Here is a 265,581-nt window from a genome sequence, read left to right as displayed (position 1 = left end):
GTACTTCACACTTGATTGGGCCTTCAGATAGTGGAACTCAATATCCCGGCAGGAAATGAGTCTGTCTCTCTGAACAGCAGTGTTGAACGTGGAAAGACCTTGTTACTCTTCTTCAACATAATTACTGCCTCTTAAGAAACCAGCCTCAAGTTTATGGGAGATTCTCTTTTTTTAAACAACAACAACAACACCCCACCTTTTTTAAGGGCTTTGTTTTGTTTTTGCTTAACTCTCTAAACTTGACTTTTTAATATTTATTTATTTTTTTAAAAAAGGAATAGTTCTTTTAAGGCTCACTTGGCAAATATGTCAGAGTTCATGGGAAGCTCCGGATCTAACCACTAGGAATTTCTTACACCTTTTCAAAAGTCTTTTTTTCCTCCTCCCGCTTTGTATATGTAGAACCCAAACACCTGGCAACAAGGAATCAGTTTATCTTCCTGAATGCACTGTAGCCAAGGTAAAGACTGGCAATTTTGTGTCCTTTATGTGGTTTGCTGTAAACTTTATCAAGGAAAAAAGGAATGTTGCTCTTAAAGCTATATTGAGGCTTTCTCCTCCTCCTCCTCCCCCTAATCAGAGAAGGCAGAATTGCCTTTGAACTTCAAATGGAGAATTTTGTTTTAATGTATGGTCGATAAGTCGCTTCTAATAGGACTGGAGAACAATGGACGGATGAGTCAATAATAGTCTAAATTAAGACTTCACAAGTTAAACACTACTGTATATTATTAATTTTTTAAATAGAAAATGTCTTGAACAGTTTAGGCCAAAAGGGGGCACCAGAATATTGAAGGAAAAAAAGAGCAAAAGTTGTGTTGCTTTGAGCCATTAAATTAAAGTTTAATATTTGACTTGACTTCTCATTTTCTCTAGCTATTGTTTGGGTGTGTGGGTGTGTGAAATCACAGTAAAAGTTGAGACAAGTCTCTAAAGGTTTGTTGTTTTTTATATGGGGAACAACTCTTTTATTCAAAGCAGCTGTATGCTTAAGTAAGTGTTTTATTAAGTTATCTTATTAAGTTGTTACAAGTTTATAAACAGCAAAGTCTGAGTGTGTTTTGCTTCAGAGGGGGAAATGAACATGAGAATGGGCTGTTGTTTTAAAGGCACTTTAAAATAAAGTTTCATTAGCTTGCAATTAATTGCTTAGAGTTGGGACCCATTTTCTCTCTGTCTTAATATGTTCTTGTTCTTTCTGTTTCAAATATGTGTTAACTGCTTCTTCAGTGTAGTGGCAGATGTCATTATCAATGTGATGATGTCTCAAACGGGAATGATTTACTGTGGAACATTCGAAAGGAAATCACACTGACTATGAGGGAAATCTCTTTCTTTCTCTTTTTTACTTTTTAAATTGTGCTAATTAGAACTGAACAGTTGTGACAATCCAAAGTTGAAAGTGTGTTATTCCTAGTTAACATTCGAAGACAGCAACCATTTTGTACCCTGCCTCCATTCTGAGTAGCTACACTTTTAAGGTTTTTTGTTATAACATTGTCTTTGTGTGAATTAATAGGAGATCTCAAAGGTTTGGTACTGGGATCTGTCTTCCTTCATGGAGGCAATACTTTGTTCTTGCTTGTTCTACTTAGTCGAAATAGGAATCTTTTAAAATGTGCCCCTGTATTTTCACTTTTCATTATGCCAGATGAAGCTAAAATGATAACAATTTCATTACTCTCAGTATCTTTTACATAGGTATGCATATGTGGTTGTATGTTGGGGGGGGGAGAACAAGAACCCTGCATTTTAAGTTCTGAAATGTGTTTGATGACCTGAGATACATAAAGCGGTTCTCATTTAAATGTTACCATTTAATATTGCATCCTAAGCCAATGCTTATTTCTTGTATTTCCTGCCCCCCCCCCCACATTACATCCTTATCTATTTCAATATATGAAGAAAGGCTAAACAGCTTTACATTAACAATTGAAATTAATATAGCTAATTTCTTTGTTTAAATTGGAGAAACTGGTTTCTGAAACCTAAAATTCTGATTATTCCAAATGCATATAATTCATCAGCAATGTAGTGTTTAAGATGTGGTTATTATTGGTGAGGGATGATTACATAGAATGCATTTTGATTTGTTATCAAAATATAAAGCCAATAAATAAGTTTTATTTAGGTGTTTTTTAAAAAATGAACATGCTGCTACATTTGTAAAATGATTAGCTTTGTTCTTTCGCTGAGTCAACTATATCAAGTTTATGAAATGGATATAGTACACTTATAATGAGCACAGGGATATTTCCTGATTTCAGACCACAGTGCAGCTAGTAAAAAGACAGATTATTCTGTGTTTTCTTTCATAAGCAGATTGCCTCTTAGGTCCTAAATTGTCAATTTGAGGTTTATTCAAATTACTTTTAGGTTTGTAATCGTATTGACTGTTGATCAGCTGAACCAACATGAATTTCCTCTGTAGTAACAATTATAAATTGTTGCTCTAAATATTAGCTAAAATATCTGCCAGTCCCTGGAAAACACGACTTATACTTTCATGTTAAGTACTTCCGGGTCCTTTTGATACAAAAGGATTGACAACAAAGGCCATAGAAATCAATTGCATGAAAATTCAGATTAAATAACGTGCTGGAAAGGCCATCAAACATTTGCTGCCCAAATGCAAAACTCCCCAGTCATAGAATATACAAAGGCATTTCATATCAGAAACATTTGGGGTGAAATTTGGCCTAGCTTCCCTAAAAAAGGTGAAAAAAGGAAATACTTTTCTGTGAACATTTCTTCCCCTCAGTGTGTGTGTGTGTGCGGGGTTTGGGAGTCAGGTGGGAATATATTGAATTGTCTTTATTTCATAAGAGAAAGGCCAAGGATATTTTTTTTTTAATTCTTTTCTTTTTGGGATAGTCTATAGGTTTGTGCTGATTCTGCTTCCTACATTTTGCATCCTGAACTGTATCCCTCTTGAAAAACTGCTTGAAATTAATGAATGTTGTGTTGGGTGCAACCTGCAATTTAAATCCAACCCAATTTGTCTAAATCATGAAAGCTCCCTTTTCCTCTATCAGTTACATATACTGCTGGTTAATAAAAATCAGAACCTACTGTATATTCTCGATGCATTTTAAGGATGAGTTTCCACCTTCCTGCCTCTGTGTTACATATTTATTTATTCATTTTGGGCAGTATTTACTGCTCAGTACAAACGCCTCTGAAATTTGTAGCAGCTAGATCACAACAGTTATTGGGCAAAATTCCACACTCTGACCCATGCCATTATCATATAGGATAGAAATTCTGCTTTGGGGCATGATATGCCAGTAGTTCCTCTTCTCACGAGCCACAATAAAATATACAAAAAGTGTTCTTGCACAGCTCTTATGGGGCTTGCATTGACTGGTTAACCTTTCTGGGCTAGTTCCTTGAATAAGAACTGGTATACTGTCCAGGTTTGAGAGTTCGGGACAGATACATGGAGCCAGCTTGATTTTGCTTAGCCCCAAAGGATAGCAAAGTAATAGAAACAAAAGAAGAACTCTAAATAAGATTTTAATTTCAAGTCAAGATCCTTTTGCACTTGGGCTTAACAAGAGACTATAAAACCTCTGCATTGTGTAAGGCTGCTTGATCATTTTTCGTGCTGGTTGTGACACCTGATGTTGCTGCTTGGCTGCTATGTTCAGCCACAGTGAGAAGAGACCCCTTATGAGGCTTAGCCTCAGGTGTAGCAAAGCAAGGATTCACATTTCCCAGCTTCTCTGTGGTGGGGAAAAACAGAGGCATGTTTTGCTTTCCTGAGACTATTTTAAAAATATTATGTACAGCTGGTGCATTTTCTTTCTTTTTCCCTCTCTTTCTAAACATCCTTCACAAATGGATTTTGAGACTATCCAGGGGGAAGTTCTCCTTCTGCAGCCCCACTGATAGGGAAAGATGCAAGAAGACTGCCCCCATTTGCTTCGCTTGGGGGAGAACTTCCTACAGGATTGACCTCTGTGGGAAGCACGACGCTGAGTGAAATGGACCTTTCGTGGTGAGATCCAGCAGTGCTCTTTTCTCATCCACACCACTTTTGCACTTTTACGTTTTCCGTAATTTAGGGCAAAGTCCCCACTTGCTGGCACCTTACCCTTAAACATTCTGCTTCAAAGTCGGACTCCCTCAGTGGTTGAGATCACAAAACACTGGGAAATCCTGCTCTGACCAATGTGTTTATGATCAGGGTTTAAAGAATTCTCTCACTCTCTTTATATAAAAAACCCCCACAATTCTGGCTGTAAATATATCTGGTTACACATTGTGTCCTTCTCAAATGCGAGTGCAGGCAGCAGAGGAGAAACCTGGAAGTGATCCCGCTGCTGTTTCTGAAATGCAATATGGCTCTGAGTTAAAGGCCAGAAATTTGGAACGGGCTGCTATGCTTGCAGTTGATGCCTTGCCCAGCTAAAAAGCACCACATTGGTCTCCGCCGTGAGCGCCTTGCTGTTAAAAAGTCTGATTAGATGCATGATCACTTAACTAAATCTCTCTTTTTCTTTTTCTAAAGCTTATGTGCATATATTGTTTGAGGAGACTTAAAATTGGGGGCTAAGATGTACAGAAACGCAGATATGTGTAACAGTAAATCATACTCAGAGCACCCTTGATTCTTCTAGCAGGGGTAAGCCTTTTTTTAAAAAAATTATTTCTCTTTGTTTGGGGTTCTGTCCCCTACATTTGTGGGGGGGGGGTAGTAGGGCAGGTGAGAGCATGCTTTAAGCCACTTGTTTGGAAAGGCTTTCTCCTTCTGTGTTGTGATTTTTATGTCCTGTGGTGTTTTCTTTTTTTAATGATTGATTCATGGCATTTTATTGTACCTTAATGTATATTTTGTTTTAATATGCAAATCAGCACTTTGGCAGGCCTTGGGTTTGTAAATAAACTGTAGCAATAAAATGCAGATATTCCATCATCTACCGGCAATGCTGCTAGAAGTGAAAGTCTTCATTTTAAAAGAGAAAAACCTAAACAGCTATTGTGGGGGAATATGTATAAACTATTTTAGGGGGAGAGGTTTAATGCAGTTTGACATAAATGGAGGATCAAATGCTTCCTGTATCTTCAGGATGCTGAACACTTCCTAATTTAATATGGATATTAGTGCTCCCAGGGAGTTGCTAAAAATGATTATGGCCTCTAATGAATAACCATTGGGGGCCTCTGCAGAGATGTTTAAAAATATTTGCACAATGATAATAGTAAATAAATAATGTCATTTTATTCTCCCTTAAAGGGGATAACAATCTGCGGAAACACTGTTAACTTTGCATGTCGTTTTCATTTGTTTGGTGTTTAATGTGCATATATGGCAGGGCGTGAGCGGGTCGGTGAGGAAAAGGAAAGAAAACTCATCCATCCATCATGTGCAATTTGAAATAATGCACAGAATGTTTTGGCCCCACATTAATGAAGTTAGAAGTTAGCTTCAACACATCCGTCATCTAGGGCAGGATTGGACCTGTGATATCTTTGCATCGATACTGTGAAATACATTATATAGATCCTGACACAAATTGCTGGGGGGAAAGATAAAAATGAACCAATGCATTTGTTTTTTAACACCCCAAAAATGACAGAACATGGAATTTGCAGTTTTGAATCAGAACAGAAGCTTTTTTTGTTTTTGTTTTTAAGGGTTTTCAGTTGCAGCCTCTAATTAAGTCCAGCGAGTCGCATTTCCTGATCCTTCTTGTGACCTAATTCTTTACAGGTGATTCTGTGACCCTGCTAGCCATAGCAAAAGATGTTTACCTTACCCTATGAATTTTTATCAAGCCGCAAACAGCAGAGGGAAATTGCAGCGGAGTTAGGGTGGGAAAAATACACCACCTAGTCATACAGGAGAGAGAATATTTTCTGGTTTCTCAGATAGCCAAAACAGATCTTTATATTTACGTTCCACAAAGGTTATTATTTTCTTTAATGAACATTCTGGAGGCTGCTTAGAAACCACTTTCAGTTGTCTTTTACACTAGTTGTCACTTTATGGTCTTGATTTAGCTATCAAACTGCAGAGTGATTCCTTTTCCCTACTCTAAAAAGAACAACGAAAGGAGATAATTTACAATGGAGACAAATGGGAATCCTTCCCCCACCCAAAAAAAGGACAGGAAATGGGTTGCTCTAGGCTTGCATTCACTTGCATTAAAATAAGACAGGTGATATGGAGTTTCCTGCAACTTTTTCCTTTATAGCATTAAAATTTGTCTATTTATTTTGTAAAATTTATATACTGCTTGATTGCAACCTCAGAGTGATTCACAAAATCTAGACGAAAGGTCAGCATGTAAACTAGACCTAATTCGCAATATCCTCATATTCTGGTTTGTCTTCAGATCGTACAAATCTCTCACCTTTTACTGACTCACAGCACCCATCAGTCAAATCATAAGAGTTCCTTTACTTTGCAGAAGAAGAAGCAACTCTCCAACATCCCCAAATATTGTTGCACTCGCCACATTTTGACACAAAAATTGCCCTTCTTTTTCAACTTGAAGAATTGATTTGATACATGAGCTTGATGTATCTTCATGCCAGGATCTACAGCTTAAATCAGATTTCTCCTTCTTTCTTTCTTTCTTTCTTTCTTTCTTTCTTTCTTTCTTTCTTTCTTTCTTTCTTGCCTTCAAAGCTCAGTATGACGAAACACTCACCTTTCATTTAAAAACACCCTTCTTAAAAGGTGGCACCTCTGCCAATAAATTAAAACCACATTTCCACACACCCTTCCCCTGCCAGCTTTTTTTTTTCAAGAATCAAAACCTATACATCACCAGAGAGCAACCTCACACAAAAGTGTCAAAAATAAGATTTAGAACTATTTTATGGTGTGCAAACTCAGTTCATTCATTGACAAATGCAGAACCACCAACATTTTGCAGATAAAACACTCAGACAACCTTCTGGCCCCTCCATCCTTATCCCCAAGGAGCAGTGTCCAAGCCTCTCTGATTGTTACAACACGGCCACACCCTGCAACACACCATAGCTGAAAATAGAGGCACTGTAGTATGGTTGTGTGTGTGTGTGGGGGGGATACCTCTGTAGCCCCACCAAGGATAATTGACTGGGCCGCTCCTTGCCTTAGGGATGCAGGAAGCTGACTTATACTAAGCAAGACCATTGTTCCATCTAGCTCAGTCATGTCTACACTGACTGGCAGTGGCCTTCTAGGGTTTCAGGCAGGCAGCCATATTTGGAGATACCAGGGATTGGACTGGAGACATTCTGCATGCAAAACAGATGCTCTGCCACTGAGCTACAGCCCGTCTCCTTCTTTCTGTTTTATACTGCACTGATTTCCCCCTCCAACAACCTGCCCTGCCCTGGTTTCTGAGGCAACGGCTTGTTCATGAATGGACGGTAGCACAGCTGTTTCTTTTTTAAATGCAATTTTTGAAATGCAACGGGGCATATTGTGCTTATTATGTGCCTTTATTTCTTTTTTTACATGCACATCCTATCTTACTTCCCTAATGGGCACTAAGGGAGTGTACATGCAGGTCCTGAGATGGTCTGCAATCCAGGGATGGAACAGAAGCACACCTGCTTAGCTTCCATAATCATGGAATCTGAGCACACTCTGGGCACTTTACAGAGAAATGACTGCAGTTCTTACACATTCAGCACCTTACCGTATTTTTTGCTCTATAAGACTCACTTTTTCCCTCCTAAAAAGTAAGGGGAAATGTGTGTGCGTATTATGGAGTGAATGCAGGCTGCACAGCTATCCCAGAAGCCAGAACAGCGAGAGGGATTGCTGCTTTCACCGCGCAGCAATCCCTCTTGCTGTTCTGGCTTCTGAGATTCAGAATATTTTTTTTCTTGTTTTCCTGCTCCAAAAACTAGGTGCGTCTTGTGGTCTGGTGCGTCTTATAGAACAAAAAATACGGTAAACTGTACTTCTTTATCAGAGACAATTCCTATTTTCTGGGATCCATCCCTTGCTCTAAATCCCTCTTTCTTGTTTGTTTCTTGGAAAGAAATTGGAGTGTACATTTTGGAACATTTTCATGGTTTGTATGCACTTAAGAATGTAAGAATAGCACTGCAGGATCAGGCCAATGACCCCTCTGGTTCAGCATCCTGTTCTCACAGTGGCCAACTGGATGCTTCTGAGAAACCCTGAGCACAAGATCACTCCTGAAGTTTCCTGCAACTGGTATTTAGAACACATACGTGTGTTTGAATGTACAGTGTTTCCCAAGCTGTAGTGTGATGGGAAGGCACATGCTGTGCAGTGCAGAAGGCTGGACCTTCAGTCCCCAATATCTCCAGACAAAACTGGGAGATACTCCTGTCTGAAATCTTGGAGTGTGCCAATGGTTGGACTTGGTGTAAGGCAGGAATGCTCATACTTTCCTTTCACCATCATCCTGTAACTGTCTTACTTAGGAAGGGCTTACAAAAACCATTTGGTGTGCACCCTCCTTAAAAAGTGTCCCATGTGGCAGTTTCAGCTACAGTGAGGGACTGCCCTCCCATGGTGAGGCAGTGGCCTCAGGGTGGCAGCCTCCTGACAGCTAGAAGGAAGGGTACTGTGGAGGAGGAGGTACTGGCATGTGTGAGGAGGCTCGGTGCATTGTGCCTGGCAGTGAGCAGCGGGCAGGCAGTGGCACCACCCCTCCTGGCTGTTGGAGGGACTGCAGAGGAGGCAGGTGGCAAGGGGGTGGCACTTCCAGTTTTGCTTGGAGTTGCAATTTATCTTGGGTTGGTCCTGGCTAGAGAGGAGAGCAAATCACATCTCTGGATATTGGCGAGGAGAGTATCACGACTCCCCTGTCCCCATTTCCTAAGATGTCTGAGTTGTGGTGAGAATGTGGTAATACCCTGTCAACAAACAGGACCTGAGCCCAACTGCAATGTTCTCCCAATCTGTGTTCCCCCGGGCTGGTATTCATAGCATCCAACGGTGGAGGTAGAATGCAGTCATCGTGACTAGTAGCTACTGGTAGCCTTATCTTCCTCCATGAATTTGTTTAGTCCTCTTTTAAAGCCATCACAAAGTCTTGTGAGAGTTAATTTTATAGTTTAAGATTTGAAACAGCCCTCAGAGTAGCTGAATCAGCCCTATCCTAAAGATACATGTAGTTTTCTTCATGAGTGAGCTGCTAACTGCCTGCTTTCAACAAAAGGAAGTGAGTTGATTTACAGTTTCAGCCAGTCACTCTTTAAATTTGATGTTTCGAGTCTTAACCAGCCAAGATCAAAACTGATCTAAATAAGAACCATGAGTGTTTAAAGTGGTATGATATGGCTTTAAATGAATAGTGCAGGTTGGGGCCCCTGGTGCAAACAATTCAAGATGAATGTGCAATAAGCAAGTTTTTTCAGAAGTGACCATAGGCTGGATTTAGCTGTGAGGGTCTACCAGGACCCCACATGGTACTCCTGTCCAAGACTTCAAAAACTCTGTTGAATGTGCAGAACTAATCACACGGTTCTTTGGATGCTGGCTTTGGAAAGGTAACATTCTGGGAGTCTTGAAATGTTTACTGTTTGGTGATATCAAGAGACTTGTGAAATGTCTGGCAATGTTTTTTAATCCTGCTTTTATGATCTAATAAATGCCCTCCCCCAAGCCCCCGCCAAACTCCACCTTGATGTAATATTCTTTTCTACAAAACCAGATCAATATGGGGGCTTCAAATAGCAAGCACAAAATTGTTTACAAAATATAGGATCTCCTGTTGTTGTTGTTTTCATTACTCAGTAGGAGAGAATGACAGACTTTCCGCTTTGGAGCGGCCATTTTGTGTTACCGTGGCAACCCATATTTCCTGCGGGGTTGCGACCTCTAATGGATTGCATTGCTATGCTAGGTAAAATAAAGGTCCTTTGAAGATTAGTAAATAAGCTTGGACCATTAAAAATAAAAAGGCGGACTTTAGAGATTACGGCAATAATATTCTGAAAAGTGACAAGAGGGCGATTATTCAATGCTTGCCTTACCAGTAAAGAAAAAGTTTGCACTTCTGTTTAATAGTGATATTTGCATTCTTGTTTTTCTCTCTTTGGTAAATCTATGCACTTGAAATGAAGTATAGATAAAGCAACATTATATTAAAAATAGTAATGGGTTAAGGCAACTAAGATTGCTGGGGTAGTTGCTATGCTTGAATTCAAATATCCTGCCAAGCTTTCCAATCAGTAACTCTGCACAATTTTTTGAAGCTTGCAATTGATTCTGCCTAAATTTTGCTTCTAGCATTGCTTGTATGAAGGCAACAGTTTTGCCCTCCCTATATTTTTGTTCACCCCTTACAGGGGACCTCTGAGGAGGAACGAGTGAATATGTCCATTTCAGTTTCTCTCTGTTTCTCACTTTTCCATTTTTAAGTTCAGTTCTCCAAGTTTCCAGATCACTTTGCAAATTTTAAGCACTTATGAAAATTAACCAGCAGCTTACTGCACAGTTCTCCCAATGTAGACATTACTGCATAGAGCTTTGCCTGCTATAATGCATTTTTATATGTTATTTTCACTAACATATGTATTCTTATGCACGTTTCCCCCTAGTGTATGCATGGGTTTTTTTTGCACATGTCACTTGGTTGGAGAACTGCACTGCAAAATTCAAAGAAGCGAAAACTTCAAAGGGTAGCTGTGTTTGGGTTTGTGTGCTGCTTTGGAACGTGTGAATTGGGTAGGTTTGCCAATAAATGCAAACTGGATCGAATTTCTCCCTCACTCCTACTTCTGAGCACCAAAGAAACTGTGTGATAACTGTTGGCTATTTTATTTTCTGTAAAGGGGAGCAGCCATTAAAGGAATATAAGAGACTACCTTTATAGGAAGTGCTTGTTCTGTCTGGCTGAGTATTGTCCTCATTGCCTGGCCGTATCTCTCCAGGAACCTCTTCTGGAAGGGTTCTCTCCCAGCTCTACCCAGAAATGCCTTTGGTGTTTGAACCTGAAACCTTCTGCATGCAAACCAGGTGCTCTACAGCTGGGCAATGGTCCATTCTCCAAGGCAAGGAACAGCAAGTCAAATCAATAAGTCCCCCCACCCCCTCCTGCTATTTCCTGATCCCCAGCTTTCATTCACAGTATATTAAGGTCTTCCACAGCATGGGTTCCATCCTTGCTCTCTTATTAAGGGACACCGTCTCTGTGGGGCTGTGGGGGACAAGCCCCACCAATTTTCTATAAGGGGGTCAGGCCCCCTCAATATTCTGCAGCCCACATGGTGGGAGCAGGGCCAAAGGGACCCTTTGTGTCCCCTGAAAGCCCCTATGGAGCCTGTTGCTGCTGCAGGATGACCTGACAGAGCCCTTCACAGCTGCGGCAGGCCCCTTTGGAGGGTGCAGTGGGCCCTGTCAGGCCTCCTCTTGCTGTGTGATATCATGCACGTGTGCCAGGCACCCACAAGATTGGGAGGAACCCTGTGTGCCTGGATCTTTGATACCCTTTTGCTCAGTAGCAGCACCTGTGTTTGTGTGTGTGTGGGGGGGTAGTGCCCTCTTGTTGTAGGCCGTGTTGAGCTAGATAGACCAGAGGTCTGATTTCAGTTTAAGGCAGCTGCTATAGCCCTTCCTATGGTTGTATAGGAGAGATTTCGGGAGGTGTAGCTTGCCATAAGGAAAGGGCAAAAAAGTCAGTTTCAGTTTCTCTCAGATCTCCACATTTCTGAAGCAATTTGCAAATGTTTTCGAAATAAAATCTTCATTAAATGTTTTAGTACAAATTTATTCTAATAAACACATTCAGGTGCTGTTTTGAGTAACATGCACATCTGTGCAAGCAATTTTCTCTATTATACTGCTCTTAATACCATTAAACTCACCAACATAGGCATTCTAATCCACATTTTCCTGTAGCAAATTCGTTTCTGTACCTTTTGTTTGGTTGGAAAACAGCACTGCAAAATTCAGAGAAGTGCAACTCTTGATAGATAGCTGTGTTTTGGTTTGCATTTTGATTTGGAGAGCTAGTTTCTATTTTTTTTTTTTTAATGCATACCAATTTGAATTCCTCCACTGTCCTAAAACACCCCCAGCACGAAAGGCCTGGCAACTTTGCACCCTTCATTATTTATTTATGACATAAATATATTTCCTACCTTTCCTCCACGGAGTGCAAGGCGGCACAAATACTTCTCCTGATTTTACCCTCACAACAACCCTGTGAGGTAGGCTGTTGGGCTGAGAGTGAGTGATTTGCCTGAGGGCCCCCAGTGAGCTTTATGGCCAAATGGAGATTTTAAACCAGGCCTCCCAGTTCCAGCCCTAGCACTCTAACCACTACATCATACTACCTTTCCTGGAAGCATCCGATTGGCCAGTGTGGGAAACAGGGTGTGGCTTAGACAGACCATCAACTTATTCCAGCAAGGAGTTTCTTATGTTTCTAATCCTGTTATCCCTTCTCCCCTTTCAAATTTTACTGATTTGTATTTTTCCAACACCAAATTGTATTGCGAAAGTAATATTGATTAAAATATAAATACAAATTAACCTCCTCCCTGATGAACAGTATTTCAGGATTCAGATTACATTCCTACAAACAGGATTACAAATAATCTATTTAACGTAATATTAGGAGATTAGGAGACTTCTGTTCCCTCTGCAGAGCTACAATTTCCAGATTATGTTAACAATCAATCCTTCTTTCTAGGGGATTCTGGGAACTGTAGCTCTGTGAGGGGAATAGGAGGTCTCCTAAGAATGTTCAGCACCTTAAATATACTACAGTTCCCAGGATTATCTGTGGGGAGCAATGGGTTTTGTTTTTTTAAAAGAGGAATGGCACTGCTGTAAATGTACAGTGCAGACCCTACTCAGTGCAGATCAGGGGTAGCAAACCTCCCGCCACCCTCACTGCCAGTGGGCTAGATCTGTGTCAGCCCCACCCCTCATGGGTCAACTTCGGCAGGTGGGTGGATGTCAATCACCTGACATCACAATGACACTAGTGCCGACCCAAGAGGCTTCCTCCAAGATAGCAAAGGCATTGCATTGAAACCTCTACTAAAATGAATGCCCCAGTGAAATGAATATTGGGTCGCTCCTGTTTATTTCAACGAGTCTTGGCAGGATAACACACATGGGATCATGCTCCACGTTGATCTTTAGTGTTACCATTACTTCAGGCTTGTGGGATTGACTTTGTTTTCAGTAGAAACTCTGAGAGCCACCAACAGGAGCCAAGGGCAACATAGTGGCTCCAGGCAACGGGGGACAGACATACTTAGCACTCAGCATGTTTTTGGACGCATGCTCAGCCCAAGAATTTGTTTTCAGTGTAAGAACTAAGCACAGAGACCTTTCAACAGATGATTCCATTCTTTTAGTTCTCCACAAGCTTTTGCCTGTGGTTTCCTCCAGCTGGTATTCAGAAGTATTATTGCCTCTGACCACGGAAGCAGAACATAGTCATTGTGGCTAGTTGCCCTCAATAGCCTGCTCCTCCACCGTGGATTTCTCTAATCCTATTTTAAAGCCGTCCAAGTTGGTGGCCATCGCTGCCTCCTTTGGGAGGAAGGTCCACTGTTAATCTATGCAGGGCTTTGTTTTATCCTGACTCTCCCAACATTCACCTTCAAAAACTCCTCTGGATCTGTCGCCAATCACCAAGAATCTACCAGCAGGTCGAGATTTACCTTCTGTTAGTGGAGATTCAGCTTCCACTGCATTCAGCTTCACGGGGTGGTTCTCAGAGTTGCCTTTTAGTTCTAAGAGGATGGCAACAAATACAGATGTATCTGCCTATCATTGGCTTCGGTGCCACCTATTGTTGGTGTCCCTGCCTTTCCAAGAGGCACCAGCTGCCTCTGCATTTTTCAAACCCCTGGATAGAGCATGCTTCTGAAAACCAGTCTCTGAGGAAGAACAGCAAGAGGAGGCTACTGCATTCATGGCTTGTTTGTGGGCTTCCTGAAGACATTAGGCTGGCCAGTGTGGATGCTAGACCAGTGTAAGATGCTAGACTAGATAGCCTTTGGCCTGGTTCAGCTGGGATATACTTATGTCCATCTTAGTTGCAGGAGAATGGTGCCATTTGGTTTTTCTGCCTTGAGCACCAGAATCTCTTAGATCAGCCTAGCTTGAATGCCTGTTTTTTGACCGGTTTGCCAAGTGACATGCTTGATAAATTGACCAATTATTTGTGTGATGTTGGCATCAATGGGAGTTTCTATTCCAACACAAATTTCAGCTTTTTTGGGGAGGGGTGTTGCCAGGATTTCATCACAGAGGTGAAATTACTCCTCCTTTCTGTGGACTTGATCCTGGTCACCCTTCTCCCCTTCCCCTGCCTTTCCCTCAGATGCTGTTTCCAAATAAAAAATAAATAAAGCATGCAGGGCCAGATGAGATACACTGACTGTCATGTGAACCGCAAGCATGCAAATTGGAGTCTTTCCCTCTGAGCCCATAAGATAGCTTGGCTGTGGGCTTCCAAATTAAACACTCAGATTGGACAGTCTGTCTTTGTGAGCCAGCCTTCCTGTGGAGAGAGTCCTATGGTTCTAGATGTCAAAGCACATTTCTCGTCATTGGAGTTCATACAAACTTTGTTGTTGTTGTTTAAAAAAGAAATAGTCAAAGATGGGCTGCAAATATTCTAACAGAATGCTTTTTCTCTCCTCACTCCCCCCATTTTTTTCTGATCTAAATGGTTGCCATCATATGCAGTTAAACTGCCTTTTTCTTCGCTAGTGTGCTTTGCAAATCCACCTCATCACAAGCTGCTTACACACCAGACATTTAAAGCATCTTATTCCCCCCCTCCAAGAACCACGAGAAGCACATGATTTCCGCCAAAGAATCTCGGGAACTGTAGTTTGTTAAGGATGCTGGGAATTGTATCTCTGTGATGGGTAAACGACAGTCTGTGTGTGCATGTGCGTACTTAACATGTGCTCTAAGAGTATGGTGTGTATACAGCCACTTCCTTTTCCTAGACAATGCAGCTTGTGATTTTGACTGATTGGATGGGTGGTGCTCTTCACTGATGCTTTCTTATTGTACACTCAGGTGATGTTTTCTAAACTTTTGATTCCTGGGGTACAGGCTCCCCACCCCTAGTTCAAAATGGGAGCCACACAGTGTGGCTCCCATTTCACACTGGTGAAATGGAGGAAAGGTGGGCAGGGATCAAACTCTGCTGCTTGTTCCACAGGAGGGATGAGGATGTTGTGCATCTTCATGTGCTATTCATCAAACTTCTGTATGTCAAATGAATAAGCTTTGATAGAAACTCATTAAAAATAAGCTGAGCAGAGGAAGAGTGGGATACATCAGCCTGCATGGCTAAGGGTTAAACTGACACTTTTATATTCCTTTACTATGATCAACCAAAATATCACAAAATCGTTAGCAAGATTTTGAGTCCACTAGAACTGCTTCGTCAAGCTGGGTGTTAAGCAAAGTGATTTGGGAGGGATAGGGAAATAAAGAAATAAAGCTGACTGGGCACTGAAGCAATGATATCTGTGTAAGCAAAGGAACAAAAATGAAAACATTTTAAATTTGTAAAATTTGAAAGAAACCAATATTTTAGTGGGACAGCACCTAGTGGTGGAGCTTCATGCACCGTGTGTGTGTGTGTGGAGAGCAGGCAGGGGCGGGACTGGTGTGCATCCCAGGGGTGTGGTGCCCTGCCTGCAGGTCGTGGTGCGCATCCTGGGGGCAGGTCACGCTGCCTGCAGGGGCACGGTGCCCAGTGCGGGTGGGGGGGCAGCCACGATGGCACCCCACTGGGATCGTGCTGCCAGGGGTAGTGCACTCCCCCCGCACTCCTCTTCCTCTGCCAGTGACAGCACCCACACTTTGGAACTCCCTGTTGATTGACATTAGGTGAGTGCCTTCACTGTACTCTTTTCAGTGCCTTCTAAAAATATTTTTTTCTGGCAAGCCTATCCAACCATGTAGAATGTTGCATTTGTTTTAATCTGTGGTTGTTGTTGTTTTTAGCTTATTGTTGATTTTAATTATATTTGAATGTGTGTTTTTTTCAGATGTCATTGTGTTATTCTTTTTGCAAATCACTATGAGGGGTTTTATTTACACAACCAAATCGCTTAAAAAATTATGCAATAAAAGAACAACAACAACTTCAATTTATTATTAGCCCTTCTCCATAAGGTAACCAGGGTAGGTTGCACCCATCTAAAATACTGTGTTAAAACCAGTTTAAAACAAGCTGCAGTCACAAGAAGAGGGTGGGTCCTCCTGTATACCTGTCTCAGGTGTCAAAGACCAGATGTGTCTTTGGCATATGATATAACCTGCATAGGGATGGTGCCAGGCACACCTCTGTGAGAAAGAAATTCCACAACTTCGTGACTACCAGAAGAGACTCCTCTCTACTGGGATGTCGCCCTCTAGTCTCAAAAGGGGTTTGTGTCTAAGGGGTTGTAAAGATGAGCTCCTGCACTGCAGAACTCAGCACTACACCACTGAATAGCTCCCAGAACAACGTGTAGGCATCCTCCTATAGCAACTTTGGGGTCACCCAATTAATGCTGCCCCCCTGCCCTCTGCTTAATTTGGGACGGTGGACTTCATCCAGCTAGCAGGCCAGACCCTGGACTCCTCTATTCTGGGGGCCACTTTGACAGATGTGTGGGTCTGCATATCTGTCAGTTACCTGATGTTATCATGGCACCAGGCACCACAGCCTTCAAGTAAATGATCAGAAGCACACTCTGAATGTCCTCCCCATCCTTCCTTTGCAGGCACTGCTGTTCTTAAGTGGAGCCTGCTGGATCAGGCCAATGGCCCATCTAGTCCAGCAACCTGCTCTCACAGTGGCCAACCAGCAGCTGTGGGGAAATCTGCAAACAGGATCTGAGCACAAGAGCACTCTCCTTTCCTGTAGTTTCCAGCAAATGGCGTTCAGAAGCATTACTGCCTCCATCCATGGTTGCACTAGCCATTGCTACTGGTAGCCATTGATAGAAGATTTGTCTAGTCCTCTTTTAAAGCCACCCAAGTTTGTGGCCATCCCTGCCTCCTGTGGGAGTGAGTTCCATAGTTTAACTATGCTCTGTGCAAAAGGCTTTCTTTTGTCTCTGCTGAATCTCCCAACATATTCAGCTCTGCTGGATGTCCTTGAGTTCTGATGTTATGAGAGAGGGAGCAAAACCTTTGTCTCCACTTTCTCTATGCCGTGCAAAATTCTATAATGTTACGCATGATTCATCCACATGCCAATCAATGTACACTGTGTAATCAAAGTGGACTTGGAGCTCTTCCAAAAAGAAAGAAAGAAAAGAAACATATTTATTTTGTGGCAATGAAAGTGACAAGAATATACACTGGAATGTGCAGATAGCAGTCACTTGATGAGATGCATAATCACCACAGGAATCATCTGGTGTTGGTTTTCCAGCAGTTGTATTCTGCAACATGTCTTTGACTGCAATAATAGCACATTAGTGGTGGATTTAATACTGGACCATCCACACATAATTCTGCTTTATTAGCTGTTCTGTGATGCTTCCCCAACGTTACCACATGATTGCTGCCCGGAGAGACACACTTGTGCTGTGGTGCAGAAAGAGTGGGAGAAAAAACAAACCCCTGGAACATTTGTGGTATACAAATTTGCAGGATTTCAGCAGGAAGCTACAGGACCTGCACCGATTGGAAACAAAGCAGTATGTTTGCCCTGTAACCTTTACAGGAACAAACAGTATAGAAAATGAGACTGCATAAACACCCTGATTTCATTATGAGCACAAATAGTCATGAATGCACAGTGAAGATGAAATCTGGAGGGGCCCTGAGTCTCACAAGTGAGATTTGCCATGAAATGCTGCTGAAAGTTGTTCAGCTATTCCATTTCATTCCTCCTCACCTGGGGAAGGGTGTGCATGCATCCCACTTCACCACCTAAGGCAAAACAGGAACATGCATTTGTGCCACTATGCTGCCACCAAAGCCTGCCTTACCTGCGTTGTGCGGTGGCACCCACAAAGCAGCGACAGCTATGGCCGTTTCCAGTGAGATCTCACCAAAATCTCATGAGATCTTGTGTGCTCCATGAAATCTTATGAAATCTTGCAAGGAGGTCTTACTGGAAACTGGTGCCCTGCAGGTACCACCTCTTCAGCTTCTGCCACCCAAGGCATCCCGCCTCATGGGTGGGCTGGCACTGTCCTCTCCCTGGTGTTCCTATTCTACCCTTCTATTGCATGATCATACTCAGTCCTCAATGAACTGTTCCCATCTCCCAATCCCCGTCAAGTGCTTCCTAAAAAATTTGGTATTTCTGAAATCTTCAGGGTTTCCCCAATGCTTGTAGGTGGATGATGCCATTTTGGCTACCTAAGGACAGTGGCGTAGCGTGGGGGGTGCAGAGGGGGCCAGCCGCACCGGGCGCAACATCTGGGGTTAGGGCAAATCCACAGGTTAGGGGGCGCAAATCCACGGGTTAGGGGGTGCAAATCCACGGGTTAGGGGGCACAAATTACTTGCCTTGCCCCGGGTGCTGACAACCCATGCTACGCCACTGCCTAAGGAACAGCACACAGAGCCCAGCCATTGGAAGTAGGAGGATTGCTGTGATGAGTGAGTGAGTGTGTGAGCGAGTGAATGAATGAATGAAAAAATCTAATGTGAGGTGCCACAGAGATTATGGATATTTTTTCAGCTGCCTGAGACTTCCTCCTTTTTCTCTTATGTTACTCCTGAAAAGGTTTCTTGACCTAGCACAGGGAACTTCATTTCCACCTCTGATCCACTCCCTTGTTGCAAAAGACCCTTGAAACCACGTTCAAAGTTCTCCCGACTCCATCAGCTTCTTTTTCTTGCTGAATCAAAAGAACTTACGGAGCAAGGAAAGCAAGCAGAAATGTGTGCTAAAAGAGATAGTGAGTCTCTCTCTTTCTCTGTCTCTCTCTGGAATGTGGGTAACACCTCATTGCTATAGTCCTTTTCTTACTACAGAAATAAAAATGGTGCAGAGTCACTTTTTTGCACAGGAAGGATTATGAGGACACTCCAGTCCTGAGGTGGTTGGAAGCACCCAGATGAGGCTGATAACCAGTGGAAGCTGGTCTGTTGAGGGTAAGGTCAATGGGGCACAGTCCCACTAACCTCCGTATGTCCTCAGCCAGTCCTCACTTGTCTGCCTTATTGCTTACACCCAGTCCACTGCCTGTCCGCTTCCTCCTGCTGATTCTCGGTGTAGCCCTTGTAGAATTCTGCAGGTAGGAGGGTGGGGATGAAACTAAAGGGGGCATGGCAGAGGGGTACAGGATTATGCATGTTGTGGAGATAGTAGATAGTAGAGGAAATAACCCTCTCCCTCTTCCATAGTACTAGAAGCCATGACTTACCAGTGTTGGAAGATCAGCATAGATGTAGAGCTTGGTTAAACTATGGAACTCATTTCCACTAGATGTTCTGAAGACCATTAACTTAGATGTCTTTAAAACAGGTTTGCAGAAATTCATTGCTACTAATCACAACAGCTGTGTTCTGCCTCCAATTCTGGTTACCACTTGTGTCCTGCTTGTGAATGTAATCTTTTGGGGGGAGAGGGTTTGTGGCATGAGACCTCCCAATCAGCTGTAATTGTCCAAGTGTGATCTTGCAAATGTGTGGCTGAATCTCATATTAATTATAATAATAGACTGGAAGTGACCTGAATAAGCTCAGTGGAGGAAAAGGTGGGTTACACCAGCATTAGCATGGCTCGAGGTTAAATTCCCAGTTTTTTAAAAAAACCAAACACAAATAACCAAAAATCTCTTTATTATGGTCACACACAATGTCACAACATTGTGAGCAAGCTTTTGAGTCCACCAGAACTCTTTATCAGGCTGGATGTTAAGCAAAGTGGGGGATGGAAGTAAGAAAAAAAGCTTGCTTGGTGTTGAAACCATAATGAAACCAGTGGTCAAAAGTTCATCACTGTTCAATATGTTCAAGTTCATAATTTTATTGTTCTAGCCCAAGGCCACAATAATCTTGCACTGAGGTAAAGGTAAAGGCACCCCTAACCATTAGGTCCAGTCACGGATGACTCTGGGGTTGTGCGCTCATCTCACTCTATAGGCTGAGGGAGCCGGTGTTTGTCTGCAGACAGCTTCCGGGTCATGTGGCCAGCATGACTAAGCCACTTCTGGTGAACCAGAGCAGCACACGGAAATGCCGTTTACCTTCCTGCCAGAGTGGTACCTATTTATCTACTTGCACTTGACGTGCTTTTGAACTGCTAGGTGGGGAAGAGCTGGGACTGAGCAACGGGAGCTCACCCCGTCGTGGGGATTCGAACCGCCGACCTTCTGATCAGCAAGCCCAAGGCTCTGTGGTTTAGACCACAGCGCCACCTGCATCCCCAATCTTGCATTAAAGGTAAAGGTAAAGGTACCCCTGCCCGTACGGGCCAGTCTTGCCAGACTCTAGGGTTGTGTGCCCATCTCACTCAAGAGGCCGGGGGCCAGCGCTGTCCGAAGACACTTCCGGGTCACGTGGCCAGCGTGACAAAGCTGCATCTGGCGAGCCAGAGCCGCACACGGAAACGCCGTTTACCTTCCTGCTAGTAAGCATCCATAATTATATATATATATATATATATATATATATATATATATAGAGAGAGAGAGAGAGAGAGAGAGAGAGAGAGAGAGAGAGAGAGAGAGACTTTCTGCCAGGGTGTGCCTTGCTTGCTTGTGTGAGCAACGGTTTCAGAAAATGATCTCTTGGATTATTGTATAAGGGGCAGGCTAATAGATAATGAGTGATGTCTTCAACCTGATGCTGACCACAAATAAAAAGCCTTTCTGTGTGTTGGACCTTGTTGTTGAGGCCATCCAAGACTGCAGTGGGCGTCACTTGGAAACACAGCTCCAAAAGGGCATTTATTAAGGAAGCTGGTGAGAGTTTGGCTGGATAACTATTTCTAAATTGCTCTTTTCTCAACAATGCATACCAAGGGGGGGGGGGGAATCTTTCTGTTCCTAATTACTGGAGAGGAGTTTGCATTGGCTAAATATGGTACCAAATCATTGATGTAAAAGTTAAAAGAGTGGGAGCCAGAGTGCAACCTTGCTTCACTCCTTGTGAAATTTTAAAAGCATCACTCATACCGCCATATAAACCTATTTCTGTATTGTTATATAGTTCTTGGATCAACAGCAGAAGTCTGCAGTTGATGTTAGCAATTTGAAACTCTCCCACAGTCTTTTTTGATTAATAGAGTCAAATGCAGCAGAAAGATCAATAAAAGCTACAAAAGATTATTCTTACTGTTTTTGGTGTATTTCCTTATATACGGTACTAAAGAACATTGATATTGTGTTCTCCCCTGAATGCTGCTTGCTGTTGACGAATAAGATTAGTATTTTGCAACCAGCCTGATAATTTTTGATACCATATGTATAGCTATGAAATGCCTAACAAGTTGATTGACAGGTGGTTTTGTGGATCCTTCCTCCCCCACTTCTTATACACCAGGAAAATGATGCTCATTTCCCATCCAGAGGGCATTTGACTCATGTTGTTTATGGCAGTAAATAAGCCAGGATAGGTACCCAGCTTTCTAAGCATACCTTATAGAGCTCAGGTAGAAGCATGTATTTTGATATCCATTTGATTTCATAAATGTCTTAGAAGGAGTGTGAATTTGGGAGGTGAGAGTCTGGGGGTTTCCATAGTTCATAATTCACAACTATACCACTAATGGGCACTGCAGAAAATGTGTGTGTTCAAGGAGTACCCATGTGAGTTCACTAGTGAAACTCAGCTTGAGAAGGTCACTACTTTTTAACTCCCCCCCCCCCTCCAGTGCTGTTGAGAGGATACAGTGCATTGGAGAGAACAAATGTATATGCTTTGCCCTGGTAGAATGTAACGATTGAAATAATTTTTCCATTCTCATCAGCTGGAACAGCCTCCACTAACTTGTAGCCTTCCAGATGTTTTGGACTACACTGCAAAACATCTGGAGGGCACCAGGCTGGCAAAAGCTGATCTGAGATACTGAGCGGGGTGCGGTGCGGTGATGCTCGATCTGTTACAGGTTTTAAAGGCAGAGTTAAAACCGAGGATCCGAAATACACTTTGCTTAGTTCCCCGCCCCCCCAACTTTGGTTAACTTTTCCATCCACGGTTTGACCCGAGAGTGACTTAATTCGGAGTTTCCTCCCTCGTTCCTTTGTGGGTCTTCTTGTTGCTGGAGCTCAGAATCTCCTGTCTCTCTTTCGCAGTGGAAAGGAACAGACTTCGCTTGCATGCAAGCAAGATGGTTGCTCCGGGTCTGCATGACTCACCTGACACTAAGCAACAGAAATCTCCGGGAAGCACGCGAGGGACTGGGCGGCCGCGGTTAGCAAAACAAAAGAGCTTTTTGTTCCTTTGCAGAACAAGGGGAAGAGTCGCGGCAGAGCAATTGTTTGGCACGCAGAAGGTACCGGGGTTCGATCCTTTGCATCTCCAGGTAGAAGCTGGGAGTCTCATAGCAAGCTGCCTTGTACCATTGGTCCATTTAGCATAGTCCTGTCTACAAACGGATGACTGGCAGCAGCTCTCCATGGGGTTCTCTAGCTCAGTGACAGAGCATCTACTTTGCACGCAGAAGGTTCCTGGTTCAATTCCCGCATATCCTGGTAGGAGAGCAGCCGCTGCTGCCAGTTAGTGTCGACAATTCTGATCCAAATGAGCCAATAGTCTGACTCGGCATAAGGAGGCGTCCTGTGTTCCAAAGTTGCAAGCATGTTTATAGGATTGCAGCCCCCCAGTCAGATTAGTCTGCCTAAATGGCCACTGTCCTCCCATTGAAGTGCCATTGAAATCAGTAGGGCTTGGGATGCCGGCGTAAGTAAGGGAAGCGGCTGTTGTTTCCTGCAACACACCCCTAGCTGTCCTATGTCACTGTGAACACACACACACACACACACACACACACACACACACACAATCTATCTATCTATGAATGAATTTAGATATATTTTCCCCATCTTTCACACCAACGCAGGGCTTGAAAGGGTAAAAGTCCTCTGCGTTCTCTGCTCCGATAGCATCTGAGATGCGGGTGTAGACTGCTGCTGAATGTGGAGGGTCCATTGATAGCCATCATAGCTAGGAAGGAGCATAAGAGGAGTCCCTGCTGGCTCCAAGTTCCATCCAGTTTCCTAGCCGGATAGATGACTAGCACCGGGAGGTAGACTTCTACTGAAGTTGGAAGTTCTATTAAGCGAACACCTTTCCCCGGCGTGGAGGGGTCATGATGTTCTTTGCGGAGCATTGCCTTCTGAATTTCTGTCTGTAAAGAAAATGTTAGATGGCGCAGCAGCCCTGCCAGATGTGGATGTGGATGGGGGAGGGGCTAAACCCGACGCTTATTTATAAACACCCCCCCCCCCCAGTTTAGAAGTACATTGGTGGTATGGGAGTTTTTCTTTAGCCTGCTGCCTGTGTGTCTGTCGAACCACGTCATACTCCGAGTAGACCCACTGAAAGCCATGTACTTTTAAAATGTTTTTGAAAACTCTACGGGGCATGGGCGTAACCGGGAGGGGGGACGTAGGGGAGTAGTTACCCTCCCCCACAAGATCCACAAATATTATTGAAAAGCATTGAAAGTACTCAATTATCTCAGGTTCTGGCCCCCCCCAGCAGAAACCTCCCTCCTCAATGTCCTATTTACGGGGTGATTTCCTAAGAAAAGCTCAACAACTTTGGCTGCCCCCCCCCCCTCAACAGAGATCCTGGCTACGCCCATGCTACTGGGGCTGTAATATATATCCCGAGTGACTTTTAAAGTCCCCATTTAATTCGACGGGGCTTCTTTCCACCCCACCCAACTGAGTTCATAGACACTAGGGCCCCAATCCTAGGTTTAAGCAGAACCTCACGTGCTCACGGAAGCCAGCTACAAAACCGCAGCCTAGCTTCAAGAGAATAATTCGGAGGGCAAAATGAGGACAGGGTTTTTTTTTGTGGGGGGGCGCGGCGGCAGGTGTCATTGAAATGGCTGAACAAAGAAGTTTTGAATAAGCCTCGGTTAAGTGGGAAAGACTGGTGCAAGCGGTGCTTTTTTCTGATCCGGCAGCTCCAAGCGCTTCACCTTTGCTATAAATCAACGAAGGCTGCCGATCGAAATCCCGAATTTCTCTAAATACATGTCCGTAAATCTAGTTTAAAGAAAGAAAGAGAGAAAAGTCTCGCTTGTTCAGCCAGGTTCTGTTTCACTTTCTCAAAAGCGCAGAGCGCAGTCCGCATTGCTAAGGACGTTTCTTGGGGAAGAAGTTCCATGAAGTTCACAAGGACTCATCATGTGAGTGGACCTAGCCAATATTAATGAGCCAATCAATAAAAAACAAAAGCAACCGTCTCTCAAAAAAACTTATTTGCCCGGTCATCGTCTGCAATATCCCAACCCTGGGGGGTTTACCTGCTTCCGATTATACAAATGTATCACATCCCACAAAAGAAAAGTTAGCATTTTCTTCCGGGTGCTTTGCATACAGAAACATGTTTAAAACGACACACAGCAAAATGCTTATTATGGCAAGGAAGAAACCAGCTTGGCCCGCTTCACGATCCAGCCAAGGAACAGATGCGCCAAGCCTTGATTTCGTCTTCCCTCCGCGTCACTTTTTCCTTTTATGTCGTGCCTACTGGATTGTGAGCCTACAGGCAGGGACTACTTAGAGTAAACTGATTGCTGAACACTAAGGAAAAATGGGGCGCTTTGTACGTAATTAATAACAGTAATAATAGTGGTAGTGGTTGTTTATACAATGATGGCCAAGTTTAAAGTTTCGTCACTGTCTTAACATGCCGAGTCAGTGATTCTTCTTCTTCGGCTATTTCCAGTGAACCTCAGGACGCAAAGTACAGATTGTGGGTTGGTGAAATTATTCTATTTCAAGGCACATTCTATCTTTTTTAATCAACGCAATTTCCCTTTGGAGGAACTTGAACGGGGAATAATGAAATATTATCCTAAATTAACATTCCTACTGGCAGCTGAGGAGGCAGCCCTGAGCATGGCTTGTTACTTTGGGTAAAGTTCCTTGTGGCTGAATGCTCTACTCTAGGTCCGCCATTCAGTGAGATCCCTTTTGGATTTTGCAAATCTCTCTCTCCAGGTCCTGCTTCTGATCGATGGGGGCAGATCACGAAAGCGTCTAAGCAAGATTCATTAAGTGAGAAAGTCTCGATATTTTTTTAAAGTGTTTGTTTCTTAGAAAAAATAATCTCAGTTCCCTCTGCACAGAGAATAGCCGTCTTCACACATCCCAAGTTAAGAAAGGGGTTAAAATAAATTCGCCCCCCCCCCCCACGTTGAGGCATACCGATGCTGCTTTGCGGTGCAATCTTCTGCACTTCCCAGAGGGGTATGCACGTCTATGCAGAAGTAAGTAGCCTTGAATTAAATGAGTCCAATCCCAGGTAAGTGTGTGCGTAGCGTCGCACTATTACCTTAACCACCAGTTATAGCAACTAGATTAGGTAGCATCGTACACATGCCTAAACACAGCACATGCCATAAATAATAATATTAATAATAAAAAAATTGTCATGACTCAATAGGCTGCACTCCTTTGTACGTTTACCTGTGAGTAAGACCCACGGAACACGGTATAATATTGGGAGGAGAGGGGAGGGATCGATTTTGGGAATGTTAAAAAAAACCCACAAAAAAACTTTGCTCGGCCTCTGTCCACACCGAGCGCCCTTGATGGATTTTAATCCATTGTCCATACTCAACCCTCAAAACATTTTCGTTGGAGGACCCTCCCACACCAACCGATTTCCACGGGAGTTGGTTTCCATCTTGTCCTAAATACGATGACCCCAAGCACACTTGACCGAGGAAGTAAGCCTCAGTTGGCTTCCTTCTGAGCAAACAAACAAGGCAGTGTTTTAAGGCTGCGAACCTTATGGAAGCGGTTACTCCAATTCTATATTTTGGGACAGAGATTGGCGCCTCCTGCCAACCAGGCTTACTCGGGAGTAAAGGCGGTTGTTAACCCAGGTTATTATTAAATAGCAGTCACGACTAATTCTAATACTAATAGCATCAACAAGATGGGAGATTATTTTGGACTAATTAATAATTTTAGAAGAATCTAAAGAAAGCTACCGTAAATCTTCATTTATTACCGGAATTCAAGTCAGGAAACCGGCAATTGCAAATTTCTGATTTTTCTCTATCTCTTCCATATCTGGAGGGTGCAATATCTCCAGCAAGCCGTTTTAAAAATGCATTTGGATCTGGCATTTATCCCGTGTGGAAACTCCAGTTTGAGCGCGCAAGAGATCTTTTGGTTCCCAGCTCCCAAGATCAGGGCAATGGTTCAAAGCGAGCGCATCTCACAGAGGTTTGATCGCAACTCTTCAGGCTAAACACTTTTACACGGGATATTCTACTTCCTACAAAACCACTCAAAAGACCAGCCGGTCTTTCCACCCAGTTCCGCGCGTGTTGGGATAGGGCTGTAAAAACAACACAGTTAAAATATACCCGGTTCGGCGAATACAGTTGGGCCGTGGGCGAGCGGGTGTTAATTTTAAGGGGAGAGTTCGTTTTATTTTTACTATCCAAGGCACAATTTGATTACATATGAAAAGAGGTTCCGCAGAGTACGCACTATATATTCAAAGCACGTAGCTTCTCCAAAGGATCTTGGGAACTGTAGTTTACCCCTCACGGAGCTACATTTCCCAGCACCCTTAGCAAACTACAGTTCCCGTGATTCTTCAGGAAAAGTTATGTCTTCAAATGCATGAAGACGAAGGAGAAGCAACCTTTCAACTCTTCTGGTCGTTTGGATGGCGAGGAAAGAATATGTACTTACGCAATTACGGGTCTTGGCAAATCTGGAAAGAGACCTGCAGGTGTCGATGGGATGCAACTGCGGGTGTGGACGTGCGAAATATGCTTTTGTACAATTATCCTATCCCGCTCCTTCCTTTATGGCCCCTAAAATCCTCACCCACTGCAACGAGTCAAAATTGCGGAGAGCTGAACCGCACATCCGTGTCCCTCGCTCCTGCAGCCTCTAGCTGCACGTGTGAACAAATCAGAGGACCTTACCATCGCAGTTACTGTACAACTCTAGCACAGTGGAGAGGGCCCATACATTTAGCTGGGAGTCAACAAATGTGAGAAACTCACGGGACGCGTGGGTAAGGAATCCCTGGAAGTCTTTAGTCTCCAGCCCTATGATCGGATCATGACGCTGCAACTTTCCACGGGGTCTAAGGGTAAGCCCGGCATCCGTGCACTAACGCGGGGCTTACAGCTGAATAAGAATGTATAAGGACTGCAGTGTAACGCTCTTAAAAGAGCTTGCTGGTGAACTAAATGGTTTTAGGATTTGGTAGCTAATGTCATTAACGTTTCTATTCTGGACCGTCCATTAAAAAAAAAAAAGATATTGTAGAACTGGTACTGTAGATGGGTGGGTTGAGATTCATCAAACAGGACATAAAAAGGATCAGGGGGTTAGACCATCAGCCAAGAAAGGCTGTAATTTTAGCTGTAGACGTTCAATAAAATGTAGACGTACATTTTAAATGCATACATAAATAGTTTAAGTCATAGTTCAGGGTTAGAGCATCTGCTTTGCATGCAGAAGGTCTTAGGGCCGATCTCTGCCATCTCCAGGTAAGACCTCGGGTGACTCTCTCTCTGAAACCACAAAGAGCTACTGCCAGTTAGAGCTGGCAGTACTGAGCTAGATGGACCAAAATGCTCTGATTCAGTCTAAGGCAGATTCCTATGTTCCAGTCAGGTGTGGAACACCTGAAGCTCAGTAAGAGAGCATCTGCTTTGCATGCAGAAGGTTCTGGTTCAACCCACAGCTTCTCTGGCAGCACTGGGAACCCCCTTGTCTAAAACTCTGAGAATGACTGCTGGTCAGTGAGGAACAGAGGCAGGTAGAAAACAGGTTAGGATCTGGCAGATCTTTGGGTGATTAGCAGTAGGTTGGACAGGATGCCCAATTCCCTTAATGCAGGGGTGGGGAACCTGTGGCCCTCTAGACCTTGTAGAATTTAGTTGAGATTACTACATTGCAGGGGGTTGGACTAGATGACCCTCAACGTCCCTTGCAACTCTCCAAACCTATGAGGATGCAGCCATCCTAGCTAGTAGCCACTGATTACCCTTCATGAGTTTATCTAATCTTCTTATAAAGTTATGCAAGCTGGTGGCCATCCCTGCATTTGTAGCTTAATAAATAGCTTTTATCCTACTGCAGAATGCTGCAGTTACTCTTGGAAGATTTAAAAAAAAAACCACAAGAGTGTAGCTTACCGTATTTTTTGCACCATAACACTCACTTTTTTCCTCCTAGAAAGTAAGGGGAAATGTCTGTGCGTGTTATGGAGGGAATGCCTACGCGTGGCATGCCTACGGATTTTCCTCCTCTAAAAACTACGTGCGTGTTATGGTCGGGTGCGTGTTATAGAGCGAAAAATACGGTATTTTGAATGGCAGAGTGGGGTGTGTGTGAGTGTGTGTAGAAACCAGTGACATACAAAAGTGAAATTTGTTGCTCCTCCTACTTTTGCCTTTGGCCCCACTCACCAACGCCATGTGGCCCAGGGTAGGTGGTCCAGAAGGGAATGTGGCCCTCAGTATTAACATTTCCACCTCTCTCTTTAACTAAGTGGACCTTCAGTGTTCATATGCAAGTAAAGAAAGCACAGGTAGGAGGTGACAGAAGTTTACAAAATGATAAAAGGTGTGGAGAGATCGAAGCTTTCCTCCCTCCCTTATAAAACGTGGACATCTAATGAAGCTGAACATCGGAAGATTCCAGACTAATAAAATGAAGTCCTTCTTCACGCAGCGCATAGTTAAACTATGGAACTCACTCCTGCAGGAAGCAGTGGTGGCCACCAGCCTGGACGGCTCCAATGGAGAGGAGAGGACTCTTGTGCTCTGATTCTGCTTGCAGACAGAGGCATACCTAGCAGAGGCAGTTTTAGGGCAGCACAACCAGTTCCTCTGCACTAGGCAATGTGTAGAGGGGCACCTAGTAAGCACTTGGTGAGCTTACTATGAGAAGGAGGCAAGAGGCCTCAGAGTCCTCCTTCCTCCTTGCCAAAACCTGGTTAGCACTTTCCCCGCTTTGGGAAGGAAGTGGGAGAACTCTAGGAACCCTCACAGCTCCTTTCCCAAAGCCTAGCATGGCGTGAGGGCAAGGCTTGGTGGTGGGAAATGACCAAATTTTCAACCAGCTCAGGACACCATGCTATCAAAGTCCACCCTTCACCTAGGCTCCTTTGTGCACTTGGCTGCATCGGTGCCCTGTACCCAGTGAAGAGATTTGTCTGCTGAGGTGCCTGGCCTGATGCACCAGGATCTTCTTATATCACCATCCCTCTCCCCAACACTCCTCTCCTTTCTCTCCATCCCTCGCCTCCCCTCAGATCCACCCACCCACCCATCCTCTCTAGTTCAGCAGACTGGAAACAAAGGGGAAAAGACAAGCAACCTGAGCTTTTAAAGGAAAGCGCAGCGCCAGCACAGGCAGGCCTCTGACGAATGGAAACTGACAAAACTTTCTGGAGGACATTTCTGAAATTGATGAGCGGTGGTAGTTATAGGAGGAGAGCTAGATTCTCTCAGCGCCTTCTCACAAATCTGCCAGGAGAGGCAGAAATTGCATACAAGGGGAAAACAAATCAGCCCCCACCGGTCACGCCACCCCATTCCTGGTCCAAGGAGTGGGAAAGAAGTGGTTACATGGAACACATTTATCATTCCTTCTCCCGCCTCAATTGTCCCTTTCCCACTTTTGCCCTTGGAGGGCAATTAAGGAAACAAATGATTTGTCCGGAATTGGCTGGCGCTCTACTTTGCATATTAATGCCAAGCTGTGATCAGCTGCTACAACGAGTCTCATTAATAGAACCCAATGCTGCCAATCTGAAGTGGCTGTGCTGCGTTTGGAGGATTAGCCCCCCTGCAGATTTGGGCTGCGAGGAGTAGGGAAACTCTGGCATGAGGCGGAAGAAAGGGGAGGGGGAGATTTCACATGATCGGGTGGAGCATTTCCTCTTACAATGTCTTCACTTTCCACACTTCCAGTTGGACTGATCTCTCATTGATTTGAACAGATTAACAAAAAGCAGAATTTATCTGCCCTTGTGGGTCTGATCTGGATGCTTAAGAAATAGAAGGATGTGTCTTTGAGGCCAAAGCTATTCTCATTTTCTTCCCGTTTCTTGGTCTGCAAACTACAGGTGCTTATAGAACAAGGCTTTTTCTTTTGTTCCCTCTTTTTCTCCCTCTGCCGCCACCCCTCTCTGGCACTAACGGGGTCAGTTCAGGCATGCAGCTATGTTGTATAAGTCTATACTAGGGGGACTCCCTGGTCCTGAATGGGGTAACGGTGCCCTGAAGGACCAGGTGCACAGCCTGGGAGTCATTCTGGACTCACAGCTGTCCATGGAGGCACAGGTCAGTTTTGTGTCCAGGACAGCTTTCTACCAGCTCCTTCTGGTACGCAGGCTGAGACCCTAGCTGCCCACAGACTGTTTCGCCAGAGTGGTGCATGCTCTAGTTATCTCCCGCTTGGACTACTGCAATGCACTCTACATGGGGCTACCTTTGAAGGTGACTTGGAAACTGCAATTAATCCAGAATGTGGCCGCTAGACTGGTGACTGGGAGCGGTTGCCGAGACCACATAATACCGGTCCTGAAAAACCTACATTGGCTCCCAGTACGTTTCTGAGCACAATTCAAATTGTTGGTGCTGACCTTTAAAGCCCTAAACGGCCTCGATCCTGTATAGCTGAATGAGCGTCTCCACCCCTATCGTTCTGCCCAGACACTGAGGTCCACCTCCGAGGGCCTTCTGGTGGTTCCCTCACTGTAAGAAGTGAGGTTACATAGAATCAGGCAGTGGGCATTCTCAGTAGTGGCACCTGCCCCATGGAACACCCTCCCATCAGATGTCAAGGAGATAAATAACTACCTGACTTTTAGAAAACATCTGAAGGCAGCCCTGTTTAGGGAAGTTTTTAATGTTTGATGTTTTATTGTGTTTTTAATACCCAGAGTGGCTGGGGAGGCTCAGCGAGATGAGCGGGGTATAAGTAATAAATTATTATAATATTATTATTATTATACCATGATTCATTTGGACTATTAGGTAATGCTTGGCACTACATTTCCAAGCAAAGGCGAAGCCCTAGCCCCAAGCAACTAACAGTATTGTGAATTTACAAATTGCTACTGATGACAATAGCAGACACAGACCCAACACCAGTCTTCCCAGGGACACTTTGGAGCACAACTCTCACCAGCCCCACTGCTAGCACGGCATTGTGCTCCAAAACATCTGGAGGGAACCAGGTTGAGGAAGGCTGCCTTAAGATGCCAAGCAACATGGAGTTTAAAAAACGAGCACTTCTTTGGTGATCACTCATAGCTGAGTAAGATTGTCTTCCATGAATATGGTCTTAACGGTGTTTCTGTAAGTGACTGTGGAGGCCAATTCTGGATCTACACGTTCTTCCGCAATGGGGACATAGGTTTCTGGGCAGGAGTGGATCATGGTGAGGATTTGCCAAGCTCTTAGATCATTTCTCCCTTTTGTTCTCAGTTTGTGCTTCTTCTTGTGCTTTTGGTAAAGGCTGTTCAATTGGAGCACTTGCAGGCCAGTGTTTCCCAGTTGTTGGTGTTTATACTACTTTTTTAAAAGATTTGCCTTGAGAGAGTCTTTAAACCTCCTTTGTTGACCACCAGCATTGCACTTTCCATTTTTAAGTTCAAAATTGAGTAGTTGCTTTGGGAGACGACATTTAGGCATCTGCACAACATGACCAGTCCAACAAAGCTGATGTTGAAGAATCATTGCTTCCACACTGGTGATCTTTGCTTCTTCCTGTACACTGATATTGGTTCACCTGTCTCCCCAAGTGATATGTAAATTTTTTCAGAGACACCATTGATGGAATCTTTCAAGAAGTTGGAGATGGCATTGATAAGTTTAAGAAATGAGGACATTCAGGCCTTAGAAGACAGGATGGGAGAGAGCAAGAAATATCTGACAGTGAGTTTCATCAAGCTGCAGAATTATTTCCTTGGGGAAAGAAGATCGGAGTTCTCATCCTGCAGGGAACTGGTGCAGCGACACTTTAGGGAACAGCCCAGATGATCAACATGAATTAATTTAGTAGGATTCTCTCCATCTTTTTCTTCAGATTTTAGTCTCATTGATCTCTCTCCCAGAGGTTAGATGTCCACCTGCCAGGGGTTCACTAGCTGTGATTCCTACATTGGAGTGGGTTGGACAAGTCCCTTCCAACTCTACAAGTCTATGATTTTATGAGTCATACTCTTCATCCGCCTAGCTCAGTATGGTCTACACTAACTGGCAGCATCTCTCCTGAGCTTCAGACAGGAGACATTCCCAGCCCTACCTGGAGATGCCACTGAGCTATTTTCTTTCCCAGTAAAAATAATGTATGATTCCAGTCCTTATGGTTCTGGGGGGGAAAGTAGTAGTTTAAATAGGAAGCTACCTTATACCACTGGCCTATCTAGCTCAGTACTGCATACACTGACTGGCAGTGGTTCTCTAGGACCAGGGGTCTCTCACAACCCTACCTAGAGATTCCAGAGATTGAACCAGGGACCTTCTGAATGCATAGCAGATGTTCCACCATGGAGCTAAGAGCCCTTCACTCTTCCTGAAATGCATATATTATGTGAATGTGTGCATGTCAATATCTATATTAGTAAAAAAACAAACAAGCATACAAACATTTCTTATATCCAGGACAGGAAGATTGCTTGCAAAAATGTGTGTACCAGTCAACTAGATTGCATACAAAAATGTGTTTTATTAAGGGAAACTCACAAAAAAAATCTGAAGAACATTCAAAAGGATTTTTTTAAAATCACAATTTGTTGCGGAAAGGTAGAGAACTGAATCTAAGGTTGGAAAAATGAGTAACCGAGGGAACAAAAATTGACAGATTTGCCCGTTTCTACCAAGAAGAAGAGCTATTTAGTTGTGTGAATGCTCCTATACTCATTTCCTTCTTGCTGCTCTATAGTATTTACAAACATCCCTGTATTTTAAAGTAATCCTTAAATTCTTTCAGATATGGAAGCGGAGAACCTCAGAAGCACTAAAGCAACATGGACATTGGAGCTTCTAATTGTATTAGGGATTTATGCACTGAGTTAGTGAGATACCATATGGCATCCTGGAATACAATATGCTGTTTTGCTAATAGACTGTGTAAGCTTCTAACAGAGCACAAGCTCAAAATGCGTCTTTTATTAATGCTTTTCATTGTAGATTCTGCTCCGGCTTCCACCTCATATTCTCTTCATTGCTCTGCCTGCCTCTGCAGCTTATGAGCTAAATTGCAGCCTTTTATGGGTATGTGCACACCAGCTTCCCCCTAGCTCCCTTCCCCTCCAAAGATATGAGAAAAGTGAGTGTTTGCAGTGAATCCTTGCTGGACTTAGTGGGTGCTGCCACACTGTCAAGTTTGATCAGGGAACTGAGTTTCTTCCTAGGAATGGTTTTGCATGCTTGGTTGTTCCACACCAGGCATGGAAAACCTGTGGCCCTCCCGTTGTCCCTGACAATTGGTGATGCTGGCTGTCCATAGAACCATAGAACTGTAGAGTTGGTAGGTACCCAATGATCATCTAGTTCAACCCCCTGCAATGCAGGAATCTCAATGAAAACATCCCTGGCAGATGGCCATCCAGCCTTTGCTTAAAAACCTCCCATGAAAGAGAACCCACCACCTTCCAAGAGGTGTTCAGCATCTGGAGAGCAACAGGTTCCCCAAATCTGCTGAAGGACCTGGACAGAAAGAAGGATGGAAGGACTATTGTTTGGTTGCATAGAACATGGGAGGCTTTTTCAAACAGAGGTCCGCATTTCAGACAGAGCGCGAACTTTTGGGTGACAGATGCCAAGGGTAAGAGGGGCCAGAGGCAAAAGTGGACAGTGCACCAAATGTGACTATTACCATTGTACGGTTGGTTAGTATCTATCCTTCAGCCAGGTAAGCAAGAGGCATCATAAGAATTCAAGGATGCATTTCTGCCAGGCAAAAACACTCAAGGAGGCTGCAAGCAGGGCTGGCTAAAGACATTTTGGCACCTGAGGCAAATCGCAAAATGGTGCTTCCCACCCCACCCGTGAAGAAGGTTGCAGGGAGTGAAAATCTACACCAGGAACAAGAGGGAAGGTCCAGTTGGTAAGCCATGAGATTCTTAATCTCAGGAGCATGGGTTTGAGCCCCACCTTGGTCAAAAGATTCCTGCATTGCAGGGTTTTGACTGCATGACCCTCGTGGTCTCTTCCAGTCCTACAATTCTATGAAATCAACCTCATCCAACAGCTGAACTGGGAACCAAGGCTGTTGCAGGGGGGAAGGGGCTCTCTCTGAATCATGCCAGTGTGAGAATGTTCAGGGACGCAGGAGAGGATATATTGTTTAATAATATCCTTCCCAACTTGTGTTAGCAAGTTCTATAATTTAGCAGAGTAACATTCCCTTTTAAACTTACACAGTGGATAAGTTGTTGCCAGGCTTGCTTAAGCCTCTAAAATAAGTTTCCTGGTAATTTCCCTTTATTCCCTCCTAAAAAGAATAGACATGCCACAGTCTTGTATAAAATAGTTTACTCACACATTCTGTTCACAGATGGACCCCAGAAGGCAGACTTAAGTTACAAAACATACACACATGGAATCTATCCCATAAGGAGATAGTTCCTTTGTCCTATCTTGGCTGGAAGCCAAGAGAGCATCTCAGGCTAAGGAGATGTTGCTTCTTTGAGGAATGGAGTCAGAGAGAGAGATGGCTGCCTGTCCTGTGCTATTGTGTTACCTGCACAGGTAAGGTCATGCCCACCTCTGGTCACATGTAGAGGAAGTTTGTCCCAGCCCAGGAGGAAAGAGGAAGATTATCTACTGACTGGACAAGCATCCCTCTCTAGGAACGTTGTACTTGTCTGCTCTGTGTTTCACATCCCAAAGCCAGATGGGTGCAGACCCCAGAAGGCAGTCCCCACCATTTCCCTAGGGGTGGGAGGATAGTAGCAGTGCCTTCTATTCGGTGAGAAGCCACTGCAGAGGTGGCATTGGGGAGGGGGCAAGTAGGCAGGAGATCCCACCTGCAAGGAGTGTGCAGCTGCTACCATGGCGGCAGCAGCAGGTGATGCTTTCCTTGGAGGTCAAACCTGCTGCCCCTATGGATCCTGCTGCCAGAGGCAGTCACTTGGCCTTGCTTCATGGGTGGGCCAGTCCTGGGTGCAAAGCAGGGTTGGGGAAGGTGTGTGGCTCATGAGGGGGTGTATGATGATCTGTAGAGGGTGATGTTGGTAGAACCATATTAGTCTTGTGTTTAGTGGTGTACTCCACATTCCTTGTTCCCCTCCTGCCTTGTCCTGGTCTGCTTGAGAAGGAGAGACTTTTCTTCCTGTGGGATGCAGCTGGGATGAAATCGGAAGCAATGGAGGTGGAGCAGACAGGGACAGGTAGGTCTGTGCAGTTCTGGCTAATTACCGAAGTTGTTGGGATGACTTATTCGATTAGCGTGAGACCCTTTTAGGACTGCCATCTTGAATTATGCAAATCAGCCATCACCCTGAGGCAGAGAAGATGGAGGAGTGGAGGGGATCTTCATTGGAGACTGGTGAACAAGCAAGTTCTTGATTACTTCTCTGAAAGATGGTTGATGGATGGGTGGGGAGAAGGCATCAGGATGTGAATTAGGTGCAGGCAGTGGGCTTGTGTTGCCTTCCGGCTTTGCCTTTCAAAAGTTGTTTTATGAGCCCCATTTCGGCTTCAGGAGGTAGCCATGGGTGGTCCATACAAAAAGATCCAAAGTTCACGGTTGAGCCATGCTTTTTATTAGGACCAAACTGAATGTCACAAAATAATGATGTGGTTTTTGAGTTCTCCAGGACTCTTCCTTGGGCAAAGTGTTACACATCATCATAATCAAATGCAAAAATTAGGCAGGATGCTGTAGCCACATTCAGTTTAGAGCAAGGTTGGGGAAAACTTTTCAGTCCTGGGCAAACTTCTGGGGACTATATGCTAGCGCTGGGTATGCAAAAGTGGATGGAGCATCAAATGTATGTTTTACTTCTGTGCAGTAGATTAGTACATCTTCTTTGGGGATATAAATTCCTACCATCAATCAGTCCCTCTATATCCAGTTATCAGGTGTGCAGGTGCAACAACTCAGGAAGCCAAAATGACACCACTCACGCAGGAGGAGGAGGTACTATAAGCACTGACCCACCATACAAGCAATGGACATTAACTGCTGGTTGACTTTCTGAGGATGCTAAACTTGCATTTTTCTTTGCTGTCGAGGCACCTGGCTTCCTGACACTGCCAATTATCCCATGATAACTTCAACTTCACCAGGCCTTGTGGCTCCTGCTTTCCGCAACTTTTGGGTTGATAAAACCTCCTCGTTAGCTTGAGTGGGGGGTGGTTTTGCTGGTGCTTGTGTGTGTGTGTGGATAGATAACTGTACATGAGCTGATTTGAAGATTTGTCCCATCTTCCCAAACTGAACACCTCATATGTCACCTCCAACATATGCACACACAGAAATGGTTTTCCAGGACAGATTGGATGAGTTTGTTTCACCATGGCTGGAGCTCTTTAAGACTAATGAAGGCCATCATCTCCCATAGCTGTGTGTCATGTACATACTTCTGCAGCCCTGCCTGGACTCGTATGGCAGCCTCCTTGGGGGCTCCTCCAGAGAACCTGTTTTTTGAGCATGGATTCTGATTTGCTGGCAAGAAGCTTATGGGGCGGTTAGACTATGGTCACCTTTCTCCCCAGGCCACACCCCTCTTCCAGGGCCACACCCCTTTCTCAGCTGCACCCCTCTCCCCAGTCTATACCCCCTTCTCAGCCACTCCCATCCCCAGGCCATGCCCTTTCTCAGTTACATCCCTCGGGCCACATCCCTTTCTCAGCCACACCCTTCTCCCCAGGCCACACCCCTATCTTGGCCCCACCTTCACCCCCTAGTAACTTCCTGAATCTTCCTTCTCCCACACATAGCACCCTTCTCACTTTCTTACCAGTTACCAGGGCAGTATCCTCTTACCTCCTGCTCCATCCTTTTTCACAAGCCCCTTTGCACTCCCATTTCCCCCTCGCCTCCCCTTTCCCCTCCACCTTTGTTCTTACTGTTCCCGACTCTCCCTTGCACACAGATTACCCTGTTTCCATGCCTTATCCCCACTCCTATTGTGCAGCCTGCTTACACCCCATGCTGATATGCATTACTGTATTTTTAAAGGTGAATAGGAGAGCAAGCCTGTCAGTTAGCTTGTTCAGTTAGGGAGGGTGGAGTTCAGTGGATGGGTGTTTGCTTGTTAATAAAATATCTCTTCTAAACTACTACATTGAATCTGGGACCTCAGGAGTGAAATACATGATTGTGGGAAAGTGCTGTGGAATAGTTGAAGCTACCACAACAGAGCCTTTCCCAGCTCCCTTCTCGCTCTACTCAAACTTTTTTTTTTTTGGCAAATTGCCACTTCCCCCACTCAGTGTCACTCTATTCACACCTCTGCCATTGTTTAAAACAATCACTTCCTCTCTCTCAATTACCCTTATCCAAACTAGTTTCAAATTGGCATTATAAAACCTGTTTTCTCTTTTGAAAACCTGTTTTCCCCTTCCCCCAGTTTAACTTCATGCAAATCCAGGGTTGTGATGTGGCCCTACAAATCCTCCAGTGGAGGCTGTGTGATGACAGCCTTACAGTTTTATGTATATAGGGAGATATTGTGCTGTCATTGTGTTATTCCACCCCATTCATTTCAGTGCAAAGGAAACACAATGCAACTGTCAGCAACTGCATATCATTTGTGGACTGAAAGCTACAATGGCAACAAATGCCAATCATATAGTCTGGATTGATTTCTGTTCTGAAGATGGGACGAATAAGCAAATGATGGCAATTTGGCTCTCGCTTTTGTTTTCATCGGAATTCTCTGACACCCCTCATTCTGAGTAAACAGAGGATGGCAAGTCCAGATAAAAAAGTCAAGCATGGAAGCAAGCACAGTTGAAGTGCAGATGATAAATTCCTTGCAACTGGGAACTTATTTCTCTTGAGTCAGAATAGTACAGTGGTACCTTGGTTCTCGAACTTAATCCATTCCAGGAGTCAGTTTGACTCCTGAAACCATTTGAAAACCAAGGCACTGCTTCCGATTGGCTGCAGGAGCTGCAGAAGCTTCCTGCACTCAATCGGAAGCTGCACCGGAAGTTTGGCTTCTGAAAAATGATCGCAAACTGGAACACTTACTTCTGGGTTTGCGGCGTTCGGGAGCCAAGGCGTTCGAGTACCAAGGTACGACTGTACTATGGTGCTAAATGAATTGAGAGGCTATACACTGTGCCAATCCGATAGGGAACAAAGGCACACCAGCCTACCTCCTGCCAGTATGATTGCCTGTGCCAAACACCATCTTGCATGTACTTCACTCGCTCCAACGCACTTCAGCTCACTGACACCTTCCTCTAAAGAAACACTGTAAGGATTCCCACCTAATCAGAGGTATGGCATTGTTTATGAGAAAGCTAGCTGTTAGAACAAGGTGAATTCTACAGACTTACATTTCCATAGGCAGCTGTGCAAAATAAAGCCTTGCTATGTACCTGTCATGGCACAGCAAATGCTATTTCTGTTTACTCTCAGATTAACGCCGGGTGCAGGGTGTGTGTGTGTGTGTGTGTGTGCACGCGCACGCATAGAAGGAAGAAAAGACAAATGCAATGGGATGTCAGCACAGATACCAAAACAAATCGCAAGGTGTGGGAGTTACTGCAGGGTAGCGGCCAGAGCTTGTGGCTCTCCAGATGCACTTCAATTCCTAACTCCCATCAACTAGTATGGTCAAAAGGCAGGGATGATGGGAATTGTGGTCCAGCAATGTCTTGATGGTCACAGGTGATTCACCTTGGATTAAAGCAAGAGTGGGGAAATCCTTTTCAGGCCACGAGCAACATTTCTTTCTAGGTCACCTTCCAGGAGTGGTGGGTGGAGCCAAAAGCAAAAGTAGGTGGAGCAACAAATGATTTTTTTTAAAAAAAACTTTGTTGCTGTTGGCATCCATCTGAAGTCAAACTGCTGTATTAGCAGCGCTGAAGTGACCTCCCTGGTGCGCAAGCCTGAGCAGTGTGCATGGAGGTCGCGGGCTGCCTAGACAACAAGATCCCCCTCTCTTGGTCTTTCTGATATGGTCCAAAGGAAAGCAGAGAAATACGTTTGGCACCAGCTTGGCACCAGAAGTTGCCAGAAGAAGGCATATAAGGCACAATCCAACCATCTTAGGGACTCCACACTGGATTTGTGTAGGGTTTACTCCTTGGCCTTTTCTTCTCCTGAATATATCCCACAAGGCAGTGGAGGTTTATGATCAGAGTTTTCCTTCTCCTAGATGGGCTCCCTTTCCAGGTGGATGAGCCCCATCTGCCCCTTTAGACTTATTTCTTCACACACATCTCTCTCTGCCATCCATCTAGGCAACAAGACATACGATCAGAGCCTAAATACCCATTCTAGCCCAAAGCAGGACTGGTGAGAAGGAGTGTTTGCTCTTGAGGGGATGTGCTCTGGTCTGGATAAAGAGGCCTGGCGGAACACATTCAGCCCTTGGACTGGATGCTCCCTAACCATGGTTAGAAAACCTGTGCATTAGTGGGCAATGCTTTGCCAAGATCTTCCAGGATGCGCATCTTATGATGCAGTGGATCTCTGTCTCAGCGGGCTGATTCCTGACTCGGCTGGGGTTAAGTCCCCAACAACAGCTCAGCTGGAGGCACGCCTGTGTTCAGTGGCTTCATTTGCTCATCCCAGCTCAGCCAGGGCTCAGCCTTCTGAGCCGAAGCTGACTGAGCCAAGGGTGGTTTTAATCCCCAAAAAGAGATGTGGGGTGGGGCCAGAGAAGGGAGACGTAGGCTGGATCTCAAGCCAGTTTCAGCTCAGTCACATGACCTGGATGTAAACACACTTTTTTAAAGGCTTGTTTTTCCTCTGCCAGGCTTGGGCGTAGCAGCAGCAGCAGCAGCCCCACTCTTGAATCAGGATTGGACCTGGTGCAACTTTATGCTGGCTTTACTTGCACTGGGCTTTCTTTATGCTGGCTTCTTGCACATAGGATTGCTCCCTTATTTTCAAATCTCCACTCAGCCATGAAGCTTGCTTGGTGATCTTGAACTAGTGTGTGAGGCAGGGGGTGTAGCTTAATAGTGGAGCACCTGCTTGGCATGCAGAAGGCCCCAGGTTCCATCCTTGGCATCTCCTGGCAGGGCTGGGACAATCTGCTGCCTGAAACTCTGGGCAGTTGCTGCCCATCAGTGTAGCTCAGTGGTTCCCAAACTCTCCTCAGCATAGACCACTTGAAACTTGCTGAGGGTCTTTGCAGATTCTGTTGCATGTTGCAATAAGCTGTGCTAGATGCTGTGTGATTTTTAATGCTAACACTTCTTTTATTATATATTGTATTACAATTTGTATTCCATAAAATTGTAGTACAATAAAACACAGGGTTAAAAATGTAAGAAAACAGTATGCAAAATGTATAGAAATCTATCAGGAGAAATGCGCACTAAAACCCTGAGAGGCCTTTTTACAAAAAGGTTTGCAAACTGGCTTGGAAATATATTAATAAAGATTGTTAAGAACGGAGAGAAACCGAATTGTTAGATTCATCCATCTAAAATACAGGATTTACTTTTGAGTAAAAATGCCTAGGATCGTGATGTATATCTTCTCAACATCTCCTTTTAAAGACTATTACTCTAAAGGTGACAGAGAATTCTTACACAAATGAGAGCATTCGTGCCATGTCTGGACTGGAAGTCAATATGACCAGTATTCACTGTGGTTTAAAGTCTGCAAACAAAGCGTAATTGATGGTTCCTCCACCTACTGCAGTTGCATTGAGTTTCCTTTGCACTGAAATGAATACCCTTCGCATTATAATGAATGGTATGGAATAAGGGGATTGCATCCATATTAAGTGACATTGCATATATTTGAAACACCATTGAAAAAGCCTGCAAACACCCTGTTCCACCCTCACCCTGTGACATTTTTGAGTTACTTCCAGATTCAGCATGATGCACGGATGCACAGTCACACACCTATTGAATGCATATAAATAGGGGGCTGCTGGTAATGATAATGTAATTAATTGCACAAAATTCTGCTACAGTAGACAGCATAGTTTTTGTTGGAAGCCAAACTGCAGAAGAATTGAAACAGCTCTGCAATGAACCTGAGTTGTAAAGGAAATTGGTGTCTTCACACAGCCATACTGCTACAAACTTCAGATGTCTGGGCTTCCGTTTCAAATTTGTCTCTACACCTTGTTGTTTTGCAGAACATCCATCTTAAATAAGAGTCCTGGAAAACTCAAATGCAGTCATTCCATACTCAGTGACATTTCATTTGGTCCTAATGAAATTATTATCCTACTGTGGCTTTTTTTTTTTTTTTTTTTGCATAAGGAGTAATAATAATTCCTGCAGCAATTCAAATAACTTTGAGACATCCGGTTACTTCATCACATTTTGCTTCATTAATTCAGTAATAAGATTACCACCCAATGTCAGAACAGAATAGTAACTTTATCTCTCCATTGAGCATTATACTCCTCTCTCTCTCTCTCCTTGTATTTTGTGCCGGGTGCCATATTGATATTGAAATGCAAAATTTGCAAAGCATTTTTTTTTTTTTTTTTTGTAATCTTCAATGAAGACTCTCCTGTTAAATCCTGAGCCTCATTCTTTTTCTACAATCATCCTTCAAAGATTCTTCTGTTTACTTAATGGTCTCAAATCAAAGTACACAAAGCGCATGTTAATAAAATGCTAAGGATTTTGTCTGTTCAGAAACTTAGCAAGCTACTCTCCCCCCGTTTTAGCTGCTTAGCAAATAAAAAATATATAAAAAGTTTGTGTGCTGTCAGGTTTTAGCAGCTAATGCTTTTATTTTGCATTACATGCAACTTTTTTGTACTTAAACTGAGCTTACGGGCCAATTCAAAATGATTGTGATCTTGGTGTGCTACTCTTTAGATGGATGGCTAAATACAACCAAAAAAAGTATTATCAAACCCAAACCCACTTAATGTTCAGAACAAAATTCTCTATGCCAGTAAATGCGAGAGTTGAACAAGTTTGCTATGCCCACACACAGAAAATAGATATTTGCAGTCAGACTGGGTCTACTTCCTTCACAAAAAAGTTTGTTTTTTATCCTCTTGGGTCTGACCCCTCCCCTTTTTAAGGATTTGGCATCAAACTATCTGGCCATGGGTCAAATGATTGCTTTCTCTCAGACTTTCATGTGCCTTGAAAATGAGCTGCACAACAAAGAGATGGGGTTCCCTGCTTGCTTGCTGATTCTGGCTTTACATCAAAACTGTCATCAAAAAGTTCTGGTTTCTACCATCCAAGCTTTTTAACCCATAGTAGCATGTTCATGTTTTTCATCTTTTGCACAATAATCAGGTGTCACTGTGCATTTAATGTTTTGATGTGTCCCTGCAAGTCCTAATGCTTCTCCACCCTTCCTTCTTTGCTTCAGCCCCCCCCCCCTTTGCATAAAGCTGAATGAGTGTATACCATAATTTAACTATGCACAGCCAATACTACAATTCCCGTGTATGGGGGTGAGCCACCATGATATCCATTCTCAAATATGCACCCCACAAAATGGGAAACCGTGTCCTTTGCAAAAGTCATTATAAAGAGCAGCACAGGTTTCATAACAATGAAACAAAGGTGGGCTCTCTGTCATCCTGAGGAAGCATTAAGATGGATGTTGGGGAATATGGCCTTTGCTCTTTCATAACACAATTAATTGGCTCAGGAAGCAGGTGACACCCCATCCCTGCAAACTGATTTTAGAATACATCTTAACAGGGGCTCCAGTTTTGAAAGGCAATATCCATCATAAAAAGGTTACGTCCACCAGCCACCTTTTCTCTTTTCTCTCTTTTATTAAAAAATTATTATTAATTAACATCCAAGGATATCATTAATAATAATAATAATAATAATAATAATAATAATAATAATTTTTATTTATACCCCGCCCTCCCTGGCCAGAACCAGGCTCAGGGTGGCTAACACCAATAAAATTTCGGTAAAAACATAATAAGAAAAAACAAACAAAACAACAATTTAAAATACAGGTTAAAATGCAATTTAAAATGCAGCCTCATTTTAAAAGTAGCCCATAGATCAAAACCATAAAGGGAGGGAGACATAAGGGTCAGACTGAGTCCAGACCAAAGGCCAGGTGGAACAGCTCTGTCTTGCAGGCCCTGTGGGAAGATGTCAAGTCCCGTAGGGCCCTAGTCTCTTGTGACAGAGCGTTCCACCAAGTTGGGGCCAGTACTGAAAAGGCCCTGGCCCTACTTGAGACCAATCTAACCACCTTGCGGCTCGGGACCTCCAAAATATTGTCATTTGTGGATCTTAAGGTCAATCTTAAATACACGTACAAAGAAAAGGTAAAACTAATAATAATAATAATAATAATAATAACAACAACAACCTTAAATAATTGTACCGTTAAATATTGATTTAAGCTTGTAATTATACATGCTCTTTTCTTATACTTTCTAACTAAGTAAAAATATAATAAATTATGTAAAAACAGATTTCCCATCATTTCCCGATGTAAGTTACATTTACAACATAGAATGTACTTATACTTCTTACCTTACTCTTACTATATTTTCTAATACTTTTATAACATAACGTACTATTTTTCCTTATTTAATATTTAATTTACACAAGGGTCATTCAAACGCTGCCATAGATGTTATGTCATTATATTTTTGTAGGTATTTCTTAAACATATCCCATTTTTGCGTGAATGATTGTTTTGTATTTCCCCTTAATCTATTTGTCAATTGAGCCATTTCTGCATAGTCTAAGAACTTATTCTGCCATTCCCTTACTGTTGGTACTTTCCCCCCTTTCCAGTTCAATGCAATTAATAACCGGGCAGCAGTTGTCACATATAAAAAGATTTCTCTTATGTTTTTCGGGATATCACTGCCTAGAATTCCAAGTAGAAATGCTTCTGGCTTCTTTGAGAATGTTAATTTAAATATCTATTTCATCTCATCATAAATGAGGTTCCAGAACTCTTAAATTTTTCAGCATGTCCACCACATATGGTACATATCTCCTTTTGTTTCTCCACACCACCGTTTGTCTGAAATATTTTTATATATCTTGGAGAGTTTTGATGGGGTAAGGTACCATCTGAACTGCATTTTCATAATATTTTCTTTAATTGTATAACATGCCATAAAGTTCATGTCAGTTTTCCAGAGTTTCCCAATCACTCATCATGATGGTGCGTTCAGTGTCTTGCGCCCATTTAATCATTACCGCCTTCACCTCCTCGTCCTTGACTTCCCAGTCAAGGAGGAGTCTGTACATTCTGAAAATAATCTTGGTATTGTTATTTAACAATTCTTTTTCTAATTTTGAGGGCTCGTTGAATCCAATTTTTTTTGTCTTGTTTGAATGTCTCAAAGAGTTGGTGATATTTTAGCCATCCTGATAATTCATCTCTCTTTAATTTTATTTGGTTACCATCTTGAATTAATAACAAATTATAAGTGAGCCAATTTCCTTTCATATTTTTCTTTTTAAGCACCATGGCCTCTAAAGGAGAAATCCAACGTGGAGTTTTTGGTTCCAACAGGGCTTTATATTTTGCCCATACTTTAAACAACAAATTTCTTATGTGGTTGGTAAAGCTCTTATGTACTTTTGACTTGTCGTAATTTAAGGAGGCATGCCAACCGAAGCGAAGATCATGCCCCTCAAGATCCAGTACATCTGTATTCTTACGTTGACACCAATCTTTTATCCAAGAGAGGCATGCTGCTTCATAATAGAGTTTTAAATCAGGTAGGCCGAATCCCCCTCTCTCCTTGATATCAATAAGTAAAGTGTGTCTTATCCTCGGTCTGCACCCCTGCCAAATAAACTTAGAAATAAACTTAGAAACTTAGAAATTTCCTTCTGCCATTTTATTATACAGCCTGTGCCCCCGATAATTGGAATGGTTTGAAACAGAAATAGTAGCTTTGGTAAGATATTCATTTTTATAGCTGATACATGTCCCCAAAAAGACAAATTTAGTCTACTCCAAATCTCCATATTCCTTTTAACTTTGGACCATGTGTTAATATAGTTGTCTTGATAAAGATTAATGTTTTTCGATGTTAGCCATATTCCAAGATATTTTATTTTTTGACAGAACCTCAACTGTGTTGTCCTCTCAATTTCTTCTTTCTCTTGAGCCATGAAGTTTTTAGCCATAAGTTTAGTCTTTTTACTATTTAGTTTAAACCCCACCACTTACCAGCTGTCACAGTCCGGTTCATGGGAGATCAAAGTCCCAGCTGGGGACGTCAGGACCGGGGGCAAGATGGTGAGATGGGAGCAGGAACGGGAGTCCAGAAGCCAGGAGTCAGGAAGCCAAGGGTCTGAGGGTCAGGACACAAGGAGTCACGAAGTCAGGGTTCCGCGGATCAAGAAGCAAGGAGTTACGAAGTCAGGGGTCCGAGGATCAAGAAGCAAAGAGTCAAGAAGCCAAACGCAGCAAGGCAGGGAACGCGTTGCTGTGGCAAAAAGTTGAAGGGAAATGCTGACCTTATATACCTTCCTGGCTCTTGCCACCAGGTGCTGTGAGTTACCAATCGACCTCACCTGTGCGGCCGCGCCTTGCCTCTTCAGAACAAACTTAGGAAGGCCCCAGTCCTGTAAAGTCCTGCTGGTCACAAGGCCTGGCTCCTGCACACACTCCTGACACCAGCCATCTTTTCTCATCCTTGTCATCTGCTATAATCTACTACAGCTTGACATACAAGTGCACCCTCTTACAGCTGAGTCCTAGGCTTGGATGTAAGTTAAATGAAAAGTTAATCAGCCCAGCTTGTGAGACCATTGCAGCTTGTTTCCAGGCAGGACTGGGCAAATCTGTCAGTTTTGGTTTCTCTTATTTTCTCGTCTTCTCCTCCAATCTTTGGTTCAGTTCTCCACACTGACACCCCAGTTTGGGAATTCTTTTAGTTAGAAATCCTTCTGAAAATTTATCAGGGTTTGAGTCTGAATCTCTCCTAACAGACACATTTTTGTATGCAATTTTGCCAAATAGACACAATTCTGCAAGCAATGCTCCCTAACATAATACAATTGTGCATGCTGTTTTCACTGATATATGGATTTGTTTTACCTACTGTATGCAGTTTTTGCTTGGCTGAAGAACAAGACTGCAAAATTCAGAGAAGTGTGACCCCCCCCCCCCAAGGCTGTGTTTCAGCTTGCATATTGTTTTGGGATCTTCAAACTAGATAGACATGCCTTTAAGTGTGAGTTTAATTGAATGGTGAATTTTCCTGAGGATTTCCCCCCTTAAAAAACAACAACTGCAAACGGATGTGGAAATATGGAAAAGTGAATTTAAGACCGGGAAAATGAGAGACTGCAATTGACAGATCCGTCTTCCCCTAATTCACGACTTGGAGGTGTCAGCCTTTGTGGGCATCATGACTGAGTGCTCTATTCGCACTGCTGATTACACACTCCACCCAAAGTTCAAGTGCACAGGAATCCATTGGTCACAAGCAGTTATCCAAAAGGAAGGAAAACACCCTATCAATCTATCTGCAAAGCAGCAGTGACCCCAATGTGCACCCAGGATCTCTCTCTCTCCTCTCCCCACCCCCAAGTTTCTGTATAACTTTCTATTTCAAAGACAAAGTCTGGAAGCAGTCAGCTCGAAGGCACTCTCCAAGCCAGTAGCATCCATCAACTGCAAACAGTAACACTTTGTTGCAGGCCATGACAACAGTGCCCCTGTCTCCAATAGAAAGATGTATTTTTTTACCACCAATGGAATTTGCTACGGTCGGTCTTTTGCAGCGAGTGCTGAGTAAATGAAGAACCAGGGCAGGACAACAGTCCTTTAATCTAAGAACACAGGGTTTGAAATGAGATCCAAATTGCAAAGGAGGGTTATACACACCCACTCTCACTTTCTATGGCCAGCTTTGTCAATTGCAGATCTGCCATCTTGACCACTTTAGATGGTGATATCAGAGTTGATTCTCCCAATGAGCTGTCTAAATGTTGTTATCCCTTATATCCCATTTGGTCATTTGAAGCACAATAGCAAATTATTGAATGGCAGAACCATATGACTTGCAAGCAGCTCAGTTGGTTAGAGTTTGGTGCTCATGATGCCAAGGTTTGGGGCAGCTGCATATTCTTGCATTGCAGGGGGTTGGACTAGATGATCACCAGGGTCCCTCCAACTCTACAATTCTGATTCTATGACCTCCCTCTCCCAAATTTGCCCCTAACAACCTAATTAATTAATTAATTAATTAATTGGTTAATGATCCAGCTGAACCATTCCCTCCTTTCATTATTGAGGAGTATCCTGATGACTTTTTAAAAACATGTTGAAATTATTTATTGTGCTTTTCTTTAAAAACAAAACAAAAACAAAATTGAAGTTTAATGTTACTGGTAAGGTGACCTGGAATTTTCTAAGATGGGACATAAATAATTATAATGATAAAAAAAATAGAGAGATGAATGAATGAATGAACTATCCAGCATTATTCAGTCTTAAAATGGATGGGATGTTAACTCAATTTGGTGCACATTTAAAAGCAAACCTATCTATTTTGCACTTTCCGAAGGACTACACAAAATGAAATAAAGCCATCTTTCAAAATTTGCAATTTTTGTGGATTTTTCAGTGCAGTTTTCCGGCCAAGAAACATGTACAAAAATGCACAAACTATAATAAAGTGTGACACAGAGAGATACTTCATATTGTGGAAAAATGCTTTGCAAAAATTTGTATATTAGGAGAAATTCACACTAAACTGATTTTTCATGAGGACCTTCTTTAAAAATAAATAAATCGCAAAGTAATTTTGGCAATGTGAAGATGGGAAAAATGAGAAACTGAGAGAAACCCAGATTCACCCACCCTTACTCTTAACAAAGGCAATAGGAGCTGACTTTGTTTATGCTTATTTAACATGCGTCTAGGAATAGAGATGATGACAATTTAATTATTTATACTGCTCCAACAGTGGTGTCGTGTGTGTGTGTGTGTGTGTGTGTGTGTGTGTGTGTGTGTTTGTAATATCTTACAATCTAAGTGTTGACTTTGGGAGAAAGAACAAAGTGTGGAGGGTAAAGGTGAGATGCAAGAGCAAGATGGAATTACAGCAATCTACCTTAAACTTTAATAGTTTTTATACTTCTTCTATTAATATGGGCCATAGATAGAGATTTCTGCTATTTATTGCAACATTTCTATCCTACATGGCTCTCCCCTCCCTTCCCCATTTTATCCTCACAACAAGCCTCTGAGGTAGGTTAGGATGAGAGACAGTGAATGGGGATTTGAACCCTGGTTTCCCAGGTACTAGTCCCACATTCTGACCATTACTACCCTATACTTTAAAAATTGTGGCTGCTTTGATGAGATTTTTCTTCATCCACTCTCCACCCCACCTTCCAAATAATGTGATTGATTTAATTTTCTTTTACTGCCCTTAATTGAAAAGGTATCAAGGTGGCATACAATGTAATACAAAACAATAATCCTAGTATCCTACAATTAAAAAGGTCTGAATACAATCCATTTTTAAATGCCACAAAATCTCTAGCACCAGCATATTTAATAAATCAGTCATGTCCTCCCTCAAAGAGGGCACGTGTTGCGGTGAGACCTGGAGACTGACCTCCTGTGTTGTGGGAGGGTAAGATTGGACAGCCACAACACCCAATTGGTAGGCCCCACAATGTTGGGTTCAATCTGGCCAATGGGGCGCAGTCCAAACGGATTGAGGGACCTATATATACCCATACGCGTGACCCAGAGCTTCCTCTTTTGGCTCATGCATTCGGAACAAGCTAACAGCGTGTCCTCTGTGCAGCTGAGAGACTTACCTTCAACAGATCACCTTTGGTGATTTCTTTCCATTATCTTTCTTTTTCTTTAATTCATTCCTTATTTATTCCCCCTTTTAAAGTTGATCCCTTCCCCTTCCCTTCTTTCCAGCAGGGCTTTCACCCCACGGGGCTTGCAACCCCTGAGCACTCCTGGTTGCGGAACCTGCCGCTGCCCATTAATCCTTGCCCTCCCTTTTGCAGTGCCATTAGTATTGTGAACATAAATTCAGTACCCCCCCACCCAGTAAAGAAGGGATTGAGATGCCTATCAAAAGGAATCCCAGTCCTGCTCTCCCTTCTAAGAGGGTGATTAGAGGTCTGTCTCAGTCACTGCATTCAGCGCCTGCCCCCGCGGTTCCTCAGCTTACGCTGGATCACTTGGGTGCAATTATGGCTAATATTGGTTCAGACCCTGCTGCCATGACATGGTTCAATACAGAACCTGTGACGCTGGCCCAGCAATTTGGGGGCAGCCTGACTCTCAGCTGGCTTCTGCACGTCATCCACTGTTTTTGAGGCTCATGGTCCTTCGGATGTGAGCAAAGTTTATGACCCTTCTGGGGCCTTGTTTTCCCAATTTCAGCCTTCCAGGATCCCATTCCCAGCTAGTCCTGGGGTCATCCTAGGAGTATGGGTGCTATGGTACAGCGGGCCTTTCGGTCTGGGCTGCCTCATTCACAGTCAGCACCCCCAGGGTCTGGGAGCTGAGGGCCTCAACTCACACAGCATGTGGGAGGGGGGAATTTCTCCCAACCAAGCTCCTCACATGTTTTTAGTTCTGTGCAGGTAAGGTTGGCCCCTTCAAGGGAAACACTCAGTGTCCAGTCTTCAGAGGAGGATCTCCCAGTGCCTAGAGTCCCTTCTTCGGGTGGCAAGCAGCAGAGGAGTCTTCGCTCCAAACTCAGGGCTAAGAGGCGCAGAGATGGTGATTCCTCCTCATCTACTGGTACATCTCAGACCTCTGATGATGATTCAGAAGCAGTTCTGGGTCTGTATTGGGATCATGGTGAGGGGGCTTCGGGCCTTCCCAGGTGGGTGTGGCAGCGTACAGCCAACATGCACAGGGTCAGATACGGCCTGAAGACTCTCTGCAGGCCTGGAGTCACCACATCATCGGGTGTGATTGTCCAGCGAAGTCAAGGCAGACCTCGAGATGCGGCTGGAATTCCTGAGGGAGTTCAATGGCGTATTCCTGTGGCAGGATACTTTGAATCTGCAATTCGATTTCCAGGTCCATTTGGACACTGCTGGATCCTTGGGTTTGGGGCTCTATTTCCATGGCCATTGGTGTGCTCAGCGGTGGCCTGAGCACTGTCAGGGTATAGCCATTACCCGTGATTTAACATTTATTGAGTTCCACCCCCCCTTGTAGTAGCAGTGCACATCTGGACCATGGAGTTCAAGGACCGGCTGGTCCGTTTCTGGTCCGATAATCAGGCCATGGTGAGTGTTTTGGCAAGGCAGTCATCATGCCCCAGCAGAGTCTCTGCCCTTTTGCGCACGTTTGTGCTACGGTGCCTCGGGTTTAATATTGTGTTTTCTGCCCGTTTTATTCCTGGCATGAATAATGATCCGTCACCTGGGCATTACCTTCCGTGATGCTTTACAGGCTTGATGGGGTTCATCTGTCTGTAATTGGGAATGATTTGTGGCTGACCTCCGTGTCAGCGGGGTTAAGGGATTGGTTACAGGTATGAGTGGTTGGTGGCGAGTGCGGTGCTCGCGTGGTGGCTAGGCACTGGTTCAGGTGATAGGGATGGGAGAGCAGTCTCTCCATCCCTATGTGAAGGGTATTCCGTTAAAGGAATCCAGGGACTCAACTGGTTTGGTCAACCCCCGAGAGGGGTTTGTGCCCGTGCCTGAGTCCAGGGGGGCATCTGGGTGGTGAACATAGTCTGTTCCTGGCTTTTCGCCTGCCCAGGTGTTCACCCTTGGCTGGCCTATGCTGGTGCCCTGGGTCAGCGCTACCTGCAAGGGTGCAGGGAGCTAGTCGAACCAGAGCCTATGCAACCACCCACCTTCTGTAATCAATAAAGTTGTGGCCTAAATTCTGCCAAAAACCAAAACTAAAATTTGAGTCAAGTGTGAATTTATTTAGGGGGGAGGTCTCTGGGTCTGAACACGCAAAAGCACCTTCTACTAGAAGCCAGGGAACACTTACGGGTTTTTGATACTTTCTTTAAAAGTTGGTGAATTCCTTCTCTTTCTCTCCCTTACACACACACAAAACTTGGGAATGCAACAAAATGTGGCAGTGTGGAAGCTTCCTGTTTAGGAAATTCTCTTGGGTAGGGTGCAAGGATTTTGCTGCGCATGCATTATGTATAAAGTGTGTTTGTGAGTGTCTTTTCTTTCATTCTGTAATTCTCTTTCAGTGCTCTGCATTTCGCAGCCTCCCTGGGTGCCTGTGCTGCCTGAAAACAGCTGGGCTTTCCTGTAAGGCCAGGTAGGTGGGGAGGCTGCCTGCTGTGTGACTGACAGCTGTTCGCCCCCTCCCCAAGGGATGTCTTTTTACTTCTATATAAATCATCACAGAAAGATTTTTATTTTTTTTAAGGGTGAAAGGAAGAATTTCACTTAAAAACAAAATCAGCAACTGCACCGCTCTGAGGTGCTCGGTAATCTGCCTCCCTGGCTGGCTGTGCTTAGATTAAACTTTCTGGGAAGATTCCATGAGGTAATATTGTCCTATGAGGGTTTTTAAATCAGAAAGGGGAGGCAGAGTTCTGGAGAAATGTTCCTGAAGAAACACCCTCTCACCCATCTGTAGCCACCTCATAACAAGAAGATAAGCTCAACTCTGCACTCACTAACTGTCTAGAGAAATTCTAATTGCCCTGAGAAACAGGCAGAAAAATAGAAGCTTCTTTCACAGGAGAATAAAGCATTTGAGTAATTAAGGGACAGGTTTTGACACAGCACTAGAATTTACCCATTTTACTCTGACAAGCCTATTCAATTGTTTACAGTTCTTCATAATGAGTCAGTCTAATGTATTATTATTTTGTACGGGTTTTAATGGTGTTTTATGTTTTATTGTACTCAGTGCTTTTTTAAAAAATAGGGGAAAAAAGGTGCTGGTACTCTCCATGAAGTTGTTACGGTAAGTGCCACACTTTTAACATTTGGTGGGGTGGGGTGGGTGAAAGTGCCGATACTTCATACCCCCAGAAAAAAAGCACTGATTGTACTTGTCAATTTGGTAGTACAGGGTCCTGGCCTTTTATATGGGGGGTGGGTGGGTTTCTTTCAATATTCATACAAATAAAAATAAATACAGAGACAAAACATAGGTGGCAGAGATGAGAGGCTGTGTACCTAACGTACTTAGTGTGGACTGGGGGGAGGGACAGGCAGGTGAGGCCAGGTTGTCATGGGAGCCAACAAGGTCACTATTTTGAAGAGTAGGCCATGCTCTTTTCTACGTGAGGAGGCCAGAAATCTGCTTGGTTCTTAGATAGGCCATGAGGGAATAAGAAATCCTGTTCTGTTGGAGCCATTGGCCTTATAAACTGAGAGAGAGCAAAACATCCTTTGGTCCCCCTTCCTTCTGTCCGGTTCTCTAAAGCTCATTTCTTTACATCTCCTTCTGAACTGTTGCCCCCCCCCCCATCCGTCTGCCACCCTCTCCATTCCCTCCTGTAATCATGTGTCTTTATAGCAGCAAAAGAGTCCCCAGGTAACTATTTAGTCTAAACAAACCATGCAGCTTTAATGGAATTACCTCAGCCTTACTAGTAAATAATTTATAGGAGGCAGTAAATAAAATATGTTTCTTCATCTCTCTCTCTCTCAAACACACAGAGAGAGACAGAGACAGGGGGAGTCAGTTGTCAAGCGGGACGTTAAGCGAGAAGATTGTAAAAGCGCTCCAAATGAAAAGGGGGAACACAGTCAAAATGAAAGGCAGAAACCAAACAAAGCTTGTTTTTTCTCCTTTTTCCTTCTTCTCTGAAAGTGGAGACATGAAACGAGGCTTTGGTGCCATTGTGTGACTGGAGGGTGAGATGGCCCCTAGCCCTGAGGAGGAATGAAGCGAGGGATGTTGAAGCAAAGGTTTGTGTCCATTCAAGGGGCTTTTGCAGTGCAAGGTTCTGTATGTTGAAGATCTGCCAGTGGCAAACATTTTATTTATTTAATTGGATTAAGAATGTAAGAAAAACCCTGATGGATCAGGCCAATGGCCCATCTAGTCCAGCATCCTGTTCTCACAGTGGCAGACCAGATGCCCCAATAGGAACCTCACAAGTGGGATGTGAGAGCAACAGCACTCTTCCCGCATGGGATTCTCAGCAACTGATATTCAGAGACATACTGGCTGGTAGCCATTGGTAGCCTTATCTTCCATGAATTTGTCTTCTTTTAAGCCTTCCAAGTTGGTGGCCATCACTACCTTAACATGGGAGCAATTTCTAAGAGTGGCTATGTTTTTGGCTCGCGCATTGTTTCAGGAAGTGCAGATTAGGCATGTTCCTCTTTCATTGTGAAATGAATTGAAATTCTCCCCCATTTCTATTGCAAACGTTGACATAGTTAATGAATATATGACTTCAAAAACCCAATAGAAATTCGTGTTGTAGTTCATAGGCTCACTGACAACACAAACAGACTATGGGACTTCCTTGTCTGGACAAGAGGTAGGTCAGGCAACATCTCCTTCAGCCCTGGCTTAGATGACTTTTCAAAGGGAATTAGGCAAAGGTATGGTGGTTGTGGTGGGGTGGGGTGGGGTGGTGGTATCTGTGCATAGATATTAGTTATTTATTAGTCAAATGTAGAATCTAGTTTGTTCAGAGGCAGTTTGCCACTGAATGCCAGTTTACTGGAGAGCAATAGGTTTGGGAGAAGAAATACTTCCATTTCTTGTTCTAATGTGAACCTACTTAATTTGCACTTACTGAACTGAGAAGTGCAAATACGTTGTACTTTGCACTTCTCCACATCCTGTTCTCTAACCGAAAAAATGTGCACAAAAGTCCACATTTTTGTAAAAAGAATGTATAAAACTGCATTATATTAGGGCAAATTGGGACATCAGGGCGGGGAATGAAAAAGCAAATATTAGGAGAAACATACACAGAAATGCAGTGCTTTTTTGGGGGGTGCAGGGGTACGCATATTCCTAAACATTTGGTGAATCTTTGTATTTTTGTCCATTTACTGTTTTTATTTTCCCTGTTTTGAACTATAAAATGGTGGTTTTCTTGAGTCAAAATGAGAGTACCCCTAAACATATTTTTAGGGGGGGAAAGCACTGTGGAAATGTATGCACATTCTTGTGTAGATTTTTCTTTTTTAACTGGAAATTCAAAACAATTGATGTAGAAATAGGGTGAAGTTGTTGTAAACAAAATCTGCCCTTATTTCCTTATGGGGTACACAAGAGCCCTTGTAGAGTCCTTTGTGGGTTCTCCATCGGTAGGAGAAAATAACAGAGGCCTACCAGAGAATACTGAGAAGCAAAGCAGCTAGTAAGCCTGATCTTTATTAAACCGTTGCAACAGGGTGCTCCCCTCACACGCAGGAGAGAGGAGGAGGACCACAAACCATATGTGCTTGCCCTTATATAGCCATTTTGAAATTCCCTGCCCTAGAGCTCAAGACCACCCCTCCATACATCATACATACATCACAAGAAGGGGTGTAGCCCAAGACCACCCCCACAAACATCCTACCTACGTCACAGAAAAGGCGGTCTACAACAGAAATTTGAATGTTGTTGTTTTTCCTGTCTGCCAGGTTATCTGATAATGCCTGTTTTCCTGTGCTTCTTCAGAAATGTGGTTTATATATTTATGTACATGTTTGCTTGGTACATTTATGAACATTTATTATATATATAAGACCTTACAATTCTTATTACAAAGTTAAGGTGGGAAAGCATGAAAACAGGGAGAAACTGAAATCAACTGATTCATACATTCCACTGCCCCGCTTGAAAGCATCACAGAGGAATTTGGTTGGCTACTGTGGGAAGCAAGCTCTGTTCATTTATGTATTCAGTACAATCCTCCACATCCCACCTCCCAGGAGATAAATCCCACCAAGATGGCTTAGACCAGGAGCATTTCATAGCTGGTCTGCACCCACCCACCTTGGCCTGGTCCAGCAAGTTGTGTGTAATCTTGTTTAATAGAGATGTGTCCCATTTGCCAGACCAGAAGCCAAGTTTAAATATGTTGTTTCTCCTCCATCATCGTTTTCCTTGCCCTCTGTGTAGATATTTGGTCATTGAAGAGATCTTCCTGTTCTTCTTAGGTCTCTGTCTCTTGTGATCCCCTTGACCATGAAACTGGAGCCCTGAATACTTGACCCACATTCTCAAGGGCATCTGTTTCAGCCTGTAATTGCCAACATGCCTCATCTGAAATCCGAAACTTTGGCTCTAATAGTATTAACAGAAGCTCTGGCTTTGAGCAAGGAAGCGCAATGGGTCATCTTTGCCTGGGTGACCAAAAGCACCTTAAACCACCCTTTCAAAGTTTTGCAGGCTCTGTTTTGTGTTCTTCCCATTGCAGTTGTAGGTGTGTGATTGGCTGCTCGTGATTCTCAGTTTTCATATCATAGAAAAACAAACAAGCTGTCCTCTCCACTGCAGAGAATACAGCTGGGTGGAGGTCAGCAGAATCTGCCCTTGCGAGGGTGCTTTGCAATTTTATTTAGCAAAATCATCTATTTGTAGATAAACATAAGGAAAATTCAGCTGCTCCAGGCAATGCGCAAGAAAGCAGTTCAATGAACCGCTATTATAAAACAACATAAAAAGTTACCATTAAACCACAAGGAAACAACCAACTCCCTAAATGTCTATGTATCATCGCTCCATCTAATTTATTTAAAAGCATTTGTAAACCACTTAATATTTTAAGAAATCTCCATGTGGTTTACAACATAAGACAATAAACCATATCATTAAAACAGAAATGCAATATAAAACCAGTAAAACAGTAGCATAAAGCATACAAAAGCAAATAAAAACAGGAATTCGGGGAATCCAGACAGATAAAAACAGGATCAGAGAAAGCCTGGGCAAAAAAGATATCTCTTTACAAGATGTCCAAAGCAAATGATGGATGCCTGCTACACATATGGCAGAGGGAAGGAGGGCATTCCATAGTACAGAGGCAATTGCAGAAAATGATATTCTTTAGGGTATGGTGCCAGAGGTAGAATTTCCCCAGATGAAATCTATCATTTATCTACAGAGAGAGAGAGGGAAGAGAGATATTTAAAGTCAATTATATTTGCAAAAATAATAGGTTTTGATTTTGAAACATTTTAAAATCTATTATCCTCCTTATCTCACTTCATGCAAATACAACAGAATCCAAATTATGAAAGCATTGAAATAACATGCCATTAAATATATACAACTAATAATTAAAACCATTCATCAGTAGGCAATAGATCATTTTTCTCCTTTATCAGATTACACACACACGCACACACACACACACACATTTGGCTTTGGTCTTTAAACAGGTTCCTCTCAGTCTAGCAAGAAAAACACTTCCTTATTCCAGTCAAAGTGCTCATATCTTCATGGGTATATTCTTATTAAACCATCCATTCTGCTAGGTTACAGACGATTGCAGTATTCATGATGCAATCACTGTTTACCAGCAATTTGCATTAGTAGTTTCAGTGCTGGTAAAAAAAATCAAAAATCTCAATAGCTGCTTTGCTTACTGGGGGTAACTCTATCCAGGCCAATATCTGGAAATCTTGCAAGATGAAAACAAGACATGGCAGCCATCGTTAGTCAACACCAAAGACCTTAAATACAACCAATTAATTGAAAGCTGCTTATTAAATAGTTTGACACATTTGATGTAATGCATTTAATACAAAACACCTACAGTTTCGATATTTCATTGTCTCCTAAGGCTATGTTCTCTCTCCATTATTGGAGGCAATATGCCGCTGAATATCCATTGATGGGAATCACAACTGGGAAGGGTTGCTGTTGCCCTCAAATTCTGTTTGTGGGCTTCCCTTTGGGGCATGTGGATGGCCACTGTAAGAACAGGATGCTGGACTAGGTGGGCATTGGCCAGAGCCAGCAGACACAATCTTCTTATGTTCTTGGTCTGCTGGGAATCTCAACTGGAGAGAGTGCTGTTGAATTCAAACCCTGATTGCCTCCTTCCCATAGGCATCCATCTATGGGAATGCTTGGCTTGATCAGCATTTGACCTGATTTGTCAAGACTCTTATGCTGTTATGTTATTAACTGGAGACTTTCCATGAGCAAAGCCTGTTTTTGGCCACCACTGAACCATGGTTTCTCCCCAATGCTCACCTTTCCTACTGCAAAATGGCAGCACAATATGGTTTCACTACCCCATCCAACTAATGGCAAAGCTGTCCCTTTCTTACCCACTCATTGGGTGGACGTTACTTATAATTAGGGCACCTTTCCTTAAATACTTGCAGAACATCATCCAACCTGCTTAAATGGGTATCATCAGTCTACATCTGTTCCAACATTTGCAGGGTCTGGAGAGGCTCCCCCCCCCCCCCAAGCTTGGCTGCGAGATTTAATATGTGAGCCGAGATATATTTCACGAAAACACGGTGCTCCGTCTGCGTCTGCATCTGCTCCTTTATATTAGGGAAAGTGAAGCATTTTGATACTAATTGCAGCGAAACGGTGATGTGTTCACCCTGTAATTGACTTAATGAAGTTCATATGAAATTTCTGGAAATGGTTGGGTAATAGGCTCCCCATTGAGCCCATTGTGGGTGGGAAGGGAGAAACTGCTGTGTTGTGAAGGTAACGTGCCCCCCCAAAGGGTCAGAAACAAGTGTGACCATGGAAAAACTAGTGTTCTCACTAGATATATGTTGCTAAATGCTGATACCACAAATGCCACCTCCAATTCATTGGGGGAGGGGGGGGACAATGACAGACCTTCATACACACCTTAGAAACCATAAATCAGAAATCTTGATGAAGAAATTGGGAGTGGGACATAGCTCTGCAGTAGACTGCATAGTTTGCATGCAGGAGGTTCCAGGCTGAACTCACAGTATCTCCAGGTATGGTTGAGAAGTCTACTGTCCGAAGCCCTGGGTAGTTGCTGCCAGTCAGTGCAGATAACTCTGAGCTAGACGGACCAACAAATTATGGTCCTGATGACCACATGTTTTATGCATTAGAGATCCCCAGCCCCCATGCAACAATCATCAAATCCCGGTATAATAGAAGGATGAGAAAACTCCTGGATAGATATATTCACAACCCTAACATCCCATGAACTTAACCTCGATGATAACATTTTTTTATTATTATCTAGCAGTGCTATTCAATTGCTTAGCTAAGTTGTAGATTCAGGTAGGTAGCCGTGTTGGTCTGACACAGTCAAAATATATAAAAAAATAAAACAATTGTCCAGTAGCACCTTAGAGACCAGTTAAGTTTGTTCTTGGTATAAGCTTTTGTGTGCATGCACACTTCTTCAGATACCAGCCCAGTTGGTTAGAACATGGTGCTGATAGGACCAAGGTTGTGGGTTTAATCCCTGTGTGGGCCAGCTACATATTCATCCATTGCAGGGGACTGGGCTAGACGGTCCCTTCCAACTCTGCAATTCTATAAGTCTATGATTCTAATAGTGTATCCTCTTTCAAGGGATTCTTTTTTAAAAAAGAAAGAAAGAAGAGCCCTTCCCCAATTACACTTGTTTTTAGAGCTAATCCTAAATATCCCTAGAATATATCGTTGGTTTACCTTCAGGCATCTGTCATTTTTACTGTTTACCTGGCATGGAGAAATAATCCAGAAAACACTAGCATCCTTGTGAGACAATGCCTTCCATCTGTTCCTCTTTTCTGGTCCTTGTTTCTGAGAAATCCAGAAGCAAATTCCTTGTTACATTGCTCATTTTATTTCAACGATTTGTATGCCGCTTAACCACAGTCATCTCTCTAAGTGGTGTACAAGAAACCCACAAGAATAACAGTAAAGTATGAGTTAAAACTATAAAATCAGAATTTAGTTAAGAAGTCTGATTGAATAAAAGAAATATTCATTAAGCACCAGAAGTTCAACAGGGAGGGGACTTTTCTGGCCTGAACTGGAAGGGAGTTCCAAAAAATTGGACCCACAGTACTGAATGCATGTCTCCAACTGGACATGAGGCATGCATCCGAACCATGGGAGACCCCTAGCAATGACTCCCATCTTAGAGATTGAGCAGGGATATTAGGTATCAGGCAGCTGCTGAGGTATCTTGGACTCAAATCACCCACTATGGTGAGATGTATTGTATTTTTATTTAAACCAGGGTCATTAGTTCCAAACTAGCATATTATGATGTTGTTGTTCACACTGGCTAGTCACTTTATTTTAACGAAAAGTAACCTCAAAGCAACTTACAATATATTTAAAAATTAAAACCAGTGTAAAACTAAAGCAAAATAAAAGCTAGAAACATCCATACACATATGAAAGACGGCCTAACACACCCCACCTACTAAAGGAGGCCACAATATCTAAAATTCTCCAAGTTCAAGGCCAAAGGCTGGCTGAAAAATGTTTTTGCTTAGTGCCTAACACTAGCCAGTGATGATGCCAGATGCAGTTCCCTCAAGACAGCATTCCATAAGGCCCATTCTCAATTTGCCATTCCCTCTTTGCCTCCCTTGGGGATGGCACACTGAGCAGGATCTCAGATGGTGAACATAGGGTGAAGGCTAGTTCATGTGGGGAGAGGCAGCCTTTGAGGTATTGGGGCCCTGAGCTGCATAAGGTTTTATAGATCAAAGCAATTTAGGCAAAGCCTTTTTCAGGGTTATGTAAGTGTCCAGCCTAGCAATTGCACTGTCAGTTAATAGAACTTACAGGGGACAAAATCAAGCCTCCATCAATGGATAGTCATCTGAGGTGATGGGGAAGTGCTTGGGCATGTATCCTTAGCAGGAGAAACCAGTTGTAGGCATTTCTTGGCTCATGGTTTCCCAGGGAGCTGCAGGGCTGAGTGAGGATTTGAATCTGGGTCTCTGTATTCCTGGTCCAGCATCCTGACCACTGCAGGTAAAGGGTACAGGGACCCCTGACCATTAGGTCCAGTCGTGGCCGACTCTGGGGTTGCGGCGCTCATCTCGCTTTATTAGCCAAGGGAGCCGGTGTACAGCTTCCGAGTCATGTGACCAGCATGACTAAGCCACTTCTGGCGAACCAGAGCAGTGCACGGAAACACCGTTTGCCTTCCCACTGGAGTGGTACCTATTTATCTACTTGCACTTTGACGTGCTTTCGAACTGCTAGGTTGGCAGGAGCAGGGACCGAGCAATGGGAGCTCACCCCGTCGCGGGGATTCGAACCGCCGACCTTCTGATCGGCAAGTCCTAGGCTCTGTGGTTTAACCCACAGCTCCACCTGCGTCCCTCGACCACTGCAGACAAATGCATTAATTTTAGTTATTTTGATATGGGAGGTGGGAAGCAGTCCCTTTTGGTCTCTAGCAGTTGCTGATACAGTCCAGACCTGGGCAGTGTGCATGGAGGTCCTAGGCTGCCCAGGTGACAAGACCCCACTCTCAATTGCTGTGTTTTAAACTCTGCATTTTTACTCTGTTTGAAGTCACCTAGATACTATTTTTGTATTAAGCCATGCATGTAGTAGTAATGGAGAAAGATTAGAGCCCTTAGAATTTCTCTTTCTCCCTCCAAAAATCCCTTCAAATATACAGAAAGAGAAAGAGCCAGACTTTTCCTGTAGACTCACAATCTTCTTATTGGCATGCTAGCTTTCCACATACAAGATTTGTTTATTTTTAAACAGATTCAGTGGAAATGAGCTTTGATTAGCTCTGATCTTCCGTGGAAGATGTAAATTGTACAATAGATGCAAAATACACAATTCATGCAATTACTTTCCTGCTTTTTTGAGGGGAGAAGAATGTTTATTATCTTTATTAGAGTACACACAACCAAGGGTCTGCTTTATTATACATCTTGAAGACTGATTTATGGCCCAAACTGAAGATCCTTCCAGCCTGAGAATTGCTGTAAAACCAGGGAACACATTAAACTTTAACTACTGTAATCCTAGATAACTCTGCTGTTTGCTTTTACTGCAAGTTTGTCAAAGATTTAGAGGGATTTGTGCGTGTTTTTTCTACTGATGAATGATCCTAACACCTAGAAGGCTTTGGGTGGACAGAGAATGATCTCATGCCTGCAAGATCAAAGCCAAGTACTGCAAATAGTAAAGTAGGAAAGAGATGGTTCACACCAAAATAGTCATCACCATGTACGCACATTCAAATCTGGTCCATTTTTCAGAATCCAACCTTATTTTTAAGCCTCTCTCTTTAAACACACTACATACCAGGACCAGCGGCTTAAGGCTTCCAGTAATGACACCTCCTTGTCTAAATGCTCCAAGGAATAGTCCATGTATTTAATTACCTGTCCTGGGAAATCACTAGAATGCTTTCCCAAAATGTGTGTGTGTGTGTGTGTAACTAGCACAGAGATGGGCAACCATTTTTCCCTGTGAGGGACCACATTCCCATGTAGGAAATCTGTCAGGGGCCACATGATAGCAGTGGAAGGAGCCAGAGACAAAAGTGTTCTAGATTAACTGGGAATAAAGTCTTCCCTGCTTTGATTTTCACCCTTGTCTCTAAGTGCGTCTTGTCCCTAGTTAAGGGCTAATGGAAGTGAAATAAAAATAAGAATCTTGGGGGAGGGGAGTATTAGGGTCGCAGAAAAGGAGTGATGAAGGTGAAAATAATGGAACAAATATTTGTAGTTAAGTCATCCTGGGTCTCACGTATGAGGCACTTTCAGGTTGACTGGACCTTCACAAAGTTCATTTTCACAATGTCATATAAGATTGAACACCAAACTCTTGAAAAGTCTGGCTGGGAGGGAGTCTAACAGTTGAACTTGGTTGGCGGCGGGAGAGCTGGTTAAAACAGTTGTGGGCTTATAATGTGTGTGGGAGAAAGTACAGAATGAATTTTGCCATCCTCAGCGATGAATAAGAACTAAATCTATAAACTCTCTCCCACACACAGGTAGGTTCTTCTTTTTTAGAATTATTTTTATAGAAGTACTCATAAAATACTTGCAAAGCATTTTCTTGGGAAGGGCTGTAGCTCAGTGCTGAGCACCTATGCAGAAGGTCCCAGGTTCAATCCCTCTCATCTCCAGGTATGGCTGGGAGAGAACCCCTTTTGGAGTTCTGGAGAGCTACTGCTAGTCATTGTAGACAATTCTGTACTACGTACACCAAAACAGCTTTCTATTCAATTTATTGTCTATTTTTCTTCCAAGGAACTGAAAGTAGACAGTTCTCTCCTGTGTTTTATCTGTACAACAACCTGATGACATAGGTTAGGCTGAGAGCCAGTGCCTGGCCAAAAACCACCAAGCAAGCTTCATGGCTAAGTAGGGATTTGAAACCTGGCCTCCCAGGTCTTAGTTCCAACAGTCTAACCACTATACTACCCTAGCTCTGGTGCATGCATGTTCGTATGGTAGCTGTTAATATCCTCACAACAACCCTGTGAGCATCATGGCTGAGTTGGGATTTGAACCCTGCTCTCCTAGACCCTAGTCCCTTGCCTCTCCTATTTTGCCTCTGCTGGTTCAGAATGCAAGCTCATAGAGGCAGAGACCTGTCCTGTTTATATTCTGTAGGGTGCCATTTAAATCAGTGACGCTATAATGCATTGATGATGATGATGATGATGATAATGATAACGTAAAATTACAGATTTTGGAAGCGGCCCTCACATCTCACATGCGGAAGGGAATGCCTTTTCCAACTGACTTCATTGTGGCTGCAATAAATGTGCACAGTAGTTTTGAAAAAATAACATAAAATATGTGTTCCCCTCCGGAATTGTTGCTTTATTTATTGCTCTACTTTTTATTGCAGAGGTTTATTTATTTGTCATTTACTGACCAGTTTTATATAAAAAAAACCTTCATCACATTGTAATCTGAGGGCAGTGTCCAATAAAGTAACAAAGGCAAGATAGCAATAAGTACAGCAAAACCCTTTTAAAAAACTATAATAAAAAACTATATCAAACAGCAAATAAGAACAGATTAATCATAAACTCAAAACCCCCAACATTAGTTAAAACCAAGACAACACAACTCAACCAGAATATACATTAAGTGGATTTAATGGATTAACCCCATGTGGTTAATCAACTGTAATTACTTTAATCAGGTAACAGCCCTAGAAAGAAATCATTCTCAAAAAGCTTTTTTTTTTAATTACAGGGATGGTGGACCTGATGTTCACCAAAGTCATAGCAGCCAAATCCCAGGGGCTGAGGTTCCTTCAGCCCCCCCCCTAAATATTTGAGAGGGCTGAGCTCCTGCAAAGTTGATGGGCATTGCCATTCAAACAGTGTGTGTGTGTGCGTGTGTGCGTGCATGCGTGCGCACGCGGTGTCATGTGATCCCCAATTATATGGGGCGGGGCTTTACCTGGCCCTCCCCCCAATATTTTACTCAAGTTTGCAAACCAGCCAGAAGTTGCTACACTACAACTGCTATAACCTCTGACTTTTGGCCATGCTGGTTGCTGCAACTGATGGGAGATTCCCAATGGCACCAGGAGGGTCAACACCCCTGTTTTATCAGGTTCATTCCTGGTCTTGCTCCAAGGAAGGTGTTGTACATGAATATTATGCCATCTTATCCTTGCCAGATCAGTACGGCTGAGAGAGCCCTGTTGACAAAGAATCAGCCTATTGCATTTCATGACCAAGCAAGAACTTGATGGCTATATAATATATGAATCCTTCAGCTGCAGGGTAGTATAACCACACTATTGCATGTCACCTTGAGGTTTCGTGGAAAGCAACAAATATGTTGAAATAATTATTAATAATAATAATAATACTAATAGGCCAGCAGCATTACACAACTGAAGCTTCAGGATAGTTGTTAACTTAGGAATCAGTTGAAAGAAGGAGTAAAGTGAGGTTCTTTGTGGAGAGAAGATCCCTCCCTCTGCCTCAGGCTTGTTCCATTGGTGTACCTTTGCCGGTAGATAACATTGACTCCCACCTTCCTGTTCAGCCAGCAGAGAGAAGGCAGGGGAGCTGATAGAAGGAGCCAGGCAAGTATTTTATCTTGCCAACAAAACTCTGAGCACATGCCCTGAATTAATTTTCTACAAAGGTGCAACTCAAACAAACTTTCCTTTCATGTCCCATCCCTGTTTGTGCAAGGACATTAATACTCTACACATTTAGAAACTTGACAGCTATTGTTGCTGAGGCCTTGAGCTTGCTGTCTGTGATCTTGGATGCCATCTCTGTTCTGTCTTTTCAAACGTGGACTTAATCTGTAGCTGTTTATTAAATAAAAGCTGGAGTGAATAGTGGCAGAGGCACTGGGGACCAGACTCTGCCATCATGCCTGGAGTAAACCTAGCTTTACATACAGTTGTACCTTGGAAGTCGAACGGAATCTGTTCCAGAAGTCCGTTCAACTGCCAAAACATTTGGAAACCAAAACACGACTTCTGATTGGCTGCTGGAAGCTGTGGAAGCCCCATTGGATGTTCAGGTTCCAAAGAATGTTTGCAAACCAGAACACTCACTTCCTGGTTTGCAGTGTTCGGGAGGCAAAACGTTCGAGTTCCAAGGCGTTCGGAATCCAAGGTATGACTGTACTTCAATTATCCTTGCCAATTTCTGTCCTTAGTCAGGCGCTCTAGTGCAACCTCCCCATGTCCATCAGAGACCAGCCCCATGAAAGAGTCTCCCTGCCTTCAAGCTTGTCCATGGGACTGGATTATACTTGTATGTCTACCTGCAACAACCAGTGGGGACTTGCATATGTGAATGGGCATCCCCAGATATAGCACCACAGATGATCAGTTCACAAGTTCAGCTACCAGTTACAAAAAACTGACTGGTTCACACACAACAGATTGTGGAATAGAGGTTGAGTGTTTAATTGTCATTCCCCCCCCCCATTTTTTTATTCATTTTATAACACAAATAATAAACACAAACAGAAAAGACAAACAATACAAATAAATTCTTGTCATATCCTTATTTTTCTAAACATTGTTAAGCGGGCTTCCCCAAGTCCCACCTATCTGATTTTCATTTTACTTCATCTTTAGCAGTTTACATATATCATAATTTCTAACCATCTTTTTTTTTTAATCACACTTAAAATAACTTCACATTTTATCACTTACAAATAATACCATTTTAAAATGCCCTATCTTCTACTTCTAACCCTACAGCCTATATCCACTTCCAAAGCTATTCTAAGGTTTAAATATTAACATATTTTTTTCAAATATTCCTTAAACTTCTTCCACCGTCTCTTCTCTCTGGTCTCGGAGTCTCCCGGTCAGTTCGGCAAGTTCCATATAGACTATATGGACTATAGGGGTCAAGTGTTTAATTGATGGCTCAGTTAGATCAATCAATTATAAAACTTTTACTCAATGGAAAAGGGTGCCCCTCAAGTCAGAAGTGAGAGGACATGTATTTGTGTATATAACACACAGACACCACACGTCTAACCACTCATATGTGGTGTCTGTGTATCAAAATGTGTGTATATCACAGTGACTAACGCAATAGGGATATTAATGTTATAAATGTCTTGGCCTTCTTCATTTGAATCAAACAGTACTACAACCAAAGTGGCAAGTAACTGCCTTATTGGCTGCAGTACCATTTGATTCTCCTTCATGGATCACTGCCATGTCATGGCGAAGGGGCTTGAATAACTCAGAGAAGCTATGAGCTATGCCGTGCAGGGCCACCCAAGACGGACAGGTCATAGTGGAGAGTTTTGATTAAACGTGATCCACCTGGAGCAGGATCACAGAATCAAGAATCTCGGGGTTCTTTGGGTAAAGCCATAAGTGTTTAAAGTGGTATCAACAGTGCTTTATTATGTAAGGTGCAGATATGGCCTAGATTTGTGGGCTACCACTTTCTATAGTATTCCCATTATGGCCAGTGCCATTTTGGCCTTCCTTCTGTTTCCTACCACTGCACAGTAAAAAAAAATCCTCTTTAAACAGCTTGCCTTTTGCCTCTGTAGTTGAAGATAACTGACAACCTCAGTGTGGCGTCTACTGGGCAGCCATGCATTTGGAGTGCCACCTCCTCACACTCTGTTCTGAAGCCTCAGGCCAAACAGTTGACGTGTCCACTGCAGTACCTTCTCACAGGTGCAAAGTGGCAATCGGGATCTGTGTGGTTCTTTGGGGCAAAGGAGAGAGACTGCCCTGAAGAACGCTGTGACCTGGAAGCCCCCGTGGTGCAGATCTCCATGGCAACACAGAGAACATGCAATTAACACCCCATGGTAACTGAGCTCTACTACTGCTCGGAGAGCCGTGTCAGCCGTGATTCCATATTGGAAATCCTAATTTCCTCAGGTCTCTCTCTTCCCCCACCCCGTTCTCCTTTTGGGCGCATCAGCATCCACACAATTCATCTTTGCGGAAGACCTCAAGTAATCCACAAACAATTGTGATTGCTGTACGAAGGGCCTGGAACAGCTCTGTGTGGAGAACGCCACACACACACACACATTTAAAGCACTATGGCACCATACTGTCCAACATTTCTCCAATGAAAATAGGGACGTCCCATTCCATAATGAGAATTTTACTATTTATACCCCACACATCACACTGGGTTGCCCCAGCCACTCTGGGCAGCTTCTGTGAAATATACTCAGAGTCGAGTAGTAATTTCATGTTCTTTATTTCAGCTCATAGGAACAGTGATTGAATTCCCCCCCCCCAACCTCTGGCTTTATATACATTATTTACAAAATGAGTACTGTCTGACTGATTGGGTCCCGGAGCTTGACTGGGCTGTTCCTGCAGGCCAATCAGGTTGTTGCATTCTAGGATCCTACCTGCCTATTGTTCTGGGACCCAAGCTTAGTACATAAAACCCCTCCCCTCTAAGTTCCTGTTGTGCCCGGAAGGTTAGCATTCGTAGTCATCAAGGTATGCCGGTCGCCTACATATGTGTTGTGGTCTGCGAATTCCGGCCTGGGGTTGCTGTTGGGCCATCCCCGCCACACCCAGTCCAGGACCCGGGAGATGACCCTATCCTTTGTGGAGTGGTACACTACTTCCGGTGCCTGAATGGGTCGGTCGGGAAGCTGTTCCAGGCTCATGACCTTTTGTGTGGGTGCTGGGTCAGGGCCGGTCTTTGGTAGTGGCAGCCTACTGAGGGCGTCCGCATGGCCCATTGTCTTTGTGGGTCAGTGGACAAGTGTATACTGGTATCTGGCAAGGAAAACCAACCATCTGAGGATGTGGGGTGACAGTAGTTGAGGGGTCTGCTTCCGGGGGGCGAACAAGCCGAGCAGTGGCTTGTGGTCAGTCACCATGGTAAAGGTCCGTCCATACAAAAAATTGTGGAATTTCTTGACTCCCTTCACAATTGCCAGGCCCTCTTTGTCTGTTTGCGAGTAGTTCCTCTTGGTTGTGGAGACGGTCTGGGAAAAGTGTGCTCCCAGCACGTCTCTCCCATCCGGAAGTTGGTGCCCCAGGATGGCACAAATGCTGTGGCCTCTCGTCAAAGTGTGCCAGGCGAGTTTGAGACGAGCAAGTCTTTGACTGCTTGGAATGCTGCCTCCTGCTGCTGCCCCCACACCCATGGGGCCCACTTGTCTAACTGTCTGTCTAGGGGCTCTGCTACCACTGCCTTATGAGGTAAGAAGGCGTGGTAAAGTTCAATAGTCCCAGGAAGGCCTGGAGTTCGGCCTTACCCTTAGGTGCCAGGGGGTCGCAAATAGCCCACACTTTGTGCCCGGTTGGGTGGACCCCCATCTGCATCCATGGTAAATCCCAGAAAATCCACTTGTTGCACTCCTAGCAGACACTTTTCCTGCTTCACCTTGAGGCTGGCCGTCTGGAAATGGTGCAGGATGGTGTGGAGTTGGTCACCAAACTCCCCTGGCATGGCCCCGGCGATCAGCACATCATCAAAGAAGGGGGTGACACCAGGAATTCCTTTGAGGAGAGAGTCCATTAGATTTTGGAATATGCCTGGTGCCGAATTGCAGCTGTTGAACTGGAATGCGCCCCTGTGCGTTACAATCGTCTGTGCCTCGGCGGTGGCCTCGTCAATTGGCAACTGCTGGTAGGCCTGGGCCAAGTCTAGCTTGCCAAAAATCTTAGACCCTGCCACGGTGACAAGGACCTGGCTAACCACTGGCACTAGGTATGCATGGGCCGTAAGGGCCTTGTTTATGGTTCATTTGTAGTCTGTGCAGATGCGAACTAAGCTGTTGGGCTTGATGGGTGTGACAATTGGGGTTTCCCAGGGGATGTTGGGTGCCTGCTCGAGCACTCCTTGCTCCACAAGCTGGTCCAATTCCTTGTCTATGTGGGGTTTCAGGGCGAACAGGACCCGGTGGGCCTTGAGCATGATGAGTCGTACTGAAGGGTCTAGTTGTAGGCTGATGGGGGGGACAGTATATTGTCCCAACGCCCCATTGAAAACCTCCGGAAATTCTTTACATATGGCGTCCTCATCCACGTGGAAATGGTGCAGTTCACCCCAGTGATGGCTACCCCAGTGGCCCAAACCACACCAATCCCGGTAAGCTAATCCCCTTGACCACAATCAAGTCTAAACACTGCTTCCGCCCTTGATATTTTACATTGAAGGTTCTCACCCCCATCATGGGGACCTTACATTTCTGGAAGTCCCAGAGAGTGAATGGGGCCGGCCTGAGCTTGGGGCCCCCGTTTGGGCACAACTTTCTTAATGTCCGTACCAAGATTATGAACAGGGTTGAGCCTGTGTTGAGCTCCATGTGGCACGGGGCCCTCTCTATCTGTACCTCAATGCAATTTCCCCCCGCATTGGAATAGGGCAACTGGTATACCTGACAGTCTCTGATTTCCATCAAGTTGCCTTGGTGTGTCGGGCCGTGGGGCCTGGGACTCTTGGGTCGGCCATCTGCAGCAGGGCGGTGGGTGGGCCTCGCACGGCACACCTGGGCAATGTGTCCTGCTTTTCTGCATTGTCGGCATTCTGCATTGTGACAATGGCAAGTCCTCCGGTCGTGGCTCTCCCCGCAGCTTGTGCAGTTCCCCTCTTCCGGCTGAGGCAGATGTGGTGGCCGTGTGGCTTGTGTGTGTCACTGCACTTGGTGCACGTCCTCCCTGTTGGATTCAGAGTCGTCGGTGAGGTCCTCGTGGTGGAACCTTGGATTGGGCGACCGGCTCAGCTGGGCTGGAAATCGTGCGCAGACCTCTCAGCAGCTTCAGTTGCCGGGGCCTCCTCCAAAGCAACCTGGAACGTTATGTCCTTCTAACAACGTTAGAGGCGTTGTTGCTGCTGCAGGCCAATCAGTTGTTGCAGCCTAGTATCCTACTAGCCTAATAGGCTGATTAACTTCCTCCTGGAGCCTGATTGGTCTTCTCCTGCAGGCCAATCAGGTTGTTGCATTCTAGGATCCTACCTGCCTATTGTTCTAGGATCCAAGCTTAGTACATAACATTCTAAAACATAAAAACATAATTAAACGCTGAACTTTAAAAAACAAAACAAAAAAACCCCCTTCCCTATACAGGATTGTATTCAGACGGCTCAGGGGTCAGATAATTCCATATCTTCCAACATTTCTCCAATGAAAATAGGGACGTCCCAAGGAGAAGTGGGGCATTCCAGGATTAAATCAGAAACTGGAACGGCTTCTCTAAATCAGGGATGTCCCTGGAAAATAGGGACACTTTGAAGGTCTGTGGTACCACTTAAAAGAGTTGTGGTTTCCCCCAAAGAATTCTGGGAGCTGAAGTTTGCTAAGGCTGCTGGGAGTTGTAAGGAAACCTCTGTTCGGCTCCCAGAGCTACAATTTCTAGAGTGGTTTAAAAATCAATCCCTTTTCACAAGGTACTCTGAATTTGTAACTCTATGATGCCTCCTCTCGGGACCCATAAACTACAGCTCCCAGAATTCTTTGGGGGAAGTCATGAGTCTTTAAAGTGGTATCATAGTGCTTTAAATGTACGGTGTGAATGTGGCCTGTTCTTGAAGTCATACAGAATGACATTAGCTGGCCCTCCCTGCCCAGGAGGTTTTCAGCAAGAGTATGAGCAGAAGTGGCTGGTTAGAATGGCATGTTTGTGAAATTTCTTCATTGTCTTTGTCTTCTTCTTAGTCTTTTATTCATTTGTCTACTTAAAACATTTTAAGACCATAAATTGCTGCTGCTGTTATTTGTTATCATTAATCAATTGCCTTCTATGCAATTGTCTCAAGGTGCTCTGAAAGATGTTGGGGGTCATGAACCAATATATACTAGGCTTTATATGTAAAAAACAGCACTTTGAATTGGGCTCTTTATGTTACAGGAAGCTCCCCACTTGTGTGCAACCATGCACATGTGCGGCACTGGGAACCCAGAAGTGGGGAGCACCCTGGAGAGTCCTCGTGGCTCACGAGGAGACCCTCCACAGAGCCTGAAGAGGACTTCCACTTCTGGCTCTGGGGTGGGTCTCCTCGTGAGCCAGAGGGGCAGCAGGGCTTTGTTGGGGCTGCTCAGCTGATGTGCAGGGAAGCAGCAGTGGTGGCTGCAATATCCCACATGTCAGCTCTTAAGTGAGGATGCTGAACAGCCTCAACAAAGCAATAGGCTCTGGGGAGGGTCTCTTCATGAGCCACAAGGACTCCCTACTTCAATAAGGGTGCACCCCACATGTGCTCATTTCCCTTATGAGTGTAGGGGCCCAGAACTTAACTCCTGTGTAAGTGGGGAGTCTCCTGTACTTGAAACTTCACGTTTGTCAGTGCTTGGGAATGAAAAGAAACAAACGAAAAGAAACTTAGTGACGTTTGGAAATTAGTGGTTAAAATCAATGCAATTTTGAAAGTTCAGTCCACCATTTTGTTTCAAAATGGCTTCCAGTTGTATCCAAACATAGGCAAAACTTGCTTCTTGATCTCAGGGACCATCATGCAAAATGCAGCCATGCTATCTTCAGAAATGTCCATATGCTTAGTGAATAAGCTACTTCCAAAAATATATAAAAGATTAGTGAATTTACCCCTCAGTGTTGATCCTTATGCAATAGCACTGCCTGGGTATGAGAGCTGATGATGTTCCACAAGGTTTGCGAAAGGATAAAGTTAGGGGGGAAATGTAAGGGGGACTGAGCATGCTCAGTGGCCATGGAATGCTGAATGCTTGTTGAGTGGAAGAAAATGGGTAATGGGGAAAAATGGGGCTGCCGGGCACTGCAAACAGGAGCACTCTGCGCTGCAACCTTTAGTTGCTGGTCCCCCTCGTTTCATCTCCTCTTATACGAAATATAAACTAAAAAGAAAAAACTATTCAAAGCCTTATTATTTTGAAACACATCCCCTGTTTATGTGTGTGACAATGTTGAAGAAGTTAATCTCCAGCCATTCATTTGACTTGACTAAGGATACCCCCATTTTGTTTCCCTCGTGAACTGTCTTGATAAAAAGAACTCGGCAATCAAGCGCGGTCGCACTGGAGTGAATCTGTTTAATCAATTAAGGCAATCAGCTTTGTCCCTGGCAAATTTCAGTTGTAAAAAGAAAACTAAGCATTTAATTAGAAGGGTTTGAAGCAAAGGAAGCACCATATAAATATATATTTATCCTTCTTAATAATGAAAATTTATATCATCTCACCATGGTATCTGGAGACTGCAAAAGAGTTTAACATCTTTTTAGCCCATTAAACAAACATCACACTGCTTGGCAAACCAATTATTGCATTTCCTCTCTCACTTCCTCTTTTGTTCCCTGATAGGCTTGTTTCAAAGACTGGTGACAGAAAGGCTCCCTGGCCAATGCGCAATTAGGAGTGCAGTTTAAGGCTCCTGTTTGGACACTGGCAGCTGCATATTCCCTTTCCTGCCCTCTGACATCACATATGGTGGCAGGTGTTGGGCAAATGGGTGTGGTTTGAAGGAAACTGCCTATTGGGCCAAATTGAGGCCTATGCTGTACTTAATTAGGCACATGGGCTAAAGGTTCCCAACCCCTGATATAGCCCATCATCATCCATCACCCAGTGTTGGACAGTTGGGTCCCTCTGAGAAACTCACAAAGCATGAAAGTCTCCATGGTTGCTGAGTTCTGAGTTTCTATTCAGCAGTCATGGCTGATACACAACAATGGACCTTTCCTCTTTGAGGTTGCTTTATAGCAATGGTTCAGCATATGGTCTGAAGGCACAGGAGGCTACTATTTTGCTGCTGCTAACCACATCTGGGTCTGGTCAGTTCTAGGATGAGTGGTTCCCATTCATTTATGACCTCCATATTGGGTTCCACGATGGAATAATGATGGGGTAGAATTCATAGAATCACACAGTTGGAAGGGACCCTGAGGATCATCTAGGCCAACCCCTTGCAATGCAGGAATAGTCCGTTGTCCCATAAGGGGATCAAACCTGCAACCTTGGCATTATCAGCACCATGCTCTAACCAACTCAGCTATTTGACCAAAATAAATCAGCAAAAATATAAGAATAGCTGGACGTTTTCAAACAAAATAATGCACACAAATTGCATTTTTAAAAATCTTTTTTAAAGGATCAGTGTTTTGCAAGGGAAATGCTTGCAAGAGAGAGATGTTATTGGGAATACAATATTTTGACTTTGAACCTCTGCCAACTTCAAAAATTAGAGGAGGCACTACTTACAGAAGGAGGAAATCTACTCTGTGCTGTGTTAAACTGGCACTCTTTTAAAACAATGTTCTGATCAGTAAGTCAGACACTTTAAATAATTGAATTAAAAATTTAACCAAGGCTAACCCCTTCAGGAGTTTCAATTTTGGAAACATGGGTTGTAATTACACTCAGCACAGCCTCATTTCAGATTACTTTGTCAAGCCGTCATTTACAACTGGCGGAAAAATTCTGGTTGTACTGTTAAGCTAGGTTTGAAAGCAAAATGAAGCAGAGAGAAACAATGGCCACATTCATATATTATTTTGGGGGGGAGCCCATGTGAACCCATTAAAAGGCTATCTTCAGTCCTATACCCCCCCCTCTGCCCTTGTTCCTGAGTCCCTGTAGGCATTTGATTCTGTGGAGCAGGTCTTAGTTTAAAGGTAAAGACTTTCATTTCTGTACTGTAGAAAGCATAACTGTTCCCTTGCTTGCAATTACATTGCTGGAACTATGATCCTGCCATAAAATAAAAATCAGTGCATGAAATATTCACCAGCACAAAAGAAAAATACAAAGTCAGAACTGTCTAAACATGGGTTTGTGCATATTTAAAAATTGCTCTGTTTTCGTCCCCCTCCCGCCACAGTTTTATTTCACTGTGGAAGAAGCATACTTGGAATGTAAGCTCAATCCGCAAGCTATTTAGGTACAATTGCTTGGATTTAACCCAAGACAGGCTATAAAATAATATTAAAGGGAACATTGATAATAAGCTTGGCAAGGTGTTGGATCCCTTCCGCCAGCTTCAGATTGCTTTAAATAATATGTTTAGAGGTTTAACCACACCTTCCAGGGTTGAACCTACGAACCTGCTTATATTATGCTATACTGTACTGTCCGATTGCTGTTTCCATCCCATTACATATTACAGGGGGAGGTGGAGGAATCCCAGAGCAGCTTACAAATATTGGTGCTAAGACAGGCCCAGCCTTCAAGCTTACAAGCTAAATGACATGACACAAAAGGGCAGGGCTTTTTTTCAGTGGGAACTCGCCAGAACTCAGTACTGGTACCTCTCAGGTGGGTGCCATTGTCATTCAGAGAACAAGGCAGCTGGGTGAGAACGATTTGCTGGAAGCTCCCTGCTTGAGCCTGCAGACCTGCATGCAGGAGGACTTGGAAGAGTTGAAGGCAGCTCTTCCTGGACTCAAAATTTTTTGGCCGCAGCTGTTGCAGCGACATGTGTGGTGTGGTAGCCAATGCCCAGCTGCCACCGAGAGGGCCAGGAAGTGCGTCCAGAGTGCAGTGACCAAGAAGGTTCTGGCCTTGGGCGGGACGGTGATCCGTCACCCAGGCATTACCTTCCGTGATGCATCCCTTTACAGGCTTGATGGGGTTTATCTGTCTGTAATTGGGAATGATTTGTGGCTGACAGCAGTGTCAGTGGGGTTAAGGCAGGGGTCTGCAACCTTTAAGACAAAAAGAGCCACTTGGACCCGTTTCCGAATAAAAAACAACAACTGGGAGCCGCAAAACCATTGCGACATTTAAAACAAATATATCTCCGGAGTCGCGATCTGACAGTGGGCGGGAAGGTGACGTCGGGACGGTGCGTGGCTAACGCACGCACCGCCCCCATGCGACGTCACAGCCAGTACAGCGCCTGCCACAGTGAGGAGTGTCGGGGCGCACAATGCGCCTCCTCCCCTCGCTAGTATCCGCCCCGGAGCCACGGCAAAGATGTAAAAGAGCCACATGCAGCTCCGGAGCCGCGGGTTGCAGACCCCTGGGTTAAGGGATTGGTTACAGGTGTGAGTGGTTGGTGGCGAGCACGGTGCTCGTGTGGTGGCTAGGCACTGGTTCAAGGTGATAGGGATGGGAGAGTGGTCTCTCCATCCCTATGTGAAGGGTATTCCATTAAAGGAATCCAGGGACTCAGCTAGTTTGGTCAACCCCTGAGAGGGGGTTGTGCCCGTGCCTGAGTCCAGGGGGGCATCTGGGTGGTGAACATAGTCTTTTCCCAGCTTTTCGCCTGCCCAGGTGTTCACCCTTGGCTGACCTATGTTGGTGCCCTGGGTCAGCGCTGCCAGCAAGGGTGCAGGGAGCTAGTCGAACCGGAGCCTATGCAACCACTCACCTTCTGTAATCAATCAAGTTGTGGCCTAAATTCTGCCAAAAACCAAAACTAAAATTTGAGTCAGGTGTGAATTTATTTAGGGGGGAGGTCTCTGGGTCTGAATACGCAATAATGACCAGTTTGAATGGAAGGAGTTAAAGGAGGAGCCGAAAGTTGCAGGTCTCTCAACTGAGCTGCTGGAGAGGCCCTTCAACCCTCACTCCCTCCCATTTCATGTAGCCAGATGGAATGGCTGCTGCAGATGACAGCTGAAGGAGGAGCATGATGGAACTGGTTTCTCAACACAGACGGCAGACACAGCAGTGCTGTTTTTCCCATTACTGCAGCCTGATTATAGTGGAAGATCTACTCTGTTATGTGCTGTGTTCATTTATACATTATTTGAAATGAGTTTTTGCAGCAGAGAAAATGACATATTGATGTTGATACATTTATGTACACTGGGCTTAAGATCCACCCATCACCAAATGAGATGTTTTATTTTTCTACTGAGGTATCAGGTGCCGTGGTGGGTCTGCACCACTCACTTGGTCTTCTTCTGGTTGAGTTGCTGCTGCATACCAGGATGGAAGGATGGGGCAGTTGTGAGGTGCAAACATGCCAGCAGGATTGCCAGATTGGCTTCACTGGTGTGTTTGCACCATGCTGACCTGGGCACCACCTTGCCACTCACAGCCTCTGTTCTATGGGGAGATGAATCCTGAAGAAGAACCACTCCAGGAATTCACAATCTAAATATTAACATTACATATCCAAAAGAGAGAAATAGAGAACCACAGGGAGAGTGGTTTGCCAGGGACACAGAAAAATCTCAGCCTAATATTTCCAGTCTGTTTCAGTTTTATATGCGGGTCATTTATAAGTAAATCCTATCTTGTTCTCATATTAATTTCTGACTTTTAAAAAATAAATAAATCAGTGTACAGTATTTAAATAAGTTTATGTATTCTTATTTTCTCCCAAAAGACACACTTCTCTTAAAGTTCATCTCTCTAAACCTATTTTATCCTAAGATACACATCATTATATAAGGGTTTTTTTTTGTTTTTGTTTAAGCCAAGAGCTACAATGCAAAATTCAGAGCATGGTGAAATCCGAAGGTTAAATGCATTCCAACCCACCCAGGAGTGGTGGTTTATATCTGCTTGCATTGGAATGTGTAAAGAAGAAATTCCTCAAGCATCTGTGACTGAGACCAGAAAATGTATAATTTAATGTGGGTTGTTGTTTTCATTGGGTGCTCCTCTATCCCCAGGTACAGTTATCATATTTCAAAATTTGAATCAACCCTTCTAATAAACTGTTTTGGGTAAACGATTTGATTTGCAAAGGGGGAAATGAGAAATAACCCCCCTGCTTCTCACCCGAGCTTGACTGCAATGTAAACACTACTGTTTGGTGTTGTTTTTAACTTCCAACAAATCAAATATTAACATGATTAAGAATTCAGATTGACGTCTCAGGCAGGGAAGAGCTGTAGGAGGTGATGAAAGACAGACGAGGCGCGTATTTGATCTGGCAGCATTTCATCTTCATGCCACCATTTTACCCAGAATTGTGGGGTAAGGAAACAAAATGGTGGTTTCTCCTACTGTGATTAGTCGGAAATGTTCAGAAATGGAAACACTTTGCAGTGCAAATGGAAGGAAAGGGGCCTCCTGACTAATGCAGGAAGGGAAAACTGAAGTAAGGGATCAATCAATTAATTCTTTGCACACTGCAAGACAGAAAGACAGACAGACAGTTTGCACAGTTGAAAGCAACTGTATTTTGCTTGTGGTTGCTACCTTTTAACCTGGAAAATCTGAAGGGGGGAAAAGGCTTATCATAGTGCTGGGAAAGATACAGAAAAGAACAACTCAGAATATCAAGGGTGCATCAAGGAAAGGCTAAAGCTTGAAACTCAAAAGGTGAAGGGAGAAAAGACAGGAATTTATAAAATTAGGAGAGAGGCAACAAAGAGAAACACTTCTGCCTTGCTGCGTTAGAAGTCTCAGGTGGCAAAGATTTTGGGCTGATCCAAGATGGAGGCAATGTTGGCTCTAGGTTTTCAAGAGACGCCTCCCCCCCCCCAGGAAAGACACTCCATAGATCCCCCCCCCTCATTGAATCTCCCTTCTCCCTGCTGCAAGACCCAGGGGGCTTCCTGTCTGTGGAGCCTGTGCTAGGGCATGGGCCCCAGATAGATGCCCAGCCATGCCACACCTTGATGCTGCGCCTGAAGGGGGCACCCCACACCATGCCTAATTACGGAATTTACCACCCCCATGTTTATTTTTATGTATCAGGATTTATACACTGCTTGATTAAATAAGAAAAACTCTTAAGTCAGTTACAAAAAAACCGCAACAGCATTGAAATTTCCATTCAAATACAGTTAAAAGCAGGTATTTGTAAATATTCAAAAGAGGATTAAAAATCAACAGCAAGGAAAAAGAGATTAAACGGATGTCGATATTCTACATGTCTTGGGTAGGCTTGACTAAACAAACATGTTTTAAGCAGGTGCAGAAAAGGGTACAGTGAAAGCGTCTGCCTATTGTCAATAGGCAAGGAGTTCCAAAGGGTAAGAGCTGCCACAATAAGAGATCAATTTCCTACAAGTGCTGAATGAGTATGATATCACACCTATAACCCTGCCAGTTCCACATACAGAAGTGGATGAGTAGGCATATATGAGGTAAGGCGATTGTACAAGTCAATAAAGTTTGGTGGCTTTAAGAACATGTAAGTGTCACCCTAGCCAAAGGCTGCTAGCCATTATAGCTGAATGGTTTAACAATATGCCAGATTATTTGTTCATCTAGCTCAGTGTTGCATACTCTAACTGGTGGTAGTTCTCCAAGTTCTTGGGCAAAGGTTCTGCTCATCATATGCTAAACCAGCATTTCTCAAACTTGGCCCTCCAGCTGTTGTGGGACTACAATTCCCATTCTTCCTGACCACTTGTCCTGCTAGCTAGGGGTGGTGGGAGTTGTAGTCCAAAAGCAGCTGGAGACCCAAGGTTGGAGAACACTGTGCTAAATGGTCACTTCATCTCAGAGGTGGGGAACCTGAGGCCCAGAGGCCAAATGTGGTCCCCCAGATCTCTCTAACTGGCAGTCAGGACTTTCTCTAGGTCACAACTCTCTTTAGACTCAGACACATCCAACCTTGCTTTGCACCTTCTTAGTGTTTTTGCCTGGCTGCAATTTGCCCTCAGACTCTGATAATGCCTCTTACTTGGCTGGGTGGACAATAGAGAGAGAGAGTGTGTGTGGGAAATAAATTACTGTACAGAGGAGGGGGTGGAATGCATTGTTGTTCTGCCCACTTTTACCTCTGGACATGTCTCCTACTGGCATGTGGCCCCCCAGAAGGTTGCCAAGAAGGGAACGTGGCCCTCGGGCTGAAAAATGTTTCCCATTACTGGTTTAACCAGGATGGCAGAAATAGCCTTCCTCCTGCCTGCCGTTGAAGAATAGTTCCTGTTTCAAGCACTATGCCCTTGAATAATGGAACTGACATGTTCAGAGGCAGTATGCCTCTGGTTACCAGACAAACCTTCATGGTTTGCTTGCGAGTTCCTGGCTGCTGCAGTTGGCAACAACGCAGTGGACTAGGTGGGCTCTCAGTCCCATCTCACAAGGCAATTCCTGCATTCTGGTGTTCTCAGAATAATCTAGCCACCTACTGCTTCAATGGAGCAAAACAAGTAGGACATCAAAGGGCTTACTAGGAGCACAGTGCAATCATCTGACATTGTTTCTCATGATTAAATATGGAGTCAGCAGAGTGGGCGTTTACTCTGCAACCATTCACTCTAGGCACACAAATGACACATCCAGAACCAGAGACATGCAGCTGACAATCAGCAAGGCTCAGCTGCTGGGCCAAATGTGAAAGAACACCCTAATTTTAATTTGCATTTGAGACTGTATTTAGGCTACTTTCTTGATCATCCTCTCAAGTGTTCCAATCTATAAGGAATTATTATTGCTTTCACCCTATTTTCTGACAGGTGGGAGTCCAAATAGAAAACAGCAGAAATTGATTTTGCGCCTCTGTGGCCTTGGGGTGCTTGCGCATGTTTTTCTTTAACAAAACCTAAAATAGCAGCACAAGTGCTCCAGAGCAACTAATTGCTTTTAGTTGACAAACCAGAGCATGCCCAGAGAAGGTGAGGTGTCTGGAAACTAGGGCTGTGCACCGGATTTGGCTGGAGTCTGAATCAAATTGCAAAGCTTCTAAGTGTCCCGATTTTTCCAGGACCGTCCCGGAATTACAGAAGCCATCCCAGTTTCTGATTTGACCCTGGAATGTTCCAGTTTTCCTATTTCCTTCCCCTTCATGTCTTGGAGAACAATTAAAAGGGGTGTGTGTGTGTGTGTTTGTGCGCATGTGCGTGCAAAAATGAAGGAAATGGTGAAGCACTTCCTGTAATTTTGAAGGAAACTGTAACCAATCCACTTTAAATTATTTAATTGCAATGCTCCAGCAGCCAGCAATTTTTTAAGGAAACGTGGAGTGTTTATTCCTTTATTGTAAATTGATCCTTACACTGCAAGCCTTTACATGTCTCCTTAGAAGTTACGTACTCCCACTGAATTCAATGGAGCTTACTCCCAGGTAACTGGGTAAAGACTGTGCAGCCTTACACTGCAATCCTAAGCATTTTTACTCAGAATTAAATCCCACTGAGTTTAAAAGGGTTTACTCTCTGATATGTTCCTTATCATTCTCACAGTTCTTGCCGGAAATTAGCAACATCTCACTGGAAATTGCCATCGATGCCAGCATCACTTCTCTGCAGATGCTGCTGGGCAGATGAGGAGCCCAGTGGTGGAGCTTCAGGCTCTGGCACCGGGGGGCAGAGAGCAGGCAGGGGCAGGGCAGGGCTGGCACGCGTCCCAGGGGCGTGGCAGCAGCGATGGCACCCCACCGGGATCGTGCTGCCGGGGGTGGTGCGCTCCCCCGCATGCCTTTTCCTCCGCCAGTGGAGGCGCCCATGGGGACAACCCCTCAAGGGCTTCTGCTGTCTGAGGCAGCAGCCTCAGCCTACCCAATTTCTGCCCTGGCCCTGTAGAATATGATGGCAACTGTTTGCCCCTGTGACCAGCCAGGCCACAGCATTTTGTGCTAATACACATGCTTTCCGGGATGCGGGTGGAGCTGTGGGTTAAACCACAGAGCATAGGGCTTGCTGATCAGAAGGTTGGCTGTTCGAATCCCCACGATGGGGTGAGCTCCCGTTGCTCGGTCCCTGCTCCTGCCAACCTAACAGTTCGAAAGCACAAAGTGCAAGTAGATAAATAGGTACTACTCTGGCGGGAAGGTAAATAGCGTTTCTGTGTGCTGCTGTAGTTCGCCAGAAGCGGCGTAGTCATGTTGGCCACACGACCCGGAAGCTGTACGCCGGCTCCCTCAGCCAGTAAAGTGAAATGAGCGCTGCAACCCCAGAGTCATCTGCGACTGGACCTAACGGTCAGGGGTCCTTTTACCTTTATCTTACACGTGATTTCCACACTTGGAATGAACTGATCTTCCAGTGTGGCAGCTCCTCTGGAGCTCTTACATGGCACTGTTTTCTGTGTCTTCTAAAAACCTTTTGGTATAAGCCAGGCTAAGCAGACATGTACATTTTAATATGTATTTGGCATGCATCTTAATATGTATTTGCATGCATTTAAATATGTATTTATCATATATAATGCATGTATTTTAACAGCTGAACTAATTTGTATTTTGGGTTGTGCGGTTTTGTTTTTATGTGTGTGTGTTTGGCCAGCTTGCTTTTAACACCTTACTTTTGTTGATCATTTTAATTCATGTGTGGTTTATACAGTTAAGCAGTATACAAATTCTGTTACATAATTAAAGAGTCACATTTTCTGGGGGCCCCTCAGTCAGTGCACTTGGTGAACAAAGATGTGAAATTAAGCTGCCACCACTGCTCCAGCAGACCTTTCCGATGGGACTTGACCTCTCTGGACCAAATAGCTGTAACTACGTAGATAACAGTACTTTAAAACATTCTTGGTGGTGACATGCATGAGCCTGTCTGACCTGGCAATATGGAAAGATCACCTCAAGAGGTGGTGAATCAGATAACAATACATGTCAAGATAGATATCAACTGTTTTTGGTAGGTCAGCCTACAGAATGAGGTCATGGGTAGTGTAATGGGATCTAGAGCCTTTCACCTCCAGGTTGCAAGCATCATATCAAATCTAAGTCAGTGTCGGTTAAACAAACAGGGCTCAAAACAGTGTCTGAGGAGCTCTTGAAGTGAAGGGCAAAGACAAGCAGTGTGTCGGCAACTTAGAGAAGAAAGAAGTGGCTGGGTGCATCTCAGGTGATGAGGAAACTACTAGGCTGAAATCAATGGACAAAAAGCCAGGAGTTAAAGTAGTTCCATCCTATATTCTTGTAGCCAACTCATGGGCTGCTAACACAACATACATCTGAAGCACATTTGTTGTTGGCATATGTCTGTCTTGAAAGACAATGAAGTGCAGCTCTGGGGGTGAGGTCAAACAGCTACCTTAGCATTACCAAAGTGACCCCAGGGCACAAACCTGGACAGTGTTTATGGAGGTCCTGGGCTGCCCAGATGACAAGACCCTACTCTTAGTCTTGCTGATGTGGTCCAAAGAAAAGAAGAGCAATAGCACCAACTTGGCTACAGGAGTTGCCAGAAGGAGGCATACAAGGCCATCCAGGAACTCCACTCTGGATTTGTGTAGAGTTTGCTCCTTAGCCTTTTCTTCTTCCAAAGTTATCCAGCAAGGTAGCGGAGGTTTAGGATCAGCGTTCTCCTCGATGGGCTACCTTCCCAGGTTGAGGAGCCCCACCTGTCCCTCACTTCCCTCCACAGCTTGTGCAAAAACCACCTTCTTGATCATTGGACCATTGGACCCACTGCTGGTCTCATCCTTTCAATATGTTTGGCATCAGCTTGGCTTCAGGAGTTGCCAGAAGGAGGAGTACAAGGCACCATCCAACTATCTTAGGGACTCCAAAACACATTTAAAGCACTTGATTTCCCCCAAAGAACCCTGGGAACTGTAGTTTACCTCCCACAGAGCCTCAATTCCAGCACCTTTTAAAATCCCAGGATTCTTGGAGGGAGGTCATGTGCTTTGAATAAGAGGCTGCTGGATCAGACCAGTGGCCCATTTAGCCCAGCACCCTGTTTTCACAGTGTCCTATCAGATGCCTATGGAATACCTGGCAAATCTGCACACACTGCCCTGTTCAGACCAAATCAGTCAGTCAGTCAAGTTTATTGCTTATAGCCAAAGGCTGCTGCAATGTATACAATGTCATTCAATAAAATATATACTAGTTTGATACAAAAACGTAAAATATTTGCATTGTCAAAACATGACCTAATCTGCACAAAGCTATAGAAACTCCTTAATATACAAATTGAAACATTAGACAATAAAATTTATAAGCTAAAATCACCACGGGGCCACTAATATATTAAAAGTAATATTAAATAATACAATAGACAATTATGTACAAAGTTTAGTGAGAAACATACAGTTTGGTGTACCTTGGGCAACCAGATACCAAAATTTCCCTGAGTCCTTTTGAAGTGCTGCATCTCCCAGTGCTTTCCACTGTTGCTCATAATATATTTGTTTCTTACTTTTAAGTAATAGTTTATAACTGTATCGTAATTGAGCTACCTCAGCTTGTAGAGCAAGATTGTGCTTATTGTGCTTTAACTTCAATTTTCTAAGTTCCCTAGATAGACTTTTTACTATTCTGACATTCCTTATTGAATCATGTCTGTCTTTTGAACTTTTTATTTTTGATCACACTGGTTGTGGTCATCAGGGGGCGCATTCGGTTAATTATATTCTCATAGAGTCTGATTACATTTCCTGATTCTAACAACATTTCCCCCTTTAATAAAGCAAACTCATGAGAATCCAGGATCTGGATAATTTTTTCCTGGACTTGTGCATTCCATTTTAACCTTCTGTTTCCAAGTATCAGATATTCCGTTTCATCCAATATTTTAGGGAAAGCGGGAGAACCAAATGGCTCAAGAGATAACTCAAGTGGAAAGTGGTCACTTTCAGCTCTGGGGATTATCCTAAGGGTGTCTCGATTAACTGGCACATTATTAGATGTTAGGATATAATGTATGGTGCTAGTAAATCCACTGGGGGAAATAAAAGTAAAATACTCCTCCTGATCCCCTTGTCCATGCCCATTACATAACAAAAGATTGTCCTTAATTATAAGTTCACAGAGGTATTTCCCAGCGCGGTTAGAGGTGGTGTCCATTGCTGCCCTCTGGCAGATTTTGGGTTCGTCCTCCAAGTTTAGTCCAAATAATATTATATTTTGTGGGGAGACAAGGCCAATCCGGGCATTGAAGTCACCCCCCAAGACAAACCGAGGGTTGGGAGACAAAGAATCTATACTTTCGAGTAGTTGGTCAAGTCTTTCCCAATATGAACTCAGTTCCCCACAGGACTTTACTGGGGGAATATACACGCAAATACAATATTTCTCAGAAGACTATCAGAGAGGGATAATACTAAAAAATTAGGGGTGGTCAGCAAGGGGCACAGTTGAATTGTTACATTAAGAGATGTTGACGCCAGCCCTCCCAGCCCCCCACTAGGCCTTCCGTGCTTTGTGGTTTTAAGTGCTGGTTGGGTGTAACTTGTAAAACCCTGTAATTCAACCGTAGTACCTTCTTTTGCCCAGGTTTCTTGCAGGAAAATGATATCATGTGTTTGTAAGTCGGAACAGAAATCACTGTCTTGAATCTTGTTCAGCCACCTTGTTACATTCCATGATAGAAGATAGAAGTTTGATTGTTTTATAGTGTTTTCCTCTTAGTAAATTGCTGGTCATTGTGCTTTTAGAGTTTGCCAATTTTTGAGGCAACAGGGTATCATTTATACTAGTAGTGTGATCCAGATGTTCAATAATTTCAGTCGTTGCGCATGAAGTGCTCACATTTGTGTTCACTGGACCTTTACTTTGCAAATTATTCACCAGCAGAGTTTCCTTAAGCGTAGTTCCTAACTCCTCCTCATCTAAATGTCTCATCTTTGTCCAGAACTCCAGTGGTTTTGTAGATATCAAGCAGTTATGGACATTGGGTCTGTTATCAGTCTCTACCTTCGATTCTTTGTACTCTTTCAATGTCTGGCTCATAAGGTCAAGTCTCTTGATAACTGTTTGTTGCTTTTCCTGAGAGAGGTTCCTAAAGGAGTTGAGGAAATCATCTTTCAAAGGATTTATGGCATACTGAAATTCCTGGGGTTGATTATCTAGAGAAATTGGCTGTTCCTTTTGGCCCTCCTGGTTATATTGATGTTGAGCATGATTCTGCGAATTCAACTCGGGCATGTCTTTTTCCTCCTGGCTTATCAAACTTGTTTGTGATGTCATCACTTCCATTGGGGATCTAGGCTTTGGTTTTGTGGGTCGCTCTGTAGCCCTAGTCCTCATCTTGCATAAGGGCACGACAATAGAATTGTGAAATACCCGGGCTGGAAAAACTCCTCTGCTTGACAATCTGGGTTTCAACTTGTGGATCAGTAAGGGCAGTCTGGTAGAGGAAAAAGTTAACATGATTTTTTGGAATTGGTTTGTGGTATTCAGGGATTCAGTCCCAACTAGATCAATCTCTGTAAGTCCAATTCCAAGTAAGTCTCATAGATGTTGTTTGGCACGTTGGGCACCTTTCCAGTTAGGAGCTTGATCTGATCTTCAACAGATTGTCATGCAGATCTTTTTTGGTTGTAAGATTAGATGAGAAGAGTTGATTTTAAGGACCTCTACACATTCTGTGTTGAGCTTAGGGGTCTACTCTTGTTGACGCCATTTCGCTTTGGTGCTTTGGTGGTCTATTGGTACCTGCTTATTATTAACAGATAATCTATGGACCTCTTGGGATAATTGAGTTATTTGGGAGGCGATACCTCAAATTTGTTGGAAGATGTGTTCAACCATTCTTGCAATTAAAGTTAATTGGGTGCTTTCCCTACTTGTTATTTCTTCCTCTATTTGAAGCTCAGAGTCAGCTTGCCCCATCGCTGAATCTAGTTCTGCACCCCCACTCCGAGTAGTCTCCTCACATTCACAATCAACTTCAGAGGAGAGAACTGGTTTTTTGTTGAAACTGTAAAAACAGATTTGTTAAAGAAGTCCTCCATTTTTGATTGAGAGCTGGTGAAAGGACTGCCTCTTCTGTATCCCTGTAGCGTTTACAAGCAGGCATAATAATGCGGTGATGAGTAAACAAAGAGAGGATTCCTTAGCAGGAAAGGAAAGGAAAAAAGTGTGCAGTTTATTCTATTGAAGAGCTTCTCTGTGTGATGACTGCCAGGAAGTCAAAAAACAAAGTGTAAAAGGGAGCTGGCAATTAACAGCTAGCAGCTAACGGCCTGCCCAGGATGCTTCTTACAGTGCTTGCCCCAGAGTGTTTCTTATAACATAGATAAGAAAGTGCTGATAAGTTCTCAGTGAATTTATAAGTTTAAAAGTGGAGAAAGGAAAATCACTTTCCTGAGCAGCAATTAAAGTCAATTAGAGTTCTGCGGAGCTCCGAAGCCTGCTTTCTGAACCCGTACAGACCAAGTGGATATTTAAGATCTTCAGAAGAATTTCCACTGGCTTTTCAGCATGCAACCTTTGTGCTTTAGCCAAAACCTCATCTTCCATGCACAATAGGAAGCTATCAAGAAGCTTGGGAAAACTCCAAAGTTTGTAGGAGTACCAAAAAAGGTGGTGGAGCATAAATGCCCCAACCAAAACACAAACCCGGAGTGGGGACGACTAAGCATGCTGAGTGGATATGAAATGCTGACTGTCGTGTGTGGCAGGGGAATAGAAAACTGGAGGAGTGGAAAAAGAGTAGCTTAGGAAAGGGCGTGACTGACTGGTGACCACTTTAAGCAGGAGCACACTGTTACATTTTGTTGCAAGTCCCACTCATTCAGTAAATAATTTTGAAACGGGAGGCATGCAAGAGCAGTTTGTGCTATGACATGGAAACATGGGCAGAGGGGCTGATAGTCAATGTCTTGGGTATCCCTAAAGCATGCACTTCCTTCCAGAGATGATCCATGTGGGTTGATTGAAAGGTGTGATCCATTCACAAGCCAACCCTTTTAGCCTACAGGGAGGTGTCAGGAATTCTAAAGCTTGATAGGTGGGGGTAGAGGTGGCTCAGGCAGGGAAGTGCAGCTTGATGTGGAAATAGACACTGTTCCTAAATCATGCAGACATGCTCATGCAGCCACTTGCTTGTAACTCCCAGTAGCCCCATCTCTTGAGCGGTGCTGGAAGCATGTTAGTCTATAAAAAAAATCTCTTTGAAAATCCAAAGCCATAAATTTGCTTGGCTAAAAGGCAATGTTACTTACTTCGTCTGCTTCTTTGAAAAAATTAGTCCCAGCAGGTGAACTATTACACTTTCTGAGGATGCAATGTGTTGTGTTTGCGTGCTGAATGCACTGAAAAGTCATCAGTTACAGTGTTGCTATCACTACTTGTAGAAGCAGCAACAAACCATGACCTTATTTTATCAGCCAGATCTGGATTTGCAGACTGTTCTGCTGCCTTTGTGAAAGAGAACAAAAAGGCATTCTCACCTTTTCCTTGCACAATTGCCATTGCATTGAATGTGCGCAGCTGCTCACAAGTGTCTATGCATGACTCGCATTCATTCCAGCTGAGGCATTTTGGGTGTGTTTTTGCCCCCAAAGCCTTTCATGAAAGCCAGACATTGGAAACCTGTTTCCCTGCATAGGTTATCAGACTACATCTCCCATCAACCTCAGGTAGGATGGCCAATGGTCAGGGACAAGGGGAGCTGTAGTCCAGCAACATCTTAGAGTGCTACAGGTTCACTACCCCTTATGCAAGTTATTCCAAATAAAGCATTTTTGTAGTTGCACTGACATTGTAGCATGTTCTAGTTCTCCTAGTGTTCCTGCTTCCTGTGTTTTGAAACAAAGAAGGAGCTTGCTGGTTTACAGGTACTGGCATAGTGACTAACAGCATTGGTAATTTTGCCTCTGCAATAAGGCCCACTATGTGACTGTTCTTAAGTCACTTTGAACCCCCCACCCCAGCTGCAATTGGGGACAATACTGCTAGGATTGTGGTGCAGGCTACAAGAAAATGAGTTGTATCCAACTAAGTTCTGCCCAGAGTAGACCCTTTGAAATGAATGAACCTAAGTTAGTCGTGGCCATTAACATCAATGAGTCTACTCTGAGTAGGCCTAGCATTGGATACCACCCTATGCTTGTGGAGTGTTTTGAAGTTCTGTAACTCTGAAGTTACAGAAATGCAAAATCCTCAGTTGGTTCTGAAGGCACACAGTGAAGCAACCTTCCTGAGTCTGATCAGGAGCCACCTTGCTCCCCATGGTGGCTTTAAAAGAGGATTAGACAAACTCATTGAAGGTATGGCTATCAACGGCTGTGTTCTGCCTCCATGCCGGAAATCACAGGAGAGTAGGGTGCTCTTGTGGAACATAGGGTTGTACCACATCAGACAATGGGTCATTCTAGCTCAGCATTGTCCACATTGACTGGTGGTGGCTCTTGAATATTTCAGGTGAAAAATTCACCATGCCCTACCTGGAGATGCTAGGGGTTGAACCTGGGACTTTCTGCATGAAAAGCATATGCTCTACCACTAAGTTGCAAATCTCTGCTTGAGTCCTGCTTTCAGGCTTCCCACAGGCATCTGGTTTTCTTTAAAACTGTAAACCACCTTAGGTGTGGAAAGCCAGTATACATATGCAGTCAGTCAGTCAGTTAGTCAATCAGTTAGTCAATCAATCAATCAATCAATCTGGGTGGCCACTATGAGAAAAGGGTGCTGGACTAGATGGGCCATTTGGTTGGTTCTAGAAGGCTCTTTCTTTGTTCTTAAGATGGGAGAAAGGATATGTGTACTTAATTAATATTACTAAGCTTAGCTGTTAATAGTAAGCATTCAGGGGACTGATAGTTATTACAGATTAATTAGCATGAGAGGAATGATAGTACTGGTGTAGAGTTCATGCTTTATTCAGAATTGGGACAGATAACATGGTGTCCTCCAGAGGTTATTGACCTACAGATTCCATGTTCAGTGACCATTGGCTAAGTTGGTTGGGGTTGCTGGGAGTTGGAGTGCACAACATCTGGAATGTACAATGTTGGCTACTCAACAGAAGGCCCCATCCTCAGTGTCTGGCATCTCCTGTTGACAGCATCTGGTAGACATTGATGGGAAGGATCCTTCTCTGCTTGAAACCCTGCAGAACCACATCTAGTCAGAACAGACAATATTGGGGCCAAATAGTCTGATCTGGTATAAGATAGGCTATTCCAGTGTTTCCAGCTGGTTTTGGACTACTTTTCCCATAGTCCCTGACTGCTGGTCCTGCTAGCTAGGGATGATGGGAGTTGTAGTCCAAAAACAGCTGGAGACCCAAGCATGGAAAACACTGCTCTACTCCTAGCTTAAAACCCATTTTTAAGGACAGGGACAGGGACAATAGTGCCATTTTAGCATACACTGTTTGCATGCAGAAGGTCAAGGTTCAATCCCTGACATCTCTAGGTAGGGTTGGAAAAGTTTCCCTGTTTGATCAATGGAGAGCTGCTGCCATTAAGTACAGACAAAACATGCTAGATGGGCCACTTTAGCATTGCCATCTGATGTGCTGGGCCATAGCTCAGTGGTAGAGTATATGCTTCTCCTGCAGAAGGTGGTACGTTCAATCCTCAGCATTTCCATCTTGGGCATGGAATATCCCCATCTGAAACCTTGGAGTGTTTCTGCCAGTTCTTATAGACAGTTGCTGGGCTAGATAGACTAGTGGTCTCACCATGGAGTTCAATGGCATGCTCTTCTGTACAAGGTCTATTTTATACAAGGAAGACATTGCAGCTGCTTCATATGTAACACATTGACTCTGGCTCCAGCATTAGCACAAGGCCCTTAGTTGCTGCCAGTTTTAATAGTGCTCTTGTTAGTGGGACCCAAGCATCTAAAAGAGTATCATCCTCAGTACCAGCTGCCTCGAACCCTATGATTGGCAGGTCAGGCCTTGCTGGCAGTGCTGACTCATAACAGGACAGTGGTGGTTCCCCAGTTCTGGGATGCCCTCCCTAGTGAGGTGCGCCTGTCTCCATCATTTAGTAACTTTCAGGAGGAATTTGAAAACATTCCTGTTTACCTGAGCATTTGGTGGTGGTGGAATACTGTCCCTGGCAACCCCGAGATCAGATGATGCAAGGATGTTTTTAACTGAAACTGCTTTTCAATGGTGTTTTTTTTAAAAAAATATTATTATTGTAATTGTTTTTAGAATGTTTTGGCCAGTTTTAGAATGTTTTTGCTTTCTTTTTGCTTTTACATTCTGTATCTGTTTGCCACCCTGGGCTCATTCAGGAGGAAGGGCAGGATATAAATTTGATCCAATCAATGATATTATCACTATCATTTTCCATTCCAAAGCACTGCTGGGGAGAGTGAAAGAAAGACAACGTCATTCATAAACAAAGCCAAAGAACAAACTCAAAACCATAATGAATGGAGCTTCTGAGGGTAATCAATTTGCATAAATTTCCCTTGTCAGGAAAGCAGGCAGGCTGAAAAAGTTGTGATGGGCACAGTGACCTCATGCCACCTTGATTTACATTTTCCACTAGGGACCCACTCATTACATCCATGTCTCATAATAATCATAACTCCATGATTGCTACACATCTGAAAATGGCTTGTGCAGGTCCCAGGGCAATTAGTCTCAATGGTGTTATCAGAATGGATTGTTTCACAATTATTGTGATGTGACAGATGCAAAGGTGGAGGGGGAGAGGGTGGGAGGCAAGGCTTTCCATCACGTCACACAGTGTCGGTTAATAATGGGAACATATAGCCATTAAGAAAAACATGGGCTCCTTTCCTTATTACTACCATGTTCTGCCTTGTTCACACTCTGCAATAATTCATGCCTTCAGTGAAGCATGGGTAGCTGAGCCTTCAAGTATGGATAAATTGCCAGAGTGGCAAAAACTTACAAATGAGCAAGGGATGCCTTGAATATATGTGTACATTTAAATGTGGGATTTGCTATTTCCTTGATTCAAATGCAGTTTTATCCTGAGCATCAAAAACAGAACTGCCCACATCGTAACATCATTCTACAAATCTAGGGTGAGATCATACTTGGAATACTGAGTATAATTCTGGCTCTCTCACCAGATATGGTAGAACTGGATATGGTTCAGAAAAGAGGCTACAGAAGGGAATGGAACAATTCCCATTTGAAGAAAGGCCATAACATTTAGGGCTTTTTCGTTCAGAGAAAAGGTGAGTAAGTTGTGAGTTGGGCTGGACTGTCCCAGAACAATCCATGGCTATCAAGGGATGGGGCATCAGGCAGGAAGGAGAGGCAGGCTGGATGGGGAAACCCCACAAAAAAGCAGAGACCTACCTGACTGGTGGCCGTGTCTTCCCAGGAGAAGGTAGGCCCAACATAGGCCCAATCAGAAGAAGAAGAAGAAGAGCCAGTGTGGTATAGTGGTTAAGAGCGGTAGTCTCATAATCTGGGGAACCGGGTTCGCTTCCCCGCTCCTCCACATGCAGCTGCTGGGTGACCTTGGGCCAGCCACACTTCTCTGAAGTCTCTCAGCCCCACTCACCTCACAGAGTGTTTGTTGTGGGGGAGGAAGAGAATGTTAGCCGCTTTGAGACTCCTTAAAGGGAGTGAAAGGCGGGATATCAAATCCAAACTCCTCCTCCTCCTCCTCCTCCTCCTCCTCCTCCTCCTCCTCCTCCTCCTCCTCCTCCCCCTCTTCTTCTTCTTCTTCTTCTTCTTCTTCTTCTTCTTCTTCTTCTTCTTCAACATTGCAACTCTACTTCCTTCCTGCTTCCTTGCAGGATCAATGACTCCACTCAGCAGCTGTTGAGTGGAGACATTAATCCTGTGAGGTGCAGGTTGGAATGTAAGTGGCATTCCTACAGGATCTGACCCTGTATGATCCCAATACACCCAGACCCTTTAGAAACTCTATTTTAACCATATGTTTTGAACCCCTTAAAAAAAACCCCTTAGCTACCCCCATTGTTTGGGGAAAGTATTCACAATTAGGTGGGTGGTCTCTGGGGCGGCAGAGGGTGAACTGGCCCCATTTGGGGATCACAAATCAGAGGGTGGATCAGGGGGGGTCTGTGCACAGCCTACAAATAACACCCTCCCAAAAACCAAAATCAGCACACACCACTAGACTATTTCCTAACATGTCAGGGTAAATATTATAGTTTTCCAGCTATTTATCTTCAGTGATTTGTGAATTATCTCTCCTCCCACCCATGATAATTTGAATATATTTGCAAAAGCTTGAGGGAGTTGAAACTGTTCTACAGAAAGATTCCCCCCTAAGTCATAAAGAAATGTGTCCTACCCCTATCAACCCCCCCCCCAAAAAAAACCCCACCGTAATTCTTCAACTAGCCAAATATCTCAGGGAAATAAGGTAGTCAGATAGATAGACTTTTATGTGATATCAACATTTGCATATTTTTTCCTCACTGTCTCTCAAAGAGAAGCAATGATGTGGACAGAATGGTGATGCTTCATCTCTTTCTTTGGGGAATTTCTTATATCATACAGTACTAAAAGAATTTTTAATTGGACTCATTTTATTTTATTATTATTTTAAAACATAACCCGACAATGCACATATGAACCCCCATGGTTCCTCAAGGCTTCAATAAGCTGCCAAATAATATTATGGGAGTTATAACTGGATTAATGAAAAGCATGTAACAAAATTATCATCATGAGGAGAAATTATCCTATTGGGGACTTCTGCTCAAATGGGGAAAACAAAATTTGTGATAAGATGTAAAGAAATCTCCCTCGCATAAATTGTCATGACTTTGTTAGCTCAATAAATAAGCCAGTGATGCGATCCTTCCTGGGGTACCATTCAAAGTATATGTAAAGATTCAGGCACACTAGGCATAAAACAGCATTTCCCCAACCTGGTGCCCTCCTGATGTTTTGCTATACAACTCCCATCAACCTTGACTGGGAGCTGATGGGAGTTGTAGTTCAAAAGACCAGGAGGGCTTCTGGTAGGTTCCAAAACTGTGTGCTAGGAGACAGTGCCAATGCGCAATGAGAAATCTATAAATTTAACTGTATGGCTTTCTGGGCAAGGCAGGGGAGCTGTCCAGCAGGCTCCGTCAGGGGCTAGTACTGAGCAATAAGGGAGCTGTCCAGGAGGTTTGCTAGACTAGGAGCAGGTCTAGGAAGACTGTTGCACCAGCAGCTTCCAGGCAGCATTAGAGGTTGGACACTTGTAACTTGTTTGACTGAAACACCTGTGGTTCCTAGAAGCTGTCAGAATGTGACAGAGGCCACACCCCAGGAAACAACTTCAGCTGGCTGGCTAAACCAGGTGAATGGATCTCAAACCTTCTGTGAGTTAGGGACTCCCCCCCGCATGTGAAAGCAGGCTCTGGTGGATTGAGCTGATGAGAGCAATGGTGGGTTCAATGGTCAATAAGGCAGTTCTGCACATGCTGTAGATGAAAGTGATGGGCAGATGGGACTTGCCAACAGCTATGCGTAGTCTAGGACTGTGCTGTGCATGTGCATGTGCCATTTATACCAGTTTACACTAACATTGTAATATTGGGGTATTAGGGAAGGGCTAGTACCTCTGGTGGAGGCACATTGTGCTCCTTCTGGGGTAGTTTGTCCACCTTTGGTCCCTACCATGGGGAAGGGAGCCCATCTAGGCAGAGGAAAACTCTTATCGTAAACCTCTGCAGCCTTGTGGGGTATCTTTGAGAGTAGAAAAGTCAACCCTACAGAAATCCGAAGTGGAGTCCTTAAGATGCTTGGATGGCACCTTGAATTCCTGCAGCCAAGTCAGTGCCAAAGGTGTTACTCTGCTTTCCTTTCAACCTCCTCTGTGAGGCCAAGGTTTTGTCTTCTGGGGAGCCCAGGGCCTCCATGCACAATGCCCATGCTTGTGCCCCAGAGAGGTAGCTTTGGTGCTGCAAACACAACGATTTGACTTCACCACTGGAGGTGCACTCTATTGTCTCTTGAGACAAATGGATGCCTACAACAACAGCTCCTGAGATTCTGGCCATTGGATATGCTGGCTGGGGCTTATGGGAGTTTGAGAGATAAAACCTGGAGGGCCATAGGTTTACCACCCTGACTACCTCAGCCTTCTTGGTGTTCCTCAGCTTACCACTGTTACAGAACAGTTTCTGTTGAAGATGTTTTTTTGGCATGGATGGGTGGGATTATACTGGCCCCATGCTGAAGTTTTTACCATGTAGATTACCAGCCTCCCATCAATTAAAACAGCTGTTGACTGGAGTGGTTTGAGTGATGTCTCATGGATTGGAGAACATGGCTAGGACCTTGAGATTCCTCTGTGTTAATTGCATCAGAGATTCCTAGGCTCCCACTGTCTTACTGAGAACTTCTCTTGTAGATTCATTTCCATGCATAGACACAACTGTCACATTTGCTCATTTTCAGAACACTGGAACCTCATGTGCACATTAAGTTTTAAATGTATTTGCAAAAGCTTTAGTCCTTCCTTTCCCTTTTTATAATTATATTGAGCTGGACCTCAGCTAACCCCACAGATCTTTCAGTCTACATCTGTTTTAATTTCTTGTTTGTCTATTGCAGTGTGAACTGGGTGTCATTTAATATCTCCCTTGCCACTCATCCTCATGTTGGAAGCAAGCAAAGTTCTCTGCCTCTCTGCCTAAACCTGTGCATCCATTGTCCTTTGTCAAAGGCTTATTTTCTCCTTTACTGACATCCTTCTATATTTGCCAGGTCTTCTTGTTTGCACTTAACCAAATTGCAACCATCCTTTCACCTACCTTAGCCTACCTTGTCATTTTTAAGCACTTCTTTAGACTTCTTTCTGCCATTGCAACACTTCGTTGTACAAAAGTTTTGCATCTTTTTGCACCCCTGGTGTTGGGATGTGATTAGATGCTAGAATATATATTTATTAGATATTTTCCTTCCTCATGTCTGTAAGTTTAGCAGAGTGCCATCCCTTTGCAGCTTAAAATGGAAGCTTATATAGGCTAGTTTTAGCCCTTTAGTTTAAGTAATCCAGGATGCTTTAAGGCAGTCTGGATTCTCCTGGTACTTCCCTCCTTTTCTCCCCCTTAAAACAATAACCACTCACAAACAATTTTGAGAAAAGGTAAAAATTATGTTCACTCACTCGGTATGTTTCTTGAAGAATAACAGATACCACAGCTTTGTTCAGGCAGGCTTAAAATAGTAATTCAGTTGCAAAGACATACTTAAGTTTAGCTTAAAAATGGAGCCTGAACTTGGAGCTCAGACATGCAGATGTTGTCATGTTGCAAGCATGGTGAAGAAGAAGAGAAAGAGGGTTTGCCCAGGCAGGCAGGAGGGATATATAACTAAGCCCTTTTCCTCTTAGGACATACGGGGAGTGTTCTCACAGAGTTCTCTCTAGCAATTTTACAGGAATACACTGTGAGGCTCAACAGCTACATGCACCTATCTGGCAAAACATGAATTGTTGGTTTGACTGCATTTAAATATTCCACAACTGGCAGTTGATTCATTAGGCAGAATGGTGCACTGCCCCACTAACCTCAGACTCTCCTCTCAGACCCTACCTCCCTGTTTCCTTACTTACAACCAGTGAGGGAGCAGCTGTGCCTACCATTCACTCTGGTTCCACCTACTATTGGTCTCCCCATCTTTTGCCCTACCAGTCCCAATGGGCACCAGCCACCACTACTCTGCCACATATGATGCCACACACACCCTGCCACTCTCCTCTGCACAGTTTTAAGAGGCTTAACACATAGTGAAACTTTTATTTGTGGGTGAGGAACAGGAGGAAAAAGCTGTTGGATGAGGGGTGGATGACCTGTGGCTTTCCAGATCTTGATGGCTTATGACTTCCATCACCCCTGGCCATTGGGCTATGCTGGGTGGGTCTTATGGGAGCTGCAGTTCAGCAACATCTGGAGGGCCGGAAGTTAGCTGCACCTACACTAGATCAACTGCTTACTAGCAAGCAGTCCAGTAGGGTTAGTGAGATGCTGCAAGATCTCTATTTTCTCCTGGTGGCTTATAAACCTCAGAAGGTGTCATGGTAAGGATAGAGGAGAGGCCGGGAGAAGGCAGAGCCTGTCTCCCCAGGGAGGAGCAGGCAACTCTGAAGCTGGTAGCATAACATAACTGGTTGACGGTGGTAAGAATACGTCTCCCCTCTCTGCCTCACTATGCTGAATCCAGCTACTTATGTCTGACAGTAAATGGCAAAAATACTTAGAAATGGTAGGTCTTAGGAGTCAGGACCCATTGACTCCCACATGCAGGGGACTGGGAGTCCCCCTGAAACTTTGGTGTTCTGTTTCACACCAATGCCGCTTGTTTATCATTTCTTTTAAGTATTCTATAACATCCATTATATTCCTTACATTGCCTTTCAACTGTCAGGCCGTAAAAAATCCAGCCTGATCTTGATGAATTAAGTCCTTTAATACTGATTTCAACCAGTTTGGCAACATAGATGCAAAAAGCTTATAGTCTTAAATCTAAGTCCTTCATCCTGGACCTGACTATATCTGAGCTATGTGCGTCATGGAAGCAAATATATACATTCCAGTCATTCTACCCCTCTTGCCTCAATTTAAAAAAATCATTCCTCTGCTGTCAAATTTAGCATTGTAAGCTCCATAGGGATCTGTGTTCTTGTGCAAAGTGCAGTATGTAGTAATGTGTAGTAATGGAGAAGGACCACAGCTCAGTGATAGAACATCTGCTCTGCATGCAGAAGGTCCCAGGTTCAATCTGCTGCATTTCCAGGTAGTCATGTGAGTAACACCTGCTAGGAACCCTGGAGAACCTCAGTCAGTTGGTCTGAACAATAGTGTGCTAGCTTGACCAAGGATCTTGCTTGGTCTAGGGAAGCTTCCTCAGTTCCTGTGTTGGTGATGGCACCATTATCCATACTTGTGTTGATCTTACTCGCTGAATACTATCACCAAATTAACATGTCTATCTCTTGGTGATCTTAGTTCCTACCTTTGCTTAGTTTGTAGCTCAAGTTTATTTCTTCTTCAGGTCATAAGGATGTAATTACCGGATGTCAAATTAGAAGTTCAAGTTCTTCAACCAGAATGAGAGCCCAATGATTGCCAGAGGTAGTCCCTCCTAGATACACATTGGCAAGAAGTGATTTAAAAAAATAAATAAAAATGAGCTGGGTTGTAGTCTTTCCCACTATAAGTTTTAATTCCCCCAAATTCATCTTCAAGTTGGCCATTTTTCCGTCTGTAGACTGAGAGGTAGAGAGAGTGCGAGTGAATGAAAGTGATGACAATGAATAATTCATCGTGACAATGTCACCTCTGGTCTTGTCCACAGCTTCTCTGTAAATACAGTAGGATTTTCTCAAAACCCTATTAATTATTCAGAATTATTTGTGATCCATAACTCATTCTTGAGCATATGTTTTCTGGTTGTTTGATTCTAAAAGTGGAATACCTTCCAAGGAAAGATCAGGAGTTTCACTTTATACCAGGGATTGAGAACATGCAGCCTTGCAGACACTGTTGGATCCCAATTCCCATCAGCCCCAGCAGTCAGGGGTGGTGGGAGCTGTTCTGACTCTCAGTGCCTGATGAAGAACTGGAACCTGAGTTTCTGCTTCTGTCAAATTATTTAATGCATGTATCTGAGTGATACATAGGGAAGGCACAGCAGGTGAATGGCACGGCTAAGTGCAAGCTGAGGTATTCTTCCAACCAGCTACATGTTCTGAAGATCAGGGTGAGCACAAAACTTTGTGTGGCAAATGAGAGGTGTTTCAGCTCTGGGCAAACAAATGGAAACTACTGCAACTAGGCTAGGGCTGTGGGGTTGTTCATTTCAGTGCTGGTGTCTCTGTGTCCTTGGCAACAGAGGTGCTGCCTTAGCATCCAACTTACTCTCTGGTGCTTCCTCTCTCCTTACTGACAGGAGGGACCAGTGATGGTCCTTTTGGAGGTGCCTGATATCACAGGGGCAGGACACCACTCTGTGACAACCTGCTTGAATCTTCTGCAGGATCCAGCTCCTGATTTACTTTGATCCCTGGTCCCTTCTGCCAGCTCCAACATCTCTTGAAGCCCCAATTTTGCCTGCCTCAGTCCACTTGGGCCCTTGCCTGGGTTGTCTAACTCAGACTCCCTGATCTCTAGTCCAACAACAACTGGAGGGCCACAGATCCCCCATCCTGGCTTACTGCATAAGAAAAGCTCCACCTCTTTCCAGCAAGGGTCAGCCAGAAAGCTGCAACTGGATTCAAAGCCTGTTCCCCAGTATGAGCAATTTGTCTCTAGTGTGAATACACTACCTAAGCACACATTCCTTTTCCCTGGTTACTGGGAGGGGCCGGGGCAGGTGTGAAATTGAAGTAGGCATAGGTCAGGGGTCAGCAACCTTTTTCAGCCATAGGCTGGTCTACCGACACATTCTACACATGTAAAAACATGCTGATTCCCAGACCGTCCGTGGGCTGGATTGAGAAGGCGATTGGGCCGCATCTGGCCCACAGGCCTTGGGTTGCCTACCCCTGGCATAGGTCATGGTCCAAGAAACCAAAGAAGCTTCTTCATTCTGGGAACTGCATTTCTGGAAGGGATATGAGCAGGGTATGTCTTTAGTTGGTGCCCAGAAGGTACAAAGAAGTAGCAGGAAGACATTTTGGATTCTCTCCTTTTTGGGATGTACCAGAAAGATCTTCTGTTCAGGCTGCCCAGGCAATGAGGTAATTGGAAGAGCTCTCCACAGCTTTCCTTGGTTGAGGAGGACCAGGAGAGCACTGTGGAACAAAGATGTAAGTTTATGTGCACTGCTGAGGAGGGTCCTTTCTCTTTCAAGGCGGTGGCTCTACAATGCTCCAGGGAAGAGCAGGCTCTTCTGGATCCAGGCCAAAGAGCTCCATTCAGGGATGCCTTGCTATACAACAGTGAGAGGGTGGTGAATCTGAAATGGCCTCTGGTGCCCAAATCTGATATCACCTCCTAGCTTGAAAAAGGTGCAAGGGGGTGAACAGGGGGAAATGGCAGGTTGATCTACCAATCACTGTCCTCTGTGGGAAGAATCCCCATGTGTTTTTGATATTGTTGATGTTTTTTTAAAATGTAATTGAGCATTACTTGTGAGCCAGTTTTGTAGGAAATATGTGCAAAGGTGGGATATAAATCATTGCAACAAACTAATTCCACATTAGGCTGTTGGTTCATCTAGCCTGTTGTTGCTTGCAGTGGCTGTCCATCAGAGGTCTTTTGCATCACCTGGTGTCAGATCCTTTTAAGGAGGAGACTGTAAGCAAAGCAGCCACTCCACCACCTAACAATGGCCGAATACCTATACCAAGTCAGATCTTTGGCCCATCTAGCTCAATGTTGTCTGCACTGTCTGGCAGCAGCTGTCCAGGCTTTTAGGAAGGAGCCCTTGCCAGGCATTGAGTCTGGGACCTTTTTCATGCAAAGCAGATGCTCCACCACTGAGCCATGCCCCCTCTTCTCAAAGTACATGCTAAACTTCAGTCTCCTTTGCCCTGCAGTGAATCAATTCTGATGCATGGGTCTGATTCTGTAAACCTAAGCAGAAGGTCACACTTTGAAAAAGAGACAGGAATGCCAACAAGGAAAAAAAACCCCTCTCTCTATGTGTAATCCCATGGAACACAATCAGTTCTGATGCTAACTTAAAAGCAAACAGAGGAGAGATGTATCAATAAATAGATCTGAGCTACTGAGGGACGAGATCAGATGCCGAAGCCAAAAGATCTGAAAATGAGATTGTGTAAGAGTTATGATTCATGCACACTCAGTAAAAGAAGGCGAATGATAACAAATGAATTTACTAGTTCACATTCTGGTTACTGGATAAGACCTCCGTGTGTGGTCAGTCTTTTGGTGGTCAGGATTAAGGAATGGATGAAATATACAAAAGATTCAGGGCATTATATATAGCATAACTGCACTGTGTTGTAAGCTCTGAAGGAGTGCAAGTATAATATTGTTTTTCATTTTAAAAAAAACACGTGCTTGTTTTCTGCTAAGTATTTGTCATGTTTCTAATGCATGGATCCAGAACTGATCAATAACCAACCAAATTTAATAAGAAGAACTGTGTTCTTGTGGGAAAGGAGGCTAGTTGCCATGCCAACCATTGATCATCCCTGACAAGCTGCCCTACGAATGTACATCATGAGTTGGGGTCCTGATGGTGTGGGCTATCCTCTAGCCTGTCTGCAGGAAACGGGTTCCTAATTTCAATCAAGCTTTTTCTCCCTGGGAGATTTATAAGGCGTCCATACCCATATTTCAGACTGCGTCTGTACACAAATTTGACCAGGGATCCCAGTTACCTTGAGTTCTCCATCATGCTGCTTCTTGTGCATATTTGAAAGCAGCAATGCTTCTGAATGCCCGTTGCTGGAAACGGCGGGTGGAAGGACTGTGCCCTTGCGCACTGATCCTGCTAGAGAGGCCTTCCCATACACATCTGGTTGGCTTCTGTAGGAACAGGATGCTGGACTATGGAGAACCATTCACCGGGTCAAGAGGACTCTTCTTATGTAGTTCTTAAGAGCCTTCTTAAAAAATAGAGAGTGAGCCTTGTCCCCCCCCCCCTTTTTTTTTTTGGAAAAGAACATCATAGTCCTAGTTCCCAGAAACAAGAGATGAAGTGGAAATCTTGTGTCTGGACTGTACCACTTCAGTGTGCGACAGGGAATCACATGCCTGAATGCTTCTCCATAGAAAAGGAATTCCATTACACATTTAAAAAAATTATGTGCAAAGATGTTGATATAGAAATACATGTAGCCAGTCAATTAAAAAGCTCCCATCTTAACTAAAGGAAGGAAGGAAGGAAGGAAGGAAGGAAGGAAGGAAGGAAGGAAGGAAGGAAGAAAGAAAGAAAGAAAGAAAGAAAGAAAGAAAGAAAGAAAGAAAGAAAGAAAGAAAGAAAGAAAGAGTAAATTGTGTAATTCCCTAACCAGCTAGTCAGAGAGGTATATGGTGTTAATGTCACAAAGGGTTGTCTTTAGACAGTTATCACTGCCAACAGGTCCTCTGAAAAGTCCAGGAGGTGCAGGCCATTTCTAGATTTCAAGGTCCCAAGCCATTAGAAAAATTAAAAATGATGACACACTGAAAACAAATAAGGCACCAAACCACATGTCTTATTTGCTTGAATTTGCAGCTGTAAATGAAAACCAGATTGTGAATCTTAGAGAATGTAAAAAAAAATGAACAAATGTTTAATTTGACACCCCCTTTGGGCTTGAGACACTAGAGTACATGACCCTCCTGCCCAGGATTTTTGTTAGTGAGGGCAGGCCTTTTGTTAGGGGGGGCTAGAACCTCAGTTTCTTATGTATTTTTATTGATTTGTATTGATTTAGGGGGGCAGCTGCCCCTCCCTGCCCCCTGGCTACGCCCATGCTCCTGCCCATCTCCCATTTGCACTGATTGCCAACCTAAATAGTATTTATGAAACATATTTCTAAAGGTTACACATTAACATACACACAGTCGTTGGGCCATAGCTCACAGGTAGAGCATTTGCTTTGCATGCAGAAGGTCACAGTTTTAGTCCCCTGCATTTTCTGCTGGGACTGGGAGAGGGTGCTGTGTGAGAAACCCCCGGGGGAGCTGCTGCCAGTCAGTGTAGACACCAAGCTTGTTAGACCAATTATCTGACTTTGTATAAGGCAGCTTCCTGCGTTCCTGTACCAGCTCCTGAGGCAGACAGGGGGAAGCAATTCCGAATTGCAACAGTGGCTGGAACAGTGAGAGAGATTGTGTACTCTCAGAGTCTCCCATTGCAAAAAAGAAAAATGTCATGAAGGTAGGTGGGGATTTAATTCATAAAAAATCACAGTGGTTGTATCTCTGTACCAGAATGATCTGCCACAATCAGAAACGTAGATTTTCGACTACTCCCCGCCCAATCCATCAGCCTATCTCCAAGACACACTCAGTTTGAAACACATTTCGAGGTTTTGTGAGTTTTAAACCTTCCGGTTTCTGCCAGGCGCTGTCCTCGGTTCAGACAAAGCAGGTCAAATTCAAATGCGGAGTGGAATTGAGGGGTATCTCGTCTCTCTCTCTCTCTCTGGGGCACACATCCAAAATGTCCGCTATTTTTAATTTAAGGGATTTTCACTGGAAAGGTTGTGGGGCAGGAAACCTCCTGCCCTACCCGCCACAGATTCGTTAAAGCCAGTTCCTCCACGTTAACTGAATTACATAAATACATACTTACCGGTTTGGATGCTACTGGAGGATAGAGAACAGTGGTCATTATTATTACACGGTGGAAGAGTTGACAGAAGACCCAGAGAAAATTCGCCTGTGTGTATTTTTGGTGGATGAGGGCGCGCAACTACTAAAAAGCGCAAAGTTATGAACGTATGAATGGCTGATAAGGCTATCCGTAGCTATTAGCCACGATGGCTTGGCTTTGTTATCTCGCCACTGTCGGAGGCAGTAAGCTTTTGAATAACAGCCTCCGGGAATCACAAGTGGCAAGAGCTCTTGCTCCCAGGTCCTGCTCGTGGGCTTCCCATGGGGGCATTTGGCCGCAAAGTATGAGAACAGGATGCTAGAATGGATCGGACTTTGGTTTCACGCAGCTGCAGGGCTCTTGCGTTCTTAACGACTGTTCATTTTTACTCAGCAGCAAGTCTCGCTGAGTTCTATGGGGGTAATTCCCATGTATCCGTAGCCTGGCAGCTGGGATGTACGAGCAGGTGTGCAGGAGCGCACAGGCTAGGAGAGGCACGTCCCTCGGAGACAGGTGGCTAAGAATGGGTGCGTTGGAGAACAGGAATGGGTATGTGCTGAATACATCGGGAGAGGCATGCCGCCATCTGGATGTCCATTTCAGCTAAAGTTAATGGGAGTGAAGTACCGAAGTGTGCTTGTAATGAAGGAATCAGCTCGGGCTGATTTATGCCAGAACGCGCCTGCGCCGAAAAGAATCCCCAGCGGGAAAGGCAGCTGTGTGGTGTTTTAAGGCTCCACAGAAACGTCGACCAAATTGCGTTTACCAGAGGCAGAAAGTTGAAGGGCGGAGTGCTTCCTATGCCGTCTAGGGCTTCCTATGCCGTCTAGGCTTTGCACCCCCCCTCCCTCCCGGGAAAAACAAAACAACTCAATGATTCTGGTTTGGGAAAGTGAAGTTCTTGCGGGGAGACTTTTGACTCTCATTTGGACCAGGCCTGAAGGTCTGCTTCCCCTCGATTGGCGAATGCGGCATAAGGAAGTCTCAGGGATGGGCACTCCCCCTCCCCCTGGAAGATCTTCTCATGGTCTTGGGAACGACGGAAGCTGCCACTTAGCTCAGAATTGTCTACTCTGACTAGCAGCGACTCTCCAGGGTTTCAGAAAGGGGTCTCTCTCATCTGTACATGGATGGAAAATGAACTTAGAACCTTCTGCATGCAAAGCAGGTGTTCTAGTACTGAGCTGTGGTCCTTCAGACAGCTGGAGAAGCTGGCTGTGAGTGGGGCGTGTGGGATCCCAGCTTCGTCCAGACAGGCCGTGAGGCAGGAGTTAACCCGGGTCTGCTTCTCGCTACTGCTTTTGACGAACTTCCGCGAACTCCTTAAGGAGCGGGTTCACGCCAAGAACAGAGGAACCACCTTCAGCTCGAGGGGCTGCTGAGAAGACCACCCACATCTCCCTGGCAGTCTCAGAATAATATACTGGAGGCATCATGGGTGTAGCCAGGGAGTGCAGGGGGGGTCAGCTTCCCCACCTCCAAATCAAGTAAATAAATAAAAAATATTTAATTAACTGACCAGTTGCATCGCAGATAACTCATTTTCCCCCCGTAACATAAATCCTCCCCTCTAAAATAAATCCTGGCTACGCCCATGGAGTCATAGAGGGAGCACGATGCACTTCTGAGGAAGTGGGATGACCTTTCTCTTATATGCTAGATTTCTCAAATAATGGTTTGTTTCTCATTACCGCTTCCACCCGAGGGCAGGTAGTCTATGAGTGTGCCTGTATGCGCGCGAGTTACACTTGTGCGCGGTGGGCACTGACACACAAACCCCAGCCTGCGGCGGCGCGGCTCTGCCTGTCTACCTCTGGCTCTGATAATTTCAACTTCTGTGTGGTAAGCAACAAGTAATTCATCGCTAAATCAAAACCCGGATCTACATCCGGATTAAGATCAAAGGCGCTCTTTTTTTCTTTTTGGCAGGGCAGAGAAGCTAACTCCTCTCACACAGTCTCTTAAACCTTTTAACCTTTCCCTCGTTCTTCAGAACCTGACTTGTAAATAGTTTTAAGCTGGTGCATGCGCGTGAATGCAGTAACGGGTAAACTTTCCCTCTTCCCTTTATTTGGGGTGCTAAGAACAAGAAAAGTTTGCTAATAGGAAGGTGGGCGGTTCGAATCCCCGCGAAGGGGTGAGCTCCCGTTGCTCGGTCCCTGCTCCTGCCCACCTAGCAGTTGGAAAGCACTGCAAGTAGATAAATAGGTACCGCTCCGGCGGGAAGGTAAATGGCGTTTCCGTGCGCTGCTCTGGTTCGCCAGAAGCGGCTTAGTCCTGCTGGCCACATGACCTGGAAGCTGTCTGCGGACAAACGCTGGCTCCCTCGGCCAGTAAAGGGAGATGAGCACCGCAACCCCAGAGTCATCCGCGACTGGACCTAATGGTCAGGGGTGCCTTTACCTTTAAGAACAAGAAAAGTTGACAACTTCCCCCAAGGTGTGCGTATGTATGATTGCAATATATATGTGTGTGCATATGTATAATGTACATGTCCTTCTTTCCTTCCTTCCGTCCATCCATCAGAACTGGAGGGGGGGGGGGGAATCTCATTTTTTAACTCTTCGTCATGGATGCTTTAGCTGAGATTCCTGCAATGCAGGGGGTTGGACTAGATGACCCTCGCGGTCCTCCAACTCTAAGATTCTAGGATTCTTCGACGGAAAAGAAATCTTTCTGTAATTACTCCTCGATTTCTGATTAGCCGGAAGTGAGTCCCACTCAGTTCCTGCAGATTTCCACCCTAGTAAGCATGCCTAAGACTGCAACTTTATTCATTGGTGGTCACTTACACTCTTCAATGTTTTATGAAAAGTCTTCGTTCTTATTTCTATGGAAACAAAAATGCCACGGGGAGGGAGATGGAACCCCCCCACTGTTAAATCACTTTGATATTGTTTTTGGAAGGGTGTTTGTTTGTTTGTTTGTTTGTTTGTTTGTTTGTTTGTTTTGTATGTTTCCTTCAAAAGTGACAGACTCAGAAAACAGTAAGAAACAAATGGATGGCAATAAATGGTACGCTTCTAGGGGAAATGGTTGGGAAGGATCGCAGGAGATCCATTTCCACCCCATTTTAAATGTGTGCGTTTGATTGGTTGGGGAGAAATATTTTGAAACCGGTAAATCAACCAGGAAATCCTCAAAACACACTAAGATTGGAAGTAGGAAAGGAAGGAAACGCACGCGCTTCTGAAGACTATTAAGAGAGTTTTGAGAATGTTTTTTTAAAAACAAAAAATGGTTAAGTTGAGTAGTATTGATTGACTGGGACGGGTGTGTGTGGGGAGAACTGCAGGGTCTTTTTACAAAGTGCCGGAAACTGACATTTGAAGACACAGACACGCGCGCGAGGAAGAGGACAGCCTCCTTTGTATTGTAGTCTACAGCCTCTTTCCCATACATCTTCCTCTCAAGAAGAAGAGACGCAGCTGAAGTCGCAGCCGCGCAGTCTTAGAAAGCGGGGCGTGGTAAACACTGTCTTGGAGATTTTCGTTGCTATTCTTCCTAATAACCCACTTGAGGAGTGGTGAGTCGTGGCCTTTGCTAGAAACAAGCAGGAAGACATTTTAGGCGAGAGACAGGGTGGCAGCGAATGGGGCTTCTTCATACAAAACGTGGATGTTGTTGTTTAGTCGTGTCTGACTCTTCATGACCCCCTGGACCAGAGCACGCCAGGCACTTCTGTCTTCCACTGCCTCCCGCAGTTTGGTCAGACTCATGCTGGTAGCTTCGAGAACACTGTCCAACCATCTCATCCTCTGTCGTCCCCTTCTCCTTGTGCCCTCCATCTTTCCCAACATCAGGGTCTTTTCCAGGGAGTCTTCTCATGAGGTGGCCAAAGTCTTGGAGCCTCAGCTTCAGGATCTGTCCTTCCAGTGAGCACTCAGGGCTGATTTCCTTCAGAATGGATAGGTTTGATCTTCTTGCAGTCCATGGGACTCTCAAGAGTCTCCTCCAGCACCATAATTCAAAGCCAGAAGAAGAAGAAGAAGAAGAAGAAGAAGAAGAAGAAGAAGAAGAAGAAGAAGAAGAAGAAGAAGAAGAGGAAGCTTAGATAGGGATACAGAGATCTCTTGCTAGTGCAAGTTTTGGTGCAACCGTTTGGAAGAAGGGAGGAGGGGGGAGCTTTTAAAAATAGTGTTGGGATTGGAACAAGTTATTCCGTTGGGGTTAATTCCAGCCTTCCAGGTCAGAAAGGTAAAGCTCTCCGCCCCCCCCCCCGCCGCCGCCCCTTTCTCTCGCGCACACGCCCAACACATTTGCTAGGTAGAATATCCATCCATTTGGTGTGTAAATGAAAAAGAACCAGCTATAACATTGCCTCTTATATGGTGGTTTTGCTGGCTGATTATAGTTTCCATAAGGTACAGCTTGCGTTTATTCAGCCAAATTCCTGTACTTTTGACATTTCTTTTTAAAATTTCCTTCTCCTTCCCCCACCCCTTCTGCTTTGCCTAACATCTTTTCTGAGGAAGAGTTCTGGAGAACTCTATAAAGTTTGCCACTATCTTGTGGCGTTTTCGTTGGTCCTAATAAAGGCATCGCTCAGCTGTGAATTGGGGGGGGGGGGGACCCTTCTTCGAACAACGCTGCTACCTTTGCTTTTTATATCTCATATATCAGTCTACTCGACTGATTTCAATGATTCTTTCTCCCAAAAAAGTGAGTATAATGTTGCGGTTTGAGGTTAAGAATAACATCTGGGCGACCATCCGTAAACATGCGATGCAACCGGATCTTATGCGTGTTTACTCACAATTGAAATCCCACTGAGTCCAATGGCATTTGCTCTCAAGTAAATGTGGAAAGGACTGCAGCTTTACTCCAGGGAAACGAAAACTGATGGGTTTTGCCACTTGAGTATGTTTCGAGGGCAATTCTGGCACCAAACTTCATTAAAAGCAACTAGACTTACTTCTGAATATTCAGATATTTGGGTTATAGTTTTGTTGTTGATCTTGACAAAAATGGATAAATAGGTATGTATGTGACTTTATGTATCTATGAAATAAACACCTTTAAAAAGAGAGAGAGACTCATAATAGATACGTGTAGGACTGCAGATATGTCGTGCATGTGTAGCGGCGTATGAGCACGTAACTGAGATTCACTCACACGCACACACCACGCACAACCAAGCACTCACCCAGAAACAGATCGATTTTTCTGCTGGCCGCTAGTTAACCTGTGTGGATTCTGCGGTGGATCCTCCACTTTTCCGATCGGGCAGAAACTCCCTGGCATCCAGGAGTACGGCAAAGGCGAAAGGCTTCTGGCCCCTGGGGCATAGCAGCGTGCACTTGCCTTGACAAGGTCTCTCCCCACCACAGCAACGCTTCGAGCCACCCTGGCACTCTGCTCTCCCGCGTCGCGTTCCGTGGTGACGTTGTGGCCTGTTTCCTAGCCTCTTCCCCCGAAGAGCACCCTTGCTGGACAGTCCAAAGGAGACTGAGGGTGACTCGATCTTCTTGTGGGTGGTGCCAGGACCTGAGCGAGGTGGTGCCGGCGGCGCTGCTGGCGCCCTTCTAAGAGGTGCCAAAGCAGGGTTTTCCTTCAGCCGCGCGCGTCTTTGCATTCTGGAAGGGCCTTTGGGACGCTGATGGTTCACTTCACCGAGACAGCCCTTTCTCCAGCTCCTGGTTCCAGCTGGCTCAGATGACCAGTGCGCATCTCCCCCCCCCCGCCCCCAAGGCACTTCAAGGCACTAAATCCAGGCCATGGCGAGGTCAGGATAGAGGACCATATCTCATCACTGAATCGAGACGTTTTAATTTTATTTTATTTGCTAAGAATGGGGGCGGGGGAAAGGGGGGGGGTGCCCCTGGGATTATTGTTTATTTTTTCCTGGATGAGTTCTTGTCTGATTGGATCAGTCCTCACAAGTAAGATCGGGGAAGGGGAGGGAAGGATCAAAGGGTGGGCGAGGGAAATGCGGACACCTCCTTGCAGTTCCGAAGGGTCTGCGAGCTACAGTGTGGGAGAACTCCAACTTTTAAAAACAGCTGCCCCTTTCCCTCCCGCCCCCCACCCCGCAACCCGCTGCAATCACCACACCATGAAAAAGGTGGCAGTTTCCCCATTCTGACTTGGAGGACTGGCAACCCCAGACCTGCAGGGGGTCGTCCCCCCACACAAGACAGTGCGCGCACGGGGGGGGGGGGGAGAGCAACATGCTGGAAAGGGGGAGGGCGGAGAGCAAGCTGGCTTTTTACAAAAGAGAGTGAGAAATTGCGCCTGCACATTTAGGCTCACACCGCAGGTTTTATTAATGCTAGAAACTTACTTTAAGAAAGAAGGAAAGGAAATAAATAAATCCGGGAACTCATCTTTGCCCCCACCCCGCCCCCCTCTCAAGGACGCCAGTTGTAGGGCTACCATGGACACACAATCCTGTATAATTAATTATTATTTAGCCCCAGTTCCATTCATTCACTCATTCATTCAGTAAGAGCAGGGGTCCACCATCAATGCGGCCCTCCAGAGCAACCACAAAACCGACCAGTCTGAACAGTCACGAGTTTGTGCGCGTGTTTATCTGGACGAAGAGAAAGAGGAGCGCATTTTGGAAGAGGGTCCCCTGTATTTTAGCCATGCCTTCCCCATCAGAGCCCCCCTCCCCTTAAAGGGGTAGCAGAGAGAACGGGGAAAGAAGGGGGGATTTCAGGCTGGAGTGGGGGGGGGGAGAAGAGAAATACAGCCTCTCTCTCTCCCTCTAAACATGCTGAGGCGTGTTCCATAAAAGCACAGCAGGAAGGGTGGCTCGGAGGAGAGGAGGACGCGGATTGGCTGCGGAAGCCGTTGATGGACAGCAGCTTACTTTGGCAAAGAGGAGATACGCCAGCTATCCCAGCGGGGCATCTTTCGGAAAATATACCGGCGTTGCCTTTGAAAAGCGCCGCGCTTTCTAGGAAAAGGAGCTTGGGGGGGTTGGGGAGGGTGAGTGTGAGTTTCTTTCCCCGCGACGGCTTTCTAGTGCGTTGACATTTCTTTAAAACATAAGGAAGATCAAAAAAAGAACTCCGATGTGGCCCAAACACAATGTTTTAATTAGTTTATTCTGAGCCGTCGCCTTTTATCCAGTGTCTGCTGAGCCCATCTACCGCTTACGTCTCCTCCTCTCCCCGTCTCTCTCTTCGACACCCTTCCAGCGCCAAAACCTTTTAATTAAAACAACTGTGTTTACCTAGGCTGAGAGACAACGCCTTTAACTTTAGTGTGTGTGAGAGAGAGGCGGGGAGGCGGGGGGGGGGGAGAGAAATAAATAAGATTGGCGAGCCAGGGTGTGTGAGATGCGGATTCTGGAGAGCTGCAATAGAAAGAGACGGGAAGGAGCAAATGAAAAAGTGCAAGGAGAGCGTGCGCGTGCATGCGCGCGCGCGCTGTGGGATACATCTATATCCAACTACTGTATCTATTCCTGCCTCAGTGCAAAGCAACTCCCGCCGCCGCCGCCGCCGCCGCCCCAACCCTCTCCTTTTCGTCCTCCTATCGTGTGTGTGTGTGTGCGCGCGCGCGTGCTTACTATTTATAACACAGAATCTAGGCCGACGGGGAAAGGTTTTTTGAAATCAAATTCCCCACACACACTCCGCAAAAACCCTTTCAAGACCACCCCGGGCTTTTATTCTTTATTTATTTCACAAATTTTATTTCCCTATATAATAATTAAAGGGTAAATGGTCAATGTATGAGGATGGAAGCGATACCTGGAAGTTTGCTATCCAGGATCCTTACCCAACTCAGCCCCCAGCGCGCGATTATGTGATGTAATATTATACTAATGTGGAACTAAACTTTCATTTTGTTTATTTTTAATCGACAGCTGTTTTGAACTATGCTGATCTTTGCGATGTATCTCACCGAATTATAAATAGCCTGCTATGTTGGAATGTTATTTTGTGTGGTTGTTTTGGGGGGGGGGGTGCGCGCGCGCGCGCGCGAGTGGGTAAGTGAGAGAAGTCCATGTTTCTTTTCATTTTTGTAACTCATCACCGTCTCTCCCCCGTTATTTTAAAGTATCAGGTGAAGGAAAGTTTCAAGCACTTTCCTCACAGAATATATTAATTCAAATCGCACTGGGAAGAAGAGGGGCAAGTAAAGGTTGAGACCTAGAAACTAACCCTCATGGCAGCGAAGCAAAATACACCGTGCTTCGACGAGAGCAACAAGTTAAACACACACACACACACCAGAAAACGCTGGAAGGCAGCTTTCGGTTTACACAGGAGTCCTTTCCAGGGAGAGGTGGTTTCAGAAGACTTATTTCATTCATATATGTAATATGTAATATGTAAATTGTGGTGCATCTCATCACACACACACACACACACACACACGCGTGTGTGTGTGTGTGTGTATGCATGTATATGTATATGTATATGTATATGTATATACAGTATATGAGAAGCACCACAATTTACATTTACTACACAGCACCGTAGTCCCTGCCTATACACACCTGCTCCTTTGACTGAAGTGCCAATGCGATTCTGAAAGCACCAAAGTACTCACAAAGTATCTGTCTGTCTGCCTATCCTATCTCTTACGATCGTAGAGTTAGAAGGGACCCCGAGGATCATCTAGTCCCCAACCCTGCAATGCAGGAATATGCACCTGTCCCTTAAGGCGATCGAACCTGCAACCTTGGCGTTATCTAACCAACGCTCTAACCAACTATTATTACCTGCCTATCTGCCAATCAAATTTTGCGCTGTGTACCCCACTTTGTAGAAGAGGAAGGTTCTCTGTGTTGCAAAGATGGACCTGGCTAGCTAGAACCAGAAAACCCGAAGATCCTCCTGCTCAGTTTAATGGCACCTTCAAATTTACCACCTAGGGCTGACCTGGTCTCTCTGTGGCCTCACGTTAGGGCGGGCCTTTCCTGCATTCGTTGTCCTCACAGACTCCAGTCGAAATCCGTATGACCTCCTTTGGTCCAGCTCTCAAACCTCGACGGTTCTGGGTTTGGAGACGTCCTACTATTTTTACTGCAGGGAGAAGCCGCTCCCCAAATCACAATAGGTTGTGGGGCAGACGAGGGTGCCCTGGGAGATCTGGAAGTGAAAGCCCAGCGCTTCTCCAGCCCGGAGGAAGGGTGGTTCCAATATAACGGGAGAGGAGTAAGGGAGGAAAAGAAAGAAGGAAGGAAGGAAGAGAGAGAGAAAGAGTCGGAAGAAGGAAGGAAGGAAGGAAGGAAGGAAGGAAGGAAGGAAGGAAGGAAGGAAGGAAAAAGAACGAATGTGGAGGGAGAGAAGGAGGATGGAGAAAGAGAAATCAATAAGTTAGAGAAATATAAGGAAGCAAAGAACCCGAGCAGCCCCCGACACCCAAACTAAGAGTGAAATATCTGCTACTGATTAAGGAGAATGAAATAAGTAGTCCGATCTTTCAAACGGGTTTGGCACACAAACGTTTTAAAAACGCTGTTGAACAGCACTAGAAAGCATTCTTGTTAATATTCGATTTTAGACGCGCGGAATCGTCCGTCTGTCCAGCCATCTGCTTGTCTCAGGGAAGTGCGAATGAAATGCAAAACGCCACAGTTAGTCTCCGGGCACACGAAACCTTAGGATCGTCTTAGTCACTTTAGCAGAGAGGAGAAATGACTGGGGTTCGCCAGCACAACTGTTGAGGAAAGGGTCCTTTTGGGGGGTGCTGGTGGAGTTGGAAGGCAACGGAAACCATTAGGCAACTTGTGACATAGAATGGGCGCTAAATTTCTGCTGCTTCCCAAATAAACTTTGCTTTTACTGAAGGCCAAACTGGGTCTTCCTGGATCTTTCTTTCCCTCCCCCCCCCCATAATTAATTACATCTAGGTGTGCAGGGGTCTGTTTAGAATTCCAACCTATTATCAATGCAGGAGGTGTCCCCCCCCCCCCACTCCTTTGATGGGGGGAAACTGGAAAGTTGATTTCCTTTGTAACCACGTAATGACAATAATAACAACCACAAGACTTAAAGAATTATTTAGCTGGTTTTGGTATAGGAAAGAAAGGAAAAGAAAAACGTGTGCCCAGGCCTGATTTTTTATCTTGGGAGATATATTGCACACATTTTCAATTTTCCTTTGCTCAAAATATCCGCCACCCCCGCAAAAAAAATTACAATAGGTGCTCTTCAACTAAGTTCTATGCAGAGTACACCTACTGAAATTAATAGGCTTAAATTAGTAACGTCCATTAATTTCAGTAGGTCTGCTCAGAGTACAGCTGCAATTGCATGCAACCTTCATTCTTCAAATGTGAAAGAAAACAAAATGTTGGTTCCATTGGAGTTTTGGTCTCCTTTATTTTCATTATTCCATTTAAAAACATCTGGATTGCTAGGATGATTCCTCACCCCACCCCAAGATCCCTAAAAGTATATATTGCTTCACCCCCCCCCAAAAAACCCCTCAATGACGTAGCTGAATCTCAGGGCTTTTTGGAACTAATTAAATATATATTCCGACAGATCCTTTCGACTGTGGGAAGGGGAGGCAGGGGGAGAGATAAAGAAAATTAGCGTCTCCTTTTAAGTGAGCGACGGCTTTTGATTGGGATGAGCCAAAACTGCATAAATTATAAAGGAAGTAAAGATGAAGCATTGTGTGAGTTCTCTTTAATTCTTGAAATCTTCAACATGTTGTTTCAAATGTTTCCTCTCTGACATCCAGAACCTTGCTGAATTCCTTGAGGGGGGCGGTGTTGCTAAATTATTTTGCAGGTACTTCACAAGGGAAACTGATCGAAAAGCAGGAAGGCTCTGTGTGTTTGTGTGTTCGTGTTCGTGTGTGGAGATAGAGACGTGCACACCTCCTTAAAGCTTTCTTAGCCTAGTTCTTGGAGGTAAAAACGCTCGAGCAGACACGAGTGGAGTGATATTGTGTCATGTTCATGTCGGTGTTACAACAAATAATGCATCAGACGAAAATCAGCACACACACACACACACACACACACACACACACACACACACACACACACCAGTTTTATAGATGAGATTGCCAAGGCGGGAAGCGAGACGTGGAGAACCCAAGACTACAGTCCGATCCACGACTCAGTTAAGCCTAAATCCTTGCTTCAAAGGCTTCTAGAGGATGGAAAGAGCCTGGAAATGTACATTCGTTCCAAACCAACAAGGTTATCGGCCAGTTCACACGAGCGCATGTTCCTTCCTTCAGCGTGGAGGGTTGAGGCGTAGGAGGGAGCCGTCACAGATTCGCCACCCTGAAGAAGCAGGTATTTCCGAGTCACCCAATGTCAGCTGAAATGCAGTACTTCCATGCCCATCGTTCAGGGAGACAGAGTAAGGAGAGACCGTGCAATGAGAAATCAAGTGATTTATCTGCATGTGTGAATCATCCCCAATTGCTAAATCGAGTTGTTGTTGCTTCTACTGGATTTTTAACTCGCCTTTCCGCTCAAGGTGCAATACAAGCGGGGTATGCGCACAATAGCCATCTCTGCAGCAAGCTGCCTTTGGTCCTAGAAGCAGCGACGTAGCCATGAACTCCTGAACATACTGTGGTTGAACTGGTCTGTGGCTTCCCGATGCCCAGCCGGGGAGGGTGACAGAGGCGAAAGAGATAACCCCATCCTAGCCCAAGGAACCATTAGGTTTTCTGAGTGAGAAGCGGGTTTTCATTTTTCATGCACAGAAAACTGCCCTCTAATCGAGTCACACCATTGGTCCATCCAGCTCCGTACTGCCTACACTGACTGGCAGCGGCTCTCCAGGATTTCAGGCAGGAAATCGTTTCCAGCCGAACCTGGAGATGCCAGGGATTGAACAGAGACCTTCTGCTTGCAAAACACTTGCTCTAGAGCTGTGGCATGAAGACTAGCAGGATTCCAGTCCTCATGGTTTTGAGTTAAGGGCTGATTTAAAGAGGGGTGTAGGACTTGTGGCGAGCCAGACTTGGTCCGCCTTGCTCAGTACGTATTGTCAATACATCGACAATACTGTGGTTTCAGAAAGGAGTCTTTTCCAGCAGTATCTGGGATTATCATAGAAACACAGAACCTTAGAGTTGGAAGGGACCCCAGCGTCATCTAGTCCAACCCCCTGCAATGCAGGGATCTCAGCAAAAGACTGAACCCGCTACGTTCTGCACGCAAAGCAGATGCTCCACCCACTGAGCTACGCTCCTTCTCCCAAAGGGACCGTGATCTCTTTTCTCAGTGCCAGATGCGCAGAGAGCCTGTCTCTCTTACTTCTGAGAAATCTCAACCACCGCCCCTCCTTCTCACAGACCCCGGAAGGGGCAATCGAATGGCGCCCCCCCTAACCTTTGTGGTGAGCCCCGTTTAAATCACTGGGATTCATACTTCTGAGTTAGCATACATAGGACTGCGCTGTTAAAAAGAAGACGACAGAGCATGCAGCTTCAAGAAGTAACTTCTCACCCCCCGGAAAATAATATTAGCTATAAGGGAATAATGTTCCTAACCCGCTACCCTTAATTTTCACCCCACCATCTGTTGCTTTAAGGATATAGTTAAGAAATGTTAATTAAAGGGATAAAAATTCAAAATGACTTTGCATTTCATTATGCCTTAAGAGTACAGTAAGCTACTAGTCCTCATTCACTGTTACAGAATTTTAGTTTGTTTGTATCAAGTTACAAGAAAGGAGATCCCAAGTAAACATTCGGAAAAGCTTTCTGACAGCAAGCGCTGTTCCGCGATGTAACAGATTCCCACGAGAAGTGGTGGACTCTCCTTCCATGGAGGTTTTTAAGCAGTTGTTGGGTGGCCATCTGTCATGGATGCTTTAGCTGAGATTCCTGCATTTCAGGGGGCTGGACTAGATGACCCTTGGGTCCTTTCCAACTCTTCAGATTCTATGATTCTATTGTTTTTGCACGTGCCTGTTCCAAGCGGCGGTGTGCGTGTGCGTGTCTGTTAAATCAACTGCTAATACTTTTGCTGATCTTTCTCTTTTCCATATTTCTCTTTTCTGAGTATCCCACTGCAGAAGTTTAGAACAATCGATTTACTGGCAAGGGGGATGGTGGTCTGCTTCTCTCCCCCCGTTCCCAGTTCCGCGGGTGGGGTAAACTGGATCCTCTATTGATCCTGCGGGATCTTTCTGTAGCAGATTCCGAGCGGGTTGGGAGAGGCGATTAATTTGACACTTCCCATCTTAGATTAACGAGGAAGGTAACGCCCAAGGGCGCTTTCTATTGTCTTTTAGAGAGTGTCCCTCCACCCCAAGCGTGAAACGCAACTGCCCTGCTTTCACCTGTTATCTAGTTATACTTTCCAGGGCACCCTGAACTGGCAAAGGCGTGTAAATCACGGTTTTCTCTCCAGTCAATGTAATTTGCCCAGAACCACATAAAGAGTCGGTGGCAGAGGTGTGAGCTGCTGTCCTGTCTAAAGACAAGCGTCAGAGAGAGGCATTTCCATCGATGTCTTTCTCAGTGTTTGAGCTGGAGATGCAGTTGGGAGGGAGGAGCGAGAGGGTGAAAGAAAGACCGGGTTTGAATCCCCACCCAGCCCTTGAAGCTCACAGGGTGACCTTAGCAGGTCACTGCCTCTCCGCCTGTCCTACCTCACAGGGTGGTTGTGGGAACAACACGGGTACGGGAAAACCATGCGCATTGCACCGAGTTCATTGAGGAGAATGTTGGCATATAACATGCAATAAACAAAATTAAATTAGGTATCAGAGACCAAAAAAAGTGTGTCAGTGCGAGTCTCACTCCACTCAATCTCAACAAAGGTTTAAAATGACGGGGGGAATGTGCGTGAAAGTTGCATCTCCTAAGGAATTCGTACAAACGCTCAGGACATTCATAGATGGCCTCCAGGAAGTCATGTCTCCTCCCTCCCGCGAGATATTGAGCTTTTACCAGTTGGCTTCGGTCTTTGTGCTTCCTTGATTTATATAGCGCTCACAATTTTAAAGGCGGCTTACAATTTAAAATGTTAACATAGGCAAAATACGGTTGTGGGAAATCGGAAAGGGAGCAGGGCGAGCTTCTAGTGGCATGGTTTGTATAAGAGAGAGGCAGGGAAGCGGGGAGGAGGGAGAGCTGCACCTGTTGAATTTCTGACAGCCAGACCGCGGATAAAAGCACAGAGTCTTTGCCTTCCAGAGTGAGAGGCAGAGAAGAAAGAAAGAAAGAAAGAAAGAAAGAAAGAAAGAAAGAAAGAAAAAGGAGGGAGGAAAAAAGGAAGGAAGAGGAAAAGGAAGGGAGAATAATAAAATGGAAAGAAGGAAAGAGGAAGAGAAGGAAGAAAAGGGGGAAGGGAAAAGTGGAATTAGAGAAAGAAAGAAAGAAAGAAAGAAAGAAAGTGGTATGAATAGAAGATGAAGAACGGGAAGAGAAAGAAAGAGGGGGAAATAAAACAAAAATCTCTCACACCCCCCGCTAGCTCGGCGCTATACACCTTACTGAAACCAACCGCAGAACTCAAATTTGAATATAGTGTACAGGTCATTCAGAAGCAGATGCCTCCGTTCCGCGCCTACGCGCACGCAAGTGAGTAGCGTTTTCGCCTTCGAGACTCGGTTTACTGATCTTTCCCTAACAGAGAATCGGAGGAAGCAAGATTTGGGGTTGGGGAGACTGGGCGGGGAGGGCGGGGACACGTGGTTTAGCGCCGGGGACAGCCAAGACACATGGGAAAGTAATACCCAAACGGTACCTCTGCGGATGTGCAAAGTGCCTTTCTTTCTCTAAGTAACCGCGGACAGCTCCCAGGCGCCTGGGACCCCAGGAAAGCTAGATCTCTGCTGCTGCTGCTGCTGCTACCACCACCGCTACTACTGTTGAAGGCAGACGCTATTGTGTGTTTCAAAGTAAGCGGCCCTCCAGGTCCTTTCCAGTCCTGTCTAGAGACCTTCTACATGCTAAGCATGAACTGCTTTCACTAAGCTACTGTTTCCACCGTCCCGCCCCGCTTTCCTTGGAGCACTGGGTTAGGGCTGGTTCACACGATCCCATTCACCGCTTGATAATTCCAGCACTAGGTGATGACCCGCGTGCGCGAAGGGAGCCCATTCGTACTATCGCTACAACTCTCGAGAAACTCGGAACTCGCTCCCAGCCGATGTTAGGGTCCTGAGATATCACTTGCCTGTTTCAATAGCCCTCAGCAGAGTCCAGCGACGACAGAGATTCTGCATACGTATATGTACAACGTCCTAAAGACTGGACATGGTTTCAGCTGGAGGAGCGTACTCCTAACTAAATGTTATCTTTACGAATAATCCATACTAGGTTTAAATCCTGTGGCAGCCCAAGGGATTTCATGGGTTTAGCACTTGCTGCCAACTTCTGGCTTGTAGCAAATGCCACTATGAACTCTATGCGTGAAAGGGAGGGTGTGGTGGCAGCATTAAGGATAAAAAGCCGTGATCTCAAGTCATGGAAGAGTTATAAAACCCACTGTAACAAATGGAGGATAATCATCATCATCTGAATATGATGTGTTTGGAAATTTGGAAGCAAAAAGTCAGTCTCTAGAGTTGCTCCCCCTCTCTCAAAATTCAGTTTATTTTTAACCCACCCTAGGAACATAAGAAGAGCTGGCTGCTGGGTCAGGCCAAAGGCTCATTTAGTCCAGCATCCTGTTCTCACAGTGGCCAACCTGGTGCCTTAATGGTAATGTCTGCAAGCGCGATCTGAGGCAGATTGCCTCCAACACTGGAGACAGCACATAGCCACCATGGTTAGTAGCCATTGGTAGTCTTATCCTCCACGGATTTGCATAGTCTTCTAACACCATCTCAATGTATCAGCATGGAGGAGCAACATTAAAATCAGAATCTGATATTCTCCATTGTTAAAAGGTGGGTGGTAATCCTACAATACATCTGAATTGCTCCATACCTACTTGAAAAGCCAGCCTAGATAAAGAAAACACATTTTCATAGAAATAAAATGCTCCAATAGAAGCTTGCTCCACAGGCATAAAGTAAAGGATGCCTGTTTGTGCCTTGATTTGGTGCCCAGGTGCTCTCACCTGGACACAAAGGAGAATAATAATACTTAGCACTAGAATAGTGTGTCCAGCTGCCCAAAGCATTAAGCTCACCTATATTACCTGACTGTAACCTTTACAACAATCCTGCAGTGCAAGTCAGTATTATTACCTCCCATGTTGCAGATGGGAAGGACTGAGGATCAGACCGAGCAGCTTGCTTAAGGCCATTGTGGGAATTCCTGGCAGAGGTAAGGTTTGTTCCATGGACTTCCTGATTCCATGGTTCAGTCTTTAGCCACTATGATACACAGGCTGAATGGGTGTCTGAGAGGTAAGGATGCCTGGTGTATATTTACTTGGAAGTTAGTATCACTGAAGTAAGCATAGGATTGCATTGGGTGCCTTATAGTTCAAAACCAGAGCAGGTGCAGGAGCACTGCTCTAATCTTCTTCCACTGCAATTAAACTTGTGATTCTGTAAAGTAAAAAAGGGTAGCCCCATGCAGGGGGTCAATGCTGGTAGTCTTGTCTGGTGTTTTGAAGGCATCCATAGAAAGCGTGATTGTTAGACATTCTGAATCATCTCTCTCTCTCTCATCCCTCTCTTTCTCACTTTATATAGAAAAAAATGGGTATAAAGTAAGAATAAACAACCAAATACTTGTGTTTAGCAGCTCCTGGGATTATTTGGGTCTCTCAGTCCATTCAACATGGACCCCTGTCATGGAACAAAATGTTCCTGGCAGCTACATTCACTCCTAACGTAAATTTTACCACCTTTTGTCACTAGATAAGACTTTCCAATTCTGGAAGACCTTTCCATCAGTTTAAAGTTCACAGGCTGCTGAGAGGGGACATCCATAAAGAGATCTAAGCTGAACTGGTTATGTTTAGCTTAGAGAACAAAAGACTTGGATGTGGACGTGGCAGTAGTCTTCAAATAACTGAAGGGCTGTCAGACAGAAGAGGGCAAATACATGTCCTTTGGTGCGTCAGAGAACACGACTAGATCTTTTGTGTTTAAGTTATAAGAGAGTCAATTTTGGATGAATGTTTCAGCCAAGAAACTTCATGGTAAGAGTAATTTGTAGGTGGAGGCAATTAGCTGAAGGAGCAGTGATCTCTCCCTAGCTAGAAGTCTTTGCCTGCCTGAAGTTGTCAGCCATCTGCTGAGGATGCTCTAGTACTGGAGTTTAAGCACTGAACGAGGTGTGTGGATGAGCTGGCCTTCACTGACCCATTTAGCCTGTTGCTTTTCCATCTGATTCACCATTAGGTTATTTTATAGAGAAGTTGTATTACCCTGCAAATGTGTATATTTATTTATTGCTTTTATGTGTGCTGATTTTGGGGATACTTTTAAAGTAGGGTGGAAATGACCTATAAAATACAATTACTGCCACCACCACCATGACCAGCGCTGAAAATAGTGACAACAATAAAATCAGCCTGACTGGGTTGTGGATGAAGTTCAGGACCTGATCAGCACTGGCAAAGTTCAGCGCTCTGATCATTCATTCTGGAACCAGGCCTGGGGAATCAAAGGAAGTGTGTTGTTGCATACAGCAAGTGATTAGATGCTAGGAGAGGAGAAGATACATTTATTATATATTGTTCTTCCTTCCTTCAGCAGAATGCCATTCCTTTGCAGCTTAAAGGAAGATCAGACAGGCTAGTTTTAGTCTTTTAGTTTAAGTAATCAAGAATGCCTTCATGCTCTGACTTCCTCAAAGCATCTGGGTGGTCACAGCTGAAAACAGGTTTCTGGACAGACCTTCTTGTCTGATCCATCAAGGCTCTTCTTATGTATGTGGTTCTTTGATGATCTGGATTAGGGATGGGAAAATTGTAGCCCTCTAGAGGTTCCTGTGGGGTCGCGGGTGGCGCTGTGGGTAAAAGCCTCAGCGCCTAGGGCTTGCCGATCGAAAGGTCGGCGGTTCGAATCCCCGCGGCGGGGTGCGCTCCCGCTGCTTGGTCCCAGCGCCTGCCAACCTAGCAGTTCGAAAGCACCCCTGGGTGCAAGTAGATAAATAGGGACCGCTTACCAGCGGGAAGGTAAACAGCGTTTCCGTGTGCTGCGCTGGCTCGCCAGATGCAGCTTTGTCACGCTGGCCACGTGACCCGGAAGTGTCTCCTCTTGAGTGAGATGGGCGCACAACCCCAGAGTCTGTCAAGACTGGCCCGTATGGGCAGGGGTACCTTTACCTTTACCTTTAGAGGTTCCTGAGTGCCATCTCCCATCAGCCCCATGCCAGCATGGCCAATAATCAGGGAGCTGGGAGTCCATCAACATCTGGAAGGGCCAGAGCCTCTCTATCCCTGATCTAGATAGTAGGACAGGAGTGGGGAACCATTTTCAGTCTGAGGTCTGCATTCCCTTCTAGACAACTTTCTGAGGGCCACATGCCAATGGTAGGTGGAGCCAGAGCAGCAAATGTACATTTTGCCTTTATGTTGTAGAATAGTTTCTATACACATTTCACCTCCTACCCTGATCCTGAAGCAAGAGCCATTATCAATACTCAATAATTTGTTCTGCCCTAGCAAGAACACTCCGGTTTTAATGTAGGGCTAATGAAGGGTGTGGCCTGGGAAGAGTTCTGAGGGTCAGATTAAGGGACATAGAGAGCCATATTCAGCCACAGGCACAGAGGTCCCCAGCCATGTAGTAGGAGTTAGCTCTACATTTAGGAGATATTAACTGCTAGTATAATATCACCTTGAGCAAACCGCATATCAACAGCATTTGGCACTGGGGGTGTGGGGAATGACTTCAGGGAAGCCAATATATCCCCTTATCTGTATACAAACAGAGACATACCTCTTCCTTCTCCTGACCTTTTGCGTGCTCAATGCAAAAGAGTAAAGAAGAAAGGGAGGTTCTGTAAATGATCAGTGGCAAATACCACAATTTTCTAGTGAAGCAAGTTAAGTAGTATGCATTTCCCTCTCCACATTTCATGTAAGCCCTTAAGTCTAGAATTTAAAACTGCAGCCCTGGCCCTACAAGCCACAAACCCTTGGCCTAACATAATAAGCTGCCTTATTATATAAGCTCAAACTATTTGTCAGTCTATCCCAGTGTTGTCTACTCTGACTGCCAGCAGCTGTCCAGGGTCTAAGGCAAAGGAAGGTCTTTCTCATCACTTGCTGTCTCCATATATATGTGTGTGGAAATTCTGGGTATTTAAACTGGAACCTTCTGTTTGCAAAATACCACTGGATTTTCACTTCTGTCTCTGGTCTAACTCACAGGGTTGTTGTATGAATAAAACGAGTGGGAGGGAATGCCACATACAGTTCCCTGAATTCACTGGACGAAGTCAAAGGTATTAATGTAATAATAACAAAGGCAATCTGTGGTTTGCTGTTACTGCAGAGAAATGTAGTGTGATTAGTTGTGCGTAACTTACGCATATGTGTCTTCTTTGAGATGCTCCTCAACCTCAGATGGGGTTCTATGTGTTGCCCAGGAAATGTGTCTGGAAAGGGATTTCCTTCCCCATACCCACTGAAATATGGCTGGTTCTGTGTGTTTAGAGCACAGGATCAAGCACACTGAGTCTTGGTTTTGTGAGCATGTAGTGGACAGTATGTCTGTGTTTGAGCAAGCACAGGCTGGAGAGTCATCTGTGATTACCGGTATATGCCTTTGAAAAGGGAAAGGAAGGGTTGTGGCCTGTGGCCTACAGGGAACAGATGTGGTTTAGATGTTTGCAAGCACTTGTTTGATTTTCTTGGGTGTAGGTGGGAGAAGAAACCCATACACACAGATGTATACATAAACTTTGCATGCCTGTAAACCAACCACCCTGGTTCAAAAACTGCCAAGAAAGTGACTTACATGTTGAGGGAAGCCAGTTTTCTTGGTTAATTCAGTCTAATGTGCCTTAGCAGTGTAACAACAGGGCATTAAGTAATGTCCAGAGCAAGGAGAAGAAGAAGAAGAGTTTGGATTTGATATCCCACTTTATCACTACCCGAAGGAGTCTCAAAGCGGCTAACATTCTCCTTTCCCTTCCTCCCCCACAACAAACACTCTGTGAGGTGAGTGGAGCTGAGAGACTTCAGAGAAATGTGACTAGCCCAAGCTCACCCAGCAGCTGCATGTGGAGGAGTGGGGAAGCGAACCCGGTTCACCAGATTACGAGTCTACCACTCTTAACCACTACACCACACTGGCTGTCAGCAAGTTTAAATACTGAGTACTCAGAATGATTTACTTAAAATATTTGTAGCATTGTAGTACACATGCCAACACATGAGTCACTTCAACCATTTAAAAATAAAATATCAGGGAACCTGGACTGATTGTAAAACACTAACATGTTCAGTGAGGTCTGCTCCTCAGTAAATGTGTTTGGGATGGCAGCCTGAAATATGGCAACCCTACATAATTTGTAATCTTCATCATCATCATCATCATCATCATCATCATCATCATCATCATTTCAGTGGCCATACTATTGCAATAGGAACAAAGGAAGCTGCCTTAAAGTGAACAAAACTATTTGGTCCCTCTAGGTTAGCACTGACCGGCAGCTCTTGAGGGTTTCATATAGAGACCTCTTTTTGTTCCCTACCTGGAGATGCTGGGGATCAAACCTGAGTCCTTCTGCATGCAAAGCAGATGCTCTACCCCTGAGCCACAGCCCTTCTCCGTGGTATTATTACCATGTTCATCAATCTGGATTAAAGAGCCACCACCCCCAGATTCACAGACACAGTGGAACAAGGCAATGTGGCCAATAGTTAGAATTTTGTACCCAAAAGTGGATGGAGATGTGGCGGAAAGGATCAAGTTCCACCTCTGCCACTCACTAAGCCTTGGACACCTTCTCCAGATGTTCAGCCAGTGATTCTCTGTCTCCCTGAGACATTGGCTTAAATGAGGCAGATGACCCATGGGATTTTAACACCCAGAACCAGTTAGCTGGCTTGCCTGAAAAACCTCGTGGTGGTCTCATAGCTGACCTCATCAGCTGCAGGAGTAGCAAGGAAGCCCTATAGTACCCTATGCTCCACTGGGGGCTTTGAAGCACTTCTGCCAGTCAGAGGAGATCATGGAGGTCTGGATGGATCAATGAAATTTGTTGGTTTCATAAGCTCCTATGGTGTGGACACCCTCAGATGGGAAGAGGTACAAGGGTATGAGATGGAGGAAGACAATATTGCTCCATGAAATGAACCTCCTTCTCTGAGTTTGCCACAATCCCTCCATACATGCCTGAGCATGGGAGAAAGAAAGGGGGGGAGGACATCCCCTCAATCACCCCCCAATTGCAAAGGCCTCTTTTCCGGTTTGTATGCCGCTGCTCCCCATTCTACTTGGCATATAGAATCTGTGAAAAGGTGGAGAGACAAACAGCCTACATAGCAAAGGGCTTTTAAAAAGATAAGTCTCCGGAGCTCCAGGAGTCTCCTCCTGGACCATTACAGCTCACGTAGCAAGTGGTGGAAGTAGGTGGAAGTCCTACGCATCAGCTTCGCCCACTCCCGAAACCCAGAATTCTTAGAAAGAGATACTGATTTAAGGCAGCTGAATCCGGTGCTGGAATTGGAGGGGTGCAGAAAGACCCATCCCATTGGCTTTTTCTAATGTCGCCTCAACAGATAGGGCTTTTTTAGAATACAGGGCGCAGCATGCTTTGTGTGTGGGGGGGTGTCATTACGCACTCTTCTTCTGCTTTCCCCTCAAGAGTTTGAGCACTCCGCCTCGTTTTTGGCCTCCTCCTTCCGACCGACCCCCCCCCTTGCCCGTCTCCGACGATTTCCTCTAAATACAAGGAGGAGGCGCGAATTTAAAGGCACACCTTTCCTCTCCTACTTCGTCGCTCAGCCCGTTTTTCACATTCTCCAGCCGTCTCTCCTAAACATCCGCGCGCACACCCTCCACACACAAGCAAGAGCAACAATACTACTTAAAAGCAGCAACACGCGACACTTCTCCAATCTTGTTTGCTGAAAGAAACACCCCCTCCTCTTTAAGAAACGCAGTTCCACCCGAGCGCGCCCGGGCGGCGTCTACAAAGATGCACCGAACTTTCTCGCGACTGGAGAAAAAGATGAAAGGGCCGCAGAACCTTCGAGTCCGGGCAGATCGAATTCGGAACTTTAGGAAAGGGCGAGAATGGGCGAGCCCAGAGGTCCGCGCTGGCAAGCCCGACTGATCCTCCTCTCCTCAAATCCCGTTTTAAATTCCAGGAAAAAGTGGCGGTGCCTTCGATGATCGCAACCTTCTTTATTTCGGACGGAGCCTTTGAACCCTGATCTATCCCAGCCGCCGCATCTCCTTCCCTCTTTTGATGCCCCCCCCCCCGCAGCCCTTTCGGGTTTCCTTCAAACCCCAAACAGCAAACAGGCACGGTTAGTTTTGGGTTTGTTTTTTTGTTTTGGTGGGGGAGCTGCCTCCTTGGGGCTCGGGGGTGGGGAGCCTGTCTGCCCAGACAGAGGCCAAGTCTCCCAGTGGCTTTCCAACTGATCCCGGAGGAAGGATGGCGACTTCTCTCTAAGCCCCACATGCCTGCGGAGGGATTGTTTGCTCCGGTTGCCCCTCAGGGCTCAATCAGGCAGAAAGGGTCAATACAGTGTATGTCCCACGCAAAAGGAGGAGGACAATAAAGCCACCCTCCGGGTCACAGGTCACTTCGTCACTGATTGAGATATTCGCAAATTTCTTTCCTTCCTCTTCCCCACCTCCCCCATCTCGCTTTCATTCTCCTCCTCCTCCTCCTTTCTCCTTCTTCGAGTTAGCGCCGAAAAGAAAGACCGAGAGAAAAAGAACAAGCAAGAGTTTTGCGGCGCCTTTAAGGACCAACAGATTTGCGACGGCATCGGCTTTCGCGATCCACAGCCCACTTCGTCATAAGATGCACGGTCAGAAAAGCTTCTCTCCCATATAACAAACAAACGCGTGAGCCTCCAAGGGCCCGGAAAGAGACTCTTGGCTGCTCTTGCTGCAGTAGAACTCTAACAAGGTTAACCCCCTTGGATGCAGGGATCTTTGCCATATTCACACGTGCGCGCGCGCACTGAACCTTAAATTGGTGTCTGTTGCAGAAACATTGAAAGCTATTCCCGACAAACACACAAACGCAGACAGCCTTCTATTGAGGAGGGTTCAGTTCCTAACTGTGGGTTCCCCTTCATGCACCTGATAAAAGTGGATTTCAAAGCACAAAAACTTATGTCACAACAACACTGGACAGCCCACCAAACCTTTAGTTCAGTGCGTGCGTGCTAATATAATTTAACGCCCCGTCGTGTAAGGATGAGCGTCGATAGGCACATACATAAGGTTGTTAGATTACGTTGCTCATGGGGAAGGGAGTAATATCGGGTACAAACATTCAGAAGGATGTTATATTACCACACAGATGGAAAGTTCAGAGACAGATAAAATAGACAGACGGACAGATAGATAAATAAATAAATAAATAATGGGTGGGGTAACTTTGTAACAGGGGTGGGTGCGTTTTAAGATTTGTAGTGATCAGGCACCCCCGATTTATTTTCCATCGTTAATTGCGCTCAAAATTATATTGCGTGTAAAATGACAAAGAAGGGTTATTGAAAGGGAAGACGATATTTTTTGTGGGGGGCAGAGATTGACTTTCTCTAAACTGGGGAAGGCTCCGGTCTCATCCTTGGCTTCCGCTCCCCATCCCAATTCTTTCTCGCTTCCTAACTGGAGACGTGGGGAGGGAGATATCATAAGACAGGTTTTTGTTTTTAAATGGAATGGGTATGCGTAGCCTGTTGTCGTAGCAAGAAGAGTGGCTTTGAATCCCCCTCCTGATGCGGAGAACCGCAAGGCCTTGGGAAGAGAGGAGGAGGATCGCCTGTTTATATAAATCACAGGCGAAAATCAGTAGCTTGGCTGTATGTGACGGTCGTTCTATATAGGAGCGGAAGGAAATCGCCTTTCCAGAATTGCGCTCAGAATCGTTGTGAATAGAGGTTCAAATATGGCAATAAACTCTTCTTCCCATAAATTGCTTACATATCGCAGTGTCCCAACACCAGCTGTTTGCAACACCATCAATCATGATAAAAGAATAAAATTTCATTTATGGAACATTTTATTAGCCCATTACAAAATCCAATAGCCCACATTCCCAGAGGACAGTGGAACGTTTCCCCGAATGCCTCGATGGAACCGGCATTTCTTACTCAGGGGCATTAATGCGATGCCCCCTTCCATTCTCTAAGATGCAAATGCTACACTCAGCCTTTCCCACGTGCTACTTAACCCTCCGAATACCTGGATTTAACCGATGTAAAAAACGGAAACATCAGTCCAAAAATATAAATAATTATTAAAAGCTCTTTTATTGGAAACACTGTCAATGACGGAAGTTGAAGTGATCTTCACGCAAACACTTCCATTTGCCTTTTTCTTTCTAAGGAGGCTCCCAGCCAAAATTATGTTCACATGTTTTGACACTGGTGCCATTGGTGGAACCTCAAAGCAATGGTACGTCTGAACCCGCACCTTAGCAAGCCTGGCATCTGAATTTGTGTGGGATGGTGGTGGACCAGAGTTGGGAAAGAGAAAGGAAGGGAGCCGAAGAGAGGGTCTGCACGGATTTTTCAAACAACATCTCCCCCTCTCCGGCCCCCACAAATGGACGGAGGAGACTCTATACAGATTTGGCAAATTGTGTTGTCATTTTTCGTAGTGATTCTTGTTCTAGACGTATTCGGTGCTTTAGCAAATAAGATCGGGCTTCGCAACTGAGATGATCAAAAGGACAGCATGGATGCCCAAGCCATATATGCGAAGCTTATCTGTGACATGTTTGTCTGTTTGTCTGTCCTTTAACCCTCACAGCCGTACACCCTACTCTTCTCTTAAAAGAAGAGATGGAGAGATAGAATATAAAGACAGGAACTCATATATCAAATATAGGACAAATTTCCAGCGATTGCATGATAGTTGATCCGCTGGCGTCTACATACGTATTCTAGTAAGACTCTTGTGTCCTTTAAGCAACAATAGACAGCTTGAAACTTGTATGTGATAGAAATTGGCAAATATGGGTACCTGTGATCTACCTGCCACCTATTTTATTCCCTTCTTTCATAAAATGTCTGAAAGCGTCTTACAAACCCTTGACTATATCAGTTTAATGTGGACATCAAAGCGATCGAGTTTTGATTCTTTTCCTTGAGCATTTTGCTACGTGTCACATGGGTGTGCATATGTGGAGTGCAGATAGTCTAGTTGAATCCATAAATGGGACGTGGTTTTTGTTTGTTTGTTTGTTAAATAATCGTGTTTATGATCTTGGGGTGAAGGTGCCTGGATGACTCTTAAAAGTGAAAGGCTCTCTTTATCCGGAATAGATATCTTCAAGATAAGTAAATAATTCTTCCACGCTCCCATCCAACCAATATTTAAAACGTTGCCCAGGAGTCTAAATTAACCACCAAAGACCAAAAATAAAAAACCAAACACCTTTGCAAAGTTTCTCCTGTTGATTTCATTATTTCTCTCCAAGGACCAGCCATTCATCCAGCTCTTCATTTTTGCCTCGCTTCTGTAGGATATTGCCCCATAGCACTGGGCCTATAGGGCGTCTGATTCCCACGGATCACCCCCACGCCCCAATTTTAGATGTGCCATTAAATTCATTGCAGTAATCTGAGGGTTGACGCTCCAGACTGACACCCCAAATGCTAACCGAGCGGTTTCTTGCCCCCTTTCTGCGCTCCCAAACTCTTTCCTCGATTCTATTAGCACTTTGATATCTCACCCCACCTCCTTCCCCATCCCACTGCACCCCCTCTATTTTTTTCTTTGTCAGAGTTCAGACTTGTTTATCCCAGCTCAGATCTCTGAAGTTCAAATGTACACGTGATTCCTTTTGCTCTGACTGAGCGCTACAATGAAAACGTCTCGTTCGCTTTGTGGTTTGCATTTAATTACGCCGGAATCGCGTACATGTTTATGGCAGGCGAATAAACTACTTCCTCGAACGTTTATTAGCCGACGCCTTTTGGCCTGCGAGCTGATTAAAAACATTGGACACATTTTGGAGAGGTTATGATTGGTGCTTTGCAGTTATTCTACCCAACTTTTGCACTGGGGGTGGGACAGGGTTGTTAGTTTATTGGGAAAGCAGCCCGGGGCTTGGAGATGACGTCCTGGGCAGATCAATAACTGGGAATTTCACCTGTAAAGTCCCCCGAAGTGAAATTGCTAGAACTCGGCTAGAAAGCGAATTTGAGAAGAACGAATATTCTCCCTACTCTTTTAAAAATGTTTTAAGATGTGTTCTAAGGGGAAATTAAATCAGCAGAAAGGTTTTAAATGATGAACAATTTTACAATGTTTCTTCTTCTTTTTTCTCGGAAAGTTATTAAATTATTAACATTCTTGCCTCTTTTTGGAGAGAGGGAGAGAGAGAGAGACCTCTGAGACCCTAAGGAAACGGGAGAAGCGGATCTCACTATTCATGCCACCTTCTAAATGTGTAATATATCACTTTCTGGGATTAAACAGGAGAAATGGGAGAGAGGCAGAGGTCTCTCTTAAGGGGGTGAAAAAAAATGGGATATCAAGTCCACTTCAGCCAAAGAAACGAGCTAGACTCTGGTTTCTGTTGTTTAAGAGTAAATAACTCACGGACGCGCTGTCTTCTTATTTTTCTTCTTTTGTTTTTCTCCACTTCTCCCCATCTTCTCAACACATTTTTAAAAGCGTGGTGGTGGTCTCTGTGTGCATTTTTAAAATCTTTATAAGGATGTCTAGGTCGTAGCAATCGGATCGTGTAACGCACACACAGACACACAGACACAATACACAAACACATACAAATGTCCTCTCCTCACTCCACGATGCAGTTGCGAAGATTGCACCCCTGAATAGATGCATGAAGAGATCTGGAAAGGGTGGTAAATACGTGGCCAGGTAACCAACCAATTCACAAAATACCTTAATAATTAACCAACTAATAGTAAACAAGCATCTACCTAACTAATGGCGAAACATGATCCCGCCAGGTTAAACACGTATAACTCCCTGCGATCTTTAAAACGGGAAGCACGTGCTTAATTTCCCTACTGAAATCAGGACTTAAAGGCGGATTTATTTTGGCTGGAGAGAGAGAGAGAGAGAGAGAGAGAGAGAGAGAGAGAGAGAGAGAGAGAGAGAGAGAGAGAGAGAAGGGGGGGGGGGCAGACAGACAGACAGACAGACAGACAGACAGACAGATACTGAGTAGGAAAGTAGCACATACAATCGAGCACATTTGTAAAAGCAAACCACTTTGGGTTTTAATTGGTGAGGGGTTTGCAGAGAGAGAGAAAAACGAGGACAGATTTCATTTAACAGTCAACATCCAGAGTTTTGCTTTAGAAACCTATCTTGGTGCGTGTTACATAATACGCGCTGCTCTTTAAAAGAGGTTAGGGGGCGGGGTGGTGAAAACGCACTTTCTTCCCAAGCCTAGGTAAACTACTTCCAACCGCTCCTGTCTGCTCGTATATTATTTCCCCAGTCACACAGTCGCTGCCGAGGGGTGAAATGTATATATAAAAAGATTTATAGGTTAATTTATGTTGCCTAATCTACTTGTAGTGACTCCACTATGTCAAATCTGTCTCCTCCCCCTTCCCACCCACCCCACGCCTCCCCTCTCGTCTTCTTAAGCAATAAAATAGTTCGAAAGGACCGCGGTCCCTTGTTTAAAGCTACGATTTATTTCCGCCGTCTTTTGAAACACACCCTCTCCTTTCTTCTCAGGGAAACGTTTCTCCTCCCAAAAGAAATCACGATTTCTTTGCACTTCCTCCTCGCAGAATAAATCAAGATATTCGGCGAGGTCGCCTTTCTAGCGCGCACAAAGGTGTCTTTCGCTTTCCCCTCTGCAAAAGGACTAATTCGGATTTTCCTTCTCCTCCACCCCCCACCAATACCCCACCCTTCTCGGATATATTAGGGTAACCATGACGCAATGGAGAAAATAAATTCGAAATTTTAATCTGATTTTTACGTCTTCCCTTGTAACTTGGTCATAGAAAATATAGGAATGGGGTTAACCCCCCCCCCCCCTTTAAAAATAAAATAAAAGGACTATGCTTTTGAAGGTTCAGGGTGTACATATATCTGAAGAAATGTATCTGTTAGATTCGCGTAAAGAAAGAAAGAAAGATTTGGGGCTTCAGTGCCCAAGCGAAAGTTGCTCTCGAAGCGGCCCGAAGTCCCAACTTGTTCTACATCACCCCAGCGAGCCAAAGACAATGGGCCACCAGGCCAACACGTGAGGCCTTTTGCCCTAGCAAAGGTCATTCGCCCCAGCGTGCCCCACGACGCGGCTTCACAGACATTCCCTAACCCAAGACTCCGTTGATGATCTAATTGAATTACGCCTCTTTTTTTTGTTATAGAGACAACAGAACACATGCTGGAGGTAATTAATTATCTGATCGAGGGCCTCGCAAGGCAGGCCCCGGGATCAGGTAGAGCGACCGCTTGGGACAGTGTCAAGCTGGTGGTGACAAGGAGGATGAAAAACTAGAGGGCAGGGGGGAAAGTGGTTTTTAGAGAAGGACCCTCCGCTTGAAATAAAATAAAAAGTACGCGGGGGTGGAGGGATGAGTGCGCGCGCGTAGATCTGTGTGTTTGGTGAGCCAACTCGATTCCTTCCATGACCTTGAGGATCCACCGAGTCATCTCTGCCGAGCCAGACCCCCTTGTGTGGCCATAAGAGGCCCCCGTTTGCTTCGTGGGAAACCCCAAATTCTCCGGGATTCTGTGCGCCTTCGTAGTGCATCCCGTGGCCCAATTTTCCTCCAGCCCTGTCCACGCCCCCCCCCCCGGCAGTTCCCCTTCCCATACCAGACAAGCATCACGGAGGCCCAGAGAATGAAGAGGTCATTTTAGTCGTTTTTATAATGGGTGAATAATAACAACAGCAACCTCTCTCACACACATTGCCCCGTTCGAGTGAAAGTTCCAATAGGAAGGAGGCGAAGCCCCAAAACTTTCCCTTCCCAAACAAACTTCCCCTCCCAGGAAGAGAGAAAAACAAAGCCTTTCGCCACCGCCCCCCCTGCATTTTCTGTCTTCAGAAGCGAAGAAAGGATTGGTAATAAGTAGTTCGGTAGGTAGATAGGTAAGTTGGTCAGTAAAGTAATAAAGCAAATCGGCAGCGATTTCTGAAAGCAACAGACTCACCTTCCTGGGCTGCTCTGGAGGGAGGGGGGCTTTGGGGATTGGTAGGATGTGAACTCCAGTGACTAAGTTTTATAGGTGGGTGGGTGTATGTGTGTGTGTGTGTAGAAAAACAATATATATGTAGAAAAACAATCCCTCCTGTCTGAGTCTGTCTTCAGGTCGCTCATTCTGTCTCCTTTTAGCCAGACCCCTAAAATAAAGAATGTGAAGTCCCCCCCCCCACCTTTCTGAGGGTTGGTGTTGGGTGTGGGGGGAGGACGTGAAAAGGGGACTGTATTTTATAAAAGCGCTGTTTGAAGCACTCCCCCCTTCCCTTCTTCTTCTTCTCCTTCTTCTCAACGCGCTTCTGAACTTGATCAGATTGTATGTTTCCTGCGGAGAGGCGGCGGCAAATCCTGTGAGGGGCCTTCAATGGAGAGACTTCGGGGCTCGGCGAATCTCAGGATATTACAATTACTGGCATCTCTCTTTCCGAGCCCTTTTCTTTCCACACTTGCTTCCCCCCCATCGTTCTTTGCAAATGCTTTCCAGAACGAGAAAATGAGTGGATTTATTGAGACTTGAAGGACGGTGGGACGCGAGCGGGGGGTTGGGAAAATGAAAAGGGGTGAAGCCGGGCTGCCACAGAGGACCGTCATTTCCCAACATTAAAACGTTGCGCTGCAAATAAATTAACAGATAAATAAATAAATACCAAGCGTGCCTTTGATCCGCTAGCTTCAGGTTTCGGGATAACATTATACGTTCTCTGCTCGAAAGAAAAGATGTGTATATATTTGCCTTGGAGATCCATAAGCAGAGAACCAGGGACCCTAAACTACAGACACGTTGCCTTGTCTTTCAGATGTTTCAACTCTTCCTCATCTCCCTCCTTCTTTCTTATGCTCTCCCCCCCCCCCCAAGATTTTGAAGTTTCTTCTTCCACTTCGAGCGGGAAGATGCGGTGGGGGTGGGTGGGGACGACTAATAAAGTAAGACTCAAATGATTCGTAGTAAAAATATAAACAAAATAAAAATCTATCTATATACACATTTTACACATGCAAACATATTTTACTCCGAAGGTCGCTTTGGACATGTGCAATAAGGAAAAAGATAAACAAACTGAATATTTTTGGCGTTTTAAAAACAATTTCCTCAAGCACCGTTTTTCTTGGGAGTGTGTGTGTGTGTGTGTGTGTGTGTGTGTGTGTGACTGTGTGTCCTTCCTTACGCCATCAACATCATCATTACTTTTTAAATCTGTTTCTTGTCGTTGCTCTGATTATGGTCATCATTATTAAAATCATCTCAGGTTTAAAGAGTCCCCGCTTTGAACGCGGTGCCGTCGGGGATAGACCCGCGTCCTTCCTCGTCGGTCTCGCTGCCATGCCTGCCCCGAGGCACGAAAATATGGGGAGTTCTGACGTCTTCGGAAGCATCTTGCCCTGTCTTTTAAGTTTTTCATCTCTGTAAGTTCATCTCTCCCCCCACCCCCACTCCGGTTTTCCTCCCCTCCTTTTCTTTAAAGACTTTTCTTGTTATTATTTTATTTTTTCAAGAGAAGTGTGTTGCTACAGTGCTTTCGAGGAATTGTTACAGAAAACAAACGGAAATGTTGAGGGCTGAAGGGAAGCAAAGGGAGTCCTATAAGGGGCAAATTCGCGTGGTGGGGGCAATGCAGGGACAGCTTCAAAGGATTTGGAATTTTCTTCCTAAATATTAACGGCGCAGCGGTTGATGGAATCGGACTATACACGCAGAGCGTCATCCCCCTCCTTTTCTGCTTTGGGCTGGGTAAGAATGATGCACAAGTAATTTGCCCCTAAACCCAGGACCATCATCTCCACCCCCAAGCCCTCTTCTCTGCTCCCCCGCAAAAGCCCCCCGTTGCATCTCCAGTAAACAAAACATTTGGGGGTTGGCGGACACCCTTTAACCTTACCTGCGCCTCACTAAACCCAGCCGGGCCAATCAGAGCGCAGGGCTTAAACGCAGCTGCCATATTCAATGTTAAACGCTGTCAATCAGGCGGGTTTGGTCCAATGGGCAGGCCAGCTGGGGGTCAGGTGACGGCTAGCCAGGCGGTTCCCCATTGGCTGGCAGGGAAGCTGCCTCTTGGAGTTGGGTATTCTCCCTCTCAGCGTCCCTCGCCCTTCCTCTCCCTCTCTTTTTTCTTTCTCCCCCCCTCTCCATATGTGTTAGGAAGGGAGGAGCGCCTGACTTTAGCCAGTGCAAGGACGTCGCTCAGTTGGAGTGGAGGGCGCCCTCCTGGAAGGCAGGAGGGGAAAGAGGCAGCGGGGATCCCCCCAGGGGTTGTGTGTGCGAGTCTGTGGGGGGGGACAGAGGGGGTGCCTCCGTTCGTAGCTTTTTAGGGCTAGTGGGTGGGGTTTGGGGGGGACTGTTTTTTGGGGAGCGGGTGTTGTTCAGTTGTTGTTTTCTCTACCCCCCTCTCTTCTTCTCTCCAACCCCCCACCCACTTATTTGTGAAAGGTTTGGAGCGCGTGTGAATGCGGCATTCGTGGGGCTGGCGCGCGAGCCCTCCTGCCTGTCTCTCCATTGTGTGGGGCTGAGCTAGTAGTGGGGAGGGGAGAGAGAGAGAGAGAGAGAGAGAAGGGGGAGATCGAAAGCTTTGGAGAGCTCGTGTTGTTATTTGGAAGTTGGGGAGGGGGACAGGAAAGGGGGCGAAAGGAAGGAGACGCGGGAGGAGATCGCCGTCGTGGGGCCGCCTCGTCCTCTTCATCTTCCCCGCGGTTCCTCTTCCTTCTGCTTCTGCTGCATCTCTCAAGGCGGACTATGACCATGTTGTTAGACGGCGGGCCTCAGTTCCCCGCGCTGGGAGTCGGGGGCTTCGGAGCGCCGTGCCACCACCCGCACGAAGTGGCGAACCGCGATGCCGCTGCCGCCGCCGCCGCCGCTGCGGCCATGGGGCTCAACCACCCCTTCGGGGACTCGTCCTTTAAAATAAGCCCAGCGCCCCACGAGCTGGCGTCGGGACAAGGCTCTGCTTTCACGCCGCAAGCGTCGGGCTACCCGCACCATCACCATCACCGCCACCCTCCGCACCCGCCTCACCACGCCGGCCAGGTGCCTTCCTCTTACGCCGCCGCGGCCGCCGCGGCCGCTTTCAACTCCACGCGGGACTTTCTATTCCGCAACCGCGGGGGATCCGCGCTCGGGGATTCCCCCGCCGGCGGCGGCGGTGGCGGAGGAGGTGGATCCGCGGCGGCGGCTGCGGCTGCAGCTCAGCACGGCCTCTTCGGCGGCAATGCGCCCAGCGGGCTCCACGCTCCTCCGGGCATCCCGGACAGCCCTGGCGGCTACTTGCTGTTCCCGAGTTTGCACGATCAGAACCCCAGCCACACCTCCCCGACCGGGCACGTGGAGAACGGGCAGATGCACCTGGGCTTGCGGGGGGACTTTTTCGGGAGGCCGGAGACGTACCGAGGAGTCTCCAGCCCCCGCGCGGACCCTTATGGGGGCCCGGCTCAGTTCCACAACTACAGCCCCATGAATGTGAACATGGGGGGCATGAACGTGGCGGCCGCGGCCGCGGCGGCTCACCACCGTCACCACCACCACGGCGCGGGAGCCTTTTTCCGCTACATGCGGCAGCCCATCAAACAGGAGCTCTCCTGCAAATGGATCGAGGAGCTGTCGCAGCCTCCGGCTCCTCCGCATCAGCAACAGCAGCCTCACCAGCCGCCGCTGAGCCGACCCAAAAAGAGCTGCGACCGGACTTTCAGCACCATGCACGAACTGGTCACCCACGTCACCATGGAGCACGTCGGAGGCCCTGAGCAGAACAACCACATCTGCTACTGGGAGGAATGTCCCCGCGAGGGCAAGTCCTTCAAAGCGAAATACAAACTCGTCAACCACATCCGCGTGCACACCGGCGAGAAGCCCTTCCCGTGTCCCTTTCCCGGCTGCGGGAAGATCTTCGCCAGGTCGGAGAACCTCAAGATCCACAAGAGGACGCACACAGGTAAGGCGAGACACACCCTTGGCACACCACCCTTGGACATGTATGTATATATGTATATATATATGTATATATATATGTATATATCCAACAATATATACCCACCAATACAGTTGTATGCATCTATCTAACCAGCAATAATCCTGAGCAGAAGACAACAAAATTAAAATCCCAGATTCTTATTTTTAATAATTTTGGATTTGTTCTGGGTAGAGCTTTTTTTTTAAAAAAAGCAGAGCGGGCCAAAAGGTTGCTCTGTATGGCTCTGGAGGTCCGAAGGATCAGGGTTTGGGGAAGGTGGGGTAGAAATAATCTGAAACTATATAAAACGAGTGGTTTGCTTTTGCCTATTTCTGTTTAGGCGTTTAAAATACTCTCTTCACCCCTACGCGCTGAAAGTCAGTTTCACGGAGGTTCCTTGTCGATTTCAAACGAGAAGAGAAATAATTCCTGACTGATTTTTTTTAACTTTCCTTTTACTTCTGAAGATGATATTTCCGAAGCTTTCTTTTCATCTGCAACTCTTTAGCCACCCCTGTACACGACCCCCCCCCCCGCATTCGTCCCTCTCATGGAGTTCTCTCCCTCTGGATGTAATGCGAGGGAAACAAAAATCATTGGAGCTGTGTGTGTTGCTTTTTGCGAGAAAGAGAAAGAGAAAGAGAAAGAGAAAGAGACTGAGCTCTCCTCAGACATCCTGTTGAGGAAACCATACAAATGCTAATGCAATCTAATTTTCGGTTACTTCCGCTCTCGCCCGCTCTCTTAATGCCTTGATTGGCACATCTTCTAATTAAATCACTGATACTTTTTGTCCAAAGCACTCTTTTTTTTAAAAAAAAAGCATGGAAAAAAGAGAAATAAACGGTTCTGTCCTCTACAAAAAAACTAGCGTAGAATTAGACGGAAACAGCAATCCAACACACATTATTGCCTTCTTAAGTACATCTTATAAAACTGTCTGGATCTCCACAATTTATCTTCAGGGGAGTTTTCTTCTCCGCTTTCTCTCTCTCCCCTCCCCTCCTTTTCTTCCTGCCCCAAATAATCTAAGCATCCAATTCTCATCTCATTTTTAACAGTCAGTTTAAGGAAAGCCCGTAGCATTTCAAAGGCAGAAATTAAAAGCTACAAAAGGGCCCTTTAATTGAACTGCAAAGTTTCAAAACTCTGTTGTCTCAGAACTGTCTGGTGTCCCTTCACCAGCCCAGAGCCCTTGGCTCCTCCTTGCTCTCTCCTACTTTTAAAAAAATTAAAATTCAGAAACCTGTCTGTGTACAAAGAGCGAGAGAGTTCAGGCAGAGGAGCAGCAGGGAGCCCAAAAGCTGCAAAGAAAAAGAAGAAAGTTTTGCCGTAGGCAGAAAAGGTGTGCTTGTGTGTGATAAGAGAGAAAGGGAGTGGGGAGTTAGTGGGAAAAGCCCTAACCATCCTGTACCCCCATCCTACTACTGTGTCTCTTCTTTACGAAACAAGTGGCCCAATCTCTGGTTATTTATTATTTTTTACTTGCAGGAGAGAAGCCCTTTAAGTGTGAGTTTGAAGGCTGTGACCGGCGTTTTGCAAACAGCAGCGACCGAAAGAAGCACATGCATGTCCACACATCAGACAAGCCATACATCTGCAAAGTCTGCGACAAGTCCTACACCCACCCCAGCTCCTTAAGGAAGCACATGAAGGTAAAGGATTCCTCCTGGGGACCTTGCTTTTGCCATGGCTCCCTTAATTTGGTGAGATCTGACCACCCTCTTCCCCCGCTCTCATGTAGGGTGTGGGCATATAGAGTGAAGGTTTACAGACACATCTGTATTTCTGTTTCTGTTTCTATAGATATAAATAAAAGCCACGTGTGTGTGGTTTATAGTTATATATGCTTATCAATTTATCAATTATTTATTAATTTATTAATTTGTCTGTTTGAGAGCATCTGTATTATTCCTGAATGCATACCTATTTATATTATACATGTGTACAAAATACATAATATAGTTCTATAGTTATTTATGTTTGCCCATCTGCTTATGTAATTGGAACTATATATGCACGTGCCTTCATGTGCATTTATATTATGTATGTAATTAATTACACATGTATCAATTACACATGTATCAATCTATATAGTTATACATGTATGTATATTTTATGCATAATCCTATGCCCATATGCTGATTTTGTGTGTCTGGACATAGACACCCATGGAGTGTTTTTCTGTGTGTATAACCTTCCAGTTTGATACATTTCCATATTGAAAAGAACCCTGGCTATTCTGCTGGTGAAAAAGTAGAAGGCTCTTCCCTGGGCTTTCAAGTAATGATTGCCTCAGTGAGATGGAAATAAAAGGAATTGCGCATGCTGTTTTTAAATTTTTATTTTTTATTTTGTAATTTTCAAAAGGCTTTGGCTTGGCCAGAGAGGGGGCCGTCTTGCACAAGGAGCAGTTTGTCTCAAGTGCCTGGTTTGTTCTCCCTTGTTAAATAACATTTCATCATGTATAGTTGCTAAGCTTCCATTCCTGGTTTATGAATGAGTAAATTTGGCCGCTGAGTTTGTGAGAGTGGGGGGGGGGGTTTGGAACGGAGTGCAGAGTCATCTGATATCCATCCACACATATTTAAAATATTAAGTGTATATACATATATAATCTGCTCCTGAAATATAAAATCTTTTTTAAAATATCACTTATAGCGAATAGTAGTGCTTGAGGCCACTAGGTATAAAACAGTGCTCTGATTTCCAGTATAGTGTGCTCATCTAATAATGTGCTATCCTGTTTCTGTTTTTATAGAAGGTGTTGTTGTTGGGGATTTCTTCCAGAATTTACCCTTTCCATCCCATATTTAATTATGGGATCAGCTTGGCAGGTTGGCCATATTTTCCACTTATCCAGTAATTTTCAAAAAATAAACAAATAGCTAGATAATGAGTTGTGTGTATATATATATATATTTATGTACTGATTGGTGGCTCACTGTAAATCAACTCTCCCCTTCTGTCCACTGGCAAAAAAGAAGAGAGTTCCTTGCTCTTGGACTTGTGGCAATTGTCTCTGCCTTCTTTTTTCAGGTCCATGAGAGCCAAGGGTCGGAATCCTCTCCGGCGGCTAGTTCTGGCTACGAGTCCTCCACCCCGCCAGCCGTTGTGGCTGCCAGCAGCAAGGACTCCAGCAAACCACCACCAGCAGCTGTTCAGACCACCAACCCCAGCCACAACCAAGAACTGCCCCCCAACTTTAATGAGTGGTATGTCTGATGAGGACAAATTCAACTCCTCTCCTCCCCTACAAAATCAACAACAACAACAAAAACCAGACTAACCAGACTTTACCAAAAGCATTCCTGTTGACATCAAAGGACACCGGATTCATCTTTGGCCTGTCATTGGAGTTTGCAGGACAAAAAATAATAATAATAAAAATAAAATAAAAACGAAGGAGGAACAACTACAGTAGCAGCAGCAGCAACAACAACAAACAAGTGGTGGCAAGGGTGTGATATTTTTTTTTAACCCTATCCAAAAGCCGGAGGCTGGACTTTGTCTCTATTTTTCTCAGGATTTTTCTGCATTGATGGTTATTTCTTTTTTTCCTTTTTTTAAATCCCTCTTCCAACTCACCTTTCAATACCACTCCCTTTATTTCCCAACATTCTTGCCTTTTGTAAATATATACTTCCAATAGATATATACCCACTCCTTTTTGGGGTGGGATGTTGAAAAACAACGAACTGACTTTTACACTTTATGATTTAACTTCCTATAGATATATACCCCCTCCTCTCTCTCTCTCTCTTTTTTTTGGAGGGGTTGGATTTTGAAAAACAGAAAACTGACTTTTCCCCTTGGCCTTAGTTGTGATTATTAAAAATAATAAGAAAAAACAACAACCACAGTCTTAAAACTTGCCAAAGTCCTGTATTGTCTTGAAATCTTTCTTTCTCTCTCTCTTTCTCTGTCTTTCTGTCTTTTTTTCTCCTACCTTTTTCTCACTCTCTAAAACATTACACTTGTGAATGTATTTCATCTGATTTGAGAATGGGCCAGGGGTGTTCTTCAGTATGTTTTTCAGGAGGGGGAAATGTAATCTTAATTTCACTCAGCTCATGGCGGTTTAGTATAAACAGTTGCCTTTTTGTAATAACTTTTTTTTTGTAAATACATATCCATGATGCCATATTTATCAATTGTAATTTAATTATTGAGAGAAGTGCCGGAAACGGAAACATATTTATGAGGAAAAAAACAAAACAAAAACCCCACAAAAAAAGAAGAAATTTTGTTTTCTAACAAACAAACAAAATCCAGACAAACTCTGTACAGCTTTTTGGTTATATAACTGCTTTAGCATTAAAAGTTTATTGTTTTGGAAATAACACAGTAGAATCCATTTCTTTCCAATGTTTTCCTTCCATCTTTTTCCTCCCCCAACCCTTTTTCAAAATTTCTGCCTTTGGGGGGGACGGGGACTCACAGCTGCAAAAAGCAAATCTAAAAAGAAGCAAGGGGTGTGTCTTCCATTTTGTAAAATGCTTCCCAATTTGCTAGATCTCATCACCTCACTTCCAATTTTCCTTTATTTATGTGAAATGCTGACCACCCCTGCCTCCCTTCCACCCCTGCTTGAAAGGTTTATGGTGTTTGGTTCTTTCTCACCACGGGTGGGTCGGAGGGAAGAAAGAGGGTTGTGTGTGTGTGTGTGTGTGTGTGTGTGTCTCCCCCCGCTCCCACCCCTGTTTAGATGATGACCTGCCTGTCCTCACTGCAAATGTCTTATAATGGTTTCTTGGAATCTCCTCCACCACACATGGGGTTCACAATTCACTTAGTGGCCTGGACATCTTGAACTTCAAACGAAGAAGGGAGGAGCTAGAGGCTCTAAATCTGCCTTGACAGACACATGTAAACACCAAAAGGTAAACGGAATTAGTTTTCTGAATTATGGGTGCCTATGGGAAATATGCTTTATGTGTGTCTTTGGTGAATGTGAACAAAAATACACTCCCAAATTAATTTCACAGTCCCATATTAATATTCTGCCTGCCTGCCTGCCTGCCTGCCTATCTAGCTAGTTTTCATGTCTTATTCTGTGTCCTAAACTAAATTAACAGGAAGCAAGGCTCTTTAATTTTTCAGTGGGACTTACTCTCAAGTTGGTAATGGTTGATGTGGTTCTCTATTAACTGAGCACAGAATGTGAATTATTGTTTCTTTTTTTAAAAAAAATATGTTGCACTTTGAAGCATTCCATTATTATACAGCATTGTAAAGAATATTGATAATAAAAGCTAAAATGTCATAGAAGGGGAAGTGGGGGCTATGCATGGCTGCACCCATAGTTGGCAGCTATATTGTGAGTGTGTGCATGTGTGCGTGTGTAGGGGGTTGAGGAAAATGTGCGCAAAAAAATCAGGGCCTCTTTGTAGTACAGTATTTCTATTGATTTATTGCTAAATACACTTGGTGGAAAGGGTCTCACTAGGTGTCTTCCATCTGTTGGTTGGTCAAATATAATCCATGTTCATCTGGGCTTTAGGTCATGTTCCTCTAGCGTTGTGATATCAGAAATATGTGTACTGAAAATGCATGGTAGTATTGATGCGTAAATAATCAAGAGGACTTGCACCTGGCTTCAACTCCCCCCCCCCCCCTTGAATATAAGGTATCCAGGAAACAAACACATGGTATCCAGGAAACAAACACATGGATTTTGAGAAAGGGATTTTGTTGTTTTGGAGATAGAAAAATTACAAAGAAGCTAGTACTAATTAGAAGCCTCTTGATTTTAGCCCGTTGAGGATTCTTGGGAGTCAAATGAATGAAATTGGCTTGTAGGCTAATTTTCTGGCTCAATTGATCTCAGTTGGTCATTGCAGTCTCCGGGAGGCCTCTCGCTTGCGCTGAAAGTTTTTAAAAAAACTTTTCTCCGAGTTTCAAAAGCTAGCCCCGCTGGCTGCCAGAGACCAGGCCTGCAATTTTATTTTATTTTTAAACCCGCAAATCTCCCGACCACGCATTAAATCGGATTTCCTTGCCGGCATGGCTTTTTTTTTTTTTAAAACACAAACAAACAAACCATTCGCGCTTTTGTATAGCCGGATCCAGCTCTAGGGGGGGAAACCGAAGCGGTTTTGCACAGAAACCTGAGGGCACGTGGGGAATCCGTGGCTACACAGAATACAACAAGGGACTCAATTCTGGACTGCTTTGGTGAACTAGAGTCTTAATGATTTTAGTTGGCTTTTACTCGCTGGGAACCGTCGGAACAAACCGAATCAAGGCCGCTTCGGATTAAACGACCGGGCTTTTCTTTTTTTCTTTGAAAGGAGGTGTGTGTGTGTGTGAATATCCTGGCGGAATATCCTGGAATATCCCGATTCCAAAGGCGTTCGTGTGTAGAGACAAGAGCCCTTGAGTCTAGGGAATACAGTAATCTGCTTCCAAGCCTGTTCTCTTGAAGGCCTGGGGGGGGGGGGGAGGAGAGAGAGGGAGGTGATCGGGAGGGCGAGAATAGACCCTCCCTCACTCCCAGCAACTTTGGCTGTTTTCCCCCCTGCTCCAGGCAACGGTGGTGTTTGGATGCTTCTCACGGGGAGGGGTGTGTGTGTTAGTTCAGTCAAAGGAAGGGAAGATTGTTAATAAGGATGGGGAGACTAGGCTTCCCTCCCTGACCCGCCACCTTCGCAGAGGCAACTCAGAAAGTGACGTCCACCCACTTTTCCCGCCCCCACAACACACACTTCACTTTGCGGACCCAGTTGGCTTGGGGGTAGGTTGCCCCGAGCGACCCCTGTACCTCATTCTGAACTTGGCAATGAGGAAAACCTCCTGGCCTGCTCAGCCAAAGGCCCCTTCCGCGGTTCAAGCCCTCGGCCAGGCAAGGGAGATGGGGTGAGGAATAATTATGGAGCAGCTTTTATTTTTGTTCAGTGACAGCCTAATAATCAGAATCTATACTCAGAAGTAAGTCTTGCTGTGCAGAATGGGGCCTACTCTCTAGTCAGTTAATTGATTGGATTTATTTATTTCCATACACCCCACCTGCTTGCTGCTCCCCCCTTCCTCGTTTTTCAATCCTCACAACAACCCAGCCAGGTAGGGTTCCAATGGGGGGACGGACTGCCCCAAGGTCACCCTGAATGCTTCATGGCTGACCTGGCATCTGAAGCCTGGTCTCCACCCAGACACCACATTGGTAGTAAGACAGGGTTTCCTTCCTATGTTCTTATCTCTTGAGTAGACAGGCATGGGCTTGTGATGTGAGGTTGCAATCCAAGTCCTATGGAATACAGTAGTGCTTGCTTCCGAGTAGAAATGCCTAGCATTGCGCTGCAACACTCTTGTACTGAGCATGTTGGCTCAGAGGTAAGTCCCCGTCCATCCAACTCAATGGGGCTTGCTCCTTGGGAATAGCCTTACACTGCAACCAGTATGTTTGGAAGTGTGGCCATGCGGAGCTGAGGAGGCACCACTAAAGGCAGTGGGACTTCTGAGTAAATGTAGGTACTAGGCAGCAAGTGGCATCACTGTGACCTTTTGCAGTGAAGTCTCACAGGCTGGATCTACAGAGGATACAGACAGACAGAGAGATTGGAAGTTTGCCTCTTTGAAATGGAGAATTTTGCCCTTTTAATCTTTTCTTTGCAATTTATTTCTCTCGTTCCCCATTTGTTTAAGCACATACCTAAAATACGTAATTATTTTTTTATTAGTATATAATATATTTTTTTCTGCAGCATTTCTTTGCGGGCTTGCTGTGAAAGTATTTCCTTTGCTATGTGCAGACCAGACCAGGAGGAAATCACTCCCTGTGGACCTGATCACCATGTAGGATTTTTAAAATTATTATTATTATCAGTTTTGCAGTTCAGGAAGTAACTCTGCATTTGGATAAGGGAAAATCTTTAAAAGGTGAGACTTTTTGTGAACATAGCCTCCCCGGAAGATTTTTTTTCCTGGGGGAGGAATTGGCTATAAAATTGCTGACTGGTTGCAGTGGACGGTCTGTTAATCTGAAACCCATGATATGGAACCCTTCCTCCACCTATTTATTGTTTAGGATTATCGTTATGGTTTTATTTTCTGGTTTCCGACAACATTTCACACAAAGAAATCAAATATTTAATTCAGGGATGAGGAACCTGTGGCCCTCCAGGTATTTGTTGGACTACAACTCCCATAATCCCTGACCATTGGCCACACTGGCAGGAACTGATGGGATTTAGAGTCCAACAACATCTGGGAGATTGGTTTATTTCAACAAATCAGGGTGGTTCTGAGCATAATGATGTAGAAGTTAAAGTCTCACTAATTTAAGTGGGACTTACTCTCATGTCAGCATTCATAGCATTTGCAACTCAATAGACTACAATTCTGTACCCAAATCCCTGGCAGTAAGAGCTTTGCAACACAGTAAGACATACTTTTGAGTAGACATGTAGAGAGGCTTACACTTTAAGCACCTGTGTGCAATTCTTCAGCTAAAAATCAGTGGGATTTAAAAAGGCATCACTTTGGATAGATTGGGCCTGATATTATAAATAAGAAAACACTGTGTATGTTTTGTCATTGATATACAATTATTTTTGACAGTCTACTGTTACATTATTATGTCTCATTGTTAATGCTTCCTGTCCTTAAATATGGCCATAGCAACAGCGTAGATGTTTAAGGGTTACTGTCAACAACACTCTTGGGGTTATTGGATAAAATGCTAGCCAATGTATAATCCAGTGCATGTTTACTCAGAAGCACACACCCCACTTTTCAATGGGGTTTACTCACCAGAGTGCAGCCTTTATTTCAATAGATCTGAACTGCACCACTTTTCTCATGAAAGCTTGTTTACTTATTAGTTTGGTGCATTCTGTGGCCTGTGGGCATGCTCTTGTATATCTCCCCATCCCTCATTTCCTTCCCCATCCCCAGGTGATTGTTGCATGGCCAGAAATCTGCATGAGGAGACTAGTACTTGAGTCTCTTCCTTTGGATTCCTTTGTGTTGCAAGTGGGGATGAGGCACTTGGATGGATGGTGCAATATGCAGAGTCCAGGAAAAGGTGCTACTGATACTTGCCTGTCTCTGTGAATGAGATTTTCCGGCTCATCCATATTTGTGTTCCATTCTGGAGGTTGAGACCTTGCTCAGGAAGTAGAGAAATATGAAGTGATGGGAAAATTAAAGGTGGAAAGGGTCGCCCCTCCCCATACCACATTCCTCCTAAATTCTTTGACGGTTCCATGAAAAATTGGCTTGGTGGGGGCTCTAAAATTAGTGTACGGGAGCAAGAGAGTACCCTTTCATATTTGAATGTTGAAAAATATTTCTGTGTGTATTGGAAGCTTTACAGCAAGGCTTAGGTTGCAATCCCATTCTCACTTACCTAGGAGTAAGTCCCACTGAGCTCAGTGTGATTTATTTCTAAGTAAACATGCCTAGGTTTGCATTGGACAAGATCTGCTCTTAGGTATGTCCAATGTTAACAGTACAACCTTACTGGGTGTGATCTATGTAGCCTGCTCCCAGGTAATTGTGTGTATGATATAGGACTGTAGCCTAAATTGCCAGGGCAGATATATTAAAGAACTCCAGTGCATTTTGAAAGTATGTTTTTGTCGTGTAGCTTTTTCTTAAATATCTTGTATTAGTGCAATATTCCAATCCCAGGTCAGATATCCTTTATTTCATTTAGCAAAGGGCTATGGCATTTGGCATGCACATCTGGTGCATCCTGTTCATCCTTTGTGTGTTAAGATCCACAATAAGCATATATATCAATGCTTTAAGGATTGTCATTTATTGAACAGTCGATTGTCCAAACGTGTAGGTATTCCTTAGCAATAGTCTGAAATAGATGGAATAATCCCTCCTTCATTGATGGCCTTTGTATGGGTTTGCAATAGAGTAAGAGAAATACACACATAACTAAATTTATCTGATCCCAGTACAATACCACTAGCACTCTTGTCTCTCTGTAGCCCTGAATCAGAAAAGTCAGAAGTCAGTCCCACTGAGTTAAATGGAACTTTACTCTCTGCCTGGTGAACCTGAATTGGATAGCAGCCTTAGCAGCCTGGCCTAGCCTATTTATGTTTACTCAGAGAGAAAGCTCTGCATTTCGATTCCATGCATTGAAGTAAGTGTGCCTCTGGCCACTTACTCAGAAGTATATCCCATCAAAACAAGTGGTGCTTATTTCCTAGGAAACACAGAATTGGGCATTTTTTGCAAAGAGGATTGTGATTTTAAAGTGCAATGGGTCACATACTTTAATGTGGAAGTAAGCTCAGTTGAAATCCATGGGATGTAGCTCTCTCTTGTGCTGGCTCTAGTGGATGGTTGTGGTTGTCCAAAGCCTCAGGTTGGGGGAGGCTAAGATATAGGCTGCCAGCCTCACCCACCTGCCTTTGTGCATGTTTATACTTGCAAAGGTGCCTCGCTAAATTCCACGGTGCACACCTTGACTTTGGCCCAAAATGAGATTGCATCTATCTTCTTAGCAGCTGCCACGGAGGGGAAACCAGCTCAACACAGCTATTGTGCCTTTCGCAGTACAGAAACCAGTAAGGAAGGCTTTTCACAGCATGGTGAGAGAAACAGGATGCCTTGGGAACATTGGTCCCTTGAGCTGCTTTTAAAGATGCAGCTGCAGGTCCTGCTGAAAAAGCTGGCAACCCTATCACTACCCCTACACCTGCCCTTTGCCATTAGTGGCTGCCTGGATTGGCTTGTATTTTCATTCCACTACAAGTTGCTTTCAGGATTCTGCTAAGACAGCTTATTTATAGATAGACAAGGGCTTAAAAGCCACGGGCACCCAATATAACTCACCTCTCTCCTGCACGCAACAGGAAAATACCATAGCTGGACACACAGAGAGAGGCATCGCCAGCAACCCCTTCCTCCATAAATCTGCAATTTCTTCCCATTTTGTCCTGCTTAAGTCACTGATGATTAGAAATATGGCAATGGTTTTGAGAGCCAACAACTTTATTTGTTTAATACAGCAAAAATTTAACCAGAGGAGACTGATTCGGAATTCCAACTTGCAGACTACATTGCCAGGAGTGTGTCTGTGTGTGGAAGAGAGAAGCCCCCCCCCCCCCGCAGCTCTGTCCCCTTTAAAAGCAATTTTCAAAGGCTCAGTTTGGGTGTCCTAGGTCATCATAAGTACACGAAGCTGCTTACTGTGGAGAGAGATTGCTGGGTCTTGCAAAGTCTCAAGCCAAATGGCGGAAGATTTTTCGGGGGGGGGGGGGAATACCCTGTGGAGTGCAGCGCAGGAGAAAGAGAGAGGGGGGGGGAGTTGTTGTGGTTGCTGTCTATGGCCTCCCCAAAGCAGCTGCTTTCTCTTTTTTGGCAGAGAGCCAGGAGAAAGCAGCAGGAGCCAGACCGATCAGCAACGCTGTGGGAAGCGGGTTGACCGAGGGGGGACCTTCTGGATGCATTTTGTGGAACTCTATGCCAGGCATCTTAATTTCAGCCAGAAATCAGGATTCAGCCCTAGAATCATAATCATACAAAGGGACCGTTGGCGGGAGGGAGCATTTTAAGAAAGGAACAGAGCTGAGAATGCATAAATGCCCATTGATTTCAATGCCTGTTGCTGGGTTGGGGCTGCTGCCTTGGAGCATGTACAAAGTTTCTGAACAATTTGAAGCCTCCACTTGGCTAGAATTGAAGGGCTTCTGCTAGACAAAGGCAGGGGTGGACAATCCTTTTCTCAGACTGAGGTCTGCATTTCCTTGTGGGCAACTGTTCTGGGTGCTTCATGCCAGGAGTGAGCAGGGCCAGAGAGTGAGAAATGTGGGTGGAGAACTGCATGATGGAGTTTTGTAGACCAGGATTTGTCTGTTCCAGACAATATACAACAGCTATATTTGAGAGTGCATTGCTATGCGGAACAAATATCTGAGTTGGAGAGCTGCTCTGTGTGGTTTTATGGAAATGCATGTGCCCTTCTCAAGGTTTTGTGTCTCTTGGGGCACCCAGTGGCGGAGGAAGGAGGGTGGAGCCCGCCCCAGGTGTCATCACTGAGGGATTGTGTGTGACAAAATAAGGTGGTTTTTTTCTTTTTTAAATGGGCTCATGAAACTTTTCAGGAGTGACGTGGTGGCTTAGGAGTCTGCAGGTTCCACACTGCCTAAAACGGCAGCGTGGGACTTGTGTCTGCTTACTGCCTCTCCCTCAGCCGGGCAGAGGCTCTAACTGTGGGAGAGGCTTGCCCCGCCCCCATGGGTGCAGGACACGCTCCTACACCAGGCACCTGAGCGGCTAGCTACACCGCTGGGGGACCTACTCTTTGGGCATATAGCACACTGTGATTTGTCTTATTAATGTGTATATGGTGCAAAATTCAATCACTGGCATTTCCAGATGGGACTGAGGAAGATTACAGCTCTGAAATCCTAGACAATACAGCATAGACAATACAGAGCTGGAAGGACCTATGGTGTAACTTCTATTCTTCGTCCACTATTGATTATCCACTGTGATTATTGACTCCAGGTATTAGAGGGCATTTAAGTGAGACATGGTCTGTAGTCCCCACCCCCACTCAGTGAGTCTATCGCTTTAAGAATATAGGAACGTTCTGCTGGATCAGACCAGGGCCCATCCAGTCCAGCATTCTGTTCTGACAGTAGCCAACCAGACATGTTTTGGAAATCCCACAAACAGAACCTGTGCACAACAGCACTCTCCATACCTGCAATTCCCAGAAACTAGTATTCAGAGACATACTGCTTCCAATATTAGAGGGGAAATCATAAACTTCATAGCTAGTAAGACATTGATTTTGCTGTATGCTAAATGAATTTGCCTGATTCTCTTTCAAAACCATCTAAGTTGGTGATTTGGTGGCCTCTTCTACAAGAAAATTCCATGGTTTTAACTACCATAATTCTTGCTCTATAAGACTCACTTTTTCCCTCCTAAAAAGTAAGGGGAAATGTGTGTGCGTCTTATGGAGCGAATGCAGGCCGCGCAGCTATCCCAGAAGCCAGAACAGCAAGAGGGATTGCTGCTTTCACTGAGCAGTGATCCCTCTTGCTGTTCTGGCTTCTGAGATTCAGATATTTTTTTTTCTTGTTTTCCTCTAAAAACTAGGTGGGTCTTGTGGTCTGTTGCGTCTTATAGAGCGAAAAATACGGTCTTTTATCCCCCCACCCCTGTTCTAAATCTTCCAGCATTCAGCTTCATTGAATGGCCCCAAGTTCTAGTATGATGAAAGAGGGTGAGAAACATTTCTCTTTACTGCCATTATTGCAGCTTGTCAGTCAGAGAGCCGAGGAGCAAGCAGGCAGTGGTTTCTACTGCTGCTCTTTCGCACCACCTCTGTTCTTTGTGTCAGAGTGAGAGGTGGGTGAAGAAGCAGGTTGCAGTGGTGAAAAGGATGAGCTGGTCTGGGCCTCACCTGCCTCCTGGCTATGCTGGCTCTGTGGGAGAAGGTTGCAAACTGGCTTTGTTCAAAGGAGGCCAAAGACCAAATTAAGACAAAATGGAAGACATGGCTGTTTTTATTTCAGCACCCCTGCCTGTCTTCTTAGTGAATGTTGAAGTATGTTTTAATCTGCTATTTGAGATGCAAATTTGCTTTTTAAAATATTCATCTTAGTTCTAGTACAAAGCCAGGGGTAACAGGTTAATTAATCCAGAAGAAAAGAGGACCAGTTTGAGCTAATAAACAACCTTCTTTTTGGGTATCTGTGCAATAGTCCTTCTGATAGAAAATGCTGGGATAGTAGAACAGACCATGTTAATGTTGCTGTTGGCATCTACCTGTCTTGAGATACATACCCCTATGGGGATGAAGCCAAACTGCTGTGTTTACAGCACCAAAGTGACCACCCCAGGGTGCAAGCCTGGGCAGTATGTATGGAGGTCCTGGATTGTCCAAATGACAATACCCTCCTCTTGATGTGGTCCAAAGGAAAGCAGAGCAAGATGTTTGGCATCAGCTTGGTTGCAGGAGTTGCTGGAAGGAGGCATACAAGGTGCCATCTAACCATCTTAGGGACTCCACTCTGGATTTGTGAAGGGTTTACTCCTGAGCCTTTTCTTCTTCTGAAGGTATCCCACAAGGCAAGGGAGATTTAGGGTCAGAATTTTCCTTCTCCTAGATGGGCTCCCTTCTCATCCACGGTGGACAAACTACCCCAGAAGGAGCATAATGTGCCCCCACCAAAGGTACTAGTCCTTCCCTAATACCTCATATACCCCAATATTACAATGTTAATGTAAACTGGTATAAATGGCACATCCACAGCACAGTCCTAGACATACATGGCTGTAAGTCCCCTTAACTTCCGTGAGGCTTACTTCTAGGTAAAGGGTATTCAAGTATCTATCTCCATAAAGTGAATGCTGGTAACTAATTTGAATGAAGAAGATTTTTACATTACTGTATTGTGATGTTTCACTCTTGGCATTGGACTGGTTTTCATCCAGTCCACTGGCATCCAAATAAACAGAGTACAAGCAATATCTAGCTTGTAAACCCAAAGTGGATCATGCTTGCTTTTTTTCCTCCAAAGCAACCCCCCCCCCACCGACTTTTCTGAGAGGGGTGCAGCTGAAGAACCTAGTTAGTAATTCTTGCTTTGGTTATTTTGAACAAACGCATTTTAATCCGAGGCAAATTATACGGTAACTGTTGCTCTTGCAATAGAATAGCACGTGTTGCTTGGAGTAAAAGGCATTTTATAATCCTTTTGGAATTAGGATGATCAGCTGACTTCATGAAATCCTAGGAAGTAATTTACATATATGTGGACATATGACTGGGTTACTATTAGGTTCAAATATAAGATGGATGCAGCATATTAGCTCAGGATTGCTTTACCCTAAAAAGTGGCATGCTGTTTGTGGTGGAATCTATCCATTTCCATTAACCTTTAGGTTTAGGAAAAAACTTTCAAGTTTCTCTTCTGCCAGAATGATGACAAGAGAACTGTACTGAATACATAATTTGTCTACACTGAAATCTATTGGTTCTGAATTTTGATTTCCTTACTTCTAAAAAAAAATCCACCACCTTCTAGAAATGCTCAGCAACTTGCACTGAACCAGCCTTCTCCAATCACATGTTTTGGACTACATCTCCCAAAACCTTCAGCCAGCATGCTTGATGGTCAGGAATGAAAGAAGTTGCAGTCCAAAGCATTTGGAAAGCAGCAGGTTGGGGGAGGCTGTGCTAAGCTAAATAATTGAGGATAAGGCCATCAGTGACTACTAGCCACGATGGGCAGGAGGCAGCAATGCTTCTGAAAGCCTGTTGCTGGAAACTATAGGACAGCAGAGTTCTCTAGGGCTCAGGTCCTGCTTGCATGTTTCCCATAGGCATCTGGTTGGCCACTGTGAGAAAAGGATGCAGGACTAGATGGACCATGGGCCTGATCCAGTAGGCTTTTCTTAATGTTCTAACCACTCATCTCCAGTAGAGCTGTATGATTGATTGTTTGCTCCACACTAAGGCCCCGTCTGCACCGCACATTTAAAATACAATGATGCTGTTTTAACAGCATCCTGGGAAATGTAGTTTAAGATCACCAAGCAGTGTTGGGAGACCCCTATTCCCCTCAAAGAGCTTCACTTCCCAGAGTGACTTAACAGTCAATCCATCTTCCCAGGAAATTCTGGGAACTGTAGCTCTGTGAGAGGCATGGGGCTTTCCTAACAACTCTCTCTTAAACTATAATTCCCAGGATTCTTTAAAGCAGTTTAAAGCAGTATAATGATGCTTTAAATGCGGGGCTATTTTAAACCTACTATGAGCCTTAGCATTCACCCTCTCTTTTTAGCAGGACTTATTTCTGTAACAAGCATTTTTTTTATTGTTTTAGGGTTGAAGCCTAGCTCTCAGTGGTGTTGCGTCCTTTGCCGGCTCCCAGGGCACGGCACGGAGAGTGAGCAAAATCTGCTGCACCAGCTCAGCCCAGCCCTGGCTGCCGTTGCCACTAGGTGGGCATGGGACACGGAGAGTTCATGGGGCTGCAATGCACCACCTACTTGCCCGCACAGTGGGGAGCCTGGCTGGCTAATGCAGCCCTTGGAGAGTGCACCCCCCCAATGCTGGCTAGGTGGCCATTCAACAAGCGGGCCAGGGATGTGGCGGCCAAGCTAGGCTATGGGGCCCAGAGGCCCCTGGCAGCAGGCAGGGTGGAAGAGGGATCCCTACATGGGGACGCCTGGTTCGTGGCCCCTCAAAATCGTGTGCCTGGGCTATGGCCCTCCTGGCCCCCTCACTACGCCCCTGCTAGGTCTACAATCTGTGCTTGTCACCTGAAGCCATTCTGTAGGTCCCCACTCCCCGAGAGATTTGGAGGGTGGCAACACAAAAACAACCTTTTCCCATGGTGGCTCACTCTTTGTGGAATGCTGTCCCCAGAGAGGCTCGCCTGGTGCCACCATTACATGCCTTTAGGCACCAGGCAAAAAACTCTTCTCTTAAACCAGGACTTTGGCCATTAAATAATATATGGCCTGTTAAAGGGGTGTGTGTGTGAGTGAGTGAGTGAGAGACAGAGAGTGAGTGAGAGAGAGAGAGAAACAGAGAGAGAGAGAGGAGAAGGGACTGTTATTATGATTATTTTATCATTATGTTGTCTATTATTATGCTTTGTATTGTTTTTTTTATTGTCATGCTCCGTAAAACATGTTCTTAATGTTGTACACCGTCTTGAGATCTTTGGGCGGTATATAAACTGAATAAATAAACTGAATAAATAAACTGAATAAATAAACTGAATAAATAAATAAATAAGTGTACTGTTTTTAAACTTTTATGCAGTTACATCCTCCCTCTCCCACATTAAACAACCTTCAAATAATATTTTTACAATGTCTAAGCAGGAAGGTTGCCAAAAGCTGATGCTCCCATCTATGCAATAGACTAACGTGTTGGCAACTGGGTTCTCTCCAGTTGTTTTAGACTGCACTTCCCATAGGCCTGGGTGCTGGATGGGGTTGATGGGAGTTGTAGTTTGATAATAGCTATTATTATCAAAAGTAATAGTTGGAGGGGACTGAATTGGAGAAAGAGACAATTGATGGTTTGCTTGCTCAACTCTTGATGACTTGCAGCAGAATAGCTGATCTTACTCTGTTGAAAAGGATGATATGAGAGGGTCCAGGGTGGCACCTAGACTGTGGGATGCTCTTTGGGGACAGAGTTGCCACATTCCTTTCCCCTTGAATTTAATTTATTATTATTATTATTTGAATTTGTTAGTCGCTTTATCTTGCCTAGGGCAACCCAAAGCAACACGCAACCAACCAACCAACCAACCAACCAACCAACCAACCAACCAGATAGCCCCCCCCCCATAGATACATCAAAATGAAGAGGAGGAAAAAGAAACACATTAAAACATCCCACCCTCTTCTAGAAGGCGACAGATAGATGTTTTCTGGGAGGCTAGCACTCACTTATTTTTTAATGAAAACTTTGAATTTCATCATGCCAAATTGGTGTGTGTTTGAGAAGATTTTCCCTTTTTCAGCTTTGTGACCATTTTCTGGTTCACTTTATCCTGATTCCACTTTGCTTGAACTTCAGGCTGTGTATGCATGCGTCATCAGGGCTGGCTCAAGACAATTTGCTGTCCAAGGCAAAGGACAAGACAGCACCCTCCCTCAAGGTATATGAAGCTGCCTCACGTTGCCTCACTGTAGGGCCAATCCTACGCACCATACATTCCTCCAAAGAATCCTGGGAATATTAGTTTATCCCTCAGTGTTCCAATTCCCAGAACTCTTAACTAACTATAGTTCCCGGAGTTACCTTAGCAGAAATCTCCTTGCCTACAGCTTCTACCCAACAAGGTTGAATCCAACCAAGTTCTACTCATAGTAGACCCATTGACTTTAGGTCTGTGTCCTTTAATTTTAGATGGTCTTGTCCTTGAATTTTAGATGGTTCTACAGCAATCTTCTGGTGCTATGGAGAACACTTTTTTCTGTGACAATCCTTTTGATATTTGATGACCACCATAATCTCTTTCTCTTCTTCTCTTCTCCAGGGTAAACATACTCAGCTCTTTCAACTGCTCCTCATAGGACCTGGTTTCCAGATTCCTCATTATCCTGGTCATTCTCCTCTGGACATGCTTCAGATTGTCAATCTCCTTCCTAAATCATGGAGACTGGAAGTGAGACAGAATACTGCCAATGCACCCCAATCAAATTCAAATGCAGCAAAAGTGAGTTATAAGGACATAAGAAGAGTCCATCTAACCTGGCAGCCTGATCTCACAGTGGCCAACCAGATGTCTTGATGGGAAGAGCCTGCAAGTAGGACCTGAGTGCAACAGCACTGTCTCCTACTGCAGCTTCCAGCAAACAGTATTCTCTGTTCACTTTCTCCATGCCATGTATGTACACTTCTGTCATATCTTGCCACCTGGTGAGATATAGGGAAGGCATAAACCTGAACTTCAGTATGGTGATAGGCAGGCAGCTTAGGAATCTGCCTTCAACCAGGGCAGACTGCCTTCCTGCTCTGTCCAATACTGTTTGCTTTGAATAATGACAGCAGCTCTCCAGGGTTCCACGCAGAGAGGGAGCCATCTCCATTACCTGCTAACAGAATATTTTGGCTGGGGATGCCAGGGAATGAATCTGAGACCTTCTTCATGAAAGCATGTGTTCCAGCCCCAAGCTACAATCTCTATCACAAGAATGTGGTGTTTCAGGAGCTCTGCACATATTTTTTTTAGTATTTGCCTTTGTGGTCCTGATGGCAGAAAGTCTAGCCCTATGGAAGGAGAAGGGCCCGTCTCAGTAGGCAGAGAGGGGTGCAATACAAGGACTTAGGGCAGGGGTCAGCAATCTAAGGCCCATGGGTCACAAGCGGCCCACGGGGGTTGTTTAAGTGGCCCACGAGCCACCCCTGAACCGAGCCGCCCACTCAGCGAGTGCCCGCGCACTGCGCTAAACCAGTGCAGAGACTTGCTTTTGTGGCACCAGAATTCACATCTGCACAGACACAGATGCCGGAAATTGCAGGTGGGCACGCTCATGTGCACACACAGAGGGATCTCCACTGGAGTTATATTTATTTGGCCATTGCTAAGTTGGGATAGGGGAGGGATGAGACAGAAGGCTTCTGTTTACCAGTGACAGGCTGTGCACCCTAATCCACTCCATGCTCCTGATTTGTGGCCCCTGGATCAGGCCTATCGACCCTGTGCCAAATCAGAGACCACCCCATCTTCAACATATGTTCAGGAGGGGGTGGAGAAGGAAGGGATTCTACATCTCCCTCTCCCAATGGGGGAGGGAAATCTTGTGGACTATTCACTTTAATGTTAAGATTGCTTTATAGATCTGCTTGCCTTCCAATAAATGAAAATGCTTTTCTAACAGCACAATGCCTTGTTAAATGCACTGATCATCTCTATTGATGTCCCCTACAAAGTCTGAAGTCAAAGCTGTGTTGGTGAATGTTTTTATTGTACTGAGATGGGCAGGCTGTCTCCCTGCACCTGTCCACAGATTTGATAATTTTCAGTTCTCAATCTTGACCAATCTTTTTGCATAAAAGCAAAAGCTTCAGTGTTTTGTGTAAGTTGTGCTCTACTGAATGCAAACGAAGTAATGAAAAGGCGTACAAGAAATATGACATTTCATAAACACAATTGCCTGAGCATTAAGGAGAGCAAACATGTGGTTTTATGAAGAGAGTTATGAATATTTAAACATGCAAAATGAAACTGTTACTAAGTGTCTGTTTTTCATTATCTTCCTGCGAACATTTTCATTTCCAGGAATGTTAATAGCTGTCGGCAGAATGCAGTTATCTTAGTAAGAGAGAGAGGGAGGGAGAGGGAGCTATGAGGAAGATGGAACAAGAGTTTAAAATGCTCACTTTGTGATGATGGCTTTTCAACTACATTCCTCCTGTTGAGTAAAAAGTAGGGTGCTTCTGCTCCCCATCACCTTATCTCTATCTGAAACCTTGCTACTGGGAAATAATAGCTTTGTCGGCAGTGACTAGGCATAATCTGCACACTGGGGGCAAATGGGACACCTGAGCTTTGTTGGTATTATTCCATAGGGTTCACAATATTTGACGTAACATTTAGAGCAGTGATGAGGAGCTGCTGCCTAGGGACTGAAGGGAGCCTGCCTGAACCTCCTATATGACCATTCAGACTCTCTCCAGACCACATCTCCCCCCACTCACCCCAACTGTCCCCAGGCCACACTCCTCACTGGCTTTTCTTCGAGTGTTTTTGCCTGGGTGGAAATGTGCCCTTCAACTCTGATAACAATCTCTTGTGTGTCTGCATGGAGGACAGAGATGGGTGTGTGAGTGTGCATCAAAACTTGGCTGCTGTAGAAAGGTAACAGTTACATTCGTTGCCCCACCTCCTTTTGCCTTCCCTTCTGCCACAATGTGGCCCTCAGAAGGTTGTCAGGAAGGAAATGTGGCCCTCGGGCTGACAAAGGTTCCCCATCATGGTTTAGAGTGATAGGATTAAACGGGGGAGACCCAGATTCATATCTGTACTCTGCCTTAAAAGTTTACTCTCAGCCTAACCTACCTCACAGGGTTGTTGTGAGGGTCATATATGCCACACTGAGCATTTTTGGTAGAAGAAACGGGTGATTTTAATATAATCATAGAATTGTAGAGTTGGAACTGACCCCGAGGGTCATCTAGTCCAACCCCCTGCAATGCAGGAATCTCAGCTGAAGCATCCATGACAGGTGGCCAGCCAACCTCTGCTAAAAAACCTCCATGGAGGGAGAGTCCACAACCTCCCAAGGGAGACTGTTCCACAAATAATGAATGGAACGGAACGGAATAGAATACAGTGGTACCTTGGGTTACAGATGCTTCAGGTTACAGATGCTTCAGGTTACAGACTCTGCTAACCCAGAAATAGTACCTTGGGTTAAGAACTTTGCTTCAGGATGAGAACAGAAATCACGCAGTGGCGGCGTGGCAGCAGCAGGAGGCCCCATTAGCTAAAGTGGTACCTCAGATAAGAACAGTTGCAGGTTAAGAATGGACCTCCAGAACGAATTAAGTTCTTAACCTGAGGTACCACTGTAGAATAGAATAGAACCTCAGTATCACAATTTGCAGATAGTTGCAGATCTAACACAGCAGATGGAAGGTTGAAAAGTCTCCTCATGCACAATCCTGTTCTCACTGAAGTCACTCCTCATTTTCAACTTCCAGCCACCAATTGTCTGAGAAGCCATGCGTTGGAGATGCACATGTGAGTTCACCACCCAATCTAAAGTGTGAAATAATCACAGGATGGCTGTAGCTGTTTCTTGATAGGTAAATACAGGGGTAGCTGTAGCTCACATGGTGCCATCCAGATGTTTTAAAGTACAACTGCCATCATTCCTAGCTCTTTGCTGGACTGGCAGGGCCCATGAGAGTTGTAGTTCAAAACATCTGGAGAGTGCCTGGTTGGGGAAGAAAGGGCTATGCAAAAAGATCCTTTGAGCAGCATTGTACATGACTGTAATTCAAACTGTGTTGTCTGAAAAGAGCTCAAGGGTCCACCCCCCCATACAACAATATGTCATCTTATTAAAATTCATGGGTATAGAACACCATAGAGTTGTTCTTCCAGCCCACCAACAAGTGCAGAAACACCATATGGTATAGCTCCTGGAGCTATACCATTCCAGAATAAATCTGCTTTGTCTGCCAAATATCTAAGTGAAATGGGCCACCATATAAAATATAAATGATACCTGTGCATCGCCAGCCAGCACATCAAGGGAACAGCCTAGGCCAGAATTGTTGTCTATTGGCAAGGGGTTCTTTATAGTTGGGAGCACTGAGTTACCTAAAGCCTGACCTGTGTTCTGAAGTAGTGTGGCTTAAAAGGGCTATAATATACGTTCCTCCCTGATATTATACTGGCATTCGCAAGGGCACACGCCAGGACTGTGGCTTCCTGCTCTCTCTCAGATGGTTCCTCCAACATGCAGGGTGGGCCATGTAGGAAACCTTTCCTATTGGGCAAATGTATGGGCTCCATGGGGGAAGCCAACCACTTTGGGCAGGGAGGGGGCACAGTCCCTGCTGCTCCCACACCCCTAAGTCCTAAGGGGAGAAATGGCAGCTCAGTCACCCCACGTGGCTGAGTTTTGGGGAAGTGGAAATGCTGATGGCAGCTCTTCCAAATTAGAGTCATCATAACATGCCATATGTTGCAATCAGGAGCTTGTTGACAACGTTTCCATCTTTGCTGCACCCTAACCATTTCCCCACCCTACCTTCACTCAGCCAAATGTTTAAAATAGGTTCTAAAGATAGGCTCTGCATCCTCCTCCTCCAATCAGTCCCTCATGCAAGTTTATCACCAAGGTCTTGACGCCTTCGCTCTCGCTATCTCATTGCGAATTGCCTCGTTCAGGGCACTCTCCAAGCATTCAGGAAACAGAACACCGTGCTGGTTCTTTTCTTTAGTATTTTTTTTTAAAATACTGCTCTTCATTTAAAGGCAACAGCCTATTAGCAGTTGACCTATTGACCTCTAGTATCATCTTCACCAACCTGGTGCCCTCCCAGTGTTTTGACCTACAACTCTTGTTGGCTGTAGCCACCAGAAGAGAAGGTTGTCAAATATCCACTACTTGCATACTTCACCTTGCATACTCTTTGTTTCCCTGATAGCAAACTCAGATGTCTAGTATGTTTTGAAAAGGGTAACTTGATAGGCAAAATTTGCTACTTAGCCCTGAAGAAACTTGGCTCTTCCTCAGCATGGTACCCTCCAGAAGTTGAACCACAACTCCCATCATCTCTGGCCATATACCATGCTGGCTGTGGCTGATGGGAGTTGGAGGCCCAACAATAATGTATGGGGGGGGGCACCAAGTTTAGTAGCTAATTATTATACTATAAACAGCAACTCCCTGTTTGCATGGGGGTTTGTGTTCCAGGTAATCATGTGTGTTGGCGGAGTGTGCATAAGCCTGCCCCACTCTGCCTCATTCCATTCCCTTCCAGGGCCAAAAACAGCATGCACGTTCAAAATGTTTGCTGCTTGTATTAAAATGTGTGTTCTTGGGAAGCCACTGATATTTATTTGGATGTGAAATGTGAACTCCTATTAAGGATCCCATTTGATCCCATTTAACTGCCTCATTCTAGCATCTCCAGGTAGAGCTGGGAAATGATCCTGCTTAAAACCTTGGAAAACCGCCAGCCAATGGATAACACCAAACTAGATAAACTCAGTATAAAGCAGTTTCCTATGCTCCAACGGGGCAAGAAGTTCAGCTCTGCTTACCTGTGCACAGTGCTATTTTTCTAGAAAAAGAGGTGCTGGAACACACCATGAACACCTCTGTTATTCTGTTAGAATGGCAGTGGCGCCCACCTGAGAGGTTCCGGCATTGAGTTCCAGTGAGTTCTGGCTGAAAAGAAGCCCTGCCTGTGCATACATTTTATTGTAAAATCTGGCCACTTGTGGCAAGTTTGTCATTTGGCAAACGTGGTTGCTGCTATCATGTCTAGTGTGGCTCTTGGTGAAGTCTGAATATATGTTGATGGAAAATCCAGGGAGGAAAATCCAGAATATCACCAATAGCTGTGGGAAAAACATATTAGGCTAAATCACTGACAGCTTGCCTTCTTCAGTGGTGCTTCTCTGAAGCAGACTGCCTCACTCGCTCCCCTGTGGCAAAACCAGCCCTTCTAGGTGGTGCTTTGAAATCTTGTTTGCTTCCATGGCCATGAAAACAGGAAGTGCCTGACTGGTGGAAGGAATCTTCTGATGGGCATTGAAAATAGGCATTATGGGAACCCCAAAGAATGATAAAGACCCTGTTACCTCAAACAACATTGCTGTTCTCTCTTTCCATGGTGCACCAGAAATTATCAGAGGGGGTGCTTGAGAATTCTGAGGCTGCCTGTCTTACCTCTAGATTAAAAATGTTCATTGAGGAGGGCTGGCTGCCCAATTCTAGGTCTGCTCCAGCCCCAGTGAATGCAACCATCATTTCACATCCCTCTTTTTTAGCGCAACAGGGCTTCTTGCAAAGTAGAGGCTCCCCAGAGCACATGTGTTAGCACTCTACCTAATATCTGGTCATTGATATATTAAATGGAAGATCTGCCTGTGAGTTGCATCAGTCATCCTAATTGACTCATCAATTGCCATTACACAGAACTCCTTTGTGTCATCTTTTGCTGACAATCCAGTCTTCTACATCTGATGCCAGCCTAGACAGCCCTTCAAACAAATAGCATGTATGATGGAAAAACCTCATTTGATACATTAAACACTCTCTGTTTTCACACCTTCTGCAGCATCTGTTACAGCATCTGCTACAGCATCGTAACTTTCCTTGATCATATCTGAGCCCTCTGTCGGTGTGGGTGGGAGAGTGGGTGTTTGGTTCTGCTAACTGCACGGAATGCAAGAGAAATGAGGAATTCAAGAATCACCTGGGCATTCAGGGAAACCAAAATGCCTGGCATTTGATCCATTGAAACTTACCTAATGGAATGGGCAGCATTCAAGTAATTGCATCCATCCATGGACAGAAGAAAAAAGGCAATGTGGAGGAACTGAGCACCCAGCTTGTGATGCACAGACTTAAGTTTCCATTAATTCTACTGGAATTGGTGCATTTCCTACCTGTTCCCTACATAGCTGGATTTCTGTTGTATCCACAGAGAAACATAGGGAGAAACATAGGAGGCTGCTGTATACCAAGTCAGATTATCGGTCCAGCTACTTCAGTATTGTCTATATGCAGACTGTCAGCAGCTCCCTAGGATTTCACACAGGGAGTCTTTTTTCTGCCCTACTTGGAGATCTTGGGGATTGAACCTGGGACCTTCTACATGCAAAGCAGATGCTCTACCGCCAAGAAGAAGACAAAAAGTTTGGATTTGATATCCCACTTTATCACTACCCGAAGGAGTCTCAAAGCAGCTAACATTTTCCTTTCCCTTCCTCCCCCACAACAAACACTCTGTGAGGTAAATGGGGCCGAGAGACTTCAAAGAAGTGTGACTAGGCCAAGGTGACCCAGCAGCTGCATGTGGAGGAGTGGAGATGCGAACCCGGTTCACCAGATTACCGCTCTTAATCACTACACCACACAGGCTGACCTGAAACCTAAGAAATTAATGAATGTCAGTATCTAGCTAATATTTGGGATAGGAATGTAAAATGCAAACTACAAGGAATCCCTGAGCCAGCTTCTGCAAACCAGCCTGTTCTTGAATGCAAGCCATTATGAAACAATTGCCAGGCATCCACACATCAAAGAAGGTACTTAGGTCTGGGGTTGCCAAGGTGATGGGAAGGACCATGAGGTGACAGGAAAAAATCTCAGTTTTACAGGAGGCTTAGGGGTTTGGTGAGAGGTGCACTGGCAAGAAGAAGGAGGACAAAGGCCAGAACTACATATGGGAACCATCCTGGCATTGGCTGGAGGAGGCTGCACAGGAGCTATGACTGGCTGCTGCTTTGGACCCAGGCTTGCTGAAAAATGTGAGGGGGAATGAAAGACACTCTCTGCCTTCAAAGTCCAAGTTTGATATCAGTAATGAAGTAACAAGCAGAACCATTAGGAAATTTCAAATTTTACAACATTCAGAAAGGAGATTTACCCATTTTAGTACCGTAAAAAGTTATCTTATAGGATTAGACTCTATAGGGTTAAGAACACAGGAGGCTACCTTATATTTGGTCAGTTTATTGGGTCCATCTAGCTCAGAAGCTGTCTGTGGACAAATGCTGGCTCCCTTTGCCAATAAAGTGAGATGAGCGCCGCAACCCCAGATTCGGCCACGACTGGACCTAATGGTCAGGGGTCCCTTTACCTTTACCTTTAGCTGAGTATTGTCCACACTGATGGGTAGTGGCTCTCTAGGGTTTCAGTTATGAGTCTTTCTCAGTCTTACTTAGAGACATGCCTTAAGCATCTTACTGTGGCAGTGCTCTTCTGTTTCAGTTTGGAGCTATGTCAAGCTGTCCAGTAAGAGATCCATAGTGGTACTGGACATGCGCTTGTAGTGGTGAATCCAGGTAGTCAGCAGTAGATAGCAGGTAGCAAATGTAGGATCTTGGAGAGCTCCTAACAAACAGAGATATTGTTCCAAGAATCCAAACATTGCTTTGTTCATTGGGGCATCTGGTAGCTGCACACAAGAGGTTTTATTTGCTACTGAGTTGATAGCTTTCCTTGTACTCCAGGTTCTGGGAAGGAGTAGAGCAGGAGTATACAACATGATGCCCTCCATATGTTGCTGGACTCCAGCTCCCACCATCCCTGACACCATTGCCCATGCTGGCTGGGGCTGATGGAAGTCCAGAAACATTAGTAGAACAGTGTTGGTACCACACTAGCTACTCCTGGAGTAGTCTATGGGATATCTCAGTGAGAGGATTGAAGATCTTAGGTTGCTCTGGCTGTGTGGGTGTGTGCCTACATAGATCTAGTGGGCATATTGCCTACTGCCACACACTAGTTGCAATAGCAGAAATCTTCTACCAAATAAAGTTCTTGGTCCTGATGACCTAAAAATGGGTATTTTATACCATTGCCTTTGTAGTGTGGATTGATCTCCCCTCTGATGTAAATGAAGCATCACCTAATAGGTATTTCAGACACCTTATGGAGATGTGGCTTTTTGCCCAGACTTTCCCTGATCCACAAGATCGGATCCTGTTATTTCTTAACTCCTGTTTCTAACTGTTCTTGTTTTTATGATACCGTTTCATTGTTTTTATGCTATTTGTGTACATTGCTTAGGGATTTTATAAATGTTAAGTGGTTTATACATGCTTTTAATTAGAACAGTAAGCTTATAGAACCTCCAGAGTCAAAGGCACTATACCACTGAATATTAGTGGCTGTGGCCTGCGCAGTAGGAGCTTCCAAGCCTTGCTTGCAGGCTTCCAAAGCACCATCTGGCTGGTCACTGTGGGAAGCTGGATGCTAGACCAGATGGGCCCTTTGGTCTGACCATGCTGTTTTTCTAAGGTTAAAAGCCCCTGCATATTTTCAGCCTTAGAGTAATGAAGCAATGGTTGAAAGGCATCAGTCAGTCTTGACATTTTGCCAGCCCTATTCATAGCCAAGGTGTGGTCTACTCCACCCTCTCCCCACCATGAACCTAGAGTGAAGCTTGATCCTGTTGTAAAAGCTCAGCACAGAAGCAAATATAAACCTCCAATAAAAATAAAAAAGGCTTGCAAAGGGCGCCTGATCTAGGGGGGTGGGGGATGGGATAAGTCTGTTGGACTGCATGTCTATATTTGTTAAAGCGTTCCCGAATGAATTGCTCTTCCCTCGCCAGTCATACATGTGTCTCATTCTAGGGATCTCTCTATAACTAGGCAGCTGAGACTCGGAAGGGCAAAGGAGCTGGTAAACCCAGCCCTAAGTCAATAACTCTTCTTCTTCCACTCTGCGGTGCCAAGAGGAGAACTGTGCAGGGAATTCTACGGTTCAGGCACTGCTCATCTTCTTGTGATGGCCCATGTCAGGAAGGCTCTCTGTCAACTGGGCACTGTTTAGCGAGTTTGTCCTCAAGTTCAAAGCAGTGCCACCCCTCCCCCCCATCTTCACCACGGCTTGGGATGTTTTCTACCCTTTGACCTCTCTGTTGACTCAGGCCTCTTCCCTTTTGAGGTCAACATCAAAATAGAGATGTATGTCTATCTGAGCTGACCATGGCTCTGACTCCAGAGATCAAGGATTTTAAGGCCCATTTGTCTTCCCATCTGTCAACCAGCATTTGAAGCTCTCTTAGTCTTCTATTCTTTTGGACAAGTGTGAAAATGGGGAGGGGGGATTCCTGTTTTCAGTGAAGCCCTCCGCCTTTTTAAAGCTGCTTTTTTTTTTTTTTGCCAAATTCACTCCTATTAAGAGACCTTGATGGCACCCTGAATAGATCAAAAGCCGCTGGGTCTCCTCTGAAACTTTAATGCAGACAGATAGGACATTCTGGGCTGAGGGGGGTGGGGTTTGGAGTGGATACCAGAATCTGGATTTTCTTCCACGCTCTTCCTACTGAATCAATCCAGGCAGCTTTCATAATGATGGGTGTGCTCCCCTCCCCTCCCCTCAAAAGGCCTTGGCACTTAGTGATTCAAGGTGACCATGGAAGGCTGCCCCTTTTCTGGAGCCTAGCATATTTGCTGCATTGAGAAACGGGGTATATTTCCCCTCACAACCTCACTTTCCTGGGTTTTGGCTTCTTCGGACCAGGAAGGAGCAAAGCCAAGTCCCAAGAATTTGATCTGATCTCAGAGGCTGTTGAATCACTCACACCTGCAACCTACATGTAAAGCACTATTATATCTCTTTAACAGTCATGGAGGGTTCTAGGAACTGTAGCTTCTCAGACTGTAGTTTGTTGACCTTACAGTGTGGCATTTCCCAGCACCCTCAACAAACTACAGTTCCCCAGATTCTCCATGACTGTTGAAGAGGTTTGAGTACTTTAAATGCATCATGCAAATGTGGCATCACAAGTCCAAGAGCTACTTTTGAAATTGTTGATAACTCTGTGGTAGTTACCTCTGCAAAGCAATTTGTTGAACAAAATGTGGGGTAGCCCCTGACAAACAAATCTTTAGGTATACTAAAAAACAGACTAGGGCTGAGTGATATTTGGTTTTCAACATCATGATACAACAGCAGCTAAACATTGTGATATTCTGATATATCACTGTGTCTGAAATTGGAGATCAGGCCTGGGGATGAGGGAAAGAACAGCCATGGAGATTGGAGGGTGGGGGAGGAGAGGAAGTGGAGTCACCTCCACCACATGGTTTGAGTGGGAAGGGATGGGGATGTGGGGGTGTGTGCATCAAGCCGCCATCAGCAGGGCAGCCAGCGAAGGTGCACATCCACTGTGGTGTTGCTGCTTTCCTGCTAACTGAGAAAAGCTGCTCCACCTTAGTGCCAGGGGAAGGTAGTGCCATGATGCCTTGAAGTTAGGGCAATCAGCTGCCCTGTTCTTTGTTAGTGTGAGGGGAAGGCAGCGCCTTGCAATTGGCTGCCCTGGTCTCCCTCAGCTTGAGGGAATTCAGCCCAGATCAGCAGCATTATTGGCCATGATCATCCTGCGATATCAGTGGTGCCTTGAAATTGACTGCCCTGCTCTCCCTCCTGCGAGGAGCGATATATTGCTGGGTTGAAGTTGTTATCACGGTGTGATTTCAAAACCAATTTTGGCCAATATATTGAAAAACCAAACAGCACTAAAACAGACCATAAAAATTGTGATATTACCACGCAAAAATGTCAAAAAATTAGTAGGGGGGAGGCAAAGGATGGGGCTGTGGACCCCCTGTGTTCCACAAACCCCGAGGGGTCCCTGGACCCCTAACTGGGAACCTATGGGATAGAGACTACTCTTAAGCTAAAAGGTAAAGGTAAAGGGACCCCTGACCATTAGGTCCAGTCGTGACCGACTCTGGAGTTTCGGCGCTCATCTCACTTTATTGGCCGAGGGAGCCGGCATACAGCTTCTGGGTCATGTGACCAGCATGGCTAAGTCACTTCTGGCAAACCAGAGCAGCGCACGGAAACACCATTTACCTTCCCGCCAGAGCGGTACCTATTTATCTACTTGCACTTTGACGTGCTTTCCAACTGCTAGGTGGGCAGGAGCAGGGACCGAACAATGGGAGCTCACCCTGTTGCGGGGATTCAAATCACCAACCTTCTGATCGGCAAGTCCTAGGCTCTGTGGTTTAACCCACAGTGCCACCCACGTCCCCAACTCTTAAGGTAAAGGTAAAGGGGCCCCTGACCATTAGGTCCAGTCATGACCGACTCTGGGGTTGTGGCATTCATTAGGCACACATTAATGGCTTAAAACTCAGCGAAGTTTTTTCCTGCCACTGTTTTTCAAGTTGCATTGCCACTTGTTGTACAACTCCAGAGAGGGGCAGAGAGATCTTCACCTGATGCACATGGAAAACCCACCCCCAAGCTCCTATTAAAGGAAGCTGTTGCCTGCACATGTGCAAAGGTTGTTTGAACTGCACACACCTCAGCTTAACTGCAGCTTATGTTTTCAAATAAGATGGAAGTTGGTTTGAGGGGGAAACCCCACCAAACAGGCATATTTCTCAAGAAGCCCCAGGATACTTATGGGCAGTGCCTAGCATCAAACAGCAGGGGTGAGAATGGAACCTGGGGAAGTGGCAATGCGTGTACAGCCATAAACATTTGGAATGTTGTTATAGAAAATATGGAATAGGTTGTAATACCGGATATCACTTTACATATCAGTTTGTTTTCTGTGGGAATTGGGTGGCAAAACATCCCGGTGCTAAAAACAGGCGACGGAAAAGCACATTTTGCTTTTGTCAATTTCAGAAGTCTGTCCCTCTAAAAGAAAAGAAATAGAAGGCTGATTTCCCAATTTTTATTAGACAAAATTCTCATATGTATTTGCAAGGAATACTCAGTTCTTTGACTTACAAAGCAATGATCCTTCACACACATGCGCACACCCCACAAAAAGAAAAAACACACGAAATCTTAGCTGTGGACAGTTTTCATCTTTTGCCTAAAATCTTGAGTGCTCTGCCTCTGTTTTGAAAAATCCTAACTCAAACCACACGGATGTGCACCAGTCCTTGAGCTACAAATGTTTGCACATGGTTTTCATTATGACTCACATAAAACTGAAGTAAAGTACAGCAGACTTTGGTGATAAAACCATGTGGTGTGCAAATATTAAAATTTATCTTGAGGTCTGAAGAAGAAGAGCTTCACCTTGCTGAGCTATTCAGATGAATAATTTCCTCGGAGGGAACAAGGATGAGGCAAGAAAAGGTGTGGTCATTAGGTGAGAAGTTGAACTAGAATCCGTCACAGTGGGATAATTTATTTTTTATTTAAAAGTATTTCTAAAGGGCCCTTCATATGAGATTTCTAGGGAGGTGCACGTAATGTATATAGAGTGAATGGGGGCACTGCTTCACCAACTCAGCCTGCCATCAGCTCAGCCTTGCCTGACTCCTTTCTTACAACCAGTCCCTCCGGTTCCTTAGTCTACATAGAACTCAGCAAGGAGAAGGATTGGGAGAAAACTAGAACTGGGCCACACTCGTGCCATACGTATAAAGCAATATGGTACCACTTTGAACATTTGTGGCTTCCACCAAAGAAATCTGGGAGCTGTAGTTTGCTAAGCATGTTGAGACATCCTAGGAGACATGTATTCCCCTCACAGAGCAATAATTCCCAGAGTTCCAAGGGAAGAGGGAAAGATTATTAAACTAGTCTGGAGATGGCAGATCTGGGAGCAGAATAGCAATGGTGTGCAGTGAAATTTTTTGCAGGGGATCAGTTAGGGCCAGAGGTGCCAGCTTGTGAGGGCAATTGGGGAGGCGGAGGTTGTGCATGTGACATTCCAACATCCCAACATTGTGTGCTTGAGCACTGTGCCTCCCTCCCTAAGCTGGGCACAAGCTTCCTGGGCTTTGGGAAGGAGGTACCAGGCTTTAATACTCTAATTTACTGGGAACATTTAGGGGACAAGCCTTGTTCCCCTAGTCCAGGGAATAGGGATCTACTGGGTCCAATGGGACTGACCCAGCCCCATGTTCTGACCCAGCATGGCTCTTCTTAGCTTTCTATATTGCTGAGACTCACAAGCAGGGAGGGTGTTGTCAGATTCTGCTTGTGGACTTCCCAATGAAGCATCTGGTTGGACAATGTGAGGACAGGATGCTGAGCTAGATGGGGCCCCCTTTCGCCTGACGCAGCTGGACTCTTCTTAGATTCTTCATCCCTCCTTCTTGAGCCTCTGCTGACCAGCCCCCAGAAACCTGCTTTCCTGGACCTGTCCCCACCCAGTTTCTATCTTTGGATCATTGACGCCTTCTTGGGACATGACCTTTCATGAAGGAGTGCTTCGCATAAGTAAATTAATTACTAATAAACCATCCCTCTTTCAGAATGCTGTATACTGGCCTCACCCAGGGTCAGTGTGGTTATGTTTATCCCAGACAGCGGCTGGCCCTAAGACATCCTGGCGCCCCAAGGTGGAAAACCCAACTGGTGTCCCTCTCCAGCCCCCAAGGTCAAAATAAAATAATAAATTAAATGAGTGAGCATCTGCTGTCCTCTTTGCATGCACCCTATGCTTGCTGCCTGAACTATGAGGGAAAGGTTAAATTTGGGGCTTCCTTTTTTGGGGGGGGAGGGAAGGTAAGCAAAGTGGAGGGGTTGTGATTGAGGTGTATACTTTCAGACATGGGGAATATTGCATCCATTATCCTGATTATAATACGAGCTCTTCTCTCCTGTTTTCTAGCATTCCTCTCAAAGTGCAGTTCCTGTTGTGCTTTGGAACTGTGGCTTTTTGACTGATACACTGGAATGTTGTGCTAGATTTCATTCATACCAGGGGGTGTGGTGTGACACAACAATGAAAGTCATTGGATGACGTCACTGCTCCCCTACGCTTTCCAAGACTCTGTACTTCTGATCTTCCTTTTAACCCCCCCCCCAAAAAAAACCCCAAAACAAATTCCATTGCTTTACTCCTGCATTTGGCTAAAATAAGGAGGCTACAAGTGGATCCCCTCCCCCCGGGAATAAAAAACACAGAAATGAGCAGTGAACTTGTGTGATATTCGACTATCTTTCTGGAAGTGGCTTTTACATCATGTGAAAGCTCAAATATAATGCAGAAGCTATAAATTAAGGGAATGCTGGGGTAATGGAATAAACTGCTGTGTGAATGCAGCCGAAGTTTATGAAGGGTGTGAACAGAGAGGAAGTTTTCTCTTTCTTTCATAACATCAGAACCCAGCAGGGTCAGCCAATGAAGCTGAACAGTGGGAGACAGAGGTGGTGGGAGACAGCTCCTTCCATTTTGCTGCCTGAGGCAAAACAAGGGAGGTGTTGCTCTGTGTGCATGCCACTTACTGGGCACCCCAACGTGCTGCCCCCACCAAAGCCTCACTGACCAGGGTCACACAGCTGCAGCTTCTGGGTTCCAGAAAGATATCACGAGAGTCCCACAAGCTCATATGGGACTCTTTTGAGATCTTGCAGGGCTCTCACAAGATCTTGCCAGAACCCAGAGGCCACCAAAGCCCCGTATCCAGCCAGCAGGGGCAACTGCATGGAGGCACCCCTTGAATTCCACTGTCTGAGGCGGCTGCCTCAGCTTGCCTCATGCACAGGCCGGCCCTGGTGGGAGATTAAAGCCAGACCAAAGGAAGTGAGTCACACAGAAAATACTTTAAATAAATAACTATTTACCAAAAACCTTTTGCACAAAGGTTTTCCTGACCGGCTGATGTCTGCTTCGCCCTGGTACTGTAACTGTGTTTTATTGTTTTGTTGTTGTGTCTTATTAACATAAGAAGAGACCAGCCAGACCAAAACCTCATATAAATCCAGCATCCTGTTCTCACAGTGGCCAACTAGAACCCCAATATTATTTTTATTGTAGTTAAGTGCCTTGGGGTTTTCATTTATTTTTCAAAAACTTTTGAAAAGTTGCATAGAAAGCATTTTAAATAAATGAATGAATTTCTACACTGTTCTTAGTTACATTACACCCCTCCAGCCACTTTCTCCACACTTAGGATATACACACCATATTTAGGGTTCATTTCTCTTGGGGAACAGGACTGTGTTGGGTTATGGTGAAGTGACAGACCTGTTATCATGGCTTTCAAAGCAAGTTGTATGGCAAGCAGTCAGTCCCCTGCAAACAGTGAAGCAAAACAAAGATTACCTCACAATTCTAACCATGCCTCAACAGAAGTAAATCCTACTGAATTCAATGGGGGTTTCTCCCATGTAAGCAGGGTTAGGATTGCATCCTTAACTGCTACCTATTGAGAAAAGGTTAATATTCAGTGTCTCGTCAGACCTCAAATATCTGGCTTGAGATTGTGGGGAAGCCTTTTTCTTTTCCTCATGTGAGAAACACACATGCTTTCGCTCACACAGACACATTTCTTTTTTAACCCTGCCAGATTACATGAAATTGCACCTTGAAATTGACACATTACAGTTCCAAGGCATAAGCAGACCTAAGGCAATTTGGAGACATTACACCTAGGTAGAGGTGGCACTTTGTGGGCAATTGCAGCAACAGAAGAGGGAACACATCTTTTGAAAGCAATTTTTTCCTGTTAAAATATGACCATTTGCAAACCAGACAGCCAATCTTGCTGAAATAAGGCCGCCTGGCCGTGTCATCTGAAGTTCTGTACTCATCTTTTGCATGGTGTAATTTTTGTTGTTGAAAGGATCCCTGAAAAGAGAAGCTTTCAGAAGGGATATGTAAACAAGAAACATCTCTACTTCCTTTTCTCATCATGACTCATCTGCATCTTAAGGACTACTCTGTTTGCATTTTATTCCATCTGATTTCATCCGAAGTGTTTATTTTTGCACGGTGATTTTGTAAATGTCACTATCAATGGGAATAAGCAAGACAAGCTTTGCAAGTTATCTGCTGCTATATTCAAACAAATCTCTGTGCAAGAACCCAGCTTCTTTGCCAGTTCATAGCTGACTGTTGTTGGCATCCATCTGAGGTTGACTTCAAATGGTTGCCTAAGCAGCACAAAGGTGACCTCCCTGGGGCACAAGCCTGGGCATGGTGTATGGAGATTTTGGGCTGCCAGAAAGCAAGATCTCCCTCTGAGCCTTGCTGATGTGGTCCAAAGGAAAGAACAGCAATACGTTTGGCACCTGCTTAGCTGCAGGACTTGCCAGAAGGAGGTGTACAAGGGACTCCACTTTGGAGTTGTGTAGCATTTACTCCTTAGTCCTTTCTTCTCCCAAAGATGTCTCACAAGGCAGCAGAGGTTTAGGATCAGAGTTTTCCTTCTGCTAGATGGTCTATCTTCCCAGGTTGATGAGTCCTATCTGCCCCTCACTTCCCTCTAAAGCTTGTACAGAAACCACCTTCTTGACCAGTGGACCCTTGTCCACTCAATCCACTGGAGCCTGTCTTCACACAGAGGAAAGTTCCTAACTCACAGAGGGTTTGAGACCCATCAACTACCTCCACCTGGTTTAGCCAATCAGATGAAGCCACTCCCAGGTTGTGGCCGCTGTTGCATGCTGACAGCTTCTAGGAGCCACAGGTGAGAGCTGAGTGCAGAGTAAGGACCAAAGGTGGATAAACTTTCCCAGAAGGAGCATGGGGTGTCCCCAAAATAGGCATCACTTCACAAATAGATGTTTGGAAAAAGCAAAAAGATGCTTCCCATTGTTCTTAGACTGTACAATCCGAAGCTATTATTAAACTTAAACACCTACACACCCACAAGAGCTGGCATGAAGTGGTGTAGCATCTTGGCAGCATGACAGAGCAACCAGCAGAGTTCCCAGCTGATATTCACATGAAGATTAGGGATGAAAGGATTCTCTTTGTCCCACTGCTTTGCTGCTTCCCTAGTTCTCTCTTGCTCTGTGTTCTACTCCTCCTGGATTCCAGTTTAAATTTTAGAAATGATCTTCATTAATTATGGAATCAATGTATAATCATAGCTTCCTCTTCCTTGGGTTCCACCGCATTCATCAGTAAAACACTGCAAAACTGGCAGTCTTAATGTGATCTGCGTCTACAATTGCTGGAATGGATCCAAGTAATCAGCTTCGTCCAAGCATGCCTGAAACTGAATCACCCCCCCCCTCTTAAGCACCTTACCTAGAAAAGGTTGTTCAACACTTTGGGATCCAGGTAGGTGTTCTTAAGGAGGGGAACACCCTGTCTCCTTCAAGGCTGATGGTACCTCCCCATTCTTCAATGAAGCATTAACCACTCCTGGGACCCAGTCAACCCCCTATGGCTATTTTTTAAAGACGCCAAGATGGTCAAGGAGGCAGGTGGCTGGTTGCACTTCTTCAAGCAGCAATTGATCCCACAGACTGGAGGTTGCCCACTGCTGACCCATAGACACCTTACCATACTTCTAAGCTTGCTTTTTTTTAAAGAACAAAACAAAACATGGTAATATTCATCTGGTGTCGGAAATCTGTGGTCTTCCCACTGTTGCTGAATTTCAACTCCTATCATCCCTGACCATTAGCCAGGCTTTCTGGGGCTGATGGGAGTTATAGTTCAGGAACATCTGGAGGTCTCCCATCCTGATATACATTATATCAGTCATCTCCACAACAACTTCCCCCAACATGGTGCCCTCTCAGTCAGGACAGGAGCCTTCTGCATTCCACAGACCCAGGAACTCTGGCCAGGTAGGCCAATATTATCCCTACCTTGAAGACTGGGAGAGCAATGGTTGCAAAAATAAAGGCATGCCTTATGTCCTCAAGTACATTCATAGCTAGGGTGATATTAGAATTCAGGATTTCCATGTTTGCACTCTTTGCCACTAATTTAATTTGTTGCATTTATAAGCTACCTTTTCTTTGAGCAGCTCAAGGTGGTATACATGGTTCTCCATATTTTATCCTTACAGCAGCCTTGTGAGGTCATTTGGGTGAGAGGCGGAGAGTGGCCCAAGCTTACTCCATGAGCCTCATGGCTAAGTGGGGTTTGAGCCCTGGTTTCCCAGGTCATAGTCCAACACTTTAACCACTGTCTATCCAAACTTTATTTTTATTTGTTTCTCCGCTTATATTCCATAATTCCTCAAAGGAGGTCACTTCTGGTTATGAGTCACAGCTGTTTCTCCAAGAGTACATGAACTTCCAGTGTAGCGCCAACTATAGCCAGCTTCCTCAAGAGTTTTCCTCTTGAGAAGCCTTCTGAATGGTGGTAGTGATAGTGGGGTTCCTCTAATTCAAAATAATCATCAGAAAGTCATTGTTTAGAAACACATAAACAAGATGATTGCAGCCAGTGCTTGAGTTGCTGTAATAAGCACTTGTGAGTGTGCAAATTAGCCATGGATCACAGACCATCCTCGAGTTGCTAGCAATTTATAAATAAGTGCACACTTTGGCTGCACATTGTGATTATCCTGCTGCTGCCACACTTGCATTTTCTTTGTAAAGTGGTGACATGCTGATGAGAGTTCAAAATTAGGATATGGACAGAGTTTGGAAAGACAGTCATAAAAATGGGTGGGATGTTTTGAGGGGTGGCTTAGTAGATAAGCAGCATTCCCACCTGAAATTTAGAGGATGGGATAGGAGGTGATGGAGAAAAACCCATCTTGCCCTGAAGCCCTGGATATCTGTTGTCAGTCTTAATGGACCAAGGTAGCCAACATGGTACTACAACTCCCATCAACCTTACCATTGGCTATGCTTTCTGGGGTTGGTGGAAGTTCTAGTTCAGCAACATTTGGAGGAAACCACATTGATCACCCCTGGGGTAAGCAGCACTGTAACTGATATCACACAGTGCATAGTTAAACAATAGAATTTGCTTCCACAGGAGGTAGTGATGACAACCAACTTGGATGGGTTTCAAAGAGGATTAGACAAATTCATGGACCATAAGACTATCAATGGCCACTAGCCATGCTGGCTAGCCATGTCGTCTCCATGGTCAGAGGCAGTAATGCTTCTGAATACCAATTCTGGAAGCGACACAAGAAGAGAGTGCTCTTGTGTTTTGGTACTGCTTGAAGGTTTCCTACAAGAATCAAGGCGGCCACTGTGAGAACAGGATGATGGACTAGATGAGCCATTTGTCCTGATCCAGTAGGCTCTTCTTATGCACTTAAGAATTCCCTTGCTTCAAAGGAATGCCTTTTCTGCATTTCTGAGTTTCTGTGGCTGACTTAAAGTCCTCCAGTGAGGATTAGAACCTGGCTTCTCTTAGTCCTTTTCTAACTAAACACTAAACAACAGTGTCCCACTGATGCCAGAGACACAACCAGCCATTTTTCCAAGACAGAGGAATTTTGCAGAGTCTCTGAAGTAGATTCAGGAGAGAGAGAGAGAGAGAGAGAGAGAGAGAGAGAGAAAGCAATGTAATAATTACTCATGTTTGTATTTCTCACCAAATAAGATGCAATCGCATAGGCCAGCATGTTCCACATAATTGGTCCATTATGGGATACAATTTGCAACTGTGCTGCAGATTACGGCTCAACCTCCCCAAAGGGCTTGGACTTGTTTAGAAATGTGTGTGTGAGTTTTGAAGCGATAGAATTAATAGAGCTGGCAGTGACCTATATCTGCTTCTTTATTAATTGTGCCCGTCTCCCAGGGCTCTGCTCTTGTACTTAATGAAGAATCCTCTGCTGTTTCTTCTCCCTGGAAGGGGACATGATTTCTTTGGGCTGGGCCAAGCTCAGAATGGGTTCTGTTGCATTGCTGTTGAAGGTTTTCTAACGACAAACCACAACTAATACAGTGTATTGCACACATTACGAGGGGAACCCAGTGCAAGAATCCCCACAAGCAAAATGGGAATGCCCCTCCTTTCTTCTCTTGTGCCATCCCCAAATCTGCTTCACAAGATTGGGAGAACCCCCTAAAACAGTGGTTCTCAAACTTTTTTCTCTGGCCCATACTTTCAGAATAAACATTTACTCACGGTGCACCATTTTTAATTTATTTATTTTTATTAATAAGAAATACTTTGGGGAAATAAGAAACAACTCCTAGCAGTGCTTAATTTATATAACACAGAACACAACTACTTTATAACATGACCATGGAGGATCCAGAATGTATAAAACAATGCAGCTACCTAAGAACATGAATCATTCCAAAAATATAACTATAAATGAGCCACTTACATTTGTACCTTAAGTATATATACTGACTCAATGAGAGGTGTGAGCTTGCTTTTGCTGGGTGATCTCATTTATATGAGGTCTAATTTCTCTCATCTCATCAGAACAAATAAGCCTTTCTCTTTCATATTATCAATCATTCATATTAGCCAGAGCTGAAAATCCCTGTTCACAACAATATGTTGTGGAGAACTATAGAAGAATAGCCAGTGCTCTTGAAGAGAGGTGTGGATATGACACTACATCATACTGAACAGGGATGCGGGTGGCGCCGTGGTCTAAAGCCCTGAGCCTCTTGGGCTTGCCGATCAGAAGGTTGGCAGTTCAAATCCCTGCGATGGGGTGAGCTCCCATTGCTGTGTCTCAGTTCCTCCCAACCTAGCAATTTGAAAGCACGTCAGTGCAAGTAGATAAATAGGTACTGCTGTGGAGGGAAGGTAAATGGCATTTCCGTGCACTCTGGTTTCCGTCACAGTGTTCCGTTGCACCAGAAGCGGCTTAGTCATCCTGGCCACATGACCTGGAAAGTTGTCTGTGGACAAACATCGGCTCCCTTGGCCTGAAAGTGAGATGAGCACCGCAACCCCATCCTTTTCCTTTACCTTTACACCATACTGAACTGAAATGTTGCCTGCTTCTTTGATTGTCCTTGAATCTTCCTTTCACACTTGCCATCCTCTTGAAAGTCCCACTGAGTATGGGAGCAGAAAGGTGTGCCATACATATCCGGATAAATTAAAATAAATGAAAACAACTAAGTAAAACTGTGCAGAGGGAAAGACCAATCTCCCTGAATGCCCTCCTTCTGGGAGCTGATGGCATTCTTCACCGCCTCCGCCCCCCAGTACTTTCCCCCAAGGGTGCTGTTATCAACACTTGCCATTTCTAATTAGCTATATTTGAACCACAGTCTGAAGCCATCTCTAGGCCAGGAGACTTAAGGGCCAACAGAATGTTGCATGCTCTGCCTCCTGGGAAGAACTTCATGGCAAGCAGCAAACCAGTCTGGACCCATTCATTGGCTAGTGAAGAAATTTCAGCCAATGAAGCGCTTGGGTGCTCACTTTCCTATTCCCTCCTCATTTCGTTTTGTACTTCGTCTATTAAGTTATGGCCCTGTGTGCAAGGGCTGCCTTGTCTTTTAATCTCTGTACAATGCTTGGAAAAAAATTAAGAGCCTTAAAATTAATGAGTAATAACAACAACATTTTGCAACGCAATAGGGTGGGGCACCATAGAGACTTTGAGGTAGAAAGCTGCAAAGAAGGGCTCATTCTGCACTCTCTTGCTCTGAGTCCTCCAGTGCCTGCTCCCTGTTTATCTGATACCTTTCCACTTGGCCTGGGAGGGCAGGGCCCTTTCTGAGTACTCCTATGACAACTTCCTCTGCTGTTAGAAAATTCTGCTGTTAAGAAGGTAGGGTATTGTTTAGGGGTTGTTGCTCGAGTCAAGATTTTAGTTTTGAAGTAGCATTATAGTTTTGTGTTTGTTTGTTTGTTTGTTTGTTTGTTTGTTTGTTAGACTTAATTCTGAATGGTCAGTGGGTTGTTTAATTTCATTGCACATGTATTCATATGATATTCCCATTAGTTTATATGGCTATTTATTGTCCTATATCCCCTCTGTTATTTATCTCAGTCCTGGAGGTGCTTTTGAATATGATTAGGGAGGACCGGCTGGTGCAAGGAATACAGGTCGGAGTGAAACAGTATAAACTTAAAGCTTTTGCAGATGACTTGGTGCTGACATTACAGGAGCCAGAATCTAGTACGAAAAGAGTTTTAGAATTGGTTCATGAGTTTGGTCGGGTAGCGGGATTTAAATTGAATAAGCAAAAGACTAAGGTCCTGGAAAAAAATTTGACACCTTCGGAATCAGAAAGGTTTCAGAAAGAGACAGAGTTAAATGTGGTTAAAAAAGTAAAATACCTAGGGGTTAACTTGACTGCTAAAAATTTGAACTTATATAAGGACAATTATGAAAAATGTTGGTCAGATATTAAAAAGGACTTAGAAATTTGGTCAAGATTGAAACTTTCCTTGTTGGGTCGAATTGCAGCTATAAAGATGAATGTACTTCGAAAGGTGTTGTTTTTATTTCAGACCCTACAGATCGTGGACAGAGTGGAATGTTTTGGAAAGTGGCAGAGAGACATTTCTAAATTTGTCTGGCAGGGCAAAAAGCCCAGAATAAAATTTAAAATACTAACCGATGCAAAAGAAAGAGGGGGGTTTGCCCTGCCGGACTTAAGGTTATATTATGAAGCTGCGGCTTTCTGCTGGATGAAAGATTGGTTACTTCTTGAGAACACTGATGTCCTAGATCTGGAAGGGTTTAATAATGCTTTTGGATGGCATGCATATTTGTGGTACGACAAGGTTAAGGTTCATAAAGGGTTCAAAAACCATATTGTCAGAAAAGCAATATTTATTGTCTGGACAAAATACAAAGACTTACTAGAAAACAAGACCCCAAGATGGTTATCACCAATGGAGGCTAAGGCCCAGAAAAGACTCAATATGGAGGCCGATTGGCCGAAATATTGGGAAATAATAGAAAAAATTGGAGAAAACTGGAAGTTGCAGAGCTTGGAGAAATTAAAGAATAAGGTGCGAGATTGGTTACACTACGCTCAAATTAAAGAGGTATTTAATTTGGATAAAAAGATAGGATTCCAGGTGGAAAAATCGAAATTAGAGACAGAACTGTTAGAACCAAAGACTAAGGTACTTTCGAGAATGTATAGCTTGCTGCTTAAATGGAACACCCAGGATGAGATGGTTAAATCAGCCATGATAAAATGGGCTCAGGATATTGGGTATAACATCATGTTTGAGGACTGGGAAAGGTTGTGGACCACCGGAATAAGATTCACGGCATGTAATGCCTTGAAGGAGAATATTATGAAAATGATATATAGGTGGTACATGACCCCAGTCAAGCTTGCAAAAATATATCACCTGTCTGATAACAAGTGCTGGAAATGTAAGGAGGCTGAAGGAACATTCTTTCATCTCTGGTGGACCTGTCCGAGAGTGAAGGCCTTCTGGGAAATGATCTATAATGAGTTAAAAAAGGTATTTAAGTATACCTTCCCAAAGAAACCAGAGGCCTTCCTTTTAGGCATTGCCTACCAGAAGGTGTTAAAGAAGGACAGAAATTTTTTTATGTATGCAACAACAGCAGCAAGAATACTTATTGCAAAGTATTGGAAGACACAAGATTTGCCCACACTGGAAGAATGGCAGACGCAACTGATGGACTATATGGAACTGGCGGAAATGACTGGCAGAATTCGAGATCTGGGAGAAGAAACAATGGAGGAGGACTGGGAAAAGTTTAAAGATTACCTACAAAAACAGTATAAATTGTATGAATGTTAACAAATTGCACGATTTAGAAAAATAGGGTTCCAGCAAATCTGATTGTGGGATATAGATAATTAAGTGATATGTAAGAAAAGGAGGAAGTTTAAAGCAATATTTATGTTAAGACTAAGTTACAATTAATTGACAATAATTTCTTTAAGCTAAGAAATATAAATATTTGAGAAGTACAAAATAAGGAAGGAAATAAGGTAATAATTTGCTGATACTTTTATTATAGAGAACACAGGGTAAGGGAGATGTGAGGAAGTCCAATTAGTTATACATAAAAAAAAGGTTATGAACAATTATGTTCTTTATTTCTTTTTTCTTCCCCCCCCTCTTTTTCTTTTATAGGTATTGTTGGTGCATTTGTATTTGTTCCTTGGTTTGTTGATTCCTATGGTGTAGGGACTTTGTATGTTTGATATGTGTTATTTTGATTTGTGTTTGAAAATTTAATAAAATATTTATTAAAAAAAAAGTTTATATGGCTATTTATTGTTCATTATGTCATGTTAGTGAATTATGTAAACTTTTTGAAGTTGCAAACCACCTTGAGGATGGTACACTCTGGAAAGATGGTATACAGATAAACGAAGATAATGATAATAATGAAGCATCCAAATCAAACACAGAAGTGAAGACCATGTGTGGTACTTACATTTTTCTGTCTCTTGTGCTCTCCAAGTTTAAGTTATATCTGATACCTTCAATACTGTCAGGGCTCCAAGATCTTTGACATCCAGCAGAATGTAACCAGTGATACTCACTGGGTGATGAACACTGTAGCTAGTCATCTGAGTTCTGTATTTGATTTGATTGGTATATCAACAAACATTAGCTGATTAATTGGATGGTTGGAGTGGGCCAAAGAGGAGAAACTGTAATCTTGGACAAGATTACAAACTGTGGTGCTGTTTCAAATCTAGTTTTGCTTGTGTTATGAACACAGTAGGGAGTGAAATAAGAAAAGATAAAGAATGCATTCCATTTCGCCTTTCCCTTCTACCAAGTAGGGGTCACTTCTATAAGCTGAAAGTTATTTCACCCTTCACTCAGTATCTCAGAAAGTCAACATATCAAGGTTTTGGTAATCTGCAGATGTATTTAAATTTAATTGACTGATTAATTGGCTACAAGGCAGGTGACTCATCATCTAAAAATTCATTAATTGGTTGACAGACCTTGCTTCTTAACAGAAATATGCTCTGTCTCGTTTGCTCACTGTAAAGAAAGAAGCACGGGGCGGGGGCGGGCAGGCAGTGGATCTTGCATGCATCACATTGCTCTTTGTACGGAAACCCGTTAATTCCCTTGCATAATGTCTGCTGATGAGGTCTTACATGAGCGTGGCCTCCTCTGTGGTTTGCACTGATCAGCGGACTGAGTCAGCGCAATGCCAGGACATGAATCTGGCTTAACGTTGCTTCAAAGATGGTTCTTTTGTGAGCCCACTGATGATCTGGCATCAGAGTTATGTAAATTTAATACAGCGAACCCAAGTGATTATAAATACACTTGGGTGTCAAGACAATATTCCTGGAACTGGGATTTGTCTGAGAAAGCACGCATGGAACAGACAATTCTTCAGCTTTGCCCTGGCACAGAAGAGTGATATGACAGCCATGCTGACATAATCAAATTCCATCAGGACGATGCAGGCATAGAGATCTGATGGGTCATCCGTACATGTTTTCACTGAGTGAAGCGCCGACCACTGGAATTCATTGGGCTGATTCACATCAGTAAGTGTTTTTCCAGGTTTGGTTTACAGCCCGTTATTGCTGAGTAAAAGAACAGGATGGCCATTGGCTATAACTGGGCGGTTATGTCATTTCCAATTTGAAGTTCCGCAGGTCTTGCAGAGTCATGGAGAGTTCACCGCCCGTGCTATTCATTCCTGAGCTGTGTGGCTGACTGAACCTTTCCATCAGCATTAGCTTGGGGTGGTGGTGGTGGGGAGAGAGAGCTGGCTACAGGAGGTGGAAGGGCGTCGGGGTAACCCAGGTGTGAAGGAGAAGACAAAAGTGTGTAAGAGGGGATTAAGTGGCAATGGAGGGGCATGAGCTAAATCCTCAGCTCAGCTGAAGAGAACACACATTGACACGTACAACACTGCTAAGTTTAGCCAACTATCTCTTGGGAGTGCTCGGCACCAAACAGTCCTTAAAACTGGTTCTGTGTTAGGAGGCCATGGCTGTGTACACACCATTCATTTAAAGCAGGTGGCTTTCCCCTGGGGATCCTGGGAACTGTAGTTCACCTCCTCAGGGCTGCCATTCCCAGCCCTGCTAACAAACTACAGTTCCCAGGATTCTCAACCTATGTTTCATATTCTGCTAGTTAAGCCAGAGCTGCACAACATGTGATTTCTCAAGCCAGTCTGCTGGTGCTGTTGGGGACATAAGTCTAGGGCCTTCTGTGGCAGAAGGACCCAGCAGAGCCCCCAAACATGGCAACTTGCCCCATTTTGAAGCACATAAAATAACACACATTTCCAGTGAAAGAGAAACCCTCCCCCAATAAAACCATAAAATCCAAGTCTAAAATTATCCAAGGGATTACTGTCCATTAGACTGGTTTGACGACCCGCCAGTTGCTTGCTTAACCTCCAGTGGTTTTTTTTACCTGTCCGGGACTGCAAAAAACAATAATACTGATTTACCAGGGATGGTTCCTATTTTCTGACACCGGACGCTGTTAAATCACTGCCCCCTCTTGCAGGGGCCTCTTTTTGCCTTTCAGGGGATGTCTTGCAAAATGTAGCAGAAATATAGGATTCTCAGCTCATCATTCTTCAGAGCTCACCATCCTCCTCACAGTCTGTATAACAGTTTGTGGGAGCCTGTTGCCCTCCAGACCTTGTTGGAATCCAACTCCCATCAGCCCCAATTAGCTATGATCAGGGATGATGGGAGTTGTAGTCTGGCAATATCTGGGGTGCCCCCCAGGGCCGGCTCACCCATGGGGCAAGGTGGGGCAACCACCTCAATCAGCAGGACCCACAGGGGCAGCAGCTCTGGCCTCTAAGGAATGCATCACCTTCTACTGCTATTATGGTGGCAGCAATATCTGCGGTGCTCTCCCTGGGGATCAGATCTGCTCCCCATGCCACCTGTACAGTGGCCTTTTGGGCAATAGGAGGCACTGCTGGTCTCCTCCCATCCTCATTCCTGGTGTAGCTCTTCGTTTTCTCCTTGTTTTCATATAGATCTTCATTCACCCCTTCTTCTCTGGCTGTGGTGGGGGTGGGGAATGCCATTTCGTAGTTCACTTCAGGTGCCAAAATGTCTTGGGCTGACTCTGGGACCACCACAGGTAGAACATATAGAAGACGAAGAAGAAGAAGAGGAGGAGGAGGAGGAGTTTGGATTTGATATCCTGCTTTATCACTACCCGAAGGAGTCTCAAAGCTGCTAACATTCCCCTTTCCCTTCCTCCCCTACAACAAACACTCTGTGAGGTGAGTGGGGCTGAGAGACTTCAGAGAAGTGTGACTAGCCCAAGGTCACCCAGCAGCTGCATGTGGAGGAGTGGAGACACGAACCCGGTTCACCAGATTACGAGTCTACCACTCTTAACCACTACACCACACTGGCTCTCATATATCTCATATATCTCTCAGTTTGTGTGAGCATGTGTGAGCATGGACACTAAAGTAGACATGGTGCAGGGAGACCATTTCATGCCTTGTGGCTGCCAAGTTATATTTTGAACTCTTGTTAGCACTTCCATACAATGCCCAGAGATCCTTGTGAAGAGGGACTGATTATTCCACCTCCAACTCCACTCACTGCAAATTGCAGATGGGAAGACTCTAGCAGAAAGAAAGTGGCTTACTTAGGATTCTTTTCATAGCTTGGCACCTCAACCCAGTTATCAGCTTCGTTAGGTTTATTTTGCTTCACATTCAGGCATGTCAGCTCAACAATTCACAGAGATGCTGGACCACAGACTGCCTTCCTGATGCTGTTGGACTACAACTCCCATCAGCCCCTGCTAGCATGGCTAATGATGGAGGACCATTGGAGCTAGAGTCCAACAACATTTGCAGGGCATCAAATCAGCTCCCCCAGCGTTAGACAATGTTGGGAAGACAAGCGAACTAAAGTCAGTGTACTGGAAGAAACAAAGATCACCAGTGTCAAAGCAATGATTCTTCAACATCAACTTTGATGGACTGGTCATGTTGTTTGGATGCCTGATTATTGTCTTCCAAAGCAATGACTCTATTCCCAACTTAAGAATGGAAAGCAAAATACTAGTGGACAACAAAAGAGGTTTAAAGACACTCTCAAGGCAAATCTTTAAAAATGTAGAATAAGTACTGATAACTGGGAAAGACTAGCCTGTGAGAGCTCCAATTGGAGAATAGCCTTTACCAAAAGTGTCATGGACTTTCAAGAACAAACTCAGTGTGAAAAGGAGAAACGTGCTAAGAGGAAGGCACGTTTGGTAAACCCTCACCATGATCAACTTCCACCCGGAAACTTATGTCCCCACTGTGGAAGAACGTGTGGATCCAGAATTGGCCTCCACAGTCACTTACGGACTCCCTGTTAAGACTGTGTTCATGGAAGACAATCTTACTCAGCTACAAGTGATCACTAAAGAAGAAGACAATGTTGATGGGAGGGGTTGCCCAGATATTTGTGTATGTATGTAGCATCATATAATATTTTACACTGCCTCTCAAAAGAAAGTTCTGTTTCTTTTTAGTATTGTAATCATTGAAAAAACTTGCATTATTTTATTTTGGAATGTTTATGTTTTGAGTAAGTTGGATATTTTTATTTTGAGCTTTTCCTTAAAAGAAAAAAACTCAACAGAAAAATTGGGAACATTTGGCTCAAGGAATCAGTGGAGGATATTCAAAGAAATCCTATTGAAGCTTGTGTCTGTGTTTGCAAATTCTAAAGTAATGTGTACCAGACAGAGCCACAGAAGAGTAACAGTACTGTGGAATCATGTGGGGTGTGTCTGTGCGCTACAAGCAACCATGGAGTCTGTCATACAGTTCCCAGAGTTCCTAGGGGAGGGTTAAACCACTCTGGAAATTGTAGCTCTCTGAGGAGAATAGGGGTCTCCTAACAACTCCCAGCAGCGTTAATGAATTAAAGTTCCCATAATTCTTTGGGGAAAGCTGGGACTGTGTAGTGCAGATGAGGCTTTACTTGGGAAACATGTAAGATAATCCCATTGATGCTTAGTCTGAAGCTGGCATAGGCAAACTCTGGCCCTCCAGATGTTTGGGACTACAATTCCCATCATCCCTAGCTAACAGGACCAGTGGTCAGGGATGATGGGGATTATAGTCTCAAACATCTGGAGGGCCGGAGTTTGTCTATGCCTGGTCTGAAGCAAATCCAACTGAATTCAATAGGACTTACTCTTTAGTCCATTGGTCTTCAGCTGGTGGGTTGGGTGCTAGTGTGCCACTACTGAGTCACAGGTCATATCCACACCATGAATTTAAAGCACTCTTAAGTGACATACATGCCAAACATTTAAAGCAGACACCATGGGTGTAGCTGGGATTTTTGTTGGGGGGAGCAGGACTTTCTTGGTGGGGACAGAACCAACATGATTGGTCAGTTAAGTATTTCTATGTTTTATTTGATCTAGGAGGGGGAAGCTGCCACCCTGCCCCATCCCCCGCTATGCCCCTGGCAGACACTTTCCTCTAAAGAATCCTGAGACCTGTACTTCGTTTAGGAGGCACTGGGAACTCTATATTTGTGAGGGATAAGCTACAGTCCTGAAAATTATTTGGAGTGGGGTCATGCACTTTCATTGTATTTTAAATGTGCTTTAAATTCATGGTGTGTGAGCAGCCTTCTACTAACTTGGGAGTCATGGCTTCCACCGAAGAATCCTGGGAACTGTAGTTCAGCAGCATCTTCCAACAATTCTCTGCACCCTTTAACAAAGTTCCCAGGATTCTTCGGCTGAAGCCATGGCTTTTGAAATAGTATAAGAGTGCTTTAGATCATGTGCCCAGATCCTGACCTAAGATGAATCACAACAGCAACAAGTACCATCATGCAAAAGCTTAACCACACAGTGTAACTACATTTACTTGTGTCCATCACTCGCTACCCTCAGAACATAAAGAACTGCCTTAAAGGTAAAGGGTCCCCTGACCATTAGGTCCAGTCGTGGCCGACTCTGGTGTTGCGGTGCTCATCTCGCTTTATTGGCCGAGGGAGCCAGCGTACAGCTTCCGGGTCATGTGGCCAGCATGACTAAGCCGCTTCTGGCGAACCAGAGCAGCACACAGAAACACCGTTTACCTTCCCGCCGGAGCGGTACTTGCACCTTTGACGTGCTTTCGAATTGCTAGGTTGGCAGGAGCAGGGACCGAGCAACAGGAGCTCACCCCGTCGTGGGGATCTGAACCGCCAACCTTCTGATCGGCAAGTTCTAGGCTCTGTGGTTTAACCCACAGCACCACCCATGTCCAAAGAACTACCTTATCTTTATTTAAATCTGGAACATAAGAAGACCCCTGCTAGACCTCAGGGGTAGTAAACCTAAGGCCCAGGACCAAAAGTGGTCCTCAAGGGCTCTCCATCTAGGGCATCTACCCCTCACTGAGCCTGCTTTGCACGATGAATGTTTTTGTCTGGGTGGAATGTGTCCTTGAATTCTGATAATTCCTCTGGCTTGTCTGGATGGAGGATAAAAATAGGTGTGTGGATATGTGTACAAGTTAGCCCTTGGTACAAAGGTCAAATTTACATTCCTTGCTCCACCCACTTTTGCCTTTGGTCCTGCCCACTACTGGCATGTGGCCAGCTTGCCCCTGGAAAGGAATGAAGTCCTCTGGGTGAAAAAGGTCCCCTACTCCTGGCCTATCTACTGAAGCCTACTGTTCCCCACATGGTTAATTGGATGCCAATAGAAACTTCTCAAGTTGGACATGAGTGCAATAGTACTATCCTGCTTTCAGCTGATATTCAAAGGCATGTTACCACTGAAATTGGAGGGAATATATAGTTGTCATGATTACTAGTCCCTGATAGCTTTATCCTACTTTAAATTGTCTAATTCCCTCTAGACGTTGACTGCCACCCCAGCTACATCTTGTGGTAGTGAATTCTGGGGTTTAATCTTGTGTTGTATGGAGAAAATCTTTCTTTAATCTAACCTGGATGTCTTACCACTCAGCTTCATTGGACAACCCCTGAATCTAGTATTTGTTTTTATGTGACAGGGAGATAAAGTGTCCAGCAGGGAGGACAAGATTCCAAACAGGAAACAGTGCCTCTAGATTGTTTTCGTAGCTTTATTATTTGTAACTTGGTCCATCCTTTTGAGCTACCTCCAGCCTAAGAAAAAGGTGTAAAAAGGTTGGAGAGATATAGTCAATAACTAGCAGAGCATCCTCTTTTTGCGGGTTGGAGTTAAAAGACTGGAGTTTCCTTAGGGACCACCCTGAACTCTTATATCCCTGCTTGATCACTGAGATCATCTGCACAAACATCGTTGGTCGTCCCCTGAGTTGCTGCGGCACATTTGACATTGACAGGAAATGGAGTCTTTAGTGTCATTGGTGGTCCTGTGGAATGCTCTTGCAACAGAGGTTTACCAGGCACTATCTATTCTAACCTTTAATGTATCCTGAAAACTTTTCTATGCTTATGCAGATCTATTTAGAAAACATATTCTGTAATAGTTTGCTGATGATCTGTGATTCTTTTTTTTAAAGAGCTAGTTTTTGTTTATAATGGTTGCAAACCAGTTTGGTTTTTAAAAAAAATGAGATTGCAGTATACAATTATTATTATTATTATTATTATTATTATTATTATTATTATTATTATTATTTTAAAAAGTGGGTTTCAGCTAAAGCTGGATGTTTGGTCAAGCTATATTCTACCACTGAAAACTAAATGGCCACCAGAAACATAGAAACACAGCATTCACTCACTTTCAGAGACTGAGAGTCTGGGAAGGTAGAACCAGAACAGGATTTTTTTCTGAATAGAGGGAAACGCCAACAGTGGATCATGGTTGATTTTGGTTTCGCTCACATCCTCTCATTTGCGGTAGTCTCTCATATGGCACTGCCAGTTCAGCTAATCTCTGGAGGCTGTTTGTCTTCTCTGGAAATATGAGTAGCTATCATCAGTGTTAATGGGACTTACATGCATATAGAGATGAGAGCACGGTCCCATGTGATATTCTGGGAGCAAGGTCTAACATATCAATGATGCGCAATTATTTTGGTAAGCAAAAGTGGCATGTGATGTCTCTGTTAAATGACATTCATTATCAGGACTGAACTGATGTGGGTGGCACTGTGGTTTAAACCACTTAGCCTCTTGGGATTGCTGATCGGAAGGTTGGCAACTGGTGAGCTCCCGTTGCTCTGCCCCAGCTCCTGCCAACCTAGCAGTTTGAAAGCATGCCAGCGCAAGTAGATAAATAGGTACTGCTGCAGCAAGAAGGCAAACAGCATTTCTGTGCACTCTGGTTTCCATCACGGTGTCCCATTGCACCAGAAGCGGCTTAGTCCTGCTGGCCGCATGACCCGGAAAGCTGTCTGTGGACAAATGCTGGCTCCCATGGCCTGAAAGCAAGATGAGTGCCACAACCTCAAAGCCATCTTTGACTGGACTTAATCGTCCAGGGGTCCTTTATTTTCCTTTTCCTCTTTTTTTGAACTGATGGGGTGTCTTTTATTTATTTATTTTGATAGATTTATACCACTTCTCCCTACATCAAATATTCAGAATGGTGAACAAAGTTCAGCCAACACAATATAAAAGCATAAGGCTTATTGAAATCATGACAGCCATCCTCTCTGAGTGCCTGTACAACAGGGATGTCCAATGGGTAGATCATGATCTACCAGTAGATTGCCGGGGTTCTCTAGGTAGATCGCGGGATGAGAGAAAGTGATCATGGAAAAGCAGCTCCTCTACCTTTGCTCCCCCCAAAAAGCTCAACAACTCTTGCCCTGGGAGTAGATTGTAGTCTCTTGGGAGTTGGATATGCCTACAACAAAGATTGTTCCCACCAATTCCTTTTTCCTCATGTGTTGTGACTTTTTAGAGTGTGAACCTGATGGAGTCTTAGTACTGACTTTTTTTTTTGTAAGCCAGTTCAAGAACTTTTAAAATTCTGTATGTATAATTGTATTTGAAAGATCACGTTATTCAAAACACTGTGTGTTGTGGGGGACAGAGGCTCAGATTTCAATAATAATGGAATGGCTAAAAAACCCCCATCTGGAATACTGTGTCCAGTTCTGGGCACCACAGTTTTTAAAAAAGATCTTGATAAGCTGGAATGTGTGCAGAAGAGGGCAACCAAGATAATCAAGGGTCTGGAAACTGAACCTTATGAGGAGCGCTTGAAGAAGCTGGGTATGTCCAGCCTAGAAAAGAGGAGGGCGAGAGGAGATATGAGAGCCATATTTAAATATTGGAAGGATTGTCACATGGAAGATGGAGCAAGCTTATTTTCTCCTTCTCTGGAGGGTAGGATTCAAACCAATGGCTTCAAGTTACAAGAAAGGCAATTCTGACTAAATATATGGAAAAACTTCCTGACAGTAAGAGCTGTTCTACAGTGGAACCTTTGGAAGGTTGTGGACTCTCTTCATGGGAGGCTTCTAAGCAGAGGTTGGCTGGCCACCTGTCATGGATGCTTTTAGCTGAGATTCCTTCATTGCAGGGATTGGGCTAGATGACCCCTGAGGTCCTTTCCAAAATGCTAATTAATTGCATTTCTATCACAGGTTTCCTCTGAGGAGTTCAAGGTGGCACATATTTTTTACCTCCACACCATTTTATTCTCACCACAACCCTGTAAAGTAGGCTAGGCTGAGAGACAGTGACTAACCCAAAGTTGTCCAGTGGGCTTTGTGACGTGGTCCAGCACCCTAACCTTTGCACCAAACTGGTTGTTCAGAATTATGATACTTTAGAGAGAAAACCTATGCTGCAGAAACTGTAGTGCAAGGTGGCTAACACCAGAGTATTTACCTTATACAATTAAGACATTTGAGAGAGAAAATAGATGCTGTGTCAACTTTCTATATAGTAAATATTTGAAGGATCACCTTACCCTGATGTAAGCCCACTAGACCGCTTTAATCTGCAGAACTGGCAGCTTCAGAAGTGCCACATAATGTTCATTCCACAATTGTAAGAAAACAATCATTGAGTGTGGCAGCTGCTACACTCATGAGCTCCCTTCTCAAATGAGGCAGGTGCTTTCTCAATTAGGCAGGTGCTTTCGCTATACTCTTTTTTAAGAAGCTGCTAAAATTTTCCTTGCTTAGGCAAGCCTACCTAGAGATATAAAATTGGCATATATTTTAATGTGTAATTTTAAACTTATAATATAGTTTTAACTATTGATTTTATTTATATTAGGATTTTTTCTAAAGTTTCTAAGGTTGACAATTTTAATGTATGTTGTAAGGTTTTGGGTGGGGTTTTTTTTTGGGGGGTGGTGGCATGGCCCCAAATCCTCTGCATTCAGTACAGTGGTACCTCGATTTACAAACTAAATCCATTCCAGAAGTCTGTTCTTAAACCAAAACTGTTCTTACAACAAGGCATGCTTTCCCTAATGAGGTCTCCCACTGCCGGTGCCCTTCCACCGTTCTTAGACCGAGGTAAAGTTCTCAAACCAAGACACTATTTCCGGTTTTGCGGAGTTTGTAAACCAAATCGTTCTTAAACTGGACTGTTCTTAAACCGGGGTACCACTGTAAAGGGTTAGAATTTGTGCAACCTCATAGCTTCATGAATTAAGCAAGGGCTGGAAATAGCACCATCTAGGTTTCTCTTGAGGCCAGCCTGGTGTTGGCTCCCTGAGGGTGGGTCATTGAAGACATGTAATGCTGATAATGGCTTGGTTTGTTTGATAATGGTGAGACCACGGGCCATGGCATATGCTGCAGGAAGACAGGTAGCTTGGGAAATGTAGGTTGCCCAGGTGACAATGGGCGATGCTGTGAGTGGAAGGGAGAGGAGCTGTTTTTCTGCAAGTGGTTCTGGGAAGAAAGTGGGCAGTACACCAGATCTGGGGATCTGAGGAGAAGGAGCCAAAACTACGAGGAGCAGGCACCATGGCTGTTTCCCTTGCTTATTCATCCAAGCTCGCCACCCTTAGGAGAGCAACTCAGAGGTTTTATTTGCAATTGAGTGGTATAATGGTTCTGTTAAATACATAAGAATGTAAGAAGAGCCCTGCTAGATCAGGCCAGGGGCCCATCTAGAGCAACTTCCTGTCCTCCCAGTGGCCCACCAGATGCTCTAATTGGGAAGGCCAGAAGCCTGAGTGCAACAATGCTCTCCTTACTTGTGATTCCCAGGAACAGGCATTCAGGGCATTCTGCAGCCAACAGTGAATTTGTAACATAGTCATCCTGGCTAGTACCATTGAGATATGAAAATATGGGACCTGTTATTCTAGAAGCAAACAGGTGAGTGCAATCAAAGATGAATCTATGCATGTCCAAGCCCCAACAGAAAGAACGGGAGCTTCACAAAGAGACAGGTTCAGTATTAGCAGAATTTTCTTCTTTTGACCGGAGGCAATTTCTTCTCTCTCCCTCCCCCCCCCCTTTTTGTTCTTGGTATCAGAATGACAATAATTCCCCTTAGCCAATCTCCACATTGTCGATCATGATTTGGTAGCCAAAACAAAAGGGGCAGATTGAAAGCATAGAGAGAACTAATGGGAGGGGAAATGGCTTATCTGGAAGGTGTTAAAAGCAGGATTCCATTCCTAAACAAGGGAATTTATTGCTTTCCCTCTAATCCTTTTATAATGTGTGACAGGCAGCCCATTTATTTTAAGATCCTCTTAAAGAATGTTGCCTTTCTGTTTGGTAGGTCTTTCCCTCTGGTTATGTTGGGTGGCTTGAAGGAGTAAGGCAGGCAAACCATACTCTCCTCTTAGAGACCAACTAAGTTTGTTCAGGGTACAAAAGCTTTTACCCAGAACAAACTTAGCTGGCATGCTCTGGTCCATGGGGTCATGAAGAGTCGGACACGACTAAATGACTAAACAACAACAACAAAGGTGCTACTGGACATTTATTTTTATTTTTTAAATAGATTTCGAGTGCGTCAGACCAACGCGGCTACCTACCTGAATCCATATTCTCTTCTGTGCAACTTTTCGGGAACCATAGGCTAGGTTGGGCAGGGCTAGAGGCAGAAGTGGGTGGAGCAAATGGATGCAAATGTTACCTTTGCAGCTGGATGTGCTAGTTTTGAGACACACACACTCCTCTCAGTTCTCCACCCTGGGAAGCAAGACACATTATCCTAGTTCAAGGACATATGCCAGCCAGGTAAAAACACCCAAGAAAACTTCCTGGCGCAAGGTTGCCGAAGGGTGTGTGGACAGAGAGGAAAATATGACTGGGAAGGGCAGAGCAGAGCAGGACAGAGAGGCCTGGAGGACCACATCTGACCTCCCCAGGGCCTGGGGTTCCCCACCCTGGGCTAAGGAATGGTATCTGGGGGTGTATTGACGTCACTCCCTATTGGAGCAGATCTTTGAAGAGCGCTGTGGACCCTTGACTCTGGGTGACAGACCAGACTTGAATTTCTCAAAGATGGGGAGCAGTGACTGCTCCTTCATCTCAGAATCCTAGCTGTGCAAATGTGACCTGATACCAGGAGGGATTTACTCAGCCTAAAATCCCCATCTTGGAACTGACTCTAAGCTGGTGGCAATGGGATTTGGACAAAAGGTGTAAACGATGATCCATGATTAAATAAAAATGATGAGAATGGTTTGTTTTTGTTTTGTTTTTATGTTCAAGGCCCATAGTCAGGTGATTAGGATAAACAGAGATGTTATAAACAATTTGACAAGCTTTTGAGTTCTCCAGAGGTCTTCTTCAGCCTGGAAGTTAAACAGTGGGTAGTGCCAGGAGGAGGAAGAAAAGCTGATCATCATGATGGGCCCATTATTAGCCACTAAAACACCTTTTAAAGTGAAAAGGCAGGGCTTTCTGTAATACTTGGTTGGGTTAATTGCCAGCTATTTCTTTTTCTTTTTCTTTATTGAGTATATATTAATTGAACAGAATAAAGTAGGAATAGAAAGGAAAAAAAGAAAAAAAGGTATATCACTGTTTATGCAAACAACTACAATTCCATATATGCTTGTATATAAATGTTATATATAGGTATATAAATGTTCTTATTATCCAACTACATATACGGTTATTTATAACCTACTATATTTTTATATATATGCGTTTCAAATATCGTTATACTTGTCCATACAAAGTCAATGATAAGTAACTATAAAACCTTTATATGACATTGAAAGCAGCCCTGTATAGGGAAGGTTTTTTTAAAAATGTTTAATATTTTATTATGTTTTTATATATGCTGGAAGCCACCCAGAGTGGCTGGGGCAACCCAGGAAGATGGGTGGGATATAAATAATATAAATATTATTAATTATTAATTATTACCACCACTACTATTACTATTATTATGACTGTTAGCAATCTGTTCATAAGTTGTTAGTGTTGTCTTATCTTCAACCCATTGACTGAAGGGGGCCATAGATTTGAGCCAGTGTGGTGTAGTGGTTAAGAGTGGTGGACTCGTAATCTGGGGAACCGGGTTCGCGTCTCCGCTCCTCCACATGCAGCTGCTGGGTGACCTTGGGCCAGTCACACTTCTTTGAAGTCTCTCAGCCCCACTCACCTCACAGAGTGTTTGTTGTGGGGGAGGAAGGGAAAGGAGATTGTTAGCCGCTTTGAGACTCCTTTGGGTAGTGATAAAGCAGGATATCAAATCCAAACTCTTCTTCTTCTTTCCAGTGCATGAATATCAGCCTTTTGGCCTAGTAAGGGCACAAAGAATCCATTCACGTTGTCCAGTTGTCAAATTCCATATAGTAGGTATTGTAATTCAAAAGAATATTTTCCTCTGGAGTTTTTAACTTTTTCCACAGAGTCATGTTTATACAATTCAATAGTTTCTTCCAAAATGTAGTAAGCAAAGGACATTGCCCCCACTCCCAAATCCTTTATCCTTATTACAACAACAACAGGCTGTCTTGGACAATCCTTTTCTATACATGCACAATGGAATCTTGTAAATTATAAATATTATTTCCTGTTGTATAAGTCCTAGTTTAATTGTGAAGAAAAGTTGGGTTAATTTCCAACTTTTCTTCACAATTAGTATCTATTTTTACCTTTATCTACATGGGGAGTAGATGCAGACTAGATTTTAATTGCTGCAATTCCTTCAAACTAATTTAAAATAGCATTCATGAGTTATTTCTTAATTGTGTAAGTAACTGAATTTGTCCCATATATACTAGAAGATGAGACTAAACAATGGATACACCTAGAGAGGGACACAATTGAAAATACCTGCACCACAGTATACCCACTCCTCCCAAACAAACTTAAGGAAAATTCCCAAAACATTTAACAGGTACACACAGACCATGCTCAAAGCATGGAAAACAGAAATAGGCAAACTATCCCTAACCCCATCCTCACTAATTCCCCTGGCGTACCACCCATTTTCCCATCACACAGCACAAAACCTCCAGATAAAAACCTGGCAAACCAAAGGCTAATATCGTCTAATAGACTTCTATAAAAATAACAAACATTTGTCAACACAAGAAATACAAGACAAACTAGAAGACACCCAAATGTCCTGGTTAACACATCACCAATTACATGCCCTCTTAAACAATCCAGTAGTAAAATCAGCAGCAAGTAGGAACCTGAAAACCTTCGAAAACCTCCTCCTAACAACAAAGGGACACAGTAAAGGGATGGTATCCACAATATACAAAATACTACTCAAAAATCCCACAAACTCCCTAGACACAATCAAAAAACCATGGGAGGATGACATAGGCTATGAGATTAACCCCACTCAATGGACCAGAATGTGGTCTAAACCCCCCTTTAAATCTATATCAAAGAAAAGAAAAGAACTCACTCTGAAAATCACCTACAGGTGGTACCTAACACCAAGAAAACTAGCGCTAATACGCCCAGGAACCTCACCAAAATGCTGGAGAGAGTGCACCTCCACAGGCACATACCTCCACATGTGGTGGGAGTGTCCCAAAATTCAACTGTTCTGGACAACAGCCATACGAGAAATATGTAAAATAACCAAGCAAGTATTAGAAATCACCCCACAATTGGCCCTACTAAACATCTTCCAAGACAACAATGCCCATTTACACCACAAAGAACTCACAACCCACCTACTCTCAGCAGCCAGATACAGTGTTACCTCGCAAGACGAACGCCTCGCAAGACGGAAAACCCGCTAGACGAAAGGGTTTTCCGTTTTGGAGGCGCTTCGCAAAACGAATTTCCCTATGGGCTTGCTTTGCAAGACGACAGCCCATAGGGAAATCTCCGGGACAGCGGGGAAGCGCAGCGCGTCTTCCCCGCTGTCCTCGGACCTCCTCCGAAGCCTGGCGGCGGGGCGGGGACACCTCCTCCCGCCGCCGCCGGGCTTCGGAACGATGCCCCGATGCCGGGCGGCGGGGCGGGAACCTCTCCCCCCGCCGCCCGGCATCGGAACGAGGTCCTGGACCTCTTCTGAAGGCAGGCGGGGGCAAAAGTCTTTGTCCCCCCTGCCTGCCTTCCCAGGGGCTTTTAAATCGCCCCGGACAGCGGAGAAGTCCTCCGCTGTCCCGGGCGATTTTAAAATGCCGCCCGCCAGCATTTTAAGATCGCCCCGGACAGCGGAGACGTCCTCCGCTGTCCCGGGGTTTTTTAAAATGCTGGGGGTGGGAAGAAAGGCCCTTGTCCCCCCCCCAGCCTTCAGAAGAGGTCGGGGGACAGACTGTCCCCAGACCTGGTCTGAAGGCGGTTTCCCTAGGAACGCATTAATTGATTTTCAATGCATTCCTATGGGAAACCGTGCATCGCAAGACGAAAAACTCGCAAGACGAAGAGACTTGCGGAACGAATTAATTTCGTCTTGCGAGGCACCACTGTACATCATAACCAGACACTGGAGAGACCTGTCAGGAATAAGCATGGATCAATGGTACCAAACAGTATGGGAAACAGCTTTACTAGAAAAATTAACCAATAAACTGAAACTGACACGGAGACAAATAGAAGAAGACTCCTTCACCCTGGTATGGCTCCCCTTTATCACATACACAGCCCAACAAGACAATTACAGCATACAAATCAATATGGGCAACCTGATCCAAAACACCCACCCACCCCACTCACATGAAAACAAAGACCACCACAACCAATCACAAACAAACAACCACACTCTAGGCCAACCCCAACCTCTCTCACCACCAAAGGAACACAAGTGAACAGTAGAGAACCTGCACAAGCAACGGTGACACCAAACCTCATATATACTGTATTAAGTAAAATAGAAACATCACCACCTGACCCCACCCCCACTCATCTTTCCCCCTCCACCTCTTTCCCCTTATTCTTCCTAATGTCTCAACAAATGAAACTGATTTGTAAAAAAAAAAAAAAAAAAAGTTACATGGGGGAAAAATACGAGAGACATTGCACATACCATTGTAAATCAAGAAAATATTTAATAAAAATACATTTATAATAATAATAATAATAATAATAATAATAATAATAATAATAATAATAATTGAATTTGTAATCTTGGGTGACATTGAATTTTTACCTATCCTTAGTGGACTTTATTCAAGTCTACAGTTGGTTGGTTTAACATGGGATAGAGCTGAATGAGGAAATATGAAGATGAATTGATTCTGGATAACTTACAGCTATGGCCCCATTTTCAAATTGATTGCCTAATTAGCACCAGTCTCTTGATACATATCATGTATGGATTAATTGATTACACATATGGAAAGAAACAATTATGTCTATAATGATAAGTCTTTAAAAGTGTTAGTCGTACTCAAAGCAAACCCATTAAAATTAATAGACTCAACTAACTTTATTTCAGTGGGTGTACTCTAGGGTTGCCATATTTCAGAAAGTGAAAATCCAGACATAAATGTTGTCGAGCCCCCCCCCCCAAAAAAAAAGAGGAGAAGGGGAAGGAGAGGAAGAAGAAGAAGAAGCAGAAGAAGCAGCAGTTTTCAAGGACAGGGGTTGCCCTATGCCTAGATTTCCCCAGACATTTTCACCAATTTTACAAAATTCTGCCCAGAAGAATCCCAGGTATGTCCAGGAAATCCTGGACATATGGCAGCCCTACTCTGATACTGAGTGGTAGCCAACCACACATAAGCAGCTTGAAGCCATTCCCCGCTATGGCATCTCAAGTCACATTCTTACATTGCTGTACACACAAGAGACAGGGATGTCTTTCCCCAATGTCATTACTAGATTTGTTTCCCCATGTTGAACTGTGATTCAATGAAGAAGTCATCTGAGCATGTGCAATGGTTGTCTGAAATGTACACACCTCAGCTTAACAGTGGTTTCCATTTTCAAATCAAATGGAAGCCAGTCTGAGAGAAAGGACGTGAAACAGGAGTATTTCTCAAGGAGCTACAAGATACAGATGGACTGCAGCTAACTTCATATGTACATGGCTTCAGACACCAGCCGTGGCAGTGCGCTGGAACTGGAGGAAGAGGTAATATGTACACAGCCTAAATCATACGCATAGTAGACCCGTTGAAATTAATGACTGGGAGTGATATGTTGGATATCACCCAGTGTTTTTAGTTTCCCCCATTGATAACAGCTTTAAACACAGAGCTTATCTCTAAGGTCAGCACAATCGAATGTGCCACCAAATCAAATGCACACTTCAGTTTTCAGAAGGAAACAAAAAAAAGTATTTGCTGGTGCCATTGAATATAACGTGCATCCTAATTTTCGCAACGTAATTTGGCCAAAAAAACCCTGCACGTTGCACTTCAGTCAATATGGTATCTGCTGCACAAATACACAATATTTGCAGTTCAAAGAGGCATTTTTAATTTATTTATTTCACAAAATTTATATACTGCTTGATTGTAATAAAACCTCAGAGAAGTTGAAAACACATACACTAAAATTATCAGTAAAAATGGTTAAAAGCGGCTGTCTAAAACATTAAAAAAGAATTAAAATTGAGTAGAAGCTAAAAACCACCTTAACGCACATGTCAACATTCTGCATGTTTGGGCACCCATAACAGTACCAGTTCCTCACACTAAAGCAGTCAAGTGAGCATATATGGGATAAGTCAATCTCTTAAGTTTTTTTGCAGTTTCACATTTTTAAAAAAACACATTTTTGTTGCTTTAGCCCTGCAGAAACCCATTGTGCTTCACTCATAACCCAAGAAACATGCCATCAAGTGTCAGATCAACACAACCTCCATAGCTGCTTTTTATCATTACACTTTAAAATCTGAATATTTATTCATTACATATTTCAAACAGCTGCCTCAAAGACTCCAGTTGAGTTTTGGTTTTAGTTATGGAGGTAGGTTAAAATATGCAGATTTCTTTAAAACCGTTTTTATAGCTTGCAGACACTGTTTTCTGTGGTTTGGAAAGATGTTTGTAATTTTTGAACAATACCCAGTTGGAAAGTGCACACAACACCCTGAAAACAACTCCGAAGATGGTGGAAAGGAGCAAATTCCACAGAGTAAGGTACTGTTGTGGCATTATGGATTTCAGTTTTAGGTGTCTCTTTCAAGGTTACCTAAAATAAAAGAAACAGAGGAGAGAGAGAAAATGATCTGTTTAGTGAGGCGACTGGCAAGATCATGCATGCTACAGTATCTTCAGAGGGACGCGGGTGGCGCTGTGGCTAAAACCTCAGCGCCTAGGACTTGCCGATCGTCAGGTCGGTGGTTCGAATCCCCGTGGTGGGGTGCGCTCCCGCTGCTCGGTCCCAGCGCCTGCCAACCTAGCAGTTCGAAAGCACTCCCGGGTGCAAGTAGATAAATAGGTACCGATTTATAGCGGGAAGGTAAACGGCGTTTCCGTGTGCTGCGCTGGCTCGCCAGATGCAGCTTGTCACGCTGGCCACGTGACCCGGAAGTGTCTGCGGACAGCGCTGGCTCCCGGCCTATAGAGTGAGATGAGCGCACAACCCCAGAGTCTGTCAAGACTGGCCTGTACGGGCAGGGGTACCTTTACCTTTACCTTACAGTATCTTCAGAGCTTTGCGCTATGTTTGCTGTCCTGTGGGTACATAGTATGTTCTGGGAAGGATAGTACTTCTGCTGCGGGACACATTGTGTACCTTCTGTGGTAGTTTCTGCACCTTTGATCTCCACCCAGCATTCAGCTCTTACCTGTCTTCACATGAAGGGTAGATGATGGGTCTCAAAACCTTGATGAGTTAGGGACTTCCCCTGCATGTGAAGACAGGCTTTGGTGGATTGAGCAGACAAGACCAATCGTGGGTCAAAGAGTCAATAAGGCGCTTACTGCACATGCTATAGTGGGAAGTCAGGGGCAGATGGGGCTCATCATCCTGGGAGAAGGAAAACGCTCATCCTAAACCTCTGCTGCCTTGTGGAATATATTTGGGAGAAGAAAAGGCTAAGGAGCAAACCGTACATAAATCCAGAGTGGAGTCCCTAAAATGGTTGGATGGCATTTTGTATACCTCCTTCTGGCAACTCCTGCAGCCAAGCTGGTGTCAAACATATTGATCTGCTTTCTTTTGGACAACATCAGCAAGGTTGAGAGGGGGTGGTTTTTGTTGTCTGGGCACTCCAGGACCTCCAGATACACTGCCCAGGCTTGGTGCTGTAAATGCAACAGTTTAAGTTCACTTTGGTGCTGTAAATGCAACAGTTTAAGTTCACTTCTGGAGACGTACTCCATTGTCTCTCTAGACAGACAGATGCCAGCAACAGGACTGGGGTGACAGGATGTAGCCTAGCATGTAGATGTAAGTCCCAGTGAAGTTGTAAGTCTTTAAAGGTATTCTCCTCACCTAATGACTGCTCTGTCAAGTGAAGATGGGTCATGCAGGTGTGAAACTGTCAACCCTAGTCAAGCACAGCAGTGGGAGCTTTCCCAATATTGAACCTAAAGCAGAGATGGGAGGGAACCAACCCCACCCCCGCTGGTTTCGAATTCCCACCCTCCCACCAACATGGATTGAAACTCCTTTCAACCACAGCCAGCTGATCTCCAGTGAGGTGTGCCCAGTTCAAAACAATTCCCAATTCCAATGAGAATTCTCAAAACCAGGACAAAACATGCCAGCACCCCTTCATTTCAGTTTTCTTTTAATGATGTGTTTCCTTTAAACAAAAATTGAATCCAGATCAGTGTACAGCATTCAGAGACTATCTTATCCCCCACTAAAGGAGTAGTATAGTATGTTCATCAACAAGGCATCCGCACCAACATTGTTGTTGTTTTCTTTATAAAGAAATCAAAAGTGACAAATTGCAGCTTTAATTACAGCCAGCTGCTCTTCCAAACTTCCTTACGTACAGATGACTGTTAAAGGCAGCTGTAATCTAAAGGGCATAAATTAAATAGTCAGAGGTTATTTAAAATTAGAGATCTCTTAATTTTTCCCCTTAAGCTTTGCTTCCTTAAAAGGGAGGGAGAGAGAAAAATCAACACTCTTGGGGGCTCTTAAAAATAATCTCTGTGTGTGGGACATAGCATGGTATGTTCTCAAGCAATTCTTCTCTTCCATTGAGGACACATCCTTAACCCTAACATACTGCAATCCTTATGACATCCCCTTCCTTATCTTTTATTTGTTCCTGAGCCTGCAATTTTTGTATGGTGCCTGGCACAGGACTGAGAAATCTACAGCCTTCCAGCTTCTGCCAGTGCTCAGCAAGTAGGGCTAAGGTTAGTAGGAGGTGTAGCCCAACTGGAGGACATCAATTTCCTCACCTCCAGTGCCAACACATGTTAGGTGCTCTTATAAGTAATAACTGGTGATGATTTTGTATTATTATAGATTAATTTAAGTACCCCCGCATGCCAGGGACTGTCTGCCCCTGAATACCAGTTGCTGGAAATATTGCAAGTGTGGAGAGTGTTCTTGTATTCAGGTCCTGTGTGTGTCTTCCCATTAGGTCATCTGGTTGGCCATTGAGAGAACAGGATGCTAGACTAGATGGCTGGATTCAGTAGAACTGGATTCAGAATAAATGGTTCTGTACACTCTGAGAGAATACATGTGCTTCTTTGCATGAGGGAGGGGAAGTTTTAATAAAATGCAGTAGCCCCCTGTATGTGAAAGCATTGGCACGCCAGTTTTAATTTGTTAGACACTTGGGTGGAGTTCTGGAATGTGTGCTGCTGTATATGGAGGAAACTCATGTCAAGGGAACACAAATTCTCAGGGCTGTTTTTTTGGAGGGGTGGGGTGCAGAGCAACCAACTTCTCTTCTTCGCCCACCAGCAAATTCAATATCTCAGCTGTGCCCAGAAAATTCTGTAATGGTCATTTAGGCAGCATTTTGGTACAAACAACAGGGGCGACTTGGGTAATCTCTAGTAATATGGCACCCCGTGCGAGCCCTGTGCGGTGCGCCCTCCCCCCACAATGGATCTTCTCAATATCGTATCTGGGATAGCTCAGTTGGTACAGCCTGAGACTTCTAATCCCAGAGTCATAAGTTTGAGCTCCAAGATTCCAGGCAGGCAGAAGCACATCAGTGAGGGCATGGAGCAGGGTCACTGAGAGTTTTGTGGTCTGAGGAGAGTCCTGAGGTCCAGACACAGCAGCCTGGGCTCAGGCCTGAGGTTCCACACCTCTGGCTCCGGCTTTGGCAGTTCAGGGTTATTGTTTTGATATGTCAAAACCAGCACTTTGAGCACTGCCTTGAAACATATGGGGAGTCACTGTAGCTTGCGTAGCCATCAACAGGGCATGCATCCTGCATTTATTTGATGCATCATTCCTAAATATTTCTTGCAGCACCCCCTAATTCAAGGAGACTTCTCTCCTTTCCAAAATAAATTCAGCTCAGCTCAATTGTTTGGGGAGGTGGGGGGGTGGGGAGAAGCCATTCCAGAGAACAAAGTTTCCAGTCCCTGGAAACAAAGGGACATCAGGAATCCCAGCCTCCTGCCTTTGAAATGGGGCCTTGACAATGAAAGGGCAGGGGGCTCCCACTGTTCTGCCTTCTTTATAGTGTTAATCTACTGTCCAGAGAGAAGAGAAGCAAGAAATTGCTCAGATTTTCATCTCTCGGATTTCATCTTGTGGCTCTGCCACCACAACAAATCAAACCGAAATGGGCCCCCTTCTTCCTGGCTTCAGGGTTGCCATGCAGCCAAGAAAGGAGCTTGGGTTTGAGGTCAGCCAATCTCCCCCTCCCCTCACCAAAGCCATTTATTTTGAAGGAGGAATGCTTGAATGCAGCAAGTATAGGATCCCCAAAGCTCCACATCTCCATGGCCCTGGGAATGAGGGACGGCCTGGCAGAGAGTCTCCCTTCTCCAAGTTAGAGGTCCAGCCACTTGTCCGGCTATGGGCTTTTGCAGTAGCATCGGCAGCTGTCTTTGAACTGCCATTTTAAATTTCCCGTTTAAGAACCATCCCAACAACCCTGTAAGTCAGATTAGGCTGAGAGGTCATTGTGACTAGCCTAAAACAGTTAAGCTTATTAAGCTTTGTGAACCGGCAGGGATTTAAACCCAGAATCAATCCAATAACAAGAACACAGGAACACCTTATGCCTAGTCCAGGCTGCCTCAGTATTGTCAACACTGACTGGTAGCAGCCAGTCCCAGTCCTACTTGGAAATGCAGGGTCTGAACCTGGGGTCTTCTGCATACCAAGCACATGCACTACCACTAAGTGCTGTTTTTCGCTTAAAAATAATGGAAGATTCTAGTCCTTATGGTTCTGGTTTAAACATAAACATACAAAACATCTTTATAACAACTCAGGCCATAGAACCACATAATTGTAGAACTGGAAGGAATCTCAAGGGTCATCTAGTTCAACCTCTTGCTATGCAGGAATTGAGCCATCCCTGGTTGGGCTCAAACCACCAACCTTCTGGTTAGCAGCCAGACACACTGACTCTTAATCTCAGGGTTGTTATGATTGAGCCCCACATGGAACAAGAGATTCCTGCATTGCAGGGGGTTGGACCAGATGGCCTTCAGGGTCCCTTCTACCTGTACAATTCTGTGATTCTATATTTGCTCCACCTGAGAGACTACTGGTCAGCATTGTCTATCATAGCTAGCAGCTGCTGTCCAGGGCTTCAGAAAGGGGTGTTTCTCAGTCTTAGGCCTTCCTGGAAAAGCACTAGCGATTGAACCTGGGAAGTTCTGCGTGGAAGGCAAGTGCTCTGCCATTGTGCTCCAGCCCTTCTGCCACTTCCTTCTTAATTGACAGTAAGTTCGCTGTGAATAGGGATTGACTGTTAAAAACACTCTGGGAAATGTAGTTCTGGGAGGGAAATAGGCCACTCATAGCAATCTCAGCAGTCGGAACAAACTGCAGCTCCCAGCATTCTTTGGGGGGAAGCCATGACTGTTTAAAGTGGAATTAATTATACTGCTCAAAATGTATTAATGTGTTAATGGAGTATGTGGTGTGTTAGGGGGACACATTGTGCTCCTTTTGGGGTAGTTTGTTCAGCTTTGGTCCCCAGCCTGCACTCTGCTCTCACCTGGGGCTCCTAGAAGCTGTCAGCATGAGACAGCGGCCACATCCCAGGAAACAGCTTCAACTGGCCAGCTAAACCAGGTAGCCGATGGGTCCCAAACCCTCAGTAAGTTAGGACCCTCCCCCGCATGCAAAGACAGGTCATTGAATGGACTAGGCCAATAATAGATCGAATGATCAAGAAGGCAGTTTTTGCATGTGTTGTAGGGGAAAGGGAGGGGCAGATGGGGTTCGTCCACCTGGGAAGGGAGCCCATCTAGGAGAAGGAAAACTCAGATTCTAAACCTTCACTGTCTTGTGGCTATACTCATTTGTTAGAAAAGCTTCAGGAGTAAACCCTACACAAATCCGGAGTGGAGTCCCTAAGGCAGTTGGATGGCACCTGGCACCCCTCCTTCGGGCAACTTTTGCAGCCAAGCTGGTGCCAAAGGTATTGCTCTGCTTTTGTTTGCACCACTTCAGTAAGGACAAGAGTCTTGTCATCTGGGCAGCCCAGGATCTCCACACACACTGCCCAGGCTTGTACTCCAGAGAGGTCAGTTAGGTTCTGCTGATGCAGTAGTTTTGGCTTTGCTATCAGGTGTGCACTCCATTGTCTCTCAATATAGACAGATGCTAACAGCTGTAGCGCCCGAATCTATAATGTTACCATGCAAATGTATTCTACACTAGTCTTCACGAACCTGGTGCCCTTCAGGTGTTTTGAACTACAGAGCTGGGGCTGAGGAGAGTGGTATTTCAAAAGGTCTTGAAGGCACCAAGGTGGTTTTGGTGGGAGGCTGATGTACACCCTTCTACAGCCCCAAAGACATTTTGTCATCGGATGCTTTAAGAAAAAGAAAAGAGTGTCTCTTTCCTTCACTTGTAGTAAACAAATAATTTCTCCCCCCTCCGACTTTCAGGTGGGTGGATGAATCAGGCTTTCAACAAAACACTGAATGTGGGTTCAGACAACTTCTCAGCAATTGTGTGTCAGACATGACACACAAGAAAACAGGGATGAGGAGGGAGGAAGAAACAGCACTGGAGACCCAGGTTCAAAAGCCTGGCACAAAAAGCTCACTACAGTACTCTCCTTTAACCTCTCTTATTCCCTACCTTCCCCTCTTTTAACCTGACCTTCCCTCACAGGCAGTGCTATTTTTCTGGAAAAAGAGGTGCCAGAACTCACCATGAACACCTCCCTCGTTCTTTTAGAATGGCAATGGTGCCCACCTGAGAGGTGCTGGAATTGAGTTCCAGCAAGTTCCAGCTGAAGAAAGAAAGCCCTGCTCACAGGAATGTTGTGTGGATAAAATGTTGGGGACAGAACCAAGTATGATGCCCAAACACTTCGGAGGATGGTTGGAATAGAAGTGGTGAACATGGAGTTCAACAAACATTTCCTCTCCCTGTTGGTTTTTACCATGCAGATTGCTGTAAAACCATTTCTGCTAGTGTTGGTGTGCTTCATTGGTAAACCAGTCTAAAGAAATATTTGCAAGGAGAATCTTGTGACTGACATTGAGGTGGGGGGGGGGAGAGAAAGTTAAGTGTTCCCTGTCTCTGCACACTTTCCCCTGGAAGTGCCCTCCATCTTTACCATACAGAGAAAGACAGGTTTGGAAATGTCATGTTTTTCCTAAATTAATGTTCCTTCCCACCCCTTTTGTTAGAGGTAGCAAGAACATAGTTTGGGTTGGGCAGAGATGCTACTCAGCTAACAAGACAATTCCACCAAGCTGAGGAGTCAGGAGCATATAAAAGGAACCACCCCAAACAACCTCAAAATGCAGATTCTCAAAGGGGGGAGGGGAGGGAAAGGATGTTAAAAGGTCAAGTGCCCCTGAGGCTTTTATTGTGACAGACACTTAACCCTTTTCACTCCTGTTTATCTGCTTCAGCTGCTTGGCTGGCTCTTTTAACTCAAATGTCATTTCCTTACCTTGGGAGTCAGAACAGGATGAGCTGAAGGATGCTCAGTCCTTCCTGGACCCACACCATAGAATCATAGAATTGTAGAGTTGGAAGGGACCCCGAGGGTCATCTAATCCAAACCCTGCAATGCAGGAATCTCAACTTAAGCATCCAGATGTTTTGGCAGATGTGGCCAACCTCTGTTAAAAAAACCTCCAAGGAAGAAGAGTCCATTGCCTCTTGTGGGAGTCCGTTCCACTGTTGAACAGTTCTTACTGTCAGAAAGTTCACCCTGATGTTTAGCTGGAATCTCCTTTCTTGTAACTTGAATCCATTGGTTCAGGCCTTACCAACAGGAGGGAAAAAGCTTGCTCTGTCTTCCATGTGACAGGCCTTTAGATATTTGAAGATGGCTGATCGCCAAAGAATTGATGCTTTTGAATTATGGTGCTGGAGGAGACTCTTCAGAGTCCCATGGACTGCAAGAAGATAAAACCTCTCCATTCTTAAGGAAATCAGCGCTGAGTGCTCACTGGAAGGACAGATCGTGAAGCTGAGGCTCCAATACTTTGGCCACCTCATGAGAAGAGAAGACTCCCTGGAAAAGACCCTGATGCTGGGAAAGATTGAGGGCCCAAGGAGAAGAGGATGACAGAGGACGAGATGGTTGGACAGTGTTCTCAAAGCTACCAGCATGAGTCTGACCAAACTGCGGGAGGCAGTGGAAGACAGGAGTGCCTGGCGTGCTCTGGTCCAGGGGGGTCACGAAGAGTCAGACATGACTAAATGACTAAACAACAAAAAAAATCATATCTCCTCTCAGTCTCCTCTTTTCCAGGCTAAACACACTAAATTCACTCAACTGTTCCTCATAAAGCATGGTTTCCAGACCCTTGATAATCTTGGTCACCCTCCTCTGCACACGTTTCAGCTTGTCAACATCCTTTTTAAATTGTGGTGTCCAGAATTGGACACAGGACTCCAGGTGTGGTCTGACCAAGGCAGAATAGACCGGTACTATTACTTCCCTTGATCTAGACACTATATGTCTGTTGTTACAGCCTGGAATAGCAGTAGTTTTTTTTGGGGGGGGGTTGCTGCTGCATCACACTGTTGACTCATGTTAAGCTTGTGATCTACTAAGACTCCTAGATCCTTTCCACATGTACTACTGGCAACCCAGGTGTCCCCCAGTTTACATTTGTGCATCTGGTTCTTCCTGCCTAAGCCTAGAACCTGATTTTTGTCTCTATTAAAATTCATTTTGTTAGTTTGGGCCCAGTTCTCCAATCTTTTAAGGTCACATTGAATCTCAATTCTGTCTTCAGTAGCACTGGCTACCCTTCCTAGTTGGTGCCATCTGCAAACTGGTGTCACCAGCCAGTGGACATCAGTAGAGTGATATTTTGTGGTGGATGGCCTTTATCGGAGGGAAGATTTGGAATTTATTTCCCTCCAAGGATGGTCCTTTTGATTGCATCTACCTAGAGATACCAGGGATTGAACCTGAGAACTTCTGCATGCAAACCAGATGCTGTGCCTTCGATCTATGACCCTTCCACCACTATACCACTGCCTGAAGAGGTTTTATGAATGGGCCAGATGTATCACGTTGAAACATACCCTGCATGAATTAATGCTCCTGTAGTACAAAGCTTACCCTAGTCAGAGTTACAGTTCACAGCAACATTTTTACAGTTCACAGCCCAGAATACTTTGGGTGGGGGGAGGCAAATGTGTTTCCATTGTGAATTAAAGGTATTCTTTCTTCTTTGGCAATCACTTGTACCTGAGTAAGATTGTCTTCCATAAACACGGTTTTAACAGTGAGTCCGTAAGTGTATATGGAGGCCAATTCTAGATCCACACGTCCTTCCACAGTGGGGACATAGGTTTCTGGGTGGGAGTTGATCATGGTGAGAGTTTGCCAAACGTGTCTTCCTCTTAGCTTGTTTCTCCTTTTTGTCCTGAGTTCGTGCTTCTTCAAAGTCAACACCTTTGGTAAAGGCTGTTCTCCAGTTGAAGCGTTCACAGGTATAGCCTAACTCTTATTTCAAGCTGAACTATTAATTTGGAAAGGGTTTGTTGACCAATGGCACCCCACAATGGGACTACCCCTCTTTTTCAGAGCCCATGAGCAACATGGCAACTGTCAGTGTTTTGAAACCTTCTGCTCCACACCAGAACTACCCAGTGCTGCGACTGAATGTGGTTTCCATTTTCCTACCTAGCTTGTGATGCTTCAGTGTCTTCCCCTAGACACATCACCAAGGCATCTGGAGTAGAAAAGCAGCCAAGGATGTCAGCTCAACAGTTCTGAAGGCATTAGGCCAGCCACTGTCAAGACACGCAGGCTGAATGGAGGCAGTTGGTTTGCAGATGCCGAGAGACCAAATGAGTCTCACGTTGCGATGCTGCCTTGCTAAAGCAGGAAAGTTGTGGGAAGTGTGTATGTCTGGGGTGATGAGGAAATGAATGAATGATGCAGCTTAACGTTATAGGCAACAGAACATTATGCACAAAATGTTCAGTGTACTCCCCCCTCCCCCCATTCTGAGCCACATAAATGATGTTCCTGGCCATAGTGGTTGTTAGTATGGCATGGAATGAACCTAAACCAAAAGAAATAAATTAAAAAATTTAAAAAAATGTCCAGTAGCACCTTAGAGACCAATGAAGTTTGTTCTGGTTATAAGCTTTCGTGTGCATGCACACTTCTTCAGATACCTTTTCAGATGCACACGAAAGCTTATAACCAAAACAAACTTAGTTGGTCTCTAAGGTGCTACTGGACAATTTTTTATTTTATTTATTTATTTCGACTGCGTCAGACCAACACGGCTACCTACCTGAATCTAAAGCAAAAGGTTATACATGTTTACAGGCACCCTATAGAATTAAACCTGGACTTTTTACCAGCTAAACAAGCATAAGACTGCAGCAAAAATAATACATTTTCCATAGCTAAATTTGTGTGGAATTCTTTTTATTTTATTTTATTATTATTTGTGGGTGCTACTATTTATTTTATTTACTTATTTTGCAAAAATTATACGCCGCTTGATTGTAAACAGCCTCAAAGCAGTTTACAGGAAGATCAAACAATAAAACTGGGGGGAAATTCACGACTGTACTTAAAAACATACAAAAAGTTGAAATACTAAAAACAAGGTTAAAATTGACTTAACTTCCTAAGCATCTGGGTAGGCTTGTCTTGTTTTCAGCAGGCACTGAAGAGAGTACAGTAAAGGCACCTGCTTCATCTCAATAGGCAGGGAGCTCCAAAATTTAGGCGCCAAATTCTTACAAATGTGGAGCAGGTATTATGTGGCACTTGTAAAATTCTACCAGTCAGTTGAGTGGGCACACATGGCGTCAAGGCAACCTCGCAGGTCAACTGGTCCCAAGTTGTTAAGGGCTTTATATACTAATGGCAACACCTTGAACTTAGCCCAGTGGCCCAGTGGCAAATCAGCAACCAGGGCAGAGTTCTGAGCACAGGTGTTGAAGGATGACAAGGTCTCCCTGCTGTCAGCAATTGTGCTGCAGCATTCTGCATTAACTGCAGTTTCCAAATCAAGTGCAAGGGAAGCCCAATCTAGAGTGCATTGCAGTAATCCAGTCTGCTCATGAGATTCCCATGGGGGCAAATGGTCCGCCACTGTGAGATCAGGGTACTGAACAAGGTGGGCCATTGCCCTAAACCAGCAGGACTCTTCTGAAGTGGTGATGGTGATGATGATGATTTATATACTGCCCTTTATCAAAAGATCCCATGGTGGAGGAACATATTTTACTAAGCATAATAATAACCATAATAAAATAGTAATAGATAGCATAATAATAGATAGCATGAATGATGAAATAATAATAACAGCCCGCCATAGATTAGTTAACGGCCAGAGGCCACGATGAACCTCCTTTGGCCTCAACCATCGAGTCTTGTATTCTTCTTTTTAATGTATTTTTATTAAGGATTTTCTTGATTTACAAAGTATGTGCAAAGTCTTTCTCTCGTATTTTTTCCATGTAACATTTTTACAAATCAGTTTCATTTGATGAGACATTAGGAAGAAAAGAGGGAAAGGGGTGGGGGTGGGGTCGGGTGGCGATGTTTCTATTTTACTTAATATATGTAGGGTTTGGTGTCAGCGTTGCTTGTGCAGGTTCTCTGCTGTTGTGTGGAATTCTTTTAAGTTTTCAGTAGAACTTTCATTGTTGCAAAAACCAATTTAAGCAAATACCGTATTTTTCGCTCTATAACACGCACCAGATCATAAGACACACCTAGTTTTTGGAGAAGGAAAACAAGAAAAAAAATATTCTGAATCCCAGAAGCCAGAACAGCAAGAGGGATAGCTGCGCAGTGAAAGCAGCGATCCTTCTTGCTGTTCTGGCTTCTGGGATAGCTGTGCAGCATGCATTCGCTCCATAAGACGCACACACATTTCCCCTTACTTTTTAGGAGGGAAAAAGTGAGTCTTATAGAGCAAAAAATACGGTAGTTGCTCTTGCTGTCTTATTATAGGTTATATGCAACTAGGTCCTGCTCAAAGTAGATCCACTGAAATTAATGGACCCAAGTTAGCATCTACTCTGAATGTGGTTGAGATTGATATAACAATGTGTTCTTCAACCAGGAAGGGATCCTATGCCATAAATTAATATACACTTAAACAAGAGCTTAATTATTCCATTGAAACCAGTGTGCTTATACTGGGCACATAGCCAGCATGAGCTATTTGGTTTTCTCTATGATTAGAAGAGAGACAATGTAAGTTATTTGGGTGAAACACTCTTACTGTTCCCCCTTAAGAGCACCCACAAATTCCACAAACAATGCACTCTCCCAGTAGACGAAATCTGTTGCACGTTTGAGACTAGAGACGGGAAGAGAGAGCGAAGCTTAATTAGGCTGATGCAAATGGCATTTTCAAAGCACTTGTTTATATTTTCTCGGGGGTCTTCTATATTTTGGAATTCTGTAAGCAGCAAGAGAAAAATAACAAAAAACAAAGGAAGATGGGAAGAAGCTCTCCTTTGCAGCTGTAAGTTGGCAAAGAAAGGAGAAATTCATGTTGTGATTCACTTGAAGAACTTATATTTTTAAAACAAAAATACAATTACAAACATAGAGAAGACAAGAAGGTACTCAGTAAAACAGAAAAGGGTATTGGTAGTTTGCCAGTATGTTTTTTTTAAAGTCTGAAATCAATGGATTTATGTGTTTCCACATCAAGGTCAAGCAGAACATAGCTCTGAGTCTGCAAGCAGATTTCTGGGTGATTTGCTGCAGATCAGCAAGGATTTGCCAACTTTCAGATTTTTCACAATAGCAGTAACAAAATGATTCCTTACCACCACTGTAATTAATACTGCTGAATGGAGGAAAGCTTGGGGTAACCAGGAGCGGATTTTACTGCAGAAAGGCTGTTAGCTCCTTTTAGTTCTGACAGTCAGAACAAATACCTGGGCTCAGAATTATTTAGTTCAAGGTGTATGGATTTCGCACCGGGCTCACGTGTGGGGCAGATTGATTGATTGATTGATTGATTTCAGTAATTGTATCCCACAATTCCATTAAAAAAACATTGAAGTGGTTTACATATATCTAAAAGGCTAACTAATGGGAGGTGGGGGGGGGGAGGTTTTCAGCTTCTCCAGAGGGTAGGAACTGCCACTAATGAATTTTAAACACGAAAAAAGAGATTCTAACTAAATACAGTGGTACCTCGGGTTAAGAACTTAATTCGTTCTGGAGGCCTGTTCTTATCTTGAAACTGTTCTTAACCTGAAGCACCACTTTAGGTAGTGGGGCCTCCTGCTTCCGCTACACCGCCGCTGCGTGATTTCTGTTCTCATCCTGAAGCAAAGTTCTTAACCCGAGGTAATATTTCTGGGTTAGCGGAGTCTGGAACCTGAAGCATCTGTAACCCGCTTCCGTATTAGGAAGAACTTAGAGCTGTTTGCCAGTGGAATGGACTCCCATGAGAGGTGATGGACTCTCCTTCCTTGGAGGTTTTTAAATAGAGGTTGGGTGACCATCTGTCAGGGATTATTTAGGTGTAATTCCTGCATTACAGGGTGTTGGACCAGATGACCCTTGAAGTCCCTTCCAAATCCACAATTCTATGGTTCTAGGTGTCTGTGTGTACACACACACACACACACACACACACACATGAAAACCATGTAAAATGAGCTATTGCAGCAGATGTTTTCTCAATTGTCTTCATAAAGCTTGTGGCATAGAAAAGTTTTCAGATAACATTTAAGGGTTGAAACAGAAGTCATCTGCTGAATCCCTTATCACAGAGTATTCCACAAGACTGAGTTGATGACACTGAAAACTTGAATTCCTGTTGATGAGCCTCACCGACTCCAAGGATGATCAAAGATGCTCCTACAGATGATCTCAATGATCAAGAGGAGATAAAATGTTTCTAACATATGCTGCACCCAAGTGCGAGAGAACCCTGCCTGGAATCCTGGAGTACTTGGTGCAAACAATTCTGAGCTGGATGGACCAATGGTCTGATTTGGTGGAAGGCAGCTTTCTGTGTTCCTATGGGAATCAAAAAATTAAGTGAGCAAAACAAGAAGAACTGAGAACCAGGTAGAAAGATGCAGAAGTGTGTCAAGTCATGTGCTTCTACATTCTTCTTTGGCATCTAAACTAGAAATAAATATTAGCGTATCTTCAGATTTTTCTCTGGAACAATGAGGACTAGAGGCATTACTCTGATTATTATTCAAGGTCTACCAGCATCTGCACTTGAGAGTATTTCTGCCTTCTATGACTTAAGTGCAACTTTATAGATTCTTATAGTCCTTGTCAATCAAGGTCTCCTCCTCTGAGTAAGCCTGGGGTTGGCAGTTCCTTAACCTTTGGCCTCCAAATCATGTACAGTCAATTGATTTCATTGTACAACAGCCAATCAGGTTCTGCCATCTCTCCCCCCCCCCCACTCCAACTTGGCCACTGTGGAATTTTTTTTTGACAAGTGAGAAGCCGAAGGGCAAAAATCTTTGGAATGTCAAAACGTGTGTTGCATGGGAGTTTTTGAGATAGGATTGCAACTCTTAGTTGGAGTGGAGATGTCCATTTTCTATCACTGCCTCTTGTTTTTTAACCATGGGGAAAATGCATGATTTTAAAGCTGCAAGTTCCCTAGAACTTGCCAGGCAGAAACAGTGCCTGCATTCTCCAAGGATGCTGTTCTTTCCAACCCTGTGCTCAGTCTTGTGTGAATCTTTACTGGTCTGACTCTCTCCCAAGTGCCTTCCTTTTCCTCCTCAGTAACTATGGAAGTGGCAGCAGCAGGTTTTGGGAGGAGAGAGGTGGTTTAAGATTTATGGCTCAGAAATAAAATAAAAATAAAACACATTCCCAAACTGGCGAGAGGTGGAAGAGTGAGGGAAAGAGGCCATCCATTGCAAATGTTCAAGTAGTAGCTTATAGTGAGGGTATATTTCCCTATGAACACATCAAAATTCCTCCAACAAAATTCTGCACCAAGAGAATGTGGATTCTGCAATCAGAACAAGGTATGCAAATGAAGCTGTCTTAAATCTGCATATACTGAACCAAGAAAGCAGGCTCACTTTTTTTGTACATACCACAGTGTCAGAAGCTCCTTGCCTATAGAATCCGGGGAAGTCAAAGAGAAGGAGGAATTCCATAAAGATTTTGCAGTTGTGGGTGTATGCAAATATATTTCAGTTGTTGCAGCAAGGTTTTGAGATATTCTCTGGGACATGGGCAGGATTAAATAGCTACCCCCTCTAAGCTACACATTTTCAGACCATTCTTTGTATGTATCTTTAACAATGTTTGTTTATTTAAGCTATTACACATCACTTAATTACCAAAGCTTCTAAATGGTATGCATAAAAATTAAAAAGCATGCAATGGATAAGATCTATTAAAATTAAGCACAGAAACAGAAAACATCACTGAAGTACCTGCTCAAATAGAAAAATTAACGACACAGGTCTAGCAATCATCCTTTCTGAGCTGGGTACTGCACTAGAAGAATCACGTATGTTAGGTTTCACCAACCTGATGGCCTCCAGACTTTTTGAACTATAATTCTTAGCAGTCACAGCTGACATGACTGTATGATGTTGGGGGCGGATGGGAGTTGTATTCCAAAATATCTGGAAGGCACCAGGTTGGGGAAGGCTTTGGTGGAGAGAAAAGTTTGGAAGAGATATTTCTAACTCTTTCATAGCAGAGTTAAGCACAATGACAATTGCTCCAAGGATATTTAAACGTGGTAAGATTCTGCAGCTGTCCTCATCCATCTTTAAGCAAATGTTCCCCATGAAAATACTTAGGCTAGAATAAATAACAGACACTTAGCTTTACAAATAAGTGAATATTTTACTCACAGAGTTTCATCCAATAAGTCTTCATTTGTTGGCAGTAAAATGAAGATGACTTCCAAACTTAGTTTCCTTATGAAAAGGATCATGCAGTCTTTGGATTAGCAAGGATGCAAGCTTTAAAATTGCCCTTTTGGAGAGATTCTGATCACCTTGTTTCCGTTGCAGCTGGGAGACACTGGCCACATGACTCCTTGCTTTCAATACTGTTTGAACCTTCAAAGCTTTTGAGGTGAACCTACTGTTTCATGCCCAAGTTGTGCATGTCCTGTAGCTTCTTGCTGAAATGTTTTAACTTTTTGTACCACAAACGTATTCATTCTCTCTCTCTCTCTCTCTCTCTCTCTCTCTCTGTGTGTGTGTGTGTGTGTGCGTGTGCGTGCGTGCTCTGTTCTTGTTGTACTATAGCCCTCCAGAAAGCCATAACCTGTTGGTTGTGTGTGGACAGTCTAGTATAAATCCACCACTAATGCGGTACTATTATTGCATCTATTACATGTTTAGTGGTATACCCACTAAAAAACCCACCACAGTCTGGAGGGACTCTAAAATGGTATGCTCTGGGATGACTATGTCACATAGTTCTGAACATACAGATTGGCTCTAAAATTTGCAAGTGAAAAGGGCAAGAGAATATATGTCTAAAAAACCATCCCTGTGATAAGTGCAAGTCCCCATCTTATTTCCAGCACTCTGTGCTCCAACTGTGTTTTAAGACCGCTATTAAAATAATGAATTCTCTTGCAATGACATGACTGTGCGGTATGTTATACATAACCAGTACTTCTACACACGAATGGGAGGAAAAAACCTTCAGCTGATTCCCATTGTGGTGTTTATAATTAAAACATGCAGGCAGTTACTACAATCAAAACTGATCTCCCTTTTAATTCCATCTCCCTCCTTAGATTTTCCTTTCTGGCTGCAGTTTACTAGTCTGAGTAATTCTGCGGTAAACTCTTTATCCTTCTACCACCCAAAAGAGGGGACATCCCACCCTTTTCAAAAGCAACATTTACTGCCTCAGATAACTCTTAAGCACACTGCTGTCAAAACAATTAGGGTTATTTTCCTTGCATCCCTCCTATTTTAGAATAAATAGACGTTTCATGAATATGTTAATTGCTTTGTAAGTGGAAAAGATAAGTATGATGTTGTAGTTCCACAAACAAGAAGAAATAATTGTTTTAAAAATGTATGTATATTATACATTTCAAGCATTCTTTGCAGTTTCTATATGTTTCAGGTACTTTAGATAATGAGATCAGGATGAAATAATTTCACTTTCTAAGGCTGCCAAAAAGATTAATAAAAATATAAACATGTGGACTACATCTTTTTAAATTGCGAGGGAAATTAATTTTCTGACTATCCCCAAATTACACTTTTTACAGCAGTACTTATAAACTAAGTACAGTATTAAGAAAGTACTACGGAAAAAAACTTTCTAAAATTTCCACCCATATTTCTTGTTTTTCAGATATTTTGGCTGAGCTTTAAAATTGGGAAGGGTGGCTTAAAACAAAGCTAGTTAGCCACATTTAAATAAGGTGGTTATAGCAAACATTCATTTTGACTTGTTCTCGCAATGTACTCCAAACTAAATTAGAGCCCTTAGATTATCTCTCAAAGCATATTTTTCTTTCTTTCTTCCTTACAAAAGAGAAGCTCACATTTTAAAAAGGCAGAAAAAATAGGAAAAGGACAATTTCCCTTTGAAATATGAATTTTATTTCTCAGCAGCACCATCAATTGGGGGGAACTGACAGAAAAGTGCATTTTTCCCCAGATTTATTCTTTTTTGGGGGGGGGTGAGAAAAGTTGAATGCAGCATTCAACCGCCAGATAATTAAAATGTAAATTTAAATATCTATGCTTTGCTTTTGTGATTCCCTCCCCAGCCCCCAATACTTTCTAAGTTAGTTGTCTTTGCAGACATGTGGTCAGCTGTTGTATTCACATATGGTCAAATGATCAAAGTCTGAAGTCTTCTCTAATTGTCCCCTGCTGCTTGTCTCCTCTCTCCATGATCAAGGCCTCAGCAGGTGATAAGAAAAGCATGAGAACGGCTTCCAAGGAGAATGAGCTGCGGAGAGGCCCAGGCCGAATGCAATAAAGACTTTCAGTACATCACCCTGACAGTGAAACGCCAGGCACTAAAGTGAGGTCTGGATAGCTCCGAGTTGTTTTTCCCCATCTCTCCTCCTTTACTCCTTTCTCTCCTCCCTCCCCACCTCATCAATCTGCATACAGTTCTGAAAGACAACGAGGGAAAAACTCTCAACAAAACACACTCTCTCTCGGGGGGCTTGGCACATCGCGTATCCGAAATAAATCCGGGGATTCAGAATCGGGGAAGCCCAGAGTTGGCGCAGTAGCCTGTTTGTTTACTTGACTGTCCGAGGAAGCTCCTTAAAGTCTCTCCCGAGTTGAAAGGAGTTCACATGTTTGTGGAAATAGTGACGGGTCTTTTCACTAGGATGTGTCATTGTTTGCCTAGCCCGGCCACTTTGCCAGATGGCTTCTTTATTGTCACCCGTGTTTACACCTCCCGATTGGATCAGGCCAAGACCAAATGGTGTGAAGGGCTTTAAAGACTTAGAGGATTTAGGAAAAGTAAATCCACACTCCTGGGCCTTTCTTGGCTATTCAGGGCTGGGCCCCTAACGCTCCTTCCTAGATGTACCCCCGTCAATGGAGAAAAGCTAAAAAGTGGCTTAGTCCAGTCTCCGCTTCCCCCCTCCCTCCCCCGCCTCATTCATCTTTTCTCTGCCATCAAAATTGCTGGCTAGGTTTTCATGCAATAAAGGAGTAGACGGTTTTAAAAGAAAATTGGAGGCAAAAGAAAGGCCTTTTATAAACGTGTTCATTGCGCCACTTGCGTAAATAGACATGCATCTCAGGACATATTTCTGAAAGTTCTTCAACTGACACAGTTAATTCATTGTGTATGAATAGAACAAACTTATGTTATCTAGGCAGGTTTTGATTTGTTTTTTTTAAAAAAGAGGGAATTTTTTTTTATTGCATCTCTCCAGCTCAATGGCCTCTCTCCTTTTTTTTTTTTTTTGCATCCTGCAATTGGCCAAGTTTTGTGGGTCTAATGTGCAATCCAGATGTATCTTTGCCCTTTGTGATCAGCTTATTGGCTACTTATTATGATCGGTGCAAACATGATCCCCCTTACTTGGTTACTTGGATTAGGTTCCTTAAAATATTTGTTGTCCCCAAAATGATGGTTCAAATGGCATTACTGGTTTATTCTTTCATGGACAGATATAATATTGTATTGCAAATTGTTGCAAATTCAAATCCCCACTTTTAAGGGAGAAAACAAACAAGCAACCTCACCAATGTGAAGCGCCTAATTTCTTGCCTCTAATCCATTTTTTTCTTTGACTGATAATGACTTAGGTGACACAGAATCACTTAATGGGCTGTAAAAACCAAACCCAATTTTTTTCTATAACACCTCAAATCTCCACCAGCAGTTTTGCACTGAGCAGATGTGCCTTCTTTAAGGCAAAGACTGATCACAAATGAAATATAAAGAGTGAAAACATCAATACACCATTGAGAAATCATTTAAAACTTCCTGGGCGATGGGTTGTGGACCTTGGAGTAGCTGTTCTTAGGAAAGTCACATCCCGTGGACATATGAAATAAGAAACAGTTGAAAAGGAGTCTGGGCAGATATTAGACTGTGTCTATATGGGGTTTTTGGGGATGCGGGTGGCGCTGTGGGTAAAAGCCTCAGCGCCTAGGGCTTGCCGATCGAAAGGTCGGCGGTTCGAATCTCCGCGGCAGGGTGCGCTCCCGTTGCTCGGTCCCAGCACCTGCCAACTTAGCAGTTCGAAAGCATGTCAAAGTGCAAGTAGATAAATAGGGGCCACTTACTGGCGGGAAGGTAAACGGCGTTTCCGTGTGCTGCGCTGGCTCGCCAGATGCAGCTTTGTCACGCTGGCCACGTGACCCGGAAGTGTCTCCGGACAGCGCTGGCCCACGGCCTCTTAAGTGAGATGGGCGCACAACCCTAGAGTCTGTCAAGACTGGCCTGTACAGGCAGGGGTACCTTTACCTTTTATATGGGGTTTAACAGGGACTGGGGTTCTTTGCATGGAATAAAGATTCTACACAACTTGCATCATAAAGTCCTTCTAGGGTGTGTGATATATATATATATATATATATATATATATATATATATATATGCTTTCGTAGATTTTCACGGGTACAGGAATGCAGGTTTTGGTGTCCTCGGGTATCTTCCCGTGTAAAAGTTGGGGTGTCTAGGCGACGTTTCGACGAGGTCTCACTCGTCATCTTCAGGCTGGTGCTTTCGGCTTCTTGTTACTGGAACAGAGCTCTGTTCCAGTAACAAGAAGCCGAAAGCACCAGCCTGAAGATGACGAGTGAGACCTCGTCGAAACGTCGCCTAGACACCCCAACTTTTACACGGGAAGATACCCGAGGACACCAAAACCTGCATATATATATATATATATATATATATATATATATATATATATCACTTGTAAAAGGTTAGTCTTGAGTTGCTTCTCTTCCACAGCACCCCTGAGCTGAAACATTGCATTTACCGTAATATGAAACTTACCTTACTATAGATCAGGGGTGGCCAGCTCCCAAGAAACTGTGATCTACTCACAGAGTTAAAAACTGGCAGTGATCTACCCCATTTTGGGGGGTTCAGGTAAAAGTTGTTGAGCTTTTTTAGGGAGGGAGGAAAGCCCTCTTGAGCTTCTTTTTTTGGGGGGAGGGGGAGGGAAGCCAGCGATCTACCAGTGGTCTACCACAGACATCCTGTGATCTACCAGTGGGTCAAGGTCTACCTGTTGGACGTGCCTTCTATGGATCATTAGCCATGTCTGTTAAATAGAACCTCCATGTAGATAGGCTGTAAACCACTAAATATCAGGGGTCCCTGGCTGGCCACAGCTGGGGAAAAAATAGATGGCTTAAATGTCCCCATGTCAGTAGGTTCATGACCACCGTTCAAACAGAATTGCTGCTAAATACTGGGTCAGAGAGGTGGGAGGAACAGATTGGTTCAGCTGGGAAGAACTCATTGGTTCTGCTGGTGCATTTGCACCATGCTGACCTCGCCTTTTCACATGCAGCACTGATCACAGAATCATAGAATTGTGGAGTTGAAAGCGGCCACAAGGCTAATCTAGTCCAACCTTCTGAAAAGCAGGAATCTTTTGCCCAACATGTAGGTGACCAGAGGCTAGGTGAATGCCACCCCCTTCACCAACTGCTACTGCCCCATGCAGCTGAACCATGTAGCCTCTTGAAATTTTGTGGGCACAGAAAACAGTAAAGAGGGCAGCATTTCATGGATTTTTTTTTCCAGAAGAGAAGTAAATCTCTACCACTTTCTTATCTATTTATTTATCTAGGCAGATTTATACATTTCTTGATTGTCCATAACCTTGAAGCAGTTTACGTAGAATGCAAAATGGTCATAAAAATATTGGTACAATCAAGCGTTAAAAAGCAGGTTGACCTGGAAATATCATCAAATTGTAAGTAAAATCTTCAGTTGTCAAAAATGAACATTATGTGGCACTTGTAAATGTGCTAGTCTTGTAAATCAAAGTGGTCAAGTGTGTACGGTTAGAGCAAGGTGATTCTCTCAGTAAACTGGTCCCAAATCTATTAAGAGCTTTATATACAAACAGCAACACCTTGAATTTTGCCTGGTAACAAATCGACATTTAATGCAGATTTCTGGGCGGAGGTGTAATATGCTGACAGGGTCTCACTCCTGTCAGTAATTCTGCTAAAACATTCTGCACTAGCTGCAGTTTCCAGACTAAGCAGAAGGGAAGCCCCACGTAGTGTGCAATGTGGTGATACAATCTTGAAATTACCAATGCCTGAACTACTGTGGTCAAACAATACAGGAGGGGTTCACCACTGACAGTTGTGGTAATTCTGCTTCTTTCTCTTTACCTTGACCATCCCCTGCCCACAAGGCACATGGGAGCATCAGCAACTGTGCACACAACCTGGTTGCCTATTTGCATATTCTACAGTGCTCTTGATCAAAAATCATTCCAGTATACTGAGAAATGAAAATTATGACCACCTGATGGTAGAGAACCATTCTTCTTTCTAGAGGGTGTGGGGTGTGGGAGAAAAAGGGGAGGAATTCCGGGGGGGGGGGGAATGTTTTCTGATAAATTTCAGCTCAACCCTACATCTTGCAATGCAATTTGTATCTTCTTATTGGAGCAGACAACCTTCCAATCAAGAGGGTGTATTTGAACCTCTTTAATTTTATGAGTTTAGCCAGTTCTCCTCCACCCAAAGGGGATTATGACCCTCATCATCTCAGAAATAGGATCAACTAATGTGAATCCATTTCGCAGTTGGGTCCTTGGTTAAAAGGAAGAGGTCTCTGCTCTTGAGGTGATGGCAATCTAAGCCCCAGCCACACTTACTATGCAATGTACAGACAGAGCTTGTGTGCCTCTGAAGTTAAAACGGTCTCCTTTCGGGATTAGGACTTTAAATTTAGATACAGCTTAATGAAAGCTGATAAATGAAGGATGGGAGAAATCACAGTGACGGGGAAAAGATCAGAAGCAGTGTTAAAATGAATTACCAATTTGTACCAGCACTTTGCAAGCAAATATGACATTTGATAGACTGAGGGCCAGCAAAGAGTTAGATGAGGTTGCCAGATATTGGAAGGGATGTGGCTATATTTTAAAGAGATTGTTCCTGTACCCAGAGCATTGCTGTCCTATGGATCAAGATGGCAGGGAACCAGGCAGAGGGCCTTCTTAGTAGTGGCACCCGCCCTGTGGAACACACTCCCACCAGATGTCAAAGAGAACAACACCTACCAGACTATTATAAGACATCTGAAGGCAGCCTTGTTTAGGGAAGCTTTTAATGTTTGATGGACTACTGTATTTTAATATTTTGTTGGAAGCTGCCCAGAGTGGCTGGGGAAACCCAGCCAGAAGGGCAGGGTATAAATTATTATTATTATTATTATTATTATTATTATTATTATTATTATTATACTTGGGAAGGGCTGTATCTCATTGGTAGATCATCTAATTCACAAGCAGTAGGTTCTGGGTGCCATCTTTGGCATGCCAAGGTAGGGCTGGTGAAGACTCATTCATGAAACCCTAGTGCACTGTTGCCAGCTGGGGAAAGACCAAGCGCAGAGAAGTTCAGTGACTTTGGATGCTGTTGAATCCCAACTCCCACCATGGTCTGTGATGGCTTGGGGTGATGGAGTTCAGCAACATCTGGAGATCCACAGAATAGCCACCTCTGTGCTAGCTGGACGGGGATTTGGCTTGGCATATGACAGCTTCCTATGCTGGTCTCCAGGAGCATGAAATGTTGGAGAGAGAAAAAAAGAAAAGGGTGGCAGAGTGAATAGCTTGGCACCAACCCATAATAATGTGCATTATCTTGGAGGAGGGCATGACTGACTGGTTGACTTCGATGCCCTGAACATGATTCCAACCCCCGTTAAGAAGTGATCATATACTGCACATTTTGTTGCAGGTCTGACCTGTCACAGCTTGTGAGAAGATCTGCAGGGCTGTTTGTTTGTTTCTTTGTGTGTGCATTACATGAGAACACCAGAAGAGCCAAAGGCCTATCTAGTCCAGTGTTCTGTTCTCACAGTGGCCAACTAAGTGCTTCTTCTGCAAGCAGGTTCTGAGCACAATGGCAACTCTCGGTACTTGTGATTCACAGCAACTGGCATTCAGAGGCATGTTGCCTCTGACAGCGGAGGCAGAACAGAGTCATTCCTCCTACCCCTCCTCAGTTGCTAAACTTGAAAGCCACAACATGGCAAAACACTGCTCCTTCCTTGCATACAATCTTTCATCGATGAAGGATGCCTGGCTTCCACGCCTGTTATCCCTGCTGAGATAAAGCAAGCAAATGAAACAGTTGCAAAAATACACAATATGTAAATGCACTGCAAATAAGCTCTGTTCCTCCACCAAGTCCTGATGTAAAGTGATGGTCGGGGGGGGGGGGGGCTTGGGGGGCAGCAGGGAAGAGTTTGAAGTCTTTCAATCCCCAAGTATTATTTTCAGAAGAGAGAAATGTGTTTTCTCTCTGACAAAAAAGGAAGTTGGGTTATGATAATATAGTTCTGGTTACAGTGGAATGCTGGGACTCTTGGGAAAAGAAAGATGAAAGGGAGAGGAACAATAGAGTGGTAAAAAGTTGCGGGGTTGTTGTTTTGTTCTTGCAAGATTTCTATATATTCTGTTAGAAGATTTTTATTTTTATTTAAAGCAAATAGATACCGAATGTGAATGCAGAACAGACCAGGGGTTACAGAACTGGCATGGCAGACATACGCTTGTAGGTCAGACTATTGCATGTCAAAGATGGGCTTTGCTTGAATCCATGAAGTATGTGTGTTGGCTTCTTCACGCAATGCACTAATAACACAGGTACAAACTGACTTTGCACATGTACAAGTGTATACAGTGCCGGATTTACGTATAAGCTAAACAAGCTATAGTTTAGGGCCCCACTCTCTTGTGGGCCCCAATAATTTTTAAAGGCAAAACAACAACTGGATGCCCATTTCCAAAATATAAGATAAAAAACAAATAATAAAACCTACATACAGCAACAGTGTTTTGTAGGCTCCTATGATGTTAGTAATGGGCCCCGCCTGCTAGCCTGCTCCCTAAAATATCACTGGTTTGCTCATTTCTATATATAGGGGGGCCTACATTCTGCATGGATTGGTTGCATGGCAACATGTAGCATGCAGCTGCAGACTGCAGTGCAGCACAGTTGAATGCAGGTCAAGCTGTTGTACCTGTTATCTAATATTAAAGAGTGCTTGTACACTGATAACATATTTTGTTATGTGCAGATAGCTTTAGATACCTATTGGTCCATAAATTACCATATAACATATATTCAACACAAAAAACAGCGACAATTTGTTGTTGACAAAGGACAGCTGGACATATAAACGGCCCCATTACCTTCAGTAGCTGAGGGCCTCAGCAAACCTAAATCCAGCCCTGAGGGTATATCTGAAAGGGCATATACTTGTTGATTTGAAATCATAAAAAAATCTTAGAGCAGTTATAGCTAAAAACATTCTAAAAACAGTTAAAATATTCTTCCAGCCAATTATTTTAGGGCTGCCAGGAACAGTATTTTTCAGCCACCAAACAGGAAAGTTTTCAAATTCCTCCTGAAAGCTGATAATGATGGAGGCAGGTGCACCTCATTAGGGAGGTATTCCACACCCAGGGAGCCACCACTGAAAAGGCCCTGTCATGGGGTCTGTGCCAACCAGGCAGCCCCTAGTTGTAACATTGCCACCAACACACACACACACACACAGAGAGAGAGAGAGAGAGAGAGAGCGCACAATTCAGCACTATGTGCATCTTTAGAGGCTGAAGTGAAGATTGTATGAATGTTATTCAGAGCAAATGCAAAGAAAGACATAAACAGCTGCTGAATCAAGGCCATCTAGTCCAGCATCCTGTTCTCAAAGTGGCCAGCCAGATTCCCTAATGGGAAGCTCCAAAGCAGGACCTGAGTGCAACAGTCATTCTACCCTCTTGAGATTTCAAGCAACTGGCATTCAGAAGCACGCTGACAACACTCCCCATTCAATTTCCAGAAAAGGGACTATGATTGTCAAATGTGGGGGTGGGGGATGCACCCATTTTGATTGGATCAGATCCTGCATGAAAGCAAGACGGACATACTTAAAACATCTTTTGATCCATGGAAGTGGCTTTAAGAGGCGTGAACTTGAAAAGATACTTCTCTTTCTCCCCTTCCCACAAGCCTCCACATGTGTATTCAGGCAAACAAACAAACAAAGCCAGCAACGCTTGCATGTTGCTCACTTTGGTGATCATGGATGAAATAAGCCTCTGGGCAGAAATGGATGAGAACATAAGAAGAAGAAGAGGCTGCGGAATCAGGCCAGTGCCCCATCTAGTCCAGCATCCTGTTCTCACAGTCGCTAACCAGATGCCTGTGGGAAACTCACAAGCAGGACACAAACACAAGAGCACTCAGCCGCCATTTTGTTTCCAGCAGCTGCCACCTTCTCCACCATGAACTCGCCTAATATTCTTTTAAAACAATCTAAGTTGGTGGCCATCACTGCCTCCTGAGGGAGCAAGTTCCAGTTTAACTATGTACTGCATGAACAAGTACTGTATTTGACCTGTCCTGAAACTTGTAATGAAGCTTCATTCGACGTCCAAAAGCTCTAATGTTAAAAAACATTTTCTCTACCCACTTCCTCTGTGCGCTGCATAATTCTATAAAACTTCTACCATGGCATCTCTTAACTTGCCTTTTCTACAAAAGGCAACCTTTCCTCATTGCAAGGTCTCTCCATGCCTTTGATCATTTTGGTTCTCTGAACCTTTTCCAACTCTTCAATATCCTTTTTGAGGTGAGGTGACCATAACTGTATTCAGCATTCTAAATGCTGTTGCATCACAGATTTGTATAATGATGATTCCTTTCCTAATGATCCCTAGCATGGAATTTGCCTTTTTCACAACTGCTGCACAATGGGTCAATATACATCTGAAGATAACAGAGAGTCTTCCATTATACTGAGTGGCACATTTTGAATCACAAACAAACAAACAAACAAACAAACAAACAAACAAACAAACAAACAAACGCAGCCACACACACACACACACACACACACACACACACAGAGAGAGAGAGAGAAGCAGCAGTATATACCATTGCAACTTATTTATTAGGGCTACAATGACTACAATTCTGATCACAGTCTGCTAAGCATAAGTTCTTTTGAATTCAGAGTGGCTGACTGCATGGGTTCAGCTTATAAGCATTGCAGGGGTTTGGACAAGATGACCCTTTGGACTATTATGCCTCGCCTCAGCGGCATAGCGTGGGTTGTCAGCACCCGGGGCAAGGCAAGTAATTTGCGCCCCCTAACCCGGGGCAAGGCAAGTAATTTGCGCCCCCTAACCCCTAACCTGCCGCCGCTGCCAGCTTCTTCTTGCTGTTGCCTGGGCTGGGGTATTTACGGTAAGGTAGCCACGGCAGCGGGTCCGTGTCAGGTGATCTGAGGCGAGTTGCCGCTGGCGCTGCCGCCCAAACGACGCCGCTTGCCCGGAGGAGGAGGAGGGCAGAGAGGCGAGGAAAATGCAACATGGCCCAGCAGCTGCAGCAGCAGCAGCAGCGGCGGTGGGGCTGTGAGGAGGGGCTGCCTGGTGCGCCCTCCGCAGCCCTGACGCGCGGGGACCGTGGCGAGCGCTGAGAGCCGCTGCTAGCTCGTCGGTTCCGCGAGACATGGGGCTCTGCTACAGCCTGCGCCCGAGGCTCTTCGGCGACTCCGGAGGCGGCGAGTGCCCCCCCCCAGATGTTGCGCCCGGTGCGGCCGGCCCCCCCTGCACCCCCCACGCTACGCCACTGCCTCTCCTCATGGTTTCCTCTATTGCTAATTCGTCTGAAACAGATTTGAAAGCCTCATTATCACCTCATTCATTTGCCAGAGCAAGGAGGCTCCATTAATTACTCTTGTGCTTGGCAAATGGTGTTGTCATTCCTGCTCTGGAAAAAGTCATGAAGCTGTATCCCCCTGAACCACGACTCCACTGCATTGCTGGTTACGCTCAGATTTACAGAAAAAATCAACTTGCGTGTGCGTGTGTGCACTCACCCACCCACCCACCCCATATTTAATACAAATTTGCCCTTTCAAACTCCAGCTCACAAAAATTAGGATTGTTATCATTTTTTCCCTGGGGTATGAGGAGGAATGTTTCAGCCAGACTGACTGTCAAAATTGGCTAGGTCAACATATTTCACCTGAAGTACAACCAGCACCCCTGGTTCAGGGATGCAGCATCAGATGGGTAATGCTTTTAGCAGACATCCATCTAAATTAGAGGTGGGGAACCTTTGGCCCTCCAGAGGTTGTTGGACTCCAGGTTCCGCCACCCCAAACTATCAACCATGCTGCCTGGAGCTGATGGGAGTTGGTGACTAACAACATCTGGAGGGCTACAGGGTCCCCATCCCTGATTTAGACATACTAGCTCTTGGAATCTCATTGTCTGAAAATGACAGCTGTTCAGTCCCTTACCCTGGGCCACTATCCTGCTTTTCCCAGAGCTACTGGACTTCTCTTTCAGCTAGACTGATTGTCAGGAAAGACTACTTGTCCAAATCTTTCAGTTTTGGTAGTTTGGATGGGTGTCCTGCCTTCCAAAATTCTTGGGAATCTTTTTGGGTTTCAGATGCATGGCTTACCCGACATGAAGGCATGGAGCAGGAGTGCCAGCTTGGCACTGCGATTGTGGGTGCCTGGGGCCCTAGGTGCCATGCATGGCCTGTGCACTGAAATTTATGGGTACCCAGCCTCTTCATAGGGAATTTTGTGGGTGTTCAGGCACTCTGGGCCCCAGAGAGTGGGGTGACATCTGATGACATATAGGTGACATATAGGTGACATATATGATGACATATAGGTGACATATAGGTGACATCCCTATAGCGTGGAGTGACATCTGATGGGCATCTGGAGCCACTCAAAGCTGTTTGATTGACTTTGGGGGTGATGGTTGGTATCTGCCTTCAGCCACAAAGGAGGAGGACTTGAGAGGTGGGTTGAGTGACATTGAGGAATATAGGAAGCTGCTTTATACTGAAATGGATCATTGGTCCAGCTAGTGCAGTTCTGTCTACACTGTTTGGCAGTGGCCCTCCAGGTTTTCAGGCAGGAGATGCTGGGGATTGAATTTGAGATCTTCTGCATGCAAGACAGATGCTCTACCACTTTACCCCATGGAAAGACTTCTGAGATTCAGGTAGGTGCAGTGACTTTGCTAGGGGCGGTGCTTGGATATTTTGGTTGATTATTGCACTCAAACCAACAATTCGTGTTTTGTCATACAGGCACATGAAGGGGCTGAGCTTTCCTGTGCAATTTGTTAGAGAGAACTCTGAGACATCACTTCCTTTGTCTGCCTTGGCAGGAAGCTGTGACACTACTTACTTACTTCATGTCTCCTCTTTCTTCATCATGCCTGCAAGCTGGCCAAGTGTGCGTGACTGAGCTCTGCAGCTCAGACACCATTTTTGAACTTACATTTTGTACTTTGGTAACATAGATAGTAGGGACGCGGGTGGTGCTGTGGGTTAAACCACAGAGCCTAGGACTTGCCGATCAGAAGGTCGGCAGTTCGAATCCCCGTGATGGGCTGAGCTGCAGCGGGAAGGTATACGGCGTTCCCGTGCACTGCTCTGGTTCACCAGAAGCGGCTTAGTCATGCTGGCCACATGACCTGGAAGCTGTACGCCAGCTTCCTCGGCCAGTAAAGCGAGATGAGCGCCGCAAACCCAGAGTCGGCCACGACTGGACCTAATGATCAGGGGTCCCTTTACCTTTACCATACCCTCCAGTATATTTATCTGATGCAAATAGGGACTTCCTAAGAAAAAGCAGGACATTCCGGGATCAAATCAGAAACCAAAACAGCTTCTGTAAATCTGGGAGTGTCCCTGGAAAATGGAGAAAATGGAGATCTGATACCACCCAGTGCCTACCTACCAGCCAGCAACAGCTCATCTTTTCATTCACGTTAATCATCCTACGCAGTTGCCCTGGGATGCAGAAGGAGATAAGCTGCAAAGCCAGGTGCTTTGCAAAAGAGACTTGACATTCTACTCAGTGATATAACCTTATAGCTGGTGAAAACAGGAAAACAGGATGTGTATTAAGAAAAATATATCTGAGTACCCACATGACCTGGAAGCTGTACGCCGGCTCCCTTGGCCAGTAAAGCGAGATGAGCGCCGCAACCCCAGAGTCAGTCATGACTGGACCTAATGGTCAGGGGTCCCTTTACCTTTACCATACCCTCCAGTATATTTATCTGATGCCTACCTACCAGCCAGCAACAGCTCATCTTTTCATTCACGTTAATCATCCTACGCAGTTGCCCTGGGATGCAGAAGGAGATAAGCTGCAAAGCCAGGTGCTTTGCAAAAGAGCCTTGACATTCTACTCAGTGATATAACCTTATAGCTGGTGAAAACAGGAAAACAGGATGTGTATTAAGAAAAATATATCTGAGTACCCACATGACCTGGAAGCTGTACGCCGGCTCCCTTGGCCAGTAAAGCGAGATGAGCGCCGCAACCCCAGAGTCAGTCATGACTGGACCTAATGGTCAGGGGTCCCTTTACCTTTACCATACCCTCCAGTATATTTATCTGATGCCTACCTACCAGCCAGCAACAGCTCATCTTTTCATTCACGTTAATCATCCTACGCAGTTGCCTTGAGATGCAGAAGGAGATAAGCTGCAAAGCCAGGTGCTTTGCAAAAGAGCCTTGACATTATACTCAGTGATATAACCTTATAGCTGGTGAAAACAGGAAAACAGGATGTGTATTAAGAAAAATATATCTGATTACCCACCCTGATCCATCCCTTCCCTCAAGCTCCCTGCCTCTTGGATTCATTTCTGCAGCACTAGCCTCTGCAGGGAGAGGGCTGCTGTTAAATGGACCACAATCATTTTCTTTAAAAATGGGTTTGGGTACCCCTGACTGCAGCACCAGCCATGACCCTTGTGACTTTTCAAACCAGTAAGCCCCAATGAATACAGTGGGAAGTATGTCCAAACAAACATGCATATGTTGTATTTTATTTTTGTTTTTAAGTTGTAATCATTCTTCTTGTTTTTATTATTGCTTGTAAGCCGCTCTGAGTCCGGCCTTGGCTGGGGAGGGCGGGGTATAAATAAAAAATTATTATTATTATTATTATTATTATTATTATTATTGGGTCTCATGTTTTTAAGGGTGATTAGGCTGCAGTCCTAGGGACACGGGTGGTGCTGTGGGTTAAACCACAGAGCCTAGGACTTGCTGATCAGAAGGTCGGTGGTTCGACTCCCCATGACGGGGTGAGTTCCCGTTGCTCGGTCCCTGCTCCTGCCAACCCAGCAGTTTGAAAGCATGTCAAAGTGCAAGTAGATAAATAGGTACCGCTCTGGTGGGAAGGTAAACAGCGTTTCCGTGCACTGCTCTGGTTCGCCAGAAGCGGCTTAGTCATGCTGGCCACATGACCCGGAAGCTGTACGCCGGCTCCCTCGGCCAGTAAAGTGAGATGAGCGCCACAGCCCCAGAGTCGGTCACAACTGGACCTAATGCTCAGGGGTCCCTTTACCTTTACCTTTACCTTTACCTAACATAGATAGTAGTTATAAACCTGCCTTCATTTTGCTACTGTAACTAGGTTATTTAAGTAAATGCTACTTTTATTTCTTCACAAAACAATGTTTGTGTGTTTGTTGTTTTTAAAGGGAAGAAAAGGGGTAATACCAGGAAAATCCAGTCTGCCTTAAAGCATCCTGGATTATTGTTTTCAGAAGGTTAAATTAACCTTGTCTTAACTTCCAGGTTCAAGCTGCAACTGATGATACTTGCTAACCCTAATGTGAGCAAGGAAGGATAATAATTAAACAATAGATCCTCTCCTAGTGTCTAAACCAGGGGTCAGCAAACTTTCTCAGCATGGGGCTGGTCCACTGTCCCTGAGATCTTGTGGGGGCAGGCTATATTTTGAGGGGGGAAATGATGCAAGAGCACCACGAGCCCCAGTGGCTGCTTACCTGTGCCATGCGAGCAGCAGGGGCTGGCAGCGGCAGCAGCAAAGGAATGAGTGGTGCACGAAAGGGCTCCGGAGAGGGGCTGTTTAAAATGGCTGCCGCTCGAGCGTTGCTTCTGCTGCTGGCACCAACAAAGCCCAGCCCCCTTCCTCCTATAGGCAGGGCAGGGAGAAGCCAGGAGGAGGGAGGGAGGTGCTGCTGCCGCTGTCTGAGGGAGAGGGAAAGAACACACGTGCTTGCGATCCACGTGGTGATTCCGAACTGTCCGTGGGCTGGATCCAGAAGGCAGTTGGGCCTGATCTGGCCCGTGGCCTTAGTTTGCCGACCCATGGTCTAAATCCATTCCTACACTCAAAATCTTTGCCTAGTCTACTGTTAGCTTCTCTGGTAGCAAACTAGGACAGCTACTGGTTTTGGACAAGTAAAATAGCTACTTAATAGACAAAATTTGCTACTTGGCCCTAAAGAAACTTTACCCTTCCCCAATGTCATGCCATCCAGATGTTGCAAACTATACCTCCCATCGTCCCTGACCATTGGCCTCACTGACTGGATCTGATGGGAGTTGGAATTCAATGACATCTGGAGAGCACCAAGATAGGTGTGTGTGCATCCATGGCCTGCCAGATGTTGCCAGACTACAACTCCCTTAAGCCCCAGCCCACATAGCCAGGGGAATTCTGGGAGTTGTAGTTCACCACTCCTGCCCTAAGGTATAGAGATGACCAGCAGGAATATACTTGTATTGTTAAAAAAGTCACCCAGAAAGTGGGCATTAGTGTTAGTAAAAAGCACCGCTTCTTGATTTTCCCTGTTTCCAGAGTCTTTGAATACAGTATCCCCCCCCCCATTTATTTCACATTGGTGTCAGCTCATTTAAAATTTGATTATCCAGAAGTGTTCTGGATTGATTGTCACACCTCTCCCTAAATCTTCGCAGGTAGTTTGGTTGGCTAAAATTGTATTTCAGGTTCATCTCTGGCACATCATCACATGCAGTTCAATGTGAGCTGCAATACCTAATGACAATACCAGAAAAGGCAATGTATACATACACAGTCCTCCTATAGAGTGCTGGGATGCCAAAACATGCTTCTTCAATTTATTTTTTCCTCCTTTTTCTTGTGTGCATGGGGAAAAAAGCTGGGTAGAAAAGTTAACAGGGGACATATAACTTGCAAGGAGATTTACTGAACTACATCTAGAACTTTTTGTTGTTCAACACAGAGGCGGGAGCCATAGCAACTGCTAGATCTGCACTGTTATGATACCTCGGAGAGGCATTGTTTTGTAAAAAGGAGTGCTAACCTTAAGATTGGTATAGCAATTTGCTGGACGGTTAACAGCAATTTTCTGTTCAGAGCAGCCTTCTGTTTCGGCAATTCTCTCATTTCATGTCAGTCTACCCTTCTGCAAACCAGGGGCTTTTCAAAAAAATTAATTAGTGTCAAAATAAATTTATCAGCTGCACAGACTGAATTTTTAAGTGCCACGGGACTCCCTCATTACTGAAACCTTGCACAGACAAAACACTTCTCCTTCCAAGGAACACTGAGAAGCAGGGTCAAATATGCTCCAATAGCATCTCATTTTGAGTACTGCAGTGTGTTGTACATGGGGCTACTTCTTAAGCACGTTTGTTAACTTTGGCCAGTGCAAAATACAGTAGCTTAGGCCAACCTTCCACAATCTGTTGCCTTTAGATGTTTTTGGCTTCAGCTCCCATCAGGATCAGTCAGTACGGTTGATGGTCTGGAACAAAATGTTCCAGATGTTGGGGGTCCAAAACTTCTGGAGGGCACCAGGTTGGAGAAGGCTAGGCTATTCTATAGACTTGGACCAGCTGAATGGAAAATGGGGGTGGGGGTGGGAATAGAAAATTATTAACAGTACACAGATAAAATCAGCAAATGTTTAAAAGCAAAGTACTATACATTTGAATTGGGGTAGGTTTGTTTAAGCAAAGACATTTTAAAACAGCATAGGTGTAACACACACAGAAAAACAACAACAACACAACATTAGATCAAAATTCCTTCCAGTAGCACCTTAAAGACCAACTAAGTTAGTTCTTGGTATGAGCTTTCGTGTGCATGCACACTTCTTCAGATACACACTGTGTATCTGTGTATCTGAAGAAGTGTGCATGCACACGAAAGCTCATACCAAGAACTAACTTAGTTGGTCTTTAAGGTGCTACTGGAAGGAATTTTTTTCTTTTGACTATGGCAGACCAACACCGCTACCTATCTGTAACTACAACATTAGATGGCATTTATAAATGTGCTAGATCCACAAGAACAAAGCGGTCAAAGCAAAGCAGCTAACAGTCTATTTCCAAGCTGATGGCTTTAAATGGGTATTGGTTGTTGTTGTTGTTGTTTAGTCGTTTAGTCGTGTCCGACTCTTCGTGACCCCATGGACCAGAGCACGCCAGGCACCTCTGTCCTCCACTACTTCCCACTAAATGGGTATTAGTTCAGGTAATCAATGGCCACTGGTTATGGTGCCTTGTAGGATGCAAATTACAGTTGGTCTTTACTTGCCATGCTGAATCCCTGTCAAAAATCCAAGAGCTGGGATGTGCAGAGATACTCTAGTCTCAAAATCTAGTGCAGCAACTTGCTGCCCCACCCAGCCTCAATCTATCGTCAGCTGGATCCCACCAGCCTATCTTCTTTCTTACAACCAGTCCAAGAGGTGCACTGCTTTCTCCTCCTTCCTAGTCTCAGTTTTGCCCTTGTAGAACTTAGCAGGGAGGAGAAGCACTGTAGCAACATAAGAATTAGCTGTCCTCACCTGTCATTGCCTCTGGCTCCTCATACTGTTGGTGTCCCTGATATCCGCCCTACTAAGTCCCTATGGGGAGCAGCCCCCACTGCTGCTGACTTGAATGGTTGGTCCACGCAACAAAAATCTGCCTTAAGCTCAGTTGAACCATTAGTCCATCTAGCTCAGTATTGTTTGCACCAGGGGGATGTGGGTGATGCTGTGCTCTAAACCACTGAGCCTCTTGGGCTTGCCGATCAGAAGGTTGGTGGTTCAAATCTGCATGAAGGGATGAGCTCCCGTTGCTCTGTCCCAGCTCCTGCCACCTTAGGAGTTCAAAAACAACTCCAGTGCAAGCAGATAAATAGGTACAGCTGTGGTGGGAAGGTAAACGGCATTTCCGTGCGCTCTGACTTCTGTCATGGTGTTCCCAGAAAGCTGTCTGTGGACAAATGTTGGCTCCCTCAGCCTGAAAAGTGAGATGAGTGCCACAACTCCATAGTCGCCTTTGACTGGACTTAATCATTCAGGGGTCCTTTAACCTTACCTTTATGCATCTAACTCATTATTGTTTGCACAAGGGGTGGGGATCGTCGGACCTAGGTGCCAAATGTAGTTCTCCAGGCTGTTGTGACTCTACTCAGACCACTCTCCTCTCCCCAGGCTGCCCACTCCCCTAACTGGCCCTGCTTTGGACCATCCTTGAGTGTTTTTTTGCCTGGCTGGAATGTGTTATTGAACTCTGGCTCTTGCTTGCATGGATGGAGGAGGGAAAGATGTGTGTGTGTGTGTGTGTGTGTGTGTGTGTGTGTGCGCGCGCAGAAATAGACAGAAATGTTTTTCTTCCTTGCTCATAGTACTAGAACTTTAATGGGGCCATGCAATGAAGCTGAATGTTGGAAAATTCCAGACAGACAAAAGAAAGTACATCTTCAGATAGCAGCACATAACTATGTAACTTGCCACTACAAGAGGCATTGATGGCTACCAACTTGCACAGCTTTCAAGAGGATTAGACAAATTCATGGAGGATGAGGCTATCAATGGCTAATAGCCACAATGGCTATGTTCTATCTCCACTGTCGGAGGCAGTATGCATCTGAATGTGGGTTGCTGGGGACTGCAGGTGGGAAGAGTGATGTTGTGCTCGTGTTGCGCTTGTAGGCTCCCCATAGGTTAACCACGTGGGAGCAAGATGGTGGAAGAGATGGGCCAATATCCTTATCCGGCAATCAGGCTCTTCTTACTTTGCTTCAGAGATAAATGGCACAATCAAAGGCTTGGTAGTTGCCACAAGGAGGGAGAAAGAATATGGAGAAAGAGGAAGACCAGCTGCTAAGCCCCCTCTCCATCAAGTTCTCTGAGAAGAGGCTTAGCCAAGTGGTACAGTAAGCAGCTGGAGAGAGAACCAGCCCTCACAAAAGCACAAAGAATGAAAGATCTGCAGATTGCTTTTTGAAAAAGAAAGCCTTGATGAAGATGGACATTGCAACAAACGAAATATTTAACTAGAATGACCCTGGCTGGAGTGATGTCAAGAGTAATAAGTAACACACTTGTCAGATTTTTGTTCAGTCATTCCCGCCTTTCTTGCCCTGAACTCGGGCCACCCTTAAAAAGAAAAAAGAAGTGGTGTAGAAACAAGGGAATACTTTTAGAACTTCATTCCATCTGAAGAGCGAAACTGAAATGAATTAATAACAAGAGGCTCCTCCAGACTGGGTTTTTTAGTGTGTGTGTGTGTGTGTGTGTGTGTTCTTGTATATATTCTGCTGCATTTCATTGATGTCGTGATACTGTATTCATGGTGGATTTATATAGCACTGTTTACACATAATTCTTCTTTATTCTGAGATGCTTCTCTAACATTGCCCCATTACTGCTGCCTAGATATGTAGGAAATTGCTGAAGTCTGACCATTGGTCAATCTAGCTCAGTATTGTCTATACGAACAAGCATCGGGTATAGGGGGTGTTAGGGGAGGGGTAGTACCTCTGGTGAGGGACACATTGTGTTCCTTTTGGAGTACAGTGGTACCTTGGGTTAAGAACTTAATTCATTCTGGAGTTCCGTTCTTAACCTGAAACTGTGTTTAACTTAAGGTACCACTTTAGCTAATGGGGCCTCCCACTGCCACTGTGCTGCCGCTGCGCGATTTCTGTTCTCATACTGAAGCAAAGTTCTTAACCCAAGGTAATATTTCTGGGATAGCAGAGTCTGTAACCTGAAGTGTCTGTAACCCGAGGTACCACTGTAGTTTGTCCACCTTTGGTCCCCACCTTGCACTCAGTTCTCACCTTTGGTTCTTAGAAGCTGTCTGCCTGCAACAGTGGTCACACCCTGGGAAACGGCTTCGACTGGCCAGCTAAACCAGGTGAGGATACCCAATGGGCCTCAGTGCGTTAAGAATTTCCCCTGAATGCTAAGACAGGCTCCAGCAGATTGTGTGGATGAGACCAATAGTAGGTCCGAAGGTCAAGAAGGTGGTTTCAGCACATTCATTAGAAGGAAGTGAGGGGCAGATAGGGCTCATCAACCTGGGAAGGTAGCCCACCTAGCAGAAGGAAAACTCTGATCCTAAACCTCCACTGCCTTGTGGGATATCTTTGGGAGAAGAAAAGGCTAAGGAGTGAGCACTACACAAATCCAAAGTGGAGTCCCTAAGGTGGTTGGATGGCATCTTATATGCCTCCTTCCGGCAACTCCTGCAGCCAAGCTGGTGCCAAATGTATTGCTCTGCTTTCCTTTGGACCACAACAGTGAGACTGAGAAGGGGGTCTTGTCATCTGGTCAGCCCAGGAGCTCCATACACACTGTCCAGGCTTGTGCCCCAGAGATGAAGTCACCATAATGCTATACAGTGGTACCTCTGGTTATGTACTTAATTCGTTCCGGAGGTCCGTTCTTAACCCGAAACTGTTCTTAACCTGAAGCACCACTTTAGCTAATGGGGCCTCCTGCTGCTGCCGCACCGCTGGAGCATGATTTCTGTTCTCATCCTGAAGCAAAGTTCTTAACCCAAGGTACTATTTCTAGGTTACCGGAGTCTGTAACCTTAAGCGTCTGTAACCTGAAGCGTATGTAACCCGAGGTACCACTGTATTTATCATATCATTCTGATGTGATGCATGGGTGTAGCCAGGATTTTTGTTGGGGGGGGCAGAACTTTTTTGGGGGGGCCAGAATCAACTTGATTGGTCACTTAGTTATTTCTATTGTTTGACTGCCCAGGCTTGCACCCCAGAGAGGTCACTTTGGTGCTGCTAACACAAGAAAATTGAAGTAGTTATGAGTTAATGGTCTCTGCAGCCAGACTGTGATTTTCCTGCAGTTTAACTTCATCCCTGGAGGTGCACTCTATTGTTTTTCGAGACAGACAGATGTCAACAAAACTGACACAAACTGTCTAGAATTTCAGACAGGTTTTTCTTCCAGCCCTACTTGGAGATGCTGGGGATTGAACCTACGACCTTCTGCATGCAGTGCAGATGGCCTACTGCTGAGCTACATCCCTTCCATGTTGTTTGGCTGGCCTTCCTATCAGCTTCTCAGAGGTGGAGAGGAGGAGCAGGTCCAGGGGGCTCATGTCATTGGGTCCCCATTGGAGTGTGGACCCTGGCAGGTGCTTGACCATGTTGACACTGGCTGCCAACCCAGACCATGTGAACTGCCATGATCTTATTGCAGGAAGGATGGAATAAAACTCAGGTATCTGTTCCAAGTAGGCTACAGTGCTGGCTGGAAGGCCATGTTGCCCAACAGGAGTCCTTGGGAAACAAGCTACCTATGTTTTAAATTTACACTACACCCACCTTGCCATACTTCCAGAGCTGGGAATGACTCATATTGCGGGGGGGGGGTGTTGGAGTGGAGGGGGAGGCCTTCTCTGTCTGGAAACTGTAATGTGCAGATCAACCATGCATGGGGCCCATTGTTCAAGAGGCTGTGCTCCCCTGCGAATGTCACTCTGAGAAGACGCTGTGGAATGAAGCATTAATGAGCGAGTAACGTTTATTGCATATAATTGAAATACAGAGCAGAGCTATTTCTAGGGTGTTTTTTTTAATTCCTCTCTCCGAGGAGAGCCATATCTTGGAATCAGTTGGCTTAGGAGAAAGGGGCTTTCATGCAGCTTCCCATCAGGCACATTTGGGATTAAGGCTTCTTGTCAGTCTGTACTTGTGGAAACTCTGAGGCATAAACTGATCTCTTCTGAGGGGCATCATTATGAGAAAATCTCTAGCCTTCCTGCAATTAGTAAAAAGGTAGCCAATGAGCTTTTCCTACAGCATCCCAGCTTTATGTTGTTGGTGGATGACTTGAGAGCACTCAGTGATTTTTCAGTATGTTACATGGGTTTATAAGAAAACGGAATCGCAAGCTATAAATTCACCTTTTCCAGGTATTAAGTTTACTCGTTCCAGTCGGTTGCTGTGGAGATGGCAACAGTACTGGACCTTGGCAGGATGACAAGCAATTAAAATACCAAGATGCCTCACCGTGTTCAAGCATTTTCTCACAGGGAGACCTCTGAGCTTTGCCTGCTTCTGACATTGTTAGTTATTGAATCAATTACACAATATGGGTTTGACAGGTGTAATTATATATTCGTAGGGTGATTATGTATGACCTGTCGTTCAGACCAATGAACAAGCTTGTTCCCTTGATTCATTTCAGCAGTCAGCTTCTCAAGCAGGATTACTGAAGCTGAGCAGGCGGCCTTGAAGCGAAGCAAAACAATGTAAAAATGCATTAGACAAAACAGGGTGGGTTGGTCAGGGAGCTGAAGGTTATGGGCAATGCCTGGGAGTGTGGATGCCCACAGCTCAATTCTCACCTCAGCAGTTAATGAGACAAAGCAGCAGGACTTCCCACCCCACCCCACCCTCAGCCCTGGACCTGCAATATAGATAGAATAGCATCAGCCTACTCAACAGGACTGTTGTGCTGATTAGAGTGAGAATACATGTGAAATATCCCATTTACTCTGCTTGCACAGATGGTGAGGGTCTCTGGAAAAGAGGGTGTCACTCTCAGGCAGGTGGAAAGGCTCTCTTAGAAGGGACTTCAGGGGAATGAGTTGATATCCTTCTTGCACTGAGGATACGCCTCTTAGTGCACCACATGGCGTCTTGCTTGCCTGATGTGAAGGTTGCAGGTGTCGCATTTTGTCTAGACAGACTGAGAACGTAAGAATAGCCTGCTGGATCAAGCCAAAGGGGGGGGGGGTCATATAGCCCGGCATCCTGTTCTCACAGTGGCCAGTCAGATGTTTGTGGAAAGCCCTCAAGCAGGACCCAAGAATAAGAGCAGCTCTCCCCTCCTGTGGTTTCCAGCAACTGGTGATCAGAGGCACACTGCCTCCAACCATGGAGCCGGCGTATTCCCCACTCAGAGATACAATTCTCAACAGAGGGGTTGGTTGTTAAGCCACTGTGGGAACTGTGTGGGGAACAGGGGTCATCTTAACAGCTCTCAGCACTCTTAACAAATGACAGTTCCTAGGGTTCTCTGGGGGAAGCCATGGTTGTTTACAGTGGTATGATGATGCTTAAATGCACAGTGTGGATGTCGCCTTCATCTCATCTTCTATTAAGAGGCCAGATTATATAACACTCATGGGGAACCTCTGACCCATGGACTAATCTGGGACCACCAGTCCTCCCCATTTTGCTCACAAGTTTGTATATGAGATCCTGACAACATCTATTGCTAATGCTGAGTGATGGTGGGTGGAGAGAGAGATTGCAAAGCCATATTTGCTGACATCTTGATTTCTTGATGTGCTAATGGTCATTTCCATCTGCAGTGTAGAATTATATCATGTTTTCAAACGTAGCATTGGGGATGGAAGTGAGATATTGTCCAGTGCCAAATACTTACCTTTGCAATGATTTTTTTGCTTTCCAACTCCTTTATACTGGTTGAAATGTAGAAATGATTTTTATTTTAAAAGAGCATTCACATACAGACGCAAACAGCAAGCAGATGAAATGGGACTTAAGCCATTAAACTGGAAGTGATCAGAATGTTTAGTTGCCTCCTCCTGGTGGAAGAGTCTACTACGAGTTGATCCAGTTTCCATCTGCAGTGACTTTTTCCAGTAGAATCTCCTCCAAGCCTAGATCCTAGCTGCTTTTCTGATCTCACACTCTATATCATGTGCAGAACGCACGCCCTTTGCTGATGTTCCAAAGAAATTTCTCAAGTGTCCACTCTTTTGCACAAAGTTCCTGCAGATTTCCTGCTTGGAAAGAAGCCTTGCTGGCAGCATAGGACCCACTGAATGTAGGGGATTCCTCCAGCTTTAGGAAATGGTGCAGGCCCTCTCTGATTACATCAGATTGCTACTCTGGGAACACAGGAAGCTGTCTTATTGTCATGGACTGGTTGGACACAGATGAATGGTGGGAGGAACCAGTTGGGGAACCCTCAGAGGAAAATGGTTCAGAGCCAGAGGATTTGCAGTGGGATACCAATGAGTGTCAGAGGTAGAAGAATCATAGAGTTGTAGAGTTGGAAGGGACCCTGAGGATTATCTAGTCCAAGCCCTGAAATGCAGGAACATGCAGCTGTCCCATATGGAGATCAAACCTGCAACCTTGGCATTATCAGCGCCATTCTCTAACCACTGGGGAGAGGAGGTGTCAGAAGTTGAAGCAGTAACAGGGCTTAGTGAGTGGGGAAAGTTTGTGGCAAACAGAAGTCCAGAATCAGAGGCAGAAACAGAGGATGGAGAGGAGGGTGTAATAAACGAAAATCTGCCCTTATTCCCTTATGGGGTACACAAGAGCCCTTATAGAGTCCTTTGCAGGTTCTTCATCAGTCGGAGAAAATAACAGAGGCCAACCAGAGAATACTGAGAAGCAAAGCAGCTAGTAAGCTTGATCTTTATTGAACTGTTGCAATAGGGTGCCCCCTTCACATGCAGGAGGAGGAGGACCCAGAACCCAGGTGTGTCCGACTTTATATAGACATTTTAAATTGCCCGCCCTGGAGTCCAAGACCACCCCCAGACACATCATACCTACATCACAGAAAGGGGTGGTCTACAACAGAAATCTGAGTGCTGTTGTTTACCTTATGTCTGGCAGGTTACCTGTTAATGCTTACTTGATTGGATATCCTGGGAAGCCTGGCCAGTCTTTTATAATGATAAATACTTAGTTCCTGAGCCAGGTCACAGGCTCACCCTATTCAAACACAGGATTTGTGAAGGAAAAGACAATGGGGAGGCTTTTCCATTTTCCATTGACTTTGCAGAGAAAACATTTGGTCAGTTTGGGAGCCAAAATGGCTTCATCGCTGTTTTCCTGTGCTGCTTCAGACATGTGGTTTATATATTTATGTACGTGTTTGCTTGGTACATTTATGAACATTTTTGTGTGTGTGTGTGTGTGTATTATATAACCTTAATTTTTTTATTTGAAGGGGGACCAAGAGGCAGAGATAGAGATGAGTTCGGCTGGTGAAGAGTCATGGGTGTTTCCCCCTCCTCCTGCAACAAGCTCCTCTCCCCCTTGGTCTTTCAGAACCAGGAGAGGAATGAAGAGAATGGAGAAGTTAGCTCCATGCAGGCACAATCTTGGGCTGCTTAGGAAAAGCCCTGGAGATGAAGGGACAAGCAGCTGTGGGGAGGTTGGGACCTTCAGTCTCAGCAACTGATCCATCAGGGCAAGGAGGCCTACCAGAGATGAATTGCCATGCTCATTAGGTCTGACACTCCTGTTTTTGCTAATAAAGAGTTAGCTTGGACTTGCTCAGTGTGATTTACGAACCAGCATTCTGAAGTGGTTCAGTCCTCTACTGCAATGAGTAAGGGACTCCACTGATGTTAGGGAACAGTGCACTCAGATTTGTATAGGGATCTCTGGGTTAAGGTAAACCCAAAGTGATAGCTTTATCTGTAGTGGTCAAGAGGACTGGAAGCTTGTGTCTGAAAAAAATATATATGGATGTTTGCTCTACCAAACTTTGCTCCACTGCAATGAATAAGGGACTCCATTGGTATTAGAAAATAGTAGATCCTGATTCGTAAATGGATCTCAGGGTTAAGGACAACCCAAACTGATGTAGTGGCCGCTGAGGACTAGAAACTTGTGCTTGGGGGTGGGGGGAATCAATATTTGATCTAATATACTTTTTGTCATCAAAAGAAAAAGAACAGTTATTTTCAGGTTTTAAAAAACTTTGTTGAGTTGTAAAATAACACTTTGTTTAAAACAAATGGAATAACCTTTTAAAAGACTCCAGCTGTAGGCAGAGGTGGACTTTGGTAATATGGCGCCCTGAACGAAGACAAAATTTGGCATCCCCAGCCTCAATATTTGTTGTTTTCACAATAGTTCCTTTTGGTACTTTGAGTAGGCACCCATATAAATATAGGTTTTATCAGTATCATCATTATTATCTTGCACCCTCTTGGCTCAGTGCTCTGTGCAGGGAAACCAGCCTAAATCTAAGACTGCTGCAGGCATTGATCCTCCACCCAGCCCCGGACACTTTGACAGGAGCAAATCACGGACACCCACTTTCCAGGTCAGTTCTCCTTGATTAGTTCTTGCCCCTTGCACGTGCATGAATTATGTTAACACTGATGTGAGAATTAGGCCTAATTCTCACTGTAACAGTGAATGTGTGTCTGAAGTCTCCTACTTTAGGAGCGCACACAACTAAATTCTGCTGCATACCTAACAAGCAAGTAAATTCAAATCCCTGCATTTAGGCAAACAGCACACAAAGGATAAAGCTAGGATAAGATCTTTCTCCATGATGTCTGGTTTTCTGTCTGCTAGATTATTATTATCATTTTTTTTAAAAAAAAATGGAGCTGATTTTGAATCAATGAGTCCCTGTGGGGAATCTGGAATGGTCCATCTCAGGTACACATTTACCCCCTAAATTATTTTCATTTGGACAATTCACACACTTATTTTTAAGCAAAACTCTAAGCAGTTTACAATATAGGTTAAAACATCTCAAATAAACAGAAAATACAAACAAAACAAAACAAAACAAAACAAAACAGGGAAGGCCTACATCCTATAAAACTGAATTAAACTCTAAACAAACCAACCCCTTTAGTACAGAACTAAGCATTGCACATAAAAATCTGCAGCTAAGATACATGGGAAATCAATAATAAGCATAGCAAACTACTAAATGAAATATCCTAATTGAGAACCAGGCTCTCATGGGTTATATGTATGCATTTGTGCAACTGAGCAGTTTCCCTGCACACTTAGAAGTTCTACTAAGCATGTGGTGGAATGAGGAGCTGTAAAGGGGGAGGGGAAGAGAATTGTCTTCGCTCTGGTACCAGTTGACTTTAATCTTTTCTATGATGATGACCCTACTGGTGGCTTGTTGCTCCAACCTCCGGACCACACCTCTGCACTGTTTATCCCCCTTTCATTCAAAGTGTCATGTCATCACCATCATGCCCAGGTGGCCAGCCACCCTGCTAGAAAGGCAGCTGTTATTGGTACAAATGGTTCAGCATGTAAGGTACATCCATGGATATCCAGCCAGATGGCTTCTTGGGTACCAGTTCCCTGGAAGGTCTTTTGGCACAGGAAGCTACCTTATCCTGCATCAGATCCTTGGCCCTCCTAGCTCTGTATTGTCTTCTACACTGATTGGCAGCAGCTCTCCAGACATTTCAGGCAGGAGTCTCTCCTGGCCGTGCCTAGAGATGCTGGGGGTTGAAAGTGGGCCATTCTGCATGCAGGGCAGATGCTCCACCACTAAGCTACAGCCATTTCCTTCATCCAAAGGTGGTGGTGCCCATTCAAGCAACTACTTGTCCAGGGCAATGACTCCAGAATTAGCAGAAGAGATGTCAATTTGCTTTAGTATCCTGGTTTAAACAGTAGCCAACAGCTGGAAGCAATAATGAGTACATGATGATGATGATGATGACGACGACAATGAAAAGGAAGAAGACAACAAGGAAGAAGAAGACAACGAAGCTGAATGTTGGAAGATTCAGGGAAGACAAAAGAAAGTACTTCTTCACATAGTATATAGTTAAACTATGGAGCTCACTCCCACAGGAGGCAGTGATGGCAACCAGCTTGGATGGCATTAAAAGAAGTTTAGACAACTTCATGGAGGATAAGGCTATAAATAGCCACTAACCCCAATGAATATGTTCTACCTCCACTGCCAGAGGCAGTGTGCAGGAGGCCACTGAAAGGAAGAGTGTTATTGTTCTTGGTTCCTGCTTGTAGGCTTCCCATTGGGGCATCTGGCTAGCAACTGTGAGAACAGGATGCTGAGTTAGATAGGCCACTGGACTGATGCAGCAGGCTTTTCTTATGTTCTTACGACTACAGCTCTCATCCTCTGTTGACCTTTTCTTAGAATCAGGGATTCACAGATGTACGGCCTCTAAACTTCAGGGTCCCATAAAGGGATTCAGATGTTGCTATTATTAGTTGATGGAATAACTGACACTCCCCCTCCAAACATCTCTTTCTTATATCTCTAGTGCCTATGGCCTACTTGAGGTAGCTTACAACAATTCAACATTGTTATTATCAGTGCTTTTTTCCTAGAAAAAAGTTCAAGGTGATGTACATTGCTCTCCCGTTCCTCATTTAATCCCCACAACAACCCTGTGGGGTAGGTTAGGCTGAGAGGCAGTGACTTGGCTCCTAGTCATGGCTGAGTGAGGTTTTGAACCTGGTATTACAGGTCCTAGTCCAACACCCTAACCATTACACCACACTGGCGTAGTGATGAACAGGAAGCATCCTGCAAGTAAATCATGGTGAATGCAGGAAGAAAAGTTATTGTCATCCTCTCTCTCTCTATCCACCCTTCACCCCCACAGCCTGAGGGAATAGCTGCTATAGATAACAGCTGAGGTAATAGAGTCTGATGCCTACTCTCAGAGCCTTCTGCTCAGGGGCTAGCTGCCGGTACGCACCATGAAGTTGTTGCAGTTAGTGCCACACTTTTTAACAACAATAAAAAAGAGGCGCCAATACTGCGTACTCTTGAGGACCCCCTGGAAAATTATTTATTATTATTTATTGATTGAATTTATATACAGCCCTATACCCGAAGGTCTCAGGGCAGTTCTAATAATAATAATAATAATAATAATAATAATAATAATAATAATAATTTATTATTTATACCCCGCCCATCTGGCTGGGCCTCCCCAGCCACTCTGGGCGGCTTCCATAGAAACCAAAAATACAGTAAAATATCACACGTTAAAAACTTCCCTTAAGATGTCTTCTGAATGTCAGGTAGTTGTTTATCGCTTTGACATCTGCTGGAAGGGCGTTCTACAGGGCGGGCGCCACTACCGAGAAGGCCCTCTGCCTGGTTCCCTGTAGCTTTGCCTCTCGCAATGAGGGAACCGCCAGAAGGCCCTCGGCGCTGGACCTCAGCATCCGGGCAGAATGATGGGGGTGGAGACGCTCCTTCAGGTATACTGATACATAATAAAAGGAATGCAAAATAATAATAATAATAAATGCAAATACATCAGGCATGAAAATTAGAGCAGAGGCAAAAACCACACATAAAACACAACCTTTATAGCAGATATTTAATAGACAAAAGTTTGTAGGAATAAAAAAATGTCTTCACCAACTAGCAAAATACTGTCAGAGAGAGAGAGGGCCATCTGCCACACTGTATGGGGCAAGTTGATTCATAACATTGGCTCAGGCACTAATAAGTCTTTCCCTCTTCTTGCCATCAGCTGTTACGCCATCTTAGATGGGACACGGAAAAGTGCCTCTCCTTTGGAGCTAAGTGGGCAAGCAGAAGCAGGGATGTAGGAAGGGGAGTGTGGGGAGTGTGGGCTGCCTCGGGTGTCATCTTTGAGGGGGTGAAAAAATGGCACACCGCAGGGGGCGTCACTTACCGCGGGGCCTGGCCTGCAGCGCGCCTGAGCCACGCATCTCTCCTGGGAGTGACGTGGTGGCTCGGGGCCCTGCACTGCGCTGCCCGAAACAGCAGCATGAGGCTTGCATCAGGCAGGCGGACTCCGTGGGCAGCTCACCCCACCCCCACCACTCTGGGTGCCAGAGCAGCTAGCTATGCCCCTGAGCAGAAGGCTCTGAGAGTAGGCATCAGACTCTGTTACCTCAGCTGTTATCTACAGCAGCTATTCCCTCAGGCTGTGGAGGTGAAGGGTGGAGGGAGGGAGAGAGAGAGAGAGGATGACAATAACTTTTCTTCCTGCATTCACCATGATTTACTTGCAGGATGCTTCCTGTTCATCTGTACGCCAGTGTGGTGTAATGGTTAGGGTGTTGGGCTAGGACCTGTAATAGCAGGGTTCAAAACCTCACTCAGCCATGACTAGGAGCCAGTCACTGCCTCCCAGCCTAACCTACCCCACAGGGTTGTTGTGGGGATTAAATGAGGAAGGGGAGAACAGTGTACATCACCTTGAACTCCTTGGAGAAAATAGGTGGGGTATGAATACAGCAAATAAATAAATAGCTCATTCTTCACTTTTCAGTGTGTTTTCCCATCATTTTCAAAATTGCAAAGAGTCTTTTCTTCTTTTAAAAATGACTTTCTTGAAGTGGGGCAATAGGGTGCTCTAATCCATGAGTGTAGCCAGGATTTATGTTGGGGGGGGGGGGAGGCAGGACACCCACCTGTCATCATCCTCTGTCTAGCAGACTTGGAGTGAAACGTCTCAACAACAGTTGTTTCTTTTGATCCCAAGTGCTCATAAAAATCTATCAAAATCTTTTCACAATTTCTACTTTTAGTTAAATATTTTTATTTATTTTCTTGTTGGGGGGGGGGGAGCAGCTGCGCCCTTACCTCCTGCCTATGCCCATGCTCTAACCCACTTTATATAAGGATTTGTCTCATGCCATTCCACCAAAGAAGCCCCTGAGTCATCTTGAAATACAATTATGCTGGCGTACGGAAGAAGATGGTGCACAACCTCTGTATGCTTCTCTCTCTCTTTTATAGATCAATTGGTTTCTGACACCAAAATGATCCCTTGTGGTTTATTCCAGTTTTAACCAGATGGTTAGATTCAAGAACTTCCTGGTGTCCAACATGAAATGCTCACACGGGGAATAACTTTATTTTCTCATCACACCTTCTTAACTAGTTTTAAAGGGCCAGCAGCCACTCTAAGCACCTTGTCAACACCAAGGGTGGTGTTTTTTCAAACAAAACAAAAGAAAAACAATAAATAAATAAATGGGTATTTTGGTCCAGTTTGGCCATTGGACATCAAGCTGATGACTTTTTGACCACTTCCACATGGCAGAGCAAAGGAATGGGCAGCCCACCCTCCCATCCAGCAAGGTAACCAGAGCCAAAAGCCAGTATTTCTGCATTCTCTCTCTTCCTTTACAAATGTCTCCCCTGTGCCAAATGGTTTAAGATGTTCCTGGTCCGCTCTCAGCTTAACTAGAGCTGTAGCTTCTTTTTCAAAACCTTTCCCCTCTTCTGACTTTCCAAGGCAGCAGAGACAAGGAGGTTCATCCGGCATAAAAGACTTTACATGTGCTCAACATCAGCCCCTGGCCCCAAGGTTGAGTTACAACCCAAACACGGCAAATATTAAAAACAGTTATGGAGACAAAGCCAGCAGCAAGTCTCGTAGTAAAACGAGAAATAACTCTTCACTTCCCACCCCCTACTTCTCTTCTCTCTGATGTCAGCCTTCCAGTTAACTGATTCTTACTAGCTCAATATATCTTCTTTCCCATTTTGCTAGCTTTCTCGGATTTGCGTGTTTGGTGCCCTGGTTCATGTAGCAATCATAAATCAGTGTACTGAAGGGCTGAACCAGAATGATTTAATTTATTATTTAGTTTGCATTTTAAAAAACAAACAAACACCATTCATTGAAAAGATCTTGTAGCAGTACCCAGCTATGAAACAATGCCACCAAGGTAACAAAGCAAACTTAAAGCAAGAAATTAAAACCCAATTAATCTTATTTTTTTAAAAAGACAGCAAGTAGAATAAAAGAGGGCAATCTCCAGCTGGCAACTGAGTTAACAGTTAGTAAAGACATAGGGCACTTGACCTTATAATGAGCCAAACCATCGGGTTCATGTCAGTGTTGTACACACTGACTTTCAGCAGCATTCCTGGATTTCAGAGAGGGTCTCCCCCAGCCTTATCTGGAGATGCTGGAACTGAATTTGGAGCCTCAGGTGTGCCCTTCCCCCAAGTTTGTTGTTTTTTAAAAAAATCTCTAGAGCAAAGAAAACATAACAGGGGGCTGTGCAAGTCTTGCTCTTGGAAGAGAATTCCAGATTATGGGGGCCAATTTGAAGAAGACTCTGCTCTTAAGAGAGGCTAATCTAACTTTCTTGTAAGATAGACGTTGGAGAAATAACTCATATGGAGGCTGTAAGGGGTAGGTAATAGCCTCAGAATATGGACTCTTAATTTCAGGGTTATGTGTTTGAACTGCACATTGGGCAAAAGAGTCCTGCATGGCAGGGGGGTTGGACCCTTGTGGTCTTTTCCAACTCTACGATTCTGTGATTTACAGGAGGAAGCACACTCTTATGATTCTCAAGGCTCAATTATTTGGGGGCTTTGAAAGTAAACAACAACACTTAGAATTGTGTCCAGAAGCCATTTGGAAATCTATGCAGATGCGTTAAAAGAAGTGGCATGAGAGGGAGATTGGGTTCATACTTCCAATGGCTTGACTACACCACCATCCCCATGCTGGGACTGAAGTGGTGAGCCTGCTGTACATGTGACCCTGATCATGTAGACTAGAGTCAATGGTGTAGTGGAGGGAGAAGGGAAATGATGTCATCTAGAGTGTCAGCATAACAAATCAAACCGTCTTGCTCTGGGAAGTGAATGACGTGAGGCTTTCACGTTTGTCACAGAGTAGCACAGAAGAATGTGAGAAAGAGCAAAATGATCAAGCAGAGGCTAGGTCACCCTCTCCTTTCTTTTGATGGGGTTCTTGCTTCCTGCTAGCAATTTAAATGCAAGATTGGATACTTCCAGATTGTCACTATTTTGCAGGATTCAATGCATATTGGTGTGGAATTCAATGTATACCAGCAAGTTCAGGTTGCACAATTAAACAACAAACCCTCTCCCCCCCCCTTCAAAAAAGCCAGACTTTGTGCAGCGAGGAAAGTGATGGGGAAATGCAATCGAAGGTATGGGGTAACAATTCTGGAAACCAATGAGTAGGAATGATCAATAAACAGCCAACATCATATAATCTTGAAACTCTGTACTAATGCATGCTTAATAAGAAGGTTGTAAACTTTAATTACTAGGCAGCCTGCTGTCTTCTGTTCTTGTTTGAAAGAGATCAAAAAGGTTCTTGTCTAGTTTCTTGACTGACACATTTTTCTAAGTTTTCCATGACAGAAGTAAGTCCCATACTGCTCAGGTAATTCAGAAAAGGAGTTTAGTCTATGTTACTGTATTAAATGTACAGGTTTTTTCCTTCCCTCAGGCTGAGAAAGCTTCTCTACTCCTGACCTATGATTTCCCTGATCTATAAATGAAGACTGGCTGCTCTGGAATTTGAGAGGGTAACAGAATGAAGGAAGAGTAACCCCAAATACTTTTTTCTATCCCAAGGCTGGTTCACTTTGTCCTGAGCTTGTGCAGGAATCAGGATGACCTCAAGGCAGCTGTTTACATCTTGATGTCCCCGCCCCTCCCAACTAACATCCCTTGACCATCATTGGAGGTCAGTGGGAGTTTCACACAGGCATTCTAGATTCCTTGGAGGTGATAACTGCCCATTTTATCTGCAGGGGGCATCCTAATAGGAAAAACCACCAAAAGCCATTTTGTGGCTTGCAAAAAGGAAAGCCTCCAAGCTCTGCAGAATGGTGACACCACATCTGGAGTATAAGTAAGCAAGCAAGTAAATATTAAAAACAGGTATGCCACTGACAGAAGCAGGGGGAGGCAGAACCATCCTAGCTTGTAGACATTGATAACCTTATACTTCATGAATTTGTCTAGGTAAAGGTAACGGGACCCCTGACCATTAGGTCCAGTCGTGGCCGACTCTGGGGTTGCGGCGCTCATCTCGCTTTACTGGCCGAGGGAGCCGGCGTACAGCTTTCGGGTCATGTGGCCAGCAGGACTAAGTCGCTTCTTTTAATGTCATCTAAGCTGGTGGCCTCCTGTGGGAGTGAGTTCCATCATGTAAGTACATCCTGTGTTAAGAAGCCTCTTTCTTTTCTCTGTGTTGAAACTTCTAACATTCAGATTTACTAGATGTTATCAAGTTCTAGTGTTAAGAGAGAGGGAGAAAAACTTCTTTGCATCGACTTTCTCCATGCCGTGCATAATTTTTATAAACTTCTATCCTGTTGCCTTTCACTCACCTGCTCTCCAAACTGAAGTGTCCCAAATGCTGCAAGCTTTCTTCAAAGGGAAGTTGCTCCATCCTCTTGATAATTTTGGTTGATCTTTTCTCAATTTTCCCCAATTCTACAGTATCCTTTCTAAGGCGAAAGGATTGTTTGGAACTGCAAACAAGGATGACATACCCTCCAACATTTCTTGGATGAAAATAGGGACATCCTATTCCTTACAGACCAACATTTCTAAATGAAAATAGAGATCTCCCCTCCTACATTTCTCTGATGAAAACAGGGACATCCTATTCTATGCCTGCCAATATTTTTCTGTTGAAAATAGGGACATCTTAAGGAAAAGTTGGACATTCCAGGATCAAATCAGAAACTGGGATGGCTACTGTAAATCAGGGACTGTCCCTGGAAAACAGGGACACTTGGAAGGTCTGGTATGACTGTGTATTGTTGTATGACCTCCCCCGCCCCACTAATCAGTATGAATGATCAACAAAGATCAGACATAATCTAACCTCCATGTAAGATTTGTGCCAGCAAATCTGGATGAATGATCAATAAATAGGTGCTCTGGAAGAACTCTTAATTTTGGAAGGGAGTTGCAGTTTGAGAAGTGATGATTCTAGCATCTCATAGTGAAGTGGTTAAAAAGGCATCTGTAAAAGCACAAAAAAAGAAAGTAATTTATCAGAGACTGGGATTAGAAAACAAGGACCATCCGTGTAAAACAGAGACAGAATGTAGCACACATTTCATTTGATAGTCAGCTAACTTGAGCCTGCTGTGTAGTTTTAAATCTCTTTGGATTCTCTTGTTTTGACCAACTGAGTCCTTTGAAAATTCAAAGTGTTATAGTGCTGCTATCTCTGCAGAATCAGCAGCTGCAACAGTTTTCCAGCATGAAATGATCATGAAAAACAGATTCTGTTGCTACTCTTTTGCTACTGGGAATACAAACTTCATCACAAAGTTTGCCCTGTTTGCTTTTAAGAATCTTCTCATCTTTTTGCTCAATATTATCACATTTCACAAAGATTTTGAAAGATTAAGCAAGAGGAAATCTTTATGAGAATCTGTGGCACAGTTGTCTGAAAATAAAGAACATGCTAGAATGCCATGTTGGGAATGCAATATTTGTGTGTGCAATCTGTGTGTGTGTGTGTGTGCATGGATGGCATGCCCACATCACACATCACATGCTCATGTCTGCATGTGCTTTTGTGTGAACCACATCCAACTTCAGCAGATGCAGAAAATGCATTCCTAAACTGGAAAGCCATGGTAGGTTGTGTGTATGTGTCAGTTTCATGAAATAGTAGAACTGTATTTTTTATTGCTTACTATAAGTTTTATTGTTCCTTTATATGTTATATGTGATTTTTTAAATCTCTTGTACATTACTTTGCTTTTTGCTTTTTTATATGAAGAGATTAACAGATTATTTAATAAAATACATAAATGTAGAGGAAAGTGAAGTAAAAAAAGAGGATCATACAGAGGCCACCACCTGAGAGTTACTGTAACCAATTAACAAGACAGTGTGTTGTTGATAACACAAACATGCTGATATTGGTGAGCTAATTAACACATGTAGCGTGATTAAAAAGAGAAAGAAACCCCAAACACATAATCTTTATTCAAGGCACAGGTGACAGCACTAACTTGCCTGATAAACTGTAATTCAGCAATTTCCTGCTGGAGTTTCCTTTTGAAGTTCTTTTGTTCAAAGATGACCTTAGGGTCAGTTACGGATTGACCTGGACTGTTCTGATATCAGATTTGTATCTATTCTTTCGCAGAGTCACTGACCTGTTTGTCTTACATGCAATGCAAAGGGCGCTGCTGGCAGAAAATGCCTTACAAGGGCTGTGATGACAGCATAGTACAGTGGAACCTCGTGTTACTTCCCCCTTGCGAACGCTGCGGGTTACGAGCTCTGCTAACCTGGAAGTAGATGCTCCTGGTTGTGACCTTTGCCCCAGGATGCGAGCGGAAGTCGCACGCTGGCAGTGCGGCAGCAGCGAGAGGCTCCATTACTGAACGAGTGGTTTCGGGTTACAAATGGACCTCCGGAACGGATTAAGTTCGTAACCGGAGGTAGCACTGTATATCTGCTTTCTATGCAGAAGGTCCCACGTCCAATCCCCCATTCCCCAGCATTTCCAGGCAGAGAGTCTGCAATCCTGGAGAGCCATTGCTGCCAGTTAGTGCTGTCAGTGCTGAACTAGATGGACCAGTGGTCTGGCTTGGTATAAAGCAGCTTCTTGTGTTTTTGAGATGGGCAGGTGAATGGACTGCAGACACCATTAAATTCTGTAATAGGGCTGAGATGGGAACATTGCTGGTGCTGCAGTTTGTTCCTATGCAGGCTCCAGTTCCTATGTTGGTGTCTTGGTTATACAGTCTGCCATTGCTCATAAGTGGCTGTTTAAGGCTGAAGAAGGGAGAACGTCTGCAAGCAAGTACAGGCCTGCCTCTCTCACATTTATCCAATGCCTATGCGAGGGACGTGGCTTCTCCAGTAGATACATTTGAGTAGTTTTAGCTGGGAGCTCTACAAGTGGTATCCTATCATTTTCTCTTCAAGGTCTAGCCTGCATATCAGGTGAACGGAACCTTTGCCCAGCCACCCCATAGGATGCTGAACCGCAGCTCCCATCTGCCCTAACAAGGGTGGCTTATGGTCAGGGATGATGCGAGTTGGAGTTTAGCAACAACTTTAAGGCCAAATATTATTCTAGTCTGGCCTTGTTGATCTGCTTTCCACCTACTTCCTTGAGTGGATCTTGTACTATGTCTGAGAAATGCCTGATGGATTTTTTTTCAGTTGTGAGTCCAATGAACCCAAATTGCTGTGGTTGTATTATAGGACTTGGCTATAGACCAGGGGTTGGCAACGTGTGATTTTTTGGCTAGTGGGCATACTTGGAATTTACAGAAAGTGGCCATGAGCAGTAAATATGTATGTATAGGATAAATGGTAGTGTATCTCTCATTCTTAATCTCGGTTCCCCCTGCACCCACCACTATTTGGTTATATATATCTCAGTTATTTGGCCAAACAATATGAAAGCAGCATCTGAAAGCTGAAGTGCCAGGCACCTGAACCTAGAACTATTGTGGGCTTTCGACTCAAGCAGAGTTTAATGTGAATTACAATGTGCGGAGATTTCTTGGGTTCAGGGTTTCAGTCTGTCATGGCTTTGATGTATTGCCCCTCACATCCATGACCAACCCTCCCTGGCAACATGGGAATCTGAGGGAGGTGGAACTACTAAGAGGGGGCCCTCTGCTATTCTGAACACCAAAGCAGTTTGGGGTCTGTAAGGAAAGAGGTCTCTCAGATATCTGGGGCCAAAGTGCAGCTCTGGAGTCAGCAAGTGTTTTAGGCTTGTGGGCATATTTGGATTTTTGAGTGAGTGCCTCGGACATCATCACCTCTGGCTACATCCACTGAATTTGGATGTTGAAAAGGACACACTGCTGGAAGATGAAGAAGGAAAGAGTGTCACTTTTCTGACTTCTTCCATCTTTGTAGGAACCATTGTACCATGGGCGCCATGTTGTTGAAATGAAATTGGTAGAGTTGCTCAGTTGCTCATCTAGATATTGTCTAGATGAGCAACTCTGTTAATTGCATTTTCTCTCAAATTCTCTAATTTTTCCAGTCTTCAGTTCTCCACATTTCTACATTAGTAGTTTTTTTTTCTTTTTCTGGGGGTGGAGGTGGGGGTGATGTTGGAGGTAATTATGTCCTCATCAGCTCTTTAGGCTAGATTTCTCCTACACATGTGTACTTTTGGCTTATATACACAGTTTTGCAAAGTGGTTTTTCCTAATGCAGCATATTTTCATATGCTGTTTTTTGTGGGTGGGGGTGGTAATATGTGCATTCATACACCCAATTCACCCCAAAACATTGTTGTGCACATTACTTGGCTCTAGAACTGCAGATTTCGAAGGATGGCTGAGTTTTGGTTTGTGTATTATTTTGGAAAGTGCCGGTCAGGTAAGTTTGCCTTCAGATGTGAACTGAATTGAATGTGTCCCATATTCCTAAGTGCATCCCACCATGCATGGTTATTGAGAGGCAAATTCTACTAACTTCTGCAGAGGTTTACTCCAGTGCAAGGCCCCACCTGCACTATATGTTTAAAGCACTGCGATACCATTTTGGCTGACCCCCCTGCCCCAAGAATCCTGGGCACTGCAGTTTGTTATGGGTGCTGATAGTTGTTAACAGAATGCTATTCCCCTCACAAAGCTACAATTCACAGAATGGTTAAGGAGTCAAACCCTCTTCCCAGGGAACTCTTATATTAATTATTAATACAATATATGTAATATTAATTATACTCAGGTAATTAAAGTAACTTTGTAATGCTTAACACTCAACCAGTATAGTGATTACAGCAGAGCTGATGATAGATCATTTATTCCACAGTGTGGAAAAACCACAACGCAGCAATAATTTCTCATCTTCATACTGGGCTGGTGTTCAAATGTGGTGGAGTTTACATATGTTTTCTTTAAACCTATGAAATGTATTTATGGGCTGATTTTATATATTGTCTTCTTCCTTTTTGGGTATCCATTGTTAAAGGATGGAAAGGAAGGTATGGGAAAATTGCACCCCTTTTTACAATCAAATTATAAAAGGATCATTGAAAGGGAGGCTGAACGTTTTGAAACTATGTGCGCTGCTAGCAAACACATGCAATGCATTTTTGAAAGGTGCTTTTGATCCAATAACAATTATAGTCTCACCTGTCAAAAAGTATTTAAGGATCCTTTAAATCCACAGGTAATTTGAGTGCTAAGTGTACAAACCAGTTCCGTATGCTAAACTAAAGCAAACCATTTCTTGCATTTGTATCAAAGAGGAGCAAAATGCTTTGCTTGACAGATGGTTTTCACTCACACTTCTTTCCCAAAAGTAATCAGTCATGTTGTTACCTTTGGTGAGATTGCTACCAATTCTTTCTTTCTAACAAAGACATGGCGGGGAGCATTTTCTTAAGCCAAGCCAAGTAAAAAAATGAAAAAGTAACAATAAAGAATTAACACACACACACATCAATCTTATGACCAGATCCACAGGGATAAGCACTTTAGGATGCAGCAGATCTCCAGCTCAGCTGGTTGGTTCCTGGCTCAGCCAGCATTAAGGCTCCAACCCTGATTCAGGAAAAGATATGCCAATGTAACTTAATAAAAATAAATAAATAAATTGTCCAGTAGCACCTTAGAGACCAACTAAGTTTGTTCTGGGTATAAGCTTTTGTGTGCCTGCACACTTCTTCAGATGCACATGAAAGCTTATATCCAGAACAAACTTAGTTGGTCTCTAAGGTGCTACTGGACAATTTTTTTATTCCAGCTACATCAGACCAACAAGGCTACCTACCTGAATCCAGTGTAACTTGATAGACACAGCTCAGCTAGGGTTCAGCTGACTGAGCCAGGGTTAGTGTAAGTCTCCCAAAAAGCGAATTCCAGGGCATGGCTGGGGTGGGACCAGAGATATAGGACTTTGGCTGGATCAAAAGCCCATTCTGCTTGGTCAAGTGTCCTAGCAATTCAGCACAGAACATTCTTTTAAAGGCTTGTTTTCCTTCTGCTAGATTTAGGCTGCTTAACAGGGTCTGAATGGGGTCTGGTGTAACTTTATGTCAGCTTAATTTACACACTGGCTTGTTTTAGGGCAGCTTTTTGCCCTAGGATTGCTTCCATAGGTAATTTAAATGACTTTAGGCTATTTCACTCCCTCTGGCAATAAAACGGGATATTCCTCACCACTGATCAATGATCAGCAATGACCAAGCTAGGTAAACAACCCAAGCTGGCAAAGTAAAAGTCTAAATCTAAAAACAAACTCCACATGCATTTTGAAAAACTAGGAAATTAGATTATATGCAATTTTTCATACCTGTGCCACTCCTTCAGTGGAGGAAGAGAAAAGGTGATTTCCAACCAAAAGTAATTGCTCCTGATATTAAGGATTTCCCCCTTCCTGGATCACTGCCTTGCCGTGGCGAAGGGGCTTGAATAACTCAGAGAAGCTATGAACTATGCCGAGCAGGGCACCCAAGATGGACAGGTCATAGTGGAGAGTTTTGATTAAACGTGATCCACCTGGAGCAGGAACTGGCAAGCCACTCCAGTATCCCTGCCAATAAAACTCCATGGAGAAAGACAACAGGCATATAAAAGTTATGACGCTGGAAGATGAGCCCCTCAGGTCGGAAGGTGTCCAACATGCTACTGGGGAAGAGCGGAGGACAAGTACAAGTAGATCCAGAGCTGATGAAGCGGCTGGGCCAAAGCCGAAAGGACGCTCAGTTGCGGATATGCATGGAAGCGAAAGGAAAGTCCAATGCTGTAAAGAAAAATCATAGGAACCTGGAATGTAAGAACCATGAACCTGGGTAAGTTGGATGTGGTCAAAAATGAGATGGCAAGAATAAATATTGACATCCTAGGCATCAGTGAACTAAAATGGACGGGAATGGGTGAATTCAGTTCGGATGACCATCATATCTACTACTGTGGGCAAGAATCCCGTAAAAGAAATGGAGTGGCCTTCATAGTCAACAAAAGAGTGGCGAAAGCTGTACTGGGATGCAATCTCAAAAATGATAGAATGATCTCGATACGAATCCAAGGCAGACCTTTTAACATCACAGTAATCCAAGTTTATGCACCAACTACTGGTGCTGAAGAAACTGAAATTGACCAGTTCTATGAAGACTTACAACACCTTATAGAAGTGACACCAAAGAAGGATGTTCTTCTCATTATAGGGGATTGGAATGCTAAAGTAGGGAGGCAAGAGATAAAAGGAACAACTGGCAAGTTTGGCCTTGGAGTTCAAAACAAAGCAGGGCAAAAGCTAATAGAGTTCTGCCAAGAGAACAAGCTGGTCATCACAAACACTCTTTTCCAACAACACAAGAGACGACTCTGCACATGGACATCACCAGATGGGCAGCATCAAAATCAGATTGATTATATTCTCTGCAGCCAAAGATGGAGAAGCTCTATACAGTCAGCAAAAACAAGACCTGGAGCTGACTGTGGCTCAGATCATCAGCTTCTTATAGCAAAATTCAAGCTTAAACTGAAGAAAGTAGGAAAAACCACTGGGCCGGTAAGATACAATCTAAGTCAAATCCCTTATGAATACACAGTGGAAGTGAGGAACAGGTTTAAGGATTTAGATTTGGTGGACAGAGTGCCTGAAGAACTATGGATGGAGGCTCGTAACATTATACAAGAGGCAGCAACTAAAACCATCCCAATGAAAAAGAAATGCAAGAAAGCAAAGTGGCTGTCCAACAAGGCCTTACAAATAGCAGGGGAGAGAAGGTAAGCAAAATGCGAGGGTGATAGTGAAAGATACAGGAAATTGAATGCAGATTTCCTAAAAAATAGCAAGGAGAGACAAGAAGGCCTTGTTTTGAAATGCTGCGTGCAAAGACAAGTCAGTGAGTCCTGGAGAAGTCAGTGAGTCCTCCCTTAAAGAGGGCATGTATTGCAGTGAGACCTGGAAAACTGACACCCTGTGTTGTGGGTGGGTAAAATTGGTCAGCCACAACACCTGACTGGTAGGTCCCTCGTAGCTGTGTGCAATCTGGCCAATGTGACACAGTCCATACAGTTCGAGGGACCCATTTATACTCATGCACGTGACCCAGAGCTTCCTCTTTTGGCGCGTGCATTCAGAACACCCACTCACCTCTCCCTACTTTTAGGGCATTTTGTGCTTGACCTTGCTATGCCGTCGTGTGTTGTCTGTCTTGGGACAGGGGCACGGCAGGAATTTTCCCCACTTGGCTGATTGGCTGCTGCCATTTGGGTTTTGCCTGCCGCGTAGCAAATCATCACAACTTGTAAGGTTGCAGATAGGCACTGGTTCAGGTGATAGGGATGGGAGAACACTTTCACCATCCCTATGTGAAGGCTATTCCATTAAAGGAATCCAGGGACTCGATGGTTTGGTCAACCCCTGAGAGGGGGTTGTGCCCGTGCCTGAGTCCAGGGGGACATTTGGGTGGTGGAGATAGCCTGTTCCGGGCTTTCCGCTTATCCAGGTGTTCACCCTTGGCTGACCTATGCTGGAACCCTGCATAGCAGGGAGCTAGTCAAACCAGAGCCTATGCAACCAGTCACTTTCTGTAATCAATAAAGTTGTGGCCTAAATTCTGCCAAAAACCAAAACAAAAATTTGAGCCGTGTGAATTTATTTAGGGGGGAGGTTTCTGGGTCTGAACACCAGGATTGATAAGTGACTGACATCAATATTTCCTGTGCTGGAGGCCTTCATAGAATCTAGTTCTTTCCAGGTCATTCTCAGTGGCTTAAGACTCTTGGTTTGGCTTTAACTCAGCAGGTTTGAAGAGCTGCAAGCAGATGCACTCACTACGGGCAAGGTTTCCTTATCTGTCATGGCAACTGAAAGCAGCTGATGTGTGTTTTCTCAGAAGTCTGCCAATACACAACATTCAATGTTCCTTGTGAAATTGGAAAAGTATGTACTTTCATGATAGGGTAGACAAAACAACAATAATTTAAAAATAGTCAAAGGATGCACACATATGAGGTCAGGTTCATGTTGATGTCTTATTACAAAATACTTATTACCAAAATTGTCTTGCATATTTCACTTAAATTCTGGCATATATGGGACACATTTCAAGTGTTCCAAAGCACTTTTGTTAGAGTGAGTTTTGAAGCACTGGTTCACACTCAGATACTGATTTGCACAGCCTTACAGTGAGTAAGGGATGGAGCATATTTGAGTGGGAGAAGGATGACATTTAAAAGAACCACATTGGAGTTTTTTCTGAATAATACAAAAGGATGGATGTGGAGCTGAATTGGGCCTTGTTTGTCTTGTATGCTGAAGCCTTGAAAGGTAGCATGAGTTCGGATGAAGAGGTGAAATCGGTTATGATTGACAGGGCCAAAGATTTTGGATAGAATATACAAATAGATGATTGGTTAAAATTGTGGAAAGATGAAATAAGACTTATGGCGTGCACTGCTATAAAAGAAAATGTAATGAAGATGATGTATCGATGGTATATGACACCTGTAAAATTGGCAAAGATGTATAAGATAAGTAATAAATGTTGGAAATGTAGAGAAAAGGAAGGAACGTTTTACCATATGTGGTGGGACTGTAAAAAAGTTAAAAACTTTTGGGAAATGATTTATAATGAATTAAAGAAAGTGTTGAAATATACATTTGTAAAGAAACCAGAAGTGTTTTTACTAGGAATAATAGGTAATGAGATAGATAAGAAAGATAGGAAGATATTTTTATATGCAGTGTCAGCAGCAAGAACTTTGATGGCCCAGAAGTGGAAACAAGAAGAGTTACCTACAATTGAAGAATGGAGAATGAAAATGATGGATTATGCGGAACTCGATAGATTAACAGGAAGGATCCGGAACCGACGTGACCAAAGATTTACAGAAGATTGGATGAAATTTATTGGATATATGCAAAAATTAAGTGATAATCAGATAACGTTTGTAAATTTTAAGGAAGCTCTGTGAAGAGAAAAGGTAAGAATATTGTTAGATTACAAAAAATTAATTAAATGGTGGTGTAATTTAAATTTAAGAAATGTGGAGAAAGTAAGCACTAGGAAGGTTTTTCAGGCGGGAGGAGGGAAGTCAATAAGGAGGAATTTGGATGTAAAATAGATGTTTTGGATGTATAATTTGTTATGGAAAATCAATAAAAATATATTTTTTTTTAAAAAAGAAAGGTAGCATGAGTTCACCAGCTCTTTTTTTAATAAACAAGTGGAAGCCAGGGCCAATGTGAGCAAGGGGCTCAGGAAGACCATGTGGTTCTGTGGCGTCAAGCTCAGAGTGTGCAGTTGTGAAAAAGAAAAAATCAAATTCCATGCTAGGGATCATCAGGAAAGGAAAACAAAACCACCAGTAACATAATACCATTATGCAAACCTAGAGCATAGCATCAGGAATACTGTGCCCAGTTCCGGTGACCTCACCTCAAAAAGGATATTGAAGAGTTGGAAAAGCTTCAGAAAGGTGTAACCAAATTGATCCAGGCAATGGAGAAACCCTATGAAGAAAGGTTTCAGCGTCTGGGACAACTTAGAGAAAAGGCAACATGATAGAAGCTTACATAATGAGGCATTGCATGGAGAAAGTGGATAGACGAAAGGTTTTTTTCCTCCTTAGAACTTAGGGCCGGATTTAGGTTTGATGAGGCCCTAAGCTACTGAAGGTAATGGGGCCCTTTATATGCCCAGCTGTCCTTTGTCAACAACAAATTGTCACTGTTTTTTGTGTTGAATATATGCTATATGGTAATTTATGGACCTAATAGGTATCTAAAGCTATTTGCACATAACAAATAGGAGCCTACACAACACAAAACACTGTTGCTGTATGTAGGTTTTATTTTATTTGTTTTTTTATCTTATATTTTGGAAATGTACATCCAGGTTTTTTTCCTCTTTAATTTTTTTTGGGGTACCCCCAAGAGAGTGGGGCCCTAAGCTATAGCTTGTTTAGCTTATACGTAAATCCGGCACTGATCCTGAGCATCAAATGAAGCTGATTGTTGGGAGATTCAACACAGATAAAAGAATGTGCTACTTTGCATATTGTGTAGCTAAACTATGAAACCCATGGGAGGTAGCAATGGCCATCAACTTGAATGGCTTGAAAAGAAGACTGGACAAGTTCACGGAGAAGGCTATCAATAGCTATGCTGTGACTCCACTTGGAGGCAGTTAATTCAGTTCTTCTGAATATCATTTTCTGGAGATGATTTGGGGTTGGGAGAGAGCTCCTGTGCGTGGATTCTGGTTACAGGCTTCCCACAGGAATCTTGGTGGCCACTGTAAGAAGAAGGTGCTAGACTTCTTATGTTCATATGGGGCCCATAAATTCAGACACTTTTCCAACATTTGATAAGTTTTGCTGCTTGTTTTGCAGCAGCCCCCCCCCCATGACTACCACCCCAGTGACACTCACCCCCTCGCAGAATAAAGAGTGGCACTGAAACGCATCAGCAAGGAACTTAGTGACTAGGCTCACATACTCTCTCAACTCAACAGCTGCAAATTTAAGTTAAATAAGAGAAATGTGGTTTGGTAAAATGCATAACCTTTTTCATTAACTGATCACAGGTTTTATCATATGCTTAACATGAAGTGCAATGCTGAATGAAAGCAAAATTTTCTCCTCAGTATTTAGTGCATTTGCCCAGAAAAAAAGGCTGGAAAAGCTTTTGTTAAATAGGTAAAATTCAAATTATGTTTCACTGTTCTTCTTCTTTTGGCATCTTGCTTTGCTTTTGTGTGTCAACATTTTTCCATGGCTGCATTTATTATGGATAAAAAGGTAAAGGTTCCCCTGCCCGGACGGGCCAGTCTTGACAGACTCTGGGGTTGTGCGCTTATCTCACTCTAGAGGCCGAGAGCCAGCGCTGTCCGCAGACACTTCCGGGTCACGTGGCCAGCGTGACAAAGCTACTCTGGCGAGCCAGAGCCGCACAGGGAAACGCCGTTTACCTTCCCGCTAGTAAGCGGTCCCTATTTATCTATTTGCACCCGAGGGTGCTTTCGAACTGCTAGGTTGGCAGGCGCTGGGACCGAGCAACGGGAGCGCACCCTGCCGCGGGGATTCGAACCGCCGACCATGCGATCGGCAAGTCCTAGGCGCTGAGGTTTTACCCACAGCGCCACCCGCGTCCCTTATTATGGATAGTGGCCTCTAAAGCCCAAACTGGCCTAGAGGTCTCGATGAGCTGCGGGAAAATATTGTGGTGTGAAGTGCTGCTGTTCAGGGTTCCAGGCAGCCACCCATGCCTTTTCCCAAGACACTCCATTCCACTTCCCCACCTCTGGCTTCATGCTCTCCCCCCCCCCCCCAGGGTACTCTGAGCATGCCTATTGGATATGTTGGGAATGTGGAGTTTTTGCCCTCTTATATTTTCCCCTTAAACTTTTTCTGTACTATAAACCTTGTTGCTCCTCTGAACACTTTGATCCCTCCCTCTTGTTCTGCAGTGGCCCCACTTTGACTATGATCCTGTCTGCAATTCAGCACCAGAGTTTGCCATTAGAAAGGGGTGAAATAAGAATATAGTGTGTCTCAAAAGCTCACACTCTCCCTTCTACAGGGTAACCTGACTCAGCCTTGGGCATCTTTCACTTTTCACTGCCAAGGACAGTTGCAGAAGGTGGCAGGGGAGGGAGTTTTTATTAAGGAAGAAAATCTGGAGAAAGTGATCTGTGTGATGCTGTTTGGCAAGAAACATAAGCTGAGCCCCAAGGGTTTCCTGGTCTTCCTTCCCTGAGTTCATGGCGTTCCTCATTAAAACCTTATATTCTCAACTGCTGCTTCAGTCATCATCTACAAGCAATATAGACAGATAGATGATAGATAGGTATGGAATGAATGAAATGTCAACTGTCTTGTAATGCACAACAGAAAGGTGGATGCATAGCCCTCCCAATCTTAGAGATGGACAAGGTAAAGGGTCAAGAACCACAAGTGGGAGGGGTGTGCATGGCAGCCCTGCAGGTCTCTCTGTCTGGCCCTTGAGACTATCCCTAGGCTAAATCTCTTCCTCAGCTCTACATTGCACCCTCCCTAAATGTTTTTGAGTCAGCTCAAATGTGTCCTTGAGCTGCAATAATGATTTTTGCTTGTCTGGATGGAGAACCACCTGAAAAGCCAGTCAGAAGGACAGGAGCAGAGGGAGCTAGGTGAGACTACCAAGTCCAGTACTGGCTATTTTTACTGGCAGTGGATCACCAAGGTCTCAGGAGTCACTCTCATCACAGGCAGCCTAGGCTTTTTGACTGGAAATCAAGTCTGAGACCTTCTGCATGCAATAAAATGGTCCAGAAGGGTAGCCAATGTGATGTCCTCCAGATGTTGGACTACAACTCCCACCATCCTTGACCTCTGGCCATGTTGGATGGGGCTGATAGAAGTGGTTGTAGAAGGGATGTAGATGTAGAAGATGTAGAAGGCACCATGTTTGGCCAGAGGAATGAGGTGAAAGAAGCCAGAGGGAGATGTTTGCCCTGGGAAAGAAACTGAGAGAGAGAATGGGCAGAGAAGAAAAAGCTCACATGGCCACTGGCCAGGAGATGATTGAGCCTTCATTTTACACATCAGCTTTAAAATATCTTTCATTACAGGTTTCTGGTAATCACAGTAGGAAAAAGGACTTCATCTAGTCCAACTTCCCAATTGTTGGAGTCTCATAAATGTATTGCAGCAGTGTGCAGGATGAAATAGTTTGGTAAGAGTGCTAGTTGAAAGAATAAAGAAATCTGAAGGTTAATGATTCATGGCAAACAAAGCCATTCTGAGTGCAGGCTCTACATCTGGCCAAGGGGGAGCCAAGAAGTTAACACTTGAACATGCCAACTCATACTTGGCCTACCTAAACTGCAGAGGAATCATAGAATCATAGAGTTGGAAGAGACCCCAAGGGCCATCGAGTCCAACCCCCTGCCAAGCAGGAAACACCATCAGAGCACTCCTGACATATGGTTGTCAAGCCTCTGCTTAAAGACCTCCAAAGAAGGAGACTCCACCACACTCCTTGGCAGCAAATTCCACTGTCGAACAGTGGAAGGAAGGAAGGAAGTAAAGCCTGAGAGGGTCTACTTTACCAACAATTAGTTACTTAAAGAGAGGGAAGACTAGGTTGTCTTTCTGTCTGTTGCTGCCAGCAGGTTCAGGTACCTTATTGCAAGTGTTGCTGCTTTACTCCCAACACTGATGATGCAGGAGAACCACTGCTGCAGCCTCCCTTGTAGGTGACCACCCAACTTGCGCTTTAAAATCCTCTCACAAAGGAAAACCCCCCAAATGGCTTGTACTGTCATGAGTTCTTCCTAATCGCTGGCTACAGTTTTATGGCATTGTTCCTTAAATCTATAGACCTTCATGGTATCACTGACAGATGTGCAACAGCTGGGTGGCACAGGGCTCCATCCTGGTGGCATCTCACTCCTTTCCAGTTAAGAAAGAAACTGAAGGTCACGAATCCCCCAGCAACAAATCTGCCCATTCACCAAATAAATCAGCACTCAGGAACAATTTTGCCCCAAAGATGTGGCTGTCAAGCCATCAAGCAAGTGGAAAGGAATTTGAAGGAGAAAATTGATGTGTTTTGCTCCACAGATTCTTAAGATGGAAGGTTCAGATGAACTTCTGGAAGACAGCTTAATAACTGAGGAGTCAACATCAACAGTGAATGTTAAAATCTGAATTGTAGAGTATGTGCTTTCTCAAGGACTTTAATAAAAAAAGAAATGCATTGCTTCCCAGGAGCATTGGGGAAAGAAAACAGTGATGGAAAGTAAATGTAAATCATCACCCACCAGCCCTTGAAGCCTGTTGTCTTTTCGCTTTGATTCCATGTCAGCTATTGGGCTGTATCATCCTTCTAAACTATCATTTCCTCTTGCCTATTTATGCAGATGTGTTAAATGGACTAGCCTACCTACAGGGCAGCTCTCATTCAGCAAGCCACCTGCTCCGTTTAATCATCTCGTAGGGTTATACTCCCAGGTAGTATTCCTCGACAGCTTCTCTGGTTAACCCCACATTGATTGCAAAACAGAGAACAAAATTCTCAGGAAAAAGATAGCTTTCGCTTGGTACCAGGCTTTGAAAACGGGTGTTCTTCAGGCATATCAGCTAAGGGCTGACCGAGGGCTCCTCCAGAATGGTTTTGTGCATGTATTCTGCAATGTGCCATTGATGCATTAGTGGTGCATTTTTACTGGCCCAGCCACACATCATTCCCCTTCCTTCTGCAATGCCTCTCTGGTGTTGTAGTATTATTGCCATATCAAGGGTAATGCTTGCATTATAATCTAACAAAAGCAGGACAAAATAATGAAGACTTTGTAGTACTGAGACTTAAGGATTTCATCAGGGCTTTCCAGGGGTGAGGCTGAGCTGGTTCACTGGATCTCAAGGTGGCTCTGCTCTCATCACATGAGGGCACTGGGCCCAATCCAAACTGAACCGCTGCACCATCTCGAGTCTGGCATAGCAATCTACATGCCCGGCCACCATGGCTCCACAACTCTGCAAAACCCTGCCAGGGCTGGGGGCTGGGGAATTAGGCTGCTTGCTAAATAGATGAATAAGTGACAACCTTATTGTTGTTTTACCCCTTAAATAAATACACAAAAGTTTTCTTTTTTGAAACTAATATATCTCTCCCTGAAACCCTATATTAGAAATACCCAAGGTTGGCCTATAAACTCGCAACGTCAATAGAACGTTTACTTGGGGAGGCAAGTATTCCATCTGTTCTTCAATACCTAAGCCCAACTGGGTGCCATTTTAATGACTCTGAACACTCCCTGTTGTTCCTAAGTACTGGGGAACATATGGTCCGCTTTCCCCTTTTAACTGTGGATTTCCTTGTTTCTGCCAGTTGGTGTCCTGCCTATAATGTATTTTAATGCAGTTCTTGTGTGTGTGAATTTAGCCCAGCGTTGTTCTTAGAGAGGGGCTGCTAATGGTGGAAGCAAATGTCAAACATCTCAAAGGTTTTGTAGGCTGGGGGAAAAAATCTATATACTGTATGTGCTTTTAACAAAAAAGAAAAGAAAATTCACTCAAAAATATTAAATGAGGACTCCTCAGAGAGCCTAAAACAAAACAAAACAAATATGATTTTGCTCCAGATCGAGCCATGGATGATAAATGGCCACTTAGGTTGCCAATACAGCACAATATTTCAATTTCCTGCCTTCACAGAGGTATTCCAAAGGTTGTGCGGAGTTCATGTGCACAGTATGGGTTGGCCAGAGCGTTCGACTTTAACCGAAACCTTTTCAATTAACAGGACACATTCCTTGCACAATCCAGCCAGCTGAAAACCTAGATGAATATAGCTTCTGTGATGTTTGACATGTGCATACATTAGCCCTAAATCAGTTGAACATGCTCTCCACAGGGCTCAGGTAAAGCCTCTTAGGTCTAGCCAAAATACGGAGAGAGTGCCTTAGAATGCCCAGGCGTTCATTTGTAGCTGTGTGCACATAGAAATAGAAGACCAGCAATGGCAGATGGCCTGCCTTTCAAGCAAATTGTCCGCTATCACTAGTGCTGTAATATCCCACCCCCTGCTTCCACCCTGACTGTTCCCCATCAATTAATGAGAAAGGAAATTGCATTCAAAGGGGAGAGAAAATTATAGTGAAATTATCATGGGTAGAATTGCAAGGTTCTTACTTTAGGCAAGCTTGCTTTTAAGGTGGCTGGGGGTTGTTTGCAAACGCTGTTTCTTTCATTCTGCAAAATCATATGAGCGGTGTGGTGCACTCTGCAGCCGTCCCAGGTGCCCACATTTCAAGTAAAGTGCAGGGGAAGACATTGTGTGGTTAACTGCTCCTGCTTCTGATCAGGAAGTGCAGGCAGCCAGGAAGACTGAAATGTGCTGGAGAGAAAGGCTTGCTGGAAAGAAAACATGCACCACCCAAGGTAAGCTTAAAACCCACCAAAATTCTAAACAAATTCTCAAATGCCTCAAAAATGAGGCAGAAAAACAAAAGCCTGTTTTGCAGCAGAATAAAACTTTTGAGAAACCAGAGAAATGATTTTGGCCCAGTATAAGCTGTCTCTAGCCTTGTCATCACAGAACGAAAGAGTAGCTGCAAAGAAACCCAAGTGTTCATCAGCTGGAAATCCACTGCATAATGGTTGCTGTAGAGCAAGGGAGGGGAACCTCAGGCCTTGGAACCAAATGCCCCCCCCCCGATCTCTCAATCTGGCCTGCAGAACTCACCACAGACAACAACCCTCAGTGGAACTGACCTACATCTCTTTCTTGCTGCTGCCATTCATTTCACAGAGGAGAACTTCCTGACATATTGCACCCTTCATTTGCCCTTGGGATTCCAACATGTATCCCTCCGCCCCTGGGTTTGGATAACCATTTGGCAACAATAATTTTGCGTGTGATGCCATTTTCCTTCCCTAATTTCCTCTTTGCCCACCTGCTCCTTTTCTTGCTTGGCCCTCAACATTCCTTCAGCGACTGTTATGGTGCCTTAAGTAGCTTTCATGCTGAGTCCAAGGATTTTAATTTCCTCACTTTTGACTTCAGGGCCTCTTAACTGGCTTCCTTTTCTTCAGCACCCCTCCCCATCCCCACACCTTGGGTTTTAAAAACAAAGTACTTAAAAAGAAGTGTAGTTATTTTTTTGTACTCTTCCTTACAGATTCCTACAAACTCATTTCATGTTTTTAAAATAGCGACTGGGCCTGCCTCTTCTGCTAAAACTCATTCGGTGCCAGTTTCTTGAAAGTTTCTTCCCTACCAACTTACCCCTCCCATTGTCCCTCTCAGTAAGCAGCAGTGACTCCATTGCCAGGAGGTCAGGTAAGTGTTCATATCCCAGTCCGCTGTCTGCAACTGGTGCTGAAGGATTTCTTTATTATTTCTCTAGAAGTTCTGTGGGTTTTGAGTGCAAAGGTAGCATGTGTGTTTTCCCCTTTCCCATAAATATTTCGCCAGCAGCCAGCAGCCTCCCCAGCTGCTCATCTTTTCTGATCTGAAAAAGCCCCATGGCAGGAGTTAACCTCGTGATGTCTTCCCCTGGGCATTGACTGAAGCAAAAACACCCAGGAAGGCTGCAGAGTTCATACAATTGATGATATGATGAGATGCAGCATGGATGAAAGGATACTCATAAATAACCTTCAGCCATCTCAAAACCAAGACAAGCACATAAAAAAGCTCTGCGCCCCACTCATGGGTATTTCACCAAATATTATTTCCCCTTTGATAATTTCTGAGCGCAGAACTGATGGAGAGTGGCCAGGGAAAACAGAGAACTTTTCAGCACATTGCTAACTAAAAGAAAGGTTGACATTTCCATGCCCTAAGTTCACAGTCCTCATTGGTTGATGGAGCAAGAGAAAAAAAGGGGGAGAGCAGAACTATATTCTCTGAATCTGCTACAGCCATACAAGGTAGCAAGGAAAGAGTTAAGGATATTTGTCTCTTATGTTTTTATTCCACCTTTCACTCAAGCAGCTCCAATCAGTGTTTTTGAGGTTAGTCTTCCTCCCTTTACGCTGTCTATCCTGTGGGGAAAGTGCTAGCAAAGCAGACTCCTGCGGAGAGCAGGACTGGACCTTCCACTCACCAGCTGATGAGCAGAGAGTTCAGTCCTGCTGGGTGATGCTTCACCAGAATGTTTCCTGCAGTGAAGTGCCAAACAGGTGGACCCTGCAAAGGCTGCCTGCTTCTTTCTCCCCCCTACCCCATCTGATCACCCCTTTTGACAGCCCCCGATTGGTCCAGGTGGGGCCACTCCCACCTGGAGTAATCTGGGACTGTCTCGACCTGATTCAGTTGAAGTCCAGATCAACATGAATCTGGCCAATTCAGCATGGCACAGACAAAGTAACCTCAGCCCTCTCACTTGCAATGAGGATGATAACACGGAACCACTTTATCCTTGTCATTGTAAGAACATTCAAGGCAGTGAATGTGATGCATACCGTATTTTTTGCTCTATAAGACTCACTTTTTCCCTCCTAAAAAGTAAGGGGAAATGTGTGTGCGTCTTATGGAGTGAATGCAGGCTGCGCAGCTATCCCAGAAGCCAGAACAGCAAGAGGGATTGCTGCTTCCCTCTTGCTGTTCTGGCTTCTGAGATTCAGAATATTTTTTTTTCTTGTTTTCCTCCTCCAAAAACTAGGTGTGTCTTGTGGTCTGGTGCGTCTTATAGAGCAAAAAATATGGTATATAAATGCTGGAGCTGCAATACTGTACTCTCTTAATAAGCCCTATTGAATGTGATAGTACTTGCTTTTGCGTAGACCTGCATAGGATTGCACAGTATGTGTTGTTACTTCCCAGATATATTTTTTTTTGGGGGGGGGGGCTACGTTGAAAATATATTCAGCATGGAGCAGGGATGGGAAATCTAGGTGTTGATGGACTACAACAATCATTTCCTTGATTCTTGGCCACGCTGACTTGGATCCAGGGGCAGTAGTGAAGGAAGGCAGGGGTGTGGGGGTTGGGGTGCGGGGGCTGCTGGGTGGCACAGGGGTCACTGGGCGTCCTGGGCACTGTTGGGGGGGTGGAGCCACTCAAATCGCCAGCTAAAGAAATGTTGGTGACTTCCCCCCAAAAAAAGTTCAAATCTTTTGCCAAAAAAAGCTCAACAACTCTGGCCTCTTAAAAAAAAGTTCATGGGGAGAGCCCATCAACATCTGGAGATTCCTCTCTCCCCGCCCTGGCATATATAAAAAAGGATTGGGCTGAAGATAAGGAAACTTCAGGAAGTTCGTGTTAGTAACTTCCCCTCTTTCTCCAACAGCCCCATATGTCCCATCATGAATTGTTTGTGAGGGCATCCTGACCCTTCAGAGAGATTTCGGGTGACAGGGAACCCTGGTGGCTGCAAGGGAGAAAGGCAGAGGGATGTCCCTTCTGCTAAATCCCTTAACTTACCTTAGGATCCAAGCCACTCTGCTTTCAGTAGTTGCTGTCTCTTTAATGGCGCCGTTACTGCCCTGAGTGTTTCTTTTTATTTTGTTTATCAAGATTTATAGAGAGAGCTAGTGTGGTGTAGTGGTTAGAGCATTGGACTAGGGCTTGCGGGGGGGAGGCTGGGCTTTGAGTCCCCACTGCATGACTTTTGGCCAGTCACTGCCTCTCAGCTTAACCTACCTCACAGGGTTGTTGCAGGGATTAAATGAGGAGGGAGAGAACAATGCACACCACCTTGAGGTCCTTGGGGAAAAGGTAGAATATAAACCAACAACTTAATCACACAACAACTTAACCCTCTAAGTGGTTAACATAAAACAGAACATTCATTAAAAACACCAAGATAAGAAACAGGCTTTAAAAACATGTAGACATCATCATCATCAACAACAACCTATATATGTATCATATTTGTGCTATCTTATTATCCTGTGTTTGACTATAATATAGTACAGTGGTACCTCAGGTTAAGAACTTAATTCGTTCTGGAGGTCCGTTCTTAACCTGAAACTGTTCCTAACCTGAAGCACCACTTTAGCTAATGGGGCCTCCTGCTGTCGCTGCGCTGCCGCCACACGATTTCGGTTCTCATCCTGAAGCAAAGTTCTTAACCCAAGGTACTATTTCTGGATTAGTGGAGTCTGTAATCTGAAACATCTGTAACCTGAAGCGTCTGTAACCCAAGGTACCACTGTAAGTGTTGATGGTGTGGTATAATAGAAAAGCAAGTTTTTTAAAAAAAATGTAGACATGACAAAATTATCAAAACAAATATGCATAATTTCATTACATGTCAGAACAGGCTTGCCTAAAATAAAACATTTTTAGCAGGCATCAAAAATAGTACAATGGAGGTGCCTGAGGAATATCAGTGGGCAGGGAGTTCCACAGTGTAGTTGCTGCCACACCAAAATATTGTTTCCTCACCAGTGAGGGGAAAAATCTTACACAGCTCTTGAAAAACTCTTGTTGTTGATGAGGATAATAAAATAATAATAGTAGTGGGCACTAAAACAAGTGAATGCAAAAACATGCGACAAATAAGCACTGAGTTATCAGAGACTGACTGAAGCTCTCTCTTGAGTGTGTGCTCATCGACGTCTCCTTATGTGTGAATAGCAAAGCTGGGTTTGTTTCAGATGAATATGTGAAATCAGGGGTCCTGACTAAAATTGGGACAAGCAATTGGAGAGGGTCTTCTGGATTTCTTTGAAGCCCCTTTCCTTCTTTCCCCTCC

The 265,581-nt window shown here is 44.4% G+C and overlaps 1 protein-coding gene and 1 long non-coding RNA gene across 3 annotated transcripts; one reads left to right on the top strand and one right to left on the bottom strand.

Annotated features, from left to right (window-relative positions):
* Positions 1 to 54,418: 54,418 nt before the first annotated feature.
* Positions 54,419 to 130,716, bottom strand: LOC114589590 (uncharacterized). Its single transcript, XR_003704703.2, has 5 exons — positions 130,204 to 130,716; positions 58,732 to 58,815; positions 57,895 to 58,078; positions 56,658 to 56,744; positions 54,419 to 56,167 (listed from the first exon to the last, which is right to left on the bottom strand). It is a non-coding gene; the product is annotated as an uncharacterized LOC114589590 (long non-coding RNA).
* A 1,000-nt stretch (positions 130,717 to 131,716) lies between these two features.
* ZIC3 (Zic family zinc finger 3) lies at positions 131,717 to 153,519 on the top strand. Of its 2 annotated transcripts, XR_003704702.2 has the most exons (4): positions 131,717 to 134,170; positions 135,680 to 135,843; positions 137,228 to 139,071; positions 152,176 to 153,519. XR_003704702.2 is itself a non-coding variant. In XM_028716087.2 (3 exons), exons 1-3 carry the CDS (start codon positions 132,979 to 132,981, stop codon positions 137,411 to 137,413), a joined length of 1,542 nt encoding a protein of 513 aa, XP_028571920.2. In that variant the 5' UTR covers positions 131,717 to 132,978; the 3' UTR covers positions 137,414 to 140,206. The 2 variants fall into 2 exon arrangements, 1 of the variants encoding a protein (XP_028571920.2); XM_028716087.2 differs by lacking the exon at positions 152,176 to 153,519 and having other exon boundaries at positions 137,228 to 140,206.
* Positions 153,520 to 265,581: the final 112,062 nt, after the last annotated feature.

The sequence above is a fragment of the Podarcis muralis genome, chromosome Z (genome assembly GCF_964188315.1).
Source record: "Podarcis muralis chromosome Z, rPodMur119.hap1.1, whole genome shotgun sequence".
In the NCBI taxonomy this organism is placed as follows: Eukaryota; Metazoa; Chordata; class Lepidosauria; order Squamata; family Lacertidae; genus Podarcis; species Podarcis muralis.
Note: the sequence above shows the minus strand (reverse complement) of the source record. Positions and strands in the feature narration are given on the sequence as shown.

Excerpts from the sequence above, each read along its gene's own strand:
- ZIC3 (XM_028716087.2), top strand. The coding sequence starts at position 132,979 with ATGACCATGTTGTTAGACGGCGGGCCTCAGTTCCCCGCGCTGGGAGTC. Across the intron at positions 134,171-135,679 it reads CCACAAGAGGACGCACACAG|GAGAGAAGCCCTTTAAGTGT; the intron begins GTAAGGCGAGAC and ends TTTTACTTGCAG. Across the intron at positions 135,844-137,227 it reads CCTTAAGGAAGCACATGAAG|GTCCATGAGAGCCAAGGGTC; the intron begins GTAAAGGATTCC and ends TTCTTTTTTCAG.